The sequence below is a fragment of the Chionomys nivalis genome, chromosome 2, assembly GCF_950005125.1.
Source record: "Chionomys nivalis chromosome 2, mChiNiv1.1, whole genome shotgun sequence".
Taxonomy (NCBI): domain Eukaryota; kingdom Metazoa; phylum Chordata; class Mammalia; order Rodentia; family Cricetidae; genus Chionomys; species Chionomys nivalis.
This window is the reverse complement of record NC_080087.1, coordinates 36,210,713-36,499,070: the sequence shown is the minus strand read 5'-3', so window position 1 is coordinate 36,499,070 and position 288,358 is coordinate 36,210,713. Positions and strand designations below refer to the sequence as shown.

The window sequence follows — 288,358 nt, the reverse complement described above, 5'->3', positions numbered from 1 at the left end:
AGCTCTGTGGTCCATTTTCAAAACAAAGAAATGTATCTTTTGGCTTAAAAAAATGCTTATTATGATTTTCATCTCAAGGTTACTGCAAGCTGAATTCGGTGTATGAGTCTTTCTATATACTGGTGTCACTAGCCTTTCTCGGGCTATTTTAATACCCTGAGTTAAACAGGAGCTGCAAGTTTCTATGGTAACGGAGATCATTGTGGCTGCTTACCCCGGGATGGTCCTTGTAAATCACATTTTTAGGGATAATTTTTCTTAACAAAGCATTGTTTAAATTGCTTCAGCGTTGTGGCGATTATACCTTCAGTGATAAACATCAGGGTGGAGAGGAACAGCAGATTTCAGAACTCCAGCAGAGACTGGCAAGGCTGACAGCAGACACGGGCTGCTCCGTGGAATTCTACTGCAGGTACACTGCTGCTGGCACTCCACAGGGGAAACTGAGGCAAACCAGGCTCACAGAGATCAAACTATCCCCGCCATCCTTGCCTTTTATTTAAACGTATTTTTATACTGTAATAGTTCAGCTTATGTTACCACGAGATCAGCTTCTTCTGTACGACTAAGGTGGAAATAGGTTACTCTCTACTAATTTACTCTGAGCCATTAAAATTTGGAAGTACATAATGGGTCATGTTTGGGTCCAACGTGCTTTATATATGGTTGTAACTGAGTGAGGAACGTCCACATGCATGGCCTGCGATACTCTCAAGCACAGCTGGAGCTGAACACAATATTTTGAAATTACGGAATGGTTGATCCAACTCAGCTCCAGCTGATCAGATTCCTCCTTCCCTCTTGCATAACTGTCCCCTTCCATAGGCATGCTCACAACCTGGTAGCTAGCTCTCTCCCAGTGGGGAATAGGAGGACCCGGGCAATGAATATTCAAGGCAGAAAGAAGCCTCTTGTTACCACCTAACTCTATCACTTCCTCGATAATCTAGCTCTCAAACGCCAGTCATTACAACTAGGGCATACTCAGTGTGGGAGAGGGGATAATTAAATTCTTCTGGTAAACGGATATGAAAGAATTCTAGACCATTTTTTAGCCAATCCAGTATACTATGTAAACATTAGCTATTGATTTTCTTCTGATATTTTCAAAAGCTGACTGTGGCTAGGTACTTCTTTAAGACATTAATGTGTTTTTGTTCATGCTTTCTTTTTAAGTAAGTAGCTTCTCATCCCCATTGTTTTCTCTACAGACTTAAGTGGATGAAAAGAAAATATAACTGGCCTGTAAGTCTTCCTGCTTTGGGCTTTGCAAAACCTTAATCTCAGGAAACAGGGTCCCCACAGGCATTGCATAAAAGTCAATTACTTGTGAGTGCAAACATTACACTTAGCAGGAAAAATCAATGGGACAGAGTGAGGAGCAGTAAGAGGGGGTGAGAAAAGTGAGACCAGATCAGTTTTGCTATCCACTTCACAGGTCTCGAAATGCCAAAGGATTGTGGTGGTGTGCCTTAGCGATATGGTGGGATGTGGTTTTCCTCACAAATGGGCACTGTAACCCTGTGGGTGGTAGAGGAAGCTGAGAGACGCTCCAACCGTGAAAGAGACAAGAAGACAAGAGAAACGCCATAGGTGAGTGATGGTGGACAACAGTGTGTCTCAACACCAGGACCCCCTTAATCCTGGGGACAGGCTCTGTGCGCTAGCCAGCCAGATGTAGAAGTCACATAGAATATAAATGTGAAAAGGAAGTTCCTTTGCTCTTGAGTTGCAACTGAGTTCTGGCAACTGCGTTCCTATTGCCCGGATCCCCAGCTGTGTCTGCTTTCAGGCACTCCACACCTGGCAGCTGAACAAGCTGACAGATAAACCGTCAACCCAACCAGTGTCTACATTTCGGCCACACACAGACACCAGTGAGATGCAGGACCAGAATTCAAGTCTGACATAGAATTCAACAACCAGAACTCTGTACAGAACCAGCGAGAACACAACAGCAGAGTAATGTTCATTGTGCATGTATCGCTCACTCATGAGAATGTCTGAAGGCCTACAGGAAATTTCCATAAATAAGACCTTGCATCTGTGTGGAAAGACTGGATAAATGCCAATCACAGCAATTAGAACATTTGTTATTATTTCTATGTCTGCCCTGAAACTCCTCGTGAGGAGAAATAGGATCACGTTTAACTGTCTCCTCCCAATGCCCAGCATGATAGATGTTAGGTACTCAATATGGATATGTTGCTTTCATTTTCAACTTTATCACTTTATAATTCCTCGAGTGTCTAAACCGGTTTCCTTAGTTCTGTTTCTAATGCTGCTGCAATGACACCCTAACCCAAAACTGCTTGGTGGTGGAGGGGAGAGGCAGAGCCGGCAGGCGGGTATTTAGCTTATAATTCCAGGTCACAGTCTATCATTTCAGGGAAGACAAGGCAGGAACTTGAGGAGCTAGTCGCATCACATTCACAACCAAGTGCACAGAGAAACTAAAGAATGCTCTTATGCTGCCTGCTCATCTGGATTTTTTTCCACTCCAATATAGTCCAGGTCCTGGTCTAGGGAATGGTGCTGCCCACAGTGGGCTGCATTAATTAACAATCAAGACAGTCTACCATGAACACACCCACGGACCAGTCTGATATAGGCAATGCCGTATTTAGGCTCTCTTCCAGGTGATTCCAGCTTGTGTCAAGTCGACAATTATAGCTAACCATCATCACACAGCCTTGTAAAGAAAGAGGAAAGAGAGGCCATGCAGTAATATATACTCATGTACAAAGTTTCATTCTAGAGATTGATGGTTAATCCAAGAGATTTTTATTGTGGTTACCAAACAGTAAAATCTATTGTTCGGTAGCATTTTGTGAACTGGGAATTGTTACTGTCTCTTTGAACTCTGATATTGATTCATTACAACACATTATATTCATCTAGCATGCAAATTGAACCTTTGTGCACAAGACAAGAGATCAGGATGAGACTGAGCGGAAAATGATAAGGAGCTAGAGATCTGCCTAATGACATGCTTTACCCAATGACTTATTATATCAACATATTACACATTTCAGGAAAGCAGCAATTAACCTCAATCCAACTTCACTTAGAGCTAGCATTGTCATTTTATTTACTTTAAAGGGAAAATTCTCTCAAATGAGCACATGTACAGAAGAGGGGTGGGGGGCTCTGCAAAAGTGTTTCTTAAACTTTCTTCTAAAAACAAGAATAAATGTGGTAAGGGCCAAAAAAAAATGTTAAATGCTTGGGGGAAGAAATGAAGAAGAAGGAGCCCAATTAGAAATTGATATCTTAACATGTTCTTCCATTTGTTGAACCGCTGTAACAGTATATATTTCATGTCCTGATTGACACTGTAGTCTATGTTTTCTCTCTTCATTAAGAACTTTCCAGAGCCAGGTAGTCGTGACACCTTTAATCCCAACACTCAGGAGGCAGAGGCAGGTGGATCTCTGTGAGTTCGATTCGAGGCCAACCTGGTGTACAAGAGCTAGTTCCAGGACAGGCTCCAAAGGTACAGAGAAACCCTGTCTCAAAAAAAAAAAAAAAAAAAAAAAAAAAACTTTTCAGATACATATTACTAAATCAAGAAAGTTAATGAGGCCTAAAATGAAACAATGAAACAACTTATTGACTTATGCACATTTAACCACAAAATAAAATGAGTTTGAATACCCTGATTCCCAGACATGCAGAAATATTTTTATATGAAGTGATTTGCATTCAGGTTGCTTAACTCATGTCCACTTATTGTCTAATGAGAGGCAATAAGAAAAGAGTTTATAGGTCCTATCTCTGATCTCAAGGAGCTGAAACCTTTTAGTAAAAAAAAAAAAAAAAAAAGCAGAACTTGAAAATACACAATAGTTAAACAATAATGAAAAGTAATGGTCAGAGGGCTGGAGATATGGCTCAGAGGTTAAGAGCACTGGCTGCTCTTCCAGAGGTCCTGAGTTCAATTCCCAGCAACCACATGGTGGTAAGATCTGGTGCCCTCTTCTGTTCTGCAGGCATACATTCAGGCAGAACATTTTATACATAATAAATCAATCTATCTATCTATCTATCTATCTATCTATCTATCTATCTATCATCTATCTATCTATCTATCATCTATCTATCTATCTTTAAAAAAAGAAAATAAGCTGTCCTCATCCCCACTTCCCCAGTGGCAGCAGCTGTAGTCATAGGAGCGACTACTGACAGAGCAGGCCAGAGACAGCGACCTCTGTAGGACAGGTGTGAATCAGCAACAACTGAGGTAACAGCCCTGAGCCAGTGACCTCCACTAGAGCAGGCCCAAACCAGCGACCTCTGCCAAAGCAGGCCTGAGCTGGTGACCTCCACTGGAGCAGGCCCAAGGCAGCAATCTCAGTGGAAGTAGCCCCAAACAAGCATCCTCCATGGGAGCAGGCCCCAGTGACCCCTGGTATTGTAGAGGAGCTCCAGAGACGACTGTGCAACCTCCATGAACACTGAATGACCTCCGGGGTAGCTAGAACCTGTAAGAACAGTCAAGATCAAAAATACTGATGACAACTTATGCTGGAGAGGTTGTGGGGTAAAGGGAACACTCCTGCATTGCTGGTGGGAGTGCAAGCTGGTACAGCCCCTTTGGATGTCAGTATGGGGATTTCTCAGAAAATTAGGAAAGAACCTTCCTTAAGACCTAGTAATACCACTTTTGGGTATATACCCAAAGGATGCTCAATCGTGCCACAAGGACATGTGCTCACCTATGTTCATAGCAGCCTTATTTGTCACAGCCAGAACCTGGAAACAACCTAAATGCCCCTTGACCAAAGAATGGATAAGGAAAATGTGGTACATTTATACAATGGAATACTACACAGAAGAAAAAAAACAATGACATCTAGAAATTTGCAGGCAAATAGATGGATCTAGAAAACATCATATTGAGTGAGGTAACCCAGACCCAGAAAGACAAATATCATATGTACTCACTCATAAGTGGCTTTTAAACATAAAGCAAAAAAAAACCAGCCTACAAATCACAAACCCAGAGAACCTAGACAACAATGAGACCCTAAGAGAGACCTACATGAATCTAATCTACATGGGAGGTAGAACAGATAAGATATCCTGAGTAAATTGGGACCTGGGACCATGGGGACTATGGGAGAGGGGAGGAGGAGAGGGGACGGGAAGGGAGGAGAACAGAGAAAAATATAGAGCTCAATAAAAACAATAAAAAAATAAAATTAAGAAAAAAGAAAAGTAATGGTCAGAGAAGAGAAGATGCATACTGAAACACCTGTGGGAAGTCAAAATCAGACTACCTGAGGCTTGAGCAAATGTAAGCATGATTATAGACACAATCACAAGACAGCTTCTCGGGGCGACATGTCTAAACATGTTCTGCAACTCTATTCTCCGGTTCCTTGAAGGTACACATAAGCAGAAAAGAATCGGCACAGTCCTTGAGGTTTTGACAGCAGAATCAAGGGTGGTGGCAAGTTGCCATCTGAGTCCTTCTAACCCATATTCCTCCTATCTATTAAGTGGCAAGGACACACGCACAACTAGACTGTAAATAAACAGTAATATTATGCATTTGTGATGGAAAATACACAAAAGGATATCCTGCTGTTTGGAAAGTCCATTTAAATACGCTGACCATTTCCAAGGATGTGGATAAATACTGATCAATGTATACATATGGCCAATTCTTGTTCATTCTTAAGAGTATAGAATAGGTATCTGCAATGTGTTTTAAACAGCTGCAGGAAACTCTTTTTTAGGCCTAGGGGATGGCTAGGTCAGCAAAGTGCTTGAGCTTGCCTTGCAGGTGGTAGGCCTTGAGTCTGATACCCAGGCCCACATAAAAAGCCAGGCATGTGTGGCATGCATATGTAATCCCAATACTGGGGTGGTTGGAGTGGAAGGATTCTTGGGGATCACCACCCAAACTGCTTGCCTAACTGGTGAGTTCCAAGCCAATGCAGAACCTTATCTCAAAGGTGGTGGGTGACATTCCCAAGGATGACACCTAAGGTTGTCCTTCAGCTTCTACATGCATACAATGCATGAGTCTGTGTGCGTGAACACACACACACACACACTACCTTTAGAACATCTCTTTTAAAATTCTTTTGAGAAGTCAAAAAACAATGGTAAGACTTAAAGATTAGTTTTTTAGAAAGAGAATCGAAAACTTCCCTAATGACCTTAATGCTGGAGTTAACTGGTATAGCTACTGCCACAGTCAGCACAATTCAGCTAGAACCCAACACAACTGCTAGCAGAGGCAGCAAGCGGATGCTTGTTATGCTGGGCTCTAGTCTCTCAATGCTCTTCTGCAGTGTCGAGAGAAATATTAGGTCCAGGATCCACGGACAATTACCAGCAGTGTCTATCGTCCTGTGAAGTATGGGCTAAAGATTCTTCCACGCTTAACACCCTTTACAAGCTGAAATTGCCATGAAGTGAAAGTATTTTATGTTGTGATCTTTAGCATCAAGTCATGCCCTTAGTAAATGAAAAATTATGCCATTGTGTAATGCCTCAAAATGCAGCGTGTATATGTGAGTAACTGTTTCTGCTCCGAGTCACTGAGCAATTGTGACAGATCTTACATGGTCTCATCATCGAAGAGACAGCAAAGGAAAAGTCGGATCACTCAGAAACTCAATAGCCAGTAAAAACAATCCATTGGATTCTGCTTACAAAATTTATGATTTTTAAGGCTGTAAATGTTCGGTCTTGTTTTCTGGGGTCTTTTGTTTTGTTGTTTTTGTTTGGGGGATGTTTTGTTTTGTCTCATTACATACACATTCCTTTGGGAGCTAAAGGCAGGTAAGTAGCATATTGGAATTCAATTGATGGGTAATAGACTAAGGCTGAAAACAAAGAGGGTCCAGGCACACATATCAACTCGGAGTGTTCAGACACCATGCGTAAGACCTATGCAAGCTCACACCACACAAAAGGCGAGCACAGAAGGGGAGGTGTGCAAGGCCGTCCACCTCTAACTGAGGAGCCTTTGGTAACTGATAGACAGTGGGGGGGGGGAGTTTTCTTTAAGGGCTTGCCAGGGAGTCGGCCAGTGCCAGTGCACACCTTTAAACCCAGCACTTGGGAGGCAGACGCAGGAGGATCTCTATGAGTTGGATGCCAGCCTGGTCTACAGAGTAAGTTCTAGGACAGCCAGGGCTGCACAGTGAAACTCTATCTCGAAACTAACCTCCCCCGCAAAAGGAGGGGATATGCCGGATAAAGAGCACCTAAGTGGATGGCCACGCACCCGAGAATATATAGTCAATGCTAATTGGGATCCATGTTTGTTTTGTTTATTTCTGAAGAAGACACAAAGTTTGGTGGGAATGGAATTGGGATGCATCTGAAAGGAGCTGGAGGAGAGATTAAAATACAATGTATAAAATCCTGAGAGAATAAAAAAAATCATCTTTAAAAATTTTTTAAAGAAGGAAAAACAGTAAGGGAGCCTGTAAAAATGAGACAAAATGGAGCCAGGAATGGCAATTCACACTTAAAATCCTAAGAACCAGGAGGCTGGGACCAGAAAGTTTCTCAAAGTTCAAGGCTAGCCTGGGCTACTGAATGAGTCTCAGGCCAACTTAGTGTTAAGTCTCAAATACTGGGACAAATGACTAGGTGCCTATCTCACATATCAAAGTGGACTTGGCTGCCAGGTTCTCCCAGCATCCCTCAGTCCCTGCCTGTTACAGGATATGACTGGCATATCCCTTCCTCTATCCAGAACTCTCCAGTCCCAGGGGCTGGCTGCCCTTCCCCAAGAGGCTCTTTCTAATTAAATCTAGACATTTTAGTTGCCCATCCCTCTTTGAACCTTTGCCCTACTGGCTGCTGCACCTGTTTCCCCTGTTTTCCTCTCCCTTCCCTTCCCCCACTTCCCACATGGCCCAGCTCGGGGTCATGTCCACTCTGAACTCCGTTAGATGTCCCTGCCTCTGACTGTGCTCTCCCACATGTCTATAGTAAACTTTCTCCTCCACCACACTGAGGAGTAGTCATGCCCTTCCATTCTTCCTTCCTTCCTCCTTCCTCCTTCCTTCCTTTTTTCCTTCTCTCCTTCCTTCCTTCTTTTCTTCCTTCCTTTCTTCCTTCCTTCCTCCTTCCCTTTTACAATTCACTTGGTCTACAAAGTGAGACCATATACCAAACAAAACAAAAACAGAAAGACTCTTTGTTTATAAATAGGGAAGAAAGAAGGGAGAAGAAGCCCGGCTACACACAAGATTCTAGAGGGTATGTACTGTCAAGAATCTCCACGACCTAGTCTTCCTAGGGTTAGCTGTTTCAGCTGTTTGTCTTCTGTTTCTGGGTCCCTTCCACTCAGAATGTGTGTTTCTAGAGCCCTATCCTGCACTCCAGGGATCAGCTGACGTTCACTACGGCACACTTACTTAAAATTCCACTTGATGGAATGGGTTCCAGCTCTCGCTGGTGCCAGTCTACTGCACTTACAAAACTAGACTGCCGAGTACCTAAGCCAGAAGTTCCTTCTCTCATGTTCTGTCTTCTCTCATGCGCACATACCCACGTGGGCTCCTGGAGAGAAGGTGGAAACTATTCTTTCTCATCGCCAAATGGCCTGGAGATATCTTCTGTTGCTGAAAAATTCATCTTTAGTGATCTGAACCCTTGACCTTTCCAAACTCTGAAGAGCAAATGCAGGGTCAAGGTTTACAGTGTTTACAGTTTCACACAGTGTGCCGAAGCTATGACTTCCAAACACACGCAACTACGTAAAGTGGAAAGGTCATAGTTTTAAAATGCCAAAGTTTGAATAGAGGTGATTGCTTGGCGAGATTCTAGATCCTTCTTAATCTCCTCTACTCTCCAAGCGTCCTTGTATTACTTCTGTAATTAGAAGTCGGTGGTTTACAGTCATTTATACAGTTTCACACGGAAGAGGCTGGTAACTACTTCAGAATAAGCAGCAAAAATACCTAGTCCCAATAAATATACACAAAGAAATGTTAGCGGCGACTTCCGTGAGATGATAAATTATGGCGATATGGCGAGCCTCTCCCCTCGGTGTCTTTATAACTTCCTATAATATTATCCAACGATTTTATAGAAAATACCATTTCTACAAAACCCAGGGGCACAGAGCTTGAGGCTCATATCCTCACCCATACTGTAAAATATTTATCATGTTTCACTGCTATTTCATGTTTAGAGTGTAATAGACTGTAAGGCTCTACAGAATAAGCCACCTGGTGCTCAACTAAATATAATAAAACGTGCAGAAGCGGCGAGGTGACACACCAGGGCTGTTTTGTCAGGCTGCGTGTGCCACGAGAGCGTCAGGCCTGCTTTAATTACCAGTCATTTGAATTTCTGATAGATATTATGGAAAATTTTCAATCTTGTTCATTTACTTTGGCAGCCTGACAGCGGGTTCATTTCCAAGCCTTTGAGGGAACTGCAGATTTTTTCCCTGCTTCGATCTGGGGTGAGGCAGCATTATTCACACAGTATGTGACGGAATGCTGGGGCTGAACCTGAGTCAGAGCGCGATTTAAGGCAGCAGAAGCCTGGCTGCTGATTTTTAATGTTTAAAAGCAGCAAGGCAATCAAAAAAAAAAATCAACTCTAAACATAAAATTTTAAACATGGCCCCAAATCAGTATTTATAACCTTTTGAATATAAATGTTAATAGTAAAAAGAAACGTTAAAATAATTGTAAGATAAATACTAAGCTATAACGGATCCTTGCAAAAGTCTCTCCCAATCCCCTAATTGATGTGGGTAGCTCCAGCATTCCTATAAAAGCTCAACCTCCTCTGTTCATTTATTTGGAGAGGGAATCAAGTGGCCCTAGCTAACCAGTCTCAGACTCTGTATAGCCAAGGATGACCTTAACCTCCCACCCTCCTCTCCTGCTGGGATCACAGGCTTGTGCCACCAAGGCTTGGCTGCGCTGTGCTGGGCTTGAAGCTGAAGTTTCAGGCTAGGCAAGCCTTCTACCAACCTAGCCGCTTCCCCAGCCCTTCTGTGGTTTTACAATGTACACGAAGACTAGAAGATTCTTTTTCTTCATTTTGCCTCCACCTAAGCTCCAGGTTCAGGGTGGGGAACATCTGGAACACTGCTGATCTCTACCTCCCTGGAGGGGCCCAGATGGGGCGCAGATAAGGTCAGAGAGCCTGTGGTGAAATCAATTCAAGGTTCATTTGCGCATGCTTGGAAACTAACCCGGAAGACTTTTAGTTTGTCGGAGAGATTTCAAACTCCCAGAATATGGAAGCTTCCCACAGGCTAAGGTCATGATGGTGCCTGTGAATATTTATCAAGCATAGCATATTTAACTCCTGGAAAACAGAGATTCCGATGCAAAAGACACGTTAACCCTTTTTCATGTACAGACTGCAAATTAAGCTTCCTCATGGTTACGGTGTCCACAGGTGGTCCTCTGCATTTTGGTACCGCATAGCTTCCTTAACAGCCAGCAATTTCAAAGGACAATAAAGCAGCTAGAATAGCATGATCATGTTTCCATTTCAGTTTTTGGAACGTAAAATTAAACAAGTAAAACTCAGAGCAGTGGGTAATAAACTTGATGCCATAGCGCCTCCTGGAATAAGGTCCCAGCTCTCTGACGGAGTGTGTCCAACCGTCTCCTCAGCCCTGGCCGCCTCTAGCCGCGTCTTGATATAGTTAACTGTCTACATATGCTCTGCATTCTTCAAACCGACAACCTGGAAAAGCCGACAGCACACGAGAAGGAATAGGCACGGGTTCATGGCATCAACTCATTTCCTCTTCCGAGCCTCTGGTTTCAGAGGACTCTCAGCTAACATAAACAATCAAAGCAGAAGAAAACGCTGGCCTCTATCTTCTGAATAAATAAATCAAAACTCAAATACAGATGTAAATAATCCATGCTCTGTCATTCTGAGGCATTCATTTCCTTGCACGATTAACTCGAAAGGGGCGGTTTAAATTCAGTCTGCCAGCTTTGAGATTTCTGGGAGGTTTAAGGATGGTTTTCACTTGTTTGGGTGAATTGTTGACCTATTTATCTACTTAGGTGCATTTGGTTCCTACATCAACATAACCAGTTGTCCCATTACCACCTATTTGGGTTTTTTTTTTTTTTTTTTTTTTTTTTGGTTTTTCGAGACAGGGTTTTTCTGCGGCTTTGGAGCCTGTCCTGGAACTAGCTCTTGTACACCAGGCTGGCCTCGAACTCACAGAGATCCGCGTGTCTCTGCCTCCCAGAGTGCTGGGATTAAAGGCGTGCGCCACCACCGCCCGGCTTGCTTTTTGTTTTTATGAAGTAAAAGTGCCAGCATCGAGTAAAGGTGGGATTCTCCTTTCCCTGCTCTTGGGACCTCTTCCTGTCTCTGCTATAAGGCGTCTTCGATCCCGATTTCCCTGAGCACCAGCATCTCCTAAGGGCTCAACAATGGAATGTAAAAGTATCAGTTGTTGCTGTTTGGACAGACAGTGGACTCTTCAGCTACCCAACAGATGAATGAAGCTTCAGGATGTCACTACAGCTGTGCGGCAAGGAACACACCCAGCCTAGATTGAGAGCAGCAGCTGTATTTTCTCTGTGTGTGTCCCTGTGATATATATATAAAAAAAAAGACAAAACAAAAACTATGTGGAGATAGCAACAACAAGTCCCTAGGAAAATGCAAAGAGCCAGTCAGAAGCATGAATCCTAGACTCCATCCCATTCCATCCCATTATAGTAGACTGCTTTTCTGTGACTGATCTTATACCAACACAGTTTGTAAAGAGAAAAACTTGAGGCATATATTGTCAATGTTTTTCTAACCCAAAATGCCTAGTTAAATGATATTTTTACTTCTGAATTTGCTTAGCTAAAATTCAATTTAATTTTATTAAAAAAAATGAAGTTCTTCGTATATAAGATAGATGTGCCTACCGTACCCTGAGAAGCACAAGCCACCAGCAAGCTGGAATGCCAAAGTCATAGGGAAGACAAACTTTTAAATAAAAATTGCTGTTAGCAACATGGACCCAAATTTAGTTCATGGATGAGGTGCTTCCCTGTTTGTTTGTTTGTTTGTTTGTTTGTTTGTTTGTTTGTTTGTTTGAGGTGGGTGTTAATAAAAGCAAGCACACCAGTCAGGCTTTTTAAGGATTTCTGTTGAATGCCACCTCTTCAAGTTCCGTCAGTCACTTCCCTGATCCTGACCCAGTCACTTTCCGCCAGCTCCTAACTCTGTCAGTGCGTGCAGTTCATGGAGTGACTTTCAGGTAATGGGGACTAAGGCCTTACATGACACCTGCCTAAAGAAATTGCAGGTGATTGAAATGTTATTCTTTTGGTATCAATAATGCTCTCCTCTAGACTCCAGGATGCTGCCTGTGGTGCCCAACCTGCCTCCTCCTTATTTTGGTAACTACACCTCCACACCCTTCTTCTGAGGAATTCTTAGCTCCCGAGGTTCGGGAGTACTCATTGCCATGTTCAACATGCTATGTACAATGGTGGACTTTGACTTGTAGCGAGCCAGGTGGAGACTTACCTTGAATCCTAGATTGTCTTTCTAGTTTGAGCCAAAAGTTCTCAGAATGCCATGGCAGAGCTGACTAGGGTCCTCACGCCCACAAGACATGCCTACAGAACAGTCAGAGAGAAGCTGAAGCCAATTAAAGGACCGTCAGTACAAAGTCAAGCATAACTATGTCCAGTCTGGTCCTTATCAGTACAGTACCAACATTACCACAATTGTTTTAGGTGTTTAGAAACTTGTAAACGGGCACACTTCCAACCAAATATGTTATTCTCTCAACCATCCACTCACTCACTCAATCTTCCACACACTTTGCCTTTCTTCAACATTTCGCCAGATGTCAGCTGTGTGATGTTTCAATGGAAACTCATAGAGCTCCTTCTCTATATTATTCAAATTTAAAAAGAGGGTCAGATTCCAGAAGAGCATGTAATTCTGATCCTGTGTGAATTTTGCCTCATATTTTAGAGATGGGTTAAATTTTCACCGATATAAGACTTTGTATTTCAAGATCATGTAGAAATTCGAGTCCTGAGAAACAAACCTATCCCATATGTCATCTTTGAAAATTCTGAGTCCCCGGCAAGCATGGTGACACGTGCCTATAATCCCAACCCTTGACACAGGGAAATGGAAAGAGTTCGGTGTCACCCTTGACCACATAGCCATTTCAAGGCCAATTTAAGATACACACAAGTCCCAACTCAAATAATATTAATAGCCTAGAAGTAATTTACATTGATTTTTAGAATATAGCAAAATGCAGAAATGCACAAATAAAAAAAAAATAAGACCACCATGAGTCAACCACCTGAAAGTAGAAGTGTTCAAGTGTTGGGACACCCACCCTCGGGATGACATCATTGTGTAGGCAAGTATGCAGTTCTGCATGTCGGAATTATCTGTACCCGTCAAACAGTCTATTCATTTCCACCTCTTCTGTCACAACTAAACTAGAAGCCTGACGGAGATGTAACAAAGATGCTTCCACCGGAAATCAGCTGCGCTTTGCCATGCCCTCTCATTAGGCACGCAGGTCTGCCTAACTGACAACTGTCGGCGGTCAATTGGCTCTGTTCAGCGGGAGATAATTGGAAAAGCTGCCTCAGCTGCTGCCTGAGCAGGGAAAGATGACACGTGTGAAATTGCCCGTCCCAGTGGAGCACAGGGGAGGCACCAGAAACCTGCAGCAGTGAAGCTGGGATGCTCGGAGAGCTCGGAGAGAGCTCAGCCTCTGTTCCCCATGGGCAAAGGAAGTCAGCCGTCTATTAAGGTGCTCGCGAATCAGCCCCTCAGAGACTGGGTTATCGCTGCTCTCATGGACTTCAAAGAAGCCTGGTCCTGGTTAGAGCAATCCAGAATCACCATCAGCAAGCATGACTTGCCAGTTCAGGACCGAGATAATTAGTCATGGATAGTGGTAAGCTTCTCTCCACAGTCAACACCCTCGTCCACCCATGGTCCCATCCCTGAAAGGAAGCCAGTCCTGACCGCAAAGGGTTAAACAAGTTAGGTCCCTGGAGCTGTTGCCTCTGAGTAAACTGTTTTGTAAACAATAAACAAGTTTATCCAGAATTTTTTCTAACAGAAGTTGGCCCAGGAAAAGCGCCTAGTCAATGCTAACTGTCCTCATGATTGTCTGCTTTCTGGAACTGTGAGCCCGGGGAACAAATGATCACGTGTGTCGAGTATGTAACAACAACAATAAAAACTTTTTAAATAAAGAATATGTTGCTCAGGTTGGCCTTAACTCACAGTCCTCCTGCCTCCCACCCGTAGTAGCTGGAGCTGCAGGTGTATCCTGATGTAGGAGGGTCGGTCATCTGTCTATGTGTTACTTTCGTTGGTTAATAAAGAAACTGCCTTGGCCCTTTGATAGGACAGAAAATTAGATAGGCAGAGTAAACAGAACAGAATGCTGGGAGGAAGAAGGCAGTGGGGCAGATGCCTCATGTAGACATCATGCTTCTCCTACCCAAGACGGATGGTGGTTAGAATCTTCCCGGTAAGCCACCACTTAGTGGTACTACACAGATTACTAAATATGAGCTAAAGCAAGATGTGAGAATTAGCCAATAAGAGGCTGAAACTAATGGGCCAGGCAGTATTTAAATGAATACAGTTTGTGCATTGTTATTTCCGGGCCAGGTGGTCGGGAGCCGGGTGGCAGGAACGCAGCCCACTGTTCCTTCAAAAAGCAGGCCTGCTCGCCTCCTCTCTACAGTATCCCACCATGACTGGCTTAAAGATTTTCAGATGAGATTGGGCACACTCAGGGTGGTATGTAGACAACTTAAAGGATTTCAAACAAAGAACAACATACAATAACCAAAAATATAGATAGTTTCCCCTGCAGGTCATACAACCATATTTACAATATTTGTTTCTCTAAAGTAATTATGGATGTGTTTCTCTCTGAATGATTGCAAATTCTGAAGTGATAACATACTGATTTCTAGCTTTGAATACACATCTTAATCCTTATCTTCTGTGGTAATGGGAAAATACCTTATCGTTGATGTGTGAGGATGTGGCACCTTGCTTTAGACTATATTGCTCCCTCTTGCACATGGTCTGAATAAAACATGAAGAGCAACTGTAAAGACTGAGAGGTGACCCAAGAGAGGAGAACTAGGAAGGCTTTTGGCAGACTTACAAGAAAAGAGAACGGGCAAGACTCACATCATTTATTTTTATTCGCTGAGCCAGTGAGATGACCCAGTGAGTAAAGATGCTTGCTGTGTAAGCCTGGTTACAGGAGATCGGTTCTGGGATCACATAAAGATGGAAGGTGAGAACCAGCTCTGTGAAGGTGTCCTCTCACTTCCACACATGGGCCACGACACATGTGTTCCCCCACACATATCACGCATCTATGATAACAATACATCTTTAAATAAAAGTATCCAGTCAATAGAATCAGGCCAACAGATGGCACAGATGTTGGGATTGATAGAAAGAGACTTTCAAACAACTGTACCAATTAAATGAAGTGCTTAAAGAATTCAGAGAAAAAGGTTAATGGAATAGGGGAGCAGATGGAGAATGTTAGAGGATATATATACAATTTATAAAAGATCTTAAGAGAAAAAGAATCAGGAGGAGATAGAAATACTAGAACAAGACAGAATATTTAAAATAAATTGATTGCCTTGTATTAAAAGAAGATTGTTAATCAGAAAAAAAAGGAATGAAACAGGATGATGGAATTTGAGAACAACTGAATAGAATTCATAAAACTGAAAGACAAAAGAAAAGATTTACACAACACACATTTCTTTAATGTGGCCAAGAAGCAAAAGAAGGCAGCAAGAAGCACACTTGGAAAACATCTCTGTAAATGCCCAATCTTTGAAGAGCAATCAAAAGCAGTGACTCGGAGATCTAAGAAGCTTACTGCTCTAGTTTGCTTCCAATCAGTGTGCTAAACACCACAAGGAGGAGCAACGTGAGGAAGAAAAAGTTTCCATGGCTTATCCTCGGGATCACAGTGGATCAGGAAGGGGTTTCAGCCCATGGCTGGCTGGCTCCTCTGTTTCTGAACTGTGATCAAGCAGACCATTTTGGCAGAAGGGCATGGTTAAGAGAAAATTGATTTCTGGTTAACAGACAAAAGATAACAGAGTGAGAAAAAGGGGTTGGAGACAAGATATCAAGTTACACCCTCCCAAAACCTACCTCCAATGACCTATATCCTCCAAGTAAACCCTAAATTAAGGTCCCTTAACCATGAACTCATCAATTAATCTACTGGTGATATTTAAGTACAGAGATAATGGCAGCTTATACTTTCTCCATTTAATTTTCTCCATTTAAAATAAAACATAAAGCAACTATACAATATGCACAAATGGAGAGATTGCTCGGTGGCTAAGCGTCCTCACTGCTCCTCCAGAGGATCCACCCAATGTTATTCCCAGCAACCACATCAGGAGGCTCAGAGCTGCTGCAACTCGGGATCCAGGGGGATCTGATGCTCTCTTCTGGACTCAGCAGGCACCCACACTTACATACGTACACACACACACACACACACACAAAATATTAAATAAGTCTACAAAAGGAAAGAGTGGGGAACCATGGTGTATAAGAGGGGATGATTCAATTATTCATTTTGTCTCTTTGAATAGCCTGTAATAAAGGAAGGATTTGTCATAGTAACTAAGACAGGTAATTGGTCATCTTGTGAAAGGACCAGAGTTCCATCTACAGACTCAGAACTTTGTTTTGTAGGTTCAATAGCTATTTTTCCACATACTAAGTGTCTGGTGAGCTCAAACTGTGTTCTTGGGGAATATGAATATAGTTGATGGCTAGAGGTAAGAGTTGGTTGCAATTATGAGTCATAAAAACATGCTCACCTAGAAACAATGCATGCCAGAGGGTAAACTAGGGAAATCATTAGGGTTCTCTCGAAGAACAAAACGGATAGAATGAATATAATTACCAAGAAGATTTATTAGTCATTAAGTTGCTTCTGCAGTAAGGATGGAGCAGTCCACACTGGCACCTGAGAACTGTGTAGTTGCTCAGTCTGCAAAACTGTACACTCAAGCAGTTTCAATTTGGTTCTGAAGGCCTAGAAGATTCCTGGAGGGCTGCTGGTCTCAGGTCATGTTGAAAGGGTTTGATGTTAGTGAAGAAGAGCAGCATCAGCAAAACTGCAGATACACTCATCAACAAGAAGCAAAAGCAGATGAGCAAAGCCAATAATGGTCTTTCCTAAGTCCTTTTTAGGAAGTAACAGGTGTCATTTTGAGCAGCAAACCTGACCATTTAGTCTGATCTCTCTGTGTCTCCTTCAAGTTCAAGACTTTCAACCACAGGAATCTTGACATTGCCTTTGCTGCTCCAATATTGGAGTCAATGTGACCTGGGATGATCTGGGACAGCTTAGGCTGATTTTCCATCTCTGTCCTGCTTGCTGAGTCTGAGAAGTACCTGCTTTATTTCTTATCATTCCTTCTCGTGTTCTCCCCAGCACCATGGTGCTTTCTTCCCTCCTTTGTCTCTAATCCTGTGCACATATGTCTATTAGTACCCCCCAGGTCAGCCTTGCCCACTACTCTCATAAAGGACTCCCCTTAAGAAAAACCTTGGCAATGTTGCTTCACAAATGTCACTACGAGAAGGTTCCTCCAGGTGGGCACCTGATCTCCTCCAAAGGTTGACCTTTATTTGACGCTCTGACTAGCCAAAAATGTCATAGATTTGATTGTGCTGTACTAAAGGGAGCCCACCACCACCATCTAGTTGAAGTTAGTAAACACAGGAAGAAGGTTTAAGCTTTTAAAAGGTCAAGAATAGATGGGGAGAAAAGAAGAAAACGGCAAGCAAACCAAGAAGTCTGCATTATTTGCTCACAGGCTTTCGACTGAGCCTTTCGGAGAACAAGCCGCTCAGCAAAGAAAGTCATCCTCTTCTGAATAGTACGTGATTCAGCTGTTTTATTCTCAGGGATGGAAAAAAGATTTTCGCTTATCCCTGTCTTAGTTAAGGTGACTATGGCTATAATGAAACACCATGACCAAAAAAGACTTGGGGAGGGAAGGGTTTGTTTGGCTTACTTCTCCTGACACACTGTCCATTGAGGGAGGCCAAGGCAGGAACTCGAACTGGACAGGAGCTTGGAGGTAGGAGCTGATGCAGAGGCCATGGAGAGGGGCTGCCTACTGGTTTGCTCCCCGTGACTTGCTCATCCTGATTCCTTATAAAACTCAGGACTGCCAGCCCAGGATGGCACCACCCACATGGGTTGGTTCCTCCCCTACCAAACACTAATTAAGAAAATGTCCTACAGGCCAGCCTTCAGCACAATCTTCCGGAGGCATTTTCTCAACTGAGACTCTCTCTGATGACTCTGGCTTGTGCGGTGTTGTCATTAAAAAGGAGCCTGCAGAATCCCTAAAATAAAGAACAATGAAGAGAGACATTGCGTGGGTTAGAAAGTAAAAGGCGCCTGAAATGAGTGGCAGAAATAAAATTAAAACTCAGTGTTTTGGGTCTCATTAGTACAACATATTCGGGTATGGAAGTATTTATAAAGCTTTATCATAGCTATGGGCTCTTTTCGGGACACATTTGGAATAGGAGTAGGAGATGTGAAACTCACCATTTCGCGAGCTGAGCAGTCTGAACTGACGCAGCCATGAGTGTTGGACTTGAAATTACACTAGCGATCCATCTGGCCGTACCCTCTGGTTCCAGCACTGAAGGGAAGTACTTGGCTTCCTTTTTGAACACCCCTGGGAAAGGCTTTCTGTGCTGGTGTGAGATCGCATAGACACGTGAGATTCTCTTCAGGTTCTCTGATGAGTGAGACGCTGGGTGAGAAAGAAGATCTGAAATTTGAAAACGTGAACAAAGCCCCAGGAATATAAATTAGTTTTAACTGGACTTGGATAGTTCTGTTCTCCATAGTTTTGAGAGACCTTTTAGTAGAAAGTAAAAAAATGCCAACTTTGGCAGACAGCTAGCTACCTTCAACTAATCTTTTTTAAGCTTAAGAACTGAAATTACTGTTTTTAAAATTTAAATCACAGTTTTGATTGAAGTGGTAGAGAGTCAAATGTGGCTATTGCAAACAGGGAAAAAGTTAATGGGAAAATCTAGGGTTCCTTGAATAAAAGCAGGCCTAGGGAAATTACAAAGAGAACAATTAGAAAGCAGGAATTTCAAATCACATCACAGTACCAACACACACGCACACACACACACACACACACAGGCCACGACAATCAGTGCACTGAGGTGGAAAGTTGATTCCATCTCCAGATTCTTATATCCCGTCTAAGGTGGAATGTTCCAAAGAAAAGTATAAGTCTGAGACTAAGTCACACAGCTCTTTAGCTCTGCCCTGCCAGATCAGGACTAATCTGACTTGTTTATCTTCCCAAGCAGAAAGGTATTTCTTACTAAACGTAGACTTAATCGAAGAGCATCAAAGGGAAGCCTGGGTCTTCGTCAATACCCTGCCCCTATGATGTAATGCCTGAGAAAATGTACTTAAAAGAAAAGTGTGCTTCACTCATGGTTTTTGTCTCCATCGATGGCCATTTGGCCTTTGTGAGAACATAGGGTGAGAACAATAGTTCACCTTATAGAGGATGGAAAACAAATGCAGGGAGGATTCTGATGCCCACGCCAAGAAGATGCCTACAGTAAGCTAGCATCCTTCTGCTAGGTCTCACTTCTAGTCATGGATAATATCAACTGTCAACTGTGTCTAAATTCTGATTCACTGAGAGATGAGCTTCTGAGCCCATCTCTAGGACGCTGTCCTGTGTTTACTGATGTGGGCAGACCCATTTTAACTGCGGGTAGACCCCTTCCCTGAGCAGGGGACCCTGGGCGGTACAAGTGGAGGAAGTGAGCTGAGCACTGGCATGCATACACCCCTGCTCTCCTCTGACTGTATGGTGTGCCCAGCTGCTTCCACTCCTGATGGAGGAAGGTCATTGGTTAAAAAATAAAGAAACTGCTTGGCCCTCATAGGTTAGAACATAGGTGGGTGGAATAAACAGAACAGAATGCTGGGAGGAAGAGGAAGTGAGCTCAGATGCCATGCAGCTGCTCCCCAGAGCAGACGCGATGAAGCAAGCCGCCAGGTCAGACATGCTGAATCTTTCCTGGTAAGACTGGTGCTACACAGATTATTAGAGATGGGTTGATTGGGATATGAGAATTAGCCAGTAAGGGCTAGAGCTAATGGGCCAAGCAGTGTTTAAAAGAATACAGTTTGTGTGTTGTTATTTTGGGGCATAAGCTAGCTAGGCGACCAGGAGCTGGGGCGGCAGGAACACAGCCCGCAGCTCCCCCCAACACACTCCTGCTGCGTTGGCTTCCCTACTGTGAACCTTGAACTATGACCTAAATACCCCCTAAATACCTTGAACTATGACAAAAATGCGTTTGTCAGAGTATTTTTTTTTTATCATAATAGCAGGAAAAGGAACTTAGACACCTTCTAAAAGATCCAGTTCCTCAAGAACTCCACATTAGTTCAAAGGCCTGGATGAGAACGCCCCTTTAACAAAGGGGCATAATATTTAAGATCCAAACTGTACCATGAGGTGTGATCAGGAAAGGCATTAGCTACTCAACAGTGGGGGAAAAATCTGGGTGGACATTACAGTCCACCCTTCTGCTCTAGGACTATGGGTTTCCAACAGTATCTGGCTATCCCTTTCATACCCAAGAACACGCTCCTCAAAAAGAAATAATTAAGAAGTGATTTTATCCCAGGTCATAATAAGGGTCTCTAAGTGATGGACACATTTCTCCATATCTGAGATACATGGCCCAAATATAAACATAGCCACAAATAACAAATCCTATACAGTGTGGGGGAGAGCAAGAAGAAAAGCCAGTTTAAAAAAAAAATGTGTCTTTATAAAGATTGAATGATATGGAAGCTATAATACTCAGTTTTATAAATAAACATAAAGCTATTGTTGGTTTTTTTTTTCTTCCATCTCCTTTTTGCATTCAATGGTTCCTTTAGGGCATTTAGCCAAGTGTGGTGGGATTGTCCAAAACTAATTAACCGAAGGGACTGAGATCCTGATGTCCTTGAATGAAGTCAAGCCTACTTCTCAACTCTGGGGCAGAGTCATCTCTCTTTGTCCTGCTAGCTTTGGAGCACAATGAACTAGAAATGGCCACACAGCAGTGTATCGCCCAACAAGCTGCATTGATTTCTGTATCCAAGCCAGAACAGTCCCTATCTTGGAGCTAAAGAACATGATCCAGAAAAAAACATAATCATACATATTATCAGGAATAATTCTTTTTAGTTGCTGCAGCTGTGAAATTTGGACATTTTGGTCCCAAAGAATAATAGCAACAATCATCTCTATTGAAAAATAAATCTCTTTGGGTCAAACCACTTATATTATCGTGCTTAAAATTCTGGGGGAAATGTCTAGCTTTTGTGATAATTTAGTGGAAAATCCTGCCTCTGTCACTCCTGGATGTTGCCATCAGTCCTGGAATCGGGTGACTCACTTGGATTGTGGGGTCACCTTTCAGATTCCCAATTCCCCAGAAAAAAGCTCTCTGAAAATAGTACTTCCTTTGCCAACCTCTGGCTGAAGATCTTGATGACAAGGATTTGAGACTACTTCGGGCACGTACTTGGGATGTAACTGAACAAGACACTCACCGCAGACTGCTTTCTACTCCTTATTGTTGAAGTGTGAATACACTCCGGCAGTCTAGTGTGATCCAGTGTTGACATCAGATTTGGCTGACCAGCCAAACAAATTTTTGGAACCTTGAGGCTGCTCGGGATTGCTCTGAATGCAAAATTTCTGGGAAACGATCAAATTTTAAAAGTCAGCCAGCTAGCTGGGTGGTGGTGGCGCACACCTTTAACTAGGGAGGCAGAGGCAGGTGGATCTCTGTGAGTTCGAGGCCAGCCTGGTCTACAAGAGCTAGTTCTAGGACAGGAACCAAAAGCTACGGAGAAACCCTGTCTCAAAAAATCAAAAAAAAAAAAAAAAAAAAAAAAAAGTCAGCCAGCTGTATAGCTATTTTTCTTCCTACTGGTAAAGTATAAAATCATCCCCAGTCACCCACCAACATTACTCTTTTCTAAAAACTCAGTGAAGTCTGGTCATTCTTACAATTGGGCACTGTCTCAACTATGCTGCGACCTCATGCTCTATCCCCAGGGTGGGTCAGAATTAGCTCTAGTTATTCCCCTAAGCAAAGGAAGTATTAGTCAAGTAGAAAACAAATTTCTTCTTTCAAGATGACTTCAGGTGAGATATCAAGAATCTTCAAGAAAGAAAAGAACTGTCTAGTGAGGCTGGCGAGGAAGACTGTCACCTTTGGGAAGCAGAGAAAGAACTGTCTAGTCAGGTCCGCGAGAGGAAGACTGTCCCCTCTGGGAAGCAAGACTTCACATGGGCTTTGAGAGTTCTTTAGATACCCGAGTCTTCCCACAGCTCTGTCCTACAACCCTGGAGCCCACTTTCTTGTGATCAATGCCTGCATTTCCATGATGGCAGCATAGGTCATGATGGAGTTATTCAGTTGTACTTTGGTACAAACTCAGTTTGAGTTTTGGCTATTGATGTCTTAGGCTGGGAGAAAATGAATTCTTTCCTCAGGGTTACAGGACATCCCTGAATTTCAGTTCATGGCTGAAAGTGAGAAGTTAGAGATGTCAGACTTATGATTCCCTGTTTAAACCATTCAGGGTTATCAGAAGTGTGCACCGATCGATTTTTAATATTTTTCATACTGTTTATGTGGTAGTGACCACACAGTCAACCAAAGCCTTCTTCTCCTCAATAGACCCTTGATTACAGATGTCCCTAGGTATTTAACTTGATATCTATCACTGAGATCTCTATACAGCTCCATTTCTACCCAAGAAAAATGACAAGACACTCATTTCTATTTTGAAAACCAGTCTCAATTCCTCATATTTCCTTGAAATATTACCAAAATACTGACTTCCTTGTAGAAATCTACAAATAATAGCTAAGAGACAGGGCAGCTGCAAACACTAGCTCTGTTACTCATCAACCACATGAGTAGGGTGGTCCATCTCCTTGGGTTTTTTTTTTTTTAAAGATTTATTTATTTATTATGTACACAGTGTTCAGCCTCCATGTATGCCTGCAGGCCAGAAGAGAGCATCGTTATAAATGGTTGTGAGCCACCATGTGGTTGCTGGGAATTGAACTCAGGACCTCCGGAAGAGCAGTCAATGCTCTTAACCTCTGAGCCATCTCTCCAGCCCCTCCTTGGGGTTTTTATGGGAAGTCACTTTAGAAGAAAAAGGCTATATGCAGCAAACAAAACTAAGGTTTTGGTTTTTTTTTATTATTATTACAGCATCTAAGAGCTGTAATAGAATCTGTTAGGTTGGATTTGGTAACGAGCTACATTAAAATATCTGGGCAAAGTTAATTCGGATAATAGCATCAATGAAGAGATCTTTCAAGGCCACAAAGCAAATCAGCTTGTTAAAAAATAACCTTCTGAGCCGGGCAGTGGTGGCAAACACCTTTAATCCCAGCAGAGGCAGAGGCTTTAATTCTTGGGAGGAAGAAACAGGCGGATCTCTGTAGTTCGAGGCTAGCCTGGTCTACAGTGAGAGTTCCAGGACAGGTTGTTAATTTATAGAGGAGGACCCAGTCCACTGTTGGCAGTGCCACTCCTAGGCAGGTGGTCCTGAGCTCAATAGGAAAGCTGGACAACCGTGCATGAGTGAGTGAATGAACCAGGGAGCAAGTCCCAGTGTCCTCCATATTTCTGCTTCAGGTTCTTGCCCTGAATTCCTGCCTTGATATCTGTGGGTGAAGGACCGTGACCTGGAAGCCAAATAAATGCCTTCTTCCTCAAGTTATCTTTTGTAGGGGAAGCCCAGCCAATCACCTTGCTTGCAGGGTGGGATCCCCTTAGGCTAATATTTACCTATAAATCTTGTGGGTGTGCTCCCCATGCCCTCTTTGTTTTTCCTGTGCTCTGGGGGAGCTCTGGCTTCGTAAGTCCTCCCTTTGCTTATCCTATTAAAGCTGAATATTTTGTAATAAATTCTATCTGCCGTTCTTTTACGCCGCATCAATTTTTGCTCAGAGGGTTTCATCAGAGCAACAGAATGGGAATAGGTTTTTCATTTAAACTGACACACTCCCTCCTAGAGGGGGCAAAGAAGCTCCTCAGACTCAGGAAGCTACTAAAATTTATAAGACTCCAGAAGTTAATGAAACTTACAAAGCTCAGGAAGTACTAAATTCCATGTCATCTAGAAAAGCAGCCTCTTAGTTACAGTTTCTGTTGCTGTGAAGACACCATGACCACAGCAACTCTTGTAAAGGAAAACATTTAATTGAGGTGATGGTTTACACATCAGAGGTTCAGTCCATCATCACTGTGACAGAACATGGCAGGACACAGTCAGATGTGGTGCTAGAAAATGAGCTGAGAGTTTTGCATGTTGATGTGCAGGCAACAGGAAGTGGTCTGAGACAGTGGGTGTGGCTTGAGAGTATTTGAGAACTCAAAGCTCATCCTCAGAGGGAAACCCTTCCTCCAACAAGGCTATACCTACTCCAATAAAGCCATACCTCCTAATAGTGCCACTCCCTCTGAGTTTATGGGGGCAGCAATTCCATTCAAACTACCACAGGCAGCTAGTGATCTTAACCAGCCTCTCTTTTTCTTTTTAAAAATTATGTTTTGAAATTATGTATCTTGATAATATACAACCATACCACTCTTCCTTACAATGCCTCCACAGGCCTCCTCAACAGATCTCTCTCCCAGCTTCATGTCCTCTCCTCTCTTTCTTCTATTATTGAAGATAGATTTTCCCCATACAATCTGATTACAATTTTCTCTTCCCCTCCACCAACTCCTCCCAATTCCTCCCACCTCCTTTCCATCCAGAGTCACACTCCTGTGTCTCCTTAGAAAGCAAGCAGGCATCTAAGGAATAATAGGAAAATCAGAATAGGACAAAACAAACAAAAAAAAAAAAAGAAAGAAAAAGAAGCAAAGCAAAACCATGGGAAACACATGGAGACCCAGAGAAACGCACACTTACATACACAGGAATCCCACCAAATGCAAAACCAAATGTCATAACCTGTAAAAGACCTGTAAAAGAAAATCCCCGCCAAAGCATTATAACACAAAGAACATCGTTGAGATCATTTTCTGTTGCCCATCTACTTCTGGGCATGGGGCCTACCCTTAAGAATGGTTTCTTTCCCCCAGTGAGACTCCCTTGGAGAAAACTAATTTTCCATTTGGGGCTTTGAATTTTGTGCCACAGTGGACTGCGCTCTGGAGCTGTGCATTTAAATAAACCCTTTCTCCCCTACGTTGCTTTTGTTAGGGTATTTTATCATAGGGATGGAGAAAAAGACTAAGACACACAGTGTAAATTTTTAAGTTACTAGAGTAGTCTTACATTCTTATTTGTGTAGAAGGTATGCTTTGTTGGTGCTGTTTGTTTATTTTAGTATTTCTCTTTTTGCCCTTGGGCTATGTTTTGGAAATCCAGAGTATGGTTTACAGACCTTGATTTAACCTAGAGGCCTGGTAAAAGTTCAATAGCCCCAGGTCATATTGGCTTCCCTTTTGGGGAATACAAGTCCTGTCGTTGTCACTGTCCACTCCTACCTCACCTCTCTTTATCTTTCACAGATGCCATCCTCCAGCATTGCACATCTGATCCTGTCCTACCCTCTGCTTTTCAGAGAATGAGAAATACCACAATTGACTTCATTATCTCTCTCCCAGGTATAGGCACACATCTTTTTTGTTTTGTTTTTAGTTTTTGTTTTTCGATACAGTGTTTCTCCGTAGCTTTGGAGGCTGTCCTAGAACTGAGCTCTTGTAGACCAGGCTGGCCTCGAACTCACAGAGACCCATCTGCCTCTGCCTCCCGAGTCCTGGAATTAAAGGCGTGCGCCACCATCACCCAACTACAGATTCTTTAAAAACTGTTGCAATCGTGTCCCTCTCCTGCTCAAAGCTCTCCAGTGATCACTCTGCCTGGAGGTTGAAACCTCTCTCTTACATTTTCAGGAGTCATCATGTCACCGCTAGTCCTTGTGTAGCAGGCTTTATGTAGAGTATCCTGTATCTGTTGTTTTTCTGTTACTGGGGCAAAATAAAATGGCCAAGGCAATTTACATAAGAAAGGGTTTATTCTGATGTATTGTTTCTGGTGTATGAGAGTCCATCATGGTGGGAAGTGTGGCAGCAAGCAACAGGCATGTCAGAAGAAGCAGAAAGTTAAGAGTTCACTTTGGGGAATGAGGGGAGCATCTGTGCAGCCCTGGCTTTCCTGGAAATCACTCTGCAGACCAGGCTGGCCTTGAACTCAACAGATCCGCCTGCCTCTGCCTCCTGAGCACTGCAATTAAAAGGCGTGCACCACCACTGCCCGCCAAGCAGGTGCTCACATCTTGAATCACAAGCATGAAGCAGACAGAGTGAACTGGAAGTACAGTGAGACCTTAAACTCTCAAATCCAAATCCACAAATTTCTTACAGCAAGGCCACACCTCTTAAACTTTCACAGACAGCACCCTCAACTGGAGACCAAGTGTTCAGATGCCTGGGAGTGTGGGGGACGTTCCTCATTCAAACCAACACAGCTCATGGGAGCAAGGCTGCTCTCTCACTGTCCTGAAAACAAACCAAGTCCACCATATGTCACTCTCCACCACTCATGCTGTTTCCATTTCCTTAAAGATATTTCTTTTCATTCTTACGTATGGTTAACTTTTGCATTGCCACTGCTACTATTGTTGATCGGTTCATTGAATATTTTAAAATTAAATCTGGGGTGTCGGAGAGGAAACCTCCCTCCAAGTATTATGACCTGAGTTCAATTCCTGGAACCCATACAGTGAAGAAAAAAAAAAAACCCTCTCAATTTATTTTCTGAAATCTACTCGTATACATGGTTTACATCACATACATATACACAGACACATAAATAAATAAATAAATAAATAGCGAATGAACTAATTAATTTAGAAAATGAAATATAAATACCACTATCACATTTTCGCATGAAGCTTTATAAACAAGTGAAAGACAGAGAGAGAGAGAAAGAGAGAGAGAGAGAGAGAGAGAGAGAGAGAGAGAGAGAGAGGATACATGAAATCACACAACATAAATAGAGAATATTATTTACCTGCAGTATTTATTCATCCAAGAACATGTATGTATTTACTCAACTGATAATAAACACTATCAAGACCACAATAGATTTGGTTATTTCAGCTTTCCAATTCCAGTGGTTAATTTTACATGTTGGTGTGGCTCGTTACTGTCCCGTTTTTGGTCAGACACTAGATGTTTTGGTTGTTAGCATAATCATCTGACTTTGTATAAACATGGGTGATCCTCATGCAGTCGACTGAAGGGTATCAGCAAAAAGACAAATCTAAACAGGAAGAAATTCTGCCTCCAGACTGCAACACAGGGATCCTGCCTGAGTCTCCAGTCCCCTGGCTTTCCCTGTAGATTTCAACTCAAGCCAGCTACATCAAGTGAATGGCCAGCCACACAGATTTAGGGCTTGCCAGTTCCAGAAGCCCATGAGCCAATCCCTCAAAACAAATCCCCGGTTATATATTATCTTCTATTGGTTCTGCATCTCTGCAGAGTCAGATACATGCATTTTCCAGCTGTGAAGATGAAACAGGAAAGAAGAAAGTTAAATAACAGCATGAGGCAATGGAATTCTTCCAAAATAAATCATTAAATGGTGGTTGTCAGATTGTACTATAGGCCCACGTGCTCAGAGAAAGAGGGGTCACCATGGGCTAACCATCAGAGTGACAACCCAAGCATGGGAGACTTTTATCATTTCATTTTGAGACTTTTAAGAATTGTACAACTAGGGGCTGAACGTATGGCTCAGTGGTTAAGAGCACTTGTTGTTCTTCCAGAGGTCCTGAGCAATTTCCAGCACCTGTATGTTGGCTAACAGTCATCTATAATGGGATCTGATGCCCTCTTCTGTCATGCAGGCATACATGCAAATAGAGAACACATATGCATAAAATACACAAATAAATAAACCTGAAAGAAAAACAGAATTTTACAACTAACTTGATAACATCCCAGACTCATCTGTTTCAAGTCACATCCCCCATTTGGTTTGTTTCAGCTTTTAATAAGCCTGTTTCTGTTGAGATGGGAAAGAAAGGATGGCCTACTTAAACTCAGGCAAACTACTTTGCAAGTTGATCAAAAATCTATCTGGTAAAAAAAAAAAAAAATCTCCTTGTTAAAGTGTCTTAAGACTACATTTGTTAGACCCAAAGCAGCTCCAATCTAAATCAGAACAGAAAACTGGATTTTCAAGTTGCAGAAAAAGGCCATGTGATTTGCTTCATTAGAGAAACAATTTTAACATGGTTTTAAAATGACATTTTTAAAAGGCTAACTTGTCTCATTTTCCATTTTCTACACCCACATTCCCCTCTACAAAACATGTTCAAATTTAGTTAGCTTGGCTTTGCCCCCTTTTATATCATACAGACAAAATGAAGTTTGTGATTACTCAGCCATAATCATAATCAGTTATAATGAGATACAACCCAGAACACAAGATTAATAACACAGCAGTATATGTTATAAAAGGGATTGGCATTAAGACTCACACAAAGAACATCTAAAACTCGTGTGTGTGCGTGTGTGTGTGACCTTAATTGTTGTTGTACACTGTGAAGGTTTGTCACTCAGATTGGTTTGATAAAAACCTGATTGATTGGTAGCCAGACAAGAAGTATAGGCAGGACAGCCAAACTAGAATGCTGAGATGAAGAAGGGCAGAGTCAGAGAAGTTGCCAGCCAGATATAGAGAAAGCAAGACATGTCTGGAAAGGTAAACGCCACAAGCCTCAGGGCAGTATAACAATTAATAGAAATGGGTTAATTTAAGTTGTAAGAGCTAGTTAGTAACAAGCCTGAACCATGGGCCAAGCATTTGTAATTAATATAAGCCTCGGTGTGATTATTTGGGAACTGGCAGGCAGGAAAGAAACATCTGCCAACACTTAAGAGACACCTCACCTGAAAGGGGCAAATGTCTAGTAAACATGTACAGCAGCCTATGTTCTCATGGGGCTGCAAACTGAAGTACCAATGAGCTATTACTACACAGCCACCTCCCAGAAAGGCCAAAATCATGACCATCCAAATTACCAAATCATGATGGGAACGTGGAACCCAAAGGTGTCTCATTCTTTGCTGGTAGAGATATAAACGGTATAGCCACTTTGGAAGACTCTTCCCATTTTCCTCCAAAATGAAGCATTCTTCCATTTAACTCATCGATTCCACTTCTTGGTAGTTCCCCTAAATAAACTGAAAATTTGTCTGCACAAGAGCGTACGTGTGAATGTTTGTAGCAGCTTTACTTGTAATTACCAAAACTTGGAAGTCATCAAGTGTTAACTCAGTTAATGAATGAATAAATAAACACCCAGACAAAAGAACACTATTCCACACTAAAGAGACTGAGCTAGCAAATGTGAAGCAGAGTCTGTATACCATACCATGTAAATACTGATATTTGTATACGCTAATTCACGATCATCGGGTGCTCTCTGAGTCCAGGGAAAACGAGAATATCTCAAAACCAATGTCAGACCCTGAGCAGGGTCACAGCCACTGAAGAACAAAGTTGGCTTGAACAGATGGTTTCAGGCCATGGAGAGTCTGACTCTGAAGAGAAGGTGAAATAATCAATATCACAGACAAACATGAGGATGAGTGTGTCGTGCTGTGGATGAGTACAGCCATCAGTCTGCAGAAGCAGACAAGACACGACGGCCTGGGAGATGATCAGAAGAAGAGAGGAATGGGGCAGAGATGGTGGACAGACGGGATTAATGTAGAAAGCTAATAAAACAGAGTGAGGCAGAGACTCTATTTGGTGACACAGAGAGTCACCAAGATGGGGGGCGGGGCCAGGCTTTGATAAGCACTTTAGGGTCAGAAAGTAGACTATGTGGCACTAAGAGTAGAAGCCCTTCCTTTCGGAAGAGACGCAGAAAGTGGCAGAAGAGGCTCTGGTAGAAGCAAAGCTGGCTCTAATGGGGCTCCGAGAGGGTTTGTGCTGGGAGGATGAGAAATTTGACTGTGCAGAGTCTAACAGCACTGACAATAGCTAGGGCAGTGACAGCAGATACATGGGACAATGCTGGCCATTCTGAACCAGGGAAGGACTCCCAGAGGAGAGAGGTATGCGTCACAGCTTTATGACAACTTGACACAAGCTAAAGTCAACTAAGAGGAGGCAACCTCAATAAAGACAATGCCTAGATGGATCGAGGTAGAGACAGAGTCTCAAGTTGGAGCAACGGTCTGAGCTCTTAAGGTCCAAATGAGCAGAAGGAGGGAGAACATGAGCAAAAAATCAGGACCACGAGGGATGCACCCACCCACTGTGACAGTGGAACTGATTTATTGGGAGCCCACCAAGGCCAGCTGGTCTGGGACTGAATAAGCATGGGTTGATTCCGGACTCTCTGAGCATGGCAGACAATGAAGACTGATGAGAAGCCAAGGACAATGGCACTAGGTTTCAATCCTAATACATGAACTGGCTTTGTGGGAGCTTAGCCTGTTTGGACGCTCACCTTTCTGGACGTAGATAGAAGGACCTTGGTCTTCCCGCAGGGCAGGGAATTTGGACTGCTCTTCAGTATCGAGAGGGAGGGGGATTGGAGTGGGCGGAGGAGAAGAGGAGTGGGGATAGGGGGAGGGAAGTGGGGGGAGGGGGCAATATTTGGGAGGAGGGGAGGGAAATGGGAAACGGGGAGCAGGTGGAAATTTTAATTAAAAAAGAATAAAAAAAAAAGAAAAAAAAAGAAAGAAAAAAAAAAGACAATGCCTACATCAGGCAAGTCTGTAGGGCATTTTCTTAATTAGTGACTGGTGAGGGAGGGTCCTGTCCATTGCAGGTTGTGTCATCCCTGGGCTGGTGGTCCTGGGTTCTATAGGAAATAGGACTGAGCAAGCCATGGGAGCAAGGCTGAAAGCATGGCCTCTCTGTGGGCTCTGGTGGTCCTGGGTTCTATAGGAAATAGGACTAAGCAAGCCATGGGAGCAAGGCTGAAAGCGTGGCCTCTCTGTGGGCTCTGGTGGTCCTGGGTTCTATAGGAAATAGGACTAAGCAAGCCATGGGAGCAAGGCTGAAAGCGTGGCCTCTCTGTGGGCTCTGGTGGTCCTGGGTTCTATAGGAAATAGGACTAAGCAAGCCATGGGAGCAAGGCTGAAAGCGTGGCCTCTCTGTGGGCTCTGCATCAGCTCCTGCCTCCAGTTTTCTGCCCTCACTGCTTTTGATGATAAACTATTATATGGAACTGCAAATGAAATCAACACTTTCCTCCCCAGGTTGCTTTTTGGTCATGGTGGTTTTTTTTTCACAGCCATAGTAATCCTAACTAAGAGTAGTGGGGAGCTGAAGATAGGAAGGCAGATCTTGAGACCAAAATCTTCACTGCCTCTAAGTGTGTTCAGTGTCTCTGACTGCAAGGTCATGGCAGTTAGTCATGGTCAGAGAGATGACCTTGCTGTTCTGTCTTCCGCGGAGAGCCATTGATCTCTTCTGGATTTGTTGCCTGCCTTGTATTGCATGGCTCCAGGGCTGCTATATGCCTACACGCTACAAAAATATAGTTAGGAGAACTTACAGATGCTTCAGACAAGGTTCCCATTGGATTGGTGGAGTATCCGATTTCCCACTCCTACCATTCCATAGATATGAAATTGTGGGGGAGGCCTGGACAGCAGCCCTTATTCTGGGGACCTCATTAAGTCCTGAGCTAGGGTGTGGTTACTTGGTGTTTTAGACATTAAGATGGCCCATAGAGATGAATCCGCTTTACCCTGATCAAAGGTTAGCAATTTCAAGCATATTTCAGCTCCTTCTTTTAAAATAGGAGGTTTGACTTAGGGAATGGCTGCATACAGGATACTTGATCTAGGATGTGTTCACTGCCCCAAATAACAACTACTTTACTCAAAAATTAATAGCTTGATGTCTCAAGTATTAAAGTAAGTTAACTGTTCTGGTTGTCCTTTGTGCTAAAGCAGTCTTTTGTCTTCTTCCCCCTTTTGTATTGAGATATAAAAGTATATGAAAAATAAATGTGGGAGAACTCAGAATTCAGCATTCACTGAGTTGCCTTCCCTGAATTACTATCCTGCACATCTGTGTTTCTTTCTTATCTCTGTTTCTCCTACCTAACATTGCTTTTTGTTTGTTTGTTGTTTGTTTTCTGTTTTTTTTTAATTATTTATTTATTGTGCATACAATATTATGTTTGTGTATATGTCTGCAGGCCAGAAGAGGGCACCAGATTTCATTATAGATGGTTGTGAGCCACCATGTGGTTGCTGGGAATTGAACTCAGGACCTCTGGAAGAGCAGGCAGTGCTCTTAACCTCTGAGCCATCTCTCCAGCCCTGTTTTTTGTCTTTTTTTTTTTTTTCTTTTTTGAGACAGGGTTTCTCTGTGGTTTTGGAGCCTGTCCTGGAACTAGCTCTTGTAGACCAGGCTGGTCTCGAACTCACAGAGATCCGCCTGCCTCTGCCTCCCAAGTGCTGGGATTAAAGACGTGCACCACCACCGCGTTTTTTGTCTTTTGAGACAGGGTTTCTCTGTAGTTTTTGGAGCCTGTCCTGGAACTAGCTCTTGTAGACCAGGCTGGCCTTGAACTCACAGAGTTCTGCTGTAGGAATTCCTACAGTCAGTAACCTTTAAGTTACCCTCCCACTTGGGCATGGCCTCTTATACTATAAATGCCGATGTAAAGCACGAGGTCGCCCTCTCTTCTGGCTGTGGGATTCAGTTGCTGTTCCAGGTTTGAGCAGAGGACTGTGATCTGTGAGTCTACCCCTAAATAAATAACCCTTTATTATATTCAATTCTGAGCTAGTATGGGATTTCTTTTTAGCATCTGTCTTCAGAGATCCGCCTGCCTCTGCCTCACAAGTGCTGGGATTAAAGGCTTGCACCACCACTGCTGGGCTCCTACCTAACATTTCTAATCCTCACACTCCTACCCTGGAAATACAAACCCACTGTGGCTAGGATCATGGCAGACATTATCCCCAAAGGGGACTCACAACACTTATCCTGACCATGCCTGTCATTATCATGAGTCTGAGACCATGGTATCCTTGCATGGACATGCTCGTGTCAATAAAACGTATTCATTCACTGAGGACTTCATTGCTCCCCACATCCTGGCTATCATATACTGCTCAACTGTATTACACAGGACACTCTCCAGCATCTTCCAATGTGATCCTGCTCTGTTTCCTGTGGTTCCTATTCCACTGAGAAACATGATGTGAATGCACTGGGCACCAGTTTTCCACAACTGAGTAGTTATGGGTCTCATGGACCCAACACTACCGGGGGATGCCCAACACTCCACATTCCGTGTTCCAAACCAAGGATTTCACTCTGGCATGCCTGCTGCCTCCTTCAACTTGCCTTCAGACCACCAATCCCAACATTTCTGCTGCCTTCTAGTTGTACCTTCCTATACATTCTGACTTTTCCTGGTATCAGTCCCACTCCCAGATTTATCACCATTGCAGGCAATAGGATGCGTATCTTAGTTTCTTTCCTATTGCTGTGAAGAGACACCATGACCAAGACAACTCACAAAAGAAAGCATTTAACTGAGGGCTTGCTTACATGTTCAGAGGTTGAGTTCGTGACTGTTATGGTTGGGAACATGGCAGCAAGCAGGTAGGCATGGTGCTGGAACAGCAGACAACAACTTACCCCACAGGCAACAGGCAGAGAACAAGATAGGAAACCGGGCTTGTTCACCCCCAGTAACACAAGGCCACACCTCCTAATCCTTCCTAAACAATCCACCAGCTTAGAACCATACAGTAAAATGTATGAGCTGGTAGGGGCCATCTTCATTCAAATTGAATTACCTGGAGCAAATGAGAAGAAAGCATGAAACACACAACTAACCCGATTAGAGGAGACGTGTACAGGCCTGGTGAAGTCGGTGTGTAAAAAGAGTGTGTGAAGACTGTGTGTCCAGCTTTTAAAGGCTGTCTAGTGTATTCGCACAGGGGGTTGACGTAGCTACATCATACACAGATGATGGAGCTCATGCATTCACGCAAGGGCTTATGTAGCTGCATGATACATAGGTGATGCAACCATGCTGCATCTAAGTCAGGTAAGGCCTTTTAAGGTTCGGGGGGGGGGGCTGGGTAGGGGTGACTAGGTATTTTGCCTGAGGGCTTGTCCGCACATGCATGGCTGGGAACCCGGAAGTGCCCGCCATGCTGTGTGGCTGGAATCATAACACAAACCACCACAACAGATCAGAATATCCTCAGTTGTGGCAATGACTGTGGGAGATGTGGATGTCTTGTGTTCACAGGTGACCACTAGGTGAGCTGAGTCTGCACTCTACAAGGACCTCTCTGCGAAGCGCGTGGCGGGAAGGGAGGCGGCTGATTAGTTAAGCTATGATGAATGCCTCTGCTCCATCCCTGCAACACAGCAGTCTGAGTTACAACCTACACAAACCCTTCAAACCATGAGTGGAGCGGCATTATCCTACGGTTTGGGTGCCCTATTGTCGAATTAGCCCCATATGCCACTTGTCTAAGACAAGTCCACCTTCTACTTGTTTGTCCAGAAAATCACTGATAGTTTCCTCTTTCGCAGGGGTAACTCATTTTGGACAATAAATGATGTCACCTGACCCGCAAGGCAGGCTGACTCACTGAAGACTGTGAGAGGAAGGCAGGATTCTGATTCCTGTGCTGGAATTATCAGAGCATCAGGACCAACAGGATGTTGGTCTCAGGTGCCCATGTAACCAGAAATGAGCCCAAGATGGACTATAGAAGGATTTCTGACTGTTAGGTTAAAAAAAATCCAGCATTAACCTGTGAAATGGGTTTCCTTCCCCCAAAAGAGTCATTCCCCTTGCCTTTGTCAGTCAGAAAGGACTTGGGGTACCAACCACCAGGACCTGAGCATTGCATATCAAAGTTCATGCTAGCCCCCAGGCTCCCTCATCCCTATTCACAAGTGCCTATTATACATTTCCAGGCTCCCACACTAGCCTCCTGGCCCTTAATACCTCACATCCCAGCTCTCTTTATACCCCCTGCTCCCTGCTACTCTTGCTATTCTCTGTCTCAGTTGTTCTCAGCCTTCCTAATGCTGTGACCCTTTAATACAGCTCCTCATGTTGTGGTGACCCCCAACCATAAGATTATTTTTGTTGCTGCTTCATAACTGTAATTTAATTGCTACCATTATGAATCACGATGTAAATACTTTTGTGTTCTGGTGCTCTTAGGCGATGCGTTGAAAGGGGTGGAGACCCACAGGTTGAGAACCACTGCTCTATCTCTAGTTGTGTCTCCACTATTCTCTCTTGCTGTCTTGTTTCCCTAGCCCTGGTCATTCCCAGTCTACTTTTTCTCCCTGCTCTGGACTCTTCCAGATGCCTCTGGATATGTTCACTCTCTTATCACAAAAAAAAAAAGTTCCCCATAATGGATCTGCCATTTTGGCTGTTTCTTTACCACCCCCTCAGCATACACAGATGAGTAAATACAGACACAGAGATTTGTTTGCAGCAACTGGCTCGTGTGATTATAGAAACTGGAATGTGCATTATTGGCCAAAAGGAGCCTTCAGACCTCAATTGCTGCTCACCTACCCCCACCTCTCCCACCTCCACATCCCCACCCCCACCTTTCCACCCATCCACTTCACTCCCCGAACCTCATCCCATACCCCACCCCAACCCCAGCAGTAGCAGGTTCTGCTGTAGTGGGAACCACAAGGCAAGGCTTGCCATATCCTCAGTCCTGAGGCAAACACCACTTTGTAACAAATTTTCCTTTACACCTGAACATCCATTTAAGAAGCTCCAGTTTTAAAAGCAAAGCTATCTGTGCAACGTGAGACTTTCCTTGGGCTAAAGCGACCATTTGATTGATCACCCAAACCAGATTAGGGCCAAAAGAGTCTTATTTAACAACAAGAGAGTGTTAAAAGGAAAATGACAGAAAGGCCACAGTGGTCAGTCTGAAAGGGAAAGCTGACACACATTCCCTTCAGGATTGAAGTTTATTATAATGAAAGTGACTCAAGGCCATGGTCGGCCTCAAGGTGGATGGATGGAGAGCATTGGGCAGAAACAACACAATAGATAGAGAGTTATCTAAACACCTACTGGGACTTAAAGGGAAAAGAGGCTTCCCAGAAAAACCTAGAGACAAGCTTCATTGATGCTGTTTGTATTGTGATGAGAGGGTTTGGGTGGGTGGGGAGTCAGGGATCTAGGAGGTGCTGAGGGAAGGGAAACTCTAATCAGAATGTATTGTCTGAAAGAACAATCTATTTCCAAATTTTAAAAAGTGAGAATTAAAGAGAGAAGGGGAAGCGGGGAAAGAGGGAGAGAGGGAGGGAGCGCAAGAGAGAGAAAACACCACCAGGAAGGGAATGTAGAGGAACCTTTTCAGAGAGTGACTATATCTCCAGACTGAAAGTCACCAAGCAGTCTCCCTGAGGAATGTCAGACCAATTTCCAAAACAAAGGGTAAGTGTGAGTTTTTATAACCTTTTATGGGATGCTAGGAGGCTTTATATCATGTGATTTAATTCAGCATAGTGTAGATGACAGGAGCATGAAGTAGCCAGACACTATAAATTGAGAGTTACCATAGCATAGACTGCTGCTCTCCCCCTCCTTTATCTGATTCTATGTGTATGAGTGTGCACCTGCACACCTGAGTGCAAATGACCTCAGAAACCAGAAGCACAGGACAGATGATGGAGTTACAGAGACTGTAAATCCCCCAAGGGGTTCTCAGAATTGACCTTGCATCCTCCGTAAGAGCAACACATGTTCCTAACCATCAAGCCATCTCTCCATCCCTCCAGACTGCTTCTTCATTCTCTGTCCTAATGGGACATTCTGCAGGGAATCATGGCCTGATTCAAGTCAGGGGATTAAGCCTAAAGATTCAGGTCCTTATTCTAACATTAACTGACCCACAGCCTTCAGTAAGGGAATCAATATGTACAATCATCTTTGGTGACCCAATCTTAGCACTAAAGGGCTAAGTGTTGGTTGATGATGATCCAGCCATTCAAAAGCAATGTCGTGCTGTGGGACAATAATCTTGTACCCTGTAAAGATCTGTCAATTGTATTGCTTTAATAAAATGCTGATTGGCCAGCAGTCAGGCAGGAAGTATAGTCAGGGCAAAGAGAACGGGAAAATTCTTGGAAGAGAAAAGGTTCAGTCTTCAGGCATCACCCAGACACAGGAAGCAAGATGAGAATGTCTTGCTGATAAAAGGTCTGTCAACAAAATGGCATCAATTTGGACAACTGAATATACTTAAGAGCAGAGGAAGCATGGGAAATAATTCTAGAAACAAAAGAACAGAGTTAAGTATGGCTTCTTGATAGCAGCATTTTCTCAAGTGGGCTCTGTTTGCTAGAGGCAAGTTTGTCTCATTTAAAAGAGGCTTCTTGACTCAGCTTTAGCTGCATAAATGTGGCAGCTCTTTTAAGAATCCCTGCCACAAAACACTTAATTGGTGTTTATGAATGGCTGACAGCATGCTTCTTGGTGGTGGGAGGGACCTTGAAACTCCATAGAGTTGTAGCAATAAATATGGCTCCAGCCAGTACCTCTACCATGAGGCTAGACTCTCAGAAAGCTAAGGAATGGGATGGATCCAGCTGCCAAAGTCATGGCTTTAATCCTAGCCATATTGATAAGCAGTATTGGAGAAGATGCTACATCTTCACAAACGATTTGGTTGTATGACTCATTTTCTTGACAGCTATCATGGCAGAGATATGTAATTCCAATGCATAAGAGGCAGAGGCAGGAAGACCCAAGCTCAAGGACAGTCTAGTCTATGTGGGAAGAGCCTGTCTCTAAAAATATAAACAAACAACTAAATAAATAAAGTCATTTTCTCACTTAGAGGGAAAAAAGTCTGTTTCCAAGACCTCCCCAGAATGAAATACATATATGACTTCTGTGTTGCTTCCAGTTCTCAGAACCTATGTCATCTATGATGAGAACATGTTGTCATTGGAACTTCTTTTATGGGGGGGGGAGGGAGTTGAAGAGGCACCTCAGCTGTGCATGCTTCCTGTTCTCACAGAAGACCCAAGTGAGTTCAGTTGTCAGGACACACACTGGGCAGTTCTCATTCTCCCATATCTTCATCACCTGGGAAGCTGATACCCTCACACAGGTGTGTGTGCTCAGAGCAGATAGGCATAAAAATAAAGAAAAAGAATTCTTAAAAGAATTTCTCTCATGAAATCAATTGGTATTCCAAAGCAGCGTCTCTTTGGGTTAAGATGAGACCATGTGAACCGTTAGTAGAGGCTGAGGCATGTTAGAGGGGTTGGAAGTGTTTCCTCGGGACAAAAGAATGTGATAAATTACCCAACTCTGAGATACTTTGAGGCCATGGTAAGAACTTGACAAGTATCTCAAATATTTAAAGGAATATATATTTATCTTACTCTTCTAGTAGATCTACAGAAGAGAACACCAATGGAGACATAAACCAGAAGGTCAGGGAAAAGACCATCATCATCTAAATGTTTAGTATTCAGGAATGAGATATTTTTAAATTCTGCTATAGACTCTATTTCAGAGTGGAGCTGAATATGGAAAATACCATTTAGAATGACAAGTTTGCAAATGCTCGGTATCTTTCTACTTGGTGTTAAAAAATGTTTTAAACATTCGTCAGCCTTTGATGTGTTGTTTATCCAGTCATTCCATCTTACTTCTGCATGTGTGTCTACCAGAACTCAGCTCTCTTCACACCCCATGTGTTGTGTTGTGGAAAAGCACCTCACCATAATCATGGAGCTCTATTTTCTCATAGAGAATATCAAGAACCACTCTCTGCCACACAACTTCCCCAGGGCTGGGTCAGTAACCTTGACAGACAAAGGAGTAACTCCTCTAAGACCAAGAGCAGGCTTAATTATACTTACCCCAAAAATGACTTCTAATGAAGCTCGTCTAAGCAGAAGCTCTCCATCTAGGTCTTCCTAGATGCCACACCCTTCCTGTAAGGCCCTTCCTGAAACAGGATTCCTGGACCATCCTTCCTGGACCACCCTTCCTGGATCACCCTATGATGACTAATCTTGATTGTCAACTTGACTGGACCAGTATCAACAAAGAGACAAAGTTGCCTCTGGGCACCTCAGTAAAGCATGAGAATTTTAGGTCCAGATGTAATTGACTAAGATTTATACTATTTTTATAAATTTTAATTGAATGAAAATTTTAATCTTTTTGTATTCCCTTCCTCCATTTCATATAAGTCTAGCATCACTAACATAAAAACTGTTGTGACAGTTTTAGGGATAAATCTTAAGAGCTTGTAATATTTTTTGAGGGGGGGGTGGCTTTCTTCCTAGCTGGCCAAGATAAAGTAGACCACAGTGTTGGGGTGGAGTATAACTCTGGCTTTTAAATTTCACAATGTAATAACAGCTCTGCCTCCTGTCTCCATCTGTTCTTAAAGCACAGGGCTCCCACTTTTACAGGCAACCTAGACCTCTCACAGAACAAGCACTTGTCAGAGAAATCAAGGACAGCCCACAAGTGTCCCTTGGGTCCCCCAAGACAAGCACACAGGGAGCAGACAAACAAGCACCTCTTCTTTTGAGTCTCCCATCCCCCATCTTGGTACAGTTGAGACCAGATCGCCTCAGATCTTTAGCTTTACACTACAGTTTGGGGTTTTGCTTGTCTGGTTGACTGGATTTGCCCATACTTTAGATGAAGACCTAGCCATGAAGGCTAGGCAGGCCCTCTACTGCTAAACTATAATACCCTCAGGACACACGACACTTTCTATATGAAGGGTTGATAGTGAAAGCTTCCACGTTCCATCCCTTTTGCCTGTGGGAATTAGACTTGCCTATGGAAAACACAACTTGTAATGTGAGCTTACAGGAAGATTTTGCTCCAGAAAAATATTAATCTCTGTGGAAATATTTGTATGCTTCCATTTCTAATAATTAAAGGACAAAATGAAGATTACGTAACTCAATGTGCCTCGCTGTCAAGCTCACCAGTCTGTGGCATCTAGCAAGAGATAAAGCTTTTATATACTAGAGGACATGGCAGGGAGGATATCCGGACACCTGAATGCCCTCAAAACTGGTGCCCTTTCTCAGCACAACACAGACTAAATTTAGAGTGTCTCCAGTTGTTTAATTAAAAGGATTAGAGGATGAATGAGAACTTTTGCTCTTTTCTCTATCATGGGGGTAGTCAATCAAGGTGTTCTAAGGTGGATGAAAGATGACGGTGTGTGTTATCTATAATCCGAGGAAACAAATCCTTTGGAGACTGAAGACAGAGTAATTCTGCTAGCTCAGCTGGGGACAAACAAATAGGAGGCAGAGCCCAAGGTCATTGAGTGACACGCTTATATGGTAAATATACAAAAGACTGATGATACACACACATACACACACAAAAGTAATAAATTAGGAAAAATTCATGGGGCCCTACCCCCTGCACGGGGACTATTGGCAGTGCAGGGCTGATGGGAGAACGTCCTTGTCTTCGGTGATTTAGCCACTGATGGGTTATATGAACTCCAGAGGAGAGCTCCACACTCATTAAACCCCCGTGGTTCGCAAAGCAAAGACAAAAACAAATAAAAAGATGTAGTAAAGGCGAGATGGGGGCTTGATGGGAGGAGATGGGTTGTTGACAAGGGAAGACGAGGTAAAGAAGGGGTGAGTGTGACCAGAACACGTGATAGACATATGTGAAATTGTCAATGTGAAATTGTCAATGAGTAAATTAATTCTAAAATTTGTCTCCAAAAAATAAACAACATGCACTTAAAAAGGTGTTCCAGGACTACTATACGGCTGGCCAGAGTGGCCTGGAATTGACTGAATGCGAAAAGAATGTTTCAAAAGGAAAATGTTTTCTATGGGAAGATGGAGAGCAGATGTGGGAGAAACTCGGAACAGGAAATTGGAGAGTACAGGACCAGGTGACATCCGGAAGGTGATGAAAAGTAATCAGAAAGTTTTAAGGAAGGGAAAACAACAGATTCCAGCGGGAAGGGAGCTCCTGCGCTGGTGGCTCACTGCCTGTCCTGCCCTGAGTCAGGCAGGAGGGAGGGTGGAGCAATGCTGTGACCAAGAGCTGGCCAGGCCCGCACTAGAAAAGGTAGAGTACAATAGAGGGCTTGAGAGTTTGAGCTCTTTTTTAAAAAAATATTTATTTATTATGTATACAATATTCTGCCTGCATATATGCCCGCAAGCCCAAAGAGTGTACCAGATCTCATTATAGATGTTTGTGAGCTCCTATGTGGTTGCTGGGAATTGAACTTAGGACCTCAGGAAGAGTAGTCAGTGCTCTTAACCTCTGAGCCATCTCTCCAGTCCCTTAGAAGAGTTTTGAGTGTGTATGTGTGTGTGTGTTGTGTGTGTGTGTGTGTGTGTGTTTGTTTCAAGACAGGGTTTTTCTGTAGCTTTGGAGTCTATCCTGGATAGACCAGGCTGGCCTTGAACTCACTGCCTCTGTCTCCCGAGTGCTTGGATTAAAGCTGTGTGCTACCATTCCTGGCTGAGAGTTTGAGCTCTTACTGATATGGATTGGTTTCAAATTTTAAGGCACTTAAATATTCTTATGGCCTTTGCAAGGTCCTTAAATGTTCTAAATCTGTAATATATGAGCCAAAAGGGAGTTCAGTTGACTCAGAAACAAACCTTCGAAATGCTATTGGACCTCCTTAAATATATGTTTCTATTAGTAATATAATACGGCTACCAACAAAAAGACCCAACTCATATAAATGAAGCTTTATTTCTTTTTTTAAAATGAAGTCAGATGTAGGTTTTGTTAAAAAATAAATAAATAAATCTCACATTCGTGAGGTCCATACAACAAGCACAATCTCAGAAGCCTCCTGTGACCCCAAGACTCCTATCTTCAGATCTCAGAGTGATCTTGTGACCTAATTGATCAAAATAGAGGAAGAATGTGTCTCACCTCTAGGGAGACTTCTGGAAGTAAATCTGACTTAATAAGAACCTGAGCTCACTCCCTGGAGGCCAGGCTGGTCTGGGGCTTTCCCCGAGGCCCTGAAGTATGCAGAAGGAACTCAGTTCTTTTTCTAAAACCAGGAATATGCTTGATGAGGCCAGCAATGGCCCAGGGCCAGGGTCTCAGGAGAGCTGAGGTTTTCCTAGGAACCCGACTCCCTCCACCCACAAGGGGCTGTTGTTATGAGACCCAAGGCCACTATGTGCTTGGTCTTTGACACACTTGAGACATCCTGAGTTCTCTTCATACAACATCGCTTGAGCAGTTTCCCGTTAACTCTGTTCCCGTTTTGTGATAGTTCTCCGCTGACTTTGTCCCATTTTTACCCTGCACACAGTCTATAAGATGATGTACTTCTTAATAAACTTGCTGGCATGAGTCACCAGCTCATGCAGACCTCCTGACCCCAACTTTGCCGTCTTTATTACTCTTCTCATCCTGGGTCCTCCCCCTTGGAACCAGTCACTGAAGAAGAGCTGCTGGTCCAGGTCACTCACTAACACAACCATACCTTATTGCAAGATACACAAATCCACGGGAGAATCTCCTGCCTTTAATTCGGTGCACTGTTCTCTCGTTACTTTTTTCTTAATTGGAGAATTAATGTTTGATTAGTAACACTCCACTACAACTTTTATTGAATGCTAGTCTCCTCTTTCAATATGAAACCATACAACATGGGATTTAATGTCACACCCTTGAGTTTTACTGATCACTGATATGTTAAAAAACTAAATGAATATTTCTGCATCCTTTGGGAAACACTGCTGTATCATTTGGTGCTCCTTGAATTAGGCAGTAAATTAGTGTCAGACTGGAAACCCATTTATCCCAAATGGAAGGTTTTGCTTAAGTTTGTTTTTCCTCTTCTCAATTCAGATACATATTTTTATTTTACCATGTTTCGTTTGGGCTTGCTACTCAGACGACATTTAACATCATAAGCATAAATCCCAGATACAGTCCCCAGATATCTTTCTAATTAGCTCTTATACCTCAGTCTTGGTTTAAGAATCCTGACAGTCCTACTTCAGGTTCTTTTGAAGTTTGAAGGATATTTGGAATAACAAGTAAATCCAAAGATGTGCCACTTGTTCAAGATATTTCTTTGAATTGTTCCATACTCTGCTGCTCAAATAATTAGTCAAGAACTGAACAACAGTTTCTGAAGCACTGGATAAAGTGCTGTCATCAAACTAATTCCAGCGATGCCTTCAGAGTTAAGAAAACAATACTTTTTTTTTTCACTTTGAATATGATACCACTGAATCGGCCACAAACAGTGATAATTCTGTTTTAAAGAGCATTAAAGCCTTATAGAAATTTCCATAACTAGACTTGAATTGAGGCCAGATACTTTTAAGGAACAAAATCTAATAGACAAGAAATAGGAATGGTTTCACGATGGCATTTAATAAAAGAGATGTCCGAGAGGAGAAAAACCATCTTGAGAAAAATAGACGCAGAATAAAAAGTAGGATGTGATCTGTGCTGTGATTTGTGGAGAAAATGCTGGGAAAGGAACAGCTGCTGCAGGCTCAGTGGGCCCAGCCTTAACAAAAGGCAAAATAGTGGGGGCCTCTGCTCGGAGCAGGTGCAGGCAGCCCCCTGTTGCACCGCCCAGGAGAGCTTGTTCAGTGATGAGAAAGGACTTGCGGTAAAAACGAGTTCTGGCCATCGTTAGCTAAAACAAAAACTGAATTTTGAAATGAATCCAGCGATCTTTTTCCTTCATTCCCTTACACACCTTTTCTCTCCTTAACCATTAGACTGACCTGTCCCCTGGCAAACCTGTGAGTGTGTCATTTATATCTTGTCTTTGTGTCTCTCTCCAACGAAGAAAGCCTTTGTACAACTCCATCTTAATGACCCTTCCAAGGACAGCTTGAGCCTCCATTCTCATCAAGGCCCCACTAGAATCTTTTCTCTGGATTTGGCACTTGGGCTCTACCATATGATATAAGCATTCAACTATGTACAGAGGAGAGGCACTCAAAACCACTGTATTAGTGTCAGTCTTACAACTGAGACCACACCCTTGACAGAGACAAGCTTCCAAGTCTCTGGTTGCTTTGCGTGCCTAGTACAAGCCACGCACAGACTTACAGCAGCTAGAGAGAGGGCAACCCAGACCAGTACCTCTTTGTATGTTTCCATCTTTTCTTTGTCTATGCAACTCACCTTATGCAATTATTGCGTCCCCCCAACAGTCTTTCTTGATAACTATCATTTGATATTTTTGATGGGCGTCGATCTTCAAAACCAAAACTAGAAGGAACAAGAAAGAGATAAGCTAAAGGATCCAAGCATCAAAAAATGACTTACCTTTAAAAAAAAAAAAAAGAAAGAAAAGGCATTTGCCTTTTCTACCTTGAAAATTGCTCTTCCTCAACCACTAAGGTTCTCACAGCCACATCACCATTGCCAGGAAGCCTCCCTCTTTCCCTTTGTTTATTGAGTACCACCCTATCTTCTAGGAGTTTTTCTACCTACTGGGAATACTTGCAGGAGTCCATAACAATGGCCCCATTTGAAAAACAAAAAGGGGGGTTTCTATAGGCATAGATGGATTAGGGTGAATCATAAATTCAATGAAAGTTTTGTGTTTTGTTTTTTGAGACAGTCTCAAAAAACTCATACCTAGGCTGGTTTCCAACTTATAGCAATCCTCCTGCCTCAGCCCTTTGAATGATGAAATTATAGAGATAAACCAGCATACTGAGATGCCAGCTCTTTATAAGAAAAGACACAAAAAATGCAGATGCAGGGCGAAAAGGTCATATGAAATCAAGACAGAGGTGGAAAGGTGAGTCTATGAGTCTGGTAATAACAGGGAATTCAGCCCCTCTAGAGTCTGGGAGAGACAAGGAAGAATGCTCTCCCCAAGCTTCTGCAAGGACTCGGAACTAAGAACTCAAGTCCTCCAGAACTGTGAGAGAATAGGCCTCTGTCATTTTCTGCAGCCAAATGGGTGGTCCTTTGTTATGGGAGCCAGAGGAAGCTCCCTTAGCCTTTGGTGAAATTTAACACCACAGTGAAGAGACAAACCGCAAGCATAAGAAGGTGGGAAGTGGAATAGAAAAACAAAACAGCAGAGTGAAAGAGATCATCGTGACCTCCTTCAGTGTAAAGGCAAGGAAGGCTGCATTTAAAATCCACCAAGGTTTCAAGAAGGCAGGCTGGGAATTGGAGGGATGGGGGAGTGGGAGGGTGGGGGGAGCAAGGGACGGGGGTGGGGGGGATGAGGGGTGGGGTTTGTCCTTATGCTGTCCAATAAGCAGTTTCTCCACATTGATACTAAAGATAATTTTATTCAGGTGATTAAGATAAAAGTGTTAGTATTTCCAGATATCTGCCCAGTATCATTAGCACATGCTGATGACCTGGAGGGACACTGCGAATTACCCTGAACTGTGGCCATGGCATCCACTTTAGAAGAAAACTAAGACTAGAAGTATGAAATAAGTCACTCATTGCTACTGTTCAAGTATTATTCGGCTCCTCCAAAACTAATGTTGAACAAAATCCTCTCCTTTAGGTTTTAAGAGGGCAGCAACCTCATCTAGCTGGGGTGTTCAGAGATGTTTTAGATTAAAGTCATGAAGAGGAAGCACCCTTGGCTGAACCTACCAGGGAGCTTTTCTAGAAAAGGGAGAAAGGCCAGAAGACACACATTAAATTCACCCTGCCACCTGCCCTGCCCCACTTTGAGATTCTGTAAGCAAGAAGTTAATCCTAGATAAGGCCCTTTAGCCTTGGCGCTTCTGACCCACAAGTCCAAACAAACCTCTTTTCTTTCTAGGTTGCTTAGGCGGTGATACTGCAGAAAGCAAAGTGAGACACTTGCCTAGGAAACCTGATAACAAATTCCATTGTCTTCAACACTGCCTACCCTGTGTTTCTTCTGTAACAGATGAATATCAACTGTGCACAGTGCAGTGCAAATGCCAGGTGTAAAAATAAAGGCACATGACGTGGTCCTGAGATAAGGGATAAGGTATTCCAAGTGAGAAAGAAGGCTTTATAAGAGGAGAGGAGACAATGGTAAGGAGCGGCTCACACAGGCAATGCTGGCAGTACCCCCATACTGCATGCATCTACTTTAACAAATATTTACTGAGGGATCACAGTATCCACCCCCCCACCCCTGGAATAGATCAGTAGGTTCACAGTCTGTCAAGGAAGGCAGGCGATAATTAATGCAAGAAGTGAATTGTTTAAGCATCATTATTTAACTGTTTCATATTTAATTGACTTCTATGGGAAAATGAAAACAAAATAGAAAATAAAAGGGATAGGGTTCGGGATCGTGTCATTAAGAAGGTAACTGCTATGCACAGATTTGGGGATGGTAATGATAGCTAGGCAGGAAGGGGGCAAAGAGAATCCTGGCAATAAGAGGAAGCCCTCAGATACAGTGCAGGTGGCCTCTCCAAGGAATAGCAATGAGGCCAGTGCTGCTTGATTCCTTGGGTCCTCACTGGCTACTATAAAACTTTCTCTCATAATCAGGGAGCCCAAACTGAAGCATCCTTCTGTTACCTGTCTCAGTTACTTCACATGAACGTTCAGCTGTGTGAGTCCCAGCCTGATTATCACCTAGATATTGGCTGTTGGCAATGGAAAGGGTATCAGTTTGACCACATGAAACCACATCCGCACACCTCCCCCTTCCATCCACAAGCTCTAGGGAAAGTGTGTGTCATTGAACAAAGGGTTTACCAGAACTCTGACAGAATAAAGATAAAACCATTAATGTATTCATTGCAACTACAAAAATCCAAAGCTGCCCATTGACGAATGAGAATGAGATCATTTTAAACTGTCACCCATCCCACCGTGACTCTAGGAAGAAGTCAGAATGAAGATGAACGGCGCTGCACCTGACACAGATGTCTGCGCACAAAGCCAAATGCCACTGTTTCTTGTCCTGCCAACTGTTCAAGGGAAAGCGAGGCCGAGAGAATATTTTTCACGTTGAACAAGACAATGAGAAGAGGGAAACTGAATCATGAAGAAAGGAGAAAAAAAGTCTCCTTGTTTGAAAAATGCCTTGGAAAGAAAGACCTGTCAAAGAGATGGAGGGACCCCAGAGATAGCTATCGTGTGTGCATGCATGTGTGTGTGTCTGTGTGTGTATGCACGTGTAGATGTGTGTGAGAGTGTGTATGTGTGTGTGCACATGTGCATGCATTTGTGTGTGCATGCGTGTGTGTGTGTGTAAGTGCTGAGAGATCGTTCTGTCCTAGAGGACAGCAGTTAGATAGGGACAATGGAAAGAAAAACTTGCACATAACTTCTACCCTCTTATGCAAGGTACCTACTTGGAACCAGAAATGTTTAAGGAAAGCTCTTCCTTCACACTAAATTAAAATACAATCTGCAGTCTATACAATGTGATAATTCAGCCGCGCGGTGGTGGCGCACGCCTTTAATCCCAGCACTCGGGAGGCAGAGACAGGTGGATCTTTGTGAGTTCGAGGCCAGCCTGGTCTACAAGAGCTAGTTCCAGGCCAGGCTCCGTAGCTACTGAGAAACCCTGTCTCAAAAAACCAGAAAAAAAAAAAAAAAAAAAAAAAAAAACAATGTGATAATTCAAGCCAGAAAACCCAGAACACAGCCTACAGTATTCAGCCTCAGGGGACTAGACAGTGGACATGTAAATGCTGTGGGACAATGGTCTTGTACCCTGTCAGTTGTAGTGTATTGTTTTAATAAAACACTGATTGGCCAGTAGCCAGGCAGGAAGTATAGGTGGGGTTGCCAGGCAGGAAGTAGAGACTGGAAGATGAGAACAGGATCTGGGAAGAGGGAAGAGTCAGTCTGCAGTCGTCACAGAGGAAACCAGACAGAGAGGAAGCAAGATGAGAATGCCTCACTGATAAAAGGTACCAAGCCATGTGGCTAACATAGACAAGAATAATGGGCTAATTTAAGATGTAAAAATAAGTTAATAAGAAGCCTGAGCTAATAGGCCAACCAGTTTATGATTAATATAGACCTTTGTGTGTTTCTTTGAGATTGAAGAGCTGCAGGACTGAGTGGGACAGATTACCTCTGTAACACATAGAAGCAAGCATCTTTTCTGTGACATTTCCATTCTAGCTACATAGCCCACACTTGAAATGCAGCAGCATATCCAAAGGAGACTTGAACATCTTTTTTTTCCTCTCTATTTTTTTTATTGAAAATAGTTTTTTCATCCAGGTGGTAGTGGTGCATGCCTTTGATCTTAGCACTCAGCAGGCAGAGACAGGTGGATCTCTGTGAGTTCAAGGCCAGCCAGGTTTAGTTTGGAGCTAGTTCCAAAACAGGCTCCAAAGCTGCAGAGAAACCCTGTCTTGAAAAACCAATACACACACACACACACGCACGCACGCACACACATTATACATGATGTGGAATTCCCCTCTGTATGCTGTGATTATCATTGATTAATAAGAAAAAAAACTTCTTTGGGCCTATAATGGGCAGAACAGAGCTAAGCAGAGAAAACTAAACTGAATGCTGGGAGAAACAAGGTGGAATCAGGAGAAGCCATGTAGCTGCCTCCGGGAACAGATGTGCTGGAACCTTGCCGGTAGGCCACATAGTAAAATAAAAATAAAGGAAATGGGTTAATTCTAGATGTAAGAGTTATCTAGAAATATGTATAAGCTAATAGGCCAAGCAGTGCTGTGATTAATATAATTTCTGAGTAGTTATTTTTGGTCTGAGCTGCTGGGAAGCCAAGAACAAGCAAGTAGCCTCCTACTACAGATACATATATGTGTGTGTGTATGTATGTATGTATATATTCATACAATGTATTCTGATTATAGTTCCCACACACACACTCTCTGAGATTCTCCCCACATCCCTTCCCATACAAATCTACACCCTTTCTGTTTCTCCTCATCAAGTTTTGTGGGATAAAGGGGAGAATGTGAACATGTGCTTTTAAAAACTACTGTTACTGAGCTAGGGAGCAAGAGACGCACACCATACCAGTTTATGGAGGTCAGAGGACAACCTTCAGGATTCAGTTCCCACCTTCCACCCTGGGCTCCAGGAATCAGACTTGGAGCAGTAGACTTGCACAGCAAATGCTTCTACTGTCTGAACCATCTCAGCAAACATCTTGCTAACTCTGGTCCCTTAACTATGGACAATAAAAATCACATCCTTGCCCATAATCTAGACCAGTGGTTCTCAACCTGTGGGTCTTGATCCTTTTGGGGGTCACTTAAGACCACTGGAAAACACAGATATTTACATTATTATTCACAACAATTGTAAAATTACAGTTATAAAGTACAATGAAAATAATTTTCTGGTGGGGGGTTCGCCACATTAGGAACTGTATTAAAGAGTCGCAGCAATAGGAAAGTTGAGGACTACTGTTCTAGACTCTTCTTTTTTTTTTTTTTCATTTTTGAGACAGGGTTTCTCTGTAGCTTTGGGGCCTGTTCTGTAACTAGTTCTTGTAGACCAGGCTGGCCTCGAACACACAGAGATTCACCTGCCTCTGCCTTCACGAGTCCTGGGATTAAAGGCGTGTGCCACCACCACCCGACAATGTTCTAGACTCTTCTAAACAAAGAGGAGTGTCATGGAGGAAGAAAGCTGGGCGGATATGAATGCCTAGCTCCGGTTAACAGCATTATTAGAAGTAAACTTTGAAGCTCTGTAAGAAGTGAAAAGTGGTAGGAAGTCTTTTCTGAAAACATAATTTCTTTATTGATTCTTTGGGAATTTCAAATCATGCACCCCAATTTCACTCACCTCCCAGGCCTCCACATCCTCCCCTCACCCCTGCAGTGCCTCCTAAAGAAAAAAATTTTTAAATAAAGCCAAAAAAACATAGCAAGCAAATAAACAAATACAAGAAGAAAACAAAACAGAAAAGCACCCCAGAAACCTCCTTGCTTCTCCATCTTTCCTGCCTCTTCATTCATCCTGGTGGCAAAGTCCATTTAATCTGTTCTTCCTAGTGGGAAAGTTAGTTCTGATTGGGAGCTGGTACACTGCCCAGCTACAGGGGCCTTTGCTCTAACTGTGGCCCACAGCACGGCCCCTTCAGAAATCATGTAGCCGGAAGCCTCTGCACGGGTGCTTGGTGCTTCTTTCCTGACATGGCTCTAGTCTTGGGCTATCCAGAAAGCCTGCCAGTACTGAAGCCCCATGCAAATTTAAAAATGCCACTGAGCTTTGATAAGCAAAAGAAGAAGAGCTGCACAGAGAGCTTCCCCATCTTCCAAGGAAGCAAAGAACAGACCACCCTACCAGCAGGCCAGCTATACCCCCAGATGCCCTAAACATTCCCTGCGCTTACTTGAAATTCTGATGGCTCACTTTTCTTTACCACACTTTCAGAAAGGCTACTGTGTCTATCCTTATCATTTTCCTGGGAACACTTGGGCTGCCACATACCATCAAGGCAGTTCAGATTCTTCCATCAATATCTAAATCTATATGTTCCATCAATATCTATAACTATATGTTGGACTTCCTGGTGATGTCACTGTAGTGGATGCCCTTCAGAGAGCTTAATTTTGTACAACAAGCATAGACTCATAGAAACTTTAGCCAACAAAGATGGCATTTATTTATTCAAAATCTGATCCTTTCCCACTTATATTTCAAATCTATTTCCATTTTCCAATATGTCCTTAGAATCTTCTACTAGGCATGTGCAAGGCTCTGTGCCCCTGATTCATAGTTATACCTGGTTATGCACTGTGTCTGCAAATCATGAGTATAAATTAATTTTCCTGCAATATTAAATACCCAGACAGTCTGAGAATCAATACCTTAAAGTGCTTTGGATCAAGTATAAGCTTATGTATCTTCATCTTTATAAGACTCAAAGATCCAAGAAATTCTGATAATACTCTTATCACAAACATAGGCCGATGAGAGAGGCTTTTCTCTATATAATATTGTTTAATTTACTAATACCACTGCCTATCTCACCCATCTCCAATATATAGCATGTCAGTGTAGCACTGAATGCTCTTATGGGAAAGCTGTTGCTTCCTGGCCACAAAAGTGAGATCTATCTCTAGGCTGAGAAACACTGTTGTCCCTTCCCCTACTCCAGAAGTGATCTGGTGAAGGGACCACACCTAGGGAGGCAGATTCACCTGAAGCTGTGCTAGAGACAGGCGGAATAATCAGTGTTTTTAGTCCTGATTCCAAAAGGCCTAACTTTTCATTGGTTTTTCTTTCCTGTCTCTTTCTTCCAAATGTTGGTCAGACCCTAAGCCTGCTTTTTTTGGTACATTGGGCTTCCTTCCCCTTTTTCTAAAGTTCTCCTCCTTACTATGATTGTCTATCATATTGCTGACTTTCATGCCCTCTTAACTCAAATTACATGGTTTCGTCTCCTCCTCCTTCTTCTTCCTCATCTTTTCTGTTTTCTTCCTTCTGCCAGCTGCTAAGATTTGCATCTTGATTGTACTGTCTTTGTTGCTGTTGCTTGCTTGCATGTTTTTTCTCTTTTAAAAATCTAATAAAATTGTCTTCAAACCTTTGAATGGATATCAAAGCCTAGATATAGTAGGGAGGGTCTTGGACCTTCCTCAAAGCAATGTGCCTTACCCTCTCTGAGGAGTGGATTGGGAGGAGGCGGTGGAAGGGGGAAGGTGAAGAGAATGGGAGGAGGGGAGTGGGAACTGGGATTGGTACGTAAAATGAAAAAAGATAGTTTGTTTTTTTAAAAAATAAAAATTTAAAAAATGTTCTTCAAGCTTTCCTGTGCATCTTTTCCTATTTTCTTTAATTAATGAATTGAGAACCTTGAGAGGGACCTCTGATTTCCCCCGAAATTACATAGACCATAACTCTTGCATCACAAGGGGATGGAAGAATCTCAAAGCACAGCCTGGCCTTTGAGGACTCTGTGACATGTGAAGAAGCTTTTATTTAGTCAAATTCCAGCTTTGTCAATGGTTCTCAAGCCCCTGACACTATATAGATAAAGTGCCCACATAGCTTGGTCTTCAACGAGAGAATACATCAGTACTAAGGCGAAGAACACATTAACAATCAGCCAAGTAGGGCAACTGGTGAGCAAGCTGGCTATCTGAAGATGCTGTAACAAGGGATTAGTTCCCTAGCTGGAGCTCTTGCTCTAATCGTCTCAAAAGTCTATCCCGCAGTCAATCACTATTCCAAGGATTGCAATTTTGCACTTGACAATATTAATGGACACCATAAAAAATACTGTTGGGAGGGCACAGTTATGTTAGTTCAATTTAAAACAGTGACTGGACCTTTTAATGACTCAGTAGGCAAACATTTGTACTACAACACCAATATCCACACCAAATACTTCACTTTTAAAATAATTGATAAGGAAAATCCTTTGTGACCTGTTTTATATGTTGTTGACACCGAAAAAAAATATAATTGGGGAAAACTAAAGAGAAAGAAAGGCGTGTGGAATCCAAAGGAACAGATTGGGAGTTGGTTTCTTCACCCCCGCGCTCTGGCCATTGGGAAGCTGCAGACAACAGCTACATCTGTCCAGCAGTCAAATCTCATTAGCTTGTAATTCGGTGAACCGGAGACTAAAATCAATCGCTAGCACTGGTGTGAATAATCCAGTATGCCAATCCAATCTTGTCTGCTCTGTAACAAGTCACCTAATAAGCCCTTCTTCAGCCAGGAATCTTGTTAAGACATGCTGAAAGCAGGGGGATTAAGTTATATGTGTTTACTTCCCTCTTGCACTGACAGCCGCGGTCCTTAATCATCATCCTTCTTCCCAGTCTCAGCCCCATGCTGCCCCATAGCAGATCTTAGAGATCTGCTACCAAGATGCTGTTGTTTTCTGTCTAACGGTTTTGGCTTTGAAGGTATTGTCTTATTCATCAGAAATTCACAGGCACAAGAGAAACGCAACTGCTAGGAAGCAAGCAAACATGGGCAAATAAATGCCTTCAGGAAGTGGGAACAGGGGATGAGAAATAAAGAGATAAAGATGAAGGGGATAAAATAATGTCTTACCTAAGAGTTAAGGTCCTATTGCCCTGACTTCTCTAGCTCACTTTACTGGTGTAAGTGGTTGTCATGATAGTGCAAGCCCAGCTGCAGGTGGAAGAACACAGAAAGCATTCCCAGTCTGGTGGCCATCATCTTCAGTCCCCACCCACCAGCTGCTTTCAGGAAGCATTTTCTGAAACCCTGTGGTAGAATTCCACAACCCCACGGTGCCACAACAGCCCACAGGAGAACACTTGTCTTCAGTGTTGATTGAGTTATTCTCACGCTGCCATCATGATTAAAGCATGGGCCTTCTCACACAAGATGAGCTCCAGCTCCCAAGCGTTCAGTCGGGTCCTTGGTGACCCATCCCAGGGGATCGTCCCACCTCTGCCCGCAATTGTACTCTCTCTACCCTCATGGGATTGAGTGACTCGATCCTTCCCTGAATATATCACTCTTCTGTTTCTATAGGCACATGTAGCTCCGTGGATTCTCCCTCCCCCTCCTGCACCCCTACAAGACAGATCATTCATCACATCACATGTATGAAATGAGTAGCATCTTTTATACTCATTCATTTTTATACACATTAAGTAATCTGTTTGACAAAGAAAAGAAAATCCAATCTAAATGTCAAGTGTTCTGCTCTTCAATCATATTTCTCACTCAACCTTCTGTCCAGAATCACTGGGCGAATTACTGCTCCCATTGCTGTAACAATACTAACACGATCATCTCACCAGAGGAGAATCTATTTCGACCCATGGTGCAAAGGGATAGAGTCCATTGCAGAGGGAAAGCCATCACGTTAGAAGTGTGACATAGGTGGTCACATCACATTAATAGGAAGAAATGAAAAAAGGATAAATGTTGTTGGCTTTTTATTTAATCTAGGACCCCAGCATGTTGGATGGCACTGCCCACACTTAGGGCAAATCTTGCTCCCTGTGTATCTCCTCTGGAAACACCCTCACAGACACCCCCAAAGGTAGCTCTAATCCAGCTAAATGGATGATCTAAATTAACTGCTACAGCCACAGTCAGCTTTAACAAGAATAAGAAGACCAAGAATCTTGTTTTTCTACGAAGCTATTTTCCCTTTAAGAAATAAAATTGAAAAATATGCTAAAAAATACTTGCATACCAGATCTCTCCTAGTGTCCTTGATGGTAGCCCGTTAAAGAAGAACAGCAGACTGTGTCAAAGGAAGCTCTGATTGGAGGGCAGAGCTGTGAGATCAACGCGGTCTGAGGGCATTGGGAAGACAGTGGGATTCTGAGACACTGTGTTGACCAAAACTAAAGGAGGGAGGGCAAAATGGGTCAAGGAAATCAGCAGGGGGAGAGAACACCTAGACAGTGGGAAAGACAGGTACACACACTAAAGAATGAGGTCATCCCATAATAACCAACATTTATTGCCTATTTAGCTGCTCCAGAGCCCGGGAAAGCCCAAGCAAAATCCATAAACTTCTGTCAGCAACGCCTATAGCAGACACATCCAATTGGTCCTCTCTGCCAATTATAATATACTCACATCCTCCTCATTAAGTCAAACAAAAGAGTTTAAAGCATGGTGCAGAGGGCACACCACTAATCCTGGCCCTCTGGAGGCAAAGGCAAGTGAATCTCTTTGAGTTCAAGGTCATCCTGGTCCACAGAGCTAGTTCCAGGACAGCCAAGGCTACACAAGAGACCCTCTCCCAAAAAACAAAGAAACACACATTTATAGAGCTGGGCATGGTAACACACACCTTTGGTCCCAGCACTCTGGAGGCAGAGGCAGGTGGATCACTGAGTTCAGGACAGTCAGGGCTACAAAGAGAAACCCTGTCTCAAACAAACATAAAAAAAAAAAAAAAAAAAAACAAGCAACAACAAGAAACAAAAATCTAAAAACAAAAGAAGCTCAGGGAGTCTTTTAAGTAAGGCAATATACGTGAAAGCACCTCACACATCAGAAATCAACGAGGCTCAGTAAACAAGAGGACTCCATCTCCTTTCTGTCCACAGTGTGAACCATTGCTCCAAAGCCTTTAAGTTGGGTGCCAATTGAGAAACAATATAGTTCCCTCGCCAAAACCAAATTTCATGGCTGGTAAGACAATGAAGATTTCGGAGTAATTAGTTCAGAGACTCTATGTGAGGGCCTTCCTGATGCTGCATTGGAAGGTTCTAGCATTGCCCTCATTTTTCAGGCTGTCAGTTCCCAGCATCATCCTTTCTCTTTCTCCAGAGGAAGAAAGGTAGTGTTTTCTTGGGATCTTTCTTGGTCAACCAAGGCATGTCATTAATGGACCAAGCGTTTTCAGTGTCCTGGCTCTTTCCTTGCATCTACAGGTTGTAAAAGGAGGACACCACTTACCTCATTTTCTGCCTTTTTTCTGTGAAACTTTTCCCACAGGAATACAGCTCAATTGAGATTTAGATGGTCCTAATGAAGCACTGTTCTTTCCCATCAGCTTTATTGAGGAATAAATGACAATTTTTTTAAATGTGTATATTTAAGGAATATGGTGTAATTTTGTCAAGGTTACCACAATCAAGCTAGTGAACCTACCTCCTCATTTAACCAGTGAGTAAGAAGGACTATCTAAAACTACAAAACTAAAACAGATTTTTTGCATATTGACATCGTATTTGTAAGATCCAATATTAATCTGTAAGCTCCACCTACCAAAGAGCCAGATAACTTTCTGGGATGCTGGGAGTTGTAGTTCTAGGAAAACAACAAGGCCTCATGGGAAAGTACAGTATGCCTACGTGGTTGTTTCTCTGAGCTCCCACAAAAAGTTGTCTGTTGGGTTTCAGCTGAGAATTTTAGGGAGTGGTCGTAACCAAAGTCCAACTTGGTCATTATTTAATGAAAAGCTTGGCTCAAAGGGTAGAACTGAATTTTCTCTGGCGAATCTCAGGATCAACAGATCCTGTAACTTACTGAATCATTTAGTATCCTGCGGAGTTTTGTGAACTGATTAGGCTTTAGTACATGATCTGTTGTAGTATCTGTGAACAGAGATGATTTTGCTTCTTCCTTTCAAAATTAGATGCATTTTGCTTCTTTTTGAATCTTAATTGTTCCAAGACTTCCAACACTACATTGAATAGAAATAAATAGAATAGGAGTCCTTGATTTCTATTACTGGTCTGAAAGAGAAACCTTCAGTAATTTAGTGTGGAGTGCGATGTTTGCTGTGGGCTTTTCACATAGGGCTCTTGTGTTAGGAAGAGTCCTTGTATCTTTGTAAAGTGTTAAATATGGAATTTTTCATCTTTCTTAAAGTGATCCTTTGACTGTTGCCCTTCATTCTGTTAATGGGCTGAGATGCCCTGACTGATGTTTGTATGCTGAGTCAGCCTTGATAGTCCAGAAATACGCCTACTTGGTTATGTTTTATGACCATTTAGCATGCAGCTGAATTTGGTTGTTACTGTTACGCTGAGGACTTAGGCAACAACATTCATAGGGTCACTGGTATATCTTTTTAAACAGTGCCTTTCTCTGATTTTGATATCAGACTGATGCTAGTCTCAGAATGTGTGCTCAGTTTTGTGAAAGTGTTCGATGAAGATTAATTATTAGAAGGATGCAAATACTTGGTAGAATTCGGTCAGCAATCTTTTCATGCCAGGGTTGGCTTCTTTGTTTGTTTATAGATTCTTGATGACTCTTTCCACCTAAAGCCTCTCTCACAGTTCCTGTTTCTCCATTTTTTTCCTGGGTAGGTTCAGCATATCTAAAATTTTCTCACTTTATTTAGATTATGTGAGATCTTCATATACAATTGTTCACAGTGCTTTCTTACGGTCTTTTTGTTTTAGTAGAAATGGTAGTGAGATCCCCACTTTGGTCTCTTATTATTTCCATTATTATCAGTAGTGTGGGTTGTTTGCTGCTGTTTCTGTTGCAGTGCTGTGGATCAATTAGGGCTTTACACATCAGACAAGTGCGCCATTCTTTCCACACTGACTCCATCCCTGCCTAGCCCTTGCTCTTTCCCCTACTGACTCCATTCCTGTTAGGCCATTGTGTGTTTGTTTGGTTGGTTTTTTAAAGATGGATTCTTTCTGTGTAGCTCAGGGTAGTCTTGAACTTGAGATCCTCCTATCTAAGCCACCCAACTGTTGAGATTATGGTATATGCCACCACAACCCCTCCCAGCTTGTCTTTTATTTTTAATAACTCAAGTCTTATTTATCTTTTTTTTATGTCCATCCAGGTAGAAATGTATTTTTTTGTGTGTGGGTTTTTTTTTCCTGAGTAACTGATTTTCTAATTTATTGATTTATCAACCATTTCTCTGTTCAGTTTTACTTATCACGATTCTAATTTTTATTATTTTCCTCCTTCTCACTTTGAGTTTTCCTTATCCTTCTTCTAGATTATTGTTAGGTTAATGTCTTGGGATAACATAATGTCTTGTTTATAGCTACAAATCTCCTAAGCACTGCTTGCCCTAGTCCCCTAAGTTTTGGTATATTGCATTTTCATTTTTACTTATCTCTCAGTATTCTATAATTTCCCTTGTGGGTTCTTTCTTGACTCACTGCTCATTTTAAAATGTGTTACTAATTTTCACAACATTGTGAATTCTCCGGTTTTGTTGTCTTCCCGCTTTACCCCATTAAGTTCAGAGGACCACAGTTTCTGTGAGAACTGTCTTACAAAACCCAGCCTGGAAAATGTTCCCCTTTTACCTGAGAAGAATCTGAGTGCTCCTGAGGCTCACAAAGGGTTCTTTGTCTTTATTAGATACATTCAAACCTAGCTGTGTTAATATATTAAAACAAGCAAATATGTATAAGGCTATGCTGTAGGTGGCTGAAGTTGTTATGCAGATAATAATATCAATCATCTTTTAAATTCTGTCCCATGTTGTTCCCCTGAAAATTCATTTTCCATCCAATCTGTTTATTTATTTGTGTGGAAAAATAATAGAAACTTAATAAGATCTCTAGATTTCAAAGGTGAAATAGTATAACCAGTAAAACCATCAAAACCAAGACATTTTATTTATGAAATGTACATGCTTTAAGGTAGAAAAGAATTCACATTCTTTTCCCTAAAGAGCAAAATCAAGTGTGAAAAAGGTTAGGAGTATGGAATGCTTTCAAGTGTTACCATAAATAATAAAAATACAAAATATAGAGTCTGTGTTATTGCCTCCATCCAACCGAATTATGAAAAAATCTAAAAACATTCTTGAACAGAATATATTTTCCACATCATAGGAAATATTTTTGTCTACAGATCACTTTTAAATACTGAATTCTGTGTCATTCTCTGGGACAAAGTTAAAAAGCAATCTGTTCTGTAACTTGACAGCCTACCCAGCATTAGTAGTACAGTACTGAGCGCAGATCCCTTAAAAAATGGCATGCCCAAATGTATTACATAGCTATACAGACATTGGTAATCAGAAGTAGTCAATTTGTTAGTAGGAAGAACAAAAAGGGATTAAAGAAATCAGCCTCACCATTTAAGGATGAAAACATTGGAAAGAAATTTGTTTTCAAATTCTAACTAGTGTTTCTGTCATAGAAGTGCATGTGCATGCCATGTAATGAAATAACTGCACAAAAGAAAAGGAAGGCCCAGATGCTCAGAGAAAGGTCTGGAGATGTTTGCGCTAGATACAAAAATGGGAGAAATGATAGACACCACGAATCTCAATGCTCTCCCATCACGGTTCATCCAGCAAAGGAAAAGTGTGTGGCACACAGAGTAAAATGACCGGGCTGACTGATTTTAGCTACTGTGAAGAAAACTTTCAACAACAAATGCTAGCAAGGATGTGGAGAAAGATCCCTATACAACGATGGCAGGAAGATAATTTGTACAGTCCTTGTGGAAACAGTATGAGGACTCCTCCAAAAAAGTAAAAGCACACAACTGTATGATCTAGATAGAAGACTCCTGGATATGTACCCAAGGGATTCTGCATCACTGTATGGCAGGATTCTTGTATATTCATGATTGCTGCTGGCTACACTCATCAAAACAGCCAGCATAAGGTGTTGTCTGAGGTTTTCTGTCCTGCCCGGTTCCCGCAATTGTTAAGTCCCAAAGAAATCACACAGAGGTCTACATTAACTATAAACTGATTGGCCCATTAGCTCAGGCTTCTTATTAACTCATAACATATAGCCCATTATTAGCCCATTATTCTTATCTGTGTTAGCCATGTGGCTCAGTACCTTATTCAGTGAGACAGTCATATCTTGCTTCTTCTGTGTCTGGGCCAGGACTGTAGAGGAATGGACTTCCTCCTTTCCAGAATTCTCCTGTTCTCATTGATTTGCCTCTACTTCCTGTCTGGTTGTCCCACCTATACTTCCTGCCTGGCTACTGGCCAATCAGCATTTATTTAAAATATAATTAACAGAATACAGATCATTCTCCCACAGCAATAAGGAACCAACTTAGAGATCTATAACAGATCAATGGATAAAGATGGTATGATGTATATATACAATGAATTTTATTCAGCTATAAATAATAGTGAAATCATGACCTTTTTAGGAACATGGACAAAATGATGACTATTGTTAAGTAAACCAGACTCAGAGGTAAATATCATATAGTTTTACTTATTTGTGGAATGTGGATTTTTAAAATTTATTTATTTTTATTTTAAGTCCATCAGAGTTTTGCCATGGGTGTTGGGCCCCCTGGACCTAGAATTATAGACAGTTCTGAGCTGCCATGTGGGTGCAGAGAATTGAACCCAGGTCCTCTGTAAGAGCAGTCAGTGCTCTTAACCACAGAGCCATCTCTCCAGCCCCTGGAATGTAGATTCATACATAACACACACACACATAGAACATGAAAGTATTAAGAAGACTATGAGAGAAGAGGAAGATGTCTAAAGGGGAAAGTGGTAACAAGAGAAGGTAATGATAGATAGATAGATAGATAGATAGATAGATAGATAGATAGATGATAGATAGATAGATAGATAGATAGATAGATAGATAGATAGATAGATGATATACATCAGAAGCAAGAAATATTTGTGGAGAGTAAAGGTAAAGGGACCAGGAAGAAGGAGAGGGAGAATAGGGAATAGCAGCGAGGGGAATGTTGAATGAGAACAAAGTGTGTGTGTGCGCGCACGCGCGCGCGTGTGTATAAATATCAATGAAATTCATTTATTTGTATGCTAAGCAGAACATTAACTTTTAAAAATGACAACAAGCATGTTTATAAAGGTCTCAAGATACAAGAATTACATTTAAAAGCTTATATATTAAAAAACAGACTTTGAACAATCAAGATCACTTGCTGCACAACCTTGGCAAACAGAGTTTGGTCCCCAGAACCTCCATAAATAGCAAGGTCCCATGGTTCACCTCTGCAATTCTAGCACTCACACCGCATGATAGGGTTCAGACACAGGAGGACTGGCAGGAAGTTCATAATGGCAGAAATAATGAGAGACCCTGTCCCCCAAAACAAGGTGGAACAAGAGAATCAACCCCCAAAGTTGTCCTCATACCTCCAAAAGTGTGTCTTGGGACATGGATCAGGGAGTTTGCAGTGAGATTGTCCCCTGGTAATGTCAGAAGTCACACCCACAAAGTCTCACCTACAGGGCTGCCTATACAGAAGCTAAACAAGGACAACAACAACAATGATAGCCATGCTAGGGCAGACAAGGGAGAGCCTCAACCCTGCAGGAGGCCACAGAAAAGGATTCATTCCACCTTGACTTAAGGTCATTGAGTTCAGGCCTAGTCTTGCTCTTTCAAGGTTATTGACAGGAGATCTGACTTTAGGGTGCAGTTGTTTGGTGTTTAGGTATTAAGACGGCCCATAGAAGTGGATCCATTTCACCTTGACTAAAGGTCAGAGAGTTCAGGTCTAGTCTTGCTCCTTCAAGGTTATTGACAGGAGATTTCACTCTTAAGTAGCTATCTTAACCTAGGGTGTGGTTACTTGGTGTTTTGGGTATTAAGATGATAATCACTTTGCTTTTTCCTTGTATAATGATTTTTAAAAAATTCTTTTGCTTTCTTGTAGATTGGGGTATTTAAAGATCATAAAAAATAAACAAGGGCACATTCAGTATTCACTGGATTGCCCTCCCATACTATCCTATATCTCTGTGTTTCTTTTGTATCTCTGTTTATTCTGCCTATCATTTCTAATCCATATGCTCCTACCCTGGAACACACAAACCAGTTGAGATTGGACCCCAACAGATATCTCCCCAACATCTGGCTTTGACACAACCCTACACAAAGGTTTACAACAACAAAGGAATTATAGAAGTGGGAGAAATAATCTTCCCAGGAAAGATCATAATAATTGGTGACCCAGCACCAAATGGTCAGCCCTAAAAAACATACACACGAGTAGCATTATATAGTCTGAGGAGTTATATTTAGGAATATATAACTATATACATATACACAGATGTAGCAACAATTAATGGAAAAAAGAGGCCACAAACCTCGAAAAGAGCAAGAAGGGATATATAGGAGGGCTTAGAGAAAGAAAAGGGGAAAATGATATAATCATATTATAATCTCAAATATAAAGAAGATAAAATTATTGTATTTCCACATATTAGCAATAAATAACTAAAAAATGAAAATTTTAGATTCCATTTAACAGCATAAAAGAGCAATAAATGAAATATTTATACTCAAAAACCTACAGAAAATTAAAATGTCTAATAATGTGGAAATAGCAACTATATTGATAACAGACTCAACAGAAGGGTCCACTCTCTCCAAATTGACCTGTAGGTTCAACATGAACCCAGCCAGAATCCCAACCACCAGTTTTCTTTCTGAAGTCTAATTCTAAAATTAATTTAAAGGGAACAAGAACCCAAAGAGTCAATGAATTCAAAGTTGTATGACTCACATTCTTGTTTTCAAGGCTTGTTCTAAAGCTACAGAAATAAAGAGAATGTGATGTTAGAACAGAATACAAAATTCAGAAATCAATACCTACATAAATGTTCAACTGATTTCCCATGAAATGGAAATGCCAATTTGCTTCAGGGTGGAAAAGACTTTTCAGCTATGTTACTAGGAGAGGGGGGATGGGCCCTTGATTCAGGCCATGCAGAATTCTAGCTTGAAAAGGATCTCAAGGCTTAATGTCATCTTTAATACTATTATGTACCTAGAGAAAAGGGAGATCTTTATGCTTTATGGGTAGGCAAAGATTTACTAGTTAAAATATATAAAACATTATCAATAAAAGAAAGAAAATTGTTAAATGATATTTCATCAAAATTTAAAACTTGTTTGAAGCACGTTATTAGAAAATAGAAAAACACAAAATGAATAGGAGAGATATTTTTGTTTGTATTTTTATTTTTTGAGACAGGGTTTATCTGTAGCTTTGGAGCCTGTCCTAGAACTAGCTCTTATAGGCCAAGCTAACCTCAAACTCAGAGAGATCTGCCTGCCTCTGCCTCCCGAGTACCTAGATTAAAGGTATGTGCCACCACTGCCCAGCTGAACAGGAGAGATTATATACAAAACAAACAGCTTATGAAAGATTTGTATACATAAGAATTTAGTTGGCCAAGCTCAAGAAGATACCACAGGAGGGAAAGATGGATAAAACACATGAATACTTTACAAGAGGAATTCTATGAATGGCCAGACCACACATAAAAAGATGTCTGTTACTCACTGAGTATATTAGTCGTGTCTATTTGTTCTGTCGGGCTGATAGTTTGCCAAGCTGAGTCCTTGCTGACCTCAGAAGGACTCGTCCCCTGGTCTAGTTAAGTACCTAAGAATATAGCAAAATAAGAGCCCATACAGGAGGTGGGTAGGGTTCACACGCTGATGTATGCTATGATGTATTGCTATGCCTGTGAACCATGCTCACAGATGAACACTGAGTATAATTTATTGTCTTTTTAATGGCAGCTATCTGATCTATTGACCTTGTGATGTGCCTAACTGCTAATAAATCCATTTTAAAGTACAGAGAAATTCAAGTTAGATGCACAGTGACATGCCATTAGACACATCAGTATAGATAAAAATTTTAAAAGATGGGGCTATCAAATGTCAGGTCAGAGAAAAACTGGAAGCTTCAAAGCTTGCTGGTGAGACTGTTAATTGATGGAAAGCCACTTGACCATTTCTCATAAGGTGAAAGATACACTTATCAGAATACCGGCAACTCCACTATTAAGTATTGATTCGGGAGAAACTAAAATACACAACCACACAAACACTTCTCCACAAAGTGACCAGGATAGCAGCCAATCAAATAGCATCCAGGAGGGTGGAAATGTATATAGCATCTCCACAGTGATATGCAATCTACATGAGTGAAATCCCACTAACATAAAAACAGCAATTACTGAAAAATGCAACAACAGGGATGAACTGTGCTAAGAAAAAGTCAGCCAAAACCCTATAATCTGGAAAGATACCGTTTCTATGAGATTCTACAATGAGTCAATTTAATCTTTGTTGACAGAATATTGGTATTATCCCGCTGCTGGTGGTAATGAAGAACAGCCGAGAAGTACTGTCCTTGACACAGACACGGGGACAATCTGAGCGGGATGAGAAAAGCATGCTATCTGCATTTTGGTTTTGTGAGTATAGAAATGTGCCAAATTTCAAATCAAGAAAAAGAAATGAGTGTATTTCATTATACGGAAACCATAACTCAAAAAGTTGAATTTTAGAAAACATTATCTCTGAAATAAAATAAGCTTTTATGTCAGTTTTATTATTCTTTTACATGTGGGATAATAGGTTTAACTGTTCTAAAAGTATTATAAAGGAAAAATACTGCAATTACTAAGATGGTTTCCTGTTAAGGCACCGTTAGCAATGTCATTTTTTTGTTGTCGTTTTTATTTATTTTTGTTTTTTATTTTTATTTATTTATTAAAGATTTCTGCCTCCTCCCCACCCCCACCTCCCATTCCCCCCCTCCCCCAATCAAGTCCCCCTCCCTCGACAGCCCGAAGAGCAATCAGGGTTCCCTGCCCTGTGGGAAGTCCAAGGACCACCCACCTCCATCCTGGTCTTGTACGGTGAGCATCCAAACTGCCTAGGCTCCCACAAAGCCAGTACGTGCAGTAGGATCAAAAACCCATTGCCATTGTTCTTGAGTTCTCAGTAGTCCTCATTGTCCGCTATGTTCAGTGAGTCCGGTTTGATCCCATACTTTTTCAGACCCAGTCCAGCTGGCCTTGGTGAGTTCCCGATAGAACATTCCCCATTGTCTCAGTGTGTGGGTGCACCCCTCGCGGTCCTGAGTTTCTTGCTCGTGCTCTCTCTCCTTCTGCTCCTGATTTGGACCTTGAGATTTCAGTCTGGTGCTCCAATGTGGGTCTCTGTCTCTGTCTCCTTTCATCGCCTGATGAAGTTTAATATTCAGGAGGATGCCTATATGTTTTTCTTTGGGTTCACCTTCAAAAAAAACTTAAGAAACTAGACCGTAAAAGGCTAATCAACCCAATTATAAAATGGGGCACTGATGCCGGGCGGTGGTGGCGCACGCCTTTAATCCCAGCACTCGGGAGGCAGAGGCAGGCGGATCTCTGTGAGTTCGAGGCCAGCCTGGTCTACAAGAGCTAGTTAGTTCCAGGACAGGCACCAAAGCTACAGAGAAACCCTGTCTTGAAAAACCAAAAAAATAAATAAATAAATAAATAAATAAATAAATAAATAAATAAATAAATAAAAATAAAATGGGGCACTGAGATGAACAGAGAATTCTCAACAGAAGAAGTTCAAATAGCAATGTCATTTTATGTGCGTGTAAGGGCTCCGTCTCTGGGTGCTGTGTTAACATACGTGTATAAACACAACTTTATGGGAGTGGCTGCACCTCACAAAACCCTTTTGTATACTGTGGAACTGTTAATTCTGACATACACACTCTGCTCGACATCACTTCCGAGCCTTTTTTGCTCCTCAGATATAACACGAAACCTGTTAGTTGGAATCTAGTGTCTGGACAGACATCTGCCTTGCATCCCCAAGAAGAGGACCAGGAACTCAGAGAAGCTGGACTGAGGCTGGGGAAAAGAATGTCTCTGTTTCTTCTAGTTTTTTAGGGGACTGGGGAGATAAAATAGGACCGCCAGATGGCTACGATTCATTATAGCCTGGCGGCATTCAGGGTGAAATGAGAGCAAATTAATCAGCATTCAAGGGGAGTGGATGGCAAGAGGAGATGTATATTGATGCCATCTTAGTGCAAGTCAAATTAAACCTGTACAACTGTCAACACACATTAATCTCCCCACTGCCTCCAGGAGCGGTTCAAATGGGCTCCTACTTTCTTTAGACAAACAGCGGTTATTTTTCTGTTACTATCTTGGCAAAATTCTGGAGATGGCCTGATGCGTTACCCCTAGTGATTAATTCAAAATTTCACATTATACTTTCCCTGCTAATGAGAGAAGGCCTGCATTGTGGCAAACATCTCCAAACTGCAGCCCCAAGATGGTGTTCAAGTAAGCCAGTAGTCAGATGTGCGTCACTCAGAAACACTTGGGCCTCAGCGAGCTCTGTGGAATCACTGTAGGAGAAGCACAAATACAGTAAGGATTTCTAATCTAAAAGGGACACAAAATAATATTCTGACCAAAACCACATTTTGATGTCAGTTTCCGATAATTCACAATAGCATCACGTTGAGTTATTTAATCGAGAAATAACGTTGTATTGACGAAAAGGCTGGCCCTTCTTTTGTTATTTTTCTTGCTGCTGAGATGCAGTGCCTGGCAGAGAGGACTTCAGGTAAGGAATAAACACTCTTGACTCAGCCTAGCCGGTGTCTGTTCATCACAGCAGGGGAGTCGAGAAGACAGCAGTTCCCTGTGGGCAGGTCAGGGAGGGGGCGGAGTATGTCAGGCTTCTCCAACTTTGTCCTTCCCCATTTGTTCAATCAAAGCCCCCCGGGAAGGTGCCACCCACATTCTGAGTGGATTTTTCTCCCCCAAACTAAAATCTCCTCCAGAAATGTCCTCACAGACACAGGCATACGGTACCTCAGCAATTCCCTAGGTGATTCCAAATCCAGCCAAGTCAACAGTGAGAATGAGCCATCATCATATCCCTGAGTTGAAAACTAAAGGATTAAATAGTTGGTGGTATCTGAATCCGATTTTAATTCTTCCTCTGGTAAAGTGCTTCTCTCTGACATATGCCATGGGATCTCTGGTATGTTGTCGCCCTTCTCCTTAACACGGGCATCTTTACTGGGTAGCCCCCCTGGTGGGTTTACTATATTTAAAGTGATTTCTAGAAGGTCGGAATAGCCAGAGAGACCAGAGGAGGTCAGCATCTTCCCAAAGTCATAATAAAAAGGAAGCAAAATTAGCAAATTTAAAGCTCACAAAATGAGTTGCAAGGTCCCCTGGCATTTCTGTTAGGATTTAATCTTCAAGCAATATTCTGTTTTTAATTGTTACAAACCAAGTTTGTGGGTATTCAAAGCTTATACATTTGAAGGTAGAAGGATTTTTTTATTTGTTTATTTAAAGGAGGAAATATTATAAAACAGATTTGCAAAAGTAAAAGTGATATGTGCCTAGACCAGGAAACAATAACGAATTGTTATATTATTTAATTGGTTATTTTCTTGACATGGGGACTCACTATGTAGCTCAGGCTAAGCTTAAATTCACGTTCTTCCAGGAATCTTTGGTTGTACATGCTATTACAACTAACTACAAATCACAGATTGTTGTTATTTTTTATTTTGCTATATGTGCAAGGGTGTTTTGTTTGAATATATGTCTATATATCATTTGTATGTCTTATGCCTCTGGAAGCCAGAAGAGGGCAGTGAATTCCCTAGAACTAGAATTACAGATGGATTTGCACCTTGGTATAGGCACAGGGTATCAGATCTTAGTGGTGTGGGCACAGGGTATCAGATTTCAATACTCTTAACCACTGAGACATCTTTTCAGGTTCCCAAATTACAATTTAAAAAATGCAACAAGCCAATAATTCTTTGTATGTCCCGAGGCCTCTGACAATCTTACAGCATTTTTTAAGCCTTCACTAGGGAATTTCCTTTTCATTGCATTTAAAGTTTTATAGGATCAATAATCTCAAAAAAATAAAATTAATCTAAAAGTAGAATTAAATTTATCTTTAAATTGCTGTGTATTGCATTGAGCTCTGTAGGCTGTTATCGTTAATTCTTGTAGTAATCCACTGAACTTTTATTATTGGCTTGGCCAGGAATTGGACATGCGGGGAACCAAAGAAATTGCAGCTGCATCCTGGTGGCTGAGACCCCTTTAAGGTTAAACATCCAGCAAGCTGTAGCTAGGTTCTTGTTGATATACGATCATGTATACATATCTGGGTATCACTCCCTGGGTCTTGAAAAGGTCCACGCAGAAATGGGGCTGATGTTTAAATTTCTATTATGGACCAATTTATTCTCCCCAGTGTCTGTGTGTGTGTGTTAAATTAATTCTTTATTATATATACAGTGTTCTTCCTGCATATATATATACACACACACATATATATACATATATACACACATATATATACACACATACATACATGCATACATACACACACACGCACGCACACACACACACACACACACACACACACCAGAAGAGAGCACCAGATGGTTGTGAGCCACCATGTGGTTGCCAGAACTGAACTCAGGACCTCTGGAAGAGCATAACCAGTGCTCTTAACCCCTGAGCCACCTCTCCAGCCCACCCCCAGTATATGTTTTAAGCTCCTAATTCCCCAAGTGACTATATTTGGAGATAGGACTTTTAATGGGGGTAATTAATGTTCCATGAGGTGCTAGGAGCTATAATCCAACACAACAGGTGTCCTTTAAAAACAAAATACCAACACACACAAAGGAGACAAACCTGTACAGACATCGGTGGTGGTCTGTGAGCCGCAGAGAGAAGCCTCGACAGGAGGCAATGCTGCTTGTAACCTTGGCCTACAGCCTCCAGATCTGTGAAAATGGCATCCCTGTTACTCACGCTGCCCAGTCTTGGCATCTTGTCAGAGAGGTTGTGCAGATCAATACCGTGCAACTAAGATTCTTGTTCTGTAGTAATAAACTCAAGGGATTAGTGAAAGAGAATGTCTTTAATATTCAGTTCTGCAGAGCCGGTTGCTAATGTAGAAGGGCAAAAATGGCTGGAATATTGATTTCTGTGAGACGCTGGCCTCTAAATGGGGAGAAACTTCTGCTTCAGACAGACACAGACTTCACAGTCTCCACACTTGACAAGCACAGTAACCACCTCAAAGTTCCGTATCTGATGAATATCCCCAGGCTGTGACACTTCCTTCTGTTTAGAGGGATCAGTCAGGCAACAGTTGCCTGCCCCTGAGAGTCCTGAGACAAGTGGGCACTGACTGCCAGCTAAGGTAGAAAGAGACTAGAACCTCTTGCTTATCTGTGAGTCTTAATGAGTTCTAAGCATACTCTATACTGAAAACGAATCATAATGATTTGTTTCTTAGGATGTGAACATACCGTCTCTGACAGCTCCATCTAAATCAAGTTCTTCTCATTATTCTTTCATCTCTTCATGCAGAAAAAAATATACTACTCAGCATTATATATGTATTCCTTCAGGAGGTTAAGAGGAAGAAGAGTATGCAGAGTTCCTATTGGGTTATGGGATCAAATCCAGATTCTGCTATTTCACATGATGCCATCCTCATTATGAAAACACAAGTTTCTCCGTCTCTAAAACGGTTGTGATGGAAAAGGACACTAAGTGTTTCAGGGACTGGGGAGATGGCTCAGTTGGTAAACTACATGCTGTGTGAGCATGAAAACCAGAGTTCAATAGCTAGAACTCATTTTTTTTAAATCCAGATGTGATAGTATATGCTTATAATGCCAGAGCTAAGGAGGCAGAGACCAGTGAATCTCTGGGGTTCGATGTCAACCAGCCTAACTTAACGCTTTCCAAGGAAGCAGGAGACCCTGTCTCAAATAAATAAACAAATCCAAAGTGGATGGTGCATAAAAAACAATACCCATGGTTGATCTCTGGATGGTGCATAAGAAACAATACCCACAGTGTAGAAAGGAGCTGTGGGCTGTGTTCCTGCCACCCAGCTCCCGGCTGTCTGGCTAGCTTATGCCTCGAAATAAAAACACACAAATTGTATTCATTTAAACACTGCTTGGCCCATTAGCTCTAGTCTCTTTCAGGCTAACTCTCATATCTTGCTTTAACCCATATCTAATAATCTGTGTAGCACCACGAGGTGGTGTCTTATCAGGAAGATTCTAGTGTATGTCCATCTTGGGCTGGAGTTTCATCGCGTCTGACCCAGAGAGGAAAGGCATGGCGATTGCCTCACTTCCTCCCAGCATTCTGTTCTGTCTACTCTACCCACCTAAGGGCTGGCCTATCAAATGGGCCAAGGCAGTTTCTTTATTAACCAATGAAAGTAACTCCTCCATTATCATGGCTGACCTCTGGCCTCCATACACACTGATACGCATGGTCATGGGCACACACCCTTCCATCATGTACGCTGTATACACAAAACAATATATTTTCCACTTCAAAAGCACTAGAATAAGAATGAAACAAGTTACCATGTACGTGCAAAGCCTAGATTAGTCCTAGGGACCATGTGACTATTCAGCAATCTTCTGTTGTTTATTAGCTGTTAGTCCACGCAAATGTGCAGTGTGGACAGGAACTTTGCCTTGTCCTTAAATGTTGACAGTGCCGAAACCAGGGCTTCTGAAGCATGCGCCAAAGCCAGAATAAATATTTATTACCCTCAAATGTGAATGACAAAGGCCTGTGGAGCTTCTGTCCAAGTCCACAAAGCAACGACTGCTCTATTACTTGAAACCTAAATTTCTTCTGATCTCAGAGTCCTTAATTTTGTGTGTACTGAGGAAGTGCTTCCAAGTGACATGACTTTAATTGGCATAGGTTAATATGCAAAGTTCACAGAGGGCCAGTTAGCAAGAGACAGAGAAATACAGGTACAAGCAGACTTAACGACTTAACATTGACATTGTGAGAGAATTCCCATTTTAACAATCTTACCACCCACGTAATGAAACTAAACCAATTTCATTGGAAATTGGTGAGCTTGATTTCTGTTCCTGATTTTTTGAATTGGCTGTGTGGCTGTACACAATCGGATGTTCTAGCAAACGGTCCACAGTGCTTTGGCACCTTCTGCTGATGAGCTAGAGAACTTTTCTGGCTCAGGGAGAATCTAAGTCAGATGTCTGGTGGCCTTGGCACGTGCTTCCATAGGTCAGTTAGCCAGAGACTCTTGAGCAGCAATCGTTACTAAGAACCACTCTAGGAGACAGCACGGCAGTAACTAGGAATGCTATTCCAAGCATCAGCTTCTGTAAATTGTGTATGCCTTAAGTCATGTAAGTCAACAGTGGTAGCACTGGTCACCGAGGAAACCAACAGGACAGTTTAATCCCCCACATGATCTGCTCCTCTAGCTGCACCAACGTGGATTCATCCAGTTATACTAATGGTTATTCCTCCATGGAAAAGAAGTCTGGTAATGCTGGCACATGCCTTTAATCTTAGCACTTGGGACACAGAGGCAGGTCTCTGCTAGTTTGAGGTCAGCTTGGTCTATAAAGCAAGTTCCAGGGACAGCCAGAGCTGTTACACAGAGAAACTCTGTCTTGAAAAACAAAAACAAAACAAAACAAAAAACAAGAAACAATGACCAAAACCCAAAACAACAACAGAAAAGAATGAGCTACTCTGTCTGTCTTGAACCCCTTATTTCTATCAGGTCCTCGTGGGCTAGAGATTGACATCTACATGACTCTACCTTCCCACCCAAACCTGCTAGTTTGTCTGGGGCCAGGTCTAGCTTTATGTCCTGGCCATCACCATCCTGGGAGTCACACAGGACATTATGAATGAGAGCATGGTCTCTGGATGGAAATCCTAGTTTTGGAATTTACTATATGCAAGTATGCAATGTGCTATAGGCAATGCTCTTGGCCTCATTTCTTCAGCTGTAAAATGAAATCCTTCTTTATAAGTTTACCATGAAAATTAAAAGAGATCATAAACACAATGTTCAGCCAGACATACAGTAGGTGCCATTATTGTTAGCAGCACTGGTGAAATTTACTTCTGTCTACTCAATTAGTCACTGAGGGCTGCTCTTATCTCTCTGTCCCTCCCTCCTTTCCCTTCTGCTATCTTCTAGCTCATATCCATTACATTTTGATTTCACACTGAGATAAACTAAACCAGTCATTTCATCTACTTTTTAAAGAGTTGCCATCTATTCTTAAAAGGAGTCTGCACACATCTACAATTGAAGACCTTTGGTGGGTCTCCCTTGTCTAAACAGCATTGCCCTAAGCAAGGCCTTCAAGAGTCTGGAAGCTCTGATATCCTTCTTGTTTTGTTTTGTCTTGTTTTGTTTTGTTGTTGTTGTTTTACTTCAGCTTCCAACATGCTCCGTCTTTCTGCCATTGTCAATTCTTTCCCTTCCTCCACAACCCTGTCAGCCTTCTGACTTGTGTTTGTCTGAAGCGGACTGCTTTAGCTATTCAGACTATACAATGCTATCTATCTTTCTCACAAACTCAGCCCAGTCCCCTCACTGGAAATAGTCAGTCACACCCCAGAGCTTTGCTTCTATGTGGATGGGGCTAACGGTGTTGTCATTCACATTCACCATCTCTGCCCACACTTAATTAAGTCTAGGCGTCCAGGCAAGCCTTGCCGAATGGAATGAAACAGAGCTGCCTTTTAGCAGCTGCCTGACATTGCCCCGGTACGTCTCCAGCTCAGGGAGCTTCTTTGAAGATTGACACTTTACAAATCAGCATCCTGGTCCAGCTGAAAGAGCACCAAAGAGCCATCTCAACCGAAAGCATGCAAGAATCCCAACAGCAACATCTCTCTGTGGAAAGAAGGAAATAAAGTTCAATGAATGCAGGCTCAATACCGGTGTTCTAAAACCTTCCTTCTTTGTCTGATGCGGACAGAGATGCTGTCAACTGTCATCTACTTGGGAATGACCCTCTCCAGTTGAATTTTTATGGTGGGGGCAAATTTCAAAGCTGGGACTCTGTGGCCACGGAAAGTCCCAGACAGAAGAATGTAGGTGGTTCTGAAAGCGCTGTATCATGTACTCCATCAGCTGCCTACCAGCAGTGCCTAAGGGGTGGGACAGAGAGAGGATATAAGCCAGGAATGATGCCCCAAAAATGGCTGTTCATCTCCCTCAAACTTTTGCAAATTCTGTAGAGATCCTTGAATCAAGAAGCGAGTCTTTCAATCAGCCCTAGTAGTTCAACATCTCTGGCAATTCGCCACTCATCTCGCACAAAGGAACTCAATGGTAGTCAACCACTGAGAGAACCTTGACATTTGCAGTTTACCGTCCTTTGTTATTCCAGAGGAATTGTCATAACACCCATATATCCTGCAATCCAGGCCAAGACAAGTACGAGGGCACAATACCGCTGGGTGTTAACTCCAGCAGCCAGGAAAAGGCCTGGCCACCATCCACACCACCACTCACCCTACTGGCTTCCTAGATGATAAAGGGGAGGGGCTGTGACCTCTGATTTGTATACCCAGCTTCCAGACCAAAGGTCAGCTGCTAGTAGAGTTAAGTGATTGTTAAATAAGTGAACAAATCAATGCACTTTCCAGAGAAGTGCTCAGAGAGGGACCAGCCAGGCAGTTTAGCATGAGGGGAATATGTTTTTCCTTTCCCAGCATTTGTTATTAACTATGTGTATTGTTAGCATGACTATTATGTCATTTTTAGGTCTGAAATTTAGAAAATGGAGTAAAGGATTTTTCTGTGTCTGGGACTATATAGGAGGAACAAACACATAGCAAGAAGATTTGCTGAAGTCAGATACTCAATCTCAGCTCGTCAGAGTCATCCCAATTCCTGCTGGAAAATAAGTATCTCAGGGATAGCTTGGGAGACTTACTCTTCAGTTTCTCTATACCCTCGAGCTGAGTTACAGAGTAACCCGAAAACAATGCTTCAGAATTCACCCCACTAATAAACCTGAGCAAAGTTCACAACAAGTTTCGTGGATAGAAGTGCAGAGCAAAGGCCAGAGCTCCAGGGAAGGGCTACCACAGAGCAGGGACAGTCACCTGTCTTGAGCGAGGATCCCTGCATCAGCCCCAGCTGTGGCAAGCCATGAGCTCTGTGTTATCAGTCATCTTGCAGGAACTCCCAGGCCCGTTCCTAGTCCTGGGGATCTTCCTGCCCGTGACTTTGCTGCTTTTCCTCCTGATTGCCTACTTCAGGATCAAACTGATGGAGGGTAAGTGTGAAGCCCCACAAAGAAAGGCTCATCCTTAAAACACACCAAAGCTCTGAGAAGCTGGTGAAACCTTTTCGATTGACAGATATTCCCCCCTCCAGCCCTCCCTTAATATCCTATCCCTGATGAACCAAAGTTGGATACTTTCAACTCTGTGGGTGGTGAGGTAGGTAGGGTTTGACCACTTGCTATAGGGACTTCTTCTCTGTAGTTCCGGGAAGACAGACAACTGTGAACCAGCAAATTGGACAGGGAGCTGCTTGTTTATCTCTTAAGGCAACAGATTCATAAGCATTGTGCTGTTCATGGTCTGTGTCTTCTATGTGTCAGATGTATATGTGTGTCATAGTGCTTGTAAGGACTACTGTCAGTCACGTATACCCTGAGTTCTCACGGACACTGAGTGCCCTGGGAGAAGTTGAAGGCTTCAAATGTCAGAGCTGGGAATGTGAGTCCATTGTATCATTCTCAAGTCTTACCTCTGCTGCTTCTTTGACAAGGTTAACTTTCACAACCTCAGAAAGGTATCAACCACAGAGCAGGTCAACATGGTCTCACAGTACGTACACACTCATGTGTGTGTGTATGTGTATGTGGGAGTATGTACATATATTCACATAAGTAAATATACACATGATATATACACACACACACACACACACACACACACACACATGATCGTGTGCATATGCACAGAACATCCTCAGCCACCGAACTTCTTCTTAAGAAATGTTCCAAGCATTTTGCTATCAGTGTTTAGCCAATGCAAACCTCTAGATACCAGACTGGAGCAGAAACTTCCCAGAATACTATAGTGTTGTTGTATTTTTTAAAAAGACAAAATATATTCAGAAGCTTACAGTGATCTTCCATTGGCATGTATGTCCTGGATTAAGCTGGTGTTACAGAAATAAAAAGAGCTGGACCATATTTGAGAGGCTACTTTTTGATTTGGTTTTCAGTAAATATTAGAAATCTTAAAGGGCTCATTTTATTAATACCTGCCTCTTAATTTGGAGAGTTTCATATTAAACTACTGAAAAAGCACACTTGAGAGCTAGCCAGGGTTGTGCGCAGCAACCTAGCACTCAGGAAACTGAAGCAGAAGGTTTGCTTAAATTTGAGCAAGCCTGGGCTACAGCGTGAGAGCCTGTCTTAAAACACATGCATTTAATCCCAGCATTCAAGAAGCAGAGGCAGGTGAATCTCTTAGACACAAGATGATACTTGGAACACAGAAAACATAGATTGCATTTCAGAATGCTGCTTTCCATCAGAGCCTACTGGAGAACCCTGTAGCCCAGTGTTTTTTCAACCTTCCTAATGTTGTAAGCCTTTAGTGCAATTAATTATTCATGCTGTGATGACCCCAGCCATAAAATTGTTTTCGTTGCTACTTCATAACTGTAATTTTGCCACTGTTATGAATTGTACATATCTGTGCTTTTCTGATGGCCTTAGGTGACCCCTATGAAAAGGTCGTGTCCCAGAGGTTGAGAACCACAGCTGTAGCCTTTCATTTTCTGCCTCATTTTTACAAACAGCTCTCATGCAGGGAGATTAAGGGATATTGCACCATGCTCTACATGTAGGACCCACGTGATGAATTTTTTTTTTTGTCTTTTTTGAGATAGGGTTTTTCTGTGTAACAGCCCTAGCTGTCCTAGAACTAGCTCTTGTAGACCAGGCTGGCCTCGAACTCACAGAGATCCTCCTGCCTCTGCCTCCTAAGTGCTAGGATTAAAGGCATGCGCCACTACCACCTGGCAAGCCTTTTCTTTATGAAGTGAGTCACACTGTTTACTATCCCCAAGATCAGTCTTCCGGAAATTCTGCACCCAAATATTTATGATTCCCAAGTCTTGGAAAAACTCCAAAACTAGGAAGGAACTGAAAATCAAGACTCACAAACATTCACAGCAGGGTTCCTTCAGGCTTGCCCATTGGCTCACTGCCCAGGAGTGCAAACATTTCCCGATGGAAGACCCTTCACAGTCATGAACTGACCAATGTCAATCACAGATACCCAGGTTCCCACTAACACTGGGAAGTAGAAGTCGGTGTCAGTCAAGGACTTTAGTTCTTCACATACTTAAGTTTTATCTCCAGCTGTTTCGTTAGCAAGATAAAATCTATAGTGTATCAAAAATGCATCAGGCACAAAATAAGGCGAAAAAGTCAGAAGAGCTTCTTGGATTTCAGTCTCTCCGCAGCCTTTGCTCAATAGTTATGGTAAATTGAATGATCCTGTGGGACATTTGGTAACTGGCAGAGTCTATAAAAAGAAAATAGCTCAGTTTTACATATTTTCTTATTCCTGGGAAAATATAACATGAAAAACATAACAGAGTACCCAGTGTTTTATGTAAGTATTTAGATATTTCTGAGGTCTAAGCAAATCAAACTCCTTCAAAACATCCCGGAAAAGCCAACCTGCAGTTGGAAGTGTGACCAGGCATCCCTGAAGACTGGTCAGGGCCAATGCAAACAAGGGGTTTGCTTAGTTAGGGTTTCACTGCTGTGAGGAAACATCAGGTCCAAAAGCAACTTGGAGAGGAGTTTATCTGGCTTAATATCCTGAAAGCAGGAACTAAAACCGGGTAGGAATCTAGGGGCAGGAGCTGATGCAGAGGCCATGGAGAGGTGTTGCTAACTGGCTTGTTCATATATATATATATATATTGGTTTTTCGAGACAGGGTTTCTCTGTAACTTTGGAGCCTGTCCTGGAACTAGCTCTTGTAGACCAGGCTGGTCTCGAACTCACGGAGATCCGCCTGCCTCTGCCTCCCGAGTGCTGGGACTAAAGGCGTGCGCCACCATCGCCCGGCTTGTTCCTATATTCTTATAAAACCCAGGGCCACCAGCCAACGGGTGGCACTGTCCACAATGGGCTGAACCCTCCTACACCAATCACTAATTAAGAAAATACCCTACAGGTTTCCTACAGTCTAATCTTCTAGGAGCATTTTCTCGATTGAGGTTCCCTTCTCTCAGATGACACCAGCTTAAAAAAAAAATAGCCAGGACAGTGATTGGTGTAGAACCGCCCAATGTACACCTATCACTGTGACTCTTGCATAATGACCTCCATCTGTCCTCAGCATATCATTACCTAAGTAATCTGTCTGGAGTTCAAGTCACAATAAAACCGTATGACAATATTTGTAGCTCCGCAGCCCCAGAAGTGTTGCTGAAGCATGCACATGAAGGGAACAGAATAACTAGTATACTTCATCCTTCTTTCTCTGCTCACCCCTCCAAATGACAGGATATACTAGGGAGCTTGTCCTAATTCCTAGATTTTTCTCACGCCATGGGTTGGCTCCTTCCCTCTCAAAACATTTTGCGCTTTGTAGCATACGATTGAATGCAGAGGGCAGTAACACTGGGAACCTCACCTGATGGGGGAAAGTCTGTGGGTGACATCCTTTAAACTCCTTAAAGCTTGCTACCTACCTCTAAAGTACATTCTACCTCTAGATGGCCACCAGCCATCAGTCATTCAACAGGTATTTGTGAATCTACTTGAGCATTTTCCCATTCTTATGACTGAACACCACAGACTTATTTTTAAACAACGAAACCTATTTCTTATAGTTCTGAAGACTGGGAAACCCAAAGTCAAGTGGCCCCATTCAGAGAGGTTCCACGTGCTAGTAGAGAATCTGTGGTCTAAGGCAGCACACAGTAAGAGGGATGTAACTAAAAGACAGACACAGGGCTTCTCTGTGTAGGCTTGGCTGTCCTGGAACTGGCTCTGAAGAACAGGCTGGCCTTGAACTCACAGAGATCCACCTGCCTCTGCCTCCTGAGTGCTGGGATTAAAGGTGTATGCCACCAACCCCTTGACTCATAGTTCTGCTCTTAAAGGGCTCATCTGGGCCTAGAGCTTTAGAAATTACAATGAGCATGAAGTTTCAATGTGAGCTTTGGTGGAAAATCAAATTCCAGTACTACTATATACTATGGCTTGTCCTAGGCATATAGACTTTTGGGACCAAGAGGAAACAGTCTTCCATTTATAAAGCTACAAAATGCATCAGAAAAAAATTAATCCAACATCAGATATGCAAATCCATATTTTTATTTTCTGTTCTTGGCCTCAGACCAAGTTAAGGGTAAACTCTGCCCTTGAACTTAGCCAAGGCTGAATCCTGACCTTTCATTTTAAGTATTTTCCAAAATGTCAAAGCTGAGACCTCTCACCAGGCAGGATCTTCTAAATACCTAAGGGATACCCCAGTGATGGAATAAGCCATCTTCCCATTGTCACCCTCTCAATGGCTCTCAATGAAGTAAGTATATCCAGGCTGTAGGCAGGAAACCCAGGAGTATGGGAAGCACCATTTACTTCAGTGAAACAATTCCATGCATCAGGGCAGTTAAAACAAAGGAGGTCTCATCTGCGGCTTATTGCTTGAAAACTGTAGCTTTTTCTGTAGTCATTTCTAAGGGTGTGTAGTATTACTCCTTCTCCAGTTAGAGGGCAGATGAGATCCTTTGGCCCCAAATTAAAACATCACCAGTTTTATCCATCTAACAGCATCCATTTAAAAATTATAAACATATGGACAAATGTCATATAGTTAATCTTCTACCCAGGGCTACAGCAAAGTGTAATCATTTCTGGTTTGTTTCTGTAAAGAGAAGGACATTGACAGATTAACTGGTGTGTTCACAGAACCCCAGAGTCCTACACTCCAAAACATAACACCAGCTTGTGTGCTTCATATATCCTAAGGTTAGACAGAGCGTCATTTTGAGATGTGATGGGTAGTGAGTGGAGGTAATGTCATCATTTAACATTAATCCCTACTCTTCAAGCCTTGAAGGTAATCATGCATGGAAATTTAATTAGTATGTAGAGAACATCAATTTTCTCACAAAGGAAGAAAGAAATTCTCTAACATCCTGCACATTTTAGTTTGTCATTTGTCTTGAGAAACAGCTCTTGGGGAGGAGGGCTGAGTCTTAAAACGTTCTAGAAATAGCCAGACCCTCTATCATCAGTGCCATGAACATTTATCATCCCCTAGGGTGCAGGTTGTGATCTTCATTTCTCTTCAGTGTTCCAAAATCTTTACATCTAGCACCACCCACCTTCCAAAGCATCAAGAACAAACTGTGCTCTAAAACAACCAATAGTGAACCAATAGTACAAAAGCAGTCACTTTATTAAAGTGTACCTGCTGAACGCACAAACATTTAGTTAGATATAGAATAAGTAAAGCTAATTAACATTTGAATCTGGAACACAGCATCTCTACATAATCTAAAACTTCAAGCCTCTTCACCCTGTACGATAGAAATAACAGCAGCAGGGTTCAGCTATGGGGTCAGTGTGAGTAATGAGCTGCTACAAAATGTAGCTGATTTTTTTTTTTTTTACTCTTTGGGGGCCCACTGCCAAGCTCCCAGATAAATACATGGGGACTTGTTCTTATTTATGAATGCCCAATCTTAGCTTGGCTTGTTTCTAGTCATCTTTACTAACTTAAATTATCCCATTTCTCTTTAATTTGCCTCTGGCTTTCCACCTTAATTTATTCTATGTATCTTTCTTTTCTTCTTATTCCATGGCTTGCTATGTGACCCCTGATGTCTTCCTCTTTTCCTTTTCTCTCTCCTCCTTCCCTGGATCTCTCCTCCTGTTTACTCTCCCTGCCTCCCAGCCCCACCTATCCTTTCTTTTGCCTTGCTATTGGCCATTCAGCTCTTTATTAGACCAATCAGGTGTTTTAGGCAGGCAAAGTAGCACAGCTTTATAGTGTTAAGCAAATGCAACATAAAAGAAGGCAACACATCTTTGCATCATTAAACAAATATTCCACAGCATAATCAAATGTAACACATCTTAAACTAATATTCCACAACAACAGAGGGATTCCAAACAATCCCCATGCTGGAAAATGGTAAACTGTTATTACTCCCGCTGGCTTATAAATCCCAAGAAATCATTATTTGTGTCATTATGTGCATCATTAAAATTGCCTTAGAATAATTAAGACACCCTAGGTGACTCACCTGGAAGGCAGGAGACAAGATAGGAAACCTGGCTGTCTGGCTCCACAGCTAGCTTTCTTAGCCCACAGAACACCAGGCAGGTTTCCTATCAACTAATGATTTTTTGTTTGTTTTTTGACCCAGGCAAATAAATTCACTACCAAGTTGAAAGGCAACTGCGGAAAATCTATGAACAAGGGAAGAATGTTTGCAAAAACTTTGGATGGGTTGATCTGTTAATATAAAAGAAATACAAATTATTTTATTTTTATTTATTTTATTTTATTTTTGATTTTCGAGACAGGGCTTCTCCGTAGCTTTTTGGTTCCTGTCTTGGAACTAGCTCTTCTAGACCAAGGCTGGCCTCGAACTCACAGAGATCTGCCTGCCTCTGTCTCCCGAGTGCTGGGATTAAAGGCGTGCGCCACCACCGCCCGGCTTGGGTTGATCTTTTAATATAAAAAAACTACAAATTATTCCTAATGATGGCAATTCTTTCACTTAAATATATACTCCAAGCCAGGGAGATTATTTACCCATGGCCCAACAGAGAAAGATCCTTACTGCTTACAGAATTTTCTATAACAAACCCAGGTACTTCTTAATGACACCTGCTTAATTTCTCTCTGAATGTCCTCCCTAATAGATTCCTCGGATTAATAGCCTAGTTGCAAGCTGTTTTTGTTTTTTTTGTTTGTTTGTTTTGTTTTTTGTTTTGTTTTTAGTACTTTTGCTTTGATTTTATTTTTTAGTTAGGTTTTTTTTTTTTTTATTTTTAAGCTCCGCTGTTTAAGAATGAATCTAAGCACAGCAAACTTGGTGTCACATAATAATTCATCCAGGCAAACACAACAGCAAAAAAGATGCCAAAGTGTGTAATCTTTGGATTCAAATAATAATGTCTTGGAACAGGGCAATTAGTAGTGGATTGGGACCCAATAGTTTAAATGATGGAAGGTTGGGGGCTTGCTTGGGGAGGATGTGTTGAGCTGTTGCATCTGGAACAGAAATATCTTAACCTGACGCTTCCTTTCTTTTAAAAATTTCACGTTAAGGCCATATCACTACCTTCATTTAGCGGGCGGTGGTGGCGCACGACTTTAATCCCAGCACTCAGGAGGCAGAGGCAGGCGGATCTCTGTGAGTTCGAGGCCAGCCTGATCTACAAGAGCTTGTGCCAGGACAGGCTCCAAAGCTACAGAGAAACCCTGTCTCGAAAAACTTTAAAAAAAAACAAATAAACAAACAAAAAAAACCTGCAAGCTGTTTTTGGAGAGAAGTAAATTACTTCAATTCTTATTTTCTAGAGAGAATCTATGGCAGTCAGTTTAGTCACTGGCTAGAAGACTTTCTAGAGCTCGCTAAGTTTTTCATCCTTCATCCTAGATCACTGATTTTTGTTATTTACCCCTCAACCTTCAGTCTCTGATTTGGGCCATGATGTATCCAGGTCAGTGATGTATATCCTTGTCCATCATTCAAACCACTTCTTATGCAATTGGGGAAGAAATTACTCCTATTTTAATAAGTTCATAATCTAAACCAGAGATTATCTCAAAGAAGTATCTTTGAAATAGCAAATCATCTATGTGGAAAAGCAACATAACTCAGCAGCTGAAAGTACAGACTCTAAAGCCAGGCTTCCTGGTATCAAATTCCGAATTCATCCATTTCTGTAGTCTTGGGGTAAACTGCTTTATCATGGTCTTTCTCTGACCCAGACTGCTCACTCATAAATCAAGAAGCAACTTATATCACCGCAAGAATTAAACAAGTTAACACATGCAAAGATAGCACAGTGTATCTGGTACATAGCTGCTGAACAAATACTGTGTATTCAACCTTGTGGCTCACATAGCGCAGGGCATGTCCTCATTTGAGAATATGGAGCAGCCCCTAAGCATCCAAGATAGGTAGGAAATGTTCCCTAGGTGCATGGTAAAGGACTGATGGAATAGATTGAGGTAGATACCAAGAATACTGTCAAGGCCAATTTTGTAAGCATTCTATTAGTAAGTGATGTTGGTGGCTATGAGAGGGGTGGAGTGTTGTTTGGTGTACCAGGAACATATACGATTATATATTAAGATCTTTTTTAAAAAAATATTTATTATGTATACAATATTCTGTCTGTGTGTAGGCCAGAAGAGGGCACCAGACCCCATACAGATGGTTGTGAGCCACCATGTGGTTGCTGGGAATTGAACTCAGGACCTTTGGAAGAGCAGGCAATGCTCTTAACCTCTGAGCCATCTCTCCAGCCCAATATATTAAGATCTTAACAGAGATCTCAAGGTTAAAAGCAAATCTGGTTCCTGACATACTAGTTGAATACAGGAGCAGGGAGAGGGCCGTGTGCAATGCAAGCAGGTGGGAGTGGACAGTGATGAGAGGAGGTCGGTAAGGCTATGTTGATGCTACAGAGAGGAAACTGGGGACTGGGGAATGCCGGTAGGTTTAGTAAACTGGCGTAAGTAGGATGCCACTTAAGACTTTTAATATTTTAGCAGAACAGTTTTTATCTAAATGCTTTTGAGAGATTAAGAAATACATAGGCTCTGAAAAGCCTAATGTTCAAAGGGAAAATCTTGATTCCCTAATTCCTGTATCTTTATCTCTTGGATTACACATGTTTAATGAAGGTTTCCCGAATATGACAATCTAAACATCTGCTAAACAGGATACTTACATGTTAATGATCTTTAATACAGTGGTCATCTGTCCTAACCAGGAACATTCATTTGAAGTAGTCGAGGAGGGCCAAAAATGGTTCAGTGGGTAAAGGTGTTTACTGTCAAGCCTGATGACCTGAGATTGATCCCTAGCACCCAGACAATGGAGGGTAAGACTAATCCAAGCTCCCTTCTGATCTCCATGTGCTGTGCCATGTTCATGACTACACACACACACACACACACACTCAAGGTTTTTTTTTTTTTTAAGGAAGCTGAAGAGGTCAGGTCCCACCGTAGAGACCCATAGAGCCCAGAAGTTTACCAGTCAGAAACACTGGCCAATAGCTTCTAGCAAGTTGTCTACAAATTAACCAATATCCTTCCTTTCAGTTGATGAAGAACTGTCTCAGATTTCTGATCGCCAAAACAAGTACAGTCCTTCCCTATACAGGCGAAGGATGAGACGAAGATGACTGTGGGATCATTCAGTGGACAAAGAACCATGAATTTCACAAGACCACAGAACAGTGGTCAACAGATCCATGGGGAAATGAGAACAGTGGATACAACGGCTACTACTAGAGGACTTCTGTGTGATCTGATGTTAATGGCAGTTCTTCAGAAAGTACCAAGGACTTAAAATTTTCTTTCATATGCTCAATGCATGAGGCACATCTTGAGTTTCTTTTGTTATGACTATGTTTATTTACTTGGAAGAGTGTTTTTAAAATAAAATTTGTAGACCTAATCATATCACTCTTTGAAAGCTCACATAACTTTCTCTTTAAAGGTAAGGAAAGGCTGAGAGAAATCAAATGGTGCTGTGGGAACTCCTTCAGTCAATAAGATACTGGTCTCATATACTATAAATGCAGATGAAAAGCGGTGCCAGCTTCTTGGCTGCTGGATTCTTACTGTTCCCATGGCACACAGAGGACTGTGGATTGCTACTCTTTCTGTGAGTTTATCCCCAGATGAATAAACCTTTGTTTATACTCCATTCCAGGCTATTATGGAACTCTTTTGTATGCCAACAAAAAAAAAAATAGCAAAAGATGGTGCCTGGAGGAAGCCCTATGGATGCTTTACACCAGAGTCCTTCCATTTGGCCCTCTAGTCAGTTTGAAACATGGCAGTTTCAGACAGCATTCAAGACCTTTGTGTCTTTCTTTCCCAACTGCTTCATCTCTGTGGCAAGCTGCAACAAAGAAGTAGAGTCTCAATATTAGGTATGGGTTACTCACCAACATAGTTCTCTGTATGGTGGAGATATTAAGTGGTACCAGGGAAAGGAAGAGAGGACAAATGCTCTTCTAATACCCAAGGAGAATAATTCAAGTTTGTTTAAGTAAAACCCAAACACCAGGGGACTGTTTCTAAATTGAAAGTCAGCATTTCACTAGCAAAATCCTTATCATTCAGTGGGCTCTAAAGAACATAGATTGAAGAGCCATTTAATAATTGAAAAAGAAGCATTTAATTCAAGGTGAAAGTTAAAACAGATTATGCTCACTACTAAGTTCGACATACTTTTATAGTTAATAGCAACAAAATGTTTAGTACACCCTATCCCTGGCTATTTTCTAACCTTTGAATATGACTCCATTGTGCTTTGAGTGGTTTACTTAAGAAACAGCCAGTGTGTGTGTGTGTGTGTGTGTGTGTGTTTAAATGCATAAATTTTGGTAGTGACAGTCATACAAGCATACAAGATTGTAATGATCAAAAGTCAGAACGTTTCATTGTGGCCTGATAATTTCCTGACTCTTCCTTTAGGCCCCACCCTGAAATTCTTCTTCTCAGGCATCCAGTGAGTTTTCTGGTGGCACTTCCATTTTAATAGTGTTGGGAGCTACTGGGGGCTGCAGACCCAGACCCTGAATTTCCTGTAAACAATTTGTTTTCCTCTGCTCTGAGCAGGCTGCAGCTGCTCTGAACATGAGACCCTGATGGCAGGGGAGTGGGTTCTGATGGGTCTGCAGCTGAAAGATCTCGAGACCTGGGGCATAGCCAGAGCCCTATATAAGTTGCCCCTGAGCTCAATGAAGTTGGCATTCTTGTATCAAGAGTGACCCATGTCTCCGCCTCCGTCTCTCTGTGAGTCTTTCTCAGGCCGGTTCCCGGTTCATGCAAGCGGTCCTGTAGTGACACGGGAGCTACAGAACTGTTTTAGGTTTTTACACAATAGCACTCAATTATATCAAGAATATCTGTTGGGTCTTTTGAAGTTGGGTAATTCCTAAGTGCTAATGCCATATGGAAGAAATAACACTATTCCTTCAGTTCTGGGAAGGATCTCTTTTTAGCCCCTGGTGGAAGCAGTTTGTGTAAAAATGCTTTCTTCAACAGGAGGTGTGAAAGGACACAGCAGAGTCCCATCTTGGGCAGCTGCCAGCCAAATGTGTGGCTCAGACATCACAGTTGCTCCCTCTTCTTCCAGAAACAGAACGTCTGAAGCCCGAGCTTTGGCGTTGAAGGATGCTTGACTAAGAGGTGTCAGGATTATAGGCACAATTCACCATACCCAGCTTTATGCCTGTTCTAGTTTTTCATCTTTTTTGTTCTTGTTTTTAATTGAATTAGTAACTTGGCAATTTAATATTGCCCAAGATGATGCTTCAAAGGCTTCCAGATGTGGAATGTAAGTCCATGGCCACTCCACATCCTGAACCTAGCTGGTAAGACAGAAAATTAGGCATAGAGGATTACAATACATGAAATGATATTTGCAATCTCTTACCTACAAGATAAAAGTTAATCTTTCCAAATATTTCAGTGCTTTCAGGTAGCAACAAGAAAGTCAACTACACAATTTTCTCGAAATCTCAAATTCTCTGGCAAAAGTAAACCTTAGAAATCAGAATTCATACCTTATAACTGCCAGAATTTGGAAATGTTAAACGCATTTCAGATTAAAAATTTCAAAGCATGCTCTAAGATGCTATGGTTTGAATCTGCAATGTCCCCCACAGGTTCATGTGTTGTGCACTTGACGCCTCATTTCATTTTGAAACTATGGGTAGAGCCATTTAGGAGATGGGGCGTGGTTGGCAGAAGTGGAACATTATGGCTGGGGTCTTGAAAGTTATACCTGTCCACGGTCCTGCCCTAATAGGGAAATCTTTGTCAACCAATTATCTTTAAGAGGTGGGACCAAGTTAGGGTGTGGCTTTCTGGGTACCAGGCAGCCCAAAGTTTGTTCTCCACTCTACACTGCTGAGCTTGGACTTCTCTTTCCTGTTTCATGAGCTTGCCCTTATAATAAAAATATAACAGATCTATCTTTTAGTTAGCCTGTTTTTTTCTCAAGCCGAGATAATTCCACACTGCCCTGAATGCCCCGCTTCCTTTTTGTGTATTATGAGTGCCACACAAGCCTGCTTGTGATCAGCTCCCCTATGCTTGCCTCACTGTGATGGACTGTAACCCTCTGAACTAGTAAGACAAAATAAACTTCCTCCTTTTGATTCTGAGTTACCAGTGTCAGGTTACAGTGCAGATCCTACTATGAATGACCTAAAAGTGACTGGGGCAGGAAGCAAACACTTTTAGGATTTTTATTTTAATTAATAAGATTAAGGATTTAAAAATATTTCTTTCTACTTAAAAACTTCTAATCTGTTTCTTGAACCTCTTGGATCTACTTTCTTACTTACTCTGCCATTTGGTCCAGTTTACAAGTGAGATGAAGACATTCTGAAAATCCCTTTGTCAGAACAGAAGTACAAGGTATTTTAAAAGATAGCTTTTATTGATGTTCCCACAAGGGGTAATCATCAAAACTGTTCCAAGCGGCTCTTTGGGCACTATCTCACTAAAATGTTCCAGATTGCTCCAGGACCCCTGTTTGTGCTGCCTCAGCAGAATAAGACTGATCCCATGCACTGACTGCATTGCCTAGTCCACAGGTGCTGTAGAGGCACTTTCCATCATCGGTATTATCAGGAGGTCCACGTACAGAAGAGTGCTCAGTTCCCATCACAGAAAGGTCAGTCGATGATTTTTAAATGAGTTCCATAATACTAACTTTTTGATGGAAAATATATGCACAGAAGCACATTTGGTTTCATAATATTCCAAGATTTGGCTAGCTGAGACAGCCTTCTCTGGAGAGTTGTTTCTGTAACAATTGGAAAGAATGTGAGAAAGGCCTTTCACAAGTTGACACATAATTTAGCAGGAACAGATCTCAAAGAAGACAGCTTTGCAAATTATATTTCCTGTGCTCATTTTAAATGACTACATAAAGAATTCTATATAACATTTCAAAAAGATTGTACTCTGTTGACCATTTTTCTGTGTAAAGTGGTATGCCTTGGTGAGAGCTTCCCAGGAAGCCATTCCAATTACAGTTGGATGAAGTCCCTCAGCAAGCTTGCTCCACCCAGTACATGGAGACACAGTGGACATAAAGTAGCACACGGAGCTGAGCAGCAAGGCACAAATGGTGCAGCTGAAATCTTCCTAAATGTACACCAATTAAAGGTCAGATCTCCCTTGCAGAATTCAAACAAGTGAGGAGCACCATTTAATGAGGTACAAGAAATCTTTCCACAATGCTTTCACTAGTTCAGATCACTGATGCTGGCAGCAGCAACAAATTAAAACAAGCAAGCAAGCAAACAAACAAAAACAGAGCTTAACCGCTCTTAAAATGCTATTAAGTATTTTTTAAAATACTAATTTTCTGATGGAAAAGTAGCATTCCAGTTTACTTCTTTGATGTTTATAAGAAGAAGTGACAAGTTTATAGAATAAACAGTTTTATTTTATAACAGTATTACATAAAGCAAAATATCATTTAATACAACTTGAAGCTGCTATAAATCTAACCTGGCATCATTAACTATACAGTCAAAAGCAAATGAAAGACATGTTCAATACAGTTAATAAGTCCCTATCAGGTCTCTGGTGTCAGCTTTAAATGGAATAGCTTTCATATAACCAACAGAACTCCCCACCACTGTCCCCAACCCTCTTATCCCCAGCATCTTCAAACCTGTGAGTTATCAAACTATCTTAAGAGATATATCTGCTCAGTAACAAAAGGTCAGTTTTACATGTAGACAAAGTTTAATACAAAGCAAGTGTTCTACTCAAGTGTTCAAATAATGGGAAGTACTGAAACTGGAAAGGTTAAGAGAGAAAGCACTAAGGCTTTAATTTAAGCTGCCTGATTTTCTTTTAGTAGGAAAAGAGAAGGGCACATTCCGCGGTTCTCCTCCTGTTCTGGAATGCTGTGGCAAAGCGTATGTCTGAGAAGTACTGCACTGTGGGTGATGATCTCTGAACACAGTGCTTGGTCAGTGAGCTTCATAATTCTCCAGTCTAGAGAGTCTCTGACTTTACTAAAATACAAAGTCACAGGACTGGAAAGTCAATATAAAAGTCATCCATAGTGAAATTCCCAAATATTAGAAATATTTCAAGATGTAAGAAGTGCTCTGAATTGGTATTAATCTGTCCTCATGCAGTACATTCACTGCAGTCTGAAAACTGCAGATACCGACTGTACGAGTACAATGGAAACTACTTTGAAGAGAGAAAGCCACTATCTAAATTAGTCACAGAGTTTCCTTTCCATATAACAGCACCTGTTCAAGTGAACAGCACCTTACCAGCCTGAGCTGGCTTTGTTCACTGTCATTTGAGCAAATGAGTCATAAAAAACAGGTAGGAAAAGGAAACAAATACAAAACTCTTAACAAAAACCAAAGAATTAAAAAAGAAAAAAAGACAGAAAGAAAAGAGGAAGCAAGAATATTTAGAAGTGGTTATAAAACAAACAATATATTAGAGATACATGGGAACAGTATGGACCAGAGCTGTTAAGGTAAGGTTTGGTGTTGGCATTTTAATTCTTCAGGCTTCTGGCCATTGTTACCAGTTGTAGCACAAAACTGCTGGAGTAGTGGTGTGGCATTAAGACTTGGAATGGTCAAAGTTCTTCAGATTCATGAAGTTGAATGTTGCTTTAAAAAAATGACTCTCTAGGAAAGAAAAACAAACAAACAAAAAGACATAAAGCTTATTCCAAAAACAGACTTAAATAGAAAGTAATCAAACTTTTCAATCAAGTAATCAACAGTTATCTGCCTACGTTAACAGGAAATAAACGTAACAGCTCATTCCAAAACTTAGATACTTTATTATTTCTGGGAAATTGGCAAGTATAGAGTTTGCAACAAAGACCATACTACATGATGTAATTACCACAAAAGAGATGACACACATAGTGTAACCCCACCTCCACCCCATCCCAATGTCTGTTATCTGGTTTCCCTTCTGCAGTTGCAGGTACCTAGAGTCAACTGTGGTCCAAAGACATTGAATGGGAAATTCAAAACTAAAGTTTGAAACTGAGGGCTATTCTGAGTAGCACAATGCGCTCCCCAGCCCCACCCTGACTATGAGTCAGTATGGATATGCTACTTACCCATTCACCACTTAGCAGCTCTGTTGATTATTAGGCCAACTGTCATGGCCTCATAGAGGCTGCATTCAAGGAGCCCCTATTTCCTTTATTAATGGTCCCAAAGCGCCTGGGCAGAGAGGTATTTGCAATTCAGATACACTAAAAGGAAGTCATAAAGGGCGTCCCTTAACTGAAAAGGAAAAGGGGGCCAGTACATGGAGGATTCAGTACTATTTGGTTCCAGGCATCTAATAGGAGTAGTGACACATAGGTCCCCTTCAGGTGAAGTGCACTGCTATAAAAATTAAAAGTTAACCAGTGCAGGCTTTAAGCTAGATTTGGGGAAAGTCAGTCTGTTTTTACTTCATTAAAATGAACAGGGAAGTTACTTTAGGTGCTGAGAACAAGTGAAGAGACACAAAAGGTATAGAGTATAGAGGTATATTATTCGTGTTTTAATAAATAAACTTGTCTGAAGATCAGAGGGCAAAGTAGTCACAGTAGTCAGCCATACAGGCCAGGGAGAAGTGGCACACACCTTTAATCCCAGAACTCAGGAGACTGGTGTGGGAGGTCCTTCTGTCTATGTGTTGCTTTTATTGGTTAATGAATAAAAAGATGTTTTGAGCCTATGGCAGGGAAGAACAGAACTAGGTAGGGAAAGCTAGGCTGTATGATAGGAGGAAAAAAAGGCAGAGTCAGAGATAGACGCCATGGAGCTGGTGGAGATAGACATGCTGAAACTTTGCTGGTAGGCTATGACCTCATGGTGATATACAGATGAATAGATATGGGTTAAATTAATAGTTAGCTAATAAGAAGCCAGAGCTAATGGGCCAAGCAGTGATTTAATTAATACAGTTTCTGTGTGATTATTTCTGGTCTAAGTGACCCGGGTGGCCAGGACGAACAAGTGGGCCCTCCTCCTACAGGAGACACAGGCAGACAGATCTCTGTGAGTTCAAGGCCACCCTGGGATACACACTATCAATCCAGAGATAGATCCAGGTGGTGGTGGTTCACATCTTTAATCCCAGTGTTTGGGAGTCACACATTTTTGATCCCAGTACTACGGTTTCCCTGTTATAGGACACCATCTAATCTAGCACATTTTTTTAATTGATTTTTACTGAGATCTACATTTTTCTCTGCTCCCCTCCCTGCCTCTCCCCTCTTTCCTTCAACCCTATCCTCCCAAGGTCCCCATGCTCCCAATTTACCCACGAGATCTTGTCTTTTTCTATTTTCCAAGTAGATCAGATCTACGTAAGTCTCTCTTAGTGTCCTCACTGTTGTCTAAATTCTCTGGGCATGTGGTTTGTAGGCTGGCTTTGTTTTATGTTTAAAAACCACCCGTGAGTAAGTACGTGTAATAATTGTCTTTCTGTGTCTGGGTTACCTCACTCAAAATAGCTCCATCCATTTTCCTGCAAAATTCAAGATGTCGTTATTTCTTCTGTTGTGTAGTACTCCACTGTGTAAATGTACCACATTTTCCTTATCTATTCTTCAGTAGAGGGGCATTTAGGTTGTTTCCAGGTTCTGGCTATGACAAACAGAGCTGCTATGAACATAGTTGAGCACATGCCCTTGTGGTACGATTGAGCATCCTTTGGATATAGACCCAAAAGTGGTATTATTGAAGAAGGTTGCTTCCTAATTTTCTGAGAAATAGTCACACTGACATCCAAAGGGGCTGTAACAGCTTGTATTCCCACCAGCAACGCAGAAGTGTTCCCTTTCCCCCACAACCTCTGAAGCATAAGTTGTCATCAGTGTTTTTGATCTTGGCCATTCTTACAGGTGTTAAGATGGAATCTCAGAGTTGTTTTGATTCTAGCACACTTTCAATCAAACAACAACCAATCATATACACTATTGATATATATTACTAACATACAGTGGTAAACATGTGATTGCTGCACTCAAATATCCTATGCAAAGACCTACCAAGTAACAAGTAACATAGAAGGGAAGGCACACTTGTTTTTAGCAAATCTTTCCTGCTCTTTTAGAACCTGGATACAACTGCAGAGTAGGATTTGCTCTATCCAACATCCCTTCCACTGGTCTGATCGTTTTCCTTTCTCCCCATCGCCATCTGATTATCCCAGTGCTCTACACAGGAAGGTGTTACTATTAACTGCCTTTATCTAGACTACCCATCAAAGTATGCGGGTCTCTGTTCCTGCTCCTTTCCTTCTCATAGACACCATAGGGTCTTGGCCACAGGATGGTCACAGTATAGATTAATGAATCCCAAAGTGAAAAGATTAAGCTGTAATGTAACCTGATGGACAGGGCTTGGGAATAAAAACCTAGATGTGTGCTGTCTCTAGAGCCAAGCACTAATTTCTATTTTGACTATTTCCATTTTCCAAACTCTCTTGTATATGCAGAAAACAGCAGGCTCATTTTTCTGTTCTCTTTGGTTGGTTAGTTGCTATCTGTGATATCCAGAGGGGCCCTCGTTTCCTTTAAAAAGATGTTTTTCCAATCTCTGAAGCTTCGACAAAGACTTCTAAGGCTTTTCAGTACCGTGTCTGTAAATGAGTGCAGTCATGTGCCATGTAAAAAGGACAGCCTACCTCTCGGAGCAGGACCTTAATATTGTCTTCAGTCTCTGCCCCTTTAAAGTTAGAACCTCTCTTTAATAACAGACAAAAACAGTTTCATATGGAAAAGCTGTCACTAATGACTATATCCAATGCCACACCCTGGGTAGGAAATAGGACTAGCTGGTGTTGCTGTATGGGTGACAGCAATGACATCCTGACCTCTTCTTTTAGGCAGTTCAGAAATGTTTAACCCACATCTGTAACACCATATTGACATCCCACAGCAGTTCAGACAAAACTGACTGTGCCTAAAATTATATACAACCCTAGCCAGCTTTTCTATTTCAGTGTAAAAGCAGTGCATGAATAATCTATAATAAATATTAAATGTAACATGGTTCTAATTTTAAATAATAGACTAGTGCAACTAAACAAATAAAATAGAAAAATATTTGATATATCTGAAAAACAACAGTTAGGTAATATCAAATGAGTACTAAGACATTATGCACTATAAACAAACGGATGGAGGAAATGGAGGTGCCGCCACTCCTCCATCATTTCCTACTCTGGCTCTCACTGATAAAAAGGAGTTCACTTCACTTTACCTGACAGCAGTGGCTACTCCAGGATGGAGTATTTCAAAAAGGCTCATTTGAAGCTCAGACAACTGGTGAAGCCAACAGAAGCTGAGTCGCAACACCTGTCTGTGTGTGGCTCAGTGTGACACCTACAGATCACACCAAGCCAGGATTCCTCTCCTGATTAGGACTCTGAGAACATAAACCACTCCAGACACACAGGTTGTTAACATTTTGTGTCCGCTTGAGCCCTAATAAAAAGGCAGTTGGGATAAGCTGGCAGAGGGAACAGCCTTGAAAGGACATAAAAGTCACAAAGACTGAACGCTCGCTCACCTTAAGCTGCCCATCACTGGCTGAGAAAGGCAGTCCTGAGAAGTTCTTTGCAAGCTGTTCTCTGACCGATTTTGGGCATCCCCTTTACCCTACTTTCAGAGCTTTATCGAAACCTTAGTGAACCTTAGTGCTCTTCTTCCGGGTTAGGAAGGGACATAAAGGCAGAGAAAGATACACTGCAGACAGTGATTATTCTCTGACTATAGGATATACATTGTCCTGGTCCTGCTGCTTATCTTGGGCCACCTGCTGTCTGCCTCTGTAGGATGCTGGCAGGACAAACTGATGCTTCCTAACAGTTGGCCAGCAAAGGAAAACATTCCACACGGAGCTGTAGCCTGTCAGAGGGTAGAAATGTTGAAGTGCTGAGAACTCCTCTTTACCTTGAAACTTCACACTCTGGCATGTTTCCAAATGACAGGCTGCACTGATGGCAGTCCTTCAGAACACCTTAACAGTCTGCCTGTATACCTCCTAACAGTCACACCTCCTTTCCTGGAGCATAGCCCTCCTGTGACAAGAGGAGCCAAATTCTTAATGCCTAACCCACCCAAGCATTTCTGAGTACTTGTTAAATATCTTAATACGTCAATCAATTCTCCCAAACCTATCTAGCTTGTTTACCTTACATGTGACCTTAGACTTGTTTTCCTCATTACATTATCAAGGAATCTAACAAGAGCTGTATCCTGCAGGACAGGTACTTTAAAAAAAAACAAAAAACAAACAAACAAAAAAACTTCCAATTCTTGTCAGTTTATTCAAAATGCACATTTTAACATTGTTCAGGAGGAACCAAAGAATGTACATATTAACTCACTGGTCAAAGTAAATATAAGTTCCAGGAATAATCTAAATACTTCATTTATTCAAAAATGTATTAAAATGCCATACCACTTGAGATGATGAAGGTATTAGTGTTTTGGGGGGCTACTGTTTCTTGTCTTTTTTTTTTTTTTTTAATTTTTTAAAAGACTTTGTCATCTCCACTTTCCTTTCCTGCCCTCCATTTCCAGTCCCCAATCTCATTGCCAGCCCCTTAGCAGCCTACCTGCAGGGCTTGTCTTCCCTCTCTGCCTCCACTATGTGGGGCTCCAGGGGCCTAGTCTTCCTCTCTTACCTCATCCCTTTGTGTCAGATATCAGGACCTGGAGGCATTTTCTACAAGGGGAGGGGGCGACCCTCTTTGGCCATACCTTCCTGGCAATCAGGTAAGATATCCTTACTCTCCTTCTGGTTCTCCACTGCTAATTCCCCAGTCTCATGCCCAGCTCCAGAGCAGACCACATGCAGGGACCTGTCCTGACCCTGTCTCTACTCCTGTGGACTTATGCAAATCCCATGGCAGACCCAGCTTTCCTCCTTCCTGTAGAGCCTTCTCAGAGCCCCATTCTAGCCCATCTCCATTCCCTGTGTCAGTGCCCAAAACCTAGAAACATATCAAACCTGGCAGGGACCTGGAAGCACTCCCTACGAGATGACTCACAGCCACCATACTTTCATTAAGACATCTTGAAATTTTCAGGCAAATAGTTGGATCTAGAAATCATCATATTGAGTGAGGTAATCCAGACCAAGAAAGACAAATATCATATGTACTCACTCATAAGTGGCTTTTAGATATAAAGCAAAGAAAACCAGATTACAATTCACAATCCCTGAGAACCTAGACAACAATGAGAACCCTAACATGGATCCAATCTACATTGGAAATAGAAAAAGACAAGATCTCCTAAGTAAATTGTGAGCATGGGGATCAAGAAGAGGGTAGAAGGGGAGCAGAGAAAAATATATAGTTCAATAAAAACAAAAAAACAAAAAAAAAAAGAAAAGAAAAGAAACTACCTCTAAAAAAAAATAATAAATCTGAGGTTTTAAGTGCTAAAAACAAAGAAGAAAATATTTAGGGATAAAATCACTAAATTAGAAACAGGCAAATGACAAAACAATACAAAGAATCATGCAAGAAAAATGGAAAAAAACTAAAATTACAACCATAATTATATATCATTTCATGTCCACGAAATTAGCAAAATAAAAATCTTAGCACTGAGGCTGTGACCTAGTAAGGGTCCTCACTCTCTTCAGATGGACGAGCAAACAGTTCTACTATACAAGGCAAAAGATGAATGTTCCGTGGCCTCAGCATTTCCCTGAGTTTTCTGCTCTCTGACTATTCAAAGTACAGGCTTTTAAAAGTAATCTTACTGTGTACTCTATGTGATAAGACCTGTTTTATAAAATCCTAACAGATGTCATAATTATGCACTTCATCAAGAATTCTTTAGTCATTACATGGAAGCAACTAGTGTATTAACTAATTCCACAGTACTTGTCCTTTAAGTTATCTCAGGCATTGCTACTAGTAACCAAATGTGGCTGGTCTCATGCTAATGAGTTACTGGTACTAACGCTAGTGTCACTATAGTCACATGTAGGCCTCTCACTGATAAATTCGACCGTTTAAAAAAAAAATTGACAAGACATCGTATTAGTAACTTAAGGGCACACCTGTAAGTTCTCGAACAAAAAGAAGAAACCATACCCAAAATGTGTACAGTGAAGAATAATCAAATTTAGGACTGAAATCAATAAAATAGAAACAAAACAACAAAACAATACAAAGAATCAATAAGACAAAGAGTTGGTTCTTTTAGAAAAATGGTAAGATTGATAAACTGTTAGCCAAACTAACTACCAGACAAAGAAGATACAAATTAATAAATAAGAGAGAAAAAGAGGAATGAAAGAGAAGACACCGAGGTCTTTTTTAAAATATACACTATAATAGACCTCGAAGAGGAATATCAGCAAACATCTCTGCTTTTAGTTTTTATTTTATTTATTTTGCATGCACGTACAGATGATTGTGTAAGGAGACTTCTGCCATAGCACACACATCAAGGTCAGAGGAGTTGTTTCTCTCCCAGCAAGGGAGTCCCAGGGATGACTGAGACTGCCTACTCGGCAGGCAGCAAGAGCATTTACTTGCTGAGCTCCCCCACCTAAATTCTTAAAAGTAGTTTAAAGATAGGCCAGTTTAATGTTTTGAGATAGGTTCTGCCCAACTGTCTTCTAAGAAATAACATACATCATTATGTGAATATGGTTTCATCTCATAACCTTCCAACACTGGTTAAGACATAAATTTTTGTCATATGGGTAAAAATGTTCCATTGACTTTAATTTTTCACCAATTTAAGCAATATAGTAAGGTCAAAAATTTGTTTATAGTTCACTTAGTTTTTATATGGTTTACCTGTGTAATCTTCACCCTGTTTTTTTCTCTACAAGTGTTTAAATTCTCTTAACAGTTCTTTAGATTTCTTTCGAGACAGGGTTTCACTGTGGTTTTAGAACCTGTCCTGGAACTAGCTCTTGTAGACCAGGCTGGCCTCAAACTCACAGAGATCCACCTGCCTCTGCCTCCCGAGTGCTGGGATTAAAGGCATGCGCCACCACTGCCTAGCTTCTTTAGAGTTCTTAACTTTTTGAGAATATTAGTCCTTTACTGTTGGTTATATTAAATATCATTTATCAATACTTTCCCTCCTTGATCTAACTAAAACTTTCAACTTTTAGGTAATACAAGTATTATGCTTTCTTTATAGATCACTGTTTGATATGTAATTTTTAACATATAGATTTTAAAGACTTAGCTCATTATCTCTCATATAAGATAAATTTCTCTGAAATATAAAAGTAACCTCCAGTGGTCAGTGAACATTAATTACAGATTACAATAACAAGCTTGATAGAGAGAAGGAATGTCTACTGCTAGCAGTCATTTGCAGCAGACAGCCAACAGACCAGAGATTCTGATCATACACATCTGAGCAGGTGCGCTTGATGATAACAACAAGATGAAGAAAATCATCCAAAGACCCTGATATAAAACTGCATAGCACAGGATCACAGAGTGGGGTCACAGGGAAGGCTGTGGATGGCCAGGCTCACTTACCTCACTCTTCTCCTTCCTCTGCCAACTCTGTTTCTTTGTGCACCACCACCCTTGTGACCGACATATCCGGGTGCTGCTCTCTGGCTTCCCTGATGGCCTGAGCCAGTGCCTACCAGGATCAGAGAACAGCAATCATGAGCTGAGTATTTGGTTCTGCCTAAAGATGGCAGAATACATGCACCTTCATCTACTAGATAAAAGGTCCAGCCAAACTGTTCTTGTGGTCTTCATTTACAGTAACAGAATCATTCAAATTGGATTCACTGATCATTTCAGAAAATGCCTGCCATTTTCTCTGCTTCCCGACTTTCCTGTGTACCTCTAAAGGTGATACATATAGGAGAAACTGGCTTTGAAATCAGGTTTGTACTCACTGTGGTATTAGGAGAATGTGGTTTTCCTCTGAGCTTTATAGAATTTTCACCTGGAAGCTTAGACTAATGACAAGGCAATACAGATCATTTTGAGGTTTGTTGTAAGAATTTAGGAAATGATGTCAACTAACAAGTACAGTGCCTCATCTATACAAATGGTAGTAGCTACCACTTAACAGCTGGAAACTCCAAGACATGGGACCAGGTCTTCTAATCTTTGTCATCTAGGACTCTAAGTAACTGTATGAATTTAAAAAGATTATACTAAAACATTATAAGAAAAAAATGCCCATAAACTTATAGGGGACAGAAATAAAGAACAATAATAACCATAAAAACAATCATTAAGAAGAAGTACACTGTCTGACAGCAGGTCAAGACTTTACAGCTGGAGGCCCAAGGTTAATGGTTCTTTCTCAACCCCAAGCAGTCAGCACCAGCAGCACATGGGGAGGATCCAGAGTGTGACTACACAGCTCCATGGTCTCTTCAAGGATGAGGCAGCAAGAAAGACGAATTTTCAGAGAGCAAACTATGTAACATGCAAAGACCCTATTTTTAAGAGGGAGACATATCTTTCTTAATTATTGAGATTTTCATTTGTAAAGAAGTTCTGAAAGAAAAAAAAATCCCACAGAAAAACAAAGTCTAGGAAAGAATCCTAAAAAAAAAATTCCTCTAAGATATAGATCACCTTATTACAAAATGAAATTATGTATCTGAAAATAATGAGGAGCAGTGTAACCTTTCTTTTACTCTGGTGTCTGTCTTTGGGAACAAACACATTACTGGATCATGTTACAGTTCTTCTCTGCTATAAAATTATGGAGTGTAGTGGTTTGAAGAAACAGCCCCCAATGGGAGTGAAACTATTAGGAGGTGTGGCCTTGTTGGAGGAAGTGTGTCACAGTTGGGGTGGGCTTTGAGGTCTCATATGCTCAAGCTATGCTCAGAGTGACTCAGTTCACTTCCTGCTACTTGAAGACCAAAATGTAGAACTTTTAGCTTTCTACAACACCATGTCTGTCTACATACTGCCATGTCCCACCATGATGAACCTCTAAAACTCTAAGTAGCCCCAATTAAATGTTTTCCTCTATTAAGAGTTGCTATGGTCATGGTTTCTTTTCACAGCAACAGAAACCCTAACAAAGACATGGAGTATACTCTGGAGCTTTGTTCATTAAATCTAGGTAAAGCTACAGAGTAAAGGAGAAGAGGACAAGCCATAATCAACACCCAGTAAATATTAATTTATTGTTTTATACGTATGGGTATTTTGCCTGCATGTATATCTGTGTACCATGTGTATGCTGATGTCCACGGAGGACAAAACAGAGTGTAAGATCTCCTAGAACTGAAGTTACAGATGTTTGTGATCCACCAAATGAGTGCTGAAAAGGAAGCCTGGATCCTCTAGAAGAAGAGCTAATAGCTCTTAATCACTGAGTCACCTCTTCAGCATGTATCTTAAATTATGCTTGTAATTTCTTTCATTGTGTATCAGCTTAAGAAATTAAATGTAATAATAAAATGTTAATATTACTATAACAATAATAAAGACCATGAGAAATATCATACTGCCAAATTGATAGGCAAAAAGAGTGAACCTGGGTCTCAGTATAGCCAGGTTAGCCTTGAACTTCTTGGGCTTCTTCTACTTTAGTCTCCTGAGAGCTGATGTAGGACAAAGGCATGTAGCACCATACCAGGCTAAAAACTATTTTATTATAAAGAAATATGCTAAGAGTAAGTCTAGTGTAGTTTTTTTCCTTACTGGAATGGAGCAGCAAATTATAACCAGCAGAGAAGAGCTGCTGAGCTGGTTTCTATGGGAGTATGCCTATCAGACATATCAATGTGAGACATTTTTGTGTCTCCCTCAAATAAAGGAATCTTCCATTACTAAGATTTCTTTGAAAAAAAGGAAGGAACTAGAAAAAAATGGAAATGGTATTAGTCACTATGTGACCAGCATCAGTTTTTGTCAAGAGACCAATTTCTTCATTTAATGTACATAGTTCCAAGGAACCCTTTTTAAGGCGAAAGTGAGCCCATCATGAGCATCTTGTGGCAACTATGCAGATCGGACACCACTTAACCAGTGCTGAAGCATAAAAGAGATGGTATGCTCTTCCATTAACTGTTCAGAATACTGAATCATCCTTTTTAAATAGAATTGTGTTATTTTAGGAACCACATGTCTCATATTTGTTATTCATATTTGCCTTTTACAAGCAATGCTACATAAACTTGAGGTTTCAAGGCAAACAGGTTAAAAGGTAAAACCTGAGGGATACCCAGCTGGGGAAGTATTGTAAAGCATGAGAGGGAAAAGGACTAAAACAATGATTGGAAATTACTCTTCTTGCCTAGAACACTGTAGGAATTTAATACTTCTTGAGCAAGAATGTCAGGGGAAAAGTAAGAGTTAGGTATGCTCCACCTCGGAGTCAGGGAAGTCCAGACTCCCCACTGGGCAACAGCAAAAGCTCCCTCTGTATGGGAAAGCGGAGGTGTCAGTTCCATAGACAGTTCTTCCATGTCAAGTGCGGTACTCAATTCCTAGGAATCCCCCACTCTTAAGTTCATACTTAGCATCTGGGGCAACCTTTATCTCTAACCCTTAGAAATTGAAAACACAACAAACCAACAGGCAAACAAATGGATCCCAAACATTATGAAACATGTAATCAAAATACCAAGCTTACAAAGGTCACAAAATTTCATCCTTTCTGGTCATACACAGAGCCTTTCTCAAGCAAGCAATTCTTATTTCTAATAGCGGTCCTCCTGGGCATAGTACCATGTTCAAAGCTGTGTGTCTATCACTTGTCCCTATTCTCCAACAGAAAAGGTTAGCTAATCACTTCTATTCCTTTCTTCAAGTTGTGGAGAAAAATACCTTATTCTCCTTTTTAAAACTAATCAAAAAGAAAAACTAAGAAAAAAGAAAAGTGAGGGAGAAAGAAGGAAGGAGGAGGAGGAGAAGGAGGAGGAGGAAGGAAAAGAGTAGAAAAGTAAAGGAGGGAGGGAGGGAGGGAGGGAGGGAGGGAGGGAGGGAGGGAGGGAGGGAGGGAGGGAGGGAGGGAGGGAGGCACTCTTGGCCTCACTTGCGGCTAGTCTAAGACCAAGCTTCCAGCAGCCCCACTTCTTACCTACCTGCTTTATAACCAAGCACTGACCTATCTTAGAACTGAAACATAACTGGTTTTAAAAACAAAATAACAAAAAAATAGATTCAATATAAATTTTCATTTTGAAAGAAATATGAGATCTTTCCTTCCCTTTACAACCCCAAATTACCACAGGAAAAATACTTAGTAGTCACTAGTCTAACTTTTCTTATGCTACAAAATCACTTGAAAATGTTCAACAACTAAGCATCAGAAACCTTGGTGGCTTGTTTGGGCACTGTCATTTACTGTCATTTGTTTTAAAATATTTAACAACTTGTCTTTAAACCAGGCCAATGTGAATTCCTACTGGTCACCAGAAGTCCCCATTATCTTGCATGCTAACCCAGTGAAAGATAAACATTACTTCATGTTTTGTGCTGGTGTGTTTAGGAAAGCTCACAGGACGGGCTGGGAGGTGTCCTTCCGCCATACTTTGGATGCACCAGGAGGTAACTAGACACAGATGGGACAGGCAAGGCCCTTACCTGATCGTGATCAAGGGCTGCATCTCCTGTGATCACAATGCGTTTTTCAATTCTTGTTTCAGAGATTCCACCTTTCACAGTCTAGAGGTCACAAAAAAAAAAAAAAAAAAAAAAAAACACAAACCAAAAAACAAAATTAGAAGAACAGAAAATAATAAGGAGAACTGACAACTTCGATCATCTTAATACCAGAATCAGGCTCTGGGTGCTTTTTTGTGCTGTGCTTTTCAGTTCCACAGAGACCTACTGTTAAAGTGACAGTGTCCATGCATATCCTTGACTTGAAAGCAGTCCTTAAAATACCAAGATTCTGGTCAGATTAAAATGGAACAAATGCCATTTAAAAAAAAAAAATCTAAGTAATTCCATTGGGATAATCTAAGTTATTCCCTAAGTTTCTTCCCTATCAGTTGGCCAATTTTTTTAAAAGGAAAGTAAAAAGAAATAATTGGCATTGATAGAGTTATGAACATTTTAGAAGTGTTTCTGATTTAGAAAATTGATACTATAGTTTTGATGCTTGATTTCAGTCATACAAATTCATTTAGTAAGGCATTCATTTGATTTAGTGAAATTACAAAAAAAAAACCCCTTGCATCTGATTTAAAGAAAACATATTATTTTCATTAAAAATTTGATCTGATGATTGCTTCCAAGTGTGGCTGTGCACATGAACACAGAACACGCTATACACTGGCTGTGTAGAAAGACTGGGGTGAAGGAGGTCCTGAATGAACTGCCTCACAAAGGTACTGGTCAGGTGCGAGCTAAGACCAGGGCAGGCTGGAGAAGTAGAAGGCCAGAGATCCTCTGAGACCTTTGCACACAACCAATACCAAAGTTCTGAAAAAACACTCTATCACCTTTGCAATCCACACACCAATCACATGCAATGGCACTTATCTAAGAAATAAAGCTTATCACTAGCTCTATCACTTGAACATTTGTTAAATTGAGCACCAACGTACCTGAATTTTTAATTCACAAAATCTCTATTTTTTGCTTATTATTTAAATTGTCTTGAAACATGAAATGGAAAGGGTGTAACAGATATATTTAAGACTACTAAAAGAACTAATCCAATGTGAAAATAAAAGCAAAATGAAATACTAGAACATCAGACTTGAATTACACTGGCGTGCATCAGAATCAGCTGGAAGCTTTCCCCAGGGTTCCGATAGGTCTGGAGTAAGTCATAACTTTTAGACATCCAAGCTCCAGATGCAGCTGATGCTCTCAGGCCAAGGACTACATGGACTGGTTATACAGTATTACATGTTTAGAAAAGGTTTTGGGTAAAATGTCTTAAATCAACATACTAGAACTTTAAAATAAGAGACGTCTCACAATTTTATTAAAATATTTCTTCTGTTCATGTAGCTGTCATAAATATATAGCTAGTCATATTTTTACCCCCTTGTACTTTACAAAACTGTAATTTGGTTCAAAACACATTTGTTGTTGGAGCCTAATTTCTTGGATACTTTAAAGAAAGACATTTAGTTCACTGGCACTGTCTGTGTATTACTCAGAAGTGTGTATAGGAACAAAGGAATAATACAGAAAAGATCTGTTTGCCATGTACCATCCTCTCCCTAGGGTTCCCCTACATTGCTTTACCTTGGTGATGTGTGTGGTTGTCGTTGTTGACACGGACTCAGATGTGATGGTTTGTGCAGTCAGTAACGTGCCCGAATCACCACCAGCCCCGCCATCAATCTTTGGATAGTTGGAGGAAAAATACAAAGTAATGCTTAACTTCCATCATGTCAGAAAAGATCCCGCCCACTGAGTATGCATCTTCTAAGATTCCGCAGTTGGCAGGAGACGCTATCTGCCTGTTCTTTGCATGTTGGTAGTAGTGGTTCATGGTCCAGAAAGGAGCTGGCATTGAAAAGAGGAGCTGTGAGAAACAGTGAATGTACAGAAACAAACCCTGTGGCAGAAACAGGAAGTAGAATGAAGTGAAGGTGAGACTGTAAGTCAAACAAGAGTGAAGAGGATTTGTCTGGGGACATTTGTAGAAGCTAGAAAAAGGAACCCGAGAGCCAGGTGAAGAAGTTTCCACAGTGACCAGAAGTACTGACTTTGCTATTGTTTTTTAAGCACAGGTGGGTAAAAATAGGTAAATATTTTCTCAGATTACTAGTAACAGAACCTGATGAGGACAAACTGAACTTAATATTTGGTTATCTGCTTATCCCTAATATATTTTGTAAAACTTATATAGTTCTTATAACAGTTGGCATCTCATGAGTATATACATTTATGAGTGAATGTTATATAAGTGACTATACTCCATGTATGCCATATACATACACACACTATATATTTATATTTTTATATATATATATATCCCATTGTATATATTTTTAAAGGAGCTATTTTGTTTTGTTTGCTTTAACACTGGAAGAGGCAGAAGGTTCTAGAGTTTATCATGAAAAATAATAAAGTAAATTAACAGCTAGGTTGCTTACATTACAATCGCAAACCTATGTGCCTACTTCCTAACACAACACAAAGAAATTCCTCTCGGACTGTCTCGGGTACCTGAGCTGCTAAAGGTACTTACTTACCACAACACAGGCGTAAGATCAATATTCTCACAAACCTGCCCATGATAAAAAAAATCTGTGTGCTCTTATGCAGGATCTATGCGCACATATGGATAACATGCTTGAAACTTTTTAAATTTCTTTTTTTATTGTTTATTGAGCTCTACATTTTTCTCTGCTCCTCTCCCTGCCTCTCCCCTCCCCTTCAACCCTCTCCCAAGGTCCCCATGCTCCCAATTTACTCAGGAGATCTTATCTTTTTCACTTCTCATGTAGATTAGATCCATGTATGTCTCTTAGAGTCCTCACTGTTATCTACTTGTTTTTGAGACATACTGCATACATATTACACATTCAGTCTCTTAAAAAAAAATACTTTAAGACCTGACATCCTTCACCTCAGTGCAATCCTGCCAGAGAAAGGCAAACCACTTATTACATACATTTTACACAGGTCCATTTTGAAATGATGAACCCATTTTGTTTGTGTGTATGTGTGCATACACATGTGTTTGTGGAGTCTTATCAAACGTTGGTCACCTTGTTTGTGAGGCACAATGTCTCACCTGACCTGAAGATGACTAACTCAATTTGGCTACACTGGCTGGCAAGCAAACCCTAGGATCTTTCCCAAGCACTGGGGTTACAGGCATGAACCACCCCAGCTTTGAACAGAGATCTGAACTCAGCGTGGGTGGCAAAGCAATATAAACTAAGCAATCTCTCCAGACTTATTTTAAAAACCTTCGCAGAACCATTGTCTGCAGACCTAAAATCCAGCACACAGTTCTTTGACACTGATTCCATGGAAATGACTACGTATGCCTAAGAAAAATGACCCAGTAGAAAGGGGAAAAAGTGATATGATGTCTCTAATATCAGAATAAAACATGAGTTTATTCAGTCTGCTTTCATGGAGTCAGAGCAGGGGGATCCTTATAATACTACAAATGTATAAAACCTATCACATCTAGTAAACGTTGCAAGGGCATTTCCTTCCCAAGAACGTACCCAAAGATACGCACAACAAGGCAGAAGGGTCCTACAGTAACAGGATAGGGCTTGTGCTGCTTGTCTTAACTAATCATATGTATGGCTCCCTATGTAAGAACTAAGTCATCGATATATACTTACTCCTCCTCTCTAATTGAGGTTTTTCTTTCCCTAGGAACCAAAGACTGAACTCTGACCCTCACACTACTAGAAATGCTCTATCCCCAGTCCTTTGGAGGTCACCCATTTGCCTGTAGCTCTCTGTCTAAATCTAAGACAGCAACAGAGCAGGTTACATTGCCGGAACAGCTACAAAGTATGAAAAGCTATGTCAAAGTCAGAAACAGGGAAGACTCTGTAAACAGAAGTATTCATACTAAACAAAAAGGGAATTCAAACAGTCCAAATCTTGAGCTTTTGTACCTGTGGAGACTCATATGTGATGGTTTTGGTCTCAGTTTGAACAATGGGGACTTCCTTGGTGGAGATTTCTGTCCTTTGTGAGGCATCAGAAATTGTTACCATCTCTGTTTTTACCACTGGTGGCTAAGGTGGAAAAGGAAGGGAAAGGTAAATTCTAGTGGTCATAAAGTAGAAGAGTTTAAAGGAACCTTCAAAAATAACTGTTAAAAAAAAAAAAGCAACCCCAAACACACACTCATGCATGAAAAGAGGAAAAGGAAAATAACCTAAAAAAAAAAAAGATAATATAACCTAAAAGATAGAAAAGACACATTCTCCTTCAGCTATATCTCCTACGTGTGTGTGTGTGTGTGTGTGTGTGTGTGTGTAAAACAATAACCCCCTAAATTGCATCGTTCTTCAACTGTGACAGCCCTAAACCACTATACTGATACATGTATACTTTACTTTGGGGAAAAAAATGTTAAAACTGAAAGATAATAGAATGCACTAAAGGTAACCACCTATATTTCTACTGAAGTTTACTGAAAGGGTATTTTCAAGTATGATTATTTTCAATGACTCTCACCTGAAAGTTTGCTTTCCTTTGCATTAAGTACAATACAATGTTATAACGAAAATTAGTCCACTGGTGGTGCATTAAGTGCTCTGGAAGATTTTAAACCTGCAGAGAGGTTCAATTATCTGTTAACCCTGCTGAGCATGCATGCTTAAGTATACCAGACTACAGCACTACCAAATATTTCAACACTTCCTTTGAGAGAAAGCCCCGACAGGTGTAATTATTTAAATGGAAAAGGCAGTTCAAAGTGTTCAAAAGACTCTTGAGAGGCCTTCTCTGAAGTGAAATATGAAATTTGAAAGCAACCTATTTACTCCAAAACAAAGCCAATTAAAGACTGCCCACTCTCCATCAGAGAGCAAAGGCTGATAAATCCCGATATTGTGGGTTTCTGGAATCAAGAGACATTCCTGTGCAAGAAAATTATCGTGTGAAAGACATTGCTCCTAATGATCAAGACAAAATCTGAGAGGAATATGCAAGGTTTGCTTGATTAAAAATAAAAGACATAACTAATATAGAACAGTCTACAAAATAATCAATTTGCAAATCATCTAGGACTGATGTAAGAACCAGAAAAGAAGAGTGCACTTCTGCTGAATGTTTAGTCCTTGATGTCAAGAAGGAAAGGCACAAACCACACTCTCCCTGGACTCTAAAGACAGGAACCACAGTGGCATAAGACAGGAACCACAGTGGCATTCAAGAACTAATGTCCTTACCACTGTCAGAAATCACCTCACAGTTCTAAGAAAAAGTAAGAAAATGGTCCAGAAAGTCAAACCCAATCATTACAACAGGAACACATGCACTTAAACCCACCAACTTCGAACAGAACACACTACATAAGCCAATGAAAAAAGGCATGTGATTGAGGAAGCAGTGCAAAGAAAGACAAAAAAGCACCCAAAACATGCAAAGAAAAACTGAAATGGAAACGAGAAGAAGAGACGTGGTTGTGGAAGTTTACCCTACAGGCAATCCAGCTGCAGCAAGGAGCTAGAAACTGTGACCTGAGCTGCAGAAGATCTACAGAGCAGTGCTTCCCCCTTCTTCCAGACAGAAAAATCATATTCTTGCTGAAAAAGTCGAAGGAAAATTAGGGGAAAGGTGAAGAAAGGCAGGCGTTTCCCCCTGAGAAAGAGCGCTAGAGTTTAGCTCATGCTTGAGACTCCCATTTACCTCTGAACAACAAATAATTTCTGGTAAAACATCAATGTCAACATGGGGCACCTCTCCGTTAACTGTGTGTTGCTCTTCCTCGGTCTCTTCTCTTATGTCTTGCTTAACAGTGTCTCCATGTACACTCTTCTCTCCAGGCAACTTTTGGGCAACTACAGCTTCCTGGGCCTCTGTTTCTACTGGGAGTATACTGGCCTCTGCTTGTCTGTCTGGGTTGGCTTCGGGCATTGCTGCCTCCCTCTCTACTACCTTGACTGCTTGGCCGGGCTCTTCCTCCATCTCGTCATACTCCTCCTGTTCTTCCCTTATGGTGCCCTCGGTCACTCGGTGGTGGGGCTGGTACTCTCCCACATCTTCCTCCTCACTCTCACTGCTGCTGCTGCTCTCAGAAGACAGGGAGGTGGAGTCTTTTTGTGTCACGGGCTCCACCTTACGAGTCTCCCCAGGACCACTCCCAGCTGACATCTCTTTACCATTCATTTCTTCTGTGGTTACTCTTTCGTCTTTCCCAACCTCTGCCCGTTTCTTCTCCTCCACTACATTCAGAGTCTCATGTGAACTCTGTACAAAAAAAAAGTGGATGAGGGGAAACAAAAAAATATATGAATAAATAAAAACAGTGGAAACCCAAATTAACTGATGGCAGATTCATGTCATGAAGAAACACAAAGATGACTATGACGGTGACTGAAAGGGAAGCAGGGCAACATGAGGCAGATGAGAGGGGTTAGCGTGGCATTAACATGGAAAAGGGGAACCTTAACAGCGTCCCTGGCTCCAGTGCAAGGCCCTTCCGATGCAGGAGCGCGAGTCTGGAAACAAAAAGCAACCGGGGACACAAATCAGTATCGTTTACCTCAACAAGCACTGAGACAGACATGTGACGATGCAAACACAGAACAGCGACCCTACTGAAACCTGTACTCAAGGTCACAGAGGACAACAGATAAATGCCACACCACTTACAAAAAAAAAAGTCAAAAACAGCCAGTATTCTTGAAAAGAAATTAAGAAATTAAAAAAATATGTAATTAGACCTAAGCTTCCTAATCCACTTAAAGGATAAATTTTAAATCTGTTCCTCAGTGGGTGGGGCTGGGGGGAAGCAGGGGGCAGAACTGTGGATGGAATGTAAAGTGAAATTTAAAAAAATAAAATATTAAAAAAAGCTTAAAAAAAATCAACAACAACAACAAAATCCTGTTCCTCAAACACTTTAGTCTGAATCTAGAACATTGGCTGGGACCCTAAGAGTAGCATCAAGGATCTCTTTCCTTTTTTCTCCCCCTGGATCAGGGGTGCTTTTAAAAAAATAGCTTGGTAGCCAGGCAGTGGTGACACACACTTTTAATGCCAGCACTGGGGAGGCAGAGGCAGGCGGACCTCTGTGAGTTTGACCAGCCTGGTCTACAGAGAGAGTCACAGGACAGTGAGAGCTGTCACACAGAGAAACCCTATTCTTGGGGTTAAAAAAATAAAAAGCTCAGATCGGCAAAATCGTATTCGGTTTCAAAGGGCTATTAATATTAAAACATTCATTCCGGACAATTATTAACATCTCAATTTACAATAAAGATAGTTGGGTGGGTGTCAACATTCGCCTCACACGCTTTCTCTTAGAATTTAGTTCATTCACTATCACCACTGATACTGAAAATGGGTCAAGCTTACTACTGAAGACCATCATTCCAAACCTTGTGGACACCTACTTCTTAGCAGCACATTAATTCTATCTGATTAATACGGTAGCTAACCGTTCTAATACCTGTAATACCTGCATACTGAATATAGGAGTAACATTACTATATTCCAGTATTAACCAGGGTAGAGTTCTTTTAGGAGTTTCTAAAACGTCATAGTACCTCACACTTGCACAAATGAAGCGGAGCAACCAGTTTGCATCCTTAGGACACTACCAGTGATTGAACCGATAAGTAATTCCGCTCCAGGCAGCAGTGCTGTTTACTCAAGGGGTCACCACATGAATGCAGAAGGACACTGGTGTACTCAGAGGTGTCCTAATAGATACTAGGTACTTCATGGGTCCCAGCAACATGGACACACAGATCTAAATGATACAATTCTTAATGATACCTACAAACATATGCCACAGGCGCTCTAACCTGTTACTCTGAAATGTATGGTAATTTTATGTTTGAGTTGCTCAAAAGTCATACCATGTAAGCATGTGATTAACAAAATAAGAAAATCACCTTTCCAGTTTTAATGAAAACCCAGGAGTTTCAGATATAAACTGAAAACCATGAGTCTACTTTTATAAACAAGTAACATTTAACTACAAACTGCTTCACAGAAGAAGATACCTAGTACTCAGAGCACTTCTAAGGCAGATGCTTCAGGCTTTTACAGGTCAGTATATAATCGTTATTACTTTACTTAGCCTCAAATGGCTAGACAGATTTAACTCAAGTTTAGGAAATTCCAGACCGGCACCCTAACACAATTACCTCAGGAAGTCTGGCAGGCACGTGTATGGTGTTTTGAAAACTAGACCACCAGAAGATGCCTGAAATTTGGGTTCCGAGAACTCGAGCTCCGCAAAGCACTTAGCTAGCTTCCCCTCAGCTGACATTTTCCTTTTGCTTAGTAACTCCAGATCTGGGCCTCAGTGGCTTAAAAAGTTTTCTACATTTAGTCAGCTTGTGTTTTGGTTTGGTTTTTAACAAAAATTAAATAGAAAAAATTATCCAAACATAAATCTACTTCTTTATGTTCAAATTCACTGTTTATTGAATGTTTCTGCCATGCAGTGATTTCACTACTAAAGTGGAGGGAAAGGTACCTAAATAGTAGAAAGAAAGAAAGAAAGAAAGAAAGAAAGAAAGAAAGAAAGAAAGAAAGAAAGAAAGAAAGAAAGAAAGAAAGAAAGAAAGAAAGAAAGAAAGAAAATTTTGGCTCTCAAGTGGCTTTTAGAAGCAGGGGAAACAAAGCAAAATGCACCTCAGTCAAGCGTGAGAAGGGCGCAGAAGAAAGCATTTCTCTAGGTGCGTTAGAGTTCACAGCAGCGCCCTCTGCTGTCCAAGTGGTGGCTGAAGGGAAGGAGGCTCTCACACTATGAGAAAAGCCCTTTCCACTAAACAAAATTGATGTTATCTCCTCTTCTAGGCTCTAGAGATCAGAAAAGGAAGAGCAGGGTCAGCAATACATCAGGACAGACTGCAGTGACCTACTAAGAGAAAGGAAAGGTTACACAAGAAAGAGTAACAGAACAGCATACGATGAAGGAAAAGCTAGAATTTTGAAGATAGGAGCAGGCTTATATGAAAGTTGGCCTGAATGCCAGCTTTTGCGCCTTGCCTGATAATCTCTGGAAGCTGGAAGCTACAGAAGTCATCTCCAAGGCATTCATCACTGAACGTAGCAAGGCACACCCCGAGTCCCTCAAACACTGACTTCTGAGGTAGCTTGGCCTCTTCTTTTTTGGCAGAGAATGATCCCTCCAGCAGCCCCTACATTAGAAATGCTTCTTTCCTATGCTGGATCCACTCTGCACCTCTGACTCAGCCCACTTAATAAAGCATATTTGTGCAATGCCCTTTCTTGACAGACTGGGGTGGGGGACGACACAAACACAGGCAGTTAAAAAAAAAAAAAAAGCTTAAGACAATCTCAGAACTGAAAACTCAGTACTCAGTGAGCAATAAACAGCCCATCTGTTTACTGAAAATCTATTAAGGAAGATATATTAAGTCTCACATACCTATCCCTTAAACAACGCTTCCTAGTCAGCTGTGAGAACCCTAGAAACTTGGACTGACACAAAAGATGAGAACCCCTCCCAGCCCTGCCATGTGGAACTTTGAGAATTCTTAGTAAACCACATTCTCCAGACTTTATACGTGTATGGCACGTACAAAGTGTTCTTCAGACCTTGACCTAAGAAGAATGGAGTGGGAGAGTGGGCTGGGTAAGTTCTTAAAATTTCCAGAAAAAAAAAAAGTTTCTGATCTTTATTAATAAAAATTGTGGAATTTTAGCACTGGTGGAGCACAGCTTTAGTTCCAGCACTCGGGAGGCAGAGGCAGGCCAGGCGTATTTCTCTGAGTGCGAGGCCAGCCTGGTCTACAGAGCAAGTTCCAAGACAGCCAAGGCTACACGAAGAAACCCCATCTCAAAACATAGCCAAACCAAGGGGGTGGGGCATTGTGGAATTTAAGTATTTTGCACTGAATTAATCAAATATATTCAAAAGTATTTTACTGACTGGGAAAGTCACTCATGTAGTGTTTGTCCTACATGTTCAATACCCTGGAATCAACCTTCAATATTACATCTTCCAAAAGACCTTAAGACTACAGAGTAGATAATCTCTCAAAGATTCACAAAAGGATACAAATCATCATAAGACTCATAATACATGAGAGGGCAGACAATAGTTACTTACCCATTAAAAACTAAAAATTCTTTGGTTTCCAATTTTCTGTTCTACCCCCCAAAATTATTCATGATCAAACCAAAGCTATTTTTGAAAATTCAATCTATTTAATTTTTAAATAAGACACTTATCACAAAAAAAGAAAGAAAAAAAAACATCTAGGGGTTAAAGAAGATGGAACGGTTCAGCAGTTAAGAATACTTGCTCTTGCAGAGGACCCAGGTTCAATTCCCAGCACCCACACAGTGATTCACAAACTACTGGACCTGGATTTGATGCCCTCTTCTGACCTCTATGGGCACCAAGCACATATGAGGTACACAGACATATATGTAGGCAAACACTCACATGTAAAATAAAAATTAACAAATCTTTTAAAAAGAATTTTAAGAAAAAAAAAGAATTTTGAGACTCATACTATAGGAATTTGAAAACTTTAGGCAAATACTTGCATGTATTTTTTCTACTTTTCAATAATGATTATTATCCAAAGACAAAGAAAAAACCCTAGAAAATCAAAATGGAAAAGAAGACATAATAAAGATAGAAACTAAAATGGTATTCAACTCAAGTAAAAGCATGAGCAGGCTGAGTGCATGCTTCCAATAGTTGTATGCTATCTCGAGAGAAAAACAGTGCAGACAGATGGCCAATGAAAACTTCATGGGTGAAAAGTCAACTGGATAACAAAGGATATATACTATATACAGTATATATTTTCCACATCAGAGAATGCATACTAGGAGCTTTTCCTGATTAATGTTGCATAACTTCACTTTAAGCTCTTAAGTTATTTTATGCTGTATATCCTTAACACATGAGATCCAGAAAATCATAGTCTTAAACATCTTCACCAAAATTCTACTTAATATTTCTAAAAGCCCTTATCAAAGGATGGCAGCTGACTTACGTTCTATGCATTCTGGTGAATATTTCCCTGCTTTTAAAGCTCATGTCGTTTAGTCATTTTGGGTCCTGAAACCAGTTCCTACCTCAGCAGTTGCATGTGCTCTTCCTTCTGTATGGATACATTTTCTGCATACTTTCTTTGAGACAGGGTTTCTCTGTGTAGCCCTGACTGTACCAGAACTTGCGTTGTAGCCCAGGATGGCCTCCAACTCAGAGAGCCACCTACCTCTGCCTCCCAAGTGCTGGGATTAAAGGTGTGTGCAACCATTTCCCAGCTTTGGTCTATTTTCTTATCATTAAGAACTTGCTTTAAATGCCATCTCTTCCTGACCCTTCCAACACAACACTGTTTCACCTTTTTAAGATTCTTAGTATGTAAAAATCTCTAATCATTAATGAACAAGCCTGCTGTCTACCCTGCCCCCTTCTCACAGAGCCTAACACAGCACACTGCTGCCACCTCCAGTCGGATCCTGGTGAAATTGACATTCATTCCTAGCCTCAAGTTTGGGGGTCCAGGCCTTGGGTCCCTCACTTGCTTGCCTTGTGGGCCACCCTCGTGAACATCTCCTCTTCTAAACTCTCCAAACTAATTAGCTGGCTAAGCAACCTCAGCAGAAGAGTAGAGTAGAAAAGAAATAAAAAGCTTTTGTCCTTACTCATGACAGGCATTTCAAGGGCACAAAGAGAAAGAAACTACTATCTTTTTTGTTACACTAAAAATCTTAAAAATGAAAATTCAAAAGCTTTCCCATATGTGATTAGTAAGTCATGAACCAAAGCACATGTAATATATCTTAACAGTACCACCATGTGCCTAAGTGACCAGTTTCCCAACCAGAGGCCACAAAGATCAAATGACGGATCATGTATCACCTAGAACAAATGACATTCCTGTACTTCCTTATTCTCAAATTGCATGTAAGGTGTTGACTGAAATAGTGATTTTTCTCCCCAAGTTCCTATACCCCTAACACAAAGGAGCCTAGCTTTTTAAACATTCAACAACTATTTGAAAATTAGATTGACACATTAAAAAATATCTCTGGCTGTGAACAGCAATGCATGGGGGAGGGGAGCAAAAGCAGATCCAATGATGCAAGGTGAACACCTTGGCCGCCTGAGCTTCCTCTTCAACTGTCCGTGTAGCCGCCATCAGGTACTTCTCCTTCATGGTTAGAATATCCTTGAAAAGATGGTCTCCTCTTCTCTATTGTTTTAAACAATGACATAATCAACAAAAAGACACATACATTACACCTACAGCAACACAAACGCAAAAGGACGGTGTGGGTCAGTGAAGCGAACCAGACAGAGTAGTACAGAGAAAAGCTGTTCCTTCCTAGGTCAGCAGCGACCGTTTCTCTGGAAATTCCAGACCACGCTCCTAAAACTACTGGTTTTTCAGAAAATCTGTAAATGCTGGTTTCCTCCTTCACAATCCCCAGCATAAAGAGAATGTAATCTCTCCATTTGAAAGGCTGCATTTTTCGGTTCAGAAATGACCTTTGCTCAGTGCCGTAAACTTGGAAGCTTTGCTCTGAGGCAAGGTGAGTAAACCAACATTGGAATGTTTAAATCAAACGTCTATAACTAGGCAAAACTCACTACATAATGAAAGGGAAATAATAAAATTTTAATGCAACATTTTTGCACAGCTTTCCAAAGTGCAGAGTATACTGTTGTCAGTCTCCTCAAGAAGGACATGCTCATGAATTTCCTGTTCAACCACAGGAGCAATCTGCCAGCATCAGAAAAGAGGAAAAGAATGAAATGAATGCAGAGAGATTCTAAGAGTATATCCTACAGGCAATACTTGAAGGGGAAAAGCAGATTGTGAAAAGAAATAAGAATGGGTGCGAGTCCCACTAGTGTCTATAAAGTTTTGAAACATGACTGTTTACCGTTGCCCGGAAGTTTCATAAATGCACTGATACATAATATTTCATAATATATAATGTTTTGCAACTTTTCAACAGATCCCATCAATCTTCAAAGGTAAATCTTAACTCATTATCTTTAGAGTAATGACCTTAACCCAGACTACATATGTTCTACATTCCTTTGTCAACTAAACGTCCTTATTTGAGAAGTCAATAACTGAGAAACTTAGTAGATACAGTATTATATTAGTTTCCAAATTGTCCTAAATAACAATTCCATGCTACTAATTTATCTGAATACAACAATAAAATTACTCTGGAAATATTCCAAAAGTACTTTGAAATTCATAAAATTTACCTAAGAATTAGGGCAATGGATATTACATTGTTAATACTTAGTATTTTTTTAAAAAGTTAGCAATACAAAAGATTTTATGTGGGAACATGTTCTAACTTCTGAGAATCAGCAAACAAGATGAACAACTGCAGTGCGACACGAAGCCAACAAACAGCTAGTGACATACCCCTTGTGTCTGTAGGGACAGAGGTGTGATACGTCGTTTTTCCCATTCGTTAGGGCGCGGCTCGGGTGTAGACTCCATAAAATTGCGCTTGAGCTCACTAATGCTAGCCTGGTGTTTCAGTATGTCCTCCTGGGCCTTATCCAGGTCCTAGCAACATGTAACATGACAAAGGGGATCCAGAACGGAAAAAGACCCAGCAGGGCAAAAATAGAACCAAAAAATAAGATATAAGTAAACTTATTATTCAAAAACATAATAAAGCAAGAAAATGCCGAGTCTCAAAAGCCATATTATCACCTGTGGATAGCCCTGAGTTCATAAAAATTTGAAAATGAGGCCACTGAATTATTTTACTTATATTTGAATGATTTTAATGACTTCTCTATTTGGGATTTTAAATTATCCCTATTAGAAGGGAACCTTGGGACTGACCATAATGGCTAACAATCTTTTTTAAATACTTGGAATTAAATAGCAGCCTATGACTTTGTTCCCACAAATTTACCTTTGTTATAAAGGTTATACAAAAAAGAAGGTTAAACATGGAAGCACACACTTGGCCTGTCCAGGACCATCAATAGAAGTAGAAAAACCAAGGGGTGGCTTTGTCAGGAACCCCTAGTAGTGGCTTCTAATTCTCAAGGAATAAAATAACTGCTTCCAGAGGCTTTTTATGCTTAGTCTCTCTTTAAATGAATCACATATTGGTCTCACGTAATGCCAAGAACAAAGGAGAAACCCAGCCACCTCATGAAACATGTGGTCTCTTTACAAAGATGAAAAAATCTATTAGTCCTATATTCATTGGCCTAGGCCCTGACAAAGGTATCCAGCATATTTAAAAGAAAAAAAAAACTGGCTCTGGTAAGAAGTACATGTGTAATCAATGTTCAGGAATTAGAATTAACAGGATTTTAAATGTTTTCTTATACTTCAAAAATCACAGGCTGCCTGTAGATTCTAGCCCCACTCCCAAAGGCAGGTCATGCATCTGATAAAATTAGGTAATCCACAGTCATGCACAAGCATAGTAGCTCACAATGAGCTTCTATAGCCATTTGCAAAAACTCACGAAAACCTGAAACTTTTGCATGGCGTGGAGAAACAACTGGCTTGAGATCAGGCACATTTCTTGCATTTGTTCACAGCAATGTTACTTATTATACTTTACAGCATTTTAGTAAGTTAAGCAAAAATACATTTTAGCAGTTATCAAAGCTGCCAAAAGCAACCTAACAGATTAGTCAGATTCCCAAGACCTGTAGGTCTCCACTAAACACACTGCACACAGCACCTTAGCATGTCCTACTCTGGCATGGGAACACACTTTGTAACTCCAATTTCTCATCTATCTATCTATCTATCTATCTATCTATCTATCTATCTATCTATCTATCTCTCCCTTGCCTTCCACCCTCTCTCCTCTGTTCTTCCCTTCTAGTCAGAACATTCTATTAATTAGTATATTCTCAAGAAGAATCATTTAAATGGGCCACAAACCTTATCACATGATTGTACAGAGGTCAAAAAAGGGGGTGAAGTCATAGATTGAGTCAAATGAATGAGCCAATGTCAAATAAAAAACGTACTAATTCTGTGTAAAGTATATTAAAAATGGGTTCATCTTATTTCAGACTCTATAACTTAAATGTGACCTACCAGAAAAACAGGCTTACTTAGTAAAGAATAAACCTTATTTAAATACAGAGAGCTTTTCTCTCCAGCTGTCACTCTGAAAACTTGAAATAGACATATCCCTAACTACACCACCTAAGAACCAAGCTGGACTGGTAGCATGCACTCCCAAGTTCGAGAACCCCATGCATTGCATGCACTGTGCTGGAAGAACGGCCAGGCAGCCTGTGCGTGACCACAGCCAGAGGACAGAGTGCAGCGGTTCTTAGATCATACAAACCTCCAACATTAAATTGCTATGTCTGACATAAATATTATCCCCTTCTACTCTCAAGGTATTTTTCTGTGAAATTAAATCACACATAGGGGGAAAAAGCAAATAAATGTAAGTGTATCAATCAGCAAGTACCAGAAACAACCCAGAGTTCTATAATCTAAGGCTTTAAAATAAAAAAGAAAATAAAAGATCTTAAAAGCCACAACAAATAAAACTCAGATAAACCCCGAAAGTACATTCCACCATCCTCTCCCAGCCCACCCCCAGCAGGCAACAGGCACTTCTTATTTCACAAAAGGGAAAACAGCCACCTCCTGCAGGTATGTTTCCAGTCTTCCATCTTCCCCTGCAAAGTCACACAGCACACAGGCAGAAAGAAGGGGCTCCTTGGGAGGGCTCCACCAGCAAGGCAGAGAGAGATGCTGTGTCCAAACTTAATGGTGCAGCAGCAGGACCAGCCTTTCCTCCTGGCCCTCAGGAGACGCTACTAAGTTACTGTGGTCTTTCTTCACCTACAGTGTTGCACAGATGATGGAAATGATCCTTTGCAAGGGTGGAATGGAGAATGGAAGCTTCACTCTTTCTCAGTCCCTAGGTTATGCTCTACTTTTAAGAATTTTCCTTTTTTTAAGCAGGAATAAAAATTAAAATGAGATTGCAAAGATGGCAAAAGCCAAGTAGCAATGCAACAATGTACAGAGAGAGATGCCAAATCTGTCTTCAGCTTTACACAGGTTACAAATTTTACATCGTTATACATTGTCCCATCAGTTTCTAAATAAAGATTTTCTTAGGGCAAAATTAGCCAATTAGTTTTTTTCATATTAAAATGTGTATTTGCAAATAATCTTTAAAAGATAGCCACTTCTTTCCATAAAATTTTTATAAATAGTATTCTGCAGTTGGACATTTCTCAATATTTAATGGGAAATATCTAAAGAGCCCAAAGAATTAGTTTGAACGCTTAAGACTAAGTAGTACTGAGTAAATATTAATAGCAGGAAACTAATGGTAAAAACAAAAACACTAGCACGAAAGGAAAACCGGCTTTCCAGGATCACCCACCCACACGCCCTCTCCTGTGCTGGCATGGGAGTGCCAAGGAGAGTTCCAAGGGCCTTGTTTGTGACTATTCAATGGTGTGCTTGACTGGTAGACGGCATGGCGCCTCTCTCCCCCACCTTATTCCATCAGAGGTGGAAAATGGGACACAGCTCTGTGAAGAATCAGCCTCCAATTTCTTGGTCAACAGTTAACTCACTAAAGGGTTGATCTTTGGTATGTCTCAAGTAAATGTAATGAATTACAATTTCTCCTATAATGGATACTCATCCATTTCTAATATTTCCTCTTGGGGGTTTGCTCTGAATTCTGTGATTTAATCTGTATTAATAGAATCCCTAAGAATCAAGACACTTAATCACCAGACCACCTTGAGCAAAATAATTAAAAAATACACTGCACATGTTAAGACTGACTTCCTTGTGGTGCAAAGGTAGAGCGCTTCAAAAAAATCTGTCTTATACAGATGTAAAAAGTCTCAGACACCTCATTTAAAATAACAAAGCAAAACAGGCCAACCTTTAATATATAATCTATTTTCTCAAAGTCAAGTTTGACTTTTCATACATATTTGTTAAATAACAGACTACCATCTTTCCTATAAAGTAGTTGCTGCTGACTCTTACGAGTCAGGGTAGAAGAAGATGTCGCTATAATTCATCTCTCTGGTCCCCAAATGCTAAAAAGACATCATGGAGTTTCTGAGATTCCGCTTAGAGACATCAGGAGTGTCATTTACAGACTTGGGCTCCTAAGAGCAAGTACAAGCCTGGGTTTTGATCAAGATTAGTAATACTAAGTTCTACTGATACATGTCAATTACAATTATGACCAAAACATTATGTTTTATTTCAAAACATAAAGTTCCCATGCTTAAAGAACAGCACTAACATATATCCTCGGAATAGAGCCAGGATGAACGCTTAAGGCCAATGCAGATTCCCAGCTCACACACTCCTTAACAATCCAATGTGATCTATGATATTATACAACAATTTTCCCAGTTTGGTCTGAATTAGAATGTGTGTGCCTAGACTCAGGATAGTGTTGCAAAGAAGTATCTACATTAATCATGTGTATGTGTGTGTGTGTGTGTGTGTGTGTGTGTGTAAATGCGTACATACTATTTTAAGGATAGTCAGTAAAATTGATGCACAGGTTTAGACTCTATATTAGAAAGAGAATATAACAAAGAACCGTTGGGTGAACTTCAAAAAATGTAGTTTATGGAGGCATGTTAGCCACTGCTTCCTCTTCCTCTGGTTTGTCATTTAAATCATAGTCATAAAAAACATGGAAGGCGGTGGCTTTCCCCTCCAGATAGCAGAGGACTAGTGCCAGAGGAAGTGAAAAGGTAAGAGAAAAACAAACTGACTGAGAAGCTGAGAGAAGCAGCCCAAAGATGAGGATAAGTGAAGGAATGAATGAAGGTGATGTGATGGGGATATAATGTTGAACATCTGGAGGGAGAAAGGAAACCCAGAGCTTGGGGAGGCTGGGGAAAGCAAGATATCCATCTTCATCAAGAAGGGAAGGCAAGCCAGAGGCAAAGTATTTGTAAAAGTTAAAGGAAAAGTAACCAAATTCAGAATCCTTATGGTCAGCCGATTGGAGAGTCTTCTCATGGAGGGAAGAACAGTCAGGCTGAGGAGGGGCTACAGCAGGCTCTAAGACAGAATCTGATGTGGCCACCTCAAGGTCGCCTTGCTCTGATGCTCCACCTGTGGACGGCAGCTCCAAGCTATCTAGTGTGGTCTGATCAGCCTCCCCAAAAGGGTCTTCCTCTGAAATGTCTGATAGCAAGTCCACTTCAGGGACTGGCAGAAGGTGTGGGGAAAAAGATGAAGTACAGCAAATGAGAGGTGATGGGGGGCACATGCACACAGTCTATTTCAAGAGTAACCCACAGTTGAGTATGAATCACACAATGGTCACGTTCAAAGGAACAAGGACATAAGAGAAAAGAAGATACATTAGTGAAAATTTACTCCCAAGATGGTTTTATATAAACAGTGGTTAAAAAATTAACTGAGTAATCCATTTTTAAGGAGGGAAACTGGAGTCCTTTTACACATATTAATGACTGAATTTCTAAGTGATGGTTAAACTTAGTTACCAACACATATATTGAGTATTGAAAGCACTAGCAAAAGCTCATATAACTAGCCATTTATTAAAAACCAAGATTTCCTTTAGAATTTAATACAAGAACTTTTGTTGTCCAAAAAGAAATGTTTCACAATTACATATGCCAAATTAAGTAGGAAAAGCACAACAAAGCTATTTTTGAATACTACGCCTTCTTTTCAGTAGTCATTTTCTTGGGTACTCTGTAAGCATAATTTAAGATTCTAACAATTTAGAATTTGAAGACATCATGTACAACATAAATTGTGTTATCTTTAACTAAATACTTTTTAGACAAATTATTTTTCAACATGACAATCACAAACTAATTTACTGACAGGAAACAAATGATTTCCTGTCACCCACTGTTCGATGCCCTGTCCTGGGGCCGTGTGTCTGAGGCCTCTACGCTGGCTATAGAGGATGTCAGTGTAAGAGCCACTATTCTGGCGGATGCTTTAGCTACCATTCTGTGTAGCTTTACATTTTTTGAAGCCACAACTAAACTGACCCTGTAAGTCAACCAGATACGTGTGTATGCGCACACACATGTGCACAAGCAAATACGTGCACTTATTTGCAGTGTTGCATATAAAAATTGGTTTGTGCAGGTCTGGAAATGAGACGCTCAAAAGCTCTTCTGTCAAGTGACTAACAATCAATTGAAGTGACTTTAGTAACAAGGTAACAAAACAGTGACAGATTTGAGAACATCTTAACATTGGATGCTTCTTCAGTCACTAGAGTGTATGCACAAAATATAGGCAATGACAGCACACCAACCCTGTACTCACTATCCACAGCTATGAATTCTTAATGGATTTTTTTTATAAAAATTATGATTCATTGTAATAAATTTCTCATTCTGACATACAACCTCAGCAGAGAGCCTCTGTCTAAGCACACCTTCTCAACAGTATTAGTGCTAGCGTTCCATACCTTTCCCTCAGCAAGCAGGGGTGCAGCTTTTGCTGGGCTTCTGACATCCTTCCTGGAATCTCCATCTTGTACGCTGGTATAGCTGACAGCTCCAGGGCCATGTGTTGAACCCTCTCTAGGAGGGCCAGGAAAATCCTTCATAAGACTTTGGTCCACAACACCAATCAGAGCTAATCAGAAGATAAGTTGAAATACCTGTGAATACCTTGACTCGTGAATTGTCAAGCTTTAATGAACATAACCCCTTAAACAAAGTCATATGTAAGCAGCTAGAACAGTTTGAACTTTGAAAATAAAAGCAAATTGTTTAAAAAACATTGTTTTAAAACAAAACTCTACTAAGATTCTGAGTTTTTACAAACTATTTATATTCATCTATTCATCCAGCAAATTAGTTTTTTGAGCATGTAGCTTGTAGTGAAATTGACCAGTAGGAGGAGCTCTTGAACCAATTGCAACAGTCCAGCAGAATTACAATGTAACAATAATCTGGGGTGATTTATCAGTCCTAAATCTTCCTTTTAAAACAACTAATCATTAATATCATTTGTTTCATGGGGTTTTAAGAAATCCCCTGCAACTTTTTATTCATACTAAAAGACTGCAGATTTAAGAATTTACCTATCTAATATTTTTCATTTTTCTGACACTTTCAAACATCTCAACCTGACTAGGGTGTCCAAAAACCCAGCTGCTGCCCAAAAGTTGACCTTGTGCATTGCCTTGCTCTTTCTAGCACAGAGAGGTAGAAACCATAGTGCTGGATCAACTCCAGAGTCAGTAGGCACATCTAGTAACAAGTATCTCTAACAGAGGCGCCCCCTGAACAAAGGAACCCCACCCACCACCACCCCAGGTCTTTTCCTCCTAATAAAAGTCCTTTACAGACACCTGTAGCTTGCTGTTGTTCCGTACACCAAGAAAAATTCTGGTAAACAAAAAAGCCATAGACCCAGAAGCCCTTGGAGGGAGGTGTGTAAGGTATCAGTTAACTCAGGACATCCTCTTAGTCCTACACGTTATCTAATGATCCACACCCTCGCCTGCCCCACCTCAATATGCTTCTCCCCAGCCCTCTTTGTTGGACCAAATGCTACTCTCCTACTTGCACCTATTTGCTGCAGTCAGGAACCTCAAATTCTAGAACATGACCCCTTAAGAGCAGCAAATTCAATAGGACCCTTGAATATATTTTTAAACACGGTGAGTTTTTTTAAGCCTCTATTTCTACACCACTTCAGCCTTTAAAACTTTTCCTATCTAAACAAAATCACTATAAAATAAGTTCACATCTTATTGCTTATTTCCCACAGCTGTTTTTTGTTTTGTTTTTGGGGGGAGGTTGGTAAGATTTTACTAATTTTTCTGTATTTACTAATTTTTCTATGCATACCCCTCTGACTTATTTTATAATTTTAGGCACCTATTTTATTCCCAAATCACCACAAAATGAGAAAATCTGATCAAAAGGTAGTTTCAGATATACTGATGCTGAAATGACTCAATATAAAGTTAAAAATTACAAAACCAAGTTGACAAAATGTTGACCTCACACTTTTAAACACACAGTCTAACGTGAAGTAACCAACTGGTTCTACTCCCACGAGGTGAAGACCACAGCAGCCACTGCCATGTAAACCACTCTGAGCACTGCAGTCTGCCCGTTTCCTGTCCTGTCTTCTCTATCCATCCTCTTAGACCAAATGATTCTTCAAAGCTAACATTATGCTCTCGTATGCCACCACAGACACTAAGAATGGATCCTGCAGAGTCTGACAACAACCTGGCTCTCCTAAGCTTGACTGTTCTTTCCCCTCAGAACTGCCTGGGAAGGTCTATGTTCTCCTCTCTTCTCATGGCAGCCTCCATTCAACCCTACTAGGTCTCTGAGGTCTTCCTTCCCTGACGACATTCTTAGGTAACACAGAATCCTGTTTGCTCCTAACTTCCACTTTCAGAGCAATCACTGCTACCCCCACTTCCCAGCAAATCGTGACCTCTGGGTTGCATTTCCCAACCTCAGAGGAGTCTCACTGCTCTACAACAGCTGTTCTAGGTGATTTTTATTTTTAAGTCTTCCAATGTCACATTAAATGGTGCCTTTGCAATCACCTAACAATTTTCCTAAACTTTAAAGGGAAAATTATTTGCCTATCTTAAGTTCTTCAAGCCTAACTTTTAAAAGCAAACAACAAAACAAGGGAACACAACACGTCAGCAATACTAAAGGAATGCTGATAAAAATGGTGAAAGAAACAAACTCTGTACTGGGTCACAGAGTAGTTTTGCTTTATTGGGGAAAAAGAACTTAAGCTGTAACCAAAGAATTCACTGGTCATCCGCTCATACACCGGCATGAAAAGCCTCTTGTTTTTCTCAGCAACACAATCATCCTTTTGATGACCTGCCCATCTGGTGAATTTCAGTGGCCAAAACATAAAGGGGAAATACGGCGCTATGCTTGTTCCTTTTCCCCGTGAAAACTGTTTTCAGAAACAAATTTGGATAGCCCTCAGCAGTGACTACTCAATCAAGATGGTGGGTTTCCTAAAGACGTGGAGCCGCAAAGAAGGTGCCCAACTGACCGTTTTCAGTAATGCTAACTACGCATAACATGAGAGTTGTCCTGCCTCACATGTCAGAGCAAAAGCTGAAGACACAGCTCCTCGTGGAGCATCAACAGCAGTGGCTACATCTATCCAACACTATGGCAAGAGCAGACCCGTCAGAATCCTACACTGACTGGCATGTTGTTCAGATCTGTGCTCACTAAGTCACTAAACTTAAATAGTCACATCTGGAAACAGAGCCATTCATTTGCTTGAAGCACACATTTTTCTGGTGATTCTGTAAAACTATATGGAAGACTGTCTAGAGTTAATAACCATGTACATCAATACCCACCAGAAACCCTGGGAAAAGAGCGGTGTGTACCTGTACCTATTTTGTAACTTCTTTTCTTTTACTAGGAAAAGTAAAGCACTGTCAATTTGTGTCAATACCCCACTAACGGGACACTATGTTAGCATAGAAATAGTCTGTTTTATCTCGGGACACTATGTTAGCATAGGAATAGTCTGTTTTATCTAACTATGTAGCCTCTAAGTTGTTCAAGTTCATATTTCAAAACTATACATAGAACTATCAAAATGTAACCTTTTGCTAATAATGCAATATACAATTATAATTTTCAAACTATTTAATATTAGTATTAAATACAACCAAATGTTCAAAAACTCTTCACTGAAAATTAATCATAACAATTTTTGTTATATAAAAAGAAAAGCATTTTAATAAAATATAAAATCTCTCTTATAAGAAACATACTATTGAAACCTAATTAACAATCAGTATGATAAATAATATGAAAAAAGCAACAGCACCTCATTTCCATGCTTCATTTCCATGCATGTTAATAAAACCACAAATACATAACTCACCTGAACTCTAACACAAAAACACTAGTATACAATCTCCCCAGACAAATAAATATCCATTTCTTTTGTTAAAACTGTATTTAAAAATCAATCCTTTGAAGCCTAGAATGGTTTCTTGTATGCTGGAAGACAGGCAACCTCTGAAAGCGTATCTTCAAATCTGAGACAGTTGTTTTACAATTATGTGACTTAAGATTCATATGCAGCCAGGTGGTGGTGGCACAGGCCTTTAATCTCAGCACTTAAGAGACAGAGGCAGACAGATCCCTGGGTGTTTAGGCCAGCCTGATTTACAGAGCTAGTTTCAGGACAGCCAAGGCTACAGAGTAACCCTGTCTGAGGAAAGTAGAAAAAGATTCCTGTGCAAACGTATCCCCCGCATCCCTTATAATTGTTAGCAATTAATAAGTATAAGAAACCAAGCCACATCAGAGATCATAATCAAATAAACCAAGAGAAACACATTTATCCAACAGCTTATAACCACAAAAATTACATACTGGTTATTTATGTATGCATCAACAGAAAGAAAACACATGGTGAGAGCAAAAACCTGAATACAGAATTATTTTCCTCTGAGAGCAACAACATTTTACTCACTGGGGGTAACTGTCTATCCCTCTAGAGGATGTCTTGCATCTTATTAACTAGATCAATTTCTGACCCCAATGGACTAGAAAAGATGAGTAGAATACAATATTATAAATGTGTTTACCTCCATCTAGGCTCCTTGAGACACGTTTACTAGAGGCACGCTCGAAGTGTGGTGCTGGTCTATCTATGAGGGTGCTTGCTTGGCGGGTCTGTGCCTGGGTGCGTCCACTGTATCGGAATTTGGACCCCAAGGTCAAGAACTTGGCCTTAGGTGGCTGCTCTGGAGACAAAAGCCTACAAGGAAGAAAAGGAGAGAGAGAGAGAAAAAAAAGAAGAAGATAAAGACTTCAGGTACATGGGGGAGGGGGTATGTATTTAAGATCTCACTTTAAATATTAGTCAAAATCAGTGCTACATAAGCTATAATAAAACATCCTTCCTATGTGGTTATATTGTTTGTTTGTTTTTTCTATTGCTTTGTTTTTGAGACCCTAGCTAGCCTCAAACTCCCTGTGCAAACCAGGCTGGCCTCCAATTCATTCACCTGTCCCTTGCTCCCAAGAGCTGGGATTAAAACATAACACCACACCAGGTCATATGTAGTTTTATAATAGTGATGTGTTCACAGATTTTTTCCCCCTAGCTCAACCAAAAGAGCAGCTGTTCTGAGTGTGTATCAAGAGTATTTGAGTTAGTGTAAATTATTTATGTAAACACACATGTCTGAATTTGTGCTGCTAGCTTTAAGTGTCAAGTAAAAAGCCCATTATCATTAGCAATTATTAATATTTATGCCTCTTTCTTGTAGAGGAAAAGAACCCATTTAACTCAAGAATCTGTTCCATTAAATAATTCTTCCCTGAAGAACAGAATTTACACAGTGATCCACAAAGATGACTAATATTCTTTTTTGCCAGCATAATTCTACTGTGTAAACCTTGAGTTCATAATGCATGAATTCAAACCTTAATCATAATTTCAAGAGATACACACAATGGTGTATGGCAGTGGCTCTGAGAGCACTCGTTCACCTTGGACTGTCTTCTGCTGGGCTGAAGAGGGCAGTTTCTCTAGCTAGCAATACTGCACAACAGCAGCTCAAGAAAGCAGTCACCTACAGAAATAGGAGTAACGTTGCTGACAAGCTTATTGGTGCAGCCACTGTTGGGAAAAATACTCTCTGGTACGTCACAATGACCTTTCATGTCTAAGAATGAAGTCCACTCTCAGAGACCAGTGAAGGGAAAGAGGACGTGACGTTTAAAGAGCATCAATCATGATGGGCATGATGGAGAAGCAAGCACTGATAACCTAAAAAGAAATCTCCAAAAATAATTCTGAAATTACAGACGGAATGTCTGTCTTATGGCACTATGGGAAACATTTAAAGATCACGGATTTTAAAGAGATAGACCACTTTAAAATGTTAATACATTTTCTGCTTCTTCTACGAAATAAATTTAAAACAATTGAAAAACTTCTGATTCTTCAGGCAACACTTTTGAAGAAAACTGAAAATTTTTCAGGTGTCTTCCCAGCTTTCCAATTACTACTTTTTTTTCTGTGACTCCCTATGGACCTGTGTGAGGACCTATGCACTGTGGGCGCTTGCCTGTTTCCTACTGTCACCTTTTATAGTCTCTAAAGTCTAGACATGGCCAAACGCCCATCTTAATGGTTTTGTTTGAGGGTTTCACTACGTTGCCTGGGCTGGTCTCAAGCCAACAAACTCAGGTCTGTCCTGCCCTGTACCCTCCCGCCTTTTCCACAGTTGGGACCACAGGTAAGTGCTTTTTTAGTATTCTCCTTCATGGTGTCACAGGGACGCAGCCTTCAGAAGTGAGTAACTTCTGTGTTCTGTGTGCTGGAAATTTAGCAAAGGGAACTTGCTGCAAGCCCTGTGACCTCTGGCCCATGACTCAAGTGCTGGTCTTAGCAAAGCATTCAATAGTGTGGCTTTACAAGGAGCTTTAGAAAGGACTGGTTTTGTTGTATCCCCCATACTCAATTCAAAAGGTAACTTTTCTCATTAACAGAGTCTAAGAAGACATTTAATGTCTATGTCTAATGAGAGGAATGCCACACAATCAAATTTCTTCTAATTTATTTTCAGAATAACTGTCCATTAAAGCATTTTTACATTAAATATATATATATTTACAGAAATATAAATTCAAGACATACAAGAAAATATTTAAAGGGTAAGTATCTAGTACAATTAAAAGAAAGGAAAATATAATCAAAATGGTGTTCTTTATTTCAAATGGGATGAAATACTTTATCTGTTTGGCACTAGTAAACCAAAGCATTAGCTTACAGGTAATTTTCTAATGACAAATTTTGAAGTAATTAATTTGTAATTAAATAGAAATATCAAAAGAAAGGATTAAACACTGGAAGTTTTCTCTAAGATAAATTTTTGGTGATTGAAATCAGAGGTAATGTAAAATAATCTTCTAAAAAAATGCACGCCATTTTTGTTCAATCACTTAATTATTTCTTTTGGTATTATTTTATTTTACACAGCAGACTGCAATAAGACCTGTGTCTTCATAAAAACCTATCAAAGCAGTGAATTACAAGACATCTATCATATTAGCGCTAATGATACGAAAACTACGAAAGGAATTTTCATGGATATCAAAAGCCTTGAGCAAAATGATCTAATTAATGATGTGCAAAAAATGATTTCAACTTTTATAAATTTGTTTGCTTAGGTAGTAAATTACTGTTTTAAATTTTATAAAATCCTACTATTATAAATCAAATATCATCAAAGCGTATCTGTGAGAAATACAGGAACCATTATTAAAAAGCCTACATGTAAATTACTAAAGTAGTATCCACGTATCCACAAAGTTCTCTATAATAGAGCTGACAAGCTTATGTGGCAAGTGAATCCCCAGCTCTAAGAACCTACCATTTCTCTCCGACCTATGAAAACCAAGCTCTGAGGAGAACAGGAAGCACTTACTGCAGGCAGACAGCACAGCACAGGAGGCACCCTGATGAATACCAGGCTCCATATCACCTAGGTTTAAATTCCATCTCCACCTGTTACTCTTGATGCGACCACCATGCCTTGTCTGTCCCTGCTTTTCTATTGTGTCTTGAGTTGTAAAGATTAAAATAATCTTTGCATAGCACTTACAACAGTGGCGAGCTTTATAATGCAACCAGCAGCTTCATTATCACATTTGTGCTCTGGTAACATCAGTATATCTGACTGGTTATCAATTAAAAGACCAGTTGACTTTTTAATAGTTCAGTCTGCAAGTCTGGCAATTTTATAAAAAATAATTTTCACATTTCACAATAAAAAAGCATCACGAAATCCACTGATCTGACTTACTATTCTACAAACACATTAGGATTTCCAGGCTAAATATGCTGCTTTATATAGGCCAAAGTCGTCACCAACAGTCTACTTTTAAGTGAGCTCTGTAGGACTAGCATGTCACAGAAATCTCTGGAAGGCACATAAGAGAAAAAGTTGGCAGAGAAGACAGTGAGGCCATCAGGTCCCACCTCTGCTCAGGTGTCTGGCTGCTGTTCTCCTTTAAAGAAAGGCACCTATCTCTGAGTATCCAATTCCTGCAATATGAAGCAATCGACTGTGTCTAACAACAATGAACATTCAAAGAATTCCCAGCACCTGTCATTTCCAACAGGATCCTTACTGTTGCTATCATTACTTGACAGCAAGCCTGCTATCTGTCCAGTCTAGACCTATATGACAGACAGGTGATATCTAGTTATATATACTAGATAGTTAGGCCCAAGCTTCTTCAGGAAAATCTGTTTAGGTTACCAAGAAACATAATAAACTTTTCAAGGGTTTCCATTATTAGTATAACTAAATTAGACAGATTCAGATATATGTTGAATTATGTGTCCTCTAAAGTTGTTTATTAGAGTAGTATCAAAATAAATTATTTTCTATTTCACTATAGAACCAGTCATTTCTCTTAGCTACAATTGGCTTTTTATTTTAAAAAATATTGTTAATGGCAATGATGCTAATAAACATTATTATACACCAGAAACAGCTTATATTTGCTTCTTATGTAAAATCTCATTTAATTTTGAAAATGAACCCATAAGGAAATAAAAGAACACTTTATAGCACAGGGGTAATGGAAGTAAAGCAGAGGCTGAATAACTTATCATCTGCCAGTGTGTGGCAGAACAGCATTCGATCCTAAGTCTGGAGAAAACTCTTCAACCTGTATGGCTTTGTAGACCACAATGACAAAAACAGAAGGGAGGAAAGTAACCAAACTACTTGTGAAACATTTGCCCTCAAAGAAAAGTTTTAAAAAGGATAAAAAGGAGACAGAACACAAGCTAGAGTTTGGGACTGAAGGAAACTGAGGGGGGTGTTTTTATTGTTGCTGTTGTTTTTTGTTTGTTTATTTGAGACAGAGTCTGACTATCTCATTGTGTACCTCTAGCTAGCTTTGAATTTTGAATTCACTGTGTAAACAAGGCTAGTCTTGAACTCACAGTAATCCGCCCTGCCTCTACTTCCCAAATGCTGAGATTAGAAGAAGCACAGGGGTTCTTTGGGAGTTTTGTTTGTGCTTTTTTTTTTAAAAGGAAGGTGTGGCTGTGTAACTGACCAAGGAAGTCAGAGGCATCTATTAGAAAGGAAATTTACCAAGCTGAATCCTTTGGGGAGCGAGGAAATAAACAATCAAAGAAAAGCAAAATTTTTTACCCATTCCTTGAAAAGAAGAAGGTTAAAAAATGAAGGTGGTGAGCGGAAGTGATGACAAATTAAGAGATAAACAAAGATGGAGCACTCGTGATCCACACTTTCTACAGTGAACACACTGCGAGGAGAGGCTGGTATGGAAGGTTCTAGAAGATCATGAAAAATTGGGATGACAAGGGAGGTGAAAGGACTGGCTGGCGAGAAGCATTGATCCAACTAATGCTGGAAATTACTTCTCTGAAACAGCATTATTTCACAAGGTTGTGAATTAGTTGAGTGCTGCTTAACAAGTTAGCACTGACAACACAGGGAAAGAAGTGGTCACGTCGTCCAGACTGACCCAGCAGCTGCACACTGGGAAAGCTAGTTTGCTAGGAGGACAGGGAGGGACTTCAGGAAGTTTAGATATTCTGGACAAAACAACCAACAAGAGCAATGACAGGGATAAAGCCGACTGAGAAATGTTCAGCTGGAACCTCCAGCTCAATCCTGCTGGATCCGGAAAGCCCTTCCCACCTCCCTCCCTCTCTGAAAATCTCCAACAAAGAAATGGTGCCAAAAAGCCCAGTTCCGCATTCTTGAAGACTGCAGCGGCTCCTATCCTGAAGCTGCCAACCACCCAAGTCCCCACCTACAGCGGTCAGCTTTTGACCATATTTGAACACAAACCCAGCTTATGGAGAACGCATCACTGCTCTTTACCTATAGGCTATATAACCTCTCTGCTTTAGTTCTGAAGCATGGCTTTTCCTGCCTTGGAACCAGGTGTAAGCCTGTTCTTTTACTTTTTCAATTCAGCTTGATCTGGCTTACTGTAGCATGGGTGGAAAACCCTATTATAGCAATACAGAAAACTTACTAAGAGGTTAAGTTCAGAACATCTGTTAAGAAAAAAAATCTGAATTATAACTGCAGACAGAAAGGGTGGCAGCAGGTGAGGTTAGCATGGGGTGGTGGAGAGAGAAGGTGGCAACCAGAAGGCAGATCTAAGCAGCAAAGCATGGCCCTGGACACAGAAACAACCAGCAGGAAAGAGGGCCTCCAGGAGAGCACAGACACATCTACCTACTATCCTTCCACCTAACCTGGACAGGGTGCCAATGGCAATTCCACAAGACGGTTTAAAGTTACCTGTAGAAAGTGTGATGCTCCACACATACTTTCCATAGCCTTTTAGCTGCCCGATGGTTTGGCAATTTGAATCCAATGGTGCTCTCAAACTGTTCTGGCTGAAATAAATCCATGAAACAAAAATCAGCCTACACCTAAAGCACTGGCTACATGCTTCTATAAGCAGATTCAGTCATTACTATCAGAAATAATTCTTCTTTTAGGAAGAAAATATTACTTTATCTCTGTAGTCAGACTGTGATACTATTCCTATGAAAAGCAAGAGTTAACTGCCCAAGTAAACTATTAGGTGCCACTAAAACACACTCCACCACTTACCTGAGAAAATGAGCTCCCAATATGTGGGGGGTGGGAGGTGGGTCACAAAAACATCCTTTTTATGAAAATTCTATTGGATGTGTATGTCAGCAACAAGAACGTGTGTATGTAAGTTATCATCATCAAGAACCATGCAAGAACAAAAAAGAGTTTCCTTTTGCAACACTTTAGTGGCAAGAATTCATTAATCTTTCCTACTAGTAAAGGAAACACTGATAGTGTGTTAGCTATATCAAGAATACAAGACACTGCCTACCTCTGCTGGTCTAACTTTAATGTAGAAATTACTGCGCTTATAGGAGATTTTCAGGATCTTCGGCCAAGCAAAACGATTGATTCTCAGTTTGTCTTTGTAAATGAGAAGGCCATTAGCACACACACCCAGCTTGATGTCCACACCTTCAGAGTCCTGCCAAATATAACCCATTGACAGTTAATGACAAAAGTTACATAGACAGGGGCAAAACAACCCTCCAGTGATTGAAAATGTCAACATGTTAGGATTTAAATTTTAGTGACAATACCTAAGCTAATTCAAGAGTAGAACATAGTCATACTAAATGATTCATCTTCCGGAATTGGGGTGAATTTGCAAAGAACTATAGAAATACCATTTAAAGGAAAAATAATCTGGAAATATTAAATTTATGCATTTTCAAGCTCTGCAAAGAGTTAACAGGGAAAAACGGGGAAACACCCATATTTACGCATCTTGAAGATACCAAAGACAAAATGTTTCCCTGGAGAAAGTTCAGCCCTCATGGACAGTCTGCTATCCTGCTGCTATGCTAGCTGACAGCTGGTAAAATTATACCTATATTTTGCAAAACACCAATTCACAGAAAATTTCTCTTCTGGGCTGCCAGTGCTGAAATCCCTCAATTCTTCCCAACATTTTCAACAATAAGGGCTGACATGCAGCTCTCATTAAGCATGACTTCAGTTGACATACTGCAAAGGACTAAAGACAATTTCTGAATTTATTATTCGTTTTCTTTTCCCAAAGATTTAACTTGGAATAGATGATATAGAATAATAACAAACCTGAAAAGGTTTTATTTAGCTGCACAATGTACATAAAAAGCAGAAAGCAAACAGCTTAAAGAATGTTTAAAAAGAAGGAACAACCTTTCCTCATATTTCATGGAGCTCTTCAGCACCGTGAAATGTACAACATGTAAGTCATGCACAACATTCAAAGCACACAAGCAATTACTCTCCAGGGGGCAGATGATCTCAGTCAAGACAGACAATCAACACTACTCAGAGTTGTACACAGTTGAGGAAATCATTAACAACAAGGGGTAAATTTCTACATACACAAAGCAAAGAAACAGCAAATTAAGTCTATGTTCATAATGTTTTGATGGTGCCATTACTAAGAATGATCTAATATAATTTACAGTTTTTTGTTTTCAAAATATAAGTACAGTATAGACAACTAATGATAATTCTATTACCCACTGTGATACTGAATTCAAATACAAATACACAAAATTACATTACACCACACTGAGCAGTTTTTGAAACACTGGGATGTCGATATGGCATAGCCAATACTACACTTGCTGCAAAAGCCTGATGACCTTAGTCCAATCCCCAGAACCAAGTAAAGGGAGGTAGAGAAATTCAGCTGCACATAGTTGTCTCTGATCTCGACATGCACCGTGGAATGTGCACCATAGCATATGCATGCCCACTTACATATCACATACGTAACACTGAAAAAATTCTAAAAACTTAAAATAGCCAAAACTCTATTCTCTGATACTCTAGCAGCCTCAACTCTCTCTAGGAATAGCAGATAAAGCTGGGTAAGTTAGGCATAGGTGCCCAAACTAGTTGGCACCAAACTCAAAGTATTTTGTTTTTGCCAAAAGCATCACTACCCCTGACCAAAGGAGAGGGCATGAGATGGCAGAAAATGGCATGTTCCCACCATAGTTAAGAAGGCAGCATTCATTGCAAACACTAACAAAGCCAGCTCCATCTAGTGTGAAGAAATTGTCACAAAGGACAAAAAAGTATTTCTATTTTACTTAAAAAGAAACCTACCTGTATTCAAGCAAATCGGTGGAAGTTTGGCTGGCTGACACAGTTGTTCTAAATTACAGAATTACTGACAAAGAGCATGAAGTGAAAGGAGGAAAAGTGTTTCTTCATCTCCCATGTCTGAGCTATGCCATTCAGCAACAATAAAAAACAGTTGACTACAAAAACTACTTCTATTGATAGGCAGTGGTGGCGCACAACTTTAATCCCAGCACTCGAGAGGCAGGGACAGGCGAATCTCTGGGAGTTTGAGGCCAGCTTGGTCTACAGAATGAGTTCCAGGACAAGCCCAAAGCGATAAACAAAAACCCTGTCTGGGGGTGGGGGGTGGGGGTACAAAAATACTCTCTGCCCTTCAGAAAATTGCCAGTATGGAAGGTGTTTGAGATGTTAAAGGGTTTTTGCTCTAGATCAAGAAGGAGGGAAGGAGGTCAGGGGTTAAGTACACAAGCTCCTCCCTGTGTGGTCACATCAGCTAGCTGACCCTAATAGTGGTTCCTCTGAAAACAACCCCTCCAGAACAGCTTTCTGCTCAGATTCTGGCAGCCACTCTGCCTTCCACCCTTCAGAACTAGAGGGTGCAGGAGGGCTACCGACACCATTTCAGGGTACCTGTTACACTATGCTTTCATGCCCCTTTGTCAAGACTTTCCATTCAACACTCCTGAACCTCTCCTAACTGGAGTTTGCTATCTTAATGCCTCAAAAAGGAAGAAGAATGTGAGTTCGAGGTAATGAAAAATGTTTTATGAAAATAAAATTTTACATGGCACATTCTTTAAAACTGCTACAGGACTTCTTTCCACAAGCCACAAATATACTGAATATTAACTTATTCCAACAGATGATAAACAGAAAGAATAATGAGTGTTTTTACTGTTCTGCCCCTAAGTGTACAGCAAACCTGACATTATATTCATGATCAAGCTTACCTTTTAACACTCCAATATTAGAGAAAACAATCCTGATCCTTTGTAGTCATTCCCTAAGAACTGGTTTTTACTTAATGATCTACAATGTAAGGAAACAGAACAGCGCATACAGTGAAGGCTGTAAGGTGTATTCATTGAAAGAGTATTTGCCTACTATGGCTAGGGCCATGGGTTCAATCCTTAGTCTTCCCACCCTCTCAAGAAAATTATATAAAGCAAAATTAACAGAAATTAAAGAAATAAAGATGGGAGAATCTCTTTGGTTCCAAACCTATCCTCTCTCATCCTTTGTTTCTTCGATAATCAAAAGAGGAACCAAGGGAAAAGCAAAAGCACTCCAACATCAGAAAGATTGAATGTGCTGCCTAGTAGCATTTATCAAAGAGTATTAAGCAGAGATGATAGCCAGCAATGGATGACATTAGACAAGTCATTCTCTTTACTATTTCGTATATTTATAAAACAAATACATTCAAATTTCGAAAAGATAGTATAAGTGAAAGTATTTTTTAAAACTTAAAGGTCGGACACTTTAAACATGATGGAAAGACTATTCACTGATCTGAAAGAGGGGAAAATTGCAAATGTAAATAAACTGCAATAAAAACAACTAAAGTCAGATGTACTAGCACACACCTTTAATCCCAGCAACTTGTGAAGAGAGGCAGGTAGATCTCTGTGAGTTTAAAAACAGCCTGTTTTATATACCAAGTTTCAGGCCAGCCAGAGTTACCTGAGAGAAGGCCCTGCTTCAAAATAAAACTAACAATGACATTCGGAGTAGATCTTATTTAAAGAAGTCTAAAATCGTCAGGTGGTGGTAACAGACATCTTTAATCCCAACATTCGGGAGGCAGAGACAGGCAGATCTCTGTGAGTTCAAAGTCAGCCTTGTCTACTGAGCTAGTTCCAGAACAGCCTAGGCTACATAAAGAAACCCTGCCTTAAGAAACCAAAGAACTCTCGGGAGATGGATGGATGGATGGATGGATGGATGGATGGATGGATGGATGGATGGAGACAGATAGATGGAGATGGGGATGGATGGATGGATGGATGGATGGATGGATGGATGGATGGATGGATGGATGGATGGACAGATAGGCAGGCAGGCAGGCAGGCAGACAGATAGATAGATAGATGGAGACAGACAAACCAAGCAAGAAAATGCATCAAAACGTTTGGCTCTATTTTCTATGCTAAATTTAATATACTATTTTACAATAAAAAATATTTTAAATAAAGCCACCAAAGATAAAAGGGTCATTTGCAAATACTAAGTATAACACAAAATCAAGACCTACTAATCTGAGGCCTAGAAAGGGAAGGTATTTCTGGGTGGGAATTCCTGGAGGCACCTATAATTACTTCTAACACTTATGTGTGTTACTGCAGGACAGGGAACATCTCTTGGATGCCAACTCTGGACAAACCAAACCCGTCTATCACTTTCCCTCTCATCCTCCTCAAGTCTCACCACTCCATGTAGGATCGTGAAGCAGGAATGCTTGCCAGTGGCATCTGCCCAATCAACCCCACCATTTCTATCACATTTCTGTCTCCACTGTTCCATTTATGCACTACTTCTCCAATTAGTCTGTGGAACTTCATGACCTGAAGCCAGTGCATGCCTGTGTTGCTTCTGGCCCTCTCCGGGCTTCAAGATCTGCTTCCTCAACCAAAAACAAACAAACAAACAAACAAAAGAGGGGAGGAAGAGACAAGTAGAAAGACAGGGGCACTTGGTCTAGCACAGTGGTTGTCAATCTCCCTAATGCTGCAACCCTTTAAAACAATTCTTCAAGCTGTCCTGACCCCACCATGAAATTATTTTTGTCGCTACTTCTTAACTGTAGTGTTGCTACCATTATGAATGTTTGTGTTTTCTGATGATCTTAGGCGACCCCTCTAAAAAGGTCCTTCAACCCCCAAAGCAGTCACAACCGAAAGGTTAAGAACCACTGGTCTAGCAGAAGCTGGGACACAGCATGAACCAGAACCGCAAGGTAAGGAGTAAAGGCAAGAACTCTCAAAGGGGCTTCACTAAAACACTGACAAGAGAAGAACGAAGCAGGGAGAGGACAAGCGATTCCCACACCCAGGAATATTGTTAAGTAGTCACCAAGAAATAGTAAAGACCTCAAGTGGAGACAAACAGCCTTTCCCAAAATGAACCAGGCTTTGCGAAACTGGAGATTTCCTAGAACTTCAGTCACTAAAGTGGAATAACATTATTCCCACTGAATGTACAATACCTTGGCATGATGCAGGTCAACACCATACATGGAAAGCCTCTTTGCATTTTCTAAGAACTGAGTATCAGCTTGTGCTGGAGATAAGCCCCTGAGAATCAAAAGAAACTGTGTTACCAAGAGAGGCAAACACGCCCAAAGCAGATTAAAAAGTGAATGGGATTGGAGAGTTGGGAATATGCAGTGACTCGGCCGAGCCTGTAGAAAAGTGGAGTAAGCAGCAAGCTACAGCTCTACCTCCACCTTTTCCATTGCGGGCATTCACTCTTGACCTGCACATGTCAAGGAGGCAGACTTCTACACTTACCAACTTTATCCTTAAAATGATGCTTTCCATTTTTCTCACTGGGCAAAGGCCTGGGCAATAATGGGTACAACATAAGCTAACAGGTCTCTGACCCAACAGTCTTCATTTCCAACATAGCATTTTATACCAAGCAATTCAAATCTGAGTGACAGAATAAATGTCTACTGAGTAGAATTTAAATACAGAAATAAAAGTCAAATACTGATCTTTTTCATTTTGTTAAATAAAGTCAAAATGTATAAGGCCCCTTAAGCATTTTAAATCTCTGAAAGTTATTCAAATGATTTTAGTCAATATTTCATAAAATTGTGGCCTTGAAAATTTTGTAGCTTAGAGAGATTTTTAAAAACCCATGTAAAACTCCATATTGACAGAAATATCAAAGTATTCAAGGCATACATAACATTCAAGCAATTTAAGTAATCACCACTTAAACCAAAGGAACACTGTCTGTGACTAGTGGGGAGAGCTGCACACTTCCGCTATCCCATACCCATCACCATCTATACTTCTAATTCAAAACCAGATGCTTCAATTCCTCACTAGCTTTTTAAAAATATTTTCATTCTTTAAAAATCTCAAATACATATACACTGTGTTTTGATATCATCTATCCCCACTACCACCCTGACCTTCTTATAAAATACAGTAATAAAGACACGAATAAGCAGAAGAAATGTCAAGTAAGTGCGAAACCAGTATACACAAGTCTGCTTTCTGTGTATCTCTTAAGGATAGGCCAGGACAGAGAAGAAGTGTCATATGGGAATGCACATTAGTCTGATAAAAGAGTTTAGTTTTAAGAACATAATCTCAGTATTACAGTAAGAAGAAGAATAAAAGGGCATCAAGAGCTGCAGGTTATCTCTATCAGTGCTGGGCAAGTTCCAGAAAGATAAAGTAAATAAACTAAAGACTTGTCCTTGAACATCGAGGAGTCTTACAAACTACGTCTACCTGTATGGCATCAACAAACCTGTGAGTTTTGTGCAGTTCTGCCACCTTTTCTTCCATCTCCTTGGTCTGGCCTGGGGCAAATTTGAAGTCACTAAGATCGATACTGTCATACTCTTCTGGATCATAGTCTCCATGTTCAGCCTGCAGTGTGTATGATCCCAAAAGAGCATGAGTCACAAAGGAACAGGGCAGGCGGCCAGATGAGATGTCCTGCCTCAGCTGAAGGCACAAGAAATATCTGTGAAGAAGAGGAAAAGTATGGAGAAGAAACATTAGTTAACAATAAAATACCCTTAATTCCTAAATTTTAATATTACATTGCAAACATATGTTGATACTGGAACTATTTATATTCACAGCAAAAATAGCCTTTCCATAATATGAACTTCTATTCTGCTCCCTGAGCTCCTACACAGGTGGCTTACCTACCAAACTAAGTCTAAAACTTAAGAAACTAGACATTCTTTATTGTTTTTGTTGTTGCTTTTCAAGACAGTGCTTCTCTGTGTAGCATTGGCTGCCCTGGAATTCACTCTGTAGACCAGGCTGGTCTCTACTTCAGAGATTCACCTGCCTCTGCCTCCAGAGTGCCGAGATTAAAGGAGAATAGATATCTTGACAGCAATCATTTATAAGACAAAATGGTAGTCACTCACTCTTGCTCATCTCTACCATTTTTTCATACTAATGTCTTCTTTTCCTGAAATGCCTTTAACAACAATCATACTAACTCTACATTCAAGCCCTTGCTAGCACTTGGACATCGCAAGAGCTGATCTGCAGTCCTAAGAAAGCTCCTATACTTGCCTGAGGCTGATGTGAGGCCTTAGCATGGCCAAGTCTTTGAAGGTGAGAGTAAAAGTTGGTGTATAAATAAGCAGCTGGCGTGCAGTGTGGGAATGCTAGCTAGTAAGTGTAATCACAACAGCTACCTGCAGTCAGTGACTGAATCGTTTCACTACACCATTATATGACTTTGAAATAAACAGCAATGATCTCATTCAAAACATCTTTCCAGTGGTCGACTTCTGTTTTTATGCCAGTAACAAGCTGTTTTCAATACTGTAGCTCTGTAATAGAGTTTAAAGTTAGGGATGGTAATGCCTCCAGAAGTTCCTTTATTGTATAAGATTGTTTTGGCTATCCTGGGTTTTTTCCATATAAAGTTGATTATTGTCCTCTCAAGATCTGTGAAGAATTTTGATGGGACCTTGATGGGGATTGCATTGAATCTATAAATTGCCTTTGGTAGACTTGCCATTTTTACTATGTTGATCCTCCCAATCCAAGAGCAAGGGAGATCCTTCCATTTTCTGGTAATCCTCTTCAATTTCTTTCTTCAAAGACTTAAAGTGCTTGTCAAATAGATCTTTCACTTCCTTGGTTAGAGTTACCCCAAGATATTTTATGCTATTTGTGGCTATCGTGAAAGGTGATGCTTCTCTGATTTCCCTCTCTGCTTCCTTATCCTTAGTGTATAGGAGGGCAACTGATTTTTTGGAGTTGATCTTGTATTCTGCCACATTACTAAAACAGAGAAGTCGACCAATGGAATTGAATAGAAGACCCGGATTTTAACCCTCAATCCTATGAACACCCGATTTTCGATAAAGGAGCTAAAAGTATAAATGGAAGAAAGCAAGCATCTTCAACAAATGGTGCTGGCACAACTGGATGTCAACATGTAGAAGAATGAAAACAGATCCATATCTATCACCATGCACAAAACTCAAGTCCAAATGGATCAAAGACCTCAGTATCAATCTGAACACAATGATCCTGAAAGAAGAGAAAGTGGGAAATACTCTGCAACATATGGGCACAGGAGATCACTTCCTACGTATAACCCCAGTAGCACAGACCTCAAGGGCAACATTGAATACATGGGACCTCCTAAAACTGAGAAGCTTCTGTAAAGCAAAGGACACTGTCACTAAGACAAAAAGGCAACCTACTGACAGGGAGATCTTCACCAACCCCACAACAGACATAGATCTGATCTCCAAAATATATAAAGAACTCAAGAAACTAGACGTTAAAATGATAATTAACCCAATTAAAAAATGGGGCACTGAACTGAACAGAGAATTCTCAACAGAAGAAGTTCAAATGGCCAAAAGACACTTAAGATCATGTTCAACCTCCTTAGCAATCAGGGAAATGCAAATCAAAACAACTTTGAGATACCATCTTACACCTGTCAGAATGGCTAAAATAAAAAACACCAATGATAGCCTTTGCTGGAGAGGTTGTGGAGTAAGGGGTACACACTCATCCATTGCTGGTGGGAATGCAAACTTGTGCAACCACTTTGGAAATCAGTGTGGCGGTTTCTCAGGAAATTTGGGATCAACCTACCCCAGGACCCAGCAAAACCACTCTTGGGAATAGACCCAAGAGATGCCCTATATTACAAAGGCATTTGTTCAACTATGTTCATAGCAGCATTATTTGTAATAGCCAGAACCTGGAAACAACCTAGATGCCCTTCAACGGAAGAATGGATGAAGAAAGTGTGGAATATATACACATTAGAGTACTACTCAGTGGTAAAAAACAATGACTTTTTGAATTTTGCATGCAAATTGATGGAAATAGACAACACTATCCTGAGTGAGGTAACCCAGACCCAAAAAGATGAACATGGGATGTACTCATTCATAATTGGTTTCTAGCCATAAATAAAGGACATTGAGCCTATAATTTGCGATCCTAGAGAAGCTAAATAGGAAGGTGAACCCAAAGAAAAACATATAGTCATCCTCCTGGATATTGGAAGTAGACAAGATTGCCGGGCAAAAATTGGGAACTTGGGGGTGGGGTGGGATGAGGGTAAGGGGAAATGGGGAGAGAAAAGTGAGAAAAGGAGGATGGGGGGAGCTTGGGGGAATGGGATGATTGGGATAAAGGAAGGGTGGATATGGGAGCAGGGAAGCATATATCCTAATCACGGGAGCCATTTTAGGGTTGGCAAGAGACTTGATTCTAGAGGGGCTCACAGGTGTCCAGGGAGATATCCCCAGTTAGTTACTTGGGCAGCTGAGGAGAGGGAACCTGAAATAGCCCTATCCTATAGCCATACTGATGAATATCTTACATATCACCATAGAACCTTCATCTGGCGATGGATGGAGATAGAGACAGAGACCCACATTGGAGCACCAGACTGAGCTCCCAAGGTCCAAATGAAGAGCAGAAGGAGGGAGAACATGAGCAAGGAAGTCAGGACCACGAGGGGTGCACCCACCCACTGAGACAGTGGAGCTGATCTATTGGGAGCTCACCAAGGCCAGCTGGACTGGGACTAAAAAAGCATGGGATAAAACTGGACTCTCTGAACATGGCGGACAATGAGGGCTGATGAGAAGCCAAAGACAATGGCACTGGGTTTTGATCCTACAGCATGAACTGTAAATTATAAGATTTAATAAGAAGCCTGAGCTAATGGGCCAAGCAGTTTATGATAAATGTAGGCCTATACGTGATTTCTTTGGGACTTAACGATTGCAGAAACCAGACAGGACAGAAAACTCAGACAATATTAATATATATTAATATATTAATATATATTAATAACTACTTTGCGGGAATACATACAGCTTAGCTGTTAAGAGCATTTGGGCTCTTATAGGGAACCCAAGTTGCTTCTCAACGCCCACACGCTAGCTCAGAACTGCCTCTAACTCATCCCTCATCTGACCTGTAGGCACTAGGCATGCATATGGCACACAAAAAATTTATACCATACATTTTTAATTTCCTTGATTTTCAGTCCTAAAGTTACAAACATACTAACAGAGCACAGAAATAAATAATAGTCATTAGCAAAAATGCATTTTAAAACATGAATATAAGGTACCTGGTGATATCTTCAGTCAATTGAGAAGGATCCGGAGGATAAAACTTCACATTAAAAGAGAACAGCCAGGGAAGGTCTACAATTATAAAATGTCAATTATTTACCAAAACACAGTTTGCTTTTTATCTAGAATAATTTAGTATCACCTAGACATTAGCAATAAAATTTCAAAAACTAGAAATTAATATAAGTAAGCCACTAGAGAATAAGAGGTTTACTATTATTAGAGTTAACCTATTACTATAATAGAGTAAACCTATTAGAAGACAATAGGTTTACTTTTTATAAATACATATTTTATATGATAATTTATCATACAATAAATTGAATAATCTCCATGTAATAGTTCTGAGATAAACTTGTTTCACCCATGGGATTTCTAGGGGCCGAATATTCCTCATTCCTTTAAAAACAAAAACAACATTTGGGATTTCCACATTGTTGGCAAACCATGAAAATGATCAAGTGGTCACAGTAGATAGTCAGGAAATGTCTGTCTATATAATGGAAGTGTTCAGAGATCCTGATGATGGGAAAGTAGGGGTAGGAAAATACCCTGACATACTTTAAGAGAAAACAGTTTCTCAGGTTTTAGAGAGTGTGTGCACATCCTTCTGTGGGGTGACCTCTAATCCATAATCAAGTAAAGTCACAACAAGACTGTCATTCCCCAACAGCACCTTGTTTATCTGTTTTCCAGGTGTTAATATTAGCACAGAGCTACCTGGGTATAACTACATGCACAAGTTTTTACTAGAACCTCTATATTTAAGGATGTATTTGCAAAATCCAAGAACACTAAACAAACATTTTCAGCTGACAAAAATTGTATATATTTATGGTACCAAGGATATATGAAATACGTGTACATCATGAAATGGCTAAAGTTAAGAAAGAAATTACCCCATATACTTAATTTTATGGTAAGTATACTTAAAGTGTTTTTAAATTAAACATTAGTGGTTTTTAATTTAATTATTATCCCTAATTTTACCTGGCTACATAAAAATGGGTTATTTATATATTATCCATAGGCAGGTTTCAAACATATAGCTATTAGGTACATTACTAAGAAATAACCAAAATTTAAGGAAAATTCTAAGTGGGAACCATTAAGCTTGCCAACTTCTAAGTAATTCCAATTATCTATTTTCTAAGTGCCTATTAACTATAAAAATCTAATATGATAAATCAAAGGAAAAGTTCTTTCTCACTTGCAACAGGGGAACTACTTTCTAAGCTGCATTTGTGGAGGAGACTATGCCATTTAAAGAACTCTGGTGGTTTAGAAAAGTCACGCTGAATTGTTACTGCTATTCCTTCGCCAAACCACCAGGGCAAACGTCCCAAAATAACTCTAAAGAACACTTCAAAAATAACCAAGACATAAGAGCGTGATTCATAATCAACAGGAGTCTTGCTTTCCAAGTTTTTCAAGCACTTTTACTTGCAAAGTTTCCTGTCAAGTTTTCAAACTTTCTTTTTAAGCTTTCTTCTCAAGGGTGATTTCCAACAGGAAATACCTGCAACTCTGAATGAGTGGCATAAAGCAAACCCAGGAAAGAACCCTATGGGCCGACCAGCACATTTTGGACATTGCCCTGTTCTTTCTTTTTGGGTTGCCCGGCAGATCAAGGTTCAGAGAAAGTAAAAGCGCTCTATCTTTCTGAGGCGTACCCTTCACAAAGCACATACCAGTTACAGAAGGGACAAAGGAAGGACATCTGTGTCAGTTTTTTCAATAATTACAAAATAATGTAGCTCTGTCTACTCATTACTACTTCCTCCCTGCTTTTCCATCATGGATGAAATGGTGAATAAGAAAACATAAAGGAGAAAGAGAAGAAGGGAATGAACACTGGATGTCAGAGTAGTTCAAAGAGAGGACAGCCAATCAATCACTCCAAAATGCATGAAACTCGTCTAGCTTCATGCTCAAAGTTCCAAATTCTAGACTGTGCCTCAGTCCTAGACAAGGTAAAAAGACTGGCCAATAAAAAGTTATTCTTAAAAGGTAAAACAGATGAATCTACAAAAGCGGATATGAAAAGAACAACAGATAAGGTCAAATAAAGAGCAGAAAACCGTGTGTAGCTGTGCGTTCCTATAATCCCAGCACTCAAGAGTCTATAAAGTATTGTGAATTCACAGTCAGCAAGGGCAAGAGTTAAGTCCTGCCCACAAATAAAGTTAAACAAATAAACGTATAGAAGGGGAAAATGATAGTAAGGCTAAGTTTTGTTACTGAAGAGAGGGAAAAAGAATATAAAACAGAAGATTGGACACTAGCATGGGAGACAGAAGGTAGATTAAAAAGCATAAACAGAATTGTTTCAGTGTTTTGACATTAGAATAATAAAGGAGAAATGTTACCATTAATACTTTGCGTGTTACTTCTCGGAAATGGCTGATCTCAGGTCCAGTCTTAGAAGGGCTGTAAGGGACTTAACTATTCTTCAGAAACCCACACCCCACCACCACCCCAGTCTAAGCGGTCCAGGCTGCTCTTGGCTCCCTACCTGTTTCAGGTATTCACAAACTCTGAAGTAAGTACTGGATTCGCTATCAGAGACTCCTCAGCAATTCTAAGTGTTTAGGCACTCCTATCTCAGGCAGGGCAGTGTGCAGAGGCACATCTACACAGGGAGCTGAAGCTGGCTAAGTGGGAAGCATGGGGTCATTTGGGAATCACAACAATGAAGATGAGTGGTAAAAATGGAAAGGAAACATCCAACACTAACTGCAAATCCAGAGTCAAAGTTAGGTAAAGCAACCTGGAACTTTGGAATGGACCACAGAGAAGACAGACAGCTCTGGAAAAAAGACCTCTGCTCAACTTTCATTTCTGGAGTATTCACTCCAGTAGACATGAGCGAGGTGCCTGTGTGCCTCTCAGATATAGGATATGCCTAACGACTAAAATCTACACTTCCAAGCTACAATGGAAGTACATTAGTATGAGATATACACAGAGCAAACTGTCTCAAACAAAAAGTGAAATTTGAAGGCGAGGAGACAGCTCAGTCAGTAAAAGCCTGCTGTGCACGCATGAAGACTGAACTCAATCTCCAGCGCCCATGTGAGAAGAGGGCACAGTAGTGGCATGCATTTGAACCCCAGCTTGGGGAGGGAAACACTGAAGTGTCAGGCAGATTGGTAAATTCAATGGCCTGGCAAATCCGGTCAAATTGATGGGCTCCAGGTTGAGTGATAAATGTCATCTCAAAAACTAAGGTGGAAAGTAATCAAGAAAGAAACCAAGAGTGGACCTCTGTCATGGGCATGTACATGTGCACACAAGCACATACAAGCATATTCAGAAACATACAACATTTCACCCCCAAAACTCCACTGTGATTTTTAAAAGTCAGCCTGTTACTTCACATCAGTAGATTTCACAAACATGTAAAAATAAGTCTACAGCCTTCTGAAAGGGAAGAGTCTCTAAGCTATCTATAGTCACAATCCTTTTGGTTTTGTTGTTGTTTTGAGGTAGGATTGCACTGTGCAGCCTACAGTGGCCTGGAGCTCATCATCCCCTACCTCAACCTCTTGAGTGTTAGGACTGCAAGCAACTGGCACCATATCCAGCTAAACAGTTACATTTCCACAAGTGTCTTACAAAAACATTGATTTCAGCATGCAAAACGTAACCATCACCGTATATTACTACAGCATTTATCCCTATAGGTTTTTATATAGACAGAAATACTACAGATTAATTTGAGTATAGTTCTTTAAATACTCACTTCTCAGCTGTCTCTTTATTTCTTTTGCGGGATCTAACCAGCTCTGCAGGAGGGAAGAAAACAATATTATCCATAAGAACTCTCCCCAAAATAAAATGCAACAGTTTACAGTTCATAACTTGTATCTCATGAAGCTCATTTTAAGTAGCTTTCACCTATTAGCATACTGGGATTGTGTGTGTGTGTGTGTGTGAGAGAGAGAGAGAGAGAGAGAGAGAGAGAGAGAGAGAGAGAGAGAGAGAGAGAGAGAGAGAGAGAGAGAGGTGGGGGAGGGGGGAGGAAGGGAGGGAGGGAGAGGGGGAGAGGGGGAGGGAGAGGGGGAGAGGGGGAGGGAGAGGGGGAGAGAGAGAGAGAAAGTGCAAAATTTCTTTAAGGTGAATATCATGCATTTCATTTTCCTGGAATTTAATCTAAATATTTATCCAATGATAAGGTGTAATTTATCTAAATATAATCTTTACTACATAGAACTGCTCACAAATCACCCCTCAGACACTGAAATAATAAGCTGTTCACAGTTCATTCTTACGTAAGAAGGTTAAAATGTGAATTGGAAACTGCTGGTTCAGAGTATACACGTCCTGATCCAAAGCAATCATTTCAACCTCTAAAGCCAACGTCTTCACATCCCTCAGCCTAGCTCTTCCATGCTATGGAAAGATAATGCCGGATCAGAAACAATACTTTCTTTTCTGGTCTTAACATCCTTTCTTTCTTTCCTCCTCTCTTCTATTTATCATTTGAAGTTAGAAAACACAATTCTAAGTAAGGAATATCCTTCCGTTTGCCTCTCATTTCGATGTTTTGAGATAGCTAACACACTAAAAAAATTGTTTATTTTTTTTAACAAAACATCAATTTTAAACCACCTAAGAATAGCAAAGCTTTCAAACTGTAATGCAAACAGTTCCCACAATTTTTCAAAAATTTGTACTTGTATTTTTTCCACACTACTGTTAACAGTAAGAAATTCATTCAACTTCCTTATGCAGAACACATACATTTGAGATACAATACACTGTCTCAAACAACTGACTTTACAGCAAATAAGTCTAGTTTTAACAAGTAACCCAAATGATGTGTTGTAACACTTGTATTTAAATATAATTTTATTTTCATACGACAAGAATAAAGCATCTGTTGATACATAGTAAGTAATTATCTGTCAATCTATTGAAATGATGCAACAGAACATGACACACTATTAAAAAGTATTAACAACAGCATCCTTTGAAAGTAGCCCTCAGATTTTACTACACAATTCACAGTCTAAACTCTGGCAGCAAGGATCCAAGGTATATGTGTCTCTGTTTTAACACTGGTCATATTCAAAGCTGTCATTAAAGAGTCACCAGAGCATGGCCCAGTTTCACTATTACTGATGTCCCAGCTGCATGGTGCATTAATGTGAGGGCCCAGTGGGACCCTGTAATGGTACCTCTAGTGCCATGTTAGGAAGCAGCTCTATTTTCCACTTAGAAAAAAGTACAGCATTCAGCTTCTTTGCCCTGCAGCTGCTGTCCTACACAGTTGACTCACAAATGGCAACTATACTAAGTGCACAAGACCAAGAAAAGCACATCATTCAGCTTCTAGCCCAGCCTGGACTAAGGCTGGGGATAGGTGAAGGAAGGTTAAATGTGTGGCACTGAAAACAAGGAAGTAACAATCACATGAAGAAAATGGAATCAGATACCACTAGTGCAAACCCAAATAACAAGATCCCTTGTATCATCAACACATAAAGACAGTAAGGGAGCATTGCTGGCCTCAGATACAGACCACCTAAACCTTCAGGGTCCTTAAGGATAAGCTTACATAGATGCCTGCTAAAAAGAAGCAAAAGGTACCTGTGTTCCAGGAAAGAACGAGGGAAAGCAACATCATCTTCTGCAATCCCACAGACTGACCCTAGGTCCCAGCTATCACACCTTCCATCCTTACCCGAAGCACTAATCTCTCCAAATTACCTGATCATAGTGAGCAGAGGGAGGAGTTTACAGATCTAGACAAACATGAGTAACAAGATGGCAAGCCAAATTGAGACAGTCACCCTTAGGCCACTTCCAACAACACTGCCAGTCAAGACATAGGGAAGACTGCTGTGGCTCCTTATGTCAGCTCTGTTCTGATTTGCTTTTCTGTTGCTATGCTAAACACTGACAAAAGCAACGTGTTTATAAGGCTAACACTTAAAAGGGAAGTCAAAGCAGGAACTCAATCAAGACCCAGAGCAGAGACCATGGAGGAATACTGCTTACGGCTTGCTCTCTGGCTCTCACTGGTTCACTCTCAGCTAGCTTTCTTAAATAGCTCACACCCTCCTGCCTACAGATGGTGCTGCCCACAGTGGGCTGGCCTTCCCACATCAACCATCAATCAAGACTAAAAGTCAAGACTAATTAATGGTAATGGGCCATTCTGATCATGGCAGTTCAACTGAGGTTCCCTTTTCCCAATAAAAACCAAGCAGCACAAGATCCTTACCCAGAGACCACAGGGCTGCTTCCACAATAGGACTAAGCAGCAGAAGTCACTCTTTCCATGGGCCTACCTGGTTTCCTTTCCTAACCACACTGACTTGCACTCAGTGAGCTCTAGTCCTCCCAAGGAAGCAGGCGGTACTCTCTGAGACTAGCTGTGAAAAGCTGGCCTGGCAATATAATTCATATTCTCTAGGTTACTTAGCACTTTTAGAAACTTAACATTAAGTATTAAAAATCAATACCTGTTTACTGGCATTTCTCCATTTCCGCTTCCTTCCTCTCCATGATGTAGTCATCTTAAATGATTACACATTATTTTATTAAATTTATCTTTATTTGAATTATTTTTATTTGAATTAGATTATGACTGGTATATAATTTGTCTGATCATAAATTCTCAAGCAAAAAAATAAAATATCCTTGTACATACTAACGTAATATGAAATTACATATTTACTATGAAATCTAAGTGTTTCTCTGGATTACTAATTATACATAAACAAGTATAAACTACTTTTTCTGTTGTGTTTGATTCTTAAGATAGGGCCTCACTGTACAGTTTCAAGATGGTCTTGGAACTCCCAACTCTCTGGTCTCATTTTCCCAAGTGCTGGGAAAATACATGTGTGCACCACCATACTTAGCAAAAAAAAAAAAAAGAAAGAAAGAAAGAAAGAAAGAAAGAAAGAAAGAAAGAAAGAAAGAGAAAAAGAAATAATAAAAATCAACTTCTCTGGGTTGACACTTAAGGAAAGGAAGAATGATGCCTAAGACACACCAAAAAAATGGAAAATGGCATCAGTTAACAAAGGAGATAATAAGATAATAAGATTAATGATGGCGGCAAGTGGACATACTGAAGTACACAAGTGTAAATATGTCCACCTTCCCCTCAGGAAACATTAGGATGTAGCCTTCTTACAAGAAAACACTGGCTAACAGAACCATGAACACAGACTTTGGGTTTAGAAATAAGTGGAATCAAACTCTCATTTACCATCAATTCTATGTCTTAAAAACATTTCTGGTCCCCATTAAGCCTCAATTTTCTCAACAGCAAAATAGAAATCACAATATTTACCCTACTAAAACAAAATTCTACTACTTGACAATTTCACATTACACTTCAGGCTAGATCTTAAGATTTCAGAGTTTGTTTCCCTCACTCCCAACCAAAGTTTGCTGATGTCTTCATTTATGTTCAGGAGGTCTCAGATTGGCCAGGTATGATTATTTAACAATTTCAAACTAATTCACCTTATAGTAGCAAATGTTGAAAGGATGAGAGTAGTTCTGTCTTAAATCTCCATTCGTCTACAAAAATAGATAGTGCTGCACGAGATCCCTTTACTATGCACATTTAAGCACACAGATCTAAGAGGAGTCTAATGATGGCATCAAGAGGAAAGGTACCGGCTTTCCACGTCACAGCGAAACTTACTATATACATCTGGAGAATGGAGGATTATAAAGTTTAAATGAAATAAATATAGACTCTTGCTTAAAGTTAGTTTATATGTGCAAAGAGTTTACTATGAGCTTTTAATTCTGCTTCTGGGAAGATATACTCTGGCTATTAGACAACTGCTTTAATCTACATCAAGTAAGCTTAGATATCAATTATACTTCTAACAAGTACTTCTTGCAATATGACTTATAGCAAAATGACATATAATGCCTGGGCCAAATGCCAAACACTATTAACAACAAAAAAAAAAAATTAAGACTATTTTTCTCTTTAAAGAGAGTTAAGTATCTTTTTTAAAAATGTATTTATTGGCCGGGCGGTGGTGGCGCACGCCTTTAATCCCAGCACTTGGGAGGCAGAGGCAGGCGGATCTCTGTGAGTTCGAGACCAGCCTGGTCTACAGAGCTAGTTCCAGGACAGGCTCCAAAGCCACAGAGAAACCCTGTCTCGAAAAACCAAAAAAAAAAAAAAGTATTTATTTTCGGGTTTTTTTTATTAAATTTAGATTTAAAAAAACAATCTTTTCTCATTTTACATATCTATCCCAGTTACCACTCCCCCCTTCTCCCCTCACCTTCTCCAATCCTAGCCCCCATTCACCCCTTAGAGAGTCTTGACTTCCCAATGGGAGTCAAGGAAGCCTGACACATCACTTTGAGGCAGGACCAAGGCCCTCCCCCTATATCTAGGCTGAGCAAGGCATCCCTCCAAAATGAATGGGCTCCAAAGCGCCAGCTCAAGCAGTTGGGATAAATTCTGGTCCCAATGCCAGTGGCCCCACAGACTACCCCAGTCACACCACTGTCACCCACATCGAGTGGGTCAAGTTTGGTTTCATGAAGGCTCCCCAGCAATCAGTCCAGAGTCAGTGAGCTCTCACTAGCTCACGTCAGCTGTTTCTCTGGGTATCCCCATCATGGCCTTGACCCCTTTGCTATTATCGCTCTTCCCTCTCTTGGCCTAGACTCCAGAAACTCAGCCCAGTACTCAGTTGTGGGTCTCTGTATCTGCTTCCATCAGTTGCTAGATGAAGGTTCTATGACGACAATTAAGGTAGTAGTCAATCTGATTAGAGGGGAAAGTCAGTTCAGACACCTCCCCACTATGGCTTAGGGTCTTAGCTGGGGTCATTCTTATGGATTCCTGAGAATTCCGCTAGTGCCAGCTTTTTTGCTAGCCTCATAATGGCTCCCTAGATCAAGATATCTCTTTCCTTGCTCTCCCTCTGAGAGTCCAGTATCTTTAATGATGAATTCACTTAGACATGAATTTAAAAAAACTACTTATACTTGTAATTTTCTATAAAAGAATAACATGTTGTTTGATTCTATATACTTTTTAACATTTTCTACAGAGAAGTTTACAAGACTTTTCAACAGACACTTAAAATTTTAGACACTAACAATGTCACATTTTCATAATCAAAATGAACTGAAAGGCTTCCAACTCAGTGTCACAACTGATACAATATTACACCTAAACCAAGACAGTTTAGATGGTCCCTCATGACAATCTGTTATATAAAATACTTACAGCTCTGCCTGACTTCCACATTACAAAAGGCTGAAGTAAGTGCCTGAAACTTCTTTAGAAACATATTGTATCTATCAAAAAAAGGAACCAAGCCGGGCGGTGGTGGCGCACACCTTTAATCCCAGCACTCGGGAGGCAGAGGCAGGCGGATCTCTGTGAGTTCGAGACCAGCCTGCAAAGCCACAGAGAAACCCCGTCTCGAAAAACCAAAAACCAAAAACCAAAAAAAAAAGGAACCAGACAGCTGGAGCTGGGAATCTAGCAAAGTGGTCGAGCATGTCCTTGGCATACACACAACAAAGGAAAACACACCCCTATCTCCTACAATGGAAACTTCAAGAACTTCCAAGTTGAACTGATGAAGCTAAATTGGTATGACAATAATTTTCTGCAGAAAAATAAAAGAGACTATATACAGTTATACGGTGAAGAAGGAAAGTTCTTTCATCTAAATGAATTTGAGGACAGATTTTACCTATATATATTTGTTAAATATAAAAAGTAAGATTTCTCTAAATCTAAGCAATATGAACATTACAGTCACATAAATATATGATTCATATACTCAACTGTAATTGAGCATTTATTTCTGAAAGGCTACTTCATGAAGGAAATCTCTGCATGCTCTTGAAGCTTTAGCTAAGACTTTAGCACTGAAAACGCGCATCTGATTCTACAAGCATTTTCATCTGACATTTCATAGGCAAACACTAACCCCAAAGTTAAAAGAATAACGTTGGACTCCTCCTCCAAGCGCTAGCATCTTTCTCTCAATGAGAATGCGAGTAAGCCCACCACAGTCTACTCTTACATATTCTTACAAGAAAGAGGCCAAACTATCTACCTCTGAGCTGTATTCACAGCCCCTTCTTATCTTAGTGTCTGCAGTAACAATGTTACCCTCCCAGACTTTGGCTATCCCCTTCCACAGCCCAATCTTGGATCTTGTCATCACACAACTCTGCATCTCACACTAGACTTCATCATCCTACTTTCAGATACAATCAGAGTAATGAGGAAGAAACAGCACATAAATAAGGTTTGTACTGCATATGTTGGTAACAGGGGCTACTGATAACTCACCTCCCTTGAGCTGTGGAGAGAAGGATGGTAGGAGACAGCCCGCCCAGGGTGGGGACGAGCGGGGAGCCCTCACAGGATATTTAGGTAGCTCTTTAGAAAAGGCAGGTATTCAAATAGTAAGAGAAAGAAACCGTCAATGCAGCATAGTACGTATGAGCGGAGAGCTACACCATCAAGGATCACCTGCATGCTGTGAGACAGCACTGAGGAGTAAAACTCAAGCCGGCTGCAGGGAATTAATCTGTGAGCACTCAATGTTTCTAAGTCAGGTAAGCTCACAGACACCTGGCTGTTCACAGAGTAGGGAGAAACAAGAGTCCAGGACTATTCTTCAGGGACAGATGCCATTAAGGGGAAGATACAGTTTGCTGTTAGAGCAGGGGTGTTCAGAAGACAGTTGAGTATATGGATCAAAGGTTCAGCTGTAAGACATGAACTAGACATGTGTATTCCAAGTTCAAATTTAAAAAATAGTAAATCCTACTGTCTAAATACTATCTTAGTCAAAAGGAATATTCCAGAAATACCTAATGTCCTAATGCTATTTATTTTGTTTGTACTAACAAAGCATTTACAACATTTGTCTTTGTATTTTACAAAAATTAAACATTCTTATGAATCTGCCAATAGAAAGTCTCAGGAAAAGATACAATTGCCAAGTTCCCAGCACTTTGTCTTTTGGAACCATTATCAAGACCAACTTGTAATTTACTGCCTTAAAAGGTACTTAGTTTATTTAGTGAAGTGTGTTATTACTTCTGAGGAGTATATTCTAAATACTAATAAATATACATACTATTCAACAAGCAGACATGCAGTTTGTCTTTAGTCTAAAGGTAGAATTAAACTACAAGTTACTACCAGGGATTTAAAGCTGAGAAAGTTGAAAATATTTAATTTGCATTTAATTATCATGCTTAAAACTAAAACCCTTTATTTCATTACTGGGATATGGAAACACAAACAATGATACTGTGCAGGCATGTGACAATGCACACTATGCTTCCTCTAACGAGTACTGTGCTCTACTGACTAAGATAGGAACGCCTGGTGTTAGACAGAAGCCCCTTTCACTGTAACTGAGAGCTCTGTACACCCTAATGCAGACGTTCCACAGCAACAATCTAACAGACTAAACAGGCTTCCTCTGTAGAGAACGACAAACTTACATTCTTCACTCCTACAATCAGCATCTTCTCACCCACACCAAATCTAGACACTCAGAAAGTGAAACAGAAGAGGAAAGCCCTTTTCCTAATAATGCTGACAGCTACAGATTAGCCCTAGTTCTGTCACGAAGGGTTAATGTTTCCATCCTTAATTGACTGAAACTGAAAGTCTCTGAAGTTCAATAAAATTAATATGAGCTTCAGATCACAGACAAGCCTATGCTCTAAGTTCTATAAAATTAGTATGAAGTTCAGATCAGATCACCCTATTCTATGCTCTTGCTTAAAGTCTTGAAAAAATTCTTAGAGCAGACACGTTCTCAGCACACTCTTTGACATCAGGTAAAAGTACTACCAGGATCAATCCAGTAGTGGTTGGTCAAACAAACTACCTGAGAGAGCTGCCCAACCACCTTTTCTGCCCCCAACAGCCCAACAACTAACTGAGGCAGGAGTAACTTTGCCACACAAAGTACGTACTCAAGGGTCCTCCTACTCCCAACGTGTCTGTGCACCCACGCCCCTGCTGCTCAGGCTTATTCAATAACTACTACGCAGATGACTGCACATCTGTATGTTGGCAAATGAGTCTACTTGGCTGCCCTCTGTATTTGGCACCATAAGGTAAAACTGGAACATGACTTGATAACGTTAATTTAAAAGATAGTCTTCATGTTAGATAGTCAATTTTCCCACTACTAAATCTTTTCATTTGAAGTATTTTCCCCTCAACAATTCATTACATAGGCCGGGCGGTGGTGGCGCACGCCTTTAATCCCAGCACTTGGGAGGCAGAGGCAGGTGGATCTCTGTGAGTTCGAGACCAGCCTGGTCTACAAGAGCTAGTTCCAGGACAGGCTCCAAAACCACAGAGAAACCCTGTCTCGAAAAACCAAAAAAAAAAAAACAAAAAACAAAAAAAAAAACACCAATTCATTACATAAGTAGATTCTACTGTGAATTTTAGAGCTAACGCTTTCATATAATTTTAAACTCACATTTTTCAATCTCAATTAAGATAGGAAAACATTCAATTCCACCTGTTTATGATGAGAAAGCATTATATACCCAAAATGCCAAAAAGCATGAGTCTCTCACATAATCATTTTTAAATATTTGCCAAAACCTCATGATAAGCATGTAAATTAAAGTTAAATTTATTCTGAAATTAACTGATTAGAAAGATAGAGTACTTACTTCCTAAAAGGACAAAACTGAAGTCACTTACTTTGTGCTCAGCATTTTCCGGAAATAGAAGCCCAAAGTAGTCCTTCTCCAGGAGATTGAGGTGTTCACACACTTTGTCAAACAACACTTGCCCCTTAGCACGTTTCTGCAGAAAAACAAAGAAAATCTTCATGTTTCTAAAGGAGATCACAAAAAGGAAACAAGAGATGCTGACTGGGAAAGGGGCAAAGGACGTATGTGACATGAAAGAAAGGAAAATATTGGGGTTGGAAGCTTACAAGAAAATGAAGAGCAGGCAGGGGGCAACAAAAACTAATTTTGTATCAAAAATGTTATAATAAAATGTTTTTATACTAATAAATATTAAAAGATTATTTTAAAAGCACCACTAATTATTACAAATTCACAAAGTATTTGTTTGCAAGTATTCCAACTGCAAAATATTATTCTAAAATAACTAAATGCATTCTGCTCTATTGCTAGTCTCATTAATTACTAAAATTAAAAAAGCAAAATGTTGACTAATAATCTACTCATATGAACAACATTAAAGACATACTTTCAACATTAAAGACATATTTTCAAAGTGTTTCCATCAAAACCTGAAGATGACTCACAACAAATTCCTAACAGAGTGCTGTTCTATGAAAACTGCCTGATGGAACTTCACACAACTTATACTATCAACACTAAGGTTTTGTTTGTTTCTTTGTTTATTGTCATCACTGGTATTTGTAGAATACCAGCCTTTTCCATTTAAATTACACTTTTATTTTCTCATTTTTTAGAGAATATAGTATTCATTCTTCAGAGATTTAAAAGGCCCAAAAAGCCATAAATGATGTGAGTTTCCCCTCTGTAGGCTGTGAATGTGTTTTATTACCATTGCTTAATAAAGAAGCTGTTTTGGCCCATGGCAGAGCAAAATATGACAAGGTGGAGAATCCAAGCAGAGACAGAGGAAGAAAGAAGGCAGAGTCAGGTAGACACCATGCAGCTGCCAATAAAAAGATGTCAAAACCTTACCTGTAAGCCACAGCTTCGTGGTAATACACAGATTAATGGAAATGGGTTGATTTAAGATATAAGAGCTACCTAGAAATACGCCTCAGCAATTGGCCAAACAGTGTTATAATTAATATAGTTTCTGTGTGATTATTCAGGTCTGGGTGGACAGGAAATGAAAAAGCAGTCTCTGTTTACATACAGAAAATGTGATCGTCATTAAACCAGTAACAAAGTATACTCATTTCCAATTTAGACACATAAGCTTGGAATATTCCAACTGTGAGTTCAGTCAGACGTACACCTCCCACCCACAGGCACGTACAGATGCCACCACTAGATGGCCAGTGAAATTAGGACAGGGCCAATAAAAATAGACGGCTCAGTGGACACCCCCCAATATCAAAATACACACCTGTCTGTTCATACAGTACATAGAAATTACACAGAGAGAGAGAGAAAAAAAGGGGGGGAGGAGAGAATGGTCAATCTTGGGGAGTAAAATCTGGTATTTCTACTAAATATTTCATAATAAGATTTCTAAAATATGGTTATCACAAATAGAAAATAAAAAGAGAAATTCACTTAAATTTATATTACCATAGCAAAGTGCTATATATCATCACTGTGGATTCATAATTAGTAGTTGATACATCACTACCTTTAACAAGATGTACGACTGAAGTTTTCAGAGTTGTGAGTGAGAACATACAAGTGTATGGCAAGCATAAATAAATTAAAATGTGTAGCTACTAGTTATGGTTCTTGAAATTAGTAATATTTAAAAGGGATATCTAAGACAATATCTATAAATACATACATCACAGAGAAAACACATTCCAACACTGACTTAAAGTCAGTTTTTATAAACTTTTTGCACTAGTTTCTATCTCAGAGACATGCACTACTGGACAGTATTGTCCTAAAAGACTAGAAGGAACACATCCACAAAGTCACCCCAGCAGTCTGTGGTAGTATGCTGAGCCCCACCATGGGCACAGGAGTCAGATCTAGTTCAACATCACTCAACATTTTGTGAACATCTTTTCTGTTACTAGACAGTGTGACGATGGGAAAACCACATAGTCTATCTGTAAAATGGAGATAGTAACTACCTAATAGCTCTCTATAAGTATCAAATTAATGAGAAAAGATACATCACACTGTCTGAATCAACCATAGTTGAATTCTACTTCTAGCTGCTCTTTGACTTAGCCCACATCTCACAATTATCAAAATACTGTCTGATGTACAGGCTGTTCTAGGCTTCCATCCTAAGCCACGAATATCACTAACCACTAAGAGGCTGGCTGATTGTGCACAGTTGTAACCCAAACTCCCATTAAGAATCTCTACTCTCCAAAGAACACTAAGAACCAATAACTGTATCTAAGAAAACAAGAATATGATATTTCGTGAATCTTAAAGGAGGAAATAACTTTGGCAAGTAGAGAATACAAATATTTAAGAGGTATTATTTTTCACTATTAAAGCCTGACAGAGTGAATTTCTGCTCAAAGATACTGTGGGATACAGTAAGATGAAAAAAGAAAACCATCTCACAATGAACAGGCCATTCATTATGACTGACAGGTACTGCCCCAATGACGAATGACTGCAGAGCTTGCCGAGCTAGGGGGCTAATATATACCAATCCAGCAACAGTAGGTGTCAGTTCCTGTGTTAAGACAGGAATAAAATATAAATGGTCTCAAAAAACTTTTATTCTAACTGTCAAGAACAGAAAATAAATATTGATCAGCACTTGAAGATGGTAATGAGAGAATTAAATTAAGTTTGTGACATGTTTAATAAAATGTTTGAGGTAGTTCATGGATTCGTAGAAGGCCCGTATAGGACTTTTTGTGAGCTGTTCTAGCAAAAATAAGTAAGCTGGTATTAAAAATGATTCAAAAGCTTTAGTTATTTATTTCAACATTCTTTGAAGCTACAGAAAGTTGAAATGATAGTTTTCCTGTCTGCTTAAAATTAACGCTATCTGTAAAGTGTAACACTTACACTTCTGTCTAGGGAGGTAACTTAGCTTCTTTGTTTGAGTTAGAGAATCAGAATGTAGTCCAGGTTGGCCTCGGTTTTGAAATCCTCTTGCCTTGTCTTCCTGAGTACTGGATTATATTCATGCTAAACTAAGTCCACACATCAGTTTGCTTTCTTATATACAATTATAGCTCTGTTGCATGAAAGGACCACAAAGGAACACTTGACAACCAAGAAAATAAAAGACTTTTTTTTTTTCCAAGACAGGGTTTCTCTGTAGCTTTTGGAGCCTGTCCTGGAACTAGCTCTTGTAGACCAGGCTGGCCTCGAACTCACAGAGATCCACCTGCCTCTGCCTCCCGGGTGCTGGGATTAAAGGCGTGCGACAACTTGTCCCAATATATAGCAGTGTATGTGTATATAGAGATACATCTTTCTGAGTTGCTTGCACGTATGATTTCAGGGCTGACCACTTGGTACTCTATAATCACTTGGGCTTATCCTTACAAAAGACTCATTATCTCCCCCCTGTAGAGAAGATATATACCAACAATAAAGAAAGAGAGACTGTAACTTTGAAAATGTCTGTGGGTATCAGAAGGGTTGGAGGATGAAACATGGGAAACATTGCAGGAAGGAGATGGAAGTGAGAAAAAAAATTTTTTTAAGTATATATAGTTGGTTTGTGGGTTATCATTACAGTTGAGGGGCATTGTCCCACATAAAGAAGACCCTCAAATCCTTTATCTGCATTTTAAAGAAAATGGTTTTGTGTGTGTCCCAGGGCACACAGAGGTCAGAGGTCAAGTTGTAGGAATGGGCTCTATAGACTGAAATAAGATCAGGGTTGGCAGCAGGTTCTCTAACGCACTGAGCCATTTTACCAGCCTTTTCAACTTATTTTCAAATGTCAAAACTCTGCTTCTGTTTCTAACCAAATTCCTAAATTTTCCTCTCCTATAAAATCTAATCCAGTATCCTAATAGTTTGACTCTCTTCCTTTACAACTTTTTCTCCCGAGACAGGGCTTCTTTGCTGTCATGGTACTCGTTCTGGTTACTTCCTTAAGAACTTTATTTCATACCTCTGGCACTCACTCTTCTAGTCCCTTCCACACTTGTGAATTTCAGTGACTGGGTTATTTAAGAAAAAGCATATCTTGCCTCAATGCCTCTACAGCAGCACTTTGCTGAGTTATAAACCAGTAGGACAATATTGGGCAGAGTTGAGTCTACAATTCAGACGTTCTGGCTGGCAGTCATACACAATTTCCTCAGTCCTCATTCATGACTCTCAGCCTACAGATATTCAAGAACCAAAGCAAATACTCACTGCCAATAAGAGTTTGGGAGAAGATCAGCTACAAACCTACATAAGCTTTTCCTTAGTAAATGAGAGCATTTCCAGATAGATACCTTTGGAGAACTACACAAGCAAAAAACCACTCCACATTTGTCCTAAGAGCAGGCTACACCCCCATTTATACAGACAAGTTAACTGGGTTCTCAGGCTTTGCACATTTTTTTCACTAAGACATTAGCTTCACTGTTGTTTCATATTGTCACTTCTTTGCTTTATAACTACTCTTATGTTGAAAATTAAAGGAACAATTTCAGTCTGTTCTAATGATGTAGTACTTAAGTCCTCCAATCAGTAAAAGCACATAATTAGAAATGAGACACTACCTCAGTGGCAGAACCTTGTCTAGCATCTATGAGGCCCTTGGTTCAAACCTAAGTACTGTCACAAAAAAAGGTTCATAAAACTTACCAAGCACATACTGAAAAAAGAATTTTAGTTTTTAACTGAATTCCAACAAGTTTAACAATTTATATCCCCAATATGCCTCTAGCTAACCCACTCTACACCTAAGCAATACAGACCCGGGAAAGGTACAGTAGGGAAGAGCTGGTCTGCTTTATAGGTGTCAATCAGACACTTTATGTACCCTCGTAAGTTCATGCATGTATGCAAGGGAGTGTACCTGTGGGGAGGGGTGCACACGCACGTGTGTCCCAGAGGTCAACTCTGGGTGTCTCTCTCATTATTCTCCACCTTATTCTTTGAGATGAGTCTCTGACTGAATCCAAAGCTCACTGGTTCAGCTACACTGCCGACCAGCAAGTCCAAAGGACCCTGTCTCTGTTTCGTAGCACTGGGAGTCAAGCATGCTGCCTGCAACACAGGGCTTTATAACTGGACACTAGAGATTCAACTCTCCAGATCCTCATGCTTGCACTGTACTGGCTTAGCCATCTCATCTCGCCAGCCCAAGTCTTTTTTGTTTCTGTTTTGGAAGATGTTGCATAATATATTAGAAAAAAGCAAAGGAGATAGAAAAAGTAAAATAATTTAGATGTGTCTTCAAAAATATTTAAAGACGAGCAGACTAGCTTATTAGAAGTTTCTCTTACAAAGTTTAAAAAAAGAAGAAAAAAAAGCAGACCCCGGCGAAAGAAAAGCAGACTGAAATCTGAGACATTGAGCAAAGTCTCCCGCGTCTCCGCTGTTATTTGTGGCATTCATTACTGAAGCCAAAATATGACATTTCTGGAGGCCTCTCAACGTGAAGGAATTTGTGCAACTGCTTCCCCAGCAGATTGCAGAGGACGCCACACACCACTGGCGTTTTATAAAACACCATCACTGTCTCCTTGTAGGCCCCTCCACAGTGCCCTTATTGTGTGCCAAGAAGCCAGTGATGGGAAGTACACAATGCAATCCATACATTGCTGGCCCAGAGCTATGCATTTTGCACTCACTCTAAACTACACTGTGCAAATAGCAAAGGCCAAGGAACAAAGGTATGCACGGAGCAAACAGACCCCATACACTGTTGTGGGGTGGAGGAAATCAACTAACGCCATTGCAGGAGCAAAGAGTCAGCCTCAGGGCATGACTGTCCGAAATCTTTTCCTACCAATCTGAGTCACCTGTCCTCAAATCTGTTTCCAAAGTTCATTTACATTCTGGCGAAAAGAAACGGGAGCCAATGACCTCTTTGTATATGATTAGAACATACATAATTCTACAAGTAAATGAGTCACTTGTGTTTTCCTGACCATTGATTAAAAACTAAGTTTGAAAAGGTTATTCTAAGTACTCAAAATATTCCTCCAAGTTGAGATGCCTCCAGTAATGTCCTATTTGGAGAGAAAAAAAATCTGACATGTACTTTTTTACTTGTCATTCTCAAAGCAATACAATATACTAACTACTTAGACAGTACCATCATTGTATTATAATTCTAAGTGATCTGGCAGTGAGTTAAAGTATACAGGACAATATACATAGCTACATATAAATACTAGGCCATTTTACAGAAAGGATTTTATGTTGTGTAATTCTGGGGATCTGTGGAAGTTATGGGAGCCAACCTCCTTTAGATGATCACGAACAACCAGATTTGCAAGAAAAACAAAAATAAAAAATTTATATTTTAAACAGAATAGTATTTCCATATTTTCATTTCCTATAGCAAACCTCTACTCTACCCATACATACATGCAAAACAAAGTAATTATCCAGATACCTGTGAGAATAATGAAAGAACATAAACACTTATAAAACCATTTACGAAAACCATCAACAGTGTCAAAATTGAAGTCATGTGATGGAGGAAGGTCACTGGTTAAAAAATAAAACTGCTTGGCCCTCATAGGTTAGAACATAGGTGGGTGGAGTAAACAGAACAGAATGCTGGGAGGAAGAGGAAGTGAGCTCAGATGCAGGGCAGCTCCTCTCAGAGACAGACGTAATGCAGCTCATCGCCAGGCCAGACGCAATGAAGCAAGTCGCCAGGTCAGACATGCTGAATCTTTCCTGGTAAGACTGGTGCTACACAGATTATTAGAGATGGGTTGATCGGGATATGAGAATTAGTCAGTAAGGGCTAGAGCTAATGGGCCAAGCAGTGTTTATATGAATACAGTTTGTGTGTTGTTATTTCGGGGCATAAGCTAGCCAGGAGACCAGGAGCTGGGGCGGCAGGAACACAGCCCACAGCTCCCACTACAGTCATGAAACTGCCAGAACTAATAAAATGTCTTAAAAGATTTTTATTATACTAACTTTATTTGATATGTATTTACATTCAAGGTAAGGATACACAAGTTTATTTTAGTCCTGTAATAAAATATACTCATTATAGAAAATTTGTTACTGAAACTAAGACTTAGAACTGAAAACACACATTTAGCACTGATTCCTACAGAAACTATTAAATATAGTACATGTGGCTATGTAAGTATACAAATGCAAACACACACATTCTCTCACTCAACCACTGCCAGAGCTGCCACCACCACCACCACATCCACCAGAATTCACAAGAGAACAACTTCAGAAAACAGACTCAAAGGGTAGGAGGTGAATCAGCATTTCTCTCTTCACAACCTCTCCCATAGATGGTAAAGTACCTCTCAGTAAGATTAGCATAGCTGAGAACTGAACTTAACAATACACTTATTTACAAGTGATATATTCTGTGACTTTGAACAACAGGACTAGCGCTAGTTAAAGCCAGTCAAGAGAAGCACGCCTAGCTCAAAAATGGCAACACTGGTCCCATAAAGCCAGAGGACAAAAGCTGACTGTATTATGGTATAGGTTATTTTTTAGTAGACTCGTATACTAAGAGATCTAAATATAGCTTCCCTTTGTATAAGTAAAGTAAGCACATATCTTTCCTAACACATTGTGTTGTTATGTGGAAGACTGCATCTTACCACTTCATCTGATAAATCTTAGCGAAAGCTTGGGGTTTAGTTGTGCATATTTGTGGCACTGTGATTGAAAGAAGGCCTGAACACTTTTTTTAATTCCTCTGTACTAGAGAGAGAAAAACATGCCTATGCAGACTTTCCCAACTGTATTCTGGACCTCTGTCTCCCACAGCAACTTACAAAGTCCTTCACTGTCTAAAGAGGAAACAACCCAAAGACTCGTTCCTGTTCAGCTACTTGTTGGGTCTCAATCCAAGGACCAAAGGTAACTGAGGTGCCTAACATAGCAAAGTGGGTCTGGCCACCATCCAGGTTCTCCCAGCATCCCTCAGTCTTTAGCGGTTAGTTACAGGGTACAGCTGGCATACCCTGCTCTCCCGCTGTGCCTCTTCCCTATATAATCCAGACATTTTGGTTACTCAGTCTTTTTGTCTACCCTTTACTCTCCTGGTCTGGAGGGTCAGGATCACTCTGGACTGTACCAGATGTCCTTGACTCTGGCTCGGCTCTCCCTCTCATCTACAATAAACCTTCTCCACCACCACACCCAGGAGCAGTCAAGTCCTCCTTTTCTTTTTTCATTCACTACCAACAGGTGGGTACAGTCAAAATCTACTGAATGCTAACCACCTAGTCTCAGTGCCTGGGAGGAAGATCAGTAAGAAAAGAAGTGAAGACTACTCACAGCTACAAGTGACTTTCAAATGGTAAGTTTATTGCTTTCAAAATACTATTGATTCACAGGAAGAAAACCAACCCTGGTATTTTGAAACCAAGAGTGGAAAGAGTATTACAGAATTTCATTACTATTCAAAATTCAAACCATCCTTTTAAGAGAAAACATTATTAAAGACAGGAATCATAATTAAATTCACCTTTTCAAGCCCAACACAGTCAGCAATTTACGTCAAGGAAAGCAAAGAACTCCCAACTTCTGGAATGCACATTTCTCTCCAGGCTGCCAATTCCTGGGGGCTCATCTCTGTAGCTCTTACTCCTGAACTTGTGAACTTGGCCAACCCTTTTCAGAAACATAATGAACCTGTTTTCACTCATTAAGGCTTTGAAGAATTTCTACAAGTCAGTCAACTGTTCCTAAGCATTTAAAAAGCACATTCATAGGGAGGTGGGGCAGAAGGAAAAACAGATTAGGAACACAAAAAAGAAAATGTAATGATGGAGGTGGTTCTTGTATCTTATCTGTTGCTTTCATTGGTTAACTAATAAAGAAAACTGCCTTAGCCCATTTGATAGCCAACCCTTAGGTGGGTGGAGTAAACAGAAGAGAATGCTGGGAGAAAGAAGCCGAGTGAGGAGTCGCCATGATTCTCCCACTCCAGACAGACGCAGGTTAAGATCTTTCCTGGTAAGCCAGCTCATGGGCTACACAGAATATTAGAAATGGGTTAGATCAATATGTAAGAGCTAGCCCATAAGAGGCTGGAACTAATGGGCCAGGCAGTGATTAAAAGAATACAGTTTCCGTGTAATTATTTCGGGGCATAAGCTAGCCATGCGGGCGGCTGGGTGCCGGGGACGCAGCCCCGCCGCTCATATTACAACAGAGTGGCACCCAACGTGCTAATGAACTCCACGTAAAACCTGAGAGGGCTTAAAAAGGACACAGAAAAAATTTAAGACAGCTTTTTGCTGTTTGTGGGTTGCATCCTGCAAAGAAATTGTCCTGACTCAGCAACAGGAAAACACTGGCTGTTTTAAAATGCCGGCTTTCTGGGCTGTGCCGCCATCGCGATCTCTGTCTGGCTCCTGCAGGAGACAGAGCTTTTGAATGGAGCATTTGGAGTAAAGTGCTACGATTTGTTTGATGGCAACTAGACTCACTGTGTGCCTAAAAGGAAGTCATTTTGTGCTGCGGCTCAGAGGCACAAGCAGCTCCACCATGCTACTGGTGCAATGTGCAAGGATCAGAGGCACGAGCGGCTCCGCCATGTTGGACTGGGCGGGGCAAGCAAGCAGTACCTGTTTTTGACCTAGGAATGTCACAGCTTAGATTCTTAAGCACTTAGCGATTTAAAAGCACAAAACAAAGTGCTCCTGGATAGTAAAAAAATTACAGATTCACAATAGAACTGATTCAGACACTGTTGGATGAATGTACGTAGGCTTGAGAGAGAGAAAAAAATATATATAAAGAATAAAGTTAATGTTTTTAAAAAAGGGTAAAGTTTTTAAAGAAACAGAGTACAGATAGTTATAGATAAAGAAAAATAAGCCATGTAAAAATGGAAAATTCACAGAGTCTGGATTCTTTGTATTATTGTGTTTTCTTTAAAATTTTTGACTGTGAAGGAGCTAAGTACAGAGAGACATTTCATTATATGGGCTGCCAAGCTAAACCAGAATGGACATAAGGGTATTATGATTTCAGAATATGGGTCTAAGGATATGATGCTTTGGAGAGGGTCTTCTTTTGTTTTCACAGAGGATGAGACTCTGTGGATTGCGTCTATCCCAATATGGTATGATAGACCACGCCCTCCTGAAAGGTTGCTGTGAACACCTTCAGAAAATTACTTCACTCAACTGCCAACCGAGATGACCCTGACACATAGGTTACACCATGAAAGATCTGAATAACAGCGCCCCCATTCAGCAGGAAGCAGTTTGGAGAGAAAAACTGCGCCCATGTTCCCAAATATGGTTTATAAATGTTCTTTTACATTTAAAGGGGGATATGATATAGATATAAATAATTTGCATTGGTGTGGATTTGAAGGTCAATTTTGTTATATGTATATGTATTTCTGATCTTGATTAAGGTATTGTGATTGTGTAGTTCATTTAAAAATGTAATGTATAATTAGGAAATATAGGTTGCTAATGGATAATCATAGATAATTGTCAAGCTTTTAGTCATGTTAGTTAGATTTTCTAGATGTGCATAGATATATTTCAGCTAGATAGGCATTCTTCATATCTTTCAAAGACTGCAGAATATGGCATTTAAATGTTTTAATAACTTAGGGCTTTTCATGACAATGAGACACGTCTGCTCCTGGCAGCACAATCTACTTCAAGAGGAAGATGGGCATCGAAGAGGCTCCTTAAGGAGTTTGATAGCCATTTGGGCAAGAAACTGCTCTTGCCTGGACTGTTGCATAAACTGGACACAGAGAACCTGCAGAAAGAGGACTGCTGAACTTGCCTAAAGGTGAGATAGTCTTTTGGGGTTCCTGGTTCATGAAAGAGTCTACGAGACATTCTGCAGGACACAGCAGAAAGTGACTGAACTGTCTTTGGAATTTTCCTGATTCATGGAAATGTCTGCTGAAAACTATGGGCCTGTAGGCTGAAGATGGATGCCCCAACGGAACAAAAGAACTTTGGTGACTGTCCAGGCAGCAAGATGTCTCTGTCATTTCTAGAGTTTTCTTATTTCTTGTTTGCTTAGGTAATATTATATCCTTCTGGAGTCTTTGATGGAGTTGAAGAATGGTTATTTATAGTTTTCCTTAATTATGATAAAAGATAAAATAGATATAAATATTATAACTGTAATTCTTGCTTGATAACTGTTTTGCTATATGTAATCTTACTATGTTAAAGTGAAAGCCTTTCTTTTTTGTTTAAACAGAAAAAAGGGGAAATGATGGAGGTGGTTCTTGTATCTTATCTGTTGCTTTCATTGGTTAACTAATAAAGAAAACTGCCTTAGCCCATTTGATAGCCAACCCTTAGGTGGGTGGAGTAAACAGAAGAGAATGCTGGGAGAAAGAAGCCGAGTGAGGAGTCGCCATGATTCTCCCACTCCAGACAGACGCAGGTTAAGATCTTTCCTGGTAAGCCAGCTCATGGGCTACACAGAATATTAGAAATGGGTTAGATCAATATGTAAGAGCTAGCCCATAAGAGGCTGGAACTAATGGGCCAGGCAGTGATTAAAAGAATACAGTTTCCGTGTAATTATTTCGGGGCATAAGCTAGCCATGCGGGCGGCTGGGTGCCGGGGACGCAGCCCCGCCGCTCATATTACAACAATGTAATCAAGGTATCTTAGCAAAGAAGGATAAAAAACATACAAATGTAGGCACATGTGGTGGCACATACCTTTAATCCCTCTAGAGGCAGAAGAATGTAGATTTGAGTTCTAGGCAAGCCTGGGCCACAGAGCCAGAGCAAGTTCCAAGACAGCCAGAGAGCCACACGGAGAAACCCTGTCTTGAATTATTTTTAAGTATATAAATGTACAAGAAAGTAAATGGAAATAATTAGTTTCTAGGAGCCATGGCTTAGGCAAAGTCTTACATTTTCATTCTGAAGGGGAAAAGGAAGCAGACTTAGGTGAAAGAAGAATCAACAAGAGCTCAGCGGCTGTTCAATAGCACTGGAGAGTCTTCCACAGGACACTGCGTGAATGATGAACAAACCAACAGACAAACAGGTTCACAGGAAGAGAAAACACTCTGAGCTGGATTTGAGTCAGACATTGTAAGCCCCCAAGGAGTCATGTAGATGAGGAACACAAAAGACAGATTATATGACCAGAAACTTGGAGGAGAATAGACAACTTGGGAAGTGCAGGATGAGATCACTGTATGTCTGGGGAGGGCGCAGAAAGCCTGAGTGACCAACTACAAAGTGACCTGCTTACGAGGCCAGGCTGGCTCCCATGGCTCTAAGCTCTACAGCTTCTTCAAGTGGGACTAAAAACTTCATGTTCTTAGTCATGGCATGACAGCTTTGTCCACTTTAAAAATCAAGTCCTTGGGCAGAACTGTCACCTTAAGCCCTTTTGTTAATCTAAGAGTAGAGAGTTGGTCAGAGATACATTTGGATCTAGTCACTGAAATTTTAAATTTGCACATAAATTATTCCCAGTTTCAACACACACACACACACACACTGTCTCCTCTCTTCTTCCCGCTCCACCCCCGCTTCTATGTGGGATTTTATGGAGTATCACAACTTCTAGATCCTCCAAAAGTATGTGGATGGCTGAATAGATGTAACTGTATCAACCTGTGTCACGATGGTAGTCTGAAAACAAACCTGGGGAGACAAACACAGACACAAACACATACCACTTCAGAAAACAAGGATACCAAATATGATTTTTTTAGACCCAAAATCAGTACAAAGGTGGCCTGGGGGCCTTGACACATTCTCTGCTTTCTGATGAATACTTTCACCACAGAACATTGCTGTTGAGAGCTTGCATTCTGATTGCCTTAGGAAAAATGGTTATGACATTCCTGCGTGGGTTACAACAATGCCTTCAATTCTCAGACAAAATCAACATGTGGGAAAAACTCGCAGATGCCAGAGGAAAATGTGAGCCTTTACTCAAAATGCACATGTACTCACGCTTCGAAAGTTTCCTGAACGTCCACACTAATTTTCCAACTCTAAAACATATATACAGATTTGCAAATGCTAGAAAACCCAGCTCAATCCTAGAAATAAAGGAAGCCAATGTTTTCATTCTTACTTTGCAATCTGAGAACAGAAGAAAAGGCAGGAAGCTACTTGTCCAAGACATATAAAGAGTCACCAGGAAAGTAAACAATCTCCTGGCTAGACACATGACTTCAAATAAACCTTACTGTGCTTTTCCTTAGAGGAAAGAACCCGCTGTTTTAGCACACCAAGTGTGTAAATGACTTCAACAGCAGCATCACAGAGAGTCCTACAGCCAAGTGTCTAGAGCCAGCATGCAGAGTTCAGGCAACCCTAATATTCCTCGCAACTGAGCTCTAGTACCAAACTAGGTTGTCATATATCATTTAAATAACATAATAAAAGTTGATATAACTTTCATTAAAAAAATAATAATCCTCACTGGATATTGTTATAGGATGGTACACACCTTTCATCTCAACACCGTGGAGGCAGAGGCAGGTAAACCTCTACATGGAGAGTTCTGGGCCAACCAGGGCTAAATACACTTTGAGACTTTCTCAAAAACAGTAATAATAATAATCCTCAAAAGATTTAAAATACAAGTATATGATCAAATTTATCAACAGATAATAAAATAAAACAAATAGCAACTTTCATGAACAGTAACAAAAAGGGCCTTAACAATCTAAAACAAAATTATGAAAATATACTAAGCTCTGGATAAAAGGAAATGCATGAAGTCATAATAAATTATTGATTCATAAGCCAGAGAAAGCATGACAATCAAGCCATTTCCAGAGTCAATTTTTTAGCTTAACTATAACCCTCACTAACAATGCACCGCTATCCAATCTACTTGTCACCTCCACCTCTGCGAGGCTGGCAAATGTCTGAAGCATTCTTTTACCCTGTTAATCTTCACCTGCACTGCTCTTCCTCAGAAGAACACCAACTTCAATGACGACAAAAAGGTTTTCGCTGTGGAATATCCTTCTCTACACTGTGAATATGTACTACTCTCATTAATTTAATAAAGCAGTTGACTGGCCTATAGCAAGGCAGGACAGAGTTAGGCAGGACAAGCAAACTGAGGATACTGGGATGAAGAAGGGCGCAGTAAGAGAGTGGCCGGCAGACACAGAGAGAGCAAGATGGGCACCCTGTAATGGGAGTACCAATTCATGAGGCAAAGCATAGGTAAGAAATATGGGTTAATTTAAGTGTAATATGGTAATATGTAAATATGGGTTAATTTAACTAGTAACAAGCCTGAGCTATTGGCTCAACATTTCGAATTAATATTAAGCTTCTGAGTGATTATTTGAGAGCAACTGCAGGACAGGGAAACTCCACCTACAGGTCCTGAAAACCAGTTTACTTGACAGTTGTCTTTATCAAGTTCCTGAGGCTCAAGAGCAGAAGGAATGGGTTCAGGTAGTCCATGGGAGAAAAAAAAAATTTGAAACAGAAAACCAAAAAAAAAGTAAGGGGAAGTCACATGTATGTCTACAGTCTCAGCTACTCAGGAAAGCTGAGGGATGAGGACATGACATCTTCAGCTCAGGAGTCTGAGGCCATCCTTAGTAACTTAAGCTCATCTTTAATTAAAAAACAAAAAATCAGTTGCCCTCCTATACACAAAGGATAAGGAAGCAGAGATGGAAATCAGAGAAGCATCACCCTTCACGATAGCCACAAATAGCATAAAATATCTTGGGGTAACCCTAACCAAGGAAGTGAAGGATCTATTTGACTAGAACTTTAAGTCTATGAAGAAAGAAATTGAGGAGGATACAAGAAAATGGAAGGATCTCCCTTGCTCTTGGATCGGGAGGATCAACATAGTAAAAATGGCAATTCTACCAAGGGCAATTTATAGATTCAATGCAATCCCCATTAAAATCCCATCAAAATTCTTCACAGATCTTGAGAGGACAATAATCAACTTTATATGGAGAAACAAAAAACCAAGGATAGCCAAAACATTCTTATATAATAAAGGATCGTCTGGAGGCATTACCATCGCTGACCTCAAACTCTATTACAGAGCCTCAGTATTGAAAACAGCTTGGTATTGGCATAAAAACAGAGAAGTCGATCAATGGAACTGAGTAGAAGACCCTGATTTTAACCCACAAACATATGAACACCTAATTTTTGATAAAGGAGCTAAAAGTATTCAATGGAAAAAAGAGAGCATCTTCAACAAATGGTGCTGGCAGAACTGGTTGTCAATCTGTAGAAGAATGAAAATAGATCCATATCTATCACCATGCACAAAACTCAAGTCCAAATGGATTAAAGACCTCAATATTAGTCTGAACACACTGAACCTGATAGAAGAAAAAGTGGGAAGTACTCTACAGCATATGGGTACAGGAGATCACTTCCTACGTTTATCCCCAGCAGCACAGACATTAAGGACAACATTGAATAAATGGGACCTCCTGAAACTGAGTAGCTTCTGTAAAGCAAAGGACACTGTCACTAAGACAAAAAGGCAACCCACTGACTGGGAGAAGATCTTCACCAACCCTGCAACAGACAAAGGTCTGATCTCCAAAATATATAAAGAACTCAAGAAACTAGACTTTAAAATGCTAATTAACCCAATAAAAAATGGGGCACTGAACTGAACAGAGAATTCTCAACAGAAGAAATTCAAATGGCCAAAAGACACTTAAGGTCATGCTCAACCTCCTTAGCGATAAGGGAAATGCAAATTAAAACAACTTTGAGATACCATCTTACACCTGTCAGAATGGCTAAAATCAAAAACACCAAGGATAGCCTTTGCTGGAGAGGTTGTGGAGAAAGGGGCACACTCATTCATTGCTGGTGGGAATGCAAACTTGTGCAACCACTTTGGAAATCAGTGTGGCGATTTCTCAGGAAATTTAGGATCAACCTACCCCAAGATCCAGTAATACCACTATTGGGAATATACCCAAGAGATGCCCCATCAAATGACAAAAGTATCTGTTCAACTATGTTCATAGCAGCATTGTTTGTAATAGCCAAAACCTGGAAACAACCTAGATGCCCTTCAATGGAGGAATGGATGAAGAAAGTGTGGAATATATACATATTAGAGTACTACTCAGCGGTAAAAAACAATGACTTCTCGAATTTTGCGTGCAAATGGATGGAAATAGAAAACACTATCCTGAGTGAGGTATCCCAGACCCAAAAAGAGGAACATGGGATGTACTCACTCATAATCGGTTTCTAGCCATAAATAAAGGACATTGAGCATATAATTTGTGATCCTAGAGAAGCTAAATAAGAAAGTGAACCCAAAGAAAATCGTATAGTCAGCCGCCTGGAGAGGGGAAGTAGACAAGATTGCAGGGCAAAAACTGGGAACTTGCGGGTGAGGTGGCAAGGGGCAAAGGGGAAATGGGATGAGAAACATGAGAAGGGGAGGATGGGAGGAGCTCGGGGGATTGGGATGGTTGGGATATAGGAAGGGTGGATACGGGAGCAGCGAAGTATATATCCTAACTAAGGGAGCCATCTTAGGGTTGGCAAGAGACTTGACTCTAGAGGGGTTCGCAGGTGTCCAGGGAGATGTCCCCAGCTGGTACCTTGGGCAACTTAGGAGAGGGAACCTGTAATGACCCTATCCTATACTGATGAATGTCTTACATATCACCTTAGAACCTTCATCTGGCAATGGATCGAGGTAGAGACAGAGACTCAATTTGGAGCAACGGTCTGAGCTCTTAAGGTCCAAATGAGGAGAAGGAGGGAGAACATGAGCAAGGAAATCAGGACCACGAGGGATGCACCCACCCACTGTGACAGTGGATCTGATTTATTGGGAGCCCACCAAGGCCAGCTCGTCTGGGACTGAATAAGCATGGGTTGAAACTGGACTCTCTGAGCATGGCGGACAATGAAGGCTGATGAGAAGCCAAGGACAATGGCACTAGGCCAGAAATGGCTCCATAGGTAAAATGCTTACCATCAAATCTGATGACCTAAGTTCAATCCCAGGACCCACATAGTAGAGGGAGAAAACCAATTCCTATCTCTAGATGTCACAGATACCTCAATGTCTCCAGGTAAAGGAGCTGTTGATTCTACATGGCACTGCTGTGTAAGCCCTGTCAAGCATCACTCTGATCTGACATTTACACACGAATGACAGAATCAGTTTGTTCATCTCAACAAAAGCTGAACCTTCATCTAGCTATGGATGGAGATAGAGACAGAGACCCACACTGGAGCACCGGACTGAGCTCCCAAGGTCCTAATGAGGAGCAGAAGGAGGGAGAACATGAACAAGGAAGTCAGGACCACGAGGGGTGCACCCACCCACTGAGACAGTGGGGCCGATCTATTGGGAGCTCACCAAGGCCAGCTGGACTGTGACTAAAAAAGCATGGGATAAAACCGGACTCTCTGAACATGGCGGACAATGAGAGCTGACGAGAGGCCAAGGACAATGGCACGGGTTTTGATCCTACTTCATGTTCTGGCTTTGTGGGAGCCTAGACAGTTTGGATGTTCACCTTCCTAGACCTGGATGGAGGGGGGAGACCTTGGACTTTCCACAGGTCAGGGAACCCTGACTGCTCCTGGGACTGGAGAGGGAGGAGAAGAGGAGTGGGGGGAGGGGGAGAGGGGCGGGAGGAGGGGGAGGGAAATGGGAGGCGGGGAGGAGGCAGAAATTTTTTTTTTCAATAAAAGAAAAAAAAGTATGTATGTTTACATGCATACACGTCACATATACACACACAGGAGAATGGATATTGATGGGTATATAGACATATAAATGTTATATATATTTACAAACCAGTAAAAATAATAATATATATGAACACATTAATTCTACCTATGTATACAGTGACCTAGGTAGCAGAAATGATGTTTAGATAAGACAAAAAAAATCTCGCAGAATTATGTTTCCTAGCATTAAAAAACATTCAGTATTATACAGTAACATTTACATCACATAGTTAAAGATGGGTTCTTTGTTGACAAAAACCCTTAAAAGTAATACAAACAGGAACTTCCCAAACTGACCCAATATTATAAAGGCAACAGATTAAACTGTCACCTATAAAAATACGCTAACCAATGCAGTGAATTTTTGACAACCTCAAAACACGGTTACTGCAACAACACAGCTAACATGTTCCAAATTTTAAACGGCATATTGGCCTTTGCTCAGTTTTAATCTTATACTGGTAATTGAGGTCTTCCAAAACTTCAATCTATTCCATAAAAAAATCATGAATCTAAACATTCCACCTCTTCATGAGTTTCTGCAGTGACTGATTTTCTTTTAATATGATGTGGGAGCGATTTCTTTCTAATCTGTTGCTTTCATTGGTTAATTAATAAAGAAACTGCCTAGGCCCATTTGATAGGCCAACCCTTAGGTGGGTGGAGTAAACAAAACAAAATGCTAAAAAAAAAAAAAAAAAAAAAGCCGAGTCAGGGAGTTGCCATGATTCTCCCACTCCAGACAGATGCAGGTTAAGATCTTTCCTGGTAAGCCAGCTCGTGGTGCTACACAAAATATTAAAAATGAGTTAGATCAATATGTAAGAGCTAGCCAATAAGAGGCTGAAACTAATGGGCCAGGCAGTGTTTAAAAAAATACAGTCTCCATGTAATTATTTCGGGTATAAAGCTAGCCCTGCGGGAGCTGCTGCCGCTCCTTCAACATTAATATTTGTTTTTTGAGACAGCATTTCTCTGTGAAGTCCTGGTCGTCCCAGAATTAACTCTGTAGACCAGGCCTGCCTCAAACTTGATCCACCTGTCTCTGCCTCCCAGAGTGCTGGTATTAAAGAAGCCAAGCCAAGCTAATGGTCAGTTTTCTAATGGTTCCCCTCTACCATTCACTGTTGATGCCCCAAGTAAAAATCATTAGGTCTTTACTGTGCATGTCAAATAATCTAAGGGTAACTGAAAATTAACACAAGTATATACAGAAATGAAAGAAGAACTATATTCATCTGGAAAACCATAAGAGAAATACTTTACTGACAGTTCTCCCAAGTCAAAAAAGCATATGCCTTACATTGTATGTGCCTTTTTCAATGCTCAAAAGTTCATTAATAGCTACAGTTTCCCACACCTACTTCCTCAAATGGCACTCAGACACTAGTTTCCGGCGTGGATCTCCTGAAACACAGATAAGCACCATCAGCACATCAGCCGAGTGTCTAGGCCAGCACTAGACAGGAAAGCATGAGCGCACCCGATCGCGGCTCATCAACCTCTGGGCTCCACTGGTGAAGAGGAAATAGAGCAGGTCTGATGAGAAGTAGACCCAAATTAAGGTCACCAAGCAACCAAAGAACCACAACAACAAAAATTAGATGAAAGAGACATTAATTACAAAGGTATCCTACTCATAACCTCTGCACTGCTCCAACATCTACTAGAATGTGATGAATTACACTCTATGTTCAGATATTAAAGTTCCTGCTCAGAGCTCAAGTGAGCTGTTGGTGCATGATATCTTCTGCAGAATAGAGTCCGGAGCATCTACTCAACTCTGTTTTGCTTTGTACTTGAAGAGTAAGGTAATCACTCAACACAATTGCTATAATGGTGATTTATGATATACTGACTGCAAAAGTTTGTCCTTAAAATGCTTTTGTTCAAAAACATGTTAAACAATCCCAAATTTTAAAAAAGAGAGAATGTAAAGTAAGACTCATAAAATTACAAGATTCTTAATATTTCTCTAACACATTTAGTTCTTGGTGAATTAAAGAACTAAGTTGCAGCTTCTATCCCTGGATACTACTTCAGTTGGGCAACACAACCAACTGATTCCCTGAGAGCAACAGAATCTATCACAGAAGACTACCAGATACACTTTTACTTTGTAGTATTCTAATGAGATCACAGTGCTAATAAATATACACTAAAGAAGACGCGAGGGGGGTAAGCTCATAGGAGCCAACTTCAAATCAGTGTGTTTGTATAGTATAGACAATCCCCAAAGTAGAGCAAAGAAAAAGAGCAGCAAGCAAAGAGATAAATAACCCAAGGTAGGATTCAATCACATACACTGGTACTATGAAAAAAACTTGTGCAAATTCACCATTTACAAGTCAGACTGTAATTTTTAAAAGAAAGTCACTTCAAAATTAAAAGAAATGGCAGAAGGTGGACCAGTTAATTTCTAACCAAAATAAACCTACTTCAGTAAAACTATTACCAAACAAAAGGAATTTAAAGTTTAATAAAGCAATAAAAAACTATGCAAGAATATATAATTTTGAACAGTCTAATAATCTAGCCTAAGATTTTAGGAAAAATAAATTTACAGGAATACTAAAGCAAATTACCAAAGAGACCATTCCAGAGCCATTTTAACAAACTTAGGAACCAATAATCAAAGCAGTTAAACAGCACAGACAACAAAGAAGACTTAATCCGATCAAGGAAAGATCCAAAACTTTATATAAAGAAAAGAATACCACCGTGCAGCAGCACTCAGGAGGCAGAGGCGGGGGGGGGGGGGGGGGTTGTCTCTGTGAGTTCAAGGCTAGCCTGGTCTACAAGAGCTAGCTCCGGGACAAGCTCCAACACTACAGAGAAACCCTGTCTCAAAAAAAACAAAACAAGAAAAGGAAAAAGAAGGATGCCAAGCTTAGCAAACTCAGAAAGAACCGTGCTGACTGGACACTCTGCTTCCAAGGAACTCTTAATAAAATAGAACCTCCACTGTAGACCACACACTGAGCACAATGTAACAAAAAACTACTATCTGGAAAGAAAAATTGTAAATTGTATCCATAACTCATCCATGTGTATACTCACACATTTAAAATTTTAAATCATAACTATGAAAAACTTCAAAGAAAAGTAAAATGTTTCAAAACAGAAAATAAAGAGAAATGGTAAATAAACTTTGTTGGTTTGGAGAAAAAAAAGTTAAAACAGCACTCAGGAGGCAGAGGCAGGCAGATCTCTGGGAGTTCGAGGCCAGCCTGGTCTACAAGAGCTAGTTCCGGGACAGGCACCAAAGCTACAGAGAAACCCTGTCCCGAAAAACAAAAGTTAAAACAGTGAATTTACAACAATATACAATCAAGAAAAAAGAAAGAATATTCTTTGTGTTGCTTCTGTATCCTAATACTTTACTGAAGTGTTTGTTATACAAGTATCCTGGAGTTTTTAAGATGATAAAATCTTATCATCTACACACACAAAAAAAAAAACCCTCAACTTCTTCCTTTCCTATTTGTACCTTGATCTCCTTCAGTTGTCTTACTGCTCTAGCTAAGACTTCAAGCATGATACTGAATAGGTATAGAGAGGGGACACCCTTGTCTCATTCCTAGTTTTAGTGGATATGCTTGAGGTTCTGTTTAAGCTGATGTTGGCAGTCTGAGCTGTGATAGTAAGAGGTAGAGCCTCTGAAGTCACGATGGTTCCATCTCCATGAATAACGTTACTGCCCTCACGCAAAGGTTAAAGGAGCTGCTAGGTTCCTTCTACCATGCAGAAACACAGTTGCACTCCTTGCAGCACATGAGAGATTAGTATAAAGGTGCAGCTCCTCCTCACATGCTGCTCTATTGACACCTTGTTCATGTATTTCTCAGTCTACTCCAGTGGTTCTCAACCTTCCTAATGTTGTGACCTTTTAATACAGTTTCTCGTGTTGTAATGACCCACACCCATAAAATCATTTCACTGCTACTTTATAACTGTAATTTTGCTACTGTTATGAATCATTACATAAATATCCGATATGCAGGATATCTGGTATGAAACCCCAAAGGGGTCATAACCTACAAGTCGAGAACTACTGAAATCTATTCTTTAAAAAATTACTTTTCCTGGCTGGGTGGTGGCAGCGCACACCTTTAATCCCAGCTTTCAGGGGGCAGAGGCAGGTGGATCTCTCTGAGTTCAAGGCCAGCCTGGTCTACAAGAGCTAGTTCCAGGACAGGTTCCAAAGCTATGGAGAAACTCTGTCTCAAAAAAACAAAACAAAAAATTATCTTTCCGCCGAGCGGTGGTGGCGCACACCTTTAATCCCAGCACTCGGGAGGCAGAGGCAGGAGGATCTCTGTGAGTTCAAGGCCAGCCTGGTCTACAAGAGCTAGTTCCAGGACAGGAACCAAAAGCTACAGAGAAACCCTGTCTCGAAAAATCCAAAAAAACAAAAAAATAAAAAATAAATTATCTTTCCTAAAGATTTTTGCTATAACACCAAGAAACAGCTAAGACAAGGATTTTTCATTCTCTGCTACTCTATTTTTGAAATGCCTCAAGTATCAGAACAATTACACATTTGGTGACTAGAAGGTCTAGACAGAATACAGAAAGATGAAGAAAAGAACTATAAATGCTCAGCGAGTATCTTCACTTGGCAATATAATACACCCAAATATCAAATATAATAAAACCATTGTTCAATTAGATAGCCACAGATGTGTTTATCAAGCTGTTAAATATGAATGCCGGGAAACTGGTGTATTTTTAAAATCATGTACAGAAGACTAAAGGGAGTAAAAAAGATAGACACCTTTGAGACAGACAAAACTGCAACCCTGCAGGCCTGTTCCTTGGTTCCAGGACCAAGGTAGCAAAGCTGCTAGCTGGCTCCTCCACCACCTGGAGGTTACTGAGTCTAAGCTTTTATATGCTCACAGTAACACTGAGAATGGCGTCGTACATGAAACATGACGATCCATTCAAAGTATTTCAGTGGACATATTAGTGTACACCATGTGAGTAAATGTTACTCTGGAAATAAATAAGCTAAGACAAATCATAAGAACCCGGAACTAATAAATTATCTGTTTTACAAATCATAAACAAAATTAATGACCTAGGTTTACATCATTCTCTTTCTCAGGATAAGAGTTCACTGCTAAAATTTCATTATTTTAAAAATCAACTTAAGCCGGGCGGTGGTGGTGCACATCTTTAATCCCAGCACTTGGGAGGCAGAGGCAGGCGGATCTCTGTGAGTTCGAGACCAGCCTGGTCTACAAGAGCTAGTTCCAGGACAGGCTCCAAAACCACAGAGAAACCCTGTCTCGAAAAACCAAAAAAAAAAAAAAATCAACTTATAACTATCCTTTCTCCAGTAAGGCATCCTATCAAGGTAACAGTCAGAGCTGGTCATTCAGAACAGACACACACCACACAAGCAGTGAGCACACAGCACAACCTCATTCCCACTCCACCCTGGTCAAGAAGCGCTATGTGAATTGCAAATGATGACTCTTCCACATAGTCGTTATTGTGTTTAAAAGGAAGTAAACATACTGGCCTGTAGGAACTTGATGCAACAAGAAACGTGTTCCCTGTGCCAGGATACCACAGAGCAGAATACTTTCATTCCGCCTACTGAGAGGACGCTCAGCTCAGTTCCTGCCTCACCTCAAGGTCACAGCTGTATTCGGTGCCATCTAGGAGGGTCACTTTGGCCAGGACAGCCTTGGTCTTCTTGGCAGTTTTCTGAGAAGCCACCTCTACTTTCAGCTCACTGGTCTGTACTTCCTTGGTCTCCCTATTTGCTGCCTCTCCTTCCACTTTGTCTTCCTGGGTTTCCTTTATCTTTTCCTCTTCTCTGTCCTTCCTTACTTCTTCAGTAGGCTACCAAGAAAAAAATTAAGTTCACATTAAAGTTAACCGACTTATAGAAGACAACATAGGAAAAAGAATCAAAATTTACTTTTCTTTAGTGCTGGTAACTTATTCAGGGTTCTGAATGTGGTAGGCAATCGCTCTAGATACATCCATAGCCCCAAGGAGAATCTTTAATGGGAATTATGATCATACATCTAATCATTTTAAATTTAAGCCTTTTAAGACTCAAAAATTACGTAAGAAAGAGTACTTTCTGTCCTTCATTTTGCCAGGTTAGTTATTCAAGCATTAAGTGAATAAACAAAAGAGGCTATATCCCAGTATTATACTACAAGTAGCACTGAGATAACAAAATTTCTAAAAGCTTAAACCACAGGAAAACCTAGGCTTCCACAGACAAACAAAACATATATAATCCACTTCTTACTCTCAACTAAATATATAAATAAAGATAAATAAAAGAGCATGGATTTCACTGAAGAGGTGGGAAGGTCTGACAGACTGCTCAATCAGAAACACGGGCACCTAAGAGAGAGTCTGTGTTCTGTTGCTGGGTTGGTGTTCTTTTGCTTTGCTGTTTGGGGAATAATTTTAAAAGGATTCACTGGGAAGACTACAATACAATAATCCAAGTTCTATATTCCAGATGCACGAGGTCGAGTCAGTATCTGGGAATGGAAAACTAAAACAATTCGACCCTTCCCCTGTGCAGCTATGTTCTCATTCCTAGACTTCTCAAACGCACCTGGGGCTCAGCACTGCTTTTCACGGAAGACTTTTCTTCCTTGACCTCCACCTTAACCTCAAAGTGTTTCCTCTGAGCCATTTCTTCTGCATCGCCCTTGGCCCGACTCTCTTCTTCAGGAAGGGAATCCTCTTTATTCAAGATCTGTTCTTTCATATCAGCTTGGGTAGGCTCTTTTTTATCTCCTCCATCTTTGGCTACTACTAAGTTATAAGACTTCTGCTTCTTAAGCCACGGGGGTATGAACCGAGAAATACCCCTGCTCTCAGATGGATCCTTCTCTCTTTTCCGGCGGCGGGGACTACTTTGGCTTTCAACTGCAGGACCTGGCTGGGAACCTTTCTCCTCCTCTGGCTCAGATAACTGATTCTGCTCATTTTCTGTGACTTCTTTAGCTTTCTCCTTAGATGCATCTGCTCCTGCCTGGTCAGAGCCCTTCTTCACTTCGGATGCGGAGCCAACTTCAGTAGTCATGGTTACAGCTTACACTGCAACAACATAAAAACACAAAATAGTATTTTAGAAACTTTCTCACTTGCAGTCTGGTGGCAAAAGGACAAAAGGGGTGAGACAGGGTGGGGAGAGGAATGACAGAGCAAAGGACGAAGGCACTGTTAAGGAGGATGGCTCAGAAGCACAAGACAAATTGAAGGCTGTTCTGTTAGATCTCTCAAATCACACATCACAGTGGAGTAACTGTATGCTGGAACACAAAATCACCCAGACTCAAGATAGTGATTACTTTTACTTGATTTGAACTAGTTATATAGCAACTAATACAAAATCCAATGTTTAAGGATTGTTTTTATTCTCAGCATTTATTCTTTATTAAGGAAATGTTGCCAGAAGTATTAGCAAGTATTGAGATACATTTCACTACAACTTCACACATTAAAACCAAACTCTACAGAAATGTTAAGTATTATAAGATTTAACTTTAAATGCTGGGTGCTTAGCTGCAATGAAAAACTTATTGAAACAAAACTGTATGATTGCTTTTCTGTCTGGTGTTAAATCCTGTGATGCACCAGCACCATTCCTTCCAAAACCTCAGCTTCTGAGGAAACAATTAAAGCCCCAAATCAAAACTCTAAGTCTCTACCCTACTCAGGCTGAAACTGTGTATGTGTGTGTGTGTGTGTGTGTGCATGCGTGCGCACGTGCACACACACACACGTGCACATGCAAAACATTTAAAGGTTCTAATCCAAACTAAATAAAGATATTATAGAATGAAAAAATATACTAATGATTTATTCCATCACAACTAATAAAAGAAGATTTAATTAAATCTAAAAGTAACTACTAGTTTAAATTTTACACAAGCAAAGAGGGACTTCTCAAGTACAGCAAACCTAGTCCACAAAGACAGCAGGCCGGGGGTGGGTGAGGCCAGCTCAAGCTCGTCTGCTCCCTTTCCCAGCATAGTTCTTCCAGAAAGTGTTCTCAGTGCTGGCATGCTAGCCAATGGGTAATGTCACAGCTAGCTTTCTAAACAGTACAGGCATGAAGAGGGTTTTAACAGGAAAACTAAAGTACAATGAACTGCTTTAGGGCAGATTCACATACCACACAAGGGACCCCTTTAAAACACATTATGTATTCAATATAGTAGAATGCTCTTTAGTTTAACAAGAAATCCCCAATACAAGCTTTCACATGGACACAGCCTGAAATTAGGTGGTTCTAAAGGTCAAGAACTTGAACTAAGACTGTGATAAGATTCTTGTTTCAACAGCCCAACCTGACTATAATGTACAAGCTAGCTGGGAGATTTGCTTCTTTACTAAGGCCAAAGCAATCATGGAGGAGATAAGAACTGAATCTTATGGGAAAGACAGAAGACCTTCTGAATATGGAGAAAGAGAAAACAAATCTCAGAACTTAATGGGAGAGTGGGGAAGGATACCCATGGAAACATGACAATATTCAGGAAAGGCGGAGCTAATAAAGACATATAACTTGATTTGAAATTTTCCATGTTTGACAGGTTTGTGGAAATGTCTAGCTAGCCAATAAAGAAAACAGGCTTTGAAAGACAGTTCCAAAAATTCAGACTAGATATGCACTAAAGATGCTATCTGGGAGCTATGGTCACATGAATGGATAGCTATATGCAAGAATAATAACAATATTAGCTTGGAAACCAGTTTTGTTTAATATTATAGAATGCCACAAAGAACCCTTACTACCACCTCACCCAAAGAAGAGACAGGGAAAAGGCATGTCAGCCACAAGAAACAGAGTAAAATGGCAAGATAAAGGACAGTAATATGTCTGAAAGCAGAACTACAAAGGAGGGAAGAGTTAACTACCAGACACACATGATTTCCTATTCTTACGTATTTACCAACAAGAACACAACTGGACCTATACTGCACAGAAAACATTTTTTCCTTTATAATGTCTTTTTTCACAAACCCATTTAAGAATATTATGTACATTAGTCATGTATAACACAAAGCTGATTTCTAGTATATACTTTCTAATTACATTCTGAGATCTCAATAACTCTCTAGGTGAAGTTAAAGGAAAAACGCTCCACGGTTGTATAAGCCAACCAAAATAAACCGTCAGCTCTCTAATTACTCTGGTTGTGAGAAACAGGGGAACAATCAACTAAAGCTGGGTTTTGGCCAAAACATTCAGAAAAGCAGTGAAACATAAAACTAAAGTTGCCACTGTTGGGTTAAACAAATTAATAGCTGTTCATATTTTAATCATGGAAGAGACCATTATATCAGGTGATGTGCAGGAGTTCACTGTGTCAGGTGGCATGCAATTTCTGTTGTACAAAACATCCATGAATTACCTGGTAAATCATAAAACTCCTGGTCTACTCCTAGAAAAGATTCATGTCAGTTTGTGGAAAGGATTACGGAACACATTATGGAGCATATCCTACAACTCACCATAAATACCTCTGCCCCACCCAAACATATTATGTAGTAGAGTCGCGTGGAGTCACACCTGATGGCGATGTGTAGAGAGCTGCATGGAGCGGCACCTGATGGTGCTGGTTTCCGCCGTCCGCGATCCCGAAAGTGAGTGCTCTTTATGATAATCAACTCCTATGGCTAAGGCCTGATTCATGCTATTATCACGCAATGATTGTCAGCTGCTTGTGTATGCGTGGACCTATGGGCAGTGCCCACCTGGCAATCCGGGGTTGGCGGCCTGTGCCTTTTTAAGGGATGGGAGAGGTTTGCCGGGGGGGGAGGGGGGGAGACAGGAGAGAGAGAGGGAGAGAGAGAGGGAGAGAGAGAGGGAGAGAGAGGGAGAGAGGGAGAGAGGGAGAGAGGGAGAGAGGGAGGGAGGGAGGGAGGGAGGGAGGGAGGGAGAGAGAGAGAGAGAGAGAGAGAGAGAGAGAGAGAGAGAGAGAGAGAGAGAGAGAAGGAAAGAGAAAGAAGTTGTGAATAAAGTCCTGAATAAACTGCTTGCCAAGAAGAGCTCCTGTGTTGCGTCTTCCTTGCTGGCCGAGGCGGCCGCGACAATATTATATAATATTTTAAAGTCATTATTTGGCCATATGATCACAAGCTAAAGACAGAGGAGCTGAAGACAAACTGCTAATAAGGAAATAAATAACGAGCACAGAAGAACCAAGCACAGGGTGAGCCTCACAAACTATATCAGTGACCACTGTATTTACCAACCCCAGAGCTGACAGTGTCACTCAGACTGACAGAGACAATAAAAATAATAGTGAATAGTCAACCATAAAGGTAGGCGTAGCTCTATGTAAATAACCATATTCCTAAAATAGCTCCAAGAGCTTGAACCTAACACCACCTCCTTTATTTGTGAGATGGTTTCTTAAACAAAACACTACCATCAAGAGAAGACAACTACAACACATGCATTCGCCATAATTACCACGCTCGTAACTCTTAGTATCTCAGACCTGGGCAGGCCCTTACTGCACCACCCAGAAACATGGAAACTTAGTGCTGTGTGCTGTGGTTCCAAAAATTCAGGGTTCCATTTCCCACTAAAATGGGAAGCCCACAGAGGCTGGGCTCTTACTTTCATTTACAACAGAAGCACCCAGACTTGTCGTCAGATGGTTGTAAACACTATTCAGTAAGTACTATTTTCTGGGTATTGTTAAATTATCTAGTTTAATATACTTATTTTATCAGCAAGGGAAAAGATTTAGCAAGCTAGATTTGCCTAAGGTAGCAAGCTAAATGGGCAAAGCCAGAACCAAAACTAATGTTTCTCAAACTATAGCAATGCTCATTAATCTTTAATTAGAATTGTCCAACTCCATCATTAAAAAATACTAAGTAAAAACTGTTTCTGCTTATCAACAACCAAAAACAAACAAAACAACCACTACAGTGAAAAACCGCCTATCAGATGAGCATATGGTTCTGACACAATTATGCTGGCATTCTACAATTAGGGCTGAGAAAAGTGCTTGTCATTGTGACAGCTTCAGGAGAAAAAATACGCATCACTGAACAAGCAATAAAGCAGAAAAACATCAACAGAGGATCAGTAATGTTCAGCATAATGTGATATTAAAGAAAACCACTCTTTATATCCTTGTGGGCTTTTTTTTTAAAAAAAGGAGATAAATGCCAAGCAGCTTAAGCCACCTTCTATCCATTCTGCTGTTTAAAAGACAGTCTCTTAAGTAAATAATATGCAAAAGAGATAGGCACACAACTCTACACACTCTGGAAGAACTTCAAGTAAAGGGCCTGTGATAAGAGGAGATCCCAGTGTTTCATTACAACCTTAAAGTCCGGGCTGTTGCCCATCTGGTTCACCCAACCCTTAAGCAAGAAACTGGATGGAAACTGCCAGCCGACTGGCTCCCTTCCTGTGCTGAAATCACAAGCAAGCTTGCTCCCTGAGCAGAACATAAAGAGTTACTTAAGGAGTCAAGATTAACAAAAGGGAAAGTATACATTTTAAACTTCAAAACTTGTGGTAAGAGAATAAAAACTTTTTCCTTCAACTCTGAAAAACACAGAAACAAAACTATTCTACAAATAATCATGAACTTAAAAATATACCGACAATGTGCGGACAATTCTAATTCAGCTGTTTTCTATCTAGATCTAACAAAATTAGAGTTTATTTGCCATGCTTGTGACAGGGTAAGAGGTAAGTAAAAGACCTTGCTGATACCGACACAGTGACTTGCCCACAACCAAACAGAAGGTTCTTTTAATATCCACTATCTTCCATGAACGCATCAAATGTGAGAAAACTAAATTCAGGAATGAGTCAGCAGCTACCTAATTCTACTGGGGAATTAGAGTGTGATGCTTCTCAAATATATATAAAACATTTAGAGGAAATTAGATGGGAGGAAAGGGGAAGGGAGAGATAAAGAGCCTGAAGAGGAAGAAGTAATAAAAGCAAGCAGACAAAATGGACTGCAGGAATGGATGTATACAGTTCAGTGATAGAGAGAGAGCATGGGTGGGGAGGAGGGAGTCTTTGTAGGTTTGTGTCCCTTAAGGATGAGATGTTCTAGAAATGCTATGCTATTAACTAAATGCAAACACATTTCAAAGAAATAAATGGTAAGTGTATGACAATGTATTCAGTAAAGATAAGCAACTAATTTTTTAAATAATCAGTGCTGCCCCCCCTACCAGCCACATAACCAGACCATGCTTGTTATTTTTAAAGGGCAATTTAAAAACTCATGGCATACTATTTCTAATGATGTAAACTCACATTTGCTTGAAATTAAGCCCACACATGGAAAAGATATGAACCTACAAAGAAGCCCTTTGCTAGTTCCAGGATAGGCAAGATCACATTTCATTCAGAGAATATATTTCTTCTGATTTTTCTCTTTTTAAACAAAATCCTTTTTTTTTTGTTCAGTTTTTCTCCCCTTACTCATGCATGCTCAGAGTCACTTCCAGGATGGGTCCAATGTAGGTTCTGTTGGTCTAGAACAATCCTGAAGTTTCCCTTTCTTTCTTAAAGAAGACATTCATCAGTTGATGAGTTTCCAGCAAAAGATTTTTCCCTCTACAAGGATACTTGGCTTTCCTGCCTCTGGATACTATAGAAATGTTATAATCATCTTGAATCCACCAAAGAAGGAAGTCTAAAGACTACTTGGCACAGGATACAGAACATGGACACAGTTATAGGAAAGAGGACCATCCCCGATCAGGCCAGACCCAGTCGGGCCCCATTTTCTATAATATAAATAACATGCTCTCTTAGGGCTGAAATGATTGCCAAAGGCATTCAAACAGCTTCTGAAGTCTAAAGAAAACAAAGAAATGAAGACTTAATAAACAGAAAAGGGCCAGTTTGGGAGATGGAAACAGGAAAACTGGGAAGGTGTTCGAGGGCATCTTCGGCTCACCGTGAGCTCAAGGCAAGCCTGGACTACATAAGAACGTCTCTAAAATACAATAAGGAAAAGAAAAAAGAAACAGAACACATATAGACTTCATCATCATCCGGTAAGTTTTATGATTAAAAGTCATGGTTGTAAAATGCTAGGAGTTTTTCTGTGTTTGATTGATTTTAGCATAATAGTAGTGAAATATAGTATTCATTGTTGAACAACTCTAAATATAAATAAAAAATTGTTTTATAGTTCCTTTACATGTTGCAGGGGGAAATATGAATAAAGGCATAATCTTTTGTTACTTAGCTGAAATGAAATCATTCGAATAATAAGCCCAATAATACAACTGACTCAACATCAAAAATACAAATTGGCTAGGCTAATTTAAATCAGCCTAACATAACAGGAAGAAAAGGTGGCATGGCTAAATGATGCTCATAAAACTGAAATAAAAAAGAAAGTCACTTGCATTCCTAGATAAATAAATGCACCCAAAGGCCAGACAGGTGTGTGTCCAAGATCTCAGAAGTCAGGAAGTTAAGGCAAGAAGCCAGTTAAACTTACATCTGGGTTAAAGAATAAAACTATTGGGCTGGAGAGATGGATCAGCAGTTAAGAGCATTGGTCCTTCCAAAGGTCCTGAGTTCAATTCCCAGCAACCACATGGTGGCTCACAACCATCTGTAATGAGGTCTGGTGCCCTCTTCTGGCCTGCAGACATATACTCAGACAGAATACTTTACAAATAAATAAATATAAAAAAGAATAAAATTATTCAAAAAGAAAAGGGATACACATACAACTACAACTTTAGAATGGAGAAACTCCATCTTAATCACATGATCACTAAAAAACACAGAAGCACTTGCATATAGCTATTACTGAAGAGTATCTGGTACAGACACCATAGAAGTCAGTTTGTCAATAGCTACATCATGGGGCCAAATATGGTGGCATGCGCCTTTGACCCCAGCACTTGAGACATAGATGCAGTCATGTCTTTGTGAGTTTCAGACCAGCCTGGTCTACAAAGTGAGTTCTACGGCAGCCAGATACTATTTTAAAAAACAGAAAGCTGCCGGGCGATGGTGGCGCACGCCTTTAATCCCAGCACTCGGGAGGCAGAGGCAGGCGGATCTCTGTGAGTTCGAGACCAGCGAGGTCTACAGAGCTAGTTCCAGGACAGGCTCCAAAGCCACAGAGAAACCCTGTCTCGAAAAACAAAACAAAACAGAAAAAAAAACAAAAAAAAAAAAAACAGAAAGCTATCATAATCCCAAATACATATTTTAAACTAACAGTCTCACTTCTAGTAAAGAATCCTGCTGACATATATGCACATGTATGAAATAATTGCATGCAAGTGAGAAAAAAACACATACAGTTATGAAAACTTAATAAAAAAATGAACCCACATGTTACATATTATATGCAACTAATAGGTTGAAAGCATAGTTTTTGGAAGAAATAAAAGTTTATGTGCACATATGTAGCACTTGTAAACCAGGGGAAAACTAGGGTAATGGGAGAAGCAGTGTCACAGCTCCAGCCACAATGAGCAGTAAGAGCTCAGAAACCTCCCAGGGTACTTATTCCAATTCAGAAGCACCACACTGATTTCCTACAGAATGAAGTTTAATACTACATATGCTCAAAGTAACTGAGTTTTGCTAATCTATCTCAGATAGTCCACAAAGCAACCTCATGCCACATAGACTGCTCACCTAGTCTAAGCTTAAAACTTCATGTTTAGGATAGCAGTACCTTTAAAGAAGTATTTCCATGGGCCTTCAAGAATGTTCGGTTGGTAAAAGACCCTGCCCCAAGCCTGCAATATGAGTTTGGTCCTAGGACTCATGCTCAGAGAGAGAAATAACTCTAACCTCCACTCATGGACCCTGGCACTGTGTGTGTGTGTGTGCGTGTGTGTGCATGTGTCTGTGTATGCATACAAGCATGTGTGACACACACACAAATAAATGCAATTAAAAAATAAAAAGATCTTTTGAGTTGTGTATTTAAAAGGAGAGAAAGCTGAGAAGGCTGGAGCTCCCCACCGTCCCAACCTCAGTGCAGAGCTGAAACAACATCCTGTACTCTGGTAAAGTGCAGGGAAGCCACAGAAGATTGCTGCTATTATCTGCTGAAGAAAGGAAAATGTAGCCCTTAACAGTTCTCTCAAAGGTGAGAACATTTTTAAAGGGAAGATAAAATGGAAAGAAAGGTACGTGTGGAAGATGGCCACATATAAACACTCCCAATCGCTTTCAGCAGCTTCCTCTTCGTTTACAGGGAGAAGCAACAAACTGGCATGATATGTCATGTGCTTCCTGTCCACACCTTCTCCCTGGCCCACATCTGCTGTGATGCTACCATAAAGAGGGACATTTTTCTTAGATGAGTAAAACTTCATGTTCCCAGTGTAACGTCATACATCCGGTGGCTTCTCAATAATACTTTTATGTTGTTCCTGGTATCTAGGGAGCATTTATTAGATCATCGCCATATAACGCTGTGTCAAAAAGAAAAATATACCAACTGTTTCTCAGAGTGACACCAAAAGCAGGCTCAAGCAGAACAGAGATAAAATCATCATCTCTCTTGATCCTAACAGATAACATGAAATTTTATTTTTTCTGAGCTCATGCATAGGAGGCTCATCCAACCCTAACAGGCATACCTACTTGTAATGAGTGGTAACCAACAACCAGTTACTTATTTCTGTGTAAAGAAACTCTTAAGTCCTGTGGCTACAAAATAACAACAGTATTTCCAGAGGCTCTTCCCAAATAAGCCAAAGACAAATCCACCAAGGTTAATTGCATGGGATAAACACATAGGCTGCAGACGCTGCATTTTAATGGGTCATAAGACAAAAGCTTGTCAAAGTCAATCAATGTCCCAGACTGTGACAAGTCCACCAAGCTGGGGCCTGCTTTCAAATCCCTTCTCTGTAAGCTCGGGAATGCTGCAGCATGAACACATATGCACTCTGCCCCGAATACCCTCATTACACAGGGCAGTCCCGCTAGTGTTAACCAGAGCCACAGACATCATCGCAATCACTGTTATTTTGTTAACGAGCAATAAAACCAGTTTTGCTTTTTCTCCTTCATTTTTAAAGATTACTAAATGAGTAAATTGTATAAAGAAAATCCATGAGAAGTTTTTAATTTCATATGAATGTTAGAATCTAAGCAACAGAATAAATTTTCACACTTCCTCAGTATGACAAGATTAGATATTTAGAAATGAAAGATAGAGCACATTATGAAAACAGCATACAGCTCTTGACAACTGCATACACAGGACTCTGTAGATGCTAAAACAGTTGGAATTCACATCTCTCAGAGCTACAGAACAACTTCCTTTTAATCAGATACATTAGTGTGAAAACAAATTCTATAAATCACTACATTGAGATTTTCACCTTTTAATGTGATAAAAATATGCAACATTGGTTTCACAGTGCATTAGAAAATAATTTAGTTTCAGGGGCTGGAGAGATGGCTCAGTGGTTAAGAGCACTGGCTGCTGCTCTTCCAGAGGACCTCAGTTCAATTCTCAGCAACCATATGGCAGCTCATAACTGCCTGTAACTCCAGTTTCAGGGGATCTGACATCTTCACACAGACACACATAAATACAAATGCACATGAAATAAAAATGAATAAATTATTTTTTTAAAAAATTTACTTTAATATGGTTTCTCACACTGGAGGTGCGAAAGTCAACGGTAAGGCAGTGAGACGAGTGTATAAAATAAACTAGCTTCATTATTCTTAGACACCATATCTGAAAAGGCTATTTGTACTAAAGATAACCCACACAAATTTAACATTTGCCTAAAAAATGTAAATAACTAGTCTGAAACAAAATTTTTGCCACTAAAATACATACACACATGCATGTAGTAGTCACACACATGTAAATACACATATTCACACATTTTTTTAATAGGGCTTACAGCAAATACAACACAACATTCCTTACCCAAAGAGTATATACACCAGATTCCATCTACTCGGTACACTAGCAAATTCCACATTTTCAGCGCCCCTTGACTCTCAATCGCATTCTAAACAGCAAACTTCTTTCACAAGCAGAAACAAGCAAGCATGTACCATAAAACCCGACAGCTCCGACAGAACTCCCCCCTGGATGTACATACGCAGGCAACATCTAGGCACATTCAGCCAGCTGTCTCCTGTTTCCTGTCATGAGGAGACTGTGGGAAGCCGATGGAAATGCAGCTCCAAAAGCTTAATGAGCAAACCAGGCCCCACCCAAGCTGGACCCTGCTGGAGAAGGACATGCTCAGTAGAAAAGTCCAGCTTGCTTCCAAGTCACTTCATTCCTCAGCTAGAAAATCCATGTGAGCCAAAGAAGAGCTTTCTGCTGCCTATTCTATGCAGCAACTACATAAAGGCTGTTTTGGTGACAAGGCTCCAATTCTGCAATTGCAATTTTTATGATTCAACCATTATTAAGAATTCCTTTTTCACTTAGTTGGGTTTTTTTTTTTTTTTGTGTGTGTGTGTGTGTGTGTGTGTGTGTGTGTGTGTTCGTTCTCTGACAAGTCAGAAAACATTTTCTGGAAGTCAGTTCTCTTCATTCACTATGTGGTGGTTCTGGAGATCAAACTTGGGTGATCAGGCTTGGCAAAAGGCATCTTTACCCACTGAGTCATAGGCCCCTTTTTGTTCTCCTCAAGAGCCAGACTCTTAACAGCAGGCATGAGAAGCTCTCTTTTGAGCTGAATTAGGGTTGTCCAAGAAATTCCCAAAATATTATAAGTTACTGCCTTTGGTTGGCCCCCAAAAGTGAAAAGTAAATCTATATTAATAGAGACACCATGCACTTGAGACGCACATTCCAGAGGACTTAAGACTGGATATAGGAAGGTCTCAAAGAGCTGGAAAGAATGTTTTCCAACCATAAGAGAAATACTTTAGGTATTTCAATAAACATGATGTCACCTGTACCAAATGGTCAGGAAAGGATGAGGTTTTCCTCCATGAAGACTTACTGAAGGTAAGTTTCTGTAATAGGTCCAAAAAGGATCCTCTGTCAAATTATGCAAATACGGAACTTTAAATCTCTATAATAATAAAAGCAGGCTATTCTCATAGAGTTCTCACCGCACCACAGAAGAGCGATTTGGTGAGATTTTCAATAGAACCCATTTTACTTATTCAAAGTATCATCCTTTATTCATATTAAGTTTGTGCCATTTTAAATTATAAACCTATTTTAAACATTCTTTACATTTATTTACTTTGTAAATTAGACACATGCACAAGTGTGGACACCATGGGAAATGTGTGAAGGTCAGAGGACAACTTATAGAAATTAGTGTGCTCTCTCTACCAAATGAGTTCCTCAAATGCACCTTACCCACTGAGCAGCTCACAGGCCCTTTTCTGAAACCATTTATTCTATGGGATACAGAAATCTGGAGCCACTGAACTATAGCAGCAATGCCAGTGAACTACACTTTAGCAGACAGGTATCCAAGCTCTAGCTCAGACACCTCCTACCATGCCTATGTGTATTGTTTTTCTTGACCCATATCCTATCTGTACGGCCAGAAATGTGCTCCCCTAAAATTCTGTGCTTTGTATGTGGAGGTGGAGGGTTTAGGAGATGAAAAATTTATAAAGAGGCTGGTAAGGGGAGGTTCTGATGATAAAAATGAATGCCCCTGTTAGAAACAAACACCAGACAGCTTACATCACAGCTACCTAACTAATTCCAAGAAAAGGCCTTACTGGCAACTCCAATTTGGACTTCTAACCCCCAGAACTGTGTGAAAACAAATTTCTGTTGTTTCAGCAACCCAGTCTGCGGTTTTATTATGGCAGCCTGACTCCTCATAGCCACGGGACTCAGTGCCACCACTCAGCTCTTGCTGGCTTCAAAACTAAAGACTTCACATATCAGATGCATGAATCTTGTTGTCTGAAGGGACTGAGAGACCTGAGTAGCACAACAACTTTTGTGGTATTAAATATTAAATACATTCCTTCACTCATACATGTAGTAAGGCTGTAGGGCCAACATTTACACTTTAGTCTGCTTCAAAACAGTCAATTTTCTATCTCTATTATCTCTATTTTACCACCCTTACTCTCCAGATTAGTAAACGAAACCCAGAAGTGAAATAACTTTGGAACCTTACCCAATAGGTTATCAGCAGAGAAGTCTACAAATATGTCCAGCTCATTATTCCTTGTTTTTGAAAAGATTTTGAACAATTCAAAGAATATAAGCTGAAACACAGCTTGTATTTTGTTAACAGGGACTTGTATATGTTACAGTCATCTTGGGAAAAATATTTTTAAACATCATTTTTATATTATATCATCATTATCATAAAACAAAAATAGGAAAATTTATTCTTAAAATGTAGTCTGTATAGTCAAAAAAGTTAGAGTGGAAAAAACTTTCATTTATTAATGTACAAGAGTTTAGGCAGATTTTAATCTTAAACCCAGAGTAACATGACTTTTCTGTCTCTCACCACAAAAAGAAAAAAAGAAAAAAAAGGAGGGGAGGGGCGAGGGAGAAAAGGAGAGAGGGAAGTAAAAGGAAAGATATATGATGTAGATGTAAAGGAAAGTACTGTGGTACTGCGGTCCTGAGGATCCAGCAGGACTGCTGTGAATCTGAGACCAGCCAGAGCTTGTAGCAAGACTGTCTCGAAAAAAAGGACAGCAGGTGACTCAATATCCTGACAGTGGCAGTCAGCTGATGGCTCCAAACCATGAAGAACACAAACTCCGGGCAAAACCAGTTCTCAGTGTCACAGAAGAGACAGGGGCGACCAAGTTCTTTAGCTGTCACATCTCTACTTTGTCAGCCTTCCTCCAAGAAGTCATCATCACCTGCCAAACCAGGGGGAATTCGGACAACACAATTTTCTAGCAGAGCCCTAAAACCACATGGAAAGTTCTCAGAAATAAGCCTCTTTTTCTCTCTTTTCTAATACAATTGACCACACTGGGAACCAACATTCCCATCCACCAATCATCATACAAGACTGTACACGCATCACCACCACTGTGGAGAACTCTTTCCTAACTCTTCAAATAGATGTTCATTTTCTAAAACCCTGCATGTCTTACAATAACTGCTATTGGTACATCCACCCGGGGTAAACAGAAGGTACACACAAGGAAGGAAGAGGACCAGTGTTCCACAAGTACCTGGGCTCCAAATACAAGTTGTCTTTGGACCACACACCATCATTTCATTTCTTTCAGGCTCTAAATGCAGAATAATCTGCAGATGAGTCATCTGCAAAATTTCGTCCTTAACCAGACGCCTTGGTAATATCATACTCATATGATCAACTATGTTTCTTTTTTTTTTTTTCTTTTTTTTTTTTCAAAACAGGGTTTCTCTGTGGCTTTGGAACCTGTCCTGGAACTAGCTCTGTAGACCAGGCTGGTCTCGAACTCACAGAGATCCGCCTGCCTCTGCCTCCCGAGTGCTGGGATTAAAGGCGTGCGCCACCATCGCCCGGCTCAACTATGTTTCTTAAAATGCAGCTTTTCACAGATCTGTAGGACTCTAGAATATGACTTAAATCATTTTTAAAAGGTGTGATAGTTTGGATAATTGGCCCACATAATCTCATATGGAGTGGCACTATTAGGAGATGGGATCTTCTTGGAGGAAGTGTGCCACTATGAAGGCAGGTTTTGGGAACTCCTATGCTCAAGCTATGCCCACTGTGATCAGACTCCTTCTGCTGCCTGCAGATGAGATGGAGAGCTCTCAGCTCCACTTCCAGTACTATGTCTGTCTGCATGCCGCCATGTCCCACCAATGATGATAATGGACTAAATCTCTGAAGCTCTAAGTCGCCCAATTAATTAAATATTTCCTTTATAAGAGCGGCTCATGGAGTCACTTTACAGCAATAGACACAAAAGATATGGGGACAAAGTAGGAGCAAGTGTAGAGAAAGTGCAGGGAAAGAAGAAATCAATAAAGGGGCTGAGGAAGAAAACTTTCTGAACCTGCATAGGGAGTTACATTCAGTTCTCAAGCACTAACACACACACGAACAAAATAAAATGATGGTGGTTCAGAAAGTATTCTGACAAAACTATTAACACATACTATTTTAAAAATCAACTGTAGCCAGGTGGTAGCTTTAAGCCCAGCACTGAGGAGACAGAGTCAGGCTGAACTCTGAGTTCAAGGCCATCCTGGTCTACAAAGTGAGTTCCAGGACAGTCAGAGCTGTTACACTGAGAAATCCTAACTTAAAAAACAAAACAAGACAACAACACCAACCAAAATGAAAACCTGTAAGAAAGCAAAGCATGAGAGCATACACAACTGGACTAATGTAGTAATCCAGCAGAGGGGTCTGCTTTCCATTGCACCTTGTGACTAAAAGAACAACTAACTGTCAATGATCTTAATCTGCTTTGTTGAGGGCAATATGAGAAGAATCTAGAAGAGGACAACACCTCAGCTCTAGAATGAAGGTGATATGAGCTGAGAGAGGAGGCTGGTGAAAGCAGAAGCAGCAGACTCAGGTAAACCTATTAGTTGCTGTAAATCTCCTGGGGGATTGTGGCTTTCTGCTTGTTTTGGCTTTAAAATCTGGCCCTTTTGAAAGTTCAATGTGACACCTAGGGAAGCTCCACTCAGCTTTGCCCAGTGGAAGAAGTTCTCCAAACCAACCATGCCTAATAAGCATTGCTGCATTCTTCCTTGGTGTCAGACAATGGTCGTACACAGGGAACTCGGAGTACAGTAGAGAGGACAGACACATAAACAAGTCATTAGACCACAAGTGATAAGAGATGCAAGAGAGGTACAGGAAAGATGCAGCAGACGTGGCCAACTCCCTTGGGAAGTCAAGAAAGGAGTTACAAGCTTACAATGTCAAGACAAAGCTCACTCTTCACACATTCTGCAGCAAACAGGTACTGCTGTTGGGCAGTAACAATGTTCATGCTGAACTATGGATAAACAAACAAAATAAAATTAAACTACCTATCACTAAGACTACCACAAAGGGCCACTGTATAACACAGTGTGATGCAGCAAAATGGGAGTCGTAGAGAATCAAAGTGAAAGCAACAAATGGTCTCAGTGTTCATGGACCTCACCATGGCCTTTCATAGACAAGGAATCTGAACTCCTCCCACTAGTGTAATTGTCTGGATTACACAGCCAATCAACAGCAGATCTAACCAAGCTAGGTATTAGATCCTGATTCATACTCCCAGTTCCCAGCCCTACAGCATGCCATGCCAGGCTGAAGAAGGAAAAGGGAGACACATTTAAGGAAAGAGAATGGAAATGAGTCTTTTCACTGTCACATAATGCCAAAAACAAAAGCAGAACCCAACTCCAATATAAGAATTACAAATCTAAAGCACTTCCCATCCTGCCCTAACTGCTGTACATAAGCATCCCACTGCTAAAACATTCTCTACTCAGGCTGAAGAGATGGCTGAGTGGTTAAGAGCACTTAGCACTCTTGCAGAGGACTGGGGTTCCATTCCCAGGACCTCCAAGGCAGCTCACAGTTGTTAACTCCAGTTCCAGCAGACCCAGCAGCCTTTTCTGGTGCACTGACATACATGCAGGCAAAACACTCAGCATAAATATATTTTTTAATTATCTACTCTTTCAACCTGAAAGAACATTAAGCTTATACTCAAACAGTTTAATATTCTCATGCTGCCATTTACCTAAGTCTATAAAATGAAAGTATCAGCTGTAGTGTAATGTTTTATTCCTTTGGCTTTGGAGGACCCACCACCCAGCTCCCAAATAAATCACACACAGAGGCTTAGTCTTATGTTATGAATGCCTGGTCTTAGTTTGTCTTGTTTCTTGCCAGCTGTTCTTAAATTATCCCATCTACCATTTTCCTTCTCTTACTTTTGTGTATCTTACTTTCACTCTTACTCCGTGGCTGGCTGGGTGGACCCCTGATGTCCTCCTCCCTTGTTCTCTCACTGATCCTTCTTCCTCGGTTCTCCTATTTATAGGCTCTGTCTGGCAGCCCCGCCTATCCTAGCTCCTACCTTGCTATTGGCCGTTCAGTTCTTTATTAGGACTGTCAGGTAGAGAATCACAGGCAGAGAATCACAGCCTCACAGAGTTAAACAAATGCAGTATAAATAAAAGCAACACGTCTTAAAATAACATTGACCAACAATCAGCCACTAAAACCTCTAACAGGATTGGGGATGAGATCAAAAGAAAATTATAATGATAGCTGCCAGTAAAGCACAAACACTAAAGGAATGCAGAATACTACTAAACAAGAGATTTGAATGATCAGAACCTTCAGCTAGCCTTTGTTTCCTCTAAAACGTTTGAATGCATCCTACATTAACTTCATTTTTAAAGAAAAACTATTAAAATGCAATAATCTCCCTACCAATCTGATTTATCTACTCTTTTCTAAATATGCAAAATGAAAACTATTTCTCCAACCTAACACACCTTTTGAAATCTCTCTTCGATCTTTTCTCGAGCAGCAATTAAAATAGCCACCACTAGGAGCTAGAGAGAACACTGAGTCAGTAAAGAATCTGCCTTGCGCCGGGCGGTGGTGGCACACGCCTTTAATCCCAGCACTTGGGAGGCAGAGGCAGGCGGATCTCTGTGAGTTCGAGACCAGCCTGGTCTACAAGAGCTAGTTCCAGGACAGGCTCCAAAACCACAGAGAAACCCTGTCTCGAAAAACCAAAAAAAAATAAAAAAATAAAAAAAGAATCTGCCTTGCAAGCTGGAGGACCCGAGTTTGGACCCATAGTTGTGTAGTGCATCTTTAAGCCTAGCAACGTGGGGAAGCGCCAAAAGGAAGATGGGCAGCTCCTTGGAACTCAATGACAAACCAGCATACCCAATCAATCCAGGTTCAGAGATAGTCCCTTTCCTAAAAAATAAGGTAGAGAGCAACAGAGAAAGACACTCAATGTCAACCTCTAGCCTCAACAGGCAAACATATGCACAGAAACCCATATGCACATGTTCACACATTCACACAAAGGACATAAACTATTCCTTACAAATAAAAAACAAAAATAAATAATAGAGAGGTCATATAGTTCAATGGCTGACATTGCTCCTAAGACTAAATTCAATGCCTGGGACTCACTTGGGGGAGAGGCGAGAAAATCAGCTCGGAAAAGCTTTCTGAACTTCAAACTCATGTGTTCCCCCCACCACACACACACACACACACACAAAGTAAACAAGTTATAAAATAAAAAGCAAGTTATTCTTTTAAATTAGGATTTGATTTGGGGACAAGGTTGCAAGGGCAGGGGCAGATGCAAGGAGACAAGGAGGTGAGTGGGATTGGAATGCATGATATGAAATCAACAAAGAATCAATAAAAGTTTTTATTTTAAAAAAACTGAGCACTGATTGCTTCTATTGAGGAAATATGAGGGTGCCTGCTGTAAGGAGGCAGCTAGTTAGTTCCCAGCCGCTTAGCCCTGAAATAACCACAGAAACTATATTAATTAAATCGTTGCTTGGCCTATTAACTCTAGCTTCTTATTGGCTAACTCTTACATATTAATTTAACCCATTTCTATTAATCTGTGTATTAATAGCTAATATTAATAGCTAGTAAGGCTGTGGCTTACTAGTTAAAGTTCTGGCATCTGTCTCCAGTGAGGCTCCATGGCTTCTCCCTGACTTTGCCTTCTTTCTCCCAGCATTCAGTTTAGTTTTCTCTGCCTACCTAAGTTCTGCCCTATCAACATGCCAAGGCAGTTTCTTTATTCACCAATGGTATTCACAGCATACAGAGGGGAATCCCACATCAGGGGCCAACATAATGGTCAGTGCCCTGCCTTCCTTCAGTTCAGCACAGCCTATGGTACAAGTCCATGAGGGGCTCAGTCTGCCTCCCAGCACTTCTATTGACCTTTGCTCCTGAAACCTCGCCTACCCCAATGACCGCTTACTAGCAAGCATCCTAATTGGGCACTGCAGTTCTCCTCATGTGTTTCTGTCACTTCAGCACTCAGCCATAAATTGAGGAAGACAATCCTAACCACGAGTCCTAACACACTCAACCCAAATGCCTTTCTTTCTGTTCAACACAACACACAACTATGCACTGTCACGCCTGCACACAGTTCATTACTTTTGCCTATGAGATCTTGACTTTAGTTTTGTATATTGAGGTTGGCTCAAATCAGTTCATTCCAGGAGGAATTACTCTGCATAATTCTCTGCTGAAGGCTTCTAAGGCTACAGACCTTTATGAAAATGGCTGCCAGCAGTGTGAGCAGAGGGTGCTTGAAAATGTACTGCATTAAAGAAAGAATAAGACCTATAACGGAGGCAGAAACAATCTAACAATAAGTGACTTACGAGGGAAGAATGATTCCCAAAGTGACCTTGAAGGATAAGAAGGAGCTTCGTGGACAGATAAGTGGGTGTAAGTACATTCCAGACTGTGGGAACAGTAGGGAAGGGCACAGGACCATTAAAGATAAATGTGCTGTAGAGAATGGTGAGTACCTCATCTGCCTGGAACACAGGGTGGGGAGTAGAGATGGGGAAAAGGAAGCAACAGCCAAACAAAGCATGATCAGTATTGAACTCAGATGTTTTCACTCAATCCTGTAGGCAATGGAAAATAATATTAAGTTTGTGTTTCTGGAAGACTACTTTGGCAGTCATTTGAGAACCAGTGATACAATGAGAGGAAACTGGATGAAATGATTCTCCAATGATCCAAGAGACTAAGACAGGGGCAATAAACGTACAACAGCAAGGAACCTGAAAGTCATGGCATGAGAGATGACAAGAGGGGATCACCCAGCTGGGAGAGTGTCCAAACATGCACTGGGACCCACAAGGGTTAACGAGTGCTAGCAGACTGGTGAGACACAGAGGTAAGCCGGCCATGCACCCTCTGAAGGCTAGCAACAAAGAAAGGTAGGGAAAGAGGAACTGCAGAACACTTCATTACTGGGGGAACTTTAAAGTACACGAAGAAAAGGAAAACTTTTAAGTCTTAGAAATGGGAAACTATCTCTTCTAATCAATGTCTTCTAACCAATCACAATTCTCTCACAATGTATGCAAATAAACAGGAGGCTCAAAACCTCTTAAGTTAAACAATTTTCAATGAGAACACATTATTTTTGTTCTGCTTTTGAAATTATTAATGTTTGGAATTTCCTGTGTAATCTTCCATCTTCTGATATACAAGCTTGACTTGTGAATCAGTACTTACTAAGCTACAAAGAAGAATATAAGCAAATGACCGTCCATGGCCTTTTTATCTGCGTAAAGACAGAGAACTGGAACTGCAACTGTGAAGTCTGAGGAAGGAGGATTTGTTTTCATCCTAGTGTGTGCCAAAGGGCTATTTTTTTTTCACAAGACAGAAAAACTACAAGTGTAATTCCTATTCTGAAACTATGAGGCCTGTGTCTAATAAAAGGTCAGTTCAAAAGACAAACCAATGAAGACCACCAGCACCACCAACACCCCATAAGAACCCGAGAGGTTATAAAACAACACTCCTTTTATAGAGCTGAAGCCTGTTCGGGGTGGGCTTTAGGACACTCTGACAGTGCACACAAATACTACCTCTGGAACAGAACCAAACGGCACAGCTGCAAGACATCTTCCACTACCGTAGTAACCGACTCAATCACAGCTCTGCCTTTTAGGAGAGAGTCTATAAAACCGAGAAGCAGAGCTATTTTCCCCTACAAACTGTTTAGTGGAGCTGTGCTCGCCTGATCCAAGCTTTAGGGGAAAAAGGAACACACACTCTACATTTATTTTAACTTATAATGAAAAATGTGAAAACTTGAAGAAAATCCCCATCTGAACCAAAACTCAGCTTAAATACGCTTGGAATTACAGCCCACTACCACCACCATCATGACAAACAGGAAATTTGAATCTATAGTGGCAAAACTTTTTCAAACTTCTAAGTAGTAATAATAATAACTAGATAATTTGTACTCATGTTAAGAATATTTATTTTGAACTCATATTTATGATATGTGGCAATTTCATGAAGAAGCTTACAGTCACTGTAGCAAGCCCAGGCTGGAGACAGCTCAGGCAGCCCAGTGGACGCCTCCTGAGACTTTCACTCCCACCTAACAGCTCCTCTCCTGTTGGAATACTTCATCTGCAGACAACAGGAAAACCAGCAACTGCTTATCAGCAACCAACAATAAATGAAAACGTAAATCCAAAGAAATCAGCCTTCCCAAATTTCACTGCACAAACTTCAAAACCTATGACTTAGATACGCACCAGGTGCAGTTAACCACGAGCGTCAGCATCTCCCACTTCAGGGCTTCAAGGAAGTGAAAGATAGAGAACACAAAACTCTAATTTCTCTGACAATATTCATTCTGAACAACAACAAAAACCACAATAGAAGGAAATAAGCAATTATCAACAAATGAGCTTGGAATGTTACCTGCAACTATCAAAATACTAAACTAAAGCCCGTGCCAAACACACATGCAAATTCTGGTTCCAAAGTCAAAAGATAAGTGAATCTGAGTCTCTGTTTCAGATACCCTTGCAAATCTGTGCTAGTGCTATTGTTTTAAAGTAAATAAAACATTTTTCTAACCATAGTAACCTGTCAACTTTGGAAGGAAAATCCTCAAAATGTCAGGCATTCTCATTTTATTCAAAATTTCTACAAAGCAAGTATTATAAAATTCAATTTATATTAAAATAAAATGAAACTCAGAGAAACTAAATAATTTTTCTTAACAGCATAGAACACAAATCCCTCATCAGTCCTGGAACTCCACAAGTGGTGTTCCAGCTTCTAGTTCAGCATCCTGACAACTGTGTGCAGTGGAGAATCTTAGTGTAGTCCGTGTAAGGGCCCTTTAACACTGCACCATGATCCTTGCATGGCTGCAGCAGACCTCAGCCTCCAACAGTCTAAACCATACACAGCCACATCCCTACCACTCACACTTGCACAGACTTTTCTACACAGAGCAACTCAATTATTTCTACTCTAATAATTTTTCTCAAAAGCATTTTAAAATACATACAATAAATTATAAAATATGGAGAAAAAACCACCACTTGGATCTATCTTCCAGGCACACACATACATAATACACTCTGGCATTTCATGTTAGAGCAATGACAACGAATTAGTGACACCAAAAGTTAAACAAAAGGTTTTCCTGTACACATGTACAAGAGCTATAAAGTCACTTAAAGAATGCATGTCCACATACAAGGCATGGTGGCACATATTTTGAATCCCAACACTGAGGTTACAAAGGCACACAGGTCTCTGTGACTTTCAGGCCAGTCTAGTCTGCATAACACATTCCAGGCCAGCCGGGGCTACACAGTTAGACATTGGGTAAGGGGGTTGGGGGAGATAAGTATAACCCATGATATTGCTGAGATACAGTTTGTTATATGCAGTGAGTTTGTAAACAGTCCTTGTGCTACCTGCTCTATGTTTGACCAGCCTGAGCCACAGGCAGCCTATTCAGGCACACATCACTGCAGCTGCTGTTGTTTGGCCTATGCTGGTCCACACCTGATCCTGTGCCACCATTTAAGAGAATCCTCCTAGCTCTGGTAGTGAATCCTGGATGCAGTGTTTTGCAAGATACGCTCTCAAGCAGGTAGAAAGAAAGATGCTGCAGGCACTACAGAACATTCTTACTGAGCACTACTGGGACCTACAGAGAAAGGCCTTCTATAGATAGCTTTATGGACTATTTGAGTTCTGGACCTGTGGTGGCCATCATCTGGGAAGGATACAGAATGTTCCACATCTCAACAGCCACAACAGGACACACTGACTCAACTGTGACAACCAGGGGTTGGGGCAAGGGATGAGGAAGACTTCAGTGTTTACATCATTCATGCTAGCTAGTCAAAGGGCCAGAAAAAGATCCAGCCATGGTTCTGAGGCAGAAAAGTGGTTAAAAGAGCAGCCAGTAGGAAGCACAGGAGCTGCCCCCCAGCCTAAGGGTTTGAACTGCAGAGTCCACCCAGGACAACTACCTCTGTCAACAAGAACACATCCTTCCTATCACCCAAACCACCCTTTCCCCCTACTCTAACCCAAGTGAGTTTAAGCCCCAGCTTTATGTCTTTTTGTATCCTAAGCCAGCACAAGATTGGATCATACCTTCTATACCAAAGTAAAAGATGGCCCCCACCTGCCCCAGAGGAAAGGCATTAAAATCTTCTGCTTAGGAAGAACAAAAAGGTTTGTCTACAGACACTACAAACACATATAGCAAATATCCCCAGAGATTATGAGTTTCATTGTTCTATCCACTGTCACCTGGGGTGAACTCACGGTCCAGATCACATTTTCCAATGGATATAATCACCAGATTTTAAGAGTTTGGGAAGAAAAAGTATTGAAGATTCGAGCTGTGAATGGAAGAAATCTGAATGCAACTTTGAAAAAACAAAGATTAGATTGTCACAGTAGCGTTTAAGAACTATGGGAACGGCCTTGCAAAGTGAAAAGCAAGATGCACGAGATGTTCTGGGAGAACTGGGGAGTGAACCGTGGCAAGCAAAACGGACTTGAACAGTCACTAGATATGAGTTACACACAAAGATAAGTGAGCAGTAACACTGTTTGCAAGGCCAGTTCAATAAAGGACAACCGATAAATAAATCACATTAATAGAAATGAAGGGAGGGAACATGCAGGATCATTTCAAGACAGGAAACAAATACTTGAGAAGTTCAACACCTTGAATCAGGCATGATGGCCCACATCTTTAATTCCAGCACTTGGGAAGCAAAGGCAGGTAGAAGATCTCTCTGAGTTTGAGACTAGCCTGGTCTATACAGTGCATCCCAGGAAAAGAAAAGCCAGGCTGGAGAGACCCTGCTGGGAAGGAAAAAAAAAAAAAAAAAAAAAAAAAAAAAAAAAAAAACAAGAAAGAGGAGAAGAGGAGGAGGAAGAGGAGAAAAGGGAAAGAAGAAAAACAAAGAGAAACAAAGGGGAGGGAGGGAGGGAGGGAGGGAGGGAGGGAGGGAGGGAGGGAGGGAGGGAGGGAGGGAGGGAGGGAGGGAGGGAGGGAGGGAGGACCTCCATCATAAACAGAGAACAAATAGGCACACAGAGACAGCTCAGCATAGGGAAAAACACCTACCAGAGTCTACCCTTCCACAAGCACTCAACAGAAAGACGGAAAGCTTTTCTCTTAGTATCAGGAAAAAGAGGCTTTGCCTTGCCACTTATACTCCACATTGTATCCAGAGTAATTAGGCAAAGGGGGGAGGGGGTAATCATGCTTTTAAGAAAAGTAAAAATCACTCAATTAAAAATAAAAATATTAGGAAAGGAGTAAATTATCCCCATTGACAGATGCTACAATCTTATATTTTAGGAAAATTCTAAAGAACATTTTTAAGATGTTGAACCAGCCAGTTCAACAATGGTTAAAATACAGTATCAGTTGTATTTCTACACAATGAACAACCAAAAATAAAAATGTTTCCACTCGGCTTCAAAAAGAATAAAACATAAAGGAATAAACTTAACTGATGATGAAGAAGATTTGTACACTAAAAAACTAGCAAACACTGAAAGAAGACATGTTAGCAGATTCTAAGACTCACCGGTGCTGAAATGGCAGTAGGTTCCCTCCACATCATCTACAGATAAAGTAATAGATCAAAAACCAAGCTAGTTTTTGTCAACATGATAAGGTGATCCTGAACTTCATGTAGAATTGTAAGAGAATGAAATAGCTAAACTAATATTGAAAAAACAGACAAAAGTGAGTCCCATTTTAAAATTATAACACTGTGTTAATCTAAATATTAAACACTGGAATAAAAAGAAACATACAGAACAATGGAAGAGAACTGATAATCCAGAAGCAAGAATGACAAGTCTATTAATGAGGAACAAATTCTTTAAACAAATGGTAATAGGACAACTGGCTATGGTGTGGGAGGTCCTTCTATCTGTTTTGCTTTTATTGGTTAATGAATAAAGCTGTTTTGGCCAGTAGCTTAGCAGAATAAGGTAAGGTGAGAGTTCCAAGCAGATAGAGGAGGAGGAGGAGAGAGTAGGCAGAGTCAGGGAGAAGCCATATAGACGCAGCAGAAGACAAATGCGCTGGAACTCTGCCGGTAAAGTCACAGCCACATGGCGATACACAGATTAATAAAAATGGGTTAATTTAAAATATAAAAGCTAGCTAACAATATGTTTAAGCCATTGGCCAAGCAGTGCTGTAATTAATATAGTTTCTGAGTGATTATTTCGTGGTCTGGGTAGCTGGGAATTAACAAGTGGCCTCCTACTACATGGGTAACTATATGACAAAGAAGACACTTAAATTCTTATCTCACACTATGAACAAAATTAAATACATAAACACCTAAATGTAGGAGTAAAATCTATGAAGCTTTTAAAAAGAAACAAATGTAAATCTTCATTATTTTTCTGGCTTAAATATTAAACATTGTCTTTTTCAAAGGCAACAATGTGAAAAGGAAGGAAAAAGGAAAAGCAAACAGATGAACTAGACCTCACCAAAATGATGTAAATAACTATAACTAAAGGAAACCACCATGGACAAAATCAGAAATATTTGCAAATCAAGTATGCGATAAGGGTCTTCTATACAGAACATATAAAGCAACTTGAAAATAAACTCAAAAGCTGGGCAAGTCTTGAACAGACATTTCTCAACATATTTACAAATGACCAATCATGACATGAAAAACTGTTTGACATTACTCATTATAAAACCAAAATCATATTATGGCAGTTCTTCAACCCACTGGGTTTACTGCTATCAGAAAAAAGAAGAATGAAAATGGTGTTACAAGATGGGTATGATCACATGTGCGTGGAAGCCCAGCACTTGGAACACTGGGTCAGGAGCTGATGATCAGACTAAAATACATAGTAAAACTGTCTGAAAAACAAAAGCGCGTGTGTGTACATGTGATGGCCATGCATGCACACGAGAACATACACACAAAGTGTTCTTAAAGATCTGGAAAATTCGAGTCTGAATTCTCTGCTGATGGAATGTAAAATGGCAAACCAGGCTCAGGCATTACAAAGAGTGGGAATGACTGTGCAAAAATGTATACATTGGGACTTGAGGAAGGTGACCCACTCTTCCATAGAGAAGCAGAGCCTAGGGCCAGCCCTTAGAGTTTCCCCAAAATTATCTACACATAGGCCAGAGCCCTTCCAATGCCTCAGAACATCCCTGAATGGTATGTAAAGGGACAGGACAGAAGAGAAGAAATAGAAAATAAAAAAAAAAAAAACTATGCTAAAATTCATATGGAACTACAAAGACCCTGGGTAGCCGAATAATCCTAAACAAAAAGAACAATGCTGCAAGGTTTACCATCCCATATTTCAAGATATATAACAGGAACAAAACAATGAAAAGCAATCTGGTAGAGAACAAAAGCAGACATGTAGACCAATGGAAAAGGTCAAAGACCCAAACATTATAACACATAACTACAGCCTTTACTATTCGACAAAGATGCCAAACATATGCTAGAGAGAAGAAAGCATCTTCAACAAATGGCTCTGGGAAAACAGGGTATCTACACATACAATAGTGAAACTAGACCCCCATTTATCACCTTGCTTTTACAAAAACTACTCCAAATGATGAAAGACCTAAATGTGAAACACTGAAAGTACTAGAAGAAAATGCAGGCAGTATCCTCCTTGATATCTGTGTAGAAAAGGACTTTCTGAGTAAGGTTCCATTGACCCAAGAATTGAGGCGAACAACTGCCCAGTGGGACTTCGTGAAACTAAAACACTTCGGTACAGCTAAAGAAATAATCAACCAAGTGATAAGGAAGCCCACAGAACGGGAGAGAATTTTTGCTAGCTACGCATCTGACAGGGAGTTAATATCCACAATGTATATATACATAGATACACACATATACATAACAAAAGACAAATGACCCATTCAAAAACAGACTTGGGATCTGAACAGTGCTGCAGAATATTTGATCACACTGTGCCCCTTGAGACTGTGCTATTTACTGGAAAAATCTGTTTCTAGTTGTGGTGTGGGTCAACCCTAACACATACCTTTAATCAAAGAACTTTTATTGTAAACAGTATCAAAATAAAAGCAACCGTAAGTCAAGAGGTAGCCTAAACAATCAGTAGACATTAAGTGAATTTAAGATTAAGAAAAAGCCGGGTGGTGGTGGCGCACGCCTTTAATCCCAGGATTTGGGAGGCAGAGGCAGGCGGATCTCTGTGAGTTCGAGACCAGCCTGGTCTACAAGAGCTAGTTCCAGGACAGGCTCCAAAACCACAGAGAAACCCTGTCTCGAAAAACAAACAAACAAACAAACAAACAAAAACACGGAGTAAGAAGGAGTCAGGGGGACAGGTAGAGAGATGCACAGCAAGAGTGCGGGGGGGGGGGGGGGATTGAGTCTGACGAGAGAGGCTGCTGGGACTGTGATGGAGGAGGAGGGTCAGCTGGGTACTTTCTCGGCCTCTCTGAACTAACAGGCTTTCACCTAAGCATCTGACTTCCAGGTCTTTACTGCTAAAATCGAATGATTGAGATTTTGTTAAGAACAACAGCAGTCCTCAAACAAATAATAAAAATGGCTAAGAAATAACAAAAAAAAGTTCATCATCCCTAGCAATTAAAGAAATGCATATTAAAAAAAAAAAAAACTTTGAGATTTTACCTTACCCTATTCAAACCGGCAAAGATCAACGAAACAATTGACAGGAAATGCTAGAAGATGCAGAGAAAGGGGAGCCCTAACTCACTGTTGGTGGGGTTGCAAACTACCCCAGCCACTCTGAAAACCAGTGTGAAGAATCCTTAAAAGGCTAAAAATAAATTACCATATGACCCAGAATATACCACTCCTTGGCAAAGGATTCGTCATCTTAAACTGCCAGGGTTCAGCCTCAGCTCGGTTCAGGACCTGAGATCAGAAAGGGACATTGGCACAAGGAAGAAATCTGACCACCAGGTAGATTGGACTCAAGTGGTCTGGAATAGCTCAAGCCATCTTTATTTATACTTTAACAAGTGTTTTTTTTTTTTTTCTACCAGGCTTACATGAACAGCTTTATTATTGGCTCCTATTTTTGACTTTTAAGAAGTACATCACATTTTAAGAAACACATCATAATCATTATAAAATCTCCCAGTGTTCCCCTTTATGCTTCCCCAAATACAGCTTCCCATCCCCGACACAGCCTTACTAGACAGAGAGTTAAGCATTTTTGCATGAGTAACTAAATATCAAGCCAGACACATCCTGGACTTGCAGCACTTATGTCAGCTGGCAGCTATTTGCGGTTTCAAAGTGAAGAAGTAATAGGCATGGGCAAAATGTTTTAAGGCCAACAATATTCACTAAATCCTAACAGTTCTTTCATGTCTGCAAGATATGCTTTGATACAGTTCTCTTTTTTTTTGTTTTTTTTTTTTTTTTTTTTTGTTTTTCGAGACAGGGTTTCTCTGTGGTTCTGGAGCCTGTCCTGGAACTAGCTCTTGTAGACCAGGCTGGTCTCGAACTCACAGAGATCCGCCTGCCTCTGCCTCCCAAGTGCTGGGATTAAAGGCGTGCGCCACCACCGCCCGGCTGATACAGTTCTCTTTTCTACAATACTGTCCATGTCTTCATCTCTCTATAAAAGGCAGACTTTGATAAGGCACTCTATTCCCAACCCACTGCATCATACTTCTTCGACCAATATAAGCTCCTAGTATGGTAGACATGGATCTATTCATCCCATATTTTATACTGCATTTTTTCCCATTGGATCTTATTAGATTCTATTACTGATTCTATATCCTTGGTAGTCAAGGAACTTACTCTCAATAGTTGGCACTATGAGTATTCCTAAGGCTTTTTCCCTATGCTGTGTATGCGTGCCCTACTCTCCTTTCCAGAACTGTGAGACATGGCAAATGTTCAAAGTGTTGTTTTCGCATATGTACCCTACTAGCTCTATTGAGTCAGAAATGTTCCCAGGATTAGGAGTGGCAGTGATTCTACGCAAGCGATTTGAGAGACATTAGCCCCCTTATTTTCTTAGGGGAAAATATTTGAGAAAAGAATAGAATTTCCAGGGGAAATTACAATTGTTGCATTATGTGACTGACAAAACTAAAAAACACCCAAAGAATTAACAATATAATGAGAGAGAGAAGAGCCTGCAAGCTGCACAAATTTTACAAATTTCTACACTGTCCCATGGTCTACTGGCCCTTGCCAAGAGACCCTGTTTCCACGAGTGCCTTGCCCCAAGGAAACCTGCTGGACAGGTAGTCATATGCTGATCCAACACTACTCCAAAGATACCTGCTCAGCTGTGCTTAATACAGTTCTAGTCACAATAGCTAGAAAATGCAAATAACCTAAATGTCAAATGTGGTCATGGAGTATTACTAGGGTTAAGGAGTATTATTCAGCAATAAAGAAAACGAAATCTGCAGATATATGTTCTCATCCTTAATCAAGAAAACTGTCATGCTCAGTGGTGGTGGTACACACTTTTAATTGCAGCACACAGGAGGGAGAGGCAGGCGAATCTCTGTGAGTTCAAAGTCAGCCTGGTCGGTCTACAAGAGCTAGTTCCAGGACAGGCACCAAAGCTACAAAGAGAAATCCTGTCTCGAAAACCAAAAAAAAATAAAAAAGAAGAAAAGGAAAGAGAGAACTGTCTTTGTAATAGACAAGAGGCTAAGACCATTACAAAAAAAACACAACTGATCAAAATACGGAGTTGTGGAGTCCAGTCCCAAGTGAGACATCTAACGTAACCCCTGTACCTAAGGTTCAGGGATCATTGAAGAAAAAAGAGAAGTGGAAAGATTGTTTTGAAAAAAAAAAAAATCAGAGGAACAGGAAGTCTGGTTATAAGACTGTGTCTCCAAGAAATGCCAGAGATGCTATATTCATGAAGTATCACCAACATGGCTGCTAAATATGACCTGAACAGGGATAACACCAACAGACATGCTAATATTGAAGTGGAAAAGTTCAGGAGGTCTAAACCTTAGGCTAAGAACTACTGGCAACTAAGGAATACTGAAAGCAGAAGAACTAGTCCTCTCCAGAGAAGAGCACACCAACAGATTATCCTATATCAAACGGTCAGTACTGAAAACACACATACAAATAACACTTCATGGACTAAGCAGGTTGTATTTATATATTTACAAATATATACCTATCTGTGTGTGTGTGTGTCTGTGTGTGATGTATCAGCAATTAAGGAAAAGGAGGTTATGAATTTAAAATAAAGAGGAGGTATATGTGAGGGGTTGGAGGAAAAGGGGATGGGAAAAATGATAAATCATAAACTCAAAGTATTTCAAAATCATAATAAACAAACAGAGGAGATATTCAACCTTAAGCTGTTAGTACTGATTGTGGAGAAAGAGACTGGCTTAGAAAAAAAAAACTATGAGGTCTGTTCTATATTTTCTGAACAAGAACTAGAAAAAAAAAGTAATGAAGAAATCTGTGCAGAGTTTCACTGTTCTAATAAAACCTATTCTTTTGGTTTTCAGGAGACCAGAATAAAAACAAAATATCTTTCCAATTCTGGGACTAGTGTTTCGTTAAATACCAATACTAAAAGTCAACCATGAAAAGATTCACCTTTAGACACTTATGAAGCAGATAAACTCAACAAATATTCATTAGCAGAATGTTAAGAAGAATCTGGCCAAAGAGATATGTGAAGGAAAAAAAAAATAATGATCAAATAACTGAGTAAAGTCATTCACTGAAACCATTATCCAAGGAGGAACAGTAAGGGAAATGGAGGCAAGTGAACCCACTCATATTTAGATTGGATATCAATAAAACAGATGTGACCGTAAATGGAGGTAAAGTGAAATCAAACAAATAATTAATCTACATTGACAGGAAAGGAGGAAAAACAGATGAGAGAAACAGAAACACAAATGGAAATAATACCCACCCACATTAATAATTAAATATAAATTACCTAAAGGCACCAATAAAAAGATAGAGAGGGTTGGACTTAATGAAAAGGCAAGACCCAACTTTATTATGTACTGTAAACACAAAAGCCAAGGCACCACCAATCCAGGGCAAGGCAGAAGTGGTGGTTCCAGGTAACTGAAGCTGCCAGCCACTGAGCCCATGGAAATCAGCACCAAATCAGACACACGATCCAGAGAGTCACCAGGGGGAGCAACACAAATAGGAAGTTACTTCAAGGCAAAAGTTTCTGATGAGCCGGGTGGTGGAGGCGCACCCCTTTAATCCCAGCACTCGGGAGGCAGAGGCAGATGGAGCTCTGTGAGTTTGAGGCCAAGAGCTAGTTCTAGGACAGGCTCTAAAAACTACAGAGAAACCCTGTCTCGAAAAAAAATAAAATAAAAAATAAAAAAAAAGTTTTTGATGACATTATGGAGATGGTAGCCAAAAAATAAGGTCAGAAGCAAATGACATGCATGCATACATACATATATACATACATACATGAATGAATAAATAAATAAATTTTAAAAATTAACTGTTTCTAGGGAGCACCACAATTCCGTTCACCACACTGCTTTGTGGAGTATTAGCTAATCTTGGCTCAGCTACAAATGACCATGAAGTCTTCTGTCAGCAACACCTTTGGTAGCTATGCGCCTACCAGGGGACGAGAGAAAACATGAGGCTGCAGCTTGTCCACTAGCCATTTCCAGCCCTAGACCTGGGAAAAAAAAAAAAAAAGATTCCAGGGTTTCTACAAGTTCATAGGAGCAGAAATGTCAACAATGAAACCTCTGAGGAGCCAGTACTCTCTGAAGAAGGGCTAGATACTAAGTCAGAACCAGATGTCCTCATTGATGAAGACCTCAGTTTTATGTAGGAGAATCCCTTATGCAGGAGAAAACACATACAGTGACCCTTACATAGCTTTCCTCTTGCCCCACTACTGAGATTTATCACCACTTGCAAACAAAAATGCACACACTCAAACAGGTGTGATTTCAGCAGCAGTCAGACAGGGTCACAGTCAAGCAGATGGATGTAGAGAGCCAATATATAAACAGGACGTTCATGACTGCTTTGTGCCTTTTCCACCTTCCTCATCTACATTAGAAACATGGTTCTAACATGGCTATCTTCACCATAGACACAAAATGTAGTGATAGTCATAGGGAGGGCTAAGAACACCTGGACATGGTGTATCAAATGGATATCACAAGGTCTTTACTTTTATAATTATATTCTAGTTCAATAACTTAAGGTAAAGCCTTTAAGTATATCTAGCTCATGTTTCACACAGTTACTGAGCACCGCTGAATCTTCTGCTTTCTTTTATAAACCTTAATTCTAACAGTACATCATTTCTTTCCCCTGACTTCTGAACGATCTACACTCTGAAAACAATAACATCCGGTGTTATCTGAGTTTTTAAGCCACCCTAAAAGCATCTATGTATGTACTTTTCTCCGCAAAATTTTTAAACCTTAAAATCATAGCCAAAAACACTCAATGACACTTTGTGTTATGTAAATTACTAAAGACTAAAAACAATATGAAGACACATATAAGCTTACTGTGAGCATTCTCTTTGCTTATTCTTATTCAGAAAGAGCTACTCTTTGTAAAAGAAAAGCATAAAAAGTATTTTAATACTTTGAGAAAACCGTGAAAAGTTCACAACCATGGCTACAATTTGTTCCTCTTAGGTCTTATGGAACAACAACAACAAAAAAAAAAATAGCACAAAAAACCTACTTTCAAATGGTTGGTCAGGGTAGTCCAATTGACTTTCGACAGTACATAGACTGTGAATGTAGCCCTTGGTTGCCTCCGAGGGGTTGAAGGTGGACCTATATTACTGAAAATACCACACACTTAGGATACTAGACTAGGATGATTCCAACTAGTTCTGACCTAAAAGCCTTCTTCCTTAAGTATGGTTTCCATAGCAACAGAAAATGATGCTATGCAAGCTGCCTAGTAAGGAAGCAATTAATACTCCCTCCCTGCTGCCTTTTACTTCCCCTTTACAGCCCTCACATGCGCCAACTCCAGTCATACCAACTTCTTCAACACAAAATACATCTCCATGCTTCTATGCCTATTAACGCAGAACTTCATCTTAGGTCTAAACTGTTAACTTCCCATCTCTATACTTAAAAGCAAAAGAAAAAAGAAATCAACAAAAATAACCTTCCAACCAACATGACCATCCAGATCCAATTTTAAAAATAGGCAGTATTAAGACTAAATCCAGAAATACCTCTATTACTTCTAACAGGACCTACCTACACCAACTGTATATGTACTTTTAAGAGAAATGGAATATCCTAACACAGGGCTTAAAATCACATCAAACTTGCATAGCTCCTGCCCAGACAGACATAAACACTGTTAACTATCAAGCACCGCTGCCCAGACAACAAGAGTCAGGACACAATAGAATCAGCCCCTGGAAATCAGCAAATCAGCATTCCAGGCCAAATTAAGGCTGTGTGATCAGATCTCTATCTCAATGGTTCCTTAACAGTTATAAGAGACCTGCTATACTTCTATGATCTCAGCAAACATCCAGAATCCTATCCCTTTCTGGCCACATTTGTAATCAATTAACATACATACTTGCTACTAAGTCCAAGCTTTCAAATGAAGTTAACATTTCCATTTTAACAATCTGTAGAGCAGATTTTTTATTGCCTTGTTCTGTTAAAGGAAAGTAAGTTTAAAAAGAAAATGTTGTGCATCAATCCACATATGCATGCCTACAAACAAAAGACTAGAAATGCTTAACCAAAATACTAACTGGTAATTCCAAAAATATGGACACTGGGAAATCTTGTTTTATTTGTATTTTTTTTTGTTCAAGTTTTTTATACATAGTATGTGTTGTTACTCCAATAAGAAAAAATGTAGGCCCATGAAGATAGATCCACAGGTAGGGGTGTTTGTCGCAAAACCTGATGATCCAAGTTCAATATCCAGGTGCAATGTGATAGAAGAGATCCAACTCTCACAGACACACACAAAAATAAACAAAATAAATGTAATAAAAATATAAAGTCCTTGAAGATGTACAGGGTTTTATCCCTTTATTTTCCTCCTCCTAAGAATTTTAGAGACAGTAAAAATAAGATTAAAGTTTCAGCAAGTTATACTAAACTGGCCCTGTACTGTGTGCAGAGCTCCCTAGCAGGCAAACAATCTGTAGGACTCTGAAGACCCAATGATTTCAGACACTGGTATGCCAAAGAATTTTAAAAAGTCTAATTGCAACTAGATTCAAAAGAATGAAAGGAATTTCCTGCATTTTATCAAGGCAATTTCCCACCAAATTTTTGCTTCCAATTCTTTAGAATACAGGGGTTAAGACCACTTAGCAAATTAGAGTGTATTTCTCAACTAAAATTCTGTAAAGAGCACATAAATTCAGACATGTTTGAAGAACAACACATATCAACATGAGAAGTCATTTTAACCATGAAGTTTGTCACAGAGCATCAACCATCTGTGGTCACATTTAAGTACAGGAGGGACCTCCTGCTTTGGGAACACACAGGAACAAGTAACATACATCAAGAGAGATCAAGAGAGAGTCGTTCTTAGTTTTGTTAGTGTATGACAAGTTATCTAATTTTCTCTATAACTTCACTAAAATACCAACCACAATACATGCACAATTTAACACACACAGAAGGACCACAAGCTCTTAAGAATTGCAAAACAGCATCTGTAAAATGTTTCAAAGCAGTCACAAAAGCAGTTATCCTAACAAAGAACAATGTTTCCACTAAAATACAACAGGGTTGTTGTCTTTTAGAGAGGAAAAACAGTAAAAATTTACAAAGCAGAACTAAAAATGCAGAACAACAGTCTATAGAGAAAAATTAAATTCCCCTCATTACAACATGGAACAGAGTTTAATTAAAAAACTGTAACTGCAAATATAAAACTTAAGAAGAAAAAAAGTGAAGATGAATCAGTTATTGGTGGAAACAGTTTAACTCATGAGCAATGTGTGAGGAGAAGGTAGTTATGTCAGCGTCTTCTGGCAGCTACTACACTAGAACCCCTGAATAAATATTACTTACAGTGCCTACTTCAGGAGAACTCCGTCAGAGGCTCTTTTTAAAGACAAGGATGCTGAGATGTAAAAGGATTCAGCATCATGGAGACCAAAATCCTTCTCTTATCAGTGAGGACACGGACTTTCCAAGACTATGAACCCGAATAACAATCACAGAGATTAAGAACAGGCCAGTTTCAAAATGTACAAGAGTGTCCTAAGACGGCATGTAAAAATGAGCACAATTCATGATTTCAGAGGTGAAAAAGAAATCAAGATACCCTCAGCCCAGTCAACCAAGTAAGGTTTTCAAAACCCTGCTAAGAGAGTCGCTTTAGCAATGAATCAGGAGGGCTGGGGAGAGTCTCTATGTTAACCATTTGCCTGACACACCAAATATAAGGCCTTGGTTTCATCTCCCAACACAAACAAAAAACAAAAGCAAAATAAGCAGGAACCAGGGAACAAAGTGTCTGGACACACTTCACAGAGAAGACCAAGTGACGAGATGTATATTTACTCTACATTTTACCTGCAGTGTATGTCCCCAGAGACCTTCAAGAGACACTGCCCTAAAAAGCACTTTCATAACTATAAATAGACTGATCTAAGTAAAAAGTTACCAACAAGTAACCTGTTCTCCCTTGAATTGTTTCTCATAACTTACTGGTCAGCCCTACTTTCAGTCTTTCCCAAACATTGCTTCTCAACCAATCTTCCTCAATTCCAGTTCTGGTGGAATCATTTAGGAGTCTAGAAAACCTCAGTGGCTCCAATGTTCCAGACAACAGCTCAACTCCTTCAACCCAGAATACTTCCTGATCTCATCTGTCCAGGCTGAATGCTACACTGTAGAAGGGGAAAGCAACTTAGCCTCCAGGGTCAAACCTCAGGCCTTACTCAAAAGGCAGCCAGCAGAGGCTAGTTCACTGCTGAGCTAGCAGGCTTTGCTTGCTTGATCTAAAGACTTCCCTGTCACCCATCCTTTCCTCCCCTCCTCTGGGTCCCACTGCCCTCTCCACCTCTCTGAGAACTTCTTATGTCAAAATTATAGTTAGTTTAAGTTGGATAAAAAGAAGTAGGAGCAAAGAGAGGAAATTCAGCATACCCACATTTTCAAGGAATTCTGGGAATCATAATCCTATTTTTCTATTATCCAAGATAGTCATATAATGATACCATAGTTATAATATTAAATTAACCAGCACTCCAACAAAACCTATTCTGGCATATTTTAATGAGAACTTTTGGGTCATCTTTTACAAATGCACATGAGAAAATAAGAGGAATGGCAGGTATGCCGGTCTGCACCTGTAATCCCGGCACTTTGGAGGTGGAGGCAGGAGAATCAGAGTTCAAAGCCTCAGTTATACATACAGCAAGTTCAAAACCAGTCCAGGCTATGGTGAGACCCTTTCATGAAGAAAGGGCAGTAGAGGAGGGATATTAACTCTAAGGGAAGCAAGAGGAAAGGCAGGATCTGAAACCCTAGAATAGAATAGATCAGAAGTACAGAAGAACCCTTCTCAATGACAACACAAACCCCTTAATCTACACTTTATAACTATTAAAGAATCTGAGAAACTTTAAACTGATCTAGTACACGAGAGGTCAGTTTTTTTCAAACATTCTGAGAAAGGCATAATCCGCACCTCCACACATACCAGTCAATGGATCTCTTACTTGCATGATGTGTGTTAAATGGTGGTGCTAAACTGTGGTCCTGAATAAACTTACCCCCACCCTCACCTCAAATGAAGCTGTTTGCCCGCTTACTTCCCTAGTTCACTTCACTGCCGAGCTTCCTATTTCTTAGAAAAGCCAACAAAAAGGAAAATATGGGACAATGACTGATGTGGTAGTACCCACATGTAAGCCCAGAACTCAGGAAACTGGGGACAAGATTGGCCAACTACAAAGAAGGGCTATCTTTTAATAAATGAATTAATTTATTAATAGATAAATGAATGAATGAATGTATGAATGAACAAACGAACGTAAGAAAGTGGATGCTTTTCAAAACTATAGGAATGATGAGACTCTCTCAACAATATGTAGCATCATTTATCAGAGGACAGAGGCTTATTTCTTACAGGTTAGGTTAGTACCTAACTGCTACAGGACCTTGATAAGGCTCTGTGGAAGCACTTAACAGAAAGCTGTCCTTCTGGGAGGTGGAGACCAAACATTGTAAGCTATTCCCAATATAAAAGTGAATTCCTTTGGGCCTGCCAATCACCTAGACATGGGACCCACTTCAAGAAAGTAGTTCACCTTAAGCCATGCTAAAGAGATGGGGGGAAAATTAGACTTTCTCTAAGATGATGCACTTTTCCTTCCCCGCACTCCCAGGGTGGGTAAGAGTCAAAGCCACATAGCTGGGCAAGTCGGCCTGCTCCTCTGCACGACTCAGAAAAGCCAACCTTCACTTTCTTCTAGATCTCTTTCCTAAGTATGCTTCCCTAACACTAGGCTTTATTCCTTCTCTAGGCTCCCCTCACTAGTGTGGCTCTTTGTCTGCCATATAATCAAATTTCATGTCATCCTAACTCAAATAGCGTGGCTAAGTTTTCTCTTCTCCATCTTCTCCTCCCAGCAGCTGCCCAGGTTTTACAGCTTGCTGCCCTGGGGTTCTTTCTAAACTCTATTAAAGTTGCCTTCAAACTGCATAGTTTGCTCTTAAACTATTTGATTAACATGACTAAAAGCCCACAAAAGGGACCCCAATTTCCCTGATAACAAAGCCATATCAAAGGCCTTTGATATAGGAAGGCTAGGGTACTTGTTACAGCTAACACAACTGAGCCATAAGACAAGAAATCTTCATCATGCGATTCTTCCCTCAAATATAATTTGCAATGGCAACATACAGCCTTCAGGATAATGCGAAATAAAATACAACTTGTCTTCTAGGCAGCCTAGTCAGCCTAACAACCAGAAAAGCAAACTGGCATGTGCCTCAACCGGATGTAGAGCTGGCTCCTCACTAGCTAGACACCTTCCTATGCTGCAACACAATAGAACCATTTGTGACCAAATTCAGATACGCATTCTGTTCTAGAAGAAAACCATCAAAAACAAATGCCACTTCCCATCAAGCCACCAAAACACAGCATCCCACTCACATTTAACAGTAATGGAGTACTAAGAGTTCTCAGGACCCACACCTGCCGTCCAGGTCTGCAATCACTGCTACCACCCTGCTCACTAGTACCGCACAATCCAAGGACGCCCGGATTAGGATAAACCCCTTAAGTAGCAGTGCTGACACAATTTAGTCCTAGAGCTTAAGTCAGAGGTGGCACAGCTCCAGGTCAGGAAATACTGCTACTGAAAAGGTAAACACAAACATCTCAAGAAGTGTTTTTCCCCAATCATAAAATTAACTCCTGAATTATCTTATCTTTTTCCCAGCCGGTCAGAAAGTAATCCCAAAAGTCTTAGAGAGTATGTACAACTGTTAAATATAATGAACTGAGGGCTGGAGAGATGGCTCAGTGTTTAAGAGCACTGGCTGCTCTCCCAGAGGACCGAGATTCAATTCCCAGCACCCACATGGTAGCTCACAGCTGTTAACTCCAGTTCCAGAAATCCAGCACCCTCACACAAACATGCATGCAAGCAAAACACAAATGCATATGAAAATTTAAAAAAACAATATAATGAATAAACAAAGGCTAATCAAGAGATGAGATCAGCCTAGCAACAGAATAAACATTTTGAACAACAACAACAACAAAAAAGCTCCTAGCTATTCTTTCCTTTTTAAAGGAAGACAGCGTACATGTACGCTTATACAGACATCACACAAATGGCTCTAGTTATTAAGTGACAGAGTAACTTATGGAATCTGTCACACCCTCTACACATCCTGATACTTCGTGGAGAGCAAGTAGGGTACGGATGGCTCCAGTGTCTTCTCTAACAAGAAGCAATGTGGGGTGTCACAGTCAATCAAAAGGAAGATTTTTATATCACACTGGAAGAAAACTTTTGGCTTAGAGGATATACACATCTACTATAACCTATATATAATTAACTAATAAGAAAAAAAAAACAAGCAAAAACTCATCTCTCTAGAAAAACCAGAGAACTTAAGAACATTATAAGAAGCACAGAGTGCTGCCAGAGGGGGAAAAGTAATTTTTTAGTTGTTTTTTTTCCTATTATATCCCATCACTTGGCCAATTCCTGTTACATTTCTCTAATACTTAAGCTGTCATCTCTAGATGAGTTTCACCGCCCATTCCAATCACTTTTGAAATCTTGTGGACAAAAAAAAAAACATTTGGACTTAAGACTCCACCCCACTATCTGGCTGTCTTGCTTATTTTTCTATCACTTTCTGCTCATCCTTTCTCTCCCTACCTACAAATGGATGCAGCGAGTCCCCTTCCTCACTCCCTACTCTGAAGAGTTTCAGAACTGAGTATCTGCATCCTTTCCACCTTTCTGCAACAGCTCTCAGAGAATGCTAGCCATGCTTGATGGCTCCTTCCTACAGGACCAATCCTCCGGGAGCCTGAGGTAGGACGACTACCCAGGATTCAAGCTGGCCTGTGCCATGTGAATTCCAGGCCACAGTGACACTGGCTCTTTTAAAAACAAAGCAAGAAACTGGATATTTCTCCATCAATTTTCAGATATTCCTCCATATCTCACCAATGTCACTCAGCGTGTATGTAGTTCCTTCAGATTTACAGTAAGTTCAGAGATCTCGGTGAGTTTGAAACCATAACGTGTGTCAAACATGCCAGACTTGTTTATTTCACAGATACTCCTTAGATCAGCAAGGCCGGCATGACTATAAACCCAAGAGACCATGTTTCCTCCTGTAATCCCAGAGCGCTCAGAACATCTTTAATAAGCCACGGAAAGATGACCTGTGAGGTCCTCTGCTAGGAAGAAGGGAGAGGAATAAACAGAAAAGGGGAGTAAAGAGAACATCCTTGTTCTTGAGGACAAAACCTTGTGTTGGTAACAGTCACGATTCATATTTCAAGGTAAGAGCAGAATAAGTGCCATAAGACTATGTGTCAACAACTGTCAAAGGAATTAGAAAGCTACAAATTCTTGTAGGAATTTAGCAAAATAAGGGCAAATTCAGTAGACAGTAAAACATAAGTGAGATGTGAATTACTTCATCAAAATATTTTTGAAAAGCTCTAAAGTGTGCTGGGGAGATAATCTGTCAATAAAATGCTTGACGTATCAACCTGAATTTGATCCTCAGTACCTCAGTACCCTGGGGATGGGGAGAGGAGAAAGAAGGGAGAGGAGGGGAAGGGGAAAAAGGAGAAGAAGTGGGGAGGGAGGGAGAGTAACACAGAGTAGAGACTTCACTTGTAATCCCAGAGCATGCAAAGCTTTCAAGAGACTTACAGGTTTATAACAGGGTTGAAAAGAAAAACTTCCAATATTCATATGCTAAGGTGAACCACGTTTGAAATTCATCTTTGAAGTCTGTCAAATAACTCAAAAAAGCAACAAACCAGCCATATCATAATGTTTCTCAAACTTGGCCCAGTCACTTGGGTCAAATTCCTGAATAGTTGTGTTTGGGTGGTCTCAATTATTCATTTTTCCATACTCAAATTTACAGTCAGATGGATTTAACTCTCTGAGGTCAGTGGTCTTTATTATTCTAGAACACACAAACACTTCACAAATTCTCATGTGCAATGAAGCAAACCAGATTGCTGTGTGTTGTAAAAAGTGCATGACTATATGGGGCTCATTCTAAACCCAGCTCTGAAAATAGCAGTAGTCATGAGCAAGTTATTGAACCGAAGTGTACTTTCTTAATCTCTAAAGGGAAGAGAATTACTCACGATCTAACGTATGCCTTAATTCCAGAAGTATATTTTTTTAAAGACTCTGACATGGCAAGCTATATAAAAAGTAAGAGTGAAGAAAGGCATCAAAACAAAACATACAGTCTGAGACCCACTTCATTAAATATACACAAAAACCAAACATACAGTTTGAGACCCACTTCATTAAATATACACAAATCTGTATTTACAGAGTATTTACTCCATAAACTGTGCACAGAGCACAACGTGACATTCATACCAATTACATCTGAAGGTAAGAATAAGACTGGCCCATTACTTATGATATTTGCATTATGAAGTCTATCTGATATCCATGTGGATTCTCGATTAAACAAATCCAGTTGCTTTAATCAAGTCAGACATTTAACAAAGTTCTTCAATCTTTACAAAACAGGCTGGAAATCAAAAGCTCTCAGAAAAACACTGAAAACACAGTCGCCAAGTGAGGGAGAGAAGCCTTCAACTTCGTTTTCCCAGTTTCTTTGCTCTGAGTCTGAAATCCATTGAGGACCCCCACCTCTCTTCACAAACCCTCTTGCAAGTGACTGGAGTATCTAAACCTAGAGTTTCTCATACTGCAGCTTCCAAGACCTTGTATTGTCGTTACCCTGCACACACGCAGAACTGGATTCCTAACAACACCTCACGGTAGTTCTTAAACGCACTGCCTGAGCTCTTTCTTTTAAGCAAGGACAGACCACATAGGGAGGAGAAAGGATTTGGCACCTGTGGAGATGATGTCATTATCAGCCAAGGCTCCGAACCATCTCTGGAATGCAGCTGCAGCTTGACTCTCAGCCCACCCAATGCAGCCTGCCAGAGAACCTCATGGTTACTGGACTTTGCTTGGCAAGCCCTGCATTCACAAGCTTTAAACTCTCGGTCGAACTCCTGTCAAGATAATCTTAGGATGATTGACCATTCACAGCTCTTTTTATTGGGTGGCAGGTCTGAGAGGGACTGGTTTTTTGCATTCCTGTGACTAAGAAAAACCAATGCATATCCTTAATCTTCATTTCACCAAAACCAGACAGCAATGGGTTATTAGTACCTTAGGGAATATGCAGGATATGAGCCTCAGTCTGTAGAAGTGGACTAAGGAAATACATATCTGTCTATCTCTAATGTCTATCTTCATCACCAATTCAACTGGATTAGAGTTACCCGAGACACCTTTGGGTATGTCTGTGAGGTTTTCCAGAGAGGTCTGACTGAACCCCAACCTCACCATGCATAAAGCATTCACTACCCACATCAGTGTTTTCTCCAGAGCTCAGGATAACCATGTGTTCCTACTTAGAAACCAAACCTCCAGTGATCTTTTTCTCGCCATCTCCATTTTCCATTCCCATAGTCACACCCTACCTTCCAAGTTTTTCCAACTGTGACCCAGGAATATTTACTGCCTAAGCAACTCACAAAAACATAGCAAATTCTCCAGTGTTAATGAAAATCATGTTTTCAAATGAATGACCTTGTGTAACTCTGATCGAGGCCAAAGCCTAAACCCGGACAGTCTAGAAAGCCCACCCCCCACCTTGCTGCTCAACCAATTTCACTGCCCTCTGACAGACTCAGCCCTTTCCCTCCTCTCCCTCACTCATGAAGTTTCTTATACATGATGTGAGGCCGAATCTCGCTTAATTTATTGTTTCTCTCTTAAATGCTGGTCATGACCCTCTAAAACAACCCTCTTGAAAGTCCAGTCTAACACCTACAACCTTACCACAACCTCAACTTCTAATTATTCATCTATCGTTTCAACTCAAAACCTCTTTAACACCTATTTTAACACTTATTTGACTATCAAGAGCCTAGGTTCCTACCCGTCCACCTGAAGCAGCTTGAATCCCTAAAGCCACCCATATAGCACCTTAACTCCTTTGCCCAATCTCCCAGCACCCTGCTTTAGGGGTTGCTCGCACCCAAGTAGGCTAACAAAACCCACTTACACTCACATATGAAATTCTCAAATAATGAAAAATGTGTTTTCTACTAATTTTTTTAAACTATCATAGTAACATTTCTCAACCTCACTTTTCAGGCATGTAATTCAAACATTAGTCTCAGCCTTCAGGAGACTGAAACCACACTGTCATGAATTCAAGGCCAGCCTGAGCTACTAAGGAAGACCCTGTCTCAAAGATAAAATAAAAATAAATTATCTAACAGTTACAAAGCGTAAGAGGACTTTTGATGATCCTAAAAATCCTACCAAGTATTTTAGTCAATACACATTTCCACAATCATAGACATCAGTTTTCCAGCTATACATACAGAAAAGAAAAATGTTAGGCCCTCCAAACATATAAATTTGAGACTGGACACTAGATGCTCTTTTGTTCTCATCATCAAACTACAGCTGTCTTTCAATCCAGAAAATCTAATATTCTGTTTAGCAAATTCTACTACCGAAAAACAAAGCCAGACATTTGAGGAAAGGAAGGGGGATAGGAAGTGAGGGGAAAAGGAAAATTTGCCCTTTGGTGGAAGGCTGAGTTCTACTATCACCAAGTTCAAGGGTGCATACCTGCTTAGCAAAAAAGGCGATCTTTTTCCAGGACAGGCTCCAAAGCCACAGAGAAACCCTGTCTCGAAAAACCAAAAAAAAAAAAAAAAAAAAAAAAGGCGATCTTTTACTCTAAAAAGTGGTTCTATTTTCTCCCCCACAGTAAAAATATGTGTAATATTTACTGTAATTCTCTTCCAAAGTAGTCCGTGCGCAGCCATGCCTTGCTTCTCCAATCGCTCCCGAGCACAACAGCTTACTGTCCGAGTGTAATTTGTCCAGCCATGCAGACACTTGTGCAATCGGGCATGGTCAATTTGCAAGAGTCAAGACAAACAGCATGGTCACAGTGATAAAGACAATGCCCTACTAGTGGGCCTTTTAATGAAAGGAACAATTTTCCCACAATTATCTCATTTGAATCCAAATATCTAATAAATGCTACATCATTCAAAACACAATCGAAATAACACGTTTGCTATTTACTCTCTTTAGACCCTGAAGCTGTCTCTTTGAAATTCAGGACAGTACAAGTGAAGGTGAAGTAAGTATACCTGCCCAAAGTGACAGAAAACCACCCAGCTCAGAACTCAAGGGCTGCACGACCTCTATGAGCGAATCTCTACAGAACCTAAGGGCTGTTTCTGTCACTGTGAGACCCAGTTCTTCCTGATAGAAGGTAGAGATAGGAAGAGAAGGAAGGAGGAAGAGAAGAGCTCAGGATTTCAGTCCATTTTGAGAAATACTTACTAAAAGAAGAAACGTGACAAGCAACAGAAGTGTGAGAATAGTAAGGACAGCAGGTCAAAATGAGGCTGTGACTGGAATAAGAAGGGAGCAAGGGAAACCAGAAGAAAACCAGATGGAAACTTCACATCCCAACAGGCAGAGCCCATTCCAAAAGCCACAACCAATTACAATGCAGCACTGTAGAGCCCAGCTGTAAGGGACACATCTATAATGCAACTCCTGCACCTAAGGCTCAGGGAACACTGCAGACAGGGGTGAGAAAGGCTGTAACAGCCAGAGGATCAGGGAGTTTGCTGTGAGACTGTCACCTAGTAACATCAGATGCTACACCATAAAGTCTCATGAGTGTGGCTGCGGAAATGTAAACTGAACAAGGACAACAGCAAACATGCCAAAAAGGACAAGCGAAAGCCCAGGAGGCCTCAACCCTACACAAAGAACTAAGAAAACTCCAAACCTTCTCCCCGAAGAGCACACAGATTAGTTATCCAATACCAAATGGGCAGCCCTGAAAAATATACATACAAGTAACATTATACAGACTGAGCAAAGGTTATATTTAGGAATATGCAGGTATATATCTATAAATACCTGCATTTAACAACAAATAATGAAGAAAGGTCACAAATGCAAAAGAGAAAGAGGCTTTGGGAGAAAGGAAAGGAAGAAATGATGTGATCATATTATAATCTCAAAAATAAAGAAAAATTTCACAATCAACTACAGATTGCCCCTTTAATCTTTTTAAACATGACAAAAATCATAAATGCTATACTGCAAAATCCACAAGATGAAAATAAAACACACAAAAAGATCAATTCTATTAACAGAAGAGATGTAACAGCTTTCGGGTGAAGGCAGGAACAGGTACGAGTCCAATGCAAGGACAACTTGTGTCATTTAGCTTAGAGCTGGATGAACAAATGAATAGATAGCCTCTTCCTCCACCTCCAAAACAAGAAAAAAAATGTGTCCAGAACTAGACCATTTTGTTCTGAGAAAACTTCATAACGTCAGGGTTTCTGAAGAATCTGAGCTTGCTAGACTGGGCTGCTCTAAAAAAGTTTTAACATTTTGCTATGAAGAGCAGCCCTGTCATAGGATGAAGTCTTTCTGCCTTGAATACCAATAGATTGCCCTCCAGTGGGACTGAAAACCACTGTGCAAAACACTAGGAACAAAAGACTGATTAGAGGGAATACAATTATGGAAAACAATATTGCAGAATATCACAAAACATTAAAAGAAAGATTTTGCCTTAACCAGCAACTTCTGTACCTTAGTGAAACGCTTAGATGCCCTCAACAAAGAGTAATGTCATAAGTAAGGCCAAGAAAGCACAACAACATCCAGAGCTTTTAAGACCACTGTGACTGGCACACCTGCCCCCTTCAGACCAGCAAAGTTTATGAAATGATTCAATGCACAGGTATGGCCACAGCTAACCTAAGTCAGATCCTTGGTAAAACACTAACCCATCCAGACTGCCACTCCACATGTCTAAGCACATCCTACAAGAATAAGCTTTACAAGATTTTTATTCTAAAAGATGAGTATCTGGAATAGTAACTACCTGAAATAATTAAAACCATTCATACGATTCCACATCGCAGCTCCAACCACTGTTAGAGGACACCCTCTTTAATCTGTTTCCCGCATCAGGAGCCCTTCAGGCGGCGTAATTAACATAAGGACATCAGCACTGTGCTTGGTACACTAAGTAGAAACAGGTGGCAAGTTCCAATAGTTAAATACTCATTTTATACATGATTCTAATGCAGAATGAAGCATACTCGATAAGTCAGAAAGAGGTAGTTCTTCTAATTAGTTAACTGGAGGGAAAAAGACAAGACCTATTCCTGTAAAATGCATGCCTTCTTCATATACAGGCTGAAAGAAAACGGATTCTCTCCAATGCACATTAGAGGAAAAGCAAAATAGAAATGTCACTTTTAAGACCGCATCGCTTTCCTCTTCAGCTAAAGCAGCATTTGTCCAGATTTCTGTCTAAAATCAGCCAAGGCATCATTTCTAGTCATTGCGATAAAAATTCACTTTCTAAATCCTGTAAAGGGCTAACGCCTGAGTAAGGAAAGCACTTCTCCCACACCCAAGGGCAGTGAGGAGTTGCTGGTTGCCTCACAGTTGTTTTCTAGCCACAAGCTACTACAAATTATTCAGACCCTTCGGCAGCAACACAAGAGACGGCCCTTTCATCCACTCTCCCACAAAATGTAGTCAATTTCTAAGCAAATCTTTCTCCAGAGGGTACTATGCTTTGTGAAGCATGTACACAACATTTCATTTAGCAATGAGCACCCCAAATATTTTGCGTTTTTGTGAAAAAAAATGAAAGCAAGTCACCAAAGACATATGGGCAAAGTTCTTTATTGAATCAGTTCAAAAAGTGTGTTATTTCAACATTTTAAATTTATAGGGCACTTGGAATCACAGCTGTTTCTACTTTCTACAAATCATCAAGGATGTGATAGGCAGTTTGCGGAGCTATTTCCTGCACTTAATTATCATGAGAGCCCCATTATTCTCAATCTGTCATGTTTTATATTATTAAAATAAGTGGAGTGGATGCAAAATTCAAGAAGTCATTGTTTTTTACTGCTGAGTAGTACTCTAATATGTATATATTCCATACTTTCTTCATCCATTCTTCCATTGAAGGACATCTAGATTGTTTCCAGGTTCTGGCTATTACAAACAAAGCTGCTATGAACATAGTTGAGCATATACTTTTGTTGTATGATAGGGCATCTCTTGGGCATATTCCCAAGAGTGGTATTGCTGGGTCCAGGGGTAGGTTGATCCCGAATTTCCTAAGAAACCGCCACACTGCTTTCCAAAGTGGTTGCACAAGTTTGCATTCCCACCAGCAATGGATGAGTGTACCCCTTACTCCACAACCTCTCCAGCAAATGCTATCATTGGTGTTTCTGATTTTAGCCATTCTGACAGGTGTAAGATGGTATCTTAAAGTTGTCTTGATTTGCATTTCCCTGATCGCTAAGGAAGTTGAGCATGACCTTAACCCTGAGTGAGGTAAGCCAGACCCAAAAAGAGGAACATGGGATGTACTCACTCATAATTGATTTCTAGCCATAAATAAAGGACATTGAGCCTATAATTCGTGATCCTAGAGAAGTTAAATAAGAAGGTGAACCCAAAGAAAAACATATAGGCATCCTCCTGGATATTAACCTTCATCAGGCGATGAAAGGAGACAGAGACAGAGACCCACATTGGAGCACCGGACTGAAATCCCAAGGTCCAAATCAAGAGCAGGAGGAGAGAGAACACGAGCAAAGAATTCAGGACCGCGAGGGGTGCACCCACATACTGAGACAATGGGGATGATCTTTCGGGAACTCACCAAGGCCAGCTGGACTGGGTCTAAAAAAGCATGGGATAAAACCGGACTCGCTGAACATAACGGACAATGAGAACTGCTGAGAAGTCAAGAACAATGGCACTGGGTTTTGATCCTACTGCACGTACTGGCTTTGTGGGAGCCTAGGCAGTTTGGATGCTCACCTTACTAGACCTGGAAGGAGGTGGGAGGTCCTTGGACTTCCCAAAGGGCAGGGAACCCTGACTGCTCTTCAGGCTGATGAGGGAGAGGGAGTTTATAGGGGGAGAGGGAAGGAAATGGGAGGCGGTGGCGGGGAGGAGGCAGAAATCTTTAATAATAAATAAATAAATAAATAAATAAATAAATAAATAAATAAATAAATAAGTAGAGTGGACTTTTTCTTTTTAAGTCAAGCAACTCACACACTGTTTCTTCTATTTTGATCTCAAGTTTTGCTACAATCTTGTACATAACATATAGGCATTTGGGCAAATCACAAGGATGAAACTGAAGGTCCTTGTCAGCTTTTTATCCAAGGATACCAACAACCCACAGACCCCTCCATTTACTTAAGGAGAGGTGAGAGCAGAAGGCGGTAAATTACTCAATAGTTATAAAACATTTACTTTCTAAAAATAAAGCCAGCATTCTCCCTCTAATAGAAAATTAAAGCCTCCCCTTTGAAAAGCAGGATCTCTTTTGTTTCCTTTTAGTTTACAATTTCAGACTGATCATTTATCAAAAAGAAATAAGCCAAAATAGGAAAAAAGGCACTAAAAGAATAAAGTTCAATAGGACTGAATGAAGGGCCAAAATCCAATCTGTGAACCAAATTCATGAATCTTAAAGAAAAACAAGTATCTGGCCAGAATCTTTCAAGCAATATCTTTTGCATCCAAAGATGACTTATAACTGCAAACCAGTTCCAACAATAACACAAAGGCAGCTTCTCCAAAAGTGCATACAATAAATTGTGTAAGCACGGGTGAGCATACGCGCACGCGCCACACACACACACACACACAATATGTAACTGATTTGGTTATACAAGATCCAATGTGCCTTTCTTTTTGAAGACCAAACTTGAGCTCACCATGTAGCCAATGATGATCTTAATTCCTGATTCTCCTGCCTCCACCTTCCAAGCACTGGGCTTAGAAGACAAGCATTACCACACCCAGTTTTACACAAGGTTGGATAGAGCAGCCAGGGTTTCAAGTATACTAGGCAAGCACTCTACCAGCACACCTACATCCCTAGCCTGACACATAGGACTCCTGGGCTAATAAAGGACAATCAAAAGAATACTTTCAGTCAGAGTTCAATATATGTATAAATTTAAGTTAGGCTGACATTCAAAACTCCTTGTCAAAGGAACTTTCAATCATTAAAACAAACAAAACAAGCACTATAGATGATATAAGAAAAAGATCTTGAAAGCATACCAGAAAATTCCAACTAGAAAAATAGAGAGCAAGCAAGTGAAAAGACCTGGTATATACTGGTATATTTATTATTTGTGCTTTAATAATTAAAGCTTGCCCGAAGATCAGAGGGCAAAGCAGACACACTTGTCAATCATATAGGCCAGGGAGTGGTGGCACAGACCTTTAATCTCAGGACAGGGGCAGACAGACCTCTGAGTTCAAGGCTACCCTGAGCTGCACAAGACAGACCCAGAAACAGATCCAGGCGGTGGAGTCACACACCTTTAATCCCAGCACTAAGGAGGTGGAGACAGGAGCAATGTGGCTGGGCAGAGAGAGGACTATAAAGGGGAAGAGACGGGAACTCTGTGGAGTGTTGAATCTGAAGATTCGTGGAGACAGGATCTCACCCTTTTGGTATGAAGATTTGGTAGAAGTAAAAAGTCTCTCTAGTGGTTGGCTGCTTTGCTTTTCTGATCTTCAGCTTGAACCCCAGTATCTGTCTCTGGGTTTTTATTATTCGTGCAACACTGGTATTTTAATTAAATTTCCAATTATAATAGATATGCTTCACAATGGAGCAAAGAATAATTCTATTTTAATTCACTGCTTCACTACTGTTACTAAATCAGACTATGACCTCTATGAATAGAACAGGTGATTTTACTGGCTTATCAGTCTGCATATTGTTGGTATTTACGAGGAAGTTTGTGTGGAAAAGAGGAATTACTCTGCATTGGAGAGTTACTCTGCTGATTCTAAATACTTCTGTATGCTGTTTAACACCAGCATAATTAGAGAAAAATCATACACAAAAAAAAACCAAACATACAATTCTTCATGTGACTGTCCACATTATTACACATCTTTCAGCTAAATAGCTGAAAAGCAACTGCGTGAGGTCATGCAGAGGTCTGGCATAAGAAAACAGAGTGCTAAGTTCAATTTTCAAACACATGGGTTTTCTGGCCCATGTTGGAAAACTTCAGCTTGGGAAAAATGTACTTCAGATTTGAGCTAAATGGACAATTAGAAATTCTTTTCCACTGTTACATTTTTCAATTTCTCATATTAAAAAATGCTTTCTGAACAGTAAAAATAAGTCACGTATTGGTCACATCTCATCCTACTTTGACCCTAAATCCAGTTAAAACACTGTAGTTATATTAAAAAGCCCGCAGCCAACAATGACAAGCAATACAATGAGGCAGAGATGTATTTAGTTCTTTTTTTTTTTTTTTTTGGTTTTTTCGAGACAGGGTTTCTCTGTGGTTTTGGTTCCTGTCCTGGAACTAGCTCTTGTAGACCAGGCTGGTCTCGAACTCACAGAGATTCACCTGCCTCTGCCTCCCAAGTGCTGGGATTAAAGGCGTGCGCCACCACCGCCCGGCTGATGTATTTAGTTCTTAAAGCATGGTGTTTACAACTGCATTTACACACGGAAGTTAGAGGTGCTGTGTATGCTTGTTTCTGTGCCTTGTTTTATAAGAACCTCTGGTTTATTCACAGCTAAAGTACTGAATACCCGTTAGGCACCTAGAAAGCAAGCTATGAACACTTGGCTTCCAAAGAGCCAGCACTTTCTTGAAGATGGTTTCCAGTATGAATCGTCTACATTTGTCAACTGGAAAGGATAAAAAGAGCAGTCTTCTGTGTTGCTGCCAATGGTGGAACCATTGCAGTAGCTTGTGCTAGAGAAGTTCCCTAAGAAGAAAGCTGAAGTTTCTAAGCTGCTCTGCTGTGGTAAGTACAGAAAAATGTGGATTTTTCTTCTCTTCTTCATTTTCCTGTAAATTCCACATAATTTTATAAACACATTTATAAACAACTCCAAAGGAGTGATGATAATGAACCACTAAAAGCCTATTTCACAAATGCGCAACTTCTGAGCATTTGATTCTTTTGAGTGTTGTCCATAGCAATTAATACAGGTTATAGCCAGTTCACCTGGGTATACTCCAGATATTTCTGACAAGTTCTTCCTAAATTCATCCTGAAAATGCTTATTAAAGCATTTAATTAGAGAGGGAAGAAGAAACTAAAACCAAACATAAATATGGAAACCACACCAGGTTATTCACTCATGAGAATAACGATGCCTATTTGGTCTATACAGTGACGTCCAGGCTAGTCTAGGCTACACAGTGAAACTGAAGAAAGCAGACGGGAAGCAAAATTCTTAAAGAGACACATCAAGTCATAGGGGAATTGAAAAAACAGAAAGAAAAGAATTTTGAGGATAATCCTAACTCGGCCCATAGTTTTGTAAAAGCACACCGAGTCAACCGCAAAATGGCACTCTATCAATAAGCTGTCGTTGGTAAGAAGACGACTCATGTCTGGATCTTTTCAATAAAAACTCACTGCAGCTAGCATACCACTGCTTCTAAAACTTACATGGTGTTTAACGAATAAGTCTAACACATAAACAAAGTATACCTTGCCAGGCAGTGGTGACTGCATGCCTTTAATCCCAACACTCGAAGGACAAAGGCAGGCCGGAGTTCGAGGACAGTCTGGTCTACAGAACAAGTTCCAGGACAGGATCCAAAGCTACAGAGACACGGGGGGGGGGGGGGGGGGGGGTTAACTAACAAAAAAAAAACTAAACTGAGAACCAAAATGAAACTCCTTAATTCACACAAATAAGACTCATCACAGATGAAAACCTATTTTACAAAATGCTTTGTAACTTGTAACTTTGACACTGTATCAGTGGATTTGGAGTAGCTCAACTGTTTTAATAAGCAGATAAAACCATGTCGGGTATAAAATAGGCACTGAGTCACACTGGCTGTGCTCTAACTCAGCGTTAGTCTCTCAGAACAGTCACACGGCAGTAGAAGAGATCTATCTCCCGAGTGAGCACATTTCTCAGCAGTGCAGCTGAGGACTGCCTTCATATTTTTTATAAACATCACTATATCAAAGTCCTTGATTTCAGTTCAATATTGGGGGTTTCTATGTTCATGTATGTAGCTCTAATCAGGTCAAGTTTTTTAACTCCTACATAGTTCTACATCATAAATAAGGCATTCTTTATGTTTCCTAATTGAAAGATAGGTTGTTCTTATCTCTTTGCTGTTTCAAACGGCTCAGTGACCACTTCAGTATCTCCCTGATACCCAGGACTACATCCAAAGCATACTCCAAGAATGGCATGGTTGGCTATCCTCATAGTCCCAGACTGCTCTCCAACGGGGCTGGATGGCTGTGCCAACTTCTCAGCATTAGCATAAGGCTACAACCATTTTTCTAGGTCTCCCTCAGTACCTACTTGGTATGTTTAGATTTATGACAGCTATGTTTAAGCTGCTGGTTTAACCCACACTTTCCACTGACTAGAGCATTCCATAAGCTCCAACCCTTTGTTTTCCAATTCTACCTTTTCTGTGTCCTACAAGTTGGCAGCTACATGGGATCCCTATTCTGATAAAATTTTAACTGTTCTGGTTATGGCAGCCAGTCAGCTCTCCAAATGCAGTTCTCGGCACCCACCCCACTCCTGAAGCTAGACGCATCATTTCACCTCCTTCTTTTCTACCCTCTCAACTCTCCTCACTTGACTCTTCCCCATCTTCTCTTGTATTCCTTTAGAAACTCAGTAACAGCCATTATAGGCCATAAAGTTACTCTCATATTTTAATCTAGTAGGCTCAGAACTACTTCTATCCCTCATGCCAACCACATATTATGTAAGGGGCTAAGCAGGTAAAAACTCTATAGTAAAGTTAAGTTTTCTACCTATTTCAAGGTTGGATCTTCAGTTGCTTCAAAGCTTATTTTCCCAACTACCTGCAAGTCAGAATCATTAGATATAATCATTGGCTTCAAATCTGAAATACACTTAAGTCATGATAGTAAGGCTATAACTTAGTCTCATACTTAAGGTTCATCACTCATAAGCAAGCATGTACTTTAATACAGCAAAAGATGATGGCAAGGCCACATGCACTCTCTCCATAGGGCCATGTCCCTATATACCTGTTTAGCTCCCCCTGGAACACAACTGACTGTGTTTCAGCAGGCTGTTGCCTAGGAAGCCAAACAACTAACCATTACATCACAAGCCTACAATGAATCAAACATTTACCAAAAAGGTACAAGGCCAGTATTGAATACAGCCATTGATTACTAATGATTCCATGAGCCCAACATCAACAGGATTAGCATCAACTTTAAAAAGTTATGTGGATATTATATCAGCAAAAGGTTAGATTCTTATATGGTTTTATGTCCTTGCTCTGGTATTTATTGCAGTCTAATATTTAAGGATAGCAGCCTACTTATCTCTCGGGAATAAAATGAAGTGTAATCAAAAGGAGCATGTACCTTTACCCAACTTTAACGCCCTAAAACATCAGAATTGCTGACACCTTCCAGGAACTAATACCTACTTAAATCTGGAAGGTACAAACTAATCCTTAGACCCCTCTGAAAAGTATACTCCAAACAGGTCTTTCATGACATGGGCACATCAAGTAGTTTTGTTCCTGTGTACAGGAATACTTTACCACTCTGAGACTAACTGGCTAGCGCTGCCTTGGTCACTCACCGATGAGGTCATCCTGAGGTGTGATAACTTTACTCCCTAAGAGTAAAAACACTCCACTGTGTGATGCTCAGGACCCACCACCCTTCATTAAAAGCTGATTCTAACTGGTTCAATATTACAAAGTGGAAAATGCTAATACAAATTCATAATCAAACCATTAAACTGGCTCAGACTTTAAACAGTAATGTGCTATAATGCTTAGATATAGAGCCACCACAAATCTTTGTCTCATATTTATAAGAAAATATACCAACTCTCTTAATAATATTCCAAATTAAAATTAACAAATCACCCACATATATACTAATATATACCAGTTCTATGGGATGCCACCTAGGGCAGACCAGTTACTATAAATAAGTACATACCATATATTTTTTCATCACTGACCTCCTCCAATTATCATTATGACTCAAATGCTGAAAATAACTACTTAAGGCAATGTTTCTCGGTATGTAATGTCTGAATTTGATAGACTTTAGGGCTTGGTTAGTAAACATTTCGACCTCTTATCTCCCACTCAGTCTTAACACATTAACGATCCCGACAGAGAACCAATACTTTCTTAAAACACTGCATGCTCACAGTATTTTCATCCCTCATACCTCTTGTTTCCAAAATCTGGAAACAAAACACATTTTCATTAATTTTCTCCATTAGCATCTAGCAAAATGAGACTTTATTCAGCTTAAAACTAAACATAAAAAGTTCAGGGTTTATTTTGTTTTTAAAAATCATTCCACTTAAGCATTTACAAATGATCAACTACAGTAAATTCTACAAAACATAAGGGTAAATAATACATCAGTCATGGTCTATCAAAGGTTAAATTTACACTTTGCAATCTCAATCTACAGAAGTGAGTCTTTAAACATGCAGAAAGGCTTGCGCTCTTACTGTTCTAGTTTTAAAAACTGCCAAGTTAACTACAGAAAAGTCCACTTTTCCACCACAGGGCTCTGAATAGGATTCAAATGCTACAGAATGTCTTAGACTTACTCATACATTTACTTTGCAAATTTAGAGACATCTATCTGCCAAATTACAATGCAACTGCCCAAACATTCCAGTGACAGTTAACGGTTACCAAACGGCAAAAAGGCTACCTTTAGTAGTCCACAGTCATCGGTGCCACAACATCTCAAAGTCTGAGCCAAGATCTGATTATTCTTAGTGATTCAGTCATCAATGAAATCAGAAGGTTTCACCCTGGGTCTTAGTGGGCTGCTGTGTTTTTCATACATGGAATTTCTCGATGAAGATGACAAGAGCACTGCAGTCAGCTAGAAAGATGCATGTGCTCACAGTTAAAAGCCGTTTGAAGCCCTTTTGCCTCCTGTTAACTATACTAATTAAAGAGTCAGGGCTTTGCTGAGTGAACAAATATATACTAGCTGTTTCCTTCCAAGAAAACTCTATGCTTACAGCCACTATGGGAAACCAGAGGTCTAATGAAGTGGAGTGACAAGTCAAAAACACAGCAAGAAACAAAGGCTATATACAACCTGTATAGCACCTGCAGGGCTTGCCCACCACCCCATTTCATAGGGTGTGTGCTGTAGCCCTCCCTGCAGTCTGTATCTCCTGTTCTGACAACAGCCTCTCTGACCTTCTACTCTAAAACAGTTTAAAGTAACGGCTTAGACGGGCACTCCATAAACTACCTCAATTTTATAAAGAGGCTTTCTGAAAGTTATTTCCCAACTGACTAAATGGCCAGGACGCAGCTGACAGTCTGTTACATCTTCAGAAAGCAGTAAGTTAGTGACAACCATGTTTACATATGCTTTCCTTCAGACGGTAATAAGATCCAACTAAAACGTGCAGCCTTCCCTAACCATTTCCGATCCTCAGAATGGATCTATTTAACATGCACTGTCTCAGTTTACTTTCTGTTGTGATAAACACCATGACCGAAACCAACCTGGGGAAAAAAGGGTTCATTTCATCTTACGTTTTACAGTCCAACCTCAGAGAGAGCTAAGACAGGAACTCGAGGTAGAGACAATGGAGGAGTGCAGCTTACTGGCTTGCTCTCCACGGTCTGCTCACCCTGCTTTCAGAGGGGGCATCACCCACAGTGGGCTGGACCCTCCCACATCAATCATTAATCAAGAAAATGTACCCACAGGTATGCCCATGGACCAGTCTGAAGGAGGAAAGTCCTCAGAGGAGGGTCTCTCTTCCTAGGTGACTCTAGTTTGCGTTAGGTTGATAAAGAGTAGCCAGCACACACTCCATGTCTTTTTGTTTTGTTTTGTTTTGCTTTTTTAGTTTTTCGAGACAGGGTTTCTCTGTAGCTTTGGAGCCTATCCTGGCACTAGCTCTGTAGACCAGGCTGGTCTCAAACTCACAGAGATCCGCCTGCCTCTGCCTCCCGAGAAAATTTCTCCAGCACTTACCTCACTATTGAAGTATATTTTTATCTCAATCATTTAACAACTCAAGGTCAGTATATAAAAATGTATTTGTAGCCGGGCGATGGTGGCGCACGCCTTTAATCCCAGCACTCGGGAGGCAGAGGCAGGCGGATCTCTGTGAGTTCGAGACCAGCCTGGTCTACAGAGCTAGTTCCAGGACAGGCTCCAAAGCCACAGTGAAACCCTGTCTTGGAAAAAAAAAAAAAAAAAAAAAAAAAAAACCAAAAAAAAAAATGTATTTGTATTCAAACAAAAGTGCATAGTATTCAAATTACCAATAAATTGAGATCCTCTCTCTGCCTAAGGATTCCAAAGGCTTTGGCTTATAAATGAATACAGAAAATATTCTGGCATGTAGTCACATGCCTATAATCACAATACGTAAAGAGACTGAAACAGGAGGCCCATGATAAGACCCTGCCTCAAACAAAATAAAAAATAAACAGTAAAGTTTTCAGAGCATAGTAAAGAATATTAAAATACAGTTCAGGTTGACCCCAGTAGCACAGATCTGTACTCCAAATACTCTGACAACTAAGGAGTTGAGTTCAAGGCCAGCCTGAGCTACAGAGTAAATTCAAGGTCATCTTAGTCAATCAGTGAAACTACTATCTCAAAATGAAAAATAAAAATAGGGCTTGATTATAGTTCAGTACTGAAATACTTACTTACCATGTGCAAGGCCCTACACTCTACACTCAACCCCCAGTACTACAAAACATAAACTGACAAAAACAAACTCTAGTCAGGTGTTAAATGAACAGTTTGCATCCTCGAAAAAGGAAAAATGGCTGAACTCTTGGTTTAAAAAAAAAAAGGGAAGGAAAGTAGCTAGCTTCCCCAAACCCCTAAATGTTCATTTGGATAATGAATAGTAAAGTAAGTAAAACAGACAAGAACGAGAAAATACAGAATGATTCTTTTTTTTTTTTTTTTTGGTTTTTCAAGGCAGGGTTTCTCTTTAGCTTTGAAGCCTGACCTGGAACTAGCTCTTACAGACCAGACTGGCCTCGAACCCAGAGATCCACCTGCCTCTGCCTTCTGGGTGCTGGGATTAAAGGTCTGCACCACCACAGCCCAGCTTCACAATGATTCTTTTTAAGCCATAATAGAATCTACCTAATTGATAACAAGAGGTTCAATGCCAGCCAGAACCACACAGTAGACACTGTCTCAAAACAAAAGCTGACCTGTGGAGCAGTCCTTAGTGGTTCAGAGCACTTGTCACACTTGCAGAGAACCTGAGTTCCCTTCCAGGCAACTACAGGGTGGTTCACAAACAGTTCCAGGGAACCAGCACCTCTTCTGATCTTTGCAGGTACCAGGCACTGATTTGGTATGTACATTTGCATACAGACAAAACACATACACACATAAAGCAATAAATCTAAAGAAATTTTAAATAGCTGATCAGCATCATGAAATGATTAGGGAAGTGTAAATCAAAACCACTGCTAAAATACTAACTACTTCCTCCCACTAGGATGACTATGACGGGGGGGGGGGGGGGGGGGGTGCTGGGTAAAACAACGCAGGCATCGATGGCACAGAACTGGAACCCTGGTAAAATGCAGAGAAACGCAGCACGGCAGGGTACAGTCTGTAGTCTCATGGTTCCTCACACACGTAAGAGTTACTGTGAATCAGCAATTCCACATATAGCTTCTGCCCAAGGCTACATTCACACATCACTCAGCATTATCCACAATAGCAGAAGCAGAAACAATGCCCACCAGATGCATGGGTAAACAAAATGCAGACTATTAATATGAGATATTAATTTATCTCAAATAGAAAGGAAATTATGACACATAGTTCAGCACAGATGAACCTGGAAAACATTCATTGGTTAAGTTAAATAAATCAGATGAAGAGCAAGCATATGATTCTACCTGTATGAAGTATGGAGAACAGACAAATTCATAGATGGAAAGTAAAGTAAGAATGCTCAAGGCTAGTAGAGAGTAAGGCAGGAGGAATGGGTATCTACTGGGTATAGGGTCTATATTGAGAATGCAGGGAGATGCCTCAGTTGGTAAAGTGCTTACTTCACAAACACAAAAAAAAAATGAGTTCCATTAGGACCCATGTAAAAGAACTGCAGTCTAAAGCTACAGTTAGACTGTAGGATCACTGGGATTTGCTAGCCAGCCACTACAGCCAATCAGTTTCAGATTCAGTGAGAGACCCTGCTTCAAAAAATAAGGAGCATGATAAGAGAGGTCTTCTAATTAACGACCTCCATATAAATATGCCCACACCTGTATGAATGCCCATATTTATACTTGGATACACACACATAAATATACACAGAGAAAGACATGTACATACACCACAACCAAAAAAATATTTTTTAAGTTCTGGAAATAATAGTAATAGCTGCACAACACTGGGAATGTATTTAATATCAGTGAATAATGATTAAACTAATAACACATTGTGTTTTATGGCAGAATCTCACTAAATAATCCAGCTGGCTATATACCCCAAGTTGATCTCAATTTGCAGTCCTCCTACTTCAGCCTCTTCAGTGTTGAGATTACACTGTGCTCATCCAAAATGATAAATCTTATGTGCATACTTTTATAGTTTTAATGTATCTTTCACATATTTTACCAAAATAAAAGATAATATAATTCAAGGGCTGAATCCTATAGAGCTCAACAGCTATCTTTGTAAAGTGTTTATGGTAGTTAAAATATGCCCTAATGTTTTAACATCCCCGTGGTAGCACAGGTGCCCTTAATCCCCGCACTCAGGAGGCAGAGGCAGGTGGATCCCAGTGAGCTCGAGGCCAGCCTGGTCTACAAGAGCAAGTTCCAGGACAGGCTCCAAAACTACAGAGGAAACCCTGTTCCAGGGAAGGATGGAGAAGGCGGGTTGTAAACACGGGGAGATATAAATCAGCAACCCAGCTTCTAGAAACACTGCATGGTATACCTTTACAAATTAGAGACCTGTCCCCCCCCAAAGCTGGAATGGTTACATTTCATCACAATAAAACTTGTGAATGTGGGATCTGATACCAGTAAGCACACAGGAAGGTAAGCAAGAATAACAAAATCCAACTCATTAAAAGTTGAGAATGAAGAGGGTTCACCTCAGTTTTCCCAAGTCATCAACTAGTTAATGATGAAGTAAGGGCAAGAAGAGCCCAAGTCTCTGCCTCCATACACTTAGTTTAGCCTGAACATATCATTTATCCTCACTCTTAAGCTATACAAACACAGCATTATTTCAAAATGGTTATTCAAATACCTTGAAATTAAACGTCAAAGAGCGCCCTCCACGTATGCTCTGGAATCTTCTAGGTGCACTCTCACACTCCTAATCACTGAACTGGTTTAGACTGGCACAATATTCTGTGAGAGTTACTTCAGAACACTGAACACAAATCCTTAAAAAAAAAAAATCCAGGAAATCAATATGCTTAACCAGCTTAAGGGTTTCAGTTTCACCTTCCCAACAAACAAAAGAGACCAAAGAGTCTTCACACCTAACTGAATGACTACAACAGACACACACTGTTCATATAACCCACACCATCGCAGAAGGCACTTGCCCATCTTAAGCACTGCACCAAGTTGAAAGCCATCAGTATAGCAGACATGCTGAGGACCCTGGCTGAAGAGAGCTACTCATTAGTCTCAGTCCCACTTAACACCATACGCAACAACAAGCAAGGCCAGACATGGTAATGTGCATCTGGGATGCTAGCACAAACTCAGTATCACTAACTTGTCTCAAAAACAAGAACCATGCTGCTCATCTCATCCAATGAAATGTATGTCTCCTACATGTAGTGTCTAATGTGGCCTTAGACTGGTACTCCATCTCTCACCCTCTGCTGCCTCCACCACTCTACCAGTGCTGGCATTCAAAATGTGATCTGACTCAGACATCCTTTCAACTAAGGAAGAAAATGTGTACTGAGCTCTTCAATGAAAGATGCTAAAAGAAGAGGCACATCAGTGACCAAGGCACGGTTATCAAGAGCCAAGACACCTACATGTAAACAATTACCAAAAGATGCTAGATGGGCCTGCATTCACACCTAAGTCTGGTATATTAAGACTTCATCTCTACAAATGTTCCTATCTTGGATTCCTTATTTCTGAAACGTGGCTAACAGTGCCCTACAGTGTGGTCATGGGAAACAATGGGGTGATCGGCAACAAAGTAAGCTCCTAAAGTTCGTTAGCAACAACAGCATTGTTAATTACTACTCAGCAAAAAGTGTGATGCCATCAGGGTACAGTAAATGACATGAAAAGGTTCAGTCAAAAAATGGCTATAATTTTCTGCTGCTCAAAGTTCTGTAATTGATGTGAGAACTATAAGACAGAAATTGAGAGACAGCATAGACAAGGCTGGAGAGATAGCTCAGCAGGTAAGAGCACTTGCTGGTCTTCCAGAGAGACAGGTTCAATTCCCAGCTCCCAATCAGGTGGTTCAGTCACCTGCAACTCCAGCTCCAGGGGATCTAAAACCTCTCTGGACTTTGAGGGCACATGCACCTACCCACACAGGGCACATACCCACACAGGGCACAGACCCACACATGCACCTACCCACACAGGGCACAGACCCACACAGACCCACACATGTAAAATAATTAAAAATAAAAACACTTTTTAAAAATAAAATTTAAAAGTCAGGCAGTGGCGAAGGTGGTACACATCTTTAATCCCAGCACTTGGGAGGCAGAGGCAGGTGGATCTCTGTGAGTTTGAAGCCAGACCACAGAGTTAGTTCTAGGATAGCCAACAGCCAGGGTTGTTACACAGAAAAGCCCTGTTTCAAAAAAAAAAAAAAAAAAAAAAAAAAAAAAAAACCAAATAAATAAAGAGAAAAGAAAAAAGATACAGCTTATAGAATGTCTTTGAATCTGAAGACATAGCTGTCCAGACATCACGGGAAGTCCTGTGGCTAGAGCAGGGCGGCCAGGGAGTAAGCAGAGGACTACAGCTGCTAGGTTTGAATTCTCTCACATTTCAAAGGGCGTTCTAACCAGCTCTCCAGTAGGAAAGTGACATAATCAAACATGAAGAGCATCTAAACAAATGTTGAGGATAGAAACATCAAAGTTACAGAATGAACTGGAAACAAAGTGCAGAATAAAATAGAAAATGGAAATTAAGCAGTGGGATTAACAAAGGACTAAGAGATGATGATACTCAACAATACACTGTGTAGAATGGGAAATGGAATCCATGGAGAGGATTTCAAAGTATCCAAGGTCTTGCCCCAAATTTTTAAAATAAACAGATTCATTGCCTTGGAAAGCCCCCAGATCTCACTTTCTTCACACAGCGTTCCTCTCTTGCCAGTCCACTACCCTGTAATTCTAGATTCTGTTATTTTTTTCTCTTTAAAATCCAGAGGTGATTCTAGTATCTCCAGGACTGAAGCCCATGCCCTAAAGAAAGCAAATTGGAAACACTAAATAGTTGCAATGATTGGTCCAGAAGTGATAGTCTGGGACTCTAGGCTACCACTGAGATGAGCTACAGACTATAAAGAAGTAGAGAAAGTACTACTCAGCTCCACTTCCTCACTCAAGAACCTGTCTCCAATTTGATCCACACGTCAATCCATACTGCCACCAGCACTCAAATGTTTCTACACAGTAAAGGAAGCATCCAAGTCATTTCACAGATCCATTTATTCCTAGCAAGGAAATAAAGTTAATAGTACATGTTGGGCTTTTCATCATTATGACAAACACCACACACAAACAAAACATAATTTTAGCTCAGCTTCAGAGCTTTGATCCACTATGGCCAAGAAAGCATGCATGGCAAGGAGCTCACATCATGATACTGAGGAAGCAGAGGAAGAACGAGTCTAGGGAATAGGATTCAAAAGAATATCCCTCCAACTAGGGCCCATCTCCTAAGTTTTCACTTCCTCTCAAAACAGTGACTCGAGCTGCAGGTCAAGTACTTGACTCATAAACCTGTAGGGGTATTTTATATTCAAATCATAATATAATCTGAACTTTATTAAAACTTGTTTCATGCCAGGCGGTGGTGGTGCACGCCTTCAATCCCAGCACTTGGGAGGCAGAGGCAGGCGGATCTCTGTGAGTTCGAGACCAGCCTGGTCTACAAGAGCTAGTTCCAGGACAGGCTCCAAAACCACAGAGAAACCCTGTCTCAAAAAACCAAAAAAAAAAAAAAACTTGTTTCATTTACTAGTTTTCATTCTTTCCATAAACACCTAGAGAGTGTTTCAACACATGCCAATCACTGGGAAAGCCTGCATACACTTGGCATTTTCAAATCAAACCTGATAGCTGCTATTAAAATCTGGGAGTGATAAAAGTGACAGCAGTGTTAAACCTATTTGTGGTGATTAGAAATCACCCACTTTCACAGGAAGCAGAGTCGCGGAAGAACTGGCTTTAAGCATATAAATTCTTTAAAAAAAATAGAACTTAGAGTCTCAACTAATAATCTTCTTTTAAAACAGGTCTCACACTATTGATGTGGGATTCCCCTCTGTATGCTGTAAATATCAATGGTTAATAAAGAAGCTGCTTTGGGCCTGCACAGGGCAGAATAGACATAGGCAGGGAAAACTAAACTGAATGCTGGGAGAAGGGAGGCAGAGTGAGAGAGAAGCAATGTAGTCCCGCCAGAGACAGACATGCTGAAACTTTGCTGGCAAACCACTGCCACATGGCAAGACACAGATTAATAGAAATGGTTTAAATTAATATAACTAGTCAATAAGAAGTTAGAGCTAATTAATAGTTTCTATGCGTTTATTTTGGGAGTCTGGGTGGCCGGGAAAAGAACAAGCAGCCTTCTACAACACAGTATAGTTCAAGTTGGACTCAAACTTGCAGCAATTCTCAGGCCTTAGCATCCGAGTGCTAAGATTACTGAGCCGCTAGCCTTAATAATAATAAATTCCATTTTATAGAATGTTATTTGTCTTTATACTTTAAAAACTCAAAGAATTGGGAAGCTCACTGGCAAAAAAAAAAGTATGCACTGCAAGCATAAGGAATGACAGAACCTACATCTTAAAAGGAAAAAAGCCAACCATGGTGTTCACTTATGATCCCAGCACTGGAGAGGTGAAAACAGTGGATTTGTGAAGCTTGCTGGTCAGCCAGCCAAACGTCCAGGAGACTGAGAGAGCATGTCTCATTTCAAATAACAAATAACTGACAATATTTGAGGAACAACACCCAAGGCCTCCAGAGACAGTGCATGTACATGCATGTGCACCTGTATACACACACAAACTCATGCACGCATGCATGCACACCTATTACACACAAGAAAACTTTAAAATTTAAGAGAGAAATGCTTTCAATAACTTTCGCAAACATTTCCAAAGAATAATGGTACATCAAGAACAATCAGATATTCTGAAAAAGTATTTTTGTATAAAAATAACAAAATAAACATATAAACAATATCTACAAAATGTATGCTGTGTCAGAGTTACAGCTATGAAGAACTATATGTAGATCTTCATTTGGATTCTTTCTTTTAATTCTTAATTTACCTGACTCTAATTGGTTTTTACTCAGGAAATTTTCATAAAAACGGCATAACTCAACTGGATGGCAATGATACACAAAATAACTGCCATTCAAACTACATACACTTTATTTTCATGTAAGAAAGTGTTCTTATAAAGGCAATCCTGCAAAATCTTAAACTACACTTATTCACAATTCATTAATATGAATGTGAAAGAAATACCAAGTATTCAGTGTTCTGGTTGCTGTCACATCTGGATAGTCACAGAAGAGCTTTATCTGCTAGAAATGACAGTATTCAGTTTCTGCAGTTCGTGCACTTTTAAATCTCTTTTCAGTGTTGGCTCTTTCCAAATAAGTTTCTTATAGTTACAAAAATAATGCTATATTTTACAAAGCTGCCTTGACTTAAGTCATAAACAGGAATATTTCTAACTAAAAAGTCAGAATATAGTATGGGTTTTTTAATTTACACTAAAACTATACTCACTGGAGAATAAACACAGGATTACACTATAGTACTTTCTATTCTTGGAGAAGAAATGGCCTTTCAAAGCACACCATTTGGTTTGTATTAGTATGGTATGCAGCTGTATTATTTGTACTGCTGCCCAACATGCAGTACGTGTTCAAAGTATTTAGAAGCTGGAGGTTCCTATTTAATACTTAAGAGAGCCATGATGGCGATATGGTGAAAACAAGGACAAACTATACAACATTAACTCTGGAAAAAAAGCCCACAAAACAAAAAACTATCACTTACATGATGACTGCAATGTGCATTAAACTCTATCATAGGAAAAGAAAAGGAACTTCACAAGCTAACGTGTGTTTTAAAACGTGAGCTCCTGTTTTCCCAGAGGTTTGGAGACATGATGTGCTCATGAAGACGTTATTCAATTACTGACCAGCCCTTCACAAACTCACATTTCAACTCCTAATGGAACTTCTTAACTCAAATGGAGGAAGCAGAGCTGTCTGCAAGAAGCTCTCAGAAGCCTATTAATCCAGCACGACAAGGCTAGCATCCAGGAAGAATGCTGAGTTATGCTTTAGGATGAAAAGAAAGGCAGAGGTTAGCATGCAAATCCTCCTCATGTCTTCTGAGTATGGGGTTTTTAAGTCTGGAGTTTGCTGGAACTCTCAGGTCTCCAAATTGAATCTGTGGCCAGGAAATCTACAGGACAGTGAAAAAATTATGACAATGTCTACATCAAAAATCTAACAATATACAAACTCTTGAGCTATTCTGTTCCAATAATGGGTGACTAGCAAAACAACACTTTAAGGGTTAAAAGACAACAAACCATACAGAGAGGCCCTGGAACTCGTCTACTCTTAAATGCGAATGATTAGTGCCATGACATTAAGCTCTCGTTCTGCTTCACAGCGCTTTGTTTATATTACAGACCAGTTTGTGTTACAGTTAATGGGGATTTGATGCTATGCTCAAATATAAAAACACAAAAAACATTACTTTCTTCAAATAAGTTCCTTGTTTTCAAAACTTGATAGGATTAAGTAAAAAAAGACCAAACTGAGGGAATGTGAAGATCGAACAAAAGAGGGACTGGCCAAGCACAATGAGTGGTACAGTCTGTAATCCAGCAAAAAGCAAGGCCCCATTCCCAGTTCAAAAGTGTTCTGCTTGCTTGAACACCTGCAGGCCAGAAGTGGGCACCAGATCTCATAACAGATGCTTGTGAGCCATCATGTGGATGCTGGGAATTGAACTCAAGAGAGCAGCCAGTGCTCTTAACCGCTGAGCCATCTCTCCAGCCCACAAAAATTCTTAAATCAATGAAGATACTCAAAAAAAAGGAACACCCTGTTTCCGTTGGCCTTCCACTGCTGTGACAAAGAACCTGAGACAAACCGACCTGTGTGGACCAAAGGCTTATTTTGGCTTGCGGATTCTAAGGTTTCCGTCCATGGTGAGCAGCTCCATCATTCTGAGGCCCGCAGAAGTGTAACATACCACAGTGAGAAGAGTAAAACAGCAGAGCTTCTGACTTCCTGGCAGCCAGGGAGTAAAGTGAGAGGAAACTGAGATCCCAAAAATGCCTGCGAGAGTAAGTCCTCCCACAACCTAACTTGCCTGTCAGGTTCCACCATCCTCCTGAGCACTTGTTCTCTCCACAAACTACAGGCTGTAGACCAAGTCTTTATACATTGGTAGTTGGGGACATTTAAGGACCAAAACCTTTTCTCTGTTAGCACAGAGAAAGAAAAGGTGTAACTATTACGTTTTCTTCTGAACTGTAATAAAGCAAACATTTACTCCGCATTTCATATTTTAAAATTATTTGATGATAACCAAAGAGTCCACATTGATAAAGGAAAGATACTCAGCAAAGAGCATGCAAATAAGATTAAATGAATAGCCAGGTGGATCTCTGTAAGTTCGAGACCATCCTGGTCTATATAGAGTGAGTTTCAGGACAGCTCCAAAACTACAAAAAAACCCTGTCTCAAAAAAACAAGGAAGGAAGGAAGGAAGGAGGGAAGGAGGGAGGGAGGGAGGGAGGGAGGGAGGGAGGGAGGGAGGGAGGGACGGACGGACGGACGGACGGACGGACGGACGGACAGACAGACAGACAGACAGAAAGAGAGAAAGAGAGAAAAAAAGAAAGATTTTAAGCACCAGGGCTGGAGAGTTGGCTCAGTTGAATAGCGCTTGCGGCTCTTGCACAGGACTTGGGGTTCAGTTCCCAGTGCCAAAACAGTTCACAACCACCCATAACTCAAATCCAGGAGATCTGACACCTTCTTCTGACCGTCACTCACTACATACATGGTGGGTGCACTTACATACATGAAGGCAAAACATTTACACATAAATCTTTTTTTTAAAGCATTTAAATACTATTTCAGAATACACAGTTTCAGTGCTATGAAGATCACAAAAAATTTAAAATTGAACTATATGTTTTAAAATGATCAAAATAATAAGTTTGCGTATTTTGACTGATTCTTTAAAAATCCTGTTTTAAAACTTTTGCTAATTTCAGTAAGATAAATGACTCAAGTAAGAGAAACTACCAATGAATACTATAATACTATATTAGGTAGACATTGGATAAAGAACTAGACACTTATGTATTGCCAAAATTTCAGTCTTCCCAGATGGCATACCAATACCAAAGGGAAAAACATGATTTCACAATGGAAAAAAAAAATCTATCATCACCTTAATCAATCCAGCTTTATTAATAAAGATTTGCATGGCTCCTGCTATGATGCATTGTGTCTGGTTATTAAACATTCTACTGAAATGTTTATTCTGAACATTATTTCAATCCATTCTTCAGATAGAACTTACTTGACAAAAAGGTGGGGGGGGGGGGTAGAGGAATGACCTAAATTCAACATAGAAACAATAAAACCAATTAAGAAAAAGAAAGTTTTAGGAGAGATTAGGTAAAATTACATCTTTCTAACAAGTCCCATCATGAAAAAGTAATGAAATTAGAAGGGAACAAAACGATTTCAAACTAAAAGATAATAAATGGCAGAGGCATGACTAAATGAGGCAAGTGCTCCTTTGCAAAATCCTGGTTTAATAAGCACACTATAAAAAACATCATGGGAATGACTAGAGATATTTAAATATACCATAAATTTGATATTAGAGAATTTCTGCCAATTAACTGTTATAAAAACAGCAGTGCTCTGATAAAATGTGAAGTTCCCTTTTTCAAAAATACATAATAAAGATGTGAAAATGAAAGGCTTTCAGCTCCATAACTTAACTGAGTGAAAAACACACATGAAAGCAATATAAGCACATAATGTAACCAAGTAATTAGTTATTTATCAATGGCTGCTAAAAACCATTAGGTAAGCCTGATAGAAATTCTTATATATCCAAGTAAAGCTCTGATCCATCTTCATCCCAAAGACAGCCAGCCACAAGAGTTATCTTTTGTTTTCATAATGATTTGTGTATGTGTGTGGTGTTGTATGGCCACGGTGCATGTGTGGGGGTCAGAGTCACGTTCCTCCTGCCAAACAGATTGCAGGGATTGAACTCAAGTCATTAGGTTTGTGGGCAAACCATGTCATTAGCCCTACTACAGTATCTCCTGATGAAAGGCAATAAAAAACAAATGAAAGAATGAAGGACTCACACAGACACACACACACCCCTCCCCACAAACTAACCTTGAATCTTACTAAGTCTAGGCTACTATTTATAGGAATGCAAAAGACACAAACATATTAAGCATTACCACAGACACTGATGCAATCAAGAATAGAGACAGAAATTCCCACAGAACAAAGAAGTTCCAACAAACTGAAGAAAAGAAAGAAATAAGCCACATATTAAAATACTCAACGGCCAGCCAGGCGCATGTCTTTAATCCCCCAGCACTTGGGAGGCAGAGGCAGGAGGATCTCTGGGTCAAGGCTGGCCTGATCTTCATAGTAATTTCCAGGATGAGAAACCCTGACTCAAAAAAACAAAAACATTCAAGGGCCACAGCAATTAAATTAATATAAATGTTACTCAGAGGCCATTTTGAATAACAAAAAAAAGACTTAAAACAACTTGACAAATATGGACCCTGAATATTTGATGACATTAAAGAAAGCTCTTTAGGTGTGGGGGTTGTTATTTTTTTAAGCTTGAGTGGTTTGGGGATTTTTGACGCTATTGCTGTTTTGGTTTTGGTTTTTGTTTGTTTGTTTGTTTGTTTTTCTTGCTTTCTGAGCTAGGTTGTCAGCTCACTACGCAGCTCGGCTAGCCTGGAACACACTGGCCTGACATCCACAGAGATTAGCCTGCCTCTGCCTCCCAAGTGTTGGAATTAAAACTGAGCTTTTTAGATGTAATTATGGAATAGTGGCTTTAATTTTTTAGGTACTTATCCATCACAGATTTAAAACCAACAACAAAAAAAAGTCAAACAATGGTGGTACACACCTTTAATCCCAGTACTCAGGAGGCAGAGGCAGGTGGATCTCTGTGAGTTTGAGGCTAGCCTGGTCTATGAAGAGAGTTACAGGACAGTCAGGGTTACACAACAGAGAAACCCTGTGTCAGAAAATGAAAAATGAGACAGAGAAAGAAAAGGAGAGAGAGACAGAGACAAAGAGAGAGCGCTCACACGTGCAATCATGTCTGATAATGACTTTACGATAATTCAGCACAGGTGCTAGAGAAGTAACTCAGCAGTTAAAAGCCCTTGTTGCTCTTTCAGAGGATGAGTTTGGTTCCCAGAACCCCTATCAGCTCACAAATGACTCCAGAAGACACCTCTGGCGTCTGAGAACATCCATATAAACCCATATACACATAGCACGTACACACATAAACACACAAGTAAATAAAAGTAAATATTGCATTTTTTCATTTTTTGTTTTGAGGTGTGTGTGTGGTGTGTGTATGTGTTAAAATAATCTGGTACAGAATTAGGAGAAGACATGTGGGTTAGATGCTACAAAAAAGAAACTAGATTAGTTATTATGTTGCTAATCAGATGAAAAATGGTATGTGAGATTCATTCCTCCATGCTTTTTTATACTATTATAAAAAGTACTTGTTTTAAGAAGAAATACAGTAGAAAACAGTTACAACATCTTCATCTATCATATAAATCCCTTCAACTGCTACCTAAAAATGAGACAATCAAAATACATAACAGAACTAGCAAAAAATACCAGCATTGATAAAAGAAAGAAAAAGGATATGCCCTGTGCCACAAGTCTGATAACAGATGGAACAGGGAAAGATTCCAATGGACAGCAGTACAGTCCCATCCCAACTCAGAAATGCATCAGGTGACATGCGGGGGATGAAGGCACAGATGTCCATCACTTTACTGTCTTCTCTATTTCTGTATCTGCAACGTTCCAGTTAAAGAAACAGGGTGGGGAGTGATGAAGGAAGGGAAAGAAAAGAAGAGGGAGGAGAAGGGAGGAACGGAGAGAGGAAGGGAGGGAGGGAAGGAGGCTACCAACGCCCTTCAGAGGCTCACTGCAGAGCAAATTTACTTGATTTCTTTACACATCTTGGTTGCTCTCTAACTTGTCCTCTTCACACTTTAACCTTTTTACTTCCCACTGCCAAGAAAGAAGAGGGAAAAAATTAAGGATAATTCCTTGGTGGGTGGGAAATTTAAGCAACAAAACTGAACCATCCCTGTCAGTGTGTGAGAGGAGCCAAGACTGCTGTAACTGCAAGCCAGGTCTGTGGGCCACAGGACTATTAAGGCAGCTGTGCTTTCTCCCTTTGCTTTCAGAAAGCAAACCTAGACTAGCAACTCTTATGTACTTTGTGTTTGGATGTGGTGTTTCAGGAGATTACCTTCTCAGATCTGTAAGTGGTTCCATCTGTTTTTATGGGAAGTTTGGGTTAGGCTGACTTCAGAAAATGAAGTAAGGATCATAGCATCCTTACAACTGGTTCTGGTACACTCCCTAGGTGGTATTAAGAAGTAACAAAACCAGAGGGCTAGCGAGAAGGCTCACAATTGAAAGAGCTGTCTGATCTTTCGATGACCCAGATTTGAGTCACAGCACCCACATTGCAGTTCACAACTGTCTTTAACTCTAGTCCCAGGGGTTTCAGTGCCATCTTCTGGTCTCCACGAACAGACTACATGTGACATACAGACATGCATGCAGTCAAAACACTCCTACACATAAAATAAGAGCACCCAACTGAAGACAAGTTCTCACCATCTACCAGTACCTTCGGCTACTGCCTTCACCAGGGTCTTTTTGTCTTTGTGACTTGTTAGCATTCCAGATGTACTCCACATTCCATTTCAGAGGCGGGGGTGGGGATCAACCAGGGTAATGGGGTAAGGGACAAAAGCGGAGATCAAGTTTCTCTTGAATATAGAATTTTGATTTAAAACTATTTGTAAATAAGTCAAGATTACACACACACACACACACACACACACACACACGGCATAAAGGTAGAAGGGATAATATGTGAGAAATAGGAAGGTCCAGGTTAGGTAAGGAAGGTAGTGGAAAGTCAAAATACATGATATATCGAATGAAGACCATGGCCAAGGTGCTTGAATAAAAATGTCTACAAAACCCATGACACTGCATGATGAATGCAGTTAATTGTTTTCTACGGTGGAAGACGAAGAGGAGTGGGCATAAAAACAAAGTATGATGATATAGTTGTATGAAAGGTCACAATGAAATCCATTACATTGTACGTAAACTAAAAAAAAAATGTATTGTAAAGGTAAAAGTTGGGTGCATGTAATCCCAGCATTTATGGGGCCGAGGCAGGAGAATTATTTATGAGTGCAAGACCAGCCTAAACCACACACTGAGACCCTGTGTCTCAGAAAAAAAGAGAAACAAAAGTAGACACCAACAACTCTCTGCCTGCTTCAATAACTTTCCTAGTCCTAACTCAAACCAGTCACAGAATAAGTGAAGAATCTCAACTGCTCTCAAGCTGCTGATAAAAACTCTCCTCCAGGGATCAAATGATTTCCTACTGCAATAAAGCAGTATTGGCTGAGGGTGGGAGGAGCACAAATACAAACAACTTTGAAGGAGCTTACACTCTTCGGGATAATACAAGACAGTATTTTAAACAGAAGGCCCTAGACCTAAACAGCCAGGTTCAAAGCCCTGCTCCATCTTTAATCAACAGAATGACCCCAAGAATTCCTAATTCAGTTAAGTTTCTGGTAGAGGTATCTTGCCCTTTTAGTCTGAAGATATGGTAGTGGTAAAAGGTCTCTCTAAGTGGTTGGCTGTTTTGCTTTTTTTGATCTTCAGGTTGAACCCCAGTATCTGGCACTGGGTTTTTATTATTCATGCTACAAACAATTTCTACCAAACTGTTACCACATGACTCAATCAATAGTACACACAAGTCAAACTGTCATGCCAGGCACCCAGGAAGGATCAAGCAAGGCCATCTGTTATCAGTGCTCATGATTCAATGCCTTTACTAAGAGATTATGATTACAATGGAACTTACAGTGCACACTAATATAAAGTGACTGTCAACATAAAAAGCCCACTTACTAGTTAAGGAAAGCAATGCTAGTCAAACATAAACATAGAACCTTTGCCAACAGAAAGAAAAGTATCTCATTTTAGTTCTCACACGAACCACAGACCATCAAAGGACAGAAGGGAAGAAAGGAAGAAAAGGGGAGAAAAAAATCTAAAATAAACTCAAATTGGAGCCAGGCAGAGTATGTATATACATCAACATAACCTTAAGAATGTACTAGCGGTGGGGGGTATGGCCCTTCAGTCAGGAAGCAATATATGTGAGAATAAAAAAGAATTAAAAAAAAAAAAAAGACTACACTAATGGCCAGGTATGGTAGTGCACTTTGATACCAGCACTTGGGAGATAAGAAAGATCTCTGTGCAAAGGAAAAGAAACAAGACAATCCCAGCCTGGTCTACATAATAAGTTTCAGGACAGTCAGAGGTACACAGAGACCCTGTCTCAAAGAGAAAAATACACTACAATTAGATCTCTTCTGCTTTGTCTTGGAGATCATTGAGAATTTCTCTGACACAGTTTACTTCTGTACTGTATGTAGTCTGTTCCATTGCTAGTACTGACTAAAGCATACACAATGCTATATTTGGACAAACCTGCTTTCAGTGACAAGGACAATTCTCAGATATTTATTTCAAACACATGACAACTAAATATGTTATAAATGAACTACTTAGTAATGCAAAAAAGAATCCGTTATGAACATGAACCTTGGATACCATGTAGTACATAACAGGGCTCCCACATTATTTACATAAGAAACTGTATGATGTTTAGGATTGGCTTCAAAATATTATGGGTAGGCAGTGGTGAGAGTCAGGGAGTAGAGAGGAAATATACATGAAACACTTCCAGGCTGGCACTGCTAACTGCTGAGGGCTCTCTATTATAGTTCGCTCTACTCATAAACATACTGTAAACCTTCCAAACAGAATGCAAAAAGGAAGCAGAGAAGGACATGTCGGCACATGTCTAAAATCTCAGCACTGGAGAAGTGGAAACAGGAGAACCAGGGGTTCAGAGCCAGCCTCAGCTAGAGGCCAGAGACTGTCGTGAGAGTGCCTCAAGCAAAAAGGCATCACTTTTCCATAAATGATAATGTTATGCCAGGTAAAATGGCTTCAAAAAATTACATACAGAAATACAAAGAAAAAAGTTCTTAAAAAGAAAGCCATCTTTCACTGTTGTCCTGTGTGTTGCACAGAACAGATAATGCGCAGATCACAGATCCATAGAATGGTCTAGAATCCACCCTAAGTCTTTTAAGCTCATAGCACCAAGGATGAAAGTGAACTGGTACCGTCAGGCAAAAGTCACATCTGCACTGCACATGCACCAAATTGACAGCCCTTTGCAGAAGTTAAAAACACGCTCCATAGACCTCATTTGCTTCCTGTTTCAAGGTGGGGGCACTTAGGGAGAAACCAGCGTTTTCACATTCCCATATGTACCTAATTTAACAGACGTTGCTTGGCATTAGGAAAATAAAGGCATAAGCTTTACTGATTTTGAGTTTAATGGCCATGATCCAAAACCAGTTCTGGCTACAAGGATATAGGGAAATCTTGATTTCTTCTTTAGACAGGCTCAAATCATTACCTGACATTCTTAACTTTTCCTACATATAATTTTTATCTACTTTATGGAGGGGAGAAAGTTTTTCTTTTCTTCATTAAAAGAAGTGAATTACAAGAAAACTTTTCCAGGAAGCCATTAATTTAGCTGCTTTTCTTTCTACTACAGAAGCGCTTAAGCAGATTAGAAGCCCAGAAAAAAAGCACAAGAGTATCATAATAAATACAGGCTCCCAAAGCCTCGGCAGACTATGAACATTGTCTAGATACAACCAGGGCCACGTCTGCTTTTCAAACACTTCTGAAAGCATTTGGCATCATTTTCTAATAACCCCCACAGCACTAGACTTCCTTGTTTTTTCAGTAGTATTTCAAAACCTTGACACTTTTATTGAGCTATTTTTGGAAGACCTCAGTCTGTCTACCTTCGGGGCTCATGATGCAAATATAAAAGCTACAGGACATCCCTTTAGCTACAAAACTTGGCAGGCTTCCTGGGTCTCCAAGAAAATTCCAATTAGCTACTTTATGAGGAGCAAGAGCACAACAGAGAAGGAACAACTGTAAGCATAAGAGACTGGCCGTGCCTGTCGGTCCATTTCTGAACCACTGAGTGACTTCCAATTAACCTCTTCCTGGCTTCTTGCTTTCCTTACCTGTCAGATCTCCTGAACAGAAAAATAATAAATAAATAAATAAATAAATAAATAAATAAATAAATAAATAAATCCTTACAGTCAAATGACAAAATGTTCTAAGAATTTCTGTTGGGGAAAAAATTAACTTTAAAATTAATAGACACTAAAGAGAAGAATAAAAGAAGCAAGCCGGGTACTCCTAGAATCCAGTTCTAAGAAGACTGAGCCAGAAATCTGGGCTGCATAGGTAGACGCTGTGGGAAGGAGAGAAGGGAAACACCTGGAAGTCTGTCACAGTCAGCATGTAACTTCACTATTACCAAGAAAAAAAAAAAAAGAACTGTATGAAAGCATGACCAAAAACATTCTTTCTTGGAACCTACCCAATGTGATTTTTGAAGGGTTCTGTTTTTACCTGAAGTAGAATCTCAAGCAGTCAAAGCTAACCTCACACACTATAAAAGAGAAGATGAAGAGAACTCTGCCTCCATCTTCTCATTCCTAAGTGACAAAATTGTAGACATGCCCACTATGCCCGTTTTTTTTTTTTTCCTTTTGCACAACAGAACCAAGGGTTTCACTAGACAAATGCTCTACCATTGGGCTATATACCCAGCCCTGTGATGCATTTCTAACTTCAGTAATTTGTGCACCTTTTAAAATTTTCCTAAATCCTGTATTAAATATTTAATGTTTGTCTTTAAGTCACTTTAAAATGTGCATCCACTTCCTCGTTAGGCTTAATAGCAATGAAGTAAAAGCTGCAAGGGTTTCATGGTCTGAGTTGGTGAGGACAATTGACCAGGACTCTTCCTTTGTGTGAGGTAGCCTTTGTCGACCTGCTGGACCTCTTTCTACCCATGTACTAAATTCCCCAGGTTTCCAGAAAACCGAGCTGCTCATTTCAAGTATAAAGATACCTTTGCATCAGGTCAAAGTCTGTGGAGAACTAAGTGAACAGTTTAAAATAATTGTAGGAGTGTTGCAGGGATGCGTCCTCTCACTACTACTCTTTAATATATTCTTGGAATTAATAATCACAACAGGCCTGGAGGATGCGGAGATAGGTGTAACCAAAGACTGCTTGTTCTTTCCCCAGCTGCCCAGACCCAAATAATTACACAGAAACTATATTAATCACAACACTGCTTGGCCAATGACTTAGGTGCACTCCTGGCTAGCTCTTACATCTTAAATTACCCTATTTCTATTATTCTGTGTATCGCCATGAGGTTGTGGCCTATCAGGCAAGGTTCCAGCACCTGTCTCCTTTAGCAGTTACATGGCGTCTCTGTGACTCTGCCTGATCTCTCTGTATATCTCTGTTCAGATTTCCAGCCTGGCTGTACTCTGCTAAGACATTGGCCAAAACAGCTTCTTTATTAACCAATGGTAATAAAACATATATTCACATCAGATAGGCATGCAGATAGGTGGTGTGCAAATCAAAACTTGTATTTCGCCAATGACACAGCACTACTTGCTGAAAGTCCAAATGAGTTGCAGGCCATGGTAAATAGAGTGATGGAAATAAGTAAATGAAACCCTTGGCATGAAAGTAAACATCGAGAAGACTGAGATATAACACATGGGAAGGGCTCACAAGGATTTTAACAGTGTATTAAAGAATCAGAACCTCAAGCAAACAGTCAGCTTTGTCTATCTGGGAGGAAACCTCAGTTCAAAGGAGGGAACTATTTCAGACGTCAATAGGCAGATAGGGGAGCGAGGGCTGCATTCCAGGCACTAGGAAAAGTTTGGTCAGCAAGAGACATAACAGTAACAAAATGACAAGTATATGAGACCCTGCTCTTGAGCTGTCTTCTTTACAACTATGAAAACTGGACAATAAAACGCTCCTCAGAACAGTGGCTGAATGTGTTTGAGATAGCATGTCTCAGGAGGATTCTAGATGTCACATGAAGAGATAGGCTGTGGGATAATGGCATTAAGAAACATCTCCATCTACAGAAGGAAGTCAACTACAGGATATGGCAACAGCACTTGAGATACTTTGGCCATGTTATGAGACCCTTGCAATATCTTCTCTGATACAGAACATAGGCTCTAAATTTATTTATAAACCTCAACACCCACTGGGCAACTTACCATGAACCACACACTTGCAGCTATTAGCTCTTCTTCCTAGACGGCTGGACCATACAGACACTCCTACTCTACAACTTTACTCAGGATCCCTTTTACACCTCAACATCTCCAAAATCCACTCACAAACATCCTTAACATCCATATTCACATTACTTAAAAACCTCCTCCTAATTACACCTTACCTAGCAATGAAGATTTTTCATTTTGCAGTACAGCTGTTCTAATGCCCAGATAAAATTCAGATTTATATACGGCATTATGTGTCCGTTTAAAGACAGGCAAATTAAGAATTTACTATTCTAAAATAAGACTCATTTCTGAAAGGTATATATTCACTAAATCTGTGGCTACTGTGTTTTGTTAAATTTCCTTCAGATATATAATTATATCATATATAAATAGTTTATATCAAACTAATCCTTGAACTACCACAGGAAACATACCTGTATGGTATAAATGAGTGTCCTGACCTCTTCTAAGAAGTGCTCTTCTGTTCAATCAGTCCTGCAACTCTATTGACTCATTTACCTGATGTTTCTATGTGCTTTTACACATAGAGTCAGCAAATGGATAGAAAAAGAAATAGTTTTATTATGGCTGCAATACGTTTGTGTTAAGTACCACAATAATCCTCTAAATTTTATTTTTAACAAACACAAAACCATAAATCCAGACAATTGAACATAAGTTAATTTCTACTTCCTTAAAAATAAAACTAGCTGGGGTCATCCTTGTGGATTCCTGGGAAATTCTCTAGTGCCAGGTTTCTTGCTATCCTCATAATGGCTCCCTCAATCAAAATATCTCTTTCCTTGCTCTCATCTCCGTCCTTCCCCATCTCGACTATCCCTTCCCTCCAGTTCTCCTCCCCACTCTCCTCTCTCCCACTCTGAATATTTGAATATAATATATTCAAATTATACCACTTCTGCTCTCCCTTCTCCCCCAACCACCATGCTTCCAATTTTGTCAGGAGATCTTGTCTCTTTCCCCTTTCCAGGTGGATCTATATATGTTTTTCTTAGGATTCACCTTGTTACTTCTCTAGGGTCATGGACTATAGGTTCGTTATCCTTTGCATTATAGCTAGTAACCACTTATGAGTATGGACATACCATATCATCTTTCTGGGTCTGGGTTACCTCACTCAGGATGTTTTTTTTTTTCTAGTTCCATCTATTTGCATGCAAATTTCGAGATGTCATTGTTTTTTATCACTGAGTAGTACTCCATTGTGTAAATGTATCACATTTTCTTTATCCAGTCTTCATCTAGGTTGTTTCCAGGTTCTGGTTATTACAAATAATGTTGCTACGAACATAGTTGAACAAATGTCCTTGTAGTATGATTGAGCATCCTTTGGGTATATATTGCTGGGTCCTGAGGTAGGTTGATTCCCAATTTTCTGAGAAACTGCAATACTAATTTCCAAAGTGGTTGTACAAGTTTGCATTCCCACGAGCAATGGAGGAGTGTTCCCCTTACTCCATATCCTCTCAGGCATAAGCTATCATTGGTGTTTTTTTTTAATCTTAGCCATTCTGACTAGTGTTAAGATGGTATCTCAGAGTCCTTTTGATTTGCATTTCCCTGATGGCTAAGGATGTGTCTTTCAGCCATTTGAGATTCTTGAGTATCCTCTGTTTATTTCTGTACCCCATTTTTTAACTGATTATTTCAAATTTTGATGTCTAATTTCGTGAGTTCTTTATATATTTTAGAGATCAATCCTCTGTCTGATGTGAGGTTGGTAAAGATCTTTTCTCAATCACTAGACTGCCTTTTTGTCTTATTGGCTGTCCTTTGCTTTACAGAAGCTTCTCAGTTTCAAGAGGTCCCATTTATTTATTGCTGCTCTCAGTGTCTGTGCTGAGAGGGTGCCTGAACTAGCCTTGCCCTGTAGCCAGATTGATGAATATCTTAGATATCATCAAAGATCCTTCATCCAGCAACTGATGGAAACAGAGGCAGAGACCCACAGCAAAGCACTGGGCTGAGCTCCCAAAGTCCAGTTGAAGAGTAGGAGGAGTGAGAATATGAGCAAAGAGATCAAGACCATGATGAGGACACCCACTGAAACAGCTTATCTGAGCTAATGGGAGCTCACCAACTCTGGCTGGACAGGGAAGGAACCAGCACAGGACCAAACGAGACCCTGTGAGTGTGGGTGACAGTTGTATGGCTGGGGCAGACTGCGGGCCACTGACAGTGGCACCAGGATTTGTCCGTACTGCTTGTGCTAGCTTTTTGGGATCCTATTCTCTTTGGATGGATGCCTTGCTCAGGCTAGAGGTAGTAGGGATGGCCTTGGACCTTACCCAAAACTATGTGCTTTATCCTCTCTTACCAGGTGGAGGGAATGGGAGGAGGGAAGGGAGTGGGAACTGGAATTGCTATGTAAAATGAAAAAAGACAGTTTGTTTTCTTTTTTAAGAAATAAAAGTAAAAGAAAACTAATGTTAAAAACAAGAGGGAAGGCCGGGCGGTAGTGGCGCACGCCTTTAATCCCAGCACTCGGGAGGCAGAGGCAGGCGGATCTCTGTGAGTTCGAGACCAGCCTGGTCTACAAGAGCTAGTTCCAGGACAGGCACCAAAAACTACAGAGAAACCCTGTCTCGAAAAAACAAAAAAAACAAAAAAAAAGAGGGAAAGCTAGGTTTGGGCAGTAATCTCAGGAGCCTGAGGCAGGAGAACCACTAAGAGTTCAAGGCCAGCGGGGCAAAACAAACTGGGGGGGGGGAGCATAAGAAAAGATAAGCAAACAGAACAGTGGGAAATGGAAAGCAAATGTGCAAAACGTCTGACTTAGAAACTGTAACCTGAATTACTGCTTTGGGGAAACCCAAAAGGAACTAACAGCTGAAGTCCCATGCACCTTAGGCCTGTAGGTTCCAGGTACCTCTGAGGGCCTGAGGTATAACACAGTTAATACAGACTTCAAAGGGCCGCAAAATAAGCCTTCAGGCTTTGTGGGAAAGCAATCTCCAGCCTGGAAACCTATACAAGCCAAACGTAAAAGCCGCCAACTGAAAATGGAAGAGTACTTTATGACACACAGCGTCTTAAACTGACCTCTCTCACGCTTGCACCTTCTTGAACAACTGCTACATAATTTCCTGTGAACTCAGAGTTAAATCAAGAAACAGATATAAAGCACAGAAGACACAGAACCCAAAATACAGAGGTTCCAGAAATAAAAAGCCCAGAAAGGATCACAGAAGGGAAAGAGACATCAGTTAAGAGCTTGCTTTGCAAGCCTGAGGATCTAAATTCAATCCCCAGCACACATCTGGTGACAACTACTTACAATCCCAGCCAGCACTGGGAGAAAGGTGGGTCCCTGGAGCTCCCTGTCCAGTCCAGTCTAATATACACACTGACAGTAAAGACAGTGACCTCATCCACATGCGCATATGTATGTACACCTGCACACACACATACAAATCTCAGACGGAAATCAAAAATTATTTTTGAGTCTACTTCAGGAATATTTTTAACTTTTTAATTTTATTATGCATAATGTTATGCCTGCACACCAGAAGAGGGTACCAGATCTCATCATAGATGGTTGTAAGCCACCATCTGGTTGCTGCGAATTGAACTCAGAACCTCTAGAAGAGAAATCAGTGCTCTTAACCTCTGAGCCATCTCTCCAGCCCCAACTTCAGGAATTTTATAGCTTCCAGAATAGCTGATATCAAGAAAACCAAACAAACGAGACAAAAACAAAATCTTCAGGATAAAATATAATAGATTGTTTAGAGAAAGTATTTTTAAAGTATAATCAAAGCACTTTACATGGTTCATCTAAGTTGAAGCATGGAAAGAGTGCGGATCTGTATGAAAACAGATTAACACAAGCTAACTCTAATCAAAATGTAAAGCAAATAGGTCTATTATTTATATGTGCAAGAAACTGGAGTGGCGAGACAGCAGCAAGACCGCTGCTCCAGCAATGAAGCATCAACTGAAGCAACTACTCATGCACAAAAATACCTCCACATGAACCGAGGACACCAGACAGTGGCTATTAAATGTCTGTGAAACCAAATTCTTGACTTCCAGCATGTCCTGTCCCTTTAAAAAATACACAAGCCTTTAACAAATAATAAAATGAAAAGTATTTCATCATTTTTTTCAAAACTCAAAAAACAAGAAAATTGTGTTACTTAGAGACCAAACACACCAGAAAACAAGATCAGAAGTATTGAAAGTCGTGGCCTCTAGGGAGCTGAAAGCTGTCAGGAAGACTTAGCACTGGTCTGCCTGCTGTTTCCCTGTATTCCTAAAGCATGCGAAAGTACTCCAGGGAGTGCCATGTCCACTGTAAGTTAAATAGCAAAAAGTGTAAAACCACATGAAAGGAAAAGCTAGTTGGGAAGGGCAGAAAGTCACACTTTATTTTTATGTTTTAAACTCTGGCACATTTTGCTAATGCTGGAAAAACAGATGAGGAGCATCACATGAAAGGCAAGATGAAGGTCATTCCCCACTTGAGTATGGAAGTGTAGCTCTGTGGTGTGCTTGGCAAGCATGCAGCCCTGGGTTCAATCACAGGAAGAGTAAAAACCACACAATCCAGAGTAGTGCTCGGTCGTGCTATACTCGATACTCAGAGCTTCAAGATCACACCTTCGGGAAGAAATGAGGGGCACAAAACCAGCCACAAAAGCAAGCCTATCTCCTCCAAAAAACAGATGAAGATGCCAACAGGCTCCATGATGAAGTCCAGTTCTTAAGAACAGCATCAAATAACTTACTGGCCCTGTTGTATAAAACTAACATTCGGCCAACATGTACACGGAGTGAATTGAATAACTCGTTCAATCCTCAAGCCTGATCTTCTCTGTGAAATGAACTGCATACCAGCTATTCCAAAGGATTAAGGATATGAACCTGTATAAATACAGTCCAAAACAGCCTTCTTATTTTCTGGTTTAGTTTTTCTAGAACTTCCTTCACTCTCTCTTTTCTAACATGCCACTGATTGTGGATGCTTCTGCCCTTGGTTACTATTAATGGAACCAAGAAAAGAAAAAAGAAGACAGCCCATAAGACCAAACAAACTTGTCTATTCTATGACAGCCCCAGAAGATATTGGCCAGGAAAGCAGCTTAGGGGGTAAAAGTGTCTGCAACCAAGTCTGAGGACCTGAATTCAACCCCTGAAACCCACAAAGAATTCATTCCCATAAATTGTCCTCTAATGGCCACAGGTGTGCCATGGTTCATGCAAGAGGCAGATAGACATATCAATGAACTGTATGTACAAATCTTAATTGGATCTTGATCCAAAGAAAACTTTTCAATTATTGGCACATGGGAGAATAGAGAGACAGCTTAATGGTTAAGAGCATTTGCTACTCTTGGAGAGAACCTAGGTTCCATTCCCAGCACCCATGGTACCTCACAACTGTCTACAACTCTGGTTCCAGGGAATCCAACATCCTCTTCTGGCCTCCACAAGAACCAGGCAGACATGCATTGAGGCGGACATTCATACACGTAAAATAAAAAAATAAGATAAAAAACTTAAAAAATGACATTGAGGGCTAGAGAGATGTCTCAGTGGTTAAAAGCACTGGCTGCTCTTCCAGAGGTCCTGAGTTCAATTCCCAGCAACCACATAGTGGCTCACAACCATCTGTAATGAGATCTGGCGCCCTCCTCTGGCGTGTGGGCATACACGGAGGTAGAATGGTGTATACATAATTAATAAATAAATCTTTTTTTAAAAAAAGAAATAAAAAATGACATTGATTAAATTGACACTTGACTAGTTGAGCACAGTAGGTATATACCTATAATCTCAACACTCAGGAAGCTGAGGCAGGAAGATTACAAGTTAAAGACAACTTAGGCTACATAAAAGAGTTTGAGACTGAACTACAAAATGAGTTTGAACTCCATGCGGGCTACACATTGAGACCCTGTCTCAAGGCCTCCCACTTAAAACTTGGGCACGCTGATTAAGAAATCAAAGCAGCCGGGCGGTGGTGGCGCACGCCTTTAATCCCAGCACTTGGGAGGCAGAGGCAGGCGGATCTCTGTGAGTTCGAGATCAGCCTGGTCTACAAGAGTTAGTTCCAGGACAGGCTCCAAAACCAGAGAAATCCTGTCTCGAAAAAACAAAAAAAAAAAAACAAAAAAAACAAAAAAAAAAAAAAGAAATCAAAGCAGCTGGAGAGACGGCTCAGCAGCTAAGAAAACTTACTGCTCTTGCAGAGCACCTCAGTTTGGACCACACGTGCCTAAATTAGGCAGCTCACAATATGGAACTGCAGTTCCAGGGGACTCTTACAACCTCTTCTGACCTCCAAAGACAACCACAAGCACTGTGAACACACTAACATTCAGGCGTGCACACACACCAATCATGAACATAAATAAAAATGAACAACCCTGTGACTTTGAGAAATGTTTAGCATAATGATGGTGTCCAATTAAGGTTACAAAAGAGTGCTTATCATCTAAAACTGAAAAAAAAGGAAAATACAATTGTGACATCTGGTAACGATCAAAATGACCAAACAACCAAGATTAGCTCACTGTGCCCAGAGATGCAAGAGGTGGTCAGACTTGTTTGGTGACCATTTTCACATGGTATACACACTTCTCTACCTTCTGTGAGTCCTCAAACTCCATTCTTTCTCAGCATATAAAAGGTCTATCAATACTGCTTGCCAATAAAAGCTTCCATTTTCCTTTCCTTTCTTCAAAATCCCTAGGACTTTACAACTTGAGTCTGTCCTGATAGGATGATGCATAATGAAACAGAAAGGATGAAATGAACAACATCATGCTGAAAAAACAATACAGAAATCAGGCCCAGCTGCGGGCTCTGGGAGTTTAAAACTAGGCTTTAGATAATGAAGCAACTGCTTAACAGTAAATGAGGAAGTCTAGAGTCAAAGCAGTGGGAGAACACGTCCATCATGACCCTGGTGATGACCCAAAAGTTATGGTCACAAAGGGAAAGGCAAGAATGACTGCTGGCCCAAGGAGGAAAGCCGTACTGCAAGCAACAGCAACTTTTCGTTCACACTGACCCAGGCGGTTTCCACTTTTCAACTGCTATTCAATAAATGGAGAATAAACTTAGTGTTCAGTTCACCCAGCGCACGGGAAGAAAATGGTCTAGAGCACTGGTTCACAATCTGTGGGTCCTGCCCCACACACCCTGCATATTAGATATTTACACTACAGTTCACAGATTTACTACTGTGAAGTAGCAAGGAAATAATTTTATGGCTGGGGTCACCACACATGAGGAACTGTATCAAAGGGTGAGGGCATTAGAAAAGCTGAGAACCACTGGTTTAGGGGTAAAATAAAAAAGAAATGGAGGGACCCGAGACAAGAAAGAATTAGCGTAAAATACAATGCAACCCTGTCTGGCTGACAATCCAGCCAGAGGAGTATGGATCCAGGGTTGCCACCACCCTCCAAGTTTCCTACCCAAAATAAAAGTATTTATATTAGATTAAAATTAAACGCTATACTGAGGAAATATATGCCTGCAGGTATATTTCACACATAAAACAATGTATTGGATTTATAAAGGTTACATTTTACTGTGTTGTTTGCCAGAGTTTAAACAATCAGTAAAACAGCCCCTTACTATGAGCCCTGTTACAAGTGAACTCCAACTACAGGGAAAAGATGTCGTAACACAGCATATGCAAACATTTTATAGTCAGGATCCGTCACCTATGGCAACACTACAAAAAGACCACATTCTCCCTGAATTGTTGAAACCAGATCCCAAGAGTTTTACTACATACTTACCACTTTGTGCATTACTTAATCTTGTCCATTTTTTTAAGTCAATAATTTTGTAAAAGTTCAAAAATGCTAAAGATACCGTACTAAAAATAGTTTTTAAAAGGCATTTCAGCCATAGGAAATTCTAGTCTCATATCAGACTTCATTTCCACACAGATAACTGGTTCCTGACTACTGCAAAAAAATGTGCTTACCACAAAATCACATGCAACCCACTGGGTCTTTTCATAACCTAACAATTCTCACAGATGCCAGGCACTATGTGAAGCATTTTATAGACACCGGCTCATCTAATCTCATATCACTCCATAAGATTTTTACACACACACGCACGCACGCGCGCACACACACACACACACACAATCACCATTAAAGAAACACCTCTGTGAAATTCTTTACTCAAAGTCCCTGGCAGAGTGGCAGCCTAGCCAACACCAAACAGCACAAACTTGTTAGTGACCCTCTCTAGTCAACAACTCTACCATGGGAAATTTCTAAGGAAATAAAGGCAGGCATTAAGCTCACAGGTAAGAATGTAAGCAGCTAAGATTGTCTATCAGAATTCAGTTTCACCTTGACAACGGCACAAAAGGGATCACCTAAAGAATTCAGTGGAAAGGAAGTAAGCACAATCAAGCAGGGGAGGAAAAAAAATAAGTGACCGAAGTACAATAGCATAACAGAGAGGGAACAGGATGTCTCGGAAGACTTTGATTCCCTAATCTGACATTTAAGAAGTAGGTCTGGGGACACTGCTCTGCTGCTACAGAGCAGCCCTGGGTTCAATCCCCAGCACCCAGTAACGGGTGCTCAAGGTCCTCCACCACTCCAAGTTCAAGGTCAGAAACCTTATCTCATATCCTAACTGTTACCTAGAAAATAAGGACACAAGTAGATCAGCAATTTGAAACTTTTTCTGTCACCCCACCAAATAATCTCATATCCGTATTTTACCTTTCTCCACGTGCCCCTCACCTCTCATGGCAACCTCTTTCATGAACTCATTCACCCAAACATAACCTAACTTCTTGACTTGTTGGAGTCTGAAGCATACTCCAAACAACACATTCTCACTAACCTTCTCTGTGTCCTCAGGGCAAGAGTGTGAATTAAGAAATGTCAAAGTTTCCTTCTGACCAAGTTTAGGGTCAGTGTGTGTGTGTGTCTTAAGAAGTAGCCTCTTTGGAAAAAAGAAGGGGAAAACAAAGAACAATGGCAAAATATAAATCACATTTGAATGTCTTCAAACTAATGAAATGAATACTGGTTAAACACTAGTGACTCTACAAAACTGAGCAAACTCAGCACTGTCGTTAAGTCTGATGGGTTCAGCTCCAAAGTGCATCCAGAGATATGGAAACCTAAATTTAGGGTTTGAAAAAGATGGCTATCTGCCATTTTTTTCTCTATTTTGCCTCCTCTTACATGCCATGTTTTAAGCCACATAAAGAATGCTAAATGAAAAACATGCTAAAAAATAAAAAAAAAAGTGAGTGAAACATACTTAACAGTACTGAGAATATGAAATTAACTCTAGTCCATCTTGAGGGGGGAAAAAACAAGAATATGAATGTACTGATAGAAAAATTAAAAAAAAAAAACCTCATTTTTTTCCAGAAAAACTCTTGTTAAAATAAATGCTATTCCTCAAACCAGGAAAACAGTGTATATTGTATAGATGATTTACTATTCTAGACATGGAAAACACCAATCAAAAAAAACTTAAACAGATCCAAAGCCAATCATAACAAGGGGAAACTATATACAGAGATTTTTTTTTTTAAAGCAAGTTCTCTTTGTTATTTACATGTTGTTTCTCCCTAAGCTATGACCAATTTCTATCAAGTCAACCCAAGCTTTCAAGGAATGCCACCACTTAAGAGATGGAGACAAGGAGTTCAAAGCTAACCTTAGCCACCTAGTAGGTTCAATACCATCCTGAACTGGACGAGACTCTAGGTTTTTTTTTTTTTATTATTTATTAAAGATTTCTGCCTTCTCCCCGCCACCACCTCTCATTTCCCTCCCCCTCCCCCTCCCCATCAAGTCCCCCTCCCTCATCATCCCTAAGAGTAATCCGGGTTCCCTGCCCTGCGGGAAGTCCAAGGACCACCCACCTCCATCCAGGTCTAGTAAGGTGAGCATCCAAACTGCCTAGGCTCCCACAAAGCCAGTACGTGCAGTAGGATCAAAAACCCATTGCCATTGTTCTTGAGTTCTCAGTAGTCCTCATTGTCCATTATGTTCAGCAAGTCCGGTACACCGGACTGAAATCTCAAGGTCCAAATCAAGAGCAGGAGACAGAGCACGAGCAAGGAACTCAGGACCGCGAGGGGTGCACCCACACACTGAGACAATGGGGATGTTCTATCAGGAACTCACCAAGGCCAGCTGGCCTGGGTCTGAAAAAGCATGGGATAAAACCGGACTTGCTGAACATAAGAGACTCTAGGTTTTTGTTGTTTGTTTAAATTATCTTTTTTGTTCTGTTTGGTAGAGACAGGGCCTTTCTATGTAGCCTTGGCTGTCCTAGAATTCACAATGTGCACCAGGCTGGCCTTGAGCGCAGAGCAATCCGCCTGCCTCTGCCTTCCGAGTGCTGGGATGGATGGCACGTGCCACCAAACCGCTGCAGACCCTGTGTTTTGTTTTGTTTTTTAAATACTCTCAAGGCTGGTGAGATGGTTCAGCAGTGAAGAGCACTTGCTGCTCTTGTAGAGGATCGAGGTTTGATTTCCAGCTCCTGCAGATCTTAACAACCACCTGCAACTACAGTGCCAATAGAACCAGGACCCTCTTTTGGCCTGTGTGAGCATTAGGCACTCACATGGCACACATACATATACACAGGTAAAATAATCACACACACGAAATAAAATAAACCTTTAAAAAATATGCAAAAAGGACAGTGAATTAATATTTCAACTAGTGTGTATAATATAAAGGTTCCCCATCTAACACATACATGTAAAATGTGTGTTGTGTTATGTGTATATTCCCTTCTACCTCACACAAATACACACACTTTACAGAAAAAACCTACCCCAAATGGTCAATTGTTTCCAGATATATTGGAGACAGTATTTTTTTAATGACTTCTAAGCAACCACACTACTAATACGTACTGTGCTGGCCATATCCCTATGACACAAAGCAGTCATTCCATCTTAGATTTTAGTTTGGGACACTTCCCAGACAGACAAATGATAGAAATCTTATGAATATCAAGTTACTGCTTCATGCCAAAACATGGCCTTCCCAAAGGATGCTCTGTCTGCAATCTGTGAAGGAATCACATACAAATTCCCTATTTACTGGGATCTTCTAAAGAAGCAGAAAAGTCTGTGTGGAGGGGAGAAGGGAGGGGGCTAAGACTAGATTTGCTGACTGCTAAAAGTTCAGCCCTGAGGTTTATTCCAAGATTCTATAAAAGAGCAGTAAATTAGGGTTGGCTAGTCCTTGCTGACTATGGAAGCCAGAATAAACACTTACTGGAGGTATTTAAATCTACTAAGAGTACCCAGTGGTTAGGTACAGCAACTCCAATCTGGAAAAAACAGCAAGCAAGTCCACTGGAACTGTTTCTAAACAGAGGTGGAGCTGAGGAGATAGGCACATTTCCTTTGTTTTCTCTAACAAACAATACAGACTTCAGAAAGGCAACATGCCAGTTGCTGGTATTGATCTCTAAAAACTTCTGCTGCCTTACTTAAAAAAACAACTAGCAATTTATATTTTAAAAATGTCGATCCACACCTACCTCAGTTCAAATAAAGAAAAAGTCCAGGCTTTATTGTGGAAACAAGCAAAAATCAAACCCCCAACTACATAAAATATGAACCCCACATTCCTAAACAAAATGGCAAAGACACAACCTTTGTAGGTCACTAGCCACAGCAACATGAGGTGGTGATTCAGAGCAGACTAAATGTTAAGCATAACTAGACAGAATTACTAGTTACAGAGAAAATTTACCAATAAATATTTTGGTTGAAGACTGCTTTGTCATCTTCGTAAGTATTTTTAGTTGAAAGCATGGGTTTGGGTAGCCCACGTGGACGTGGTTCTGATTTTTAAATATCTATTTCTTACATTCTGGTCACTGGATAGGTTTCTAAACTCCAATCTTCGGAACTGGTAATTTGGAAAGGGTAAACCACGAGAACATTACATTAAAAAGAAGAAGACACCACCCTCACCAACTCAGGTCAGCAAAGCTAAGCTGGTAGGCTAGTGTTCTCACAAACCTAAGGATGGGTCTCCCTGGCCCAGATGCTCATGTAACAGGAAACACTGATGAACAAAATGTCTGAAGCCATTTCTCAAGGTATAGCAAGACTTCTGAGTTCCTTACTTTTCTATCTGTACTTATTTTGGGGTGGGTGGCAGGCATCCATTCAGATTCTTCCCCCAAAAGCTCCAAATGGGCTTCTTTATAATTGGACTTAAAAATTCTGACTTTAAACATCCATAATCAATTATTCTGAACTATCCCATAGCAGTTTACATTTCTTACAAAAATACCAAACATGTCACTGAAAAATCTATTAAGATAAGTAATGTTAAATAATGGTACCGCTCTTGATTCTTTTAAACAACCCCCATCTAATTTAGAGTCCAAGAGCTTTGAGGGGTGTTACAGCTCAATCCACCCATACTTTTTTCTCTCTTGCACACAGTGTCCTACTTCTAGTAGAGGCAAACGATTAAAGAACTGTTATGATTAGGTCTTTCTTGTGGGGGGGCGGGGGGGAGGGGAGGTGCTTTCAAAGGAGAGAAAGTGTCCTCTCCTATTAATGAGCAGCCCCTTGTCCTCAGCAGTCAGTCTGCACACGAGACCACTACTGACTTCAGAGGGAATTCTTCCTGCGAAGTGAGGAAAGCAGAATAGGAGTAAATTAGCAAAAATCCACACCACTACTCTAAGCCATTACTACTCCTCCAGTTCTCCAACAGCCTCCAAAGCACACAGACGTCTGCCAGTGGCTCTCAAACTGAATTGTGGAAATGACCACCCTATCCCTGACAGGTGACACAGCCTCTCTCTTTAGACGTTTTGTCAAACTAGCGGCCTGATGAGAGACTTTCTGGACCTTACCAAGATACAGGATTATTTCAATGCAGCCCCCATCAGTGGCTGCCAAGGGCAAATCAGAGATTTCTCGTAGCAGGAGTCTGCAAACAAACTGAATGGTACTATACTCTCCCCCCCCCCCCCCCGCCAGAAAACCTGTACAAATATTGAGAATTCTCAACCACATCTCCCACAGCCAAGAAACGGATCAAGTTTCCCTCAAACCCACGGGGATGTCTGACAGGGTAGGCTAAAAAAAAAACCTGTCAATTCAGTACTATAAAGAATACAGAGATAGCATACCCCACTAAAGAATTACAAAAACAGGAAGGGCTGAAGAAAGATGAATGGAGAAAACTGGGACAGAAGTTTTGTTGTTTTGTTGGTTTGGGTTCAATAACAAGAGCATACAGCTCTGCTCACCAGACATTTCACATGCTAGAAAGTTCAAGTAACAGAGAAAACCTTGATTCCGAAAGGAGAAAACATATACACAACTCCCCTAGGTCCCACTTTCCCTACCACACACCCAGGGACCTTAAAAAAAAACAGGGAATGCTGTTAGGTGACAGAGATTTACTGAAATGAAGAGATTTAGTGACGGGCTTCCTCAGTTTGTACCAAAGGCTCCACACAGAGACCACTCCTCAAAATAACACACTGTGAGCGAGAGCTCTTCTAACTTCACCAAAGCCAAAAAAAAAACCACAAAAAAACAAAACTAAAACACTTGGCCCCGCCAGAGGCTGGCATCTGGGGACACTTAAAGGCTAACGTTCCCCGCAGACGTCTGGGATCAAGGATGGGGGGGTCCCCAGACGCCGACCTCAACGCAACCGGGCTCCGCTATTTCCTCCACCTCGTCCTTCCTCTGCAGCGCACCTAAATTGCTCCCATCCTCAGCCGCCAGCGCAGGAGAAAAGGAAGCCATCAGTGGTTGAGGGCCTGGTGTCGGGAGCTGGAAGGCTCGCCGCCGAAAACGTGCGAGCTAGCCCGCAGCTCCCAGCCCGCGCCGGCGGGGGCGGAGGCGGGGGCGGAGGGTCGCCCGAGTCGGCCCGAGCTGCCGCGCGCGTGGAGCCGGCGCAGCGCCTTCCCCGACTCCCGCAGCGCCCACGCACCCCTCGGGCCCGTGTCCGGCGACCCCGAGCCCTACTCGGGCAAGGCGCCGCCGCGGCCGAGCCCCGCGCCAAGGATGGAGCCGCGCACCTCGGTTGCGGCTCGGCGCGGCTCCGGCGCGTGACCCCGGGGTGGGGACGGAGGGTGGGGGGGAAGGAGAAGGGCCCACAGCCGCCCCCTCCCCCGCCTGGGACAGCCGTCCCGGGCTTCCTGCCGGGGTCGACTTCCCGCTTGCAGCCCGAAGGGACGCCGCCCGCCACCCCGGAGCCCGCTGGCCTCCTTACCCGGACACCGCCCCTCTCGAGCTTGCTCGCCCCGGGGATGCGTCCCGCTTCAGCCCCGGCCACCGGCCTTCCGCGCCTGCCGCCTCCACCCTCCGCCGGGTTTCAAATTGAAATTCCCTGACTGGGGCCGTCAGAGAACTCAACGCGCAAACCCCGCCCCCTCCTGGCGGAAGCCCCGCCCCACATCCCCCGCCCGGCACGCCCCGGGCACGGAAACCCCCGCGGGCAGGCCACGCCCACGGCGCCGGCTGGCGTGTGAGGGGGGGGCCCTTCCCGAGGGATTCGCGCGGCTCCCAGGCCCAGTGCCCCGCCGCAGGCGCCCGGTTCGGCCTCAGAGCGACCCTGGAGATAATGATTGCCAGTGCGTGTGTGCGAGGCGTTCTTTCTGTGAATCCTGGCCTTAAATGCCCTCTCAACTTCTAAAAGTTCTTTCTTCAAAGTGCTTTCACTGACTAAACCTTCGCCGGGTGCCTATTTCGTGGGAGACAGTAAAGCAGGTCCAGGAAACCGAATAAGGAAAGCTGGGTCCCCCTCAGTCTCCTGTGAAAGAAGCGCTTTCACAGGAAAGGCTTGAAAAGAAACCATTTATTCTTCCTGTGGGAGAGGCAGGAGAGAGTGGGCAAACCCCGTGAAGGAGAGGAGATTTAAGCCTTGAGAGTCAGGATTTCTCCAGGCAGAGGCTTGGGAACCTAGGTTGCAAAGCAAACGGGGATGAGGCAATGTCTTTAAAAACAGAAAAATCTAACGGGTCAAATAATGGAAAGTTTTACACACACACACACGTGGATAGAATCTCCCCCAGGTCTTTTGTACAATCAGACCTCTATCTCTTTCTACTTATTTCATCTTTACTGAGTTGCATGTCAAGCTGTTAGTGTGAGCTCGTTGCCTCCAGCATGTCCCCCCACCCATGTTCCTCTAGTCATTTGCTTCCTCCTTTAGTGATTCACCTTTGCCAAAGTTACCTTTTCTTTCCTAACCATCGTAAAATTAACATCAAATTAGCCCTAGGCAATAAACCCTTGCCTGCAAAGATACTTTCCAGGTAACAACAGGCATTTGTGTATTCTATCAGTTGCTCCTAGCGATAACTATGAAAAAGTGAGGGAGGTTATTATCTTTGCTACGTTAAAAAGAAAAGAGTAGGGGAAGTAAAGTCACTAACATCATTCTCGTAAGTAGTAAAATTATTGCAATAACGACTAGCATTTGTTGTGCGCCAGGCACCTGGGTTGCTTTCCTTAATTGCAGTCCCAGACATTGAGTACACAAAGTGTGATAAGGTGTGTATCAAGTACTGGAATCCTGATTGCATTCATTTCGAGTGAAGAAGAGCTGGGAATTCATGTTCATCTTCTGTAGCTGCGAGGAAATACCTGAGGTAAATAAATTAGAAGGGTTATTTTGCTTACGGGGTCATAGGTTTCTGTCCACGGTGCCTCAGCCCTCGGCTCTGGGTGGGTATCAGCATCTGGGTGGGTATCGAGGCATCACGGTAGGGAGCACATGGAGCAAAGCTTCTTACCGCCCTCATGGAATCTGAGAAGTCAAAATTGAGAGACCTTGATACACCTTCCACTGATGTACCCCAAGGGACCTAATTTACGCCAGCTAGGCCCCACATGCAAAAGTTCCCACCTCCCCAGGCACCTTCAACTGGGAACCTCGCCTTTCAACATTCAAGCTTCAGGGGAACCTTTAAGGCCCCAGCCGCAAATTTCAAGTATTTATGCACCTTGAGGCTGATAAAACAAACTTCAGGGACTCATTATTTGTCGCGGCCCCCCTTGTCCAGCAAGGATGACGCGACCACCGGAGCTCTTCTCACTGCAGTTTATTCCAGGACTTTATTCACAGCTTCCTTCTCTTTCTCTCTTTCTCTCCTTCTCTCTCTCACTCTCTCCCTCTATCTCTTTTCCTCTCTCCCTGGGCAAGCCTCTCCCAGCCCTTAAGTAAGCATGGGCAACCAACCCCGGATTGCCAGGTGGGCACTGCCCATAGGTCCACGCATATGCAAGCAGCTGACAATCATTGTGTGATAATAGCATAAGTCAGGCCTAGTTGATATTAGAAGTTGATTATCACAGAGCACTCGCTTTCGGGATCAGGTGCGACTCCACGCAGCTCTCTACACATAGCCATCAGGTGTGACTCCACACGGCTCTCTACAGTTCCCCCTTTTGTTTTGCAAAGCAACAGGCAAGAGTAGAGGTCTGATCTCTGTTAAAATGGAACATGTACTAGTGTCTGTCCAGGTGTCATTCACCCAGAGAACACTAGACCTGTCCGGTGTCTTTTTACAGAGGTGGGAGCTAGACACCAACCCACATGCAATCAGACTTGCTCTTCTTGAGGTTGATGTATGCTTACCCTCAAGTGCAGTGCGCAAGCCTCGCATCCTGTGCTCGCTTACATCTCTAGTCAAACTTGCTTCAATGACCGTGAAGGCCTGAATGATCATAACTGCATTGTAATGCTGTGAAACCCTTATGTGACAGACGCACCACAGGCATACCAGGGAGGCAAGCACCATTAAGCCTGCTAGGGCTCCTACTCCCGCCCACTCCTTCAGATGATCCATGGAGTGATCCAGGAGGATAGTCCTTCTGCCAGGCTGGTATCCATGCGTGTGGAGTTCACAGTCGCAATCGTCATCCGAAGCTTTTCCAGTTTTCGAATTCACCAGACCAATTACCTAAAAGATATCTAGACAATTCTTTAGACAGATTAGCTGCATGAGTCATATTGAATGCTGGTCACACACAGCCCTGGATGGATAGAAATGTCTGACAGACTAGGGTATGGACTTGCCTCTCTTAACATACCCCAGCTGCCATACCCCCGTGGCACATTCATTCTTGTCAGCTGAGTGCATGGAAGACACCTTCTCCTCGTGCACCTCTTTGGCTTCCCTAGCAGCTCAGCTGATCCTGCTTCTGCTAAGTGACCATATGCTGCATTCTTGGCACTGCTGTAGCATCCGCCAGGCTAGGTACCAACTGCTGAGGCAATGTGCCTTCCACCACAGCCACCTAGCAAAGCTCTGCTCCAGCTGCCTTTTTGCCCCAGCTGCATTCGTTCTGGGTCCAGACTGGTGCATGGAGTGGAGCGGAACTCAGGGAAGCAAGCTTGCTGCTCTGAAGGAACCCCGCTTAAATTATCTTATAGGGAATTTGGACGTTGTCAATCTCTCTGACTACTTCCTGCTGAGTGGGGACGCTGCATTCTTAAGGGTATTTAATGCAATTTACTGCCATTTTCCAGCCGCGCTTGGACACAGGTCACAGCAGTGACTGGGGAGAGGCGGAGACTCTACCTCCCCACCTAGCTGTAAGGTAGAGGCATGGCAGTGCAGAGCGGCCGGCCCCATCGGGGTGGGATGGATCCCATCTCGGCCTGTTGCCCCTGACAGGGACAGAGGTCCAAGCCAACAGATCTTTTCGCGGTTGTGCTGCGCTTCTATGCCCTGAAGCAGGTCCCGGGTGTTTGCAGCTTCGCAGACCCTCAGCACTCCTTGGCCTTGGAGCCGCAGCTGCTCACACTCCACTGCAAACTCAGGAGGTCTCGGTAATTCAAACCACATGAATCTAACTCCCTTCCTTAGCGTACCTTGTTCAGCGGCAAAATTCAGATCTCTACCAAGCTTGTCCCAGGATGACACATTAAGATTGCCAGAGACGGCAAACCAAGGAGCAATTGTGTCATTTAGTCAAAAACTTTTCCAATGCGCTCCTTAACAGCTCGTTAAGAGCCAGAAAAATCAAGTGTGATGTTGAAGCGCCCATTCTAAAATCCCATTCTTCCTTTTAGTTTTACTTTAAACCGTCCACTTTGGTCGTGGCTCTCATTACCCCCACTCTCCCTTCTACTGGCGAGAGTGGAAAACCCGCTTTTTTCGCAGATCCCCAGTCTTTACCTGAGGATTATCCGGTGCACCCCCTGACTGCAGCAAGTTCTGGGCTCCATGGAGAGAGGTTTGGAGGTTCCCCGTACACGGCACCACTTGTCTTGTCCCCGTACGGGCCACCAACTGTCGCGGTCCCCCTCGTCCAGCAAGGATGACGCGACCACCGGAGCTCTTCTCACTGCAGTTTATTCCAGGACTTTATTCACAGCGTCCTTCTCTTTCTCTCCTTCTCTCTCTCACTCTCTCCCTCTATCTCTTTTCCTCTCTCCCTGGGCAAGCCTCTCCCAGCCCTTAAGTAGGCATGGGCAACCAACCCCGGATTGCCAGGTGGGCACTGCCCATAGGTCCACGCATATGCAAGCAGCTGACAATCATTGTGTGATAATAGCATAAGTCAGGCCTAGTTGATATTAGAAGTTGATTATCACAGAGCACTCGCTTTCGGGATCAGGTGCGACTCCACGCAGCTCTCTACACATAGCCATCAGGTGTGACTCCACACGGCTCTCTACAATTATTTTCATAGACCTTGAAACTAAATATTTGCAATTTTGATTCCATGTTAAGAATAAGTGTGATAAGCTGTTTTCATTTTTGTTTGTTGTGACAGACCCTCACTGTGTTGACAAAGCTGGCCTAGAGTTCCTGGGTTTTAGTGATCTTCCTCCACAGGTAGCTAAGTCTGCAGGTTCATACCACACCCCTGAACTTAAACAGAAGTTTGGGGCTCCATAGATCTTGATGCACACAACTACGAAAGTGGCTTCATGGTGAGGAGTGCTGCTTTGCCACCCTGAGACCTTGAATTTGGATCCTAGCATCCAGGTAACAAAGCAGGCATAGGATGGCAGGTGCTTACAGAGCTCGCACTGAGGGGGCAGACACTGTGGGGGCCGACACCTAGGGGACCACCCTGAGGCTTGTGGACAAGCCTATACCAAAACACAGAAGGACCAAGTCCAGAGAGAAACCTTGCCTCAAAGGAAGAAGTCTGAAATGACAGAAGAGGACAATTGACACTCTTCTTAGGGTGTCGATTGCAGATGAATGATTTTTCAAAGACCATTGCAAAATGGTGAAATGAACATACATATAAATGATATAACAATGTTATTATAAAAAAATAGTACTATGATATTCTCTGCTGTGCTGTGTAAATAATTTCTATATGCTTTTTTTGTTTTCAGGAGGAAGAGGTTGAGACAAGGTATCAAGATCTTAGGTAGCTGTTCTGGATAGTTCTATGTCATTTTAGAAGAGGGCAACTGGACTGAGAAAAAGCCCCCTTCAGATTAGCCTGCTGGTAAGCCTTCAGTGATAGACTGTGACGGGAAAGTAGAAATGGAGTAAGTGTTTCTAATCGCAGCAATAGAATGCCGAGACTGTAGCCCGTGCTGGCCTTGAGTTTGCTGTGTAGCAAAGGCTGCCTCCATTTTTCCACAAGTTAGAAGTGTAGGCGTTTGCCACTGTACCCAGCACTGTGCCACTTTTAACGAATATTAATAAGATAATTATATCTATAAGTGGGCTGTTTTGTGTGGGAGCCAACAAGATTTAGCTTGAAGAACTGATTTAAGGTCATTTAAAACTTATTACCAAGTATGTAACAATGTGTATGTGACAGAGAGAGTGTGTGTGTACCAGGCTGGCCTCTATCTGGTAGAAAATGATGTTTTTCCCCCATGGCATTATTTCCATCCTTTACTTTAGGAAACTTTCATATATGCATATAATATCTTTTCATTAAAAGCACTTCCATTCCCTCCCTCAAACCCCTCCCCAATCTCCCACCACCACTTTTCTCTCCTTTTTTTAAAAAGAAAAAAAAAATGTTTCCTATTTTTAATTGTATGTGTATGGCTACTTTGCCTGCACGGATGTCTGCGTACTGTGTGCACGAGTGCCCACAGAGGTTCGAAAAAGGCATTGGATCCCCTGAGACTGGAGTCACAAGTGCTTATAAGCTGCCCGGTAGGTGCTAGGAACTAAACCCAGGTCCTGTAGGTACTGGGAACCGAACTCAGGTCCAGTAGATGCTGGGAACTGAACTCAGGTCCTCTGCAAGAGTAGCTGATACTTTTAACCACCCATCCATCTATCTCTCTAGTCTCATGGGCTCTCTCTCTCTCTCTCTCTCTCTCTCTCACACACACACACACACACACACACACACACACACACACCTTAAAGCCACAGAGTGCACTTAGTCCTGCCAGTATGTGTGCATGGGTATAGGGCCATCTGCTAGTCAATAGGAATGAAGCTTTTCAGCTGGAATCAGTTTGATTTCTCCTTGTCCAATGAATCAAGTAAATGGTGTCTTTGCCAATATGGTCTTATCATCAAATTCTGAAGGGGAACTGCCCTGGTTAGATTCTATTTCCAATTTGACATAACTGGGAACCAGGGAAAAGGGAACCTCAGTTGAGGAACTGACCAGATCACATTGTCCTATGACGATATCTGCAAGAAGTTGTCTTGACTCATGACAGATATGGGGCATCTCAGCCCGCTGTGGGAGAGTACAGCCTTAGGCAAGTGGTCCTGAGCTAGCTGCTCATGAATCTGAGAGCTACTAGTAAACCGCAATCCTCTCTGGCCTCTGCTTCAGTTTCTGTTTCCAGGTTTCTAGCTTGAGTTCCTGTCCTGACTTCTCTGGGCATTGGACCGTTACGTGGAAGTATAACCTGAGATAAACCCTTTCTTCTCTCGAGTTCCTTTTGGTCATAGTGTTTATAACAGCCACAGCAAAGCAAACGAAAAGAGGCAACGCTGTGGAATGTTTGAGGGTCTATGGGACCCCACTGACAAACAACTGGAAAAGAGGTGACCCAGATCGAGCACTGCACTTCTGTTTAATAGCCTATGATGTCTGCGAGGAGTGTTGTCCCCTGTTACAGGGTAGCTGCACTTAAACGCTTTTGTGGTATTTGTGTATGTCTATATTTTAGAACTCTTGAAACAATGGTGCGTTTTCATCTCAAAGGCCTTTGATGTTAGTGACCCCTCCTGGATTCCCTCCTCTACTCTGTGCTCTCACACCAACCTCAGGTATCCTTCCAACTTCATTATCTCCCCTTGCATACCACCTGCATTCTATCCCACTCTGTGGAATCCCCCCCCTTCCTCCCCCGCTTCCCACCCCATTTGGCCCTTACTAGCTTCCTGACTTCTCTGAGTACTCCAATTTAAACACAAAACTTAACACTCACTTATTCAAAAGAAAATGTGGCATTTGTTTTTGGCTTTCTGGGTTACCTCATTCAGAACAATTTTTTTCAGCTTCATCCACTTACCTAAAAATTTCTTTTTTTTTTTGCTGTTGTTATTTGTTTGTTTTCTAAGGCAGGGTTTCTCTGTAGCTTTGGAAACTGTCCTGGAACTGTTCTCGAACTCACAGAGATCCACCTACCTCTGCCTCCTGAAGGCTGGAATTAAAGGCGTGTGCCCCCACTACCAAGTTCGTTTCATTTGTCTTAACAGATGAGTCATGGTCCATATGTAAATGGGGGCCACATTTTCATTATTTATTCAACAGTTTATCAACATCTAGGCTGTTTTCATTTCCTGGCTATTGTGAATGGAGCAGCATGAACACAGATGAACAAGTGTCTCTGCAGTAGAATACAGAGTCCTGTGGGAATATGGCCAGGACTTGGTCACATGATAGAGCTACATTTTTCAAATAAAGTCTACACTGATTTCCACAGTAACTGTAACACTTTGTACTCCTACCAATAGTGAATAGGCGCCCCCTTTCCCCACACACATGCCAGAATTTAGGGTCATTTGCTTTGTTTTGTTTTAATCTTAGCCATTCTGACTGGGGTAAGACAAATCAATACGTAGTTTTAATGTATATTTCCCTTGTGGCTAAGGATGTTGAAGATTTTTAAAAAATATTTCTTAGTCATTTGTACTTTTTTAAAAAAAAAAATTCTGTTTAGTTCTATACCCAATTATTTTTAATTGGATTCTTTGTTTTCTTGGTAAAGTTGGTTTTAGTTCTTTGTATGCTCTAAATATTAACACTTTATGAGATGTATTGCTGACAAAGGTTTTTTTCCCTATCTTACAGTCTGCTTCATCACGTCACTGATGGCATCTTTTGCTGCACAGAGGATTACTATTTTTAAAAATTATTTATTTATTTATTTATTATGTATACAATATTCTGTCTGTGTGTATACCTGAGGGCCAGAAGAGGGCACAGACCTCATTACAGAAAACCAAAAATCAATCAATCAATCGTTGGCCAGTGTGTGAAAAAAACAATCAACCACAGCTTTCTTCTTAGGGACAACGGCAACCTGGAACTGCTCCCTACAGAGACTTCCTTCCAAGATTAACTAAACCTGCCTCCCGGTTCAGCTGTATAAAATAACCGTACTGTGTTTCCAGATTGCTGTTGCTATTGTTACGTCTCCATCAGAAGGAACATGGCCCACCCTACCCCAGCTTTTCTGCGTCTGCATTCCTTCAGTGTCGTTTCTTCATCATCCATGCCAGTCAAGTTTCCAGGAACAAGTCGTGCAGGGTGTTGCACAAGGGATATGATGTGCGCCCAGCGGCATGTTTCTACAATAGGCCAAGTAACAAAACCTTGAATTATTGGTACCATCAAACATGGATGCACCCAAAAATATTAATTCTGAGTGAGGAAAATAAGCCAGACACAAAAGAATACTAAATAGCATGCCTCTGTTCATCCAAAGTTCAAAACAGGCATTAATATCCTATGATGATTACAATCAATAATGATGCTAAACACTGGGGGAGAAATGACAGGGAGGAGGTTCTGAGGTACCTACCAGCAATGGTTTCTGATATGGATGGTGGTTACCTTGAAATGTGAATTTCTGCAAAATAAAAATTGTTGAATAATAAAATTGATGATCCTGGGACTTGTGAGATGACTCAGCAGGTAAAGGTGCTTGTCATACCAGGCTGGGTTTGGTCCCAAGAACCCATGTGAAGGTGGAAAGAGATAAATGAGTTCACAAAGTTGTCCTCTGACTTCTGCATGCACATCATGGCATGTACACACACACACACCAATAGTGATAATGAAATTAAAAAGTATGCTAAAAAAGAACTTGGCATTTGTTCATGTTTCTGTATCAGTGTTAATATTTCCATTTACGAGTTCAGTTCTCAACATCTAAATGGCCGCTTACAGCCATTCATGGGATTCATTCAACTCCCTCTTCTGACTTCTGAGGGCACAAGGCTCATACATGCAGGCAAAACAATTGTACACACAAAGTAAAAGCAAATAAAATCTTTTAAAAAAAATTAGTAGGCACGAGGAGAAATGTGGCAGCAATTTTAAAATTAAAAAAGGAGCGTGCCAAGAGTATGTCTCAGTCCTAATACTCAGCTAGTGGTATTAGGCCCTGGGTGTGACCCCTAAAACTGCGAAAGGGGGTAGCCAGGCGGTGGTGGCGCACGCCTTTAATCCCAGCACTTGGGAGGCAGAGGCAGGCGGATCTCTGTGAGTTCGAGACCAGCCTGGTCTACAAGAGTTAGTTCCAGGACAGGCTCCAAAACCACAGAGAAACCCTGTCTCGAAACCCCCCCCCCAAAAAAAAAAACTGCGAAAGGGGGTGAAGAAAGAAAAACACAAGACACTTTGGGATTTCTCCAAATCCTGAGAAATAACAGACATGAGAGAAGAATCTGTTGTTTGCTGTTGGTTAGTGTTTGTGTTGGGTTACTGGAGACGAGACACAGAGGTAGCTTGTAGGTGAGGGTAGCCTTGAACTAATAATCCTCATTCTGCATCCTCCTGCGGGCTGGATCCAGCACCCTCCACACCTACTTTATGAGGCTCCGAGAAATTCAATCCAACTAGGGCTGTGAGCGTGCTAGGTGAGCGAATCCCCGATGGGGCTCTAGTCCCCAGCCATCACCAACCAACTTGGTGAGCAAGCATTTTTTTTCTTTTTAAGAGAAGGGTTTCTTGCTATGTTTTGAAGGCCTCTGATCCCAAACACTTCTGATCTCAAGCAATCGTGCTGCCTCCATCTCACTCTATCTAGAAGCACAGCCTGAATCTCACATCCGGGTAAAAAAGCACTCCACTAGTAAGAGGAGTTGAGAAGGAAGAGACTTCCACCCTCTTGCAGCAAGTTGGCTTTTTGTGATTTAGCATCAGGAAATTTAAAGGGCGTAAATATTACTGGAGCAGAAAATTCCACCTGCTTAGTTAGACTTCACCCCATTATAGTCCAAATAATTGGTTAACTACTTCTTCAAAGAGGTTTTTCGGTTACTTTTATTGCCTTGTTTCCAGGGTCTTGTTTTTTCATCCTGTCCTCTGGAGAGTCTCCTTATTAGAATTGCTCCGTGATCCAATGAGAGGACTGTGTCACCAACCTGGAGAGAAATAACCCGTTTTCGCTCCCACAGGCTACCTCTCCTCTGCCCTGCATGAGTTCTTAAAAATATTTGCTGCTTTGTGTGGTAAACTTGTGATTTTCTTCACATGAGCGCATATCCACAAACATAATTGTGACGTTGCTCCTATTTCTCAGTTACTTATAAGAATAATCCCGCCGGGCGGTGGTGGCGCACGCCTTTAATCCCAGCACTCGGGAGGCAGAGGCAGGCGGATCTCTGTTGAGTTCGAGACCAGCCTGGTCTACAAGAGCTAGTTCCAGGACAGGCTCCAAAACCACAGAGAAACCCTGTCTCGAAAAACCAAAAAAAAAAAAAAAAAAAGAATAATCCCATCTGACTCACGTGGTTGTGCTGTTCAGAATAAAATGTGCGGAGCAAAGGTAGTCAGAGAAAGGCGGACATTTCCTCCGCCAGTTTATTTTAAAGTTAGTAATTCTTCCTAAACACAAAGTAGAACAGTTGTTGACAAACTTTAAATACAGTTGTTCATGTAAGCAATTAAAAGTATTTACAATACTTCATTATAACAATCAAGCCTTCTTTACAAAAAAAAATTTTTTTTTACAAGTTCTTGTGACACATTCTTATAATTCCAGCATTTGGGAGGTTGAAACTGAAAGACTGAAGTCAAGGCCAGCCTGGGCTACAAAGAGACTTCTTGGTAAGCCTGGGCTACATATGGAGCCACTGTTTCAGTAAACAAAAGCAAAACAAAAACATGCAAAATTTTCAGAAATTACAGTATGAGTTGGTAACATCCAGAATGTAGGATTAAAGTCAGTCACACAAAACAAATGTTAAAAGCCACATCTGTACTATTTTGAGTAGCTAGTTATATTTTGATATAATTTGAAATACACTCAGAAAATGAGATAATATAAATTCTTTCTGATAGGAAGGCCTTATAGAAACAATGAGTTGTTACCCCTTACAGATCATATGGACTTTTTCTCAATATCTGGTTTTTACTTAAATGTAAAACAGTAAATTTAGCTGTGAAACTACCTTGGATAACTGGTACCTGAGAGGCAAATTTTTATCTCATTTTTAAATTTTATTTTATGTGTATGAATGTTTTGCTTGCATGTATGTCTGCGAACCATGGGTGTGCAGTGTCTACAGAGTGCAGAAGAAGCCATCAAATCCTATGAGCCTGAAGTTAAAGACTGTTGAGAGCCACCATATCATGTGGGTGCTGGGAACCGAACTCAGGTTCCCTGGAAGAGCAGCCAGCGCTCTTACCTGTTTTGCGATCTCTCCAGCTCACCTTCACTAATGTTTGGGAGACCGAGAAATGGAACTCTGGCCAGTGATGTCTCAGTGGGTAAAGCGCTTCCTTTGTGAGAACAAGGAGCTCAACCGGGATACTGGCACATGTAGTTCCAGGGATGGGGAGGCAAACACAGGATTCTAAGAGCTCTCTGACCAGTCTTCCTAGCCGACTTTGTAATATCTAGGGAGATATGAGAAACCCTGTCTCAAAAACAAGGCTCCCGAGGAACAACAGGGGAGGTCATCCTTTGGCTTCTTCATGCAGGCGGCAGACTAGTGTATAACTCCCATGAACATGCCCACACTCAGCACACACGCATACACATTCAAACACACACATTGAAAAATGAATAAATAAAAACACAAAAATGAAAGGTATGGGATCCATGCAACTGACATAACAGAGGTTGAGAGAGAGAGAGGAAGAGAGAGCAAGAGAGAGAGAGAATTTACTATCCTTGTCCCAGCACAAAGCTTTCTCCTCCCCTACACAGATGTTATTTACTTTGAGGTTATCTGAAGTCCAAACAAATTGTTTAACTCTGTTAGCAATGGCCTGTGAGTTGACAAGGTACTGCCCTTGACTTCTTTACTAAAGTAAATACCCTTTGATGGCATTCAGCTTTTTCAGCTTACCAAGTTTCTCAATCAGTTGGGAAACACTGAAACGAAGAGATATCAATGGGAAGTAATTTTGTCATTATTTCTTTTTCATTTCCTTTATAGCCTTATACAAATGTCTATAATCCCATATTTGTTATGAGAGTATATAAACATGCAAACCACTTTGAAGTTATGACTTCAAAAAGTTTTCAACATTGCGAGGTCTAACATAGAGACAAGATTTACTTTATCGTAAGTCCTATTCAATCAACAAAGAACTCCAATAATTTCCAAACTCTCAAAGCAAAATTATCTAAACATCTGGAATCTATTAAAGAACTAAGGAAGCGTTGCCACAGTTATGCTCAGAAAGGCATTTTTATTATAAATTCCCTCAAAGCAGATCTCTGGAAAGGAAAACTAAATTGCCATTACCACTTTACTCCAGTCTCTCTCACTAATGAGACATTGTAATCCAAATATAAGATTACTTTGGGGAGAACCTTGGCTTAGTGCTTATCTGGAAAAGTGGACACTTGGAGATTATGAGATATTGCATATATAGTTCCTGACTTGGGTACCACTTAGCGATGTTTTGATTTGCATTAAATGTATTAAAGTATCGTTGACTTCCAAATCAGTCGGAACTTTCAGTTCTGCTTTGCAGAAAGGAGTTTAATTGAGAAGAGCCACCAACTCAGAGCCCTGGTGTTCTTTCCATAGCAGAGATACCTCTACAACGCAAAACAGGAACGTGAGAGACAGGCAGAGCGTCGCTCATCTGGAATGCTTATAACCAAAAGGTGTTCCAGACCTGGGAGTTTTAAAAATTTGGGGATATTTGCACATATTAAGTGTAGTCACCCTGTGGCCGTTGTTCAAAAATGTCCCAGGACAGCTGAGAATGCATCCCTACACATCTGCAGATGACATCATATTGTAATGCCCAGAGGTTGCAGCTTATGCATAATCAGTAGCTTTGGGATGGGATCAGAGGCCTAACATGAAATTCGCTGATGTTGCACATATTTCTTATATAAATAAAAGACAATGAAATTTTTTTCATTTGTTTATTTTCTTTGTGTTCATGTTACCACGCACATATGGAGGTTGGAGGACAACCTGTGGGAGCCGCTACACTTTTTCTGCAATGCAAGGCCTGAAATATGAATTCAGGTCCTCAGATTTGGCAGCGAGTAGCTTTACCAAATGAACCATCTCACCGCCCCTGGAGGTAACTTTAGCTGGCATTCTTACTGTGTCTGCAACTCATCACACAAGGTTACATGTGGAATTTTCCACAGTTCCTATTGTGTTAGCACTTAAAAAGCAACCTTTCGGATTTCAGAGCTTAATTTATTTACTTACCTACTATTTATTTTTGGTGTTAGAGATTAATCCAGGGCCTTTCCCATACCAGTCATGTGCTCTACACTAAGCTGTGACTGTAGACCTCTTTTACTTTGAGACAAGATCTCTCTAAGAAGCACAGACAAACCTGACGCTTGATATCCTCCTGCCTCAGCCACCCAAGTAGTTGGGATTATGATTGATCAGATTAGAGAGTCGAAAGCTTAATACCATGAAGTGATTATCAGTGTCCAGTTATTATTATGCCCCATAAATAGTCCCTTCCTCCTTTATGTCCTCCTCCCCTTTAATAGTAATGTCAACATGCTACTCTGGCCTTTCCCTTTAGGGCCTATGCGGATGTCACTTGAGAGTCTGTGATAACTTCCTGTATACTTTCCCATCATTGCTGATAGTGTGAAATGCTAGACATCCTCAAGAAGGCTATGTATGCTGGGTGGTGGCGGTGCACGCCTTTAATTCCAGCACTTGGAAGGCAGAGGCAGATGAATCTCTCTGAGTTCGAGGCCAGCCTGGTCTACAAGAGCTAGTTCCAGGACAGGTTCCAAAACTACAGAGAAACCCTGTCTCGAAAAACAAAAAGAAAAAAAAAAAAGAATAAGAAGGCTATGTGCACATTTCTGGGCCGGGATGCAAGAAGAAAACTGTCAATACACTTTGTTCACCTGCTGCTCAGGGACAAAGGAAGAAAATGCTCTGTCTTGAGTCATACATCAGGTTTATAATATTCACTCATGTCTAACCTTACTGCTCAGGGATGCTGACTATAAAGCTCATACTCTTTTTTGTTCAAAAACTCTGTCGCTGGCTTCTGTCGTGCCCACAGCTGCGATAATGGAAAAGTGCATGTCAGAATTTTCAACTGTCGAGCTCAAAATGGATACGGAAAGCCAGGACAGATGTGGGTGGTGGTGGTAGCTATTTAAAAACAAAAAAATGAAAGGGAAGGACCTAGGCATATAAATAGATCAACAGCCTTGTTGCCTGAGAAACTGCTCACTGATCCCCTGAATTGTGGAAAAGAGATGAACACAATAGCTGAGAATCGGAGCAAGGCCTGAAGCCAAAGCGTACAAAACACAAGGCAGACTGGGTGAACTGACGCTGAGCTGTAAGTGGAGGGTGCCCTGAAAGGAGGCTGAAAATGCGTCAAAGAAGAGCGTCCAGGATGAATAAAACCAGGTGACACATGAGTTATTCCCTCAGAATACAACAAACCTCCCCATCTGTGGGCAGCTCCCTAAAATCCATTATTAGTCTGGCTGTACAAATTAGCCCAGAAAGACAGCTTCCTCACAGTCATTATCAGCTCCCAACCTGCTCCCTTTCTGTAAGGGGTTGTCCTGCTCTGGGGAGGTATAGCTGCCTGTTGTTCCCACTTGGGTGCACAGCACGTTAGTTTAGCGAGTGATGGGAAAAAGGTCAGAGGAGTAGTTCTCTTTCTTTTTTCTTTTCTTTCCTTTTCTTTTCTTTTCTTTTCTTTTCTATAAGGCTTCATTCTTTAGCTGTTACTGGCCTGGCACTCATTGGGTAGCCCAGACTGTCCTTGAACGTACGTATGTCAATCCCCCTGCCTCAGTCTCCAAACTGCTGAGACTATAGGCATGTATCACCCCTGACTGAAGGGACAGATTTTATTATTCTGTGGAGGTACTTTTCTTTCTTATTTGGGTTTACCTTTACAATAGCCTGAAAACAAAGTTCAACTAAATTATATTTTGCATCTGTCTTGGAAAGCTTGTTATTAAGTAATGATAATTCAAGTTCTGGTCCTCTTTGATTCTGACTAGCTAGGTTTGGAAATAAATCTTGGTTTCTCCTTTTATAAACACACGATGTGAATTTAAGTAAATCTGACTTGTCTGAGATTAGATTTCCTCTTCTGAAAATATAGGCATTGCTACTGTTATCTATTTTAACTGGACAGAGATTGAAAAATTGAGAGAGTGTTGTTATTGAACATTACAGTCCAGCCAGATCGCCTCAACACCTCACTCATTAGCTCCACAGACATTGGCCTACTGAGGCTACTTACCCAACATTTTGAGGTATATTTCCTTTCACCATCTCAACAGTGCTCTGGTCATGGCCTAAACCGCCGCCATCTCTCACCTGGGTTATTGCAATGTCCTCCTAAGTCGTCCCCACAATTTTGAAGCCACCACAGTTCCATCAGCACTGTGAGCCAGCATGAGCTTCCAAACGAGGGTCAAATCATGTCAAAGGGGATGTGGCCCACGTGTGCTTCCTGTCTCCCAGAGCGATGTTCTCCCACCCTCTGTATTTTACCCACACTGCTCTTCCTTCTGGAGCACACGCACGATGAACTCATCTGGATTCTTCCCTTGTATAGAAGCCTCTGCTCCCTGGAGCATCCTTTTCCCTCAAACATGTCTAAGACTTGGTTTCTCTCCTCCTGCAGATCTTCCTTAAATCATGTCCTTAGAGGAATCTTCCCTCACCCTTCTAAGATGCTGCAACTCTCTCTCTCTCTCTCTCTCTCTCTCTCTCTCTCTCTCTCTCTCCACCCCTCTCTCTCCCAATTCCCCTCTTTTCTCCCTCTCTCCTTACCCTGTTCTCTCCTTTACTATTTTTCTTTGCTTTTATTACCATCTAACATTCCTATATATTTTCATTCTTGATTGTTTAAACTGCCTCCACTAGTACAGGCTCTGTAACAGCAGGGATTCAAGTCTGTTTTATACCTAGCCTATAATAAAGTATATGGCATAATACAGTAGTAGCTGAATCCATAACCCAGTCAATCTGTCTATCTAGCTTTAAATAAGTGAATGAATGTTGAAGTGAAAGAAGAACAATGAGGGAGGTATAGAGTGGCTCAGTCGTGCATGTATCCATAGCGACACTGTATATCTGCACTGTCAGATGCATCATCTTGGATGATGTTTCTTCTTGGTGGGAACTCATTCTGGTGGTCAACTGTGGCCAAACGAAAACCCTGAAATGTAGACTTGCCATTAGGGATAATGATTCCCCAAGTAAGAAGAAAAGAAAAGAAGGAAAGAGAAGCTCTTAGAAGTCCTCATTCAAATTGGAGGCTAAGGAGGAAAAGTAGGGTACCAAACCCCAGAACCACAACACCACACACACACACACACAAAACAAGACAGGGGATGGGAGGAAGTTGATATTGGTAGACGGGGCATAAAATGAGTAGGAGGAGGAGAGTCTTGATGTCAGTTGAGCCAATTGTTGAGGGATGAGGATGAAGGGAATATGTCCATTAAAAAGCCTCTTCATGAGAGGATGCCCAAACTGATGAATATCTTAAATGTCACTATAGAACCTTCATCCAGAAACTGATGGAAGCAGAGGCGGAGACCTGCAACAGAACACTGGTCTGAGCTCCCAAAGTCCAGTTGAAGAGTGGGAGGCGTGAGAATATGAGCAAAGAGGTCAAGACCGTCATAGGGACACCCATTGAAACAGTTTACCTGAGCTAATGGATGCTCACCAACTCCAACCAGACAGGGAAAGAACTAGACCCTCTGAATGTGGGTGACAGTCGTATGCCTGGGGCAGACTGCGAGGCCACTGACAGTGGTGCCAGGATTTATCCCTGCTGCTTGTACTGGCTTTTTGGGATCCCATTCTCTTTGGATGGATACCTTGCTCAGCCTAGATATAGTAGGAAGGGCCTTGGATCTTCCCCAAAGCAATGTGCCTTGCCCTCTCTGAGGAGTGGATGAGGGGTGGGGTGGGAAGAAGGTGGAGGGAATGGAAGGAGAGGAGGGAGTGGGAACAGGGATTAGTATGTAAAATGAAAAAAGATAGTTTGTTTCCTTTTTTAAAAAAATCCTCTTCATTTTGAAGTGAGCGGCCTTTATGTGGAATAGGGCTATAGAAGGAAACTTGCTCATGGGTGAGCAGAAAGACTCCAGTGCATTGCGGAGATGCCTTTGTGAACCTCACTAGTTGGACAATTTCTGCTTTTCTAGTTTATTTATTCAACTCTAAAGGGCCAGGTCATAGAGTATTTGTTTTTTCTGTCTTGCTTAGTATAAGACTTAAAGGTTCATCTCTGTTGTCGCATGTGTCAGAATTTCCTTTTTGGGAAAGCTGAGTCACATTCCACCATCATACGTATGTTTCGCTTTCATTTTTTTTCCTTCCATTAAACGACGGCTTCTTGGACTATGGTCTATCGCTTGGCAATGTGGAAACGCAGCTGCAAGCGATGGTGTGAACTACACAGAGGCAGGCTCAGGAGCTGATAGCATTTACACACACAGAAAGCAGAGAACAGGAAGTGAGCAAGGGTGTAAACACTCAAAGCTTGCCCCTGTGACAAGGATGTCCCTCCTAAAGGCCTCGTAAACTCCCCAAAGGGCAGCACCAACTGGTCATCAAGTGTTCAAGCGCATAGGCCTCTGAGGGACATTTCTCATTCAAACCATCACATATAAAATAGCATTTACTTTTTTTTTTTCTCAAGCAGTCTTTAATAAAAACTGTATGAGATGCCCCTACTCCTGCATCTTCTCGATTGTTTCTTCCTTGTATTGCCCTTCTCCTTTCCTACTGGTCGAGACCTGGCTTTCCTTTCCAGGATCTTCTTTCGGTCTTTGTCCAGCTTTAGCCTGGTGATCACCACCTTGCTGGGGTGGATGCCCACGTGGACAGTTGTGCCATTAGCCTTTTCTCGTTGCACCCGTTCAATATAGATGACGTATTTTTTCCTGTACACTTGGATCACTTTGCCAATCTGCTGGCCTTTGTAGTGTCCCCGGACAACTTGAACTTCGTCATCCTTTAGAATGGGCATCGAGCGAACATTGTACTTCTGTCTCAGCTCTTTGAAAAAGGGGGAAGACATGATCTTCCTCCGAATGTGAGAAGGTGCATTGAAATGCCATTTGCGGTTCTTGCTCCGGTCAGAAGTCACAAACGGATTGAACTTCATTATAGCTGCAAACTAGGGCGGCCCTTGCATTGCTGAACCCCTCGGTCTGGTGTGGGGAGCGTGGTGGTAACGAGCGGATGATTCCGGACTATTTCATCAACGGCATCGCCACTGCTGCCCCTGCTCCCCCCACCCCTCATCCACACCCCCCACCCCCCAACCCCTTACTCCCCCACCCCCCCACCCCCGTCCCTCTGCAGCACCGCGAGCCCGGGCTAGGAAAAACACAGACTGAGCCCGTCCCACCATGACCCTGGCTAATGTTGGGCCAGCAGGACAGTCTCAGGGCCCCAGGACAGAAAGTCTCACGGCCTAGGCACGGATGGCTGCCGATTGCCCCTAGCATTTACTTCTTAAGGAGTAGTTCAAAGACTTTTTTTTTTATTAAAAGGTTCAATTACAGTATGTGTGTGTGTGTTACTCATGCATGTCTCCCATGTGGAGGTCAGATAAAAACCTGCAAGATTTATCTTTCTTCTTCCACCATTTGGGTTTCAGGGATTGAACTCAGGTCAGCAGGTTTGGCAGCAAGGACTTTACCCGCTGAGCCATTTCAGGGTTCAGATATTTTCAAATTAACAGTCATTTGGCCTCTTAGCAAGTTTATTTCATACTGCAGTTAAAGGCTGGAGAAATGGCTCGGTGGTGAGAGGGCTAGTTACTCCTCCAGAGGACCCAAGTTTGGTTCCAAGCGCCCAGGTTAAGCCGCTCACAATTGCCTGTAACTCCAGTTCTAGAGGATCTGATACCCTCTTTTAGTCTCTGAGGGCTCACACACACACACGTGACCCATAGACACACATACATAAAAGCAGATCTTTTAAAAAACCAAACAAACCCGTGGTTAAAAGTATTTGGCAATTTGTTCTAAAGTGTAGGGAACTGAGACTGGGCAGGAGGAAGCTAGAAAGAGGCTCAGATGGAGAAGAAGCCTGAGCCTCTGGGGCTGCCCATTAGACAGGAAATCTCCCTGCATAAAACAACTCAATCACAAGCTCAGTGGTAGACCACTTGCTTAGCATGCATGGGCCCCAGGGTTCCATCCCTGGCACAGAAAAAAAAAATCAAACAGAAAAAGCACAACAACTCAATCAGCCTTTGGACATGGGCCCAGACATTTTTTTTTTCTTTTTTCAAAACCTCCCTGGATGATTCTATTATGTAGCCTGGATTGAGAATCCCTGACTCAGGGGAATCTGGTGTCATCAGAAATGCAAGTTAGTTAACTCCTATTGGAGCCCTTGGAGGACCAAGTGGGGGTGAGGGGCATTTTCCAGGTTCTATTACACATATGCTATTATTATGGCTAATCTACAGATAACTCAGATCTCCTAAAGACGTCCTAGAGGGAATAATTTCACGAAATATGGCTACCAACACCAGCTATGGATCAAAGTACTAAAACACGCATAGTAGTCCCTGAGGCCAAGAGAATTGTACCAATACAAGCGAGTGGGTGAACTATGTGCAGCGGTGCACACCTGCAATCTGACTGAGCACATGACAGGTGGTGGCAGAAGAATTAGGAGTCCAAGACCACAGCGACAGGAGAGATGGCTTAGTGGTTAAGAGTTCTGGGTGCCTTTGCAGAGGGCCCAAATTAAATTCCCTGTTACTCCAGTTCCAGCCGGGACTCCCTCTTCTGGCCAGTGAGGGAACTGCATGCACATGATTCATAGACTTACAAAGGTGACACACTCGTATACATAAAGAAAAATAAACAAATCTTAAGTTGTATCCTGTAGTAGTTTTTTAAAAAATTAAAGAAACAGAAACAAAAGAAAACAATCACCAATAAAACAAAGAATAAAGCCAGGCGGTGGTGGCACATGCCTTTAATTCCAGCACTTGGGAGGCCCAGGCAGGCAGATCTCTGTGAGTTTGAGCCTGGTCTACAGAGAGAGTTCCTGGACTGTCAGGGGTACACAGACAAACCCAGTCTCAGAAGAAGAAGAAGAAGAAGAAGAAGAAGAAGAAGAAGAAGAAGAAGAAGAAGAAGAAGAAGAAGAAGAAGAAGAAGAAGGTGTTAAAGTCTCTCTCTTTCTCTCCTGCACACCTCACTAAGAACAAGCAACACACTCTGGAAGCAGAGGCAGGCAGAACACTCACTCGTGCTAAGTGGGAACACAGTGGGGAGATCATCAGTTAAGCTGATCCCAGTGCAGGGAAAAATCCTTCTCAGGGTTCTCTCCTGACACACCCTGGTGTGGACCTCCCAGTCACCACAAGTAAACATTTAAATTTCTCCTGCTTAAGCCTCTCTGACACGGTATGACTGACAGCACAGATTAGGATACTCTGGGAACCTTAGTTTGCTTTCTATTGTTAAGATAAGACACCAGTGGGGCTGGAGAGATGGCTCAGAGGTTAAGAGCATTGCCTGCTCTTTCAAAGGTCCTGAGTTCAATTCCCAGCAACCACATGGTGGCTGACAACCATCTATAATGGGGTCTGGTGCCCTCTTCTGACCTGCAGGCATACACACAGACAGAATATTGTATAAATAATAAATAAATAATTTTTTTTTTAAAAGATAAGACACCAGGACCAAAACCAACTTGGAGCAGCAAGTGTTTATTGAGCTTATAGCTATAGTCCATCACAAAGGGAACTCCTGCCAGTAAGACAAGGCAGGAGCCTGGAGTCAGGACCTAAATCAGAAGCCAGGGAGGAATGCTACTCACTTCTTTGCTTCTTGTGACTTGCTCAGCTTGCCTTTTTATGAAATTTAGGACCATCTGCCCAAGGGTGGCAATACCCACAGTACACTGGACTCTCCTACTTCGTCAATCAAGAAAATGTATCCAAAGACTTTCCTACAGACCAATATGATAGACTGATGGGGCTATTTTCTCAACTGAGAGTCCCTTTTCTCAAACGATTCAAACTTTTGTCAAGTTCACACACACACACACATGCGTGCGCGTGTGCTCACTCACACACACACATGCACACACACACACACACAAACTAACCAGCACAGTAACACACACACACACACACACACACACAAACTAACCAGCACAGTACATATTTGGGAGACCAGGGACATAGCTCAGTTGATAGAGTGCTGTGTAGCATGCATAGCATCCTGATTCCATCTTCAACACAGAGTAAACCATGCATGGGAATGCACACTTGTGTCCCCAGGACTGGGGCTGGAGAGACAGAATGATCAAGATTTCGGGGCTTTTCAGAATGAGTTGGAAGTCAGACTGAGATACACAACACGAGAGAGAGAGAGAGAGAGAGAGAGAGAGAGAGAGAGAGAGAGAGAGAGAGAGAGAAATGAAGGAGGGAAGGAGAGAAGGAAAGGAGGGAGGAATAAAGGGAAGAAGGAAGGAAGGAAGGAAGGAAGGAAGGAAGGAAGGAAGGAAGGAAGGAAGGAAGGAAGGAAAGATCTATGCCCCCAAAGATCTTCCCAAATCCTCAGAGTCTCTTGACAATTGGTGACATATAGTAAGCTCC

The 288,358-nt window shown here is 40.9% G+C and overlaps 2 protein-coding genes and 1 pseudogene across 27 annotated transcripts; 1 reads left to right on the top strand and 2 right to left on the bottom strand.

Annotated features, from left to right (window-relative positions):
* Nucleotides 1-73,243: 73,243 nt before the first annotated feature.
* Smlr1 (small leucine rich protein 1) lies at nucleotides 73,244-82,529 on the top strand. The gene is made up of 2 exons (XM_057750981.1): nucleotides 73,244-73,376; nucleotides 82,447-82,529. The coding sequence occupies exons 1-2, from the start codon at nucleotides 73,250-73,252 to the stop codon at nucleotides 82,527-82,529; spliced, it is 210 nt and encodes a 69-aa protein (XP_057606964.1). The 5' UTR covers nucleotides 73,244-73,249.
* A 4,249-nt stretch (nucleotides 82,530-86,778) lies between these two features.
* Nucleotides 86,779-266,545, bottom strand: Epb41l2 (erythrocyte membrane protein band 4.1 like 2). 26 transcript variants are annotated; one of them, XM_057761995.1, is made up of 22 exons: nucleotides 266,412-266,545; nucleotides 177,062-177,549; nucleotides 176,107-176,322; nucleotides 152,685-152,789; nucleotides 143,718-143,760; nucleotides 139,969-140,044; nucleotides 136,129-136,347; nucleotides 134,849-134,936; nucleotides 129,866-130,018; nucleotides 129,292-129,389; nucleotides 123,565-123,737; nucleotides 119,413-119,582; nucleotides 115,288-115,350; nucleotides 113,373-113,519; nucleotides 108,622-108,789; nucleotides 106,419-106,472; nucleotides 105,661-106,221; nucleotides 103,917-104,039; nucleotides 101,566-101,664; nucleotides 99,946-100,026; nucleotides 95,908-96,016; nucleotides 86,779-88,046 (listed from the first exon to the last, which is right to left on the bottom strand). In XM_057761995.1, exons 2-21 carry the CDS (start codon nucleotides 177,533-177,535, stop codon nucleotides 95,909-95,911), a joined length of 3,219 nt encoding a protein of 1,072 aa, XP_057617978.1. In that variant the 5' UTR covers nucleotides 177,536-177,549; nucleotides 266,412-266,545; the 3' UTR covers nucleotides 86,779-88,046; nucleotide 95,908. The 26 variants fall into 26 exon arrangements, with proteins under 26 accessions (XP_057617978.1, XP_057617982.1, XP_057617979.1 ...); XM_057761999.1 differs by lacking the exon at nucleotides 266,412-266,545 and adding an exon at nucleotides 265,894-265,911; XM_057761996.1 differs by lacking the exon at nucleotides 266,412-266,545 and adding an exon at nucleotides 235,585-235,704.
* Nucleotides 266,546-284,453: 17,908 nt separating this feature from the next.
* On the bottom strand, nucleotides 284,454-284,890 carry LOC130870057 (60S ribosomal protein L26-like; annotated as a pseudogene).
* Nucleotides 284,891-288,358: the final 3,468 nt, after the last annotated feature.

Bases quoted from the DNA above. Each gene is read 5' to 3' on its own strand.
- Epb41l2 (XM_057761995.1), bottom strand. From the start codon at position 177,535: ATGACTACTGAAGTTGGCTCCGCATCCGAAGTGAAGAAGGGCTCTGAC. The intron at 129,390-129,865 runs GTAGGCAGTGTC...GATTTATTTCAG, and splicing joins TTAAAGTTAGACCAGCAGAG to CCAGAACAGTTTGAGAGCAC. The intron at 119,583-123,564 runs GTAAACACATTT...TCTTCTGATTAG, and splicing joins CTCAAGGAGCCTAGATGGAG to CTCTGATTGGTGTTGTGGAC.
- Smlr1 (XM_057750981.1), top strand. From the start codon at position 73,250: ATGAGCTCTGTGTTATCAGTCATCTTGCAGGAACTCCCAGGCCCGTTC. The intron at 73,377-82,446 runs GTAAGTGTGAAG...CCTTCCTTTCAG, and splicing joins CAGGATCAAACTGATGGAGG to TTGATGAAGAACTGTCTCAG.